Source organism: Gopherus flavomarginatus, chromosome 10, assembly GCF_025201925.1.
Source record: "Gopherus flavomarginatus isolate rGopFla2 chromosome 10, rGopFla2.mat.asm, whole genome shotgun sequence".
Classification (NCBI taxonomy): Eukaryota; Metazoa; Chordata; order Testudines; family Testudinidae; genus Gopherus; species Gopherus flavomarginatus.
In genome coordinates this window covers 49350403-49617532 of record NC_066626.1, presented here as the reverse complement: position 1 = coordinate 49617532, position 267130 = coordinate 49350403, and the positions used below count along the sequence as shown (strand labels likewise).

General features: G+C 40.7%; 1 protein-coding gene across 4 annotated transcripts; it reads right to left on the bottom strand.

Annotated features, from left to right (window-relative positions):
* Positions 1-35865: 35865 nt before the first annotated feature.
* On the bottom strand, positions 35866-234006 carry RBMS1 (RNA binding motif single stranded interacting protein 1). Of its 4 annotated transcripts, none has more exons than XM_050969310.1 (14): positions 233667-234006; positions 135741-135916; positions 101486-101544; positions 98715-98806; positions 73096-73253; positions 69060-69139; positions 54431-54546; positions 52760-52809; positions 52563-52656; positions 48878-48928; positions 42557-42667; positions 41344-41424; positions 39609-39691; positions 35866-37375 (listed from the first exon to the last, which is right to left on the bottom strand). In XM_050969310.1, the coding sequence occupies exons 1-13, from the start codon at positions 233739-233741 to the stop codon at positions 39614-39616; spliced, it is 1221 nt and encodes a 406-aa protein (XP_050825267.1). In that variant the 5' UTR covers positions 233742-234006; the 3' UTR covers positions 35866-37375; positions 39609-39613. The 4 variants fall into 4 exon arrangements, with proteins under 4 accessions (XP_050825267.1, XP_050825268.1, XP_050825270.1 ...); XM_050969311.1 differs by having other exon boundaries at positions 54440-54546; XM_050969313.1 differs by lacking the exon at positions 233667-234006 and adding an exon at positions 165874-166088.
* Between the last annotated feature and the right edge of the window lie 33124 nt (positions 234007-267130).

The following is a 267130-nucleotide window of genomic DNA, read 5'->3' as shown; positions in this document are numbered from 1 at the left end:
CCAATCAGGAAACAAGACTTTTTCAAATCTGGGAGGAGGAAAGTTTTGGGTGTAAGTTCTTTGTCTTGTGTCTGTGCCCTCTCGGCTCGGAGAGTGATTTTTCTATCTCCTGGCTTTCTAATCTTCTGTTTCCAAGTTGTAAGTAGAAGGATAGTAAGACAATAGGTTTATATTGTTTTCTTTTGTATTTACATGTGTGTAGTTGCTGGAATGTGTTAAAGTGTATTCTTTTGGAATAAGGCTGTTTATTCACTTTTTTTCCCTTTAAGCAATTGACCCTGTATATTGCCACCTTGATACAGAGACTATATAATATGTCCTTTTTCACTCTTTTTATATAAAGCTTTCTTTTTAAGACCTGTTGGAGTTTTTCTTTAGTGTGGACTCCAGGGAATTGAGTCTGCAGCTCACCAGGAAATTGGTGGGAGGAAGAAGTCAGGGGGAAAATCTCTTTGTGTTAGATTTACTAAGCCTGACTTTGCATACCCTCTGGGTGAGGGGGGGAGAGAGATTAGCTCTCTCGGTACTTGTGTTTCCAGGACTGGAAGCAGAGAATCTCTTAGGGTCGTCCAGGGAGGGGAGCCTGGGAGGAAGTAACCAGGAAACAAGGGGAGAGGGTTATTTCCCTTTGTTGTAGGACTCAAAGCATCTGAGTCTGGGGGTCCCCCAGGGAAGGTTTTGGGGAGACCACAGTGAGCTAGGCACTGTATAATTCCTAGTTGGGGCAGCTTTACAAGGTCCAAGCTGGTAACTAAGCTTGGAGGTTTTCATGCTAACACCCATATTTTGGATGCTAAGGTCCAGATCTGGGAAAAGTGTTATGACAGCCCTATTCTGTTTAAACTTCCAGAAGCTGTCAGGAACGCCTCCAGCAAGCCCTGTCCAGCCATCCTCAGCCAAGGAAGGTGCTGTGATATGGGACCTGGAGCATGGAAAGGGGGCTTCTCACTTTGCCAACCCTCTGCTATGTCAGATCTACATTTGCCATTGGATTTTCCTCTCTCTGCCTCTCCTTACGTCAGCTCTCAAGTACAAAGTGAACCAGTTAATGTATAAAGTTCAGACAATCCTACCTCTAAAAAAGGGAAAATGGATTTGCCCACCCTGTGTGATTCTTTTTTGCCACCAGTCAGTTTCTCACCATGAACAGGTAACATTTAAAGGCTCTAGTGGGAGCAATTCCTTTCACCAGTGCGCACCAAGGATTCCTCCCGAGGACTGTCGTCATTGTTCCTATTAGAACTATAAACATCTTGCTGAAGTTACATATATGGCAGGCTGATTCTTTGCTGAAATACAGCTTGAACATGGCCAGCATAGGGAGAGTCACTGCAATTGGTAACTATATTCTGGTCATGCCAAATGGCTTATCAGACCTGAGACAGTGGGTTCAAGCAACAAACAAAACACACTAGAATGATAAGGTTCCCATGTGTCATTTTGAATCTTGACTACATTGACTCCATTTACAGTAACATGTTCAAACCCTTTAGACCTGTGAAAGGATTCACTCACATCTGTTATTTTAGGGCAGAGGTCAGCAACCTTTCAGAAGTGCTGTGCCAAGTCTTCATTTATTCAGTCTCATTTAAGGTTTTGCATGCCAGAAATACAATTTAACATTTTTAGAAGGTCTCTTTGTATAAGTCTATAATATGTAACTAAACTATTGTTGTATGTAAAGTAAATAAGGTTTTTAAAATGTTTAAGAAGCTTCATTTAAAAGTAAATTAAAATGCAGAGCCCCCCAGACCAGTGGCCAGGACCCGGGCAGTGTGAGTGCCACTGAAAATCAGCTTTCGTGCTGCCTTCGGCACGTGTGCCATAGGTTGCCTACTCCTGTTTTAGGGAAAAGTCTCATACTTGGGTTTTCAAAGTTCTTCACACTAAGTGCTGCTATCTTCTGGGACTTCATTGTTCTGTGCTCGAGAAACAGCGTTCTCTCTATAGTGGGACTTTATAGTGGGAGTTTATGCACAGTGCAGGTACCACTTCACCTCTCTGCCTCTAGCAATGTTCAACCAAACTATGTGTTTAAGAACCTTACTGTAACCGCACCCTTTCCTCGGCCCCCTCTTGCTGAAGCTCTTTGCTGTCCCAATAAAGCACTACGAGCCTCTTCTTGGTGCAGCACCCGTGGCTTTTAGTCACACAAAGTTCCCACCACCAGTGATACTATTTACAGAGCTTTACAGGTCTTACTGTCTCCTCTTTTATAGATAGTCTACCTCAGCCTGGAGACCACTCTTTCTCTGGCCATTCCCCCCGTTCTCTGGCTGTCAGCCAGCCTTTATGGCCCTTCAACCTGCAGGCCCACAGGTGCAGCCAGTTCCAGAGGCCAGGCACCAGACTTCTCCCCAGCCTCAATCTATTTCCCTGATTGGGGCTGGCTGAGCAGGGGCTAATTAGGTGCTCTTGCAGCAGCACCCTGCTACACTTACATAATATTGATTCAGCTTCTTTGCTGAATATGTCTTTTCAAACTCATCCTGTAAAATCCTTGCCTCTCTATAATGGAATAAACAGAACATTCCTTCTATCATTTTTAGTGTGTGCTCCATGAGATATATGGCTCTAAAATTAAGCAAACTGTTTCTAATGTTTTGATCAGTGAATTGTATTTTACATATGTTGCCATAGCTGTTACACAATACAGTCTCATGAAAATGGTAGAAAAGGAATTAAAAGGGACACTGTCAACTTATGTTTAACCTAAAATTTAAATGTTGTAAAACAACCTTTTATAAAAGATAAGACCATTGTTGCCATAATACTTAAATTTCAGTAAAAACTGTTGTCTTTAAATACATAAACATTTCCAAGCAGTGTTTGAAACTCAAACACTGTAGCACTAAGAACCTGAAATTGAAACAGTCTATACACAAAAATGAAACTGGTTTAATTGATTTGAATTGTCCTTGTTGTGTTATACAAAGAAAATAGAGACAAAAAAATTGATTTTAAAAATTGTCCCTTTTAATAATTTAAGATGTTGTTACTAAAAAAAGTAAAGAAATGTGTTTTGTTTTTTGTAACAATTTGTAATTTTTAAGTTACCAGTGTTCCTTTTTGGTCTGAAATCGGTGAGTATTTCTTACTGCTGCTAACTGTGATAATGCAATGCGTGCTGCCATGTTGGTTATGTAGAAAATAATGTTGGACAGATATTTCTTAAATGTATGCAATTTGTTCAGAATGATTCATCGCATAACATCCATGAATATAGTTCTTTCTGTAGCTCATTGCATGTATTTGAAGTTAGAAATTATGAACAGCATTATGAAAGTATGAACAGCATTGCTTAGACACCCAGCTCATAAGGGTTCTTTCTGTTTTCTGATTAGATTACCATAACTCTTAGGAGTTTGGTTTCTATTGCAAACATACACTAAAACTGTTTTCCATGAATATTCTCTAGTACTCAGTGAACATTTTTTGGTTTTGCAGACATTCCTGGCAATCTTGTTTACTAGAGTTTTCATGAACAGTGAACAAAAAAGGGTTTTGAATGCAATCAAAGATGATCTAAAAATTCAAACTACAAGCATTCTGAAGAATTTACCCAGCTGTAATGGAAAGTCTGATTTGTTGTAATCTTGTTATATTCTGATAGGGAATACTGTAACTTTTTGTGCCTGTTACATTCACTCTGTCGCCTTTGAAAAAGTAAAGCCAGACCTTTGCCCAGGGCTGCCCAGAGGATTCAAGGGGCAAAGCAATTTCAGGGGCCCCTTCCATAAAAAAAAAGTTGCATTATAAAATACCATATTCTCATGGGGGCCTCTGTGGGGCCCAGGGCAAATTGCCCCACTTGCTCTTCCACCCCCCCCCCCCCCCCCGGGCAGCCCTGACTTTGCCTCCTCTAACAATCACCCAAAAGGCAAATAGTGCATGGAAAATAAAGTTTTAACATGCATGTGCAAATAAATGATTTATGTATGTGACATAATTCTTCAATTTACATCTGTATCATGAACATGATAATGTTTAAGGTATTGTGTTTTTTATACAGCATTGTACGCTTCTGCTTGCCCAGGGAGTGTCAGTGTCAGTGACTAAACATTAACAAATTCATGATAGAGTACCTCATTTACCTATTTTAAGATCATAATATCTAGAGACTGTGCAGTCATAAATCCATCCTCCTGCTAGGGCTGGTTTGATAACAGGATAGAGAATTTTTAAACTCATATGCTGCAGCTGTCATGGAGATAAAAGAAGATTCTCTGTACCACCCTGTCTGTGTCTCAGAAGTTCTGCCCACTGGAATTTTTTAAAATCCGGTTTCCTTTGCTTGGAAATAATTAGATTTTTTTCAGTGTGTAGAATTTCCCATCTACTTGATGACAAGTTTGATCAAATTCAGGTTGAGTGGGCTGATGTTGTGATCATGAAATATACAGTAAAAGGAGTGAGACCTTTAGGAATTCGGTAGAAAACACAGCAAAGGGCTGGAACAGGAAGAAAACTTACCTGTAGGCTCAATGCAATGGGTACTAGAGATGGCAGTCAGTAAAATGCCTGGTCAGGTTAAATCTTCTGGAGAGTTAAGTCTAGTATTCCAAGCAAACATTAATAATACTGGGGATCACAGAGAGAACTATCTTGGGAAAATCGAATGGTACTTTTCACAAGAGGAGAAGAGTTAGCCATAGTATCTTGCCTAATTCACCCTTTATTTTCATACTGTATTCTTCTTCACTTCCTGTCCTTATGCACTTTTCCTACAATATATACTGTTAAACAAATGCTATGTCCCACCCAAGAGATGGCTGCAGTTCTATGGTTGTTGAAATGACTTCTGTTTATGTATTGTGACAGACCCAGACCAGTGGGGTATAGGAGTCTGGTAGAGGGCAAATATACTGGTCACTGGATGAGTAGTTTTCTGTTCCCTGAGTGACCAGAGCAGGGGCTGCACTAGAGTAATCAGGAACCTGCTAGAACCAATTAAGGCAGACAGGCTGATTAGATCACCTGCAGCCAATCAAGGCAGGCTAATCAGGGCACCTGGGTTTAAAAAGGAGCTCACTCCAGCCAGGGATGGGAGAGCCAGAGGAGAGGAAGTGTGTGTGAGGAACTTGGAGCAAGAGGTACAAGGAGCTGAGAGTGAGAGGGTGTGCTGCTGGAGGAGTAAGGAGTACAAGCATTATCAGACACCAGGAGGAAGGTCCTGTGGTGAGGATAAAGAAGATGTTTGGAGGAGGCCATGGGGAAGTAGCCCAGGGAGTTGTAGCTGTCATGCAGCTGTTACAGGAGGCACTATAGACAGCTGCAATCCACAGGGCCCTGGGCTGGAACCTGGAGTAGAGGGCGGACCCGGATTCCCCCCAAACCTCCCAACTCCTGATCAGACACAGGAGGAGTTGATCCAGACTGTGGGGAAGATCACTGAGGTGAGCAAATCTGCCAATAAGTGCAGGACTCACCAAGGTAGAGGAGGAACTTTGTCACAGTATATTATGCATAGATTATACAAACTCATACACACTTTGTATACATGTAGCTAGTGAATAGAATCCTTTTGGATAATGGAAATATATAATGAAGAAACTAACTTTATAAGATGTGGGACAACTTTTAAAATTAAATAGTTCTTGAGTTTTATGAAGAAATATTTTTGAATGGAAGAAGAGCTATGGGAACAGCTTGACTATACTTTTGAACTTATTTGTCAAATGTCTCAACACTTCTCCTGAAGGTAGTTTAGTCTGTTACAGTTAATCATTACCTGAAACTATGTGAAAAAACTATCCAGAACCAGTAGACAGTACATTGTTGTTTTGCTAGACAGGGAAGAAATGTAGACAGTTGAGTCATAGCTATCAGTTTTTCATTACACTTAAATGTAGTCAACGACTATAGGATTTTCCAACACTATTCCCACTTTTGATATATAGTGTTACTGATCTCCTAGGATAAGCTCCTCCAAAAGAGGGCAGAAACCTACTTCTCCCATTTAACAAGGCTAATTGCTTTGTGGTGGGAAGAACAGCGAGTCCAGAGGCCATGCACAAGGGGCTTCACAATCCTCTGCTTGCTGTGGATCATGGCTCTCTAAAGAAGCATCGAGGCAGAGTTCAGGGGTGGGTCAGGGAAATGGTGGAGCTATGGAGAAGAGTTCTGCCAAGTGCACAGAATCCCTAGCTGGGAGCCCTGCTGTAGCAGCAGCCATGGACTGGTTGTGAAGATGTGCTGCATCTTGGACACAGGTGATGGGCAGGGAAAGATTCCATTCTTCGAGCCATGGGAAGCCTGTTTACTTGGGTTTTGCGCCAGTCATATGAATTTCACCTAAGGTGAGAAATCTAAAGAAACATGTTGGAAGTACCTTCTATGCACAAGCCATGCTGGAGTAAAGGTGGGTGGTAAAGAATACAGATGAGCATTTACTAATTTCCACTCTTGCAGAGTAAGTATGTAGCTCATGAGCCACAATCATGGATGTGATTTCAATTAGGGTCCTTTAAGACACAGTACCAGCAATGGAGTATGGTTGCTAGTGATCTCTTATACCAGTTAGGTATTTATCATAATTTGCTGAAATTTTTAAACTACATTTTTATTTCTTGTTTCTTAAAAATATTCAACATTTATCACTATTAAAGGATAATGTGAAAAAAGAGATATACAATTTTATAACCCTCTAGTCAAACTGCTGCAGCTTTTGAAATCCACCAAGATCTAACTTCTGTAAATGCCTGCATAAAGCAGCATTCCTAATATAATACTTGCTTTCACCAGAGTTCCCTCACCATGAGTTTGCCCGCTCTGAATAATAAAACTTATTTTCACCTGCAAGTACTGAACTGAGTTTATATCGTCACTTTCTTCCAGTTCTTTTATTCCTACTACTTTTTGTATGATTTTCAGGGGATTCTTTTTTGCTGGCTTTTCAGAAGACCCCATTTCTTTGGTTTGCTTTGTTTTTGGAATGAACTTAGTAGCCTGATTTTTGCCAGTGCTTTGAAAATGATCAGTAATGAACCTTCGGAGACTTAGCTTTTTACCTGCATTCTTCTTTCATCTATTTGTAATCTTCATGCAGATTACTCTAAGGATGCATTTTTGCTTCGTTAGTTGTTATGGTGATGTGCTTGAGGAAGATATTATAATCATTGTTTCCCAAAAGAAGCACCTGTGCTTCAGGAAGTAGGTTTCACTAGAATCAGCTCAGGCTTAGGCACAGACACAGAGTCACTAGCATTTGCTTGAGTGGCCTTCATGGCTTAAGAACTTTCTTAGTGCATTCCTGTGAGAACCCTTTATGTCTGCTCTTCTTTTGATTTTTTATTTTCCCTATTAACATTCTGCTTAACAACCCAAGCACCATCATGGGCTTGGTTCACTTCCACTTACATACTGAGGGGCAAACTGTACTTTCCTGTGCAAACAGAGGTCACTGCTTGCAAGTAGGTAATCACGCCTGAGGAGGGCAGGTGGTATTTTCACCTCCACGCTTTTGAGGGTCTCACCAGGAGAGGATAGCTTTAATCTCCACTGGGCAGCCATAGGAGCCATGTTTTCAGAAGTTGCTTGAGGACTGTAATGAATCAATGCATTTCCTGGTGCTTCAGTAGTATTTCATCTCTACTCCACACCTTTCGCCTTCTGTCCAATTCAGGTCATGGCTTTTCTTTCTGACATCCTGTCAAGGATGTCTAGCTGTGCGCTCAAGCTCAACAAAGCTTAAACAGAGTTTTTAATGCCCCCTCCATTTGTTGCTCCCCACTACCTCATTCTTGATTTCTGTGGGTGACACCACCAGCCTGCTTGTCTCTTAGTGTACTTAGTGTACCTTAACCTGAGTGTACTCACACCTCTCTTTAGGTCCCCCCATCCAGACTATGCCTAAGTCTTGTTGATTGTTTCTGCATAATGTCTCTAAGATAAAGCCTTTCCTCTACCCATCCACACTGCTAAAACTCTTATCCTGGCTGTCAGCATCTCACATCTCAGTTACTGCAACACACATGTGCCTGGCCTTGACGAATACAACATTGTCCTGCTCACATCCATTCAGAATACTGCTGCAAAGATCATTCTCCTAGCTTTTTACTCTCACCATACTTTGCTCTGTTGGCTCCCCATTCACATCAATTAAAAGCTTCACATTCAAGACATTTCATGGCCTATCCCCACCCTACCTACCATTTCTCATTCAATGTCAAGATGCTGACTTCCTCCTGTGCTTGTCCCTTAGTGCCAGCCTCCACTGCATACTGTTACCTTTTCAAACAAGCACCTTTGTGCTTTCTCCCATGCTGCCCCTCAGGCATGGGAAGAGCCCCCAGTACACATCTGCAAAGGTCTTTCTTGTTACCCGCTTTCAGATTTCTCCATAAAGCTCTGCTTTTTTGTGATGCTTTTCTGACATCACACCGTGCCCCAGCAAACACATCGGAGTTATTGCAGGAGAAATCCTGCTCAGTCCTTTGATTCATAAGAACTGCTTTAGTTGGAGCTGGAACAAACACTCAGGAAAATCCCAGCTACTGATCTGCATTTTCTTATTAGTTGTTTGTGATACTGAATTTAAGAGAAGAGTTTCAGATCCCACACAGACAGACACTGTCCAAGCCACTCCAGTGGTTTGACAGACCCTCACTTCAGTGTCATATTCTTATCTAAATGAACTTATAAAAATTAAATCTTGATAATCACAGGACATTCACCTGATCAGAGATGCCCCAATCCAGTCACTTGCATTTTTAAACAATCAATGGGCGCTTTCTTGTACCCAGAACCTTGGGGAGGAACAGTTCATCAGTTTCCTTTCATTGCAAGCTTCAGTGAGCTGATGGAGTCTGCCAGGTTGATGAGCTGCACGTAAATTGTAAAAGACACCATGAATCTGGCTGAGCATATAGAAGTGCTTCTTAGATTATCATGTTCTTTGATTTAAAATTTCAGCGTAGCTGATGAATCACTCATACTTATCACAATGTTTGTTCTAAAAGGAGCAGTCATCCGGAAATAAATGTAACATGACACAAAAAGTCTGAATAACCAATGTGAACAAATAGCAATCCTAAGCATTACTTTTGTTTATTCTAAAAAAGGGGATTAGACAAATGAATCAGTGCCCATATGAGAGAAATACAATTTTACCTGGGCTTGTATACAAAGGGTGCAGACATTAGATCATGATTTAAATTTGTAGACACATGCATTTCAATGATAAGGCCATTCTTATTTCAATCAAGGTACCATCATGGCTTTTGGGGGATGGATGATTATTTTTCTATTGGGACAAAATTTGTTTGGTACCTGAAGTTAGGCAATTATCTATTGTTAGGCACCTTAATAAAGGGCCAGGTTTTCAGACATGCTGAGCACCACATCTCCCAATCAAGTCTGTGGGACTTGCACCAGCTGAGGATGGTCTCTTAGGGACCCTATACCAGTTACGGATATCTAAAGTGCTCAACTGAATGAGACAAGAATCCTGTGGGGAAAAAAATAGTATAAGATCATGAAATTAATCCCTATGCCCAAGGAAACACAATTAAGGTTGCACAGCCAATCTTAATTCTGGCACTTTCTAACTGCTGAGTGCTTGGCTTTGCAACCATAATATTTTTAATGTAATTTATTTGTATAGAATTCCCACTCACACATGTGTATCTGTTACCTACAAGGAATATAATAATGTACCATAATAAAATAGCATCAAATATTTGTTTCACATCTGAATTTTGACACCCAATACTTCTTATAGCTCATTTCGTTTACTGGCTTTGCCCATAAAGAACCCTGAAAGATTCAAAATTTTTTAGATCTAGATTCAAATTACATCTTTCCTACCTGTGGATGTCGGGAAAAATGCACAAGCACCAGCTCCTAAACACTGGAAACTTTTCAACTGGTTTGTTAAAAGGCCAAGGTAGGGATTTAAAAGGGTGTGTCAAAAATATGCATATGACACCATAATTGAACATCATCATATTGAGTGACTGGTGGTTTGTTTCTGGGGTCTTTTTAAAGAGACATTTTAACACAGCAGCGGAGTGAAATGGAGAGTGGATTTTTAAAGTGAGAAGATATAAACATCCATTTTGGATTGGTGTGCTGTTGCGTAAAGAACAAAGATAAGGAATACAAAAGAACCTATATCCATAAGTTCATCACTCATGAGAAGGGAATCTCTCTTCACTTACAAGAAGGAAGACCAAAATAATCTGACCGTATGCATCATCTGCACAAAGAAAAATTATACCATAATTATATTTATCTGGATCATCACAACCAATTTTCTTTTGCAGAGATGTGCATATTCAGTTTAGAGAAGAGTTATTTAATTCAGAGGTGTAGTGAGCGCCCTCCGTACCCTCTGACCAGAGGGGGCCCCACAAGGAAGGGGGCCCCTACAAGTGGCAAAAAAAATGTAAGGTATAACTAGGTAAGTGACATTTATTGACGCTATTGCACAATCCATGTCGGTTTTACTGACAAAACCGTGAAGTCATTATGATACATCATAATACTATTGGCTACATCAGTTGTCCTTCGGTCAGTTTCGAATTTTAGTTGGACCCATTCAAAGAATGTGTATTTGCGTTCATAATGGCGGTCGGCAGATAAATGTTATTAATTTAGTTGTTTAGTTTTTTATCGTTTCCAACGCAGAAGCGTGCTTTGTGATGTCTAAGAGAATGTATAAGAGCGGAGCTAGTAAACGAAAGGCAGCAAAAGATGTCGAGAAGGAACTTGAGAAAATTCCAAAGTTGTCAACATATTTTGCGCTGCAATCCAACGTACAGGTACAGGCACATGAAACGGACAGTGCTAGCAGCCACGAATCGTATCCAGAAGTATCCAGAAGTGCTTCAAGTGAGGTCAAAGGTGAAGCCAGTTGTTCTACCAAACAAACTGTGACAGATATTCCAGCTGCTGCCGGGAAAGAAGTATCTGAATCTGAACCACTGACTGATGATCCAGGAGACTGGCCGTCTATAATATCGGACAGGCAAGTGTGTGACATTGTTCCACGTGGCCCACCACAGCAGAATGAAAGTTACGAATTTCCATTTAACGAAGAAAGACGGAGGTTCACAAGTACTCATTTCTATCGAACCATGGCAAATGGCGAGAAAATAAGACGTTCATGGTTAATGTACTCAGTTCAGAAAGATGCCATTTTTTGTTTTTGTTGTAAATGATTTGGCACTGGCGACATACCACTACGTCATGGAACATCTGCTTGGAAAGCACTGTCAAAAAGACTTCAGCAGCATGAAACAGGCAAAGGTCATCAAGACTATGGTGAAATGGTTTGACCTTCGGTCAGGCACAGTAAACCGTACATCTATTGACCAACTCGAATTGCAGGCTTTTCTGAAAGAAAGAGATTTCTGGAGAAATGTTGTCAAACGCATGGTTGATGTCGTTATTTTCTTGTCCGAAAGAAACTTGGCATTTCGAGGAAGTAATGAAAAGCTCGGCGATCCTTCGAATGGCAACTTTTTGGGACTGTTTGAATTGCTTGCAAAGTATGATACTGTCCTCAGTGAACTTTTACAGAGGATTAAGAAGGCAGAGACACATGTTCAGTACCTCAGTCCACAGATCCAAAACGAGCTGATTCAACTTGTTGCCAGTAACATTCAAGAGGCCAACATAGCGCAGCTTAAAAAAGCAAAATATTATTCAGTTATTTTGGACTGTACTCCCGACGTGTCACATGAAGAACAGATGTCTGTGGTGTTACGCTTTGTTGAATGCAACGGTGAAGATGGTGTCAATATTCGTGAAGCGTTTGTTGGTTTTCTTAATGTTCATGATACAACTGCCGAGGGCTTATTGGAAGCGTTTCTTGAAAAGGCAAACAACTTAGGAATAGACATTGCTGACATGAGAGGCCAAGCTTATGATAACGGCGCAAATATGAGAGGAAAGAATAAAGGAGTTCAAGCCCGCATGCTAGAAATAAATGACTGTGCCTTGTATGTACCATGTGGAGCTCACACTTGGAATCTTGTGATCTCAAACGCGGCAAAGTCATCGAAATATGCCGTTGACTTTTTCGGTCTGATTAACAGAATATACGTTATCTTTTCTTCTTCACCTTCACGTTGGGATATACTTAAAAAACATATGCCAATATCTGTTAAAGGGTTATCGGACACTCGTTGGGAGTCGAGAATTGATGCTGTGAAGCCATTGCGTTACCACCTTGAAGAATTGTGCAATGCTTTGTCATCTTTGCAAGAATATGCGCTCGAAAAGAAAGATGGCAATACAGCAACAGAAGCCGGTGTGCTTTTAGACCATGCTACTACGTGGCCTTTTGTTCAGACTGTGTACACGTGGTACGATATACTATTTCACGTCAATAAAACCAGCAAATTAATTCAGTCACCAGATGTGTCAATTGACGTACTGCAGGCAGAAGTCGGTGCTACAATGAAGGTTTTGGAAGACTATCAAAATACAGGATATAACTCTGTGGTCACAAATGCACGTGAAATAGCAGAGCATATGGGTATTGGGCAGGTGTTTCCAGAAACCAGGGTGCGACATAAGAAGAGAATGTTTGATTACGAAAGTGCTGATGATTCGTGTCATCTTTCTGCTGAAGAAAAATTCAAATTGCAGTTCTTTCTTGTTCTCACTGATCAGGCCATATCTTCTGTTTCGTCACGATTTGACCAACTCATGGAGTGGTATAAGTTGTTTGGATTTCTGTACAACGCTAACAGCCTGAAGCAGTGTCACAGAGAAAATGAACTGGAGAATCACAGCAAAAATTTTGAAAGAAAAATGGGAGACATTGATGCCAACGAACTCATAATGGAACTGAATCGTTTTATTTATGTCATCGAGAAAGAGAGAGGACTTGTCATGGCAAACAATTTTTTAACATACACATACAAGAACAGCCTTCAGGAGATATATCCGAATCTTTGCATTTGCATCAGAATTCTTCTGACCACACCAGTTACTGTCGCTGGTGCTGAAAGGAGCTTCAGCAGAATGAAACTGATCAAGAATATCCTGCGCTCAACCATGACAGATGACAGGCTTTCTGCGCTTGCAGTTATCTCAATCGAAAACAAGATTGCCAGATCTCTGGACTATGATGCATTGATTAACCAATTTGCGGAGAACAAGGCTCGAAAGAAGCGCTTTGCGTAAATACGGAATACATGTACCCTGTAGGCCTATGTATACATAATATGAACCCTGTATATTGTATAAAATAAATACCGCATTCCAGTTTCTGCATTGTAAGGGGCCCCGGACATATGTTCAGAGGGGGCCACGTTCTTTGTTGCTACGGCCCTGATTTAATTGATATGATGGCAGAAGCATTTAGGCCAATTTTTAATGTTGCCAACTATCATGATTTTTGTCCAGAGTCCTGTGGTATTTGGTATTTTTCTTAGAGCCCCAGCTGATGGAATCAAGAGATTGCATGACAATCTCAGCTTTCATTAAAAATAACAGACACTCATACCACCTCAGAATGCACAATACTTAAGCTACAGATATTTCCTCTCACAGTAGGATTAAACTTAACACCAGTTTGAGATCAGGAAGAAATTTTCCACTACCACATGTTTGCATTGCATATTTTTACCTTTCTCTGAACTGAGCAGGCATCATATGTTAGGGTCACATATGCTTGTCCCATGTGATTGGTTTTCTTGCAGTTGAGAGGACAGCATTCATGTATCTTGGCCCTTTCTGTCTTCTATTTTAATGCTAATGCTAAAAAAATAAAATTCCAAAATGACTTTTCAGTATAGAATCCTCTGAGGTCAAATAAAACTTTGTACCAAACCGAATTGCTTAGTTCACTCCCAAGGAATATCACATTGGAAAACAAAATAGGAGATTAGCTGAATTCCTGTGTAGTCAGGCCAACTGACCTCTCCACCCTCTTTCTTTTTTTAATCCTGCTGCTGATAGCTCATATCAATTGATTGGCCTCTTACAGTTGGCATGGCTACTTCCGCCTTTTCATATTCTCTGTATATATAAATATCTTCTAGCTGTGTGTTCACTTCTATGCATCCAAAGAAGTGAGCTGTAGCCCACGAAAGCTTATGCTGAAATAAATGTATTAGTCTCTAAGGTGCCACAAGTACGCCTGTTCTGTTTGTGGATACAGACTAACACAGCTGCTACTCTGAAACCTTTCTTTGAGGAGGGATCCATGAATGGTTTTCCAGGCTTCAGAAAATTAAACAAGTAAAGTACTCTGAAAGGGATCTTGGGTAAAAGGACACTTCCGGATGCTGCCTTTTCAGTAGTTTTATTTCTCATTTGGTACACCTCTACCTCAATATAACACTGTCCTCGGGAGCCAAAAAAATCTTACTGCGTTATAGGTGAAATTACATTATATCGAACTTGATTTGATCCACCTGAGCGCGCAGCCCCATCCCCCGAGCACTGCTTTACCACTTTATATCCGAATTCATGTTATATTGGGTGGTGTTATAATGGGGTAGAGATGTACTTGGCGTGATTAATGGAGCCTTCAATTGCAGTCCATGCTTAGATATCACAGTGTTGGAGTCTCATGGTTTTTCTACATAGAGCTGCAGTGCACTCTACAGGGATGAGTGCTATCTAGTGTGCATTAAAGTAGTCTGTGTGAAACCATAGGTGCTGGAACTAGGAGTGCTGCTGCACCCGCTGGCTTGAAATGGTTTCCATGATATAGAGTTTACAGTTTGGTTCAATAGCTCTCAGCACCCTCACATTACAAATTGTTCAAACACCTCTGTGTGACACGGACGGGACTATATCAAGGTGGGAACTAGGTACCTTTTAGTTTGTGCCAGCAAGATCTACACAGGGCAGACAAAGCACTCTATGGTTTAACCCCCTGTAGGGTGCACTGAGGCACTGTGTAGACAAGCCCTTAATATAAGTGATACCCTCTGAGAAGTTTGAAAACAAAATTTCTAGCCCTGCAAATTTATTCCTATTAAAATCTGCATGTTTGTCAAGCTCTTATTTCAAGCTCTGTTGGAATGTACATTTTTAGTTTGACCAATAAAGACTGAGCTATAGTTGGTAGTGACCTTGTTGATTACGTCTTGCCCATGTTCTCAGGGAACAGGCTCTTTAATTGGACATCAATAAATATTGAGCAAGTTCCAAGCTTTTAAAGCACAGAGTTTATCATGCGGGTTGCACAACTCTTCTGTATGTATTCTCAGATTACTGGTATTTGAGACAGGGTAATTCTAAACACTTTAGCTCTTTCTCTGTTTACTAGATAGAGTTTGAAACACCACCAATAAGCTATTTTGTTAACCATGATGGATAACTACAGTTGGCAAGACAGGCAATAAACCAGCATCTGCTTTTGTATTTTCTGTAAATCAGGCTGCAAATAATTAAACTTCAGATTTCTGGAATCTACCCAATTAAGGGGAAAAAAGCCTGCGGCGTTCAGAGCCCTGGAATGTTCTTTTACCATGAAGTCATAACTGATATTGCACTAGATGAAGAGTATTCTGCTCATCTCCTTATAAAGCTTTATAATTTAGACCCAGCTATTAGCAGGATTAATTAATGTCTGCTGATGGTGGTCTGGGGTCATAAAGGAATATTATTCTTCTTGAGGCATTAAACAGCTCCGTCACAGGATACAGTCCTGAAAACACCTATAGATAACTCACTCTAATGCTACTACCTTGAGTAGTTATATTAAAAATTCAATGGATTACTCATGACAGTAAAACCTAGTAATGATAGTAAACATTTGCAGACTCTATAACATTTCTATACTTCAGGCAATATTCTATAATTATTCATCCTTTTTCTCTTTGTCTATGTTTATGGGTCTGTAGACCCAATCACTGCTATAAAAGTAAAAGATTTGACATAACTACACATGAAAATTCATCCGGACAAACCAATGGTGTATAGTCTGATACTCTCCATCAGCTCTTAACACAGTCGCCTTAAAGCAGTAATGGGGAAAGCTCAAACAATTCAGGGCAGGAAACCCCCTCAAACGAAAGACAGAGCTGAAAGGGAGACACACAATAATAAGGTAGCACTGGGAGCAAGGAAACATACAGCAAAAGGAGTGAGACCTTTAGGAAGTTGGAAGAAAACACAGCAAAGGGCTGGGACAGGATGGGAACTCAGACTGGGATGTGCAGAGGTAGTTACTGGTCCGCCTTGTACAAAAATATATTGTGGTGTTTCATTGTGAAAATAGTCATCCCACAGAAACATGGTTTGACTCAATTTCTCACTCTTGGCCAGTGAGCCTGGAAGTGCTATAGAGGAACTTAGCTGAGGGGAAGGTGGGGCTTCTTATGACCCACAGCAACAACTCTGGCTGAGAACTCATATAGAGACCCTCCCAGCTACAAGAATCATAGCTGTGATGGGGGGTGGGGCGCACTTCAAGAGTGATGATGTAAATAACTATAAAAAGGAAAGTAGGGAAGTTAACAGAGAAGATAGACGTATTTCAGCACTTTGGTTACACCTGATGATTCAAGTGATCAAGTGTTAACAATGCACTGAACTCGGTGCCTTAAACTGTGAGGGTTATGGGAAAGCAAACTCACTAATCCTTTTTCGTGTGTGGTGTTTTTTCACTTCAGAAGCATATCCTTACTTGTGTTTTCAGTACTTGGTTCCAGCCTGCTTGAGATCAATTAGCATAAGGCAGTTTGGATAGTATTCAGCATGGTTTATAACTATCATCTGGCTTTAAAAAAAAAAGTAGCTATTACTAAAGGTAAGTTTCTGATAGATAAACATACTTTTGAGCCTGTGTAGTGCTGTCTTCTCTTGGAGATAAATCCTGCAATTCCTGCTCACTCTAAATTCCAGTAGACTTCAATGGGAGTTTAGCCTGAATAAAGACTGCAGGACTTGCCCTTTGTTTGAAGAGAAGATATATAGACAGAATAACAACCTAATATTTTATAAAACCTCAAGCAGAACCTGAGTGAACTGATCACACACTGAGGTAAACTGGGCTTGTATTGTGCTGCAGGCACTGGCCGTTAAAGAAAATATTTAACTCATGGCTTGCACTTGCATTATGCAGATGAAATAGGTTAGAAACAATCTTGGAAAAGCTCTTCTGCAGGTGACATGGTCTGCAGTAGTCTGCCATGAGCTTCATATCATCATTCAGGACCTTGTCAATTTCTGAGAAGGCCTGAGCTTGATAGTTGTGGCAGATGTCGTCGGCATAGATAAACTTGCAGGAAAGTGTTGCTGGCAAGTTGTTGATGTACACATTGTACAGTATTGGTGAAAGAACTGAATCTTGAAGACTGTTAATCTGACACTTCCAGGAACTGCAATGGTCGCCCATGTGTATTCTGAACTGCCTATTTTGGAGGAAGAGCTCTACTACTTCACCCAAAGTGGGGCAACTTGAGAGAGTTTACACAGAAGGCCTCTCTGCAAACCATGTCATAAGCAACAGTCCAGGAAGATGGCTTCTGTCTTTGGTTTTCAACAAAATCTATTTTCGATAAAGGTTGTCAAGGCCAAGACGTGATCCCAGGTGCTACGTTCTTTCCTGAACCCTGCCTGCTCAATCTGCAAAACATTGTCCAACTCCAGAGCAATTTGTTGGAAGATAAGGTAATAATAATTGGAGATATACCAATCTCCTAGAACTGGAAGGGACCTCGAAAGGTCATCGAGTCCAGCCCTCTGCCTTCACTAGCAGGACCAATTTTTGCCCCAGATCCCTGAGTGGCCCCCTCAAGATTAAGCACTCAGACACCTTATGACACACTAACAGCAAGCCATGTAGTGAGGATCCTTGCCCAGACTGAGCATGGCAATAATCTTTGCTTGATGCCAAGTACTTCTCATTAATGGCTCTTATATAGAAATTCGTGAGCCACTGTGTTGCCTTTGGTCCAAGGTGCTTAAGGAATTCTGGCAAGATGTTATCATACCCTGCCGCCGTACCTGGTTTGATGGAGTTAAGGGCCTTATCTAGCTCATTGACTGTAATTGACTTTGGTTGTCTCCTGCCTACATTCTAATGTTGAAGTTGACACCATTCATCATGTACTTTGTGTTTAATCATTTCTTCAGCAGAACCTTTGCTATCTGCAGTAGGTGGCTTGCAACCTCACTGGGTGATTTTGGCCTGGTGATCACTGAACAAAATCCAGCCAATAAATAAGATTCCACCACTTCTGGCTGGAATAAGTGAAGTCAAGCTTCCCCATAAATTCCTTCCACCAAGCGGTGTCCAGAGACTCATCAGATGGTCTACCGTGTCTAGGTCACCAGATAATTCAAACTTCTGGAGCAAGGCTTGGTAATCGGCACCCAACAGCCTCTTGGTATAGCTGAACCAGCTTTGTAAATGGCTCCTTGGAATCAGCGTAGGCTTCATTGACTGGGATACAGTGTGATAGAATGGTAACCACCAGAGCCGCCCAGAGAGGGAGGAAAGTGAGGCAATTTGCCCCAGGCCCCAGGTCCCGCAGGGGCCCCCATGAGACTTTTTCGGGGCCCCTGGAGCGGGGTCCTTCACTTGCTCTGGGGTGCCTGGAAAACTCTCGTGGGGCCTGGGCCCCCAGAGCTTCTTCCGCTTTGGGGCTTTGGCAGTGGGGGGTCCTTCCACTCCAAGACCTGCCACCAAAGTGCCCTGAAGACCTGCAGCGGGGGGATCTTCCGCCCTTGGACTTGCCGCTGAAGTGCCGGTTCTTCAGTAGCAATTTGGCAGTGGGAGCCCCCCCCACCGCCGAAGACCCCACGCCCCCTGAATCCTCTGGGCGGCCCTGGTAACCACACTACCAGTTCCAGGGCATCGCAGAACTTTTCCTAATCTGCCTTACGAAAATTCCACCGACACTTGATTGAACTTCAAATGGTGGGTAGCTGGAGCCCAATGTGGGCATCAGCTAATTTGTTACTAATTTAAATTAGTTAATAATCTCTCAAGTGCAACTCTCCCTGTCCTTTCCTCATTGAAGTGTTTCTAGTCAACTTCATGACCAGGTACAATAAACGTCTTTTGTTTTTTAAACAGATGATTTGATGGTAGGATGTGTATTAATGGTCCATCCTTCTAAGATGCTGAATCCACCCTGAAAAGAGCAGAACACCCTTGTGATAGGGCAGGGTCCTGCTCCTGTGTCTTTTCAAGCAACAAACCTCTCCGAGGCCTTCTCATGGTTTACTTCACAGTGTTCTCCCCACCACTTCTATAAACTCATGCAGCTCTGTATGTAAAACATCATAAAACCCTTGGCTCTCTCAGCCAATGAGGAGGGACACAGAAGATATCTTCCCTCCTGAGAGAGCTCTGGCAAGCCTGCAGATCTCTCTCTTCCCCTGAGTACTTCCTTTATGTGCCTTTTCTACCTCTTGGATAATGGGCTAATTAGCCTTTTGGGCTCTTCTCAGCCAAACCCAATCCACATATTAGGCACAGCTCTTCTTAATCAGGGCTAATTGAGAGCAACTACTTGTAGTGGCAGTGACCAGAGTGCTGCATCATTGCTGTTTCCCAGCACTCTGTCACAACCCTCAACTCCTATTAATTTCTATTGGGCCTTAACTCAGACAGTTCAGAGTTATAATAAGGTGTTGTGCTCTTAAACTTTTTGCACCTACTTTCTACTGAATCTTATAAGTGAGAAGTGCTGAACCTTTACTTGTAACTCTAATAGCGAAAACTCCCTCCTCTTTAAAGCAGCATTGAATATGTAACATCCCTCATTCACCCAGTGAAGCAAGACAGATTCAAACATTGATATGGGAGGCTGCAGTGTAGCAGGAATGGCTGGACTAAGATTAAGAAAGGAATGGACATTAAGAGTTCATGCAGTTTTTAGCTCCAGGGAGCAATTAGTGTGGGAAACAGAATCCCTAGCAGCAGCTGAAGCTGCATTTAGAAATATTTGGAAGAATACAAAGACTAATTGGGGCAGTAGACGCTGAGGACCTGATCTTATTTTCACTAGAGTTGATAGTTTTGCCACTGATTTCAGTGCAGTAGGACTGGTCCTAAAGGGCTAAGATGAAATTCTGTCCTCAGATATGTAACATAGGCATACCTCCCTCTGAAGTACATTGGAGTTTGTACTGATCTAAATACATTGTGTGGGCTCAGTACTGTAAATTAGCATTACATTTACAACAGTGAATCAAAAATCAATTTCCTTTAGAATCACAAGTTCTGCAGCCAAGTTCATTCCTGTGTAACTCCAATAAACTTGGGCCCCTCATGTCTCAGGAGTAAAGAAGTATGGAACCCTGATAGGAAAAAAGTGTTAATCAAATACAAACACATGCACTTTAGTCCATAAAGCCATTCAGTGCTTTCTCTGAGTAAAATACCAAAAATCCTGTATTCAGAACATGCAGTTAGTGGTGAAGCAAGGTGTCCGGAAAGAGACTTCACTCCCAGCTATGAGAACAGCGAAGTAAAACACAATATCTAACAAGTCACAAGGTGTTACCTAGTGTTTCTGTGCACTACCCAAGAGGACCAAATTCTGCCTTCAGTCATGACAGTACACCCCATTTGACCATAATGACCCTGCATGGGTGTGGCTGAGAGTATAATCAGCACCATATTGTGGCCCAAAAGCCTAATAGACTTGCATTTAAGAACTTCCCTAAAACCTGAGGGACGAGCTGGTGAGCAACTTCCTATAGTGCAATCCATTCCCTAAAACTAACAAAATGTAAAACCCTCAAGTAGCTACCTCGAATGTCTTCCGGAGCAAAAGCCTTGCAATATGTATTTATTCAAGATAATATGTATGGGTGTTGAAGTTAGGCCTCTCCATCTATTTTTAGGACCCTAAGTCAAACTGACCCAAGGACTTTCAGCTGCTATTAATACTTAGCTTATAGACCTTTCCATCAGTAGTTCTCAAAGTGCTTTACAAAGGTGGCTAGTATCATTATCCCCATTTCAGGTATAAGAGGGGAAATGACTTGCCCAAGTGGCCAGCTGGCTGAGCCAGGATTAGAGCCCAGCTCTCCTGAGTCCTGCTCTAGTGGTCTGTCCATTAGAACCATACTGCTGTCTGTGTATTTTTATGTCATGGGCAATTTCTGCCACACACCTAGTCTGTGGATGCAGAAAGTCTTAAACGTGGTGGAACCAATTTAATTATTATTACTTGTCTTACAGTAGTGACTCGAGTCCTCAGTCAGAATCACAGCTGAATTGTACAAACACATAATAAGACAACCCCTGCCCCAAACAACTTGTAATCAACCAGATGGCGTATGGGAGGTCAGGATTTGGGGTTCACCTCTTGCTTGTTGTTAGTGGGGCCTTCAACAATTATGTTGAGAAAGAGGGGTTTGGAGAGTGGGGATGGGCCGAAAGAATGATGGGACCATCAGCCATTGTCTCCTTCCACTGCTGAATAGGGGTAGAGTAGAGGGTTCACTGTGCTGGTGGAAATGGGGTAGTTTCATCTCTGCCCTGTGGCCTTCATGGGCCTTTCCCAATGGGATTCCTTGAGAGGGTTTACTCTTTCGGTGCGTGTGTGCAATAATGGCTATGATGCCATGAATGATTGCTAAAGACAGAACATACCAGTAAATGAGCATAGCTTTATCTTTTCTGTTGTATACTGAGTGACGTGTTCAGTCACTGTGTTAATAATTTTAATTAATAATTAAAATAATTAATAAAATTATTTTTTACATATTTTTCATTAACAGGATCATTTGATCTGGATCCGTCAAAGCAAAGCTCTTATTTTCATGATGATTAATAAGTTAACAGTTGTAGAGTACATGGAAGTACAAGGGGCGGCTCCAGACATCAACACGCCAAGCGTGTGCCTGGGGCGGCATGCCCCGGGGGGGTGCTCAGCCGGTCGCCGCGAGGGCGGCAGGCAGGTTGCCTTTGGGGGCTTGCCTGCGGAGGGTCCGCTGGTCCCGTACTTCAACAGACCTCCCTCAGGCATGCCGCTAAATCAGCAGAATGGGGGACCTCCCGCAGGTAAGCCGCAAAAGGCAGCCTGCCTGCCGTGCTTGGGTGGCAAAATACCTAGAGCCGCCCCTGATTACAAACCATGTATTGTGTGGAACTGGATTCTTGGCAGACTTCTCTGATTATTCTAATACATGTTTATAACCACATTGATATATTTTAGACCTCTTAATGCAGTAAAATGTTTGAAAATACCAAAATGTGTTTTAACCTACATTGAAGGACTAATCACCTTCACCATTTCATGTTTACTACTAAAGAAACCAAGACAGTGCTTAGGTCATAGCAACTCTTACAAAACATCTAAAACTGGTAAATGAAAAGAGTGAATATTCAGAGCCCAAAGTGAAAGGAAATGCTAGCAGATCCTTCAATTTTAACTGCACAAGCTGCTACTCAATATCAAGAGAAACTAAATGGGACATTCACTAAATATATCTACTTTTCAGTATATTTCCGAATGAAACGTCCTCTTTAGCAATCAGCATTAGTATCTCTTAAAAAACCCTGTTATATGAACTATAATAAACCAAAATGTGATTACTTTTAAATACATTTGAGTTCATCATAGCTGTGTATTTCCTCTATGCCCAGTTGCAACTTAAAACAACAAGAATATAGATTTAGAATTTGTGTAGCAAGTTTTTTAGCCATGCATTATAGTGAGATTTTTAGCCATGCACATACCACTTACCTTTCAGGGCAGGTCTTTAATTTCGGAAAGTGCTGAAAGGCATTACCGTACCCATTATCAAAAATCTTTTCTAGACATATCATTTATCTTTGTTGTGGTAATAAACAGATTCCCAGTGTTCTGGTATTAACAATCCAGAAGTAACATATTAGCTTTAATTTTCCTTCCACAAGTTAAATGATTATTTTGGGTAAAGCACATGGTTTTAGAAGACTATGAAGATACAGCCCTAGTAAAAGACAGAATGGCTGGTTGATTTATATGAAATAGCAAGTGCTTGTGTGAGAAAAGGTTAAAATTAGATTGACGAGCAAATGTGTTACCAGACTGCTGGCTGACAAATGGCAAAGCTATGCCAATGTATTACTTATACTGGAGATGTACTAAAGTAAGCAGGAGGATAAAGACTATGTGCTAGAATACATTCAAACTTAGCATAAACAAAGAATGCTGGGGTGGCCACAACAGAGGCATGCCAGGGATTTACATATTTTGTGGCAATAAAATATAGCATGGGTACAATTTAACAATTAGATATGGAGATCCAGACGCCTGTTTTGTGAACAAGTCAAGAGGGGCTGCTTTGATGGTATACAGATTCATTTACGATGATACTCCTGTTTGGATGATTATACATCCATTTTCTGATAAACTTCTTTCACTGACCACGGTGACTAAATGCCCCTACTTTCTAAGACACTCTCAGTTAGGCGAGACAATGCAAATAGGAATTAATCATATAACAAAGTCGTTCCCATCTTGATCAAGGTCTGATCTGTTCTTGGTGGTCAGTGAAGAGCAGTCTGGTCACATGGCACTGGCCCCCGTTTTTCCCCAGCTATTTCTACAGTGATACAGGTTTTAGCCAGATAACAACTATTTAGGACAAAAATTTCAGAAGTGTCCATTAATTGTACATGCCTCGTTTGAGACACCGGGGGCTTAATATTTGGAGATGCTGGGAACCGACAACTCACACTGGTGTCAACTAGAGTTGTGAGTGCTCGGCCCATCTGAAAATCAGGTCCTAGATGAGTCAAGCTGGACATCCAAATCCTGAAGCACCAAAAACTTAGTAGACACTTTAAAAAATAATGGCCATAATGACTTATCAGCTAAGTAGATAGGTAGTCTGATGTGTGTGTGATGTTTCTACAAAATGTAGATGCAATATTTAAATAGACAGAAACAAAATTATAAATGTTTCAGGCTGCTACTCCATAATCACAACCTCATCATGCTGCTATATGTGTATTTTAAATAGTAACTGTTACAAAATTTAGCTAGCTTGCAGAAGCCTTACTCATGATAAATATAATCCGTATGTCTACAATAACACTCTATGGGCTCCATACAGTATATCATTTTGTTTATCAAACAACATGGAGCATGTTCCCTTTGAAGTTAATGGGAATTCTGCCATTGACTTCAATGAGATTAGAATTTGGCCATAGCATGAACTTTACAACACTTAAGAATTGACTAAATGGGAGTTTACACAGTAGACTTCATGGACCATATCCTGCCCTCCAATGGGTCAGTTTTGTACAACTCTGCTAGTGTGGAATTGCCCTGGAAATGGCTTACCAAGTCCTAAAACCAGTTTGCCTCACTCCCTCTGAAGGACTACCCCCTGTTCATGTCATATGGCCAACACAGGGGGCATGGCCATGAGAAAGGGGTCAGCCATCTCTGTGCCCCAGCAGTTGGTTGGTGCATCAGTCTGTTGGAGCTGCTGGAAGCTGGTGGAAGTTTGAGCAATCTTCGGGCTTCTCAGACTTCTGGATGACTGGCCTAGTTCAAAGCTTAAAGTTACCTTTGTACCCACCCGCTTCTCAGCAACAGCTGTGGATCTGACCCTATTATGCTGAGCCTTTAATATGTCTGACTTATTTCTCCCTCATTACTGTGAAGTAATGGAAGAAGGAAAATAATTTAACATTCCCTTAAGGCTACAAAAATAAACTGGTGTTGAGATTCCAGTGGTTTGCCAAGATATTGCAGGTGTAAGCAGAATGTATGTGCTGCAATATCCAGGAACAATAAAAGGATGTTATTAAATATCGAGTGAAAAACATTACTTTCACCAAAACAGAAGTTTAAAATAATCAATGTGTCATTTTTACAACTGAAAATCTACCACTTTAATGAGACACTTTGAAGGGAGAGACCCTGCTTCATAAATCAGATGGCATGATTGAGATCCAATATGCTGCATAGTACAAAAAGCCTTTATCGTGCCTACCTAGGAGTCAAATTAACTGTACTACAAATATTAGAGAACATGTAGAAAGGACCACAAATAACTAGAGACTGGCTGAACAAAATATCCAGGTCTGAACTGTTCTGCTAGCCATTATCTTTGCAACAAATAGTGATGATAATAAATAAAAAATGCAGATCCTCTCCAAACATTTGGCTCTGGATTTGTACAAAGAACAAATGCTGCTGCTGTTAAATCAGCAATTGCACGTGTACTTTCTACCCACCCATGAGTAAGTCTGGCATGCAGTGAGTGCGTGCTAAACCCCAAAAGCCTGCTGGGGCCCATGAGCCAAGCATAATCTGAATAGCTCTTTTCATTGCAATAGTAAAGGAATAAGAATGAGAACGATGATGTTTTGGCTCAAAGATCAAATGGCAAAAACAGATTGTGCTTGACTGATTGAAAACTAGGCAATCAGACATTTTAACAGGTATTCTTAAACCGTAAGATTACAAAATGAGTGTTTTGAGACACTGGTAAGGTTCTTTTTTCTCTTATTGACACTCCAGACCAAGTCCTTAAGGTAACAAAGCACTAAACCAGGGGTTCTCAGACTTTTGTACTGGGGACCCCTTTCACATAGCAAGCCTCTGAGTGTGACCACCCCCCTTATACATTAAAAACACTTTTTTATATATTTAACACCATTATACATGCTGGAGGCACAGCAGGGCTTGGGGTTGAGCCTGATAGCTTGCGACCCCCCCCCCCATGTAATAACCTCATGACCCCTGAGGGATCTCAACCCCCAGTTTGAGAACCCCTGGACTAAACTGTGCAACTGCACAGGTTCTCCCCTATTGACTTCTATGAAACAGAGGAGATTGGGTCCCAAAGGGCAGATCCCGCACTCCTTAGGTAAAGAGAACCTCAATTCCATGGCAGGATCAAGCCCTACATATCTGTTTTCAGATACCAAATCCATGATTAATCACTTAACCTTGCTTTTCAATAGAGAGGTGAGGCTGCTACATTTCAGTCTTAACTTACTGTATGTGCCTGGAGGTTATTTGACATTGGGAGACTGCTGAAATCCAGTGAAGGTGGTTCCTTCTGTGGCTTGCACTACTTTCAGTGTACACTTGTCTGCACAACCCTATAACTTCAATGACACTTTATTGCTAACTAAAAAAGTTTGTGGCACCATCAGGATGAACTAAAAATACGTGAGAATCTCATTCCTTTCCTTTTTCTACACCAGACTGTTAATGTTACTGCCAACATAACTTACTAAAGCAATATCTGATTTTGTGCAGCTGGCATAGATATCAATATAACAAAAAGCAGCCCATAGTCCCGAAATTCTAACTGTGCACTGACTTATATGAATGGATTAACGTAAAATGTCCTTTGAACTAAACAGCCTGAGGTCAGGGGTGTATGCAAAATCAGAGCTTTAAATTTCCGGCTTTACAATATTTTATATTTGCTGTTCAAGAGGGGGCATACACTGATTGGCTTGCTCAAGTTGTTCTCTGTCTGTACCCTGCAATTTGAACAGGCCCAGAAGCGAGTCACTTAATTGCTTGCAAGCAAGCAAGCAAGCTTGGTAGAAATTTCCAGGATGGTTTTGGTATTCCGGGGCCAAGAATAGGACTGTGTGGGTGAAAAAAGGATGTTGGTCTTATCTTGCGCTTTCCCCATAAAAGCGACAGAGTCCTGTGGCACCCTATAGACTAACGGACTTATTGGAACATAGGCTTTTGTGGGTGATGAAGTGGGTATTCACCCACGAAAGCTTATGCTCCAATACGTCTGTTAGTCTATAAGGTGCCACAGGACTCTGTCGCTTTTTACAGCTCCAGACTAACACGGCTACCCCTCTGATATTTTCCCCCATACAGTGTATTTTACTGTTGGACATTCCACAGTGTTCACAGCCATACACAACTCTCTTCAATGTTTATGGGTTAAATTCTGAAATCTTTACACAGGTCAATTTCCATTGGTCCCATGGGGGTTTGGGCTGCATAAAGACTTCAGGATCTGAACACATAATAGCCTGTGCTGTTGCTTGTTCATTGGTTCAAACTGCCTTATCTTAATCATATGCAATATGATGAGACAAAACATTTTTCCCCATTAAGAATTTGGAGAGGAAACCAGCTCTTATTTTGATAGCCACTAGAGAATGGTTTGCAGAGAAGAGCAGTGAGAGGTGTTTGACACACAACCAGAAACCATGTAAAATTTGCCTGATTTAAATTTTCAGTACATCCTCTTCACTCCTCCTGTGTGTACTGAAACATTGAGCATTTGTATGAGCCACATGCTTGTTCCCTGACAACACAAAACATGGGGGTTTTGACTGAGCTACACCTCAAGTTTTTTGGGTACTTGAAACTATAAACTCAAAGCAAAACCAAGAGCTGCCTGTCCCCAAGAGTGAAAACCAAACAGAAGATACGCAGATCCCATGGGCTGAAATGGCTGACTTTCACAGCTCTCTCAGGGAGATGAAAGAACCGGCTAGACCCGTTGAGAGTTACATCCTTTGTGATTGTTGGGGGTCCCTTCAACTTGAGATTATGATGAGAAGCCAATGCTGCCAAATTGTCTTATGTGCCCAGAACACCCTGAAATGAGAAGCTAGTTTAGTATTTCTCCCCCTCTGCCCATCCCCACCTGTGAGCAGCTTCGCTTTTTTTTTTCTAGTTACTCTATTCAGCTTCCTCTCCCCATTCCCATGATGGGCACTCATTATGAGAAGAGCATCCAGTTGGGATGTATATAAGCTGGTTTTGTGTATTTCACTTCTCAAATCAAAATGATAAAGGTTTCTTCTCTTTTGAGACAAACTTGTTTTTCTTTGTGATGGAAAAATCATAATCTTGGGAGTGTGAAAAGTTATGTTGTGTTTTGCAGGGGCTGGATAAAGTTATTCTTTTAATGACAATCCTATAAATATATAATATCCTAGGCACATATAGACCATGGAATTCAACTACTGATTATTAATAAAATGAAGATGCCCTCTAGTGGTTAAATAAAATAAAGCCCTGCACTCTCTTCTGTTCAAGGGAATTATCCTCACCTCTCTTTTTCTTTTCTCAAAACTGCTGTGAGCAAGATTCCACACCATTCTTACACTCTCTCCCCCCGGATGTTTGGGTACAGAGGATCATTTGAAATGGTCGTGTTTAGTCCGGCAGGGCATCAAACAAGCTTAGTAAATTCACTACAGTTTCTATAGGGGCCATATCTGAACACAGTAGGGTTGGTCACATGATCACCATTTGGAATAGATGAGACTCATATAAGTTACAGTGGTGTGTTCTTTTTGTAGCCAACTGTTTTCTCAGACACGACTGGTGACTTTTTCATCTGCAAAATATTTTCAGGAAAAGGATTGCTGGAACTGTTCAAATCATTTTTGTAACTGAATGAATGATGAATTTTCACCAGCATTTCAGTACTGTGAGGTGAAGCCTCAGTGCTACATTTCTTCCAGTGAAAGGCATAGTGTAATCTCACTCTTAAATCAGAGTTGCGATCTTACCACTTCCTTTTTATAAGGTTATCCTTGGAAAAAAAGAGTAGCGCAAATGTTAGGGAGGTGCACTGTAAAAGAAAGGGGAAGCTTAAAACCACATTTTTGGACATAAGAGGCTTTAGAAACTCAGGCTGCCCAAGACTTAAAACAAAACAAAACACCACTACATGCCTTATAAGGATAGGCTCAAGGAACTCAAGGTTAAGGGGTGCCTTGATTACAGTATACAAGTACCTACATTGGGAACAAATATTTAATAACTGGCTCTTTAGTTTAGCAGAGAAAAGTGGAGCATGATCCAACGGCTGGAAGTTGAAGCAAGACTGAAAAGAAAGTGTAAAATTTTATCAGTGGAACAATTTACCAATCCCCTTGGTCTTGGATTCTCCATCACTGACAATTTTTAAATCAAGATTGTTCCCCTTCCCCCCCTCAATAGATATGCTCTAGGAGTAATTTTTAGGGGATGTTCTGTGGCCTGTGTTGTACAAGAGGTCAGATTAGATAATCACGGTGGTCCCTTCTAGTCTTGGAATCTAAGATGATTTGGTCTCACATGTGGTTCAAGATGCCATCTGGTTCTTCTCTGAAAAGTGATGATACAAGTTGCATTGTGGCACTCTACATCTGTTATACCACTCGGCTTCCATCTCATTGACAAGCTGCTTCCCACCCAGTCACATGTGAAAGCTACTCCTACTGACAGCTGGAGTCATTTTTGCATGTTAAAATATTCCATATGAGGCTGGGATGTTAAAGGGAGGTGTGGAACTCAGGCCAGCGCCCAGATGACGACAGTTGATAATCTTTTCTTTTCGTTTATACTCTTCCAGGGCAGGCTGGCTTTTCTAAGCATGTTTGAAATTAATTCACTCTGTTGTTTAAGAGACAAGTGAAATTTTGTTCTCTGAAAACGTACTCCTACACTTCCACTTGAATAATAGTCTTATTGCATTGCCATGCATGGAGTATTAATAAATACGTAGAAATCTAGATAAAATTAGCCAAGTCTATTTTTTCTACAAGCAGTTCCTAAGGAAAGCTTTAAATAACAAGGGACAAAGTCATTTGCCGCTGCTGACCCCAAATAGTTAGAATATGCAATGTGGGACAACTTGATCCACTTGCTAAATGATCCTGTTTGGGCACCCTCTATTTCTAGCTGCCTTTCTCCAAACCAGTGTTTAACTCCATTCATTTCAAACCCTTTCTAGATGTAGCTTAGGGATATATGCAACCCAAGTGTGTATCACAATTTCAATTTTAACCAGTAGATGAACAAGTTGGTCAAGTAAATCTGGCGTGATTCCCAGGAGCTCAGTAAAGTTGAGCCAGCACAAGTGCAGAGTAAATGGGAGCAAGAGTTAGTCTGTTTCAGATTCCATTTCCCCCTTGCTAACACCTGTAAAACAATGAGGCTACTTGGAATAAGGTGCCGTTCAGAGTAAGCTAGGGGATCTGAATGTGGCCCACAGTGCTTATTAGGGGTGGGCTGTAATTACGGAAGTTGTTAGGGAACAAATACATTAATTCCTTAAGTCTGTGACAGTCTCACAGAAAATTAGTTGGAGGAATGAATTGTTAATTGGCTAAAGGCAGGTTAATGAACTATAGCAGAATTCAGAATGATTTGTTAACTGTGGTTCTAATATATTAAGTAAATTAATGCTGCTGAAAGGGGCAGGATTGATTCTGTGCCTCAGTCTTGTTCTGAAAACATCACCTTCCGTCTCTTACTCCAGTCATCAATTTTTTCCGCTGAGACTGGGGGAAAAAGATCCAAATATAGTGTGATGTGATGTGGCCACTCATTTGCTAGAAAATGGACTCTTTATATAAGCCACTGCACTGCACGGCTAGCAGCTGGCAATGACTTTCAGCTATTACTGAGGCGGGTTAGATGTGAACTTGTCACCTGAAAGGTAAAGACTGCTAGTTCTACTACCCAACCCTTCAGCCACCCAAGCCCCTAAATCTTTGATATTCTGACATAGTTCATTTTCTTAACAGCTGCAAAAGAAGTTACTAGACAGAATTATTTTTGAATATTCTAGCCATATTTTGGGCAGAAGTAAATGGTCAAGTGAGAAAGCGAAGCAGCTCAGCCTTGTTTGGTGTTAATCAATGCCAGGATCCACTGGCTAGGAAACTGACGCTTTCCCACTTGAAAGGAGTATACCAGTTTTGCAAGTTCTCTTAGTGTATTTGGGAGTAATTGCATGTATGGCTTAAAGACTATCAAATAACATGCTAGCTTGTTCACATTAAGACACTGTTGGACAGCAGAGGATTGGATGTTGTACTCCAATGCACTAGAAGGCTTGCAAATAATTCCAGAGTGGCGGTCAAGAGCAGAATGGACAAGTGTAGTGAATGTATGTGGTGCATACAGCTACATACAGTGCCATTGCTTGTGGTTGGGATCCATTTTTCAGATGTTGGATATTTTTCAGTTAGCTATTGTCAAGGTTTTTGGAGGAGGCAATGTCATGGCTTTGGTTTACTAGTAAGTACAGAATTACTGCTAATGTCTTATGGTGGAGCTATCTCAGCACAAATCAACTCTCCTTTTTATGCAAGAGCTCCGAGCTGGAAGGGGAAAGGAGGCAGGATCAGGGCTAGTGTTCAGAAAAGCTGACAGAGACACCCTCCACAAGCACCACAACAAAGAGGATGCTAGAATATAGCTAGGACTGCCTCACTCCTTTGTCTCCAAGCGAGGCATCTGATTGTGAGATCCTCATCTGCAACTTGTTCGAAGGAATTTTCTGATATAGTCTGGAGCAACGGGAATGGCAGATTGTGTCTTCACCAAAGATGCTAACGTGTCCTGGCCAGTATGTTAGATATACATACATCAAACTCAGATGTATTTGGAGAGGTGGCCTACTGATTAGGTAGAAGTAGTGGACAGCGTTGGAATTGTCTCATTTATTATTTGGTTCTTGTAAAGTTAATTACACGAATAGCATTTTTATCTGAACAAGATTCAATTTATTTGTATCCACATTTGTTTGTCTTAACTTTATACAAAGTATACAAAAACACTGAAGAAATATATTAACAGTATTATTTGTTGTAAAACCCCACTTATTTCTAAATTAATATTAGCAAAATCAACAAACAAAATACCCTTCCAAAAAAACACACAGGGAGGACAAACCACATATGCATGAAAAGCACCACTTGTTTCTGTGGTTGAAGACTAAGCAGTAAATTAGCCATAAGAGACATCATACAAACACAGGAAAATTAAAAAAGGAAGAATTAACAAAACAAATCCCCTTCTCAAAGTGTAGCACGACATACTGTGGATGTCTTGCAGATGAATCACAAAGTAGTGGCCAGATCTTTTCAAAGTGATATTTAGTTTAACCATTTATTTATTCACGATTCTCATACTTACTTTTGTTTCCATGCTTTTATCAAGGAGTAAGGGTTTTTTCCTATCCCATTAGCATTTATATTTTTGGGCAAATGAGTAACTCTTGGAAACGGTGGTTAAAGCTTTCAGAAACACCTAAGTCATGTAGGAGCTCACAGAAAGCCAATAGAACTAAGAAAACTTCACTTTTCTTGAAATGACTTTTTAAAGACGTTCAGGAGCTAAGCCAACTGTAATACCAACCTGAGATCCAGATTCATTCAAGAGAAGACGTATAACCAAAATGGCTCAACTCTTGGCCAGGCCCTAATAAGTGAACTTCAGAAACCTGCTGAACATTATGCAATTCATTCTTAAGCATATTATTTGGATTGGTATTCGTTACATTGTGATACTTTGCTTTTCACATCAAATTTATAAATCTTTTTAACTCAAATGGGAAGCCCAGGTCAGAATTGAGAAAGACCTTGTCTAGCGACACTAGGCAACACAATCTAATTAGTTTTGGGAACTGGAAACAGAGCTAAATGGTCTTGGTCCAACATTCTCAGTAACAGGATTCCTTTCCTATTAATTTACCACCACGAGATATGATCAAAGTGTTATTCAGTGACCAAGTCTCTCATGTGATTATAGTTGCATAAAAATGTAGTTTTACAGAACTTTCATAACTAATACTAAATTAGCTAACAATAGAGAACATGTTTTTATTAACAGCATCTTGGCAAATAAGCTACAAACTAACAAAGCAAAATTGTGTTCAATGGTCAGTTAAGTCAGTTTTTGAACAAGGGACCTGTTACATGTTGGTGAAAGACAGACCAGTTTTGAACTACACAGAGCTCTGCTTCAGTAATTTTGCGATATATAATAATATATATAATTGTGTGATATACACTGAGTTTTAGGTGTGTATTTAAAATATATTGCATACAGAGCATGAGGAACAAGACTGGAAGAGTTGTGGGGGGCAAAGCCCCCACACACAACAGCCCAACCCTCCAGGAGCCTGAGTCCTCCCTTCCCACACCTTACTAGAGCTCCTGCCCCTCCTACCAGGTCCATCCTCCCATCTCACTCTCCTTACCTTACTCTCTCTGCTGACCAGCCCGAAGCCCTCTGGTGAGGTCTTTCCTGCTTCTCAGACCTCGAGGGTCCCCGGCACCTTTCTGCTGTAGTTTTGCTAGCCGACAGGTGAGAGCTCACTTGCTGCCATGTAACTCAATGTGGAGTGGGACCCAAGTGTCGGCCAGCTGGGCCAGGTCACAGTGTGCTCCCTCCCAGTCAGGTTTTAAGGGGTGAGGGACAATGGCCCTTTACACGCCGGAACCTTGGTAGAAGTGTGTATGGTGGTGGTGATGGACGTGGCCAAAGCAGCAGATGAATAAATATTTAAATATCCTGCAAAGTGCACGTTTCTTTTGTTAAGAAGCCTGTGTGAGGGGGTACGGTATGCTGGCCTCCCGATTACCAGTGATACAGAGATCTGTATTACTGAAGACTAGGTGATATATTGTGTGGCATATTCACCAGCCAGCCAGAAACCACTGATATTCTTTTCAAATACATTTGATTGTATAATAAAGAGCTAAGTGCATCATAGTGCTAGAAAGAAAAGCTAATAAGATGCCATATAAAATTGGTAATAAAACAGAACATTCGTATTTGAATACATGAATACTACTTATTCATTCCAATTAATTTAAGAATGATAGAAAATAGGAACATGGTCCCTCACAGATTTGTGTAAATCTTCATGCTCATTTAATTTTAGATGGGTGAATTGTTGAGCCACAGTTTAGATGAACAGCTCGACAAAGCAGTAAACACAGTACATGTTCACTTACGGGTCTCTCTAAATTTTATTATCCTTAATTAGTATGCAGTATAATCCAGTCTTTTCATTTATGCAAGAGGAATTGGTACTTACGGATGTTATTTTATTACGTACGTCTAAAAAAACAAAATCATCTCCCCCTAGAGACAAACCGGAACTCAAAGCTCCTTTGATCAGCTCCAAAAGAGAAAAATCATGTCAGCATCCTGGCTGTCACTATATCTGTATGTATGTATGTATGTATATAAAAACGATTTTTTGCTATTTTGTTATTTTCCCTTTCCTTGGAAACAGCCCTATATATATATACACACACACACACACACACACACACACACACACTCTATATATATTGAAGCAGACTCACTATGTTCTAGACATTTTTGTTACTTTCCGTCTCCTTAGAAACAGCCCTTTTATATATATAAAAAAGGGCTGTTTCTAAGGAGAAGGAAAGTAACAAAAATGTCTGGAACATAGTGAGTCTGCTTCACACCATATCTACAACATCCCAGAAACAGTGATATTTTAGATATTTGGCTATTTTATGCTTGGGTGGGGGAAACAGTTAATATTTTACAGTAAGCTATTTGGTTTAGAAGCCTTAATTCTGGGGCAGGACAACACACACACCATATGGAACAGCATCGTTTGCTACAGATAGCACAATTGGAGGGAAATCTGTTTAGAACATCAATATGTGTGTGTCCTTCTGTATATTTTCTTTTTCACCTCTCTTTCAGACTGAGGCTGAAGATGACCAATTAACATCATACAATTGCACTGAAGTGACGCTAATGCTGAGTAAAATTCACTGGGATTGTACATCCTCTGCCAATTTAATTCACAGCAGCTGGCCCTGGCAAAGCACTTTAATGCAGCAGTGTGATGCTAGTGACTGTAACGGTTAAATCCCATGTTGCTCGCAGACTTTTTAATGGCGAAAGCTAGGCCTGAATTTACCATTACGTGTGTAGGCCTGGATTGAGGCGAAGAAGGGCATAGCTCTTACATTCAAATCAGATATTTGATAAAAACTATTATAATAAATCATTTCCTGTTTTCTCTTAAAGAACAAATGACTTGTCGTTTGAGAAAGCTAAAATTCCATTTAATTAAACATTTGGGAGGGAAGGGGAGCCTCTGAGAAGCGGAATCCAAATTTGAGCGGTTCAACATGAAGAAACGCTAAAGTTTCACCATAAGCTATTTGGGGTCCATCCGTTCTTCAGATATAGTCAGAACTGAAGAGAAAGAAGACATTTTCATTTTTTCAATCTTTTTTATTCAAAAGTTTTCAAAAGAAATAAAACAGAAAAAAGCTAACAATCTAATCAAATGTACAGTTCAAAAATGTCTTTTGGCGTTTAACAACAAGTCCTAGGAAACAAAACTACAGAGTTATCTTGAACCGGACAAATAAGTTACCACTGGCAAGTTTGTGGCACTAGAAAAACAAAAATAAAAAATTAACTCTCTTGATCATATAGATATCTCTATGAAAATCTTTTTTTTTCAATCTGTACAAAAGGTCTTTCTTCATAAATTAATTTTTTTTTATAATTTAATGGCTGTCTACTATGTGATGTTTAAGTAATTGATTATTTCTTTATGTACAGAGGTTAAATTTCCCAAATCTTACCCAGACAATGAGTATGGCACTTAGTTCAGACATTTCTAGCAGCAGCTCTTCCCTCCCTCTAACACAGCTATTATATTGCAATTTTAACGAATGCAAAAAATATCAAGTAATGAGAGATCCAAGAATGGCAATATACTAGATACAGGGAAGGTGCTGCAGGAGGTCTGGACTTTTACAAAGCAGTAATATTCCAGGGAGCATAGAACCAATAATACCACAACTTTTTTTTTTTTTAAAAAGAAAAAAACAAACATCTCGTATGACTATGTAATTCACTAGAATCTACACTTCTCAGAGCAGCAATTTACTTTTGAAACTATGAAATGTCTCCGACATCTATACTCCAATACTCACACAATTTAAAAACTAAAAAATACTTGAATGAAGTAACTGCTTAACCCTAGCTCCAGAGCTAGGATGATTTGGTCTGTGGAAACAGGGAGGGCCAGCAACCTGTCCCAGTACAAAAAGAAATAAACTTTGAGGTAGATAACTGATCATATACAGCTGACCAGACAAGTACACAGTTTTGGAAGACAACTTAATTTATCATTTGATTTAAAACATATGCCATTGTAATAAAAGAGCTTAATAGCAGTGAATTATCTAATACGTAAAAATACAAATAACTGTGTATTTATTAATCAGGAATTTCATAGTTTCAAAATTGGTTTTCTTTACACTTAACACTTGTAGTGATGATGTAAAGCGTGGCACTGCTTGGATCCAAATCTTCCTTCATGCTTTTTTGTGTCCATACATCAATTAAAATTATAAAACCTAAATGCAAATGTACAAAAAAAGGCACATTCTCCTAACCGCAAACTGGTCCGGCAAAAATAAAGAGTACAGAAGACGTAATGCTGAGACAAATCAGAATTATTGGTTACTGGCTCTTTGTTCTTTGGTAAAGTTACCTTTAAAAGTGCCAAGTCTTTTTATTTTTATTTACCTACTATAGAGAGCTAGTACCCAATCAATTATGCGTCTACTTACATCTCAGCTTATGTTTGCAAACAAGTCCTTAGCTTTTGCCATTTGCTGTAATAGCAAATTTTCTGTTTGCTAGGTCTCAGCACAATCATCATTCTAAAGCACTATCATTAGTATAAAGGAAGGACAAAAACATTCTGTGATATTCCCACCCCAAACTCCCCCCTCTACCTACACTAAAACTAGAACATCAAGTTAGTTTCTGAAAAAAGGCAAAAAAAGATTTTACATTGCATCATACAGCAGAGTTCCTAAATCATTCAAACTATCAGAGGAAACTATTGGCATATGGCCTTACAAACAATTTATCCTATTAAAATTTCCCCAGTCAGAAAATGTGTTTCACACAAAACATTTTTCCCCTCTTGCATTTCACTACCTTACATATTATGTGAAAAAATCATTAAAAACACCTACTACACATTAAAAAAAGCCAAATTTTCAGCAATTTTTACTGACTACCTTTTAAAAGCCCTATGCTGCTGTTTTACAAGGCATAATAGACCAGCTCATTTGGTCAAAGCATTCTACACCATTAGTTTGGACTACTTACTGAAACAGCTACAGCATGAAAGATTTAAGGCAAATTGGAATTTATAGAAAAGGATAAGACACTTCACACTACGTTAAAAGAAAAACAGAAAGCTAAGAGAACAGACACTAACTGCAACACTGCACTGTAGCAACACTCACACACTGCAAGCACAGATCATCATTTTAGATGTTTTACTATTTTAAACGTCAGAAAACCCATTTCATACAATAAAAAAACAAAACAAAAGAAACAAAACAAAACAAAAGAAACCCAAAATACAAATTCTGCCATGCACGTGAATAAGTCTTCGTGGTCATCTGTGCATACCCAGAAATTTGAAAAAAAAATTGTGTCATAACACTTGATAAAAATTTTCTTACTAAAATAAACCTGTTCACGGGAACAGCTACTAGATGAATTTAAGGATTTTTATGCACCTTATAGAACTTATAGCAAAAATAGTTTTAGTTGATTTCATTATAAATAATGTTTTCAAGAACCTGTGCAAAACTGTCAATAATTCCTAAAGCACAATTGATCAGTAAAATCCATGATTGTTTCAGCCTTTGCACCCTTCTCCAGGCAAGATCAACACTGGTTATCTGTAACATAAGAAAGTCAGAGCTAGGGCAGAGTTACTTTTGCATTGTCTTCTATTGTAGACATCTATGCGCTAAATTGTTTCTTACCTCAGATGTAGTTTTGAGAGGACCAAGTGAGCCCATGTACATACTTGACAACTGATCAGGGAGATGCCAAGTGCCCTGGGAGTTGAGGGTGCTGAGCACCTGCCCGGATAGGTCCTTTGCCTAATTACAACCGTATCCTATAGTTTTTTCCCCCCCCTCACACACAACCTCACTGATTCCCCACTGGGAGTTCTGTTTGCTAAGAGCTTAGGGATTGTGACCCTGCACTCAAACTACTGAGTGGTTCTTTTGTTTTTTTTTTTTTTAAATGGTAACTACTGTTGGCGCATTCATGGGGAGGAACATTAATTTTGCAGATTAAGTTTAGTAATTTTAATACTCTTCTCCACCCTGCTATTCATTACTTATAGGGACTATACTGACTCATAGTGCATGTAAACACCAATAACAATGCTTCTTAAGACATTACGTTCATGCAATATTGACTTTTAAGGAGAGTGCTCAGTGTTTCCAATGGTGGCTACTATAATATGCCTCAGAGAAACTGGTAGCAGTTTTACCATCTCTTCTAGACGCCAAATGCTGTTCCTTCTGCTCTGTGAACATGCAAAGCCCCAAACGAGTGGAGATAATACTGATCTGTTGCTAGGGACAGGATATGAAGAGCAGTATTTTGCTTCCCTGTGTGTCCTGGATCACTGCTTGCCAGCAGCAGTCTCCACAGGCCCACAGAGAAGGCTTAGGACAAGACCATGTATCTGAACTATACTGACCCGCAAGCCAGATGCCCTGAATTGGGAGCATGCAGGGGCCACGGTGCAGTAACAGTCCACAGGATGTGCCTGGGTAATCGCGAAGTGTAGGATTTAGGCCCCTCAACCTCAAAAGGAAGAATGGCAATGTGCAAGGCCTGTTTACTTGGGATTCCTGTAGGGGCCAGTATTTGGCCGATGTAAAGTAACCAACACACAGACTTGTTCACTATTATATGGAATGTGGCATCAGATTAAATGTGCTCAGCTACTGAACTTGTTTATTTGACAATTATTAGACTTCTTGAGTATAGAGGAAATTCTTATCTGAATACTTGGGATGAGAGCAGTGTTACCAGTTACCACAGAACACAATTGACCTGCAAAACCAAAGGTAAGTGAGATATGTACATATCAGTGAATGTGCACTAGGAAAACAGGATTTGGTTCAGAAGAAGAGGGTCATATGTACAGAAGGTGCACAATCATAAAACTGCTGGTGCTTTCTGTGTTTCTAATAAACCTGTGTCATGAGAGCTACAGAAATGAACTTTTATGAACCTTTCGGAGCACATAAACAATACAGCAAGAGATTCACTTTTTACTGCATGAATAAAGTTCTTTCAGTGTGAAGTCTTGCAAAACTTTATAAAAATGTATGCAACGGAAGTATAGGGTTCATGATGGTTGGAGGAAAGACAAAGCAGAGAAGAACTAAACTCCAGAAGCATAGGTCTTGGAAGGATGGAATGAAGAAAATGGAATGCTAGGGAAACAGTCAATGCAAAGAACACTTTAAAGGTGGCAAGCTATAAAAAGCAGTGCTGCGTGGAAGGGGTTACAGTCCAAACAAATGAATGATTTATGAAGGAAAGCACATGGAACATTCTCTATGAAAAGGAGGAAATTAACTAACTCTGAGACAAATTTAAGCCAGGACTAACAATTTGTTGACCAGTCTTTCTCCTTCCTACAGTAGTAAGACACGGAAGGGGAGTCTTTCCAAGTGAAACTCAACAAGGATTTCCTTGAGGAGATTCCACTGTATCATCCCACTGGAGGTGGAATTGCTTCTCTGTAGGAAAGCCACTTTCAAGTTAGTGCTGGGATTTAAACTGTTCTCTGCACAAGTCCGATGACATGCATGGAAGCACTGATGTCTCAACGTGAAAAGTTAAGGTAGAATGGTATGCAATTGTGCGCCAGAGAAACTACTAATAAATTATTACAGATAATTCATTAAGAGCCTAATCTTAAAGTCTTTACTCTATTTTTTCTAATTTCATACTCTGGCAAAACTCAAATTGACCGTGGGCACTGGCCCTAAATTATTAGCAGTTTTATTTAGATTATATCACTTTTGTAAGCTACACTATATTGTACATTTAGTTTTGAATTCATGCCTTTTACAGAGTAACAGGACAAGCCCCTACCTCAGTTATTTGTTTTGCTGATACGTATATGGAGAATGGTCACTGGACGTCTCTACTGTAACCTGCTGTTGACCACTAGCTTCCTGTAAAAGAGGAAAAGGGGTTGAGACATGATACCCAGCAATACTAGCTAGTGCCTAGATTTCCCAAAATGCCTGGAGATTTTGGATGCCTCTGTATTCTGTTGTCTAACACAAGACACTTGACTGGGCCTAGCTTTCAGAAACTTAAGCATCTTCTCCATCCTTCTAAAAAAACCCAAGCCCCTCTCTAAGGTTTCTCAAGTTAGGCACCCCAAATCTGATGCATCCAACTTGGCCTTCATTTTTATTTATAATAGAAGAACTAATGAAATATAAAGTAATCAAGTACATGTTCTATTTTCTAAATTGCTATAGCAATAACTAGACAATGTGATGAGATTAACAGAATAGAACCACACAAACATATTAAAAAATGAGTGAATAAATTCTGAAGTTTTCTGTAGACCACTACAAGTCACCATCTTTGTGCTGCGAGTCAGTGTGAAGAACATAGACATCTGTATTCCCATAAATTGTGTGTGCATCTGCTTGAGTACTGTACTGTGGCTGGCTCCATGGAACACTAAGGGTTAGCTTCACTAGAGAGCTCTCAACACATATTCCAGTAACCAGGCGATGACTAATTCAACTGCTAGAGACACAAGGTGAGTGGGCTAGTATTTTTTTATTGGACCAACTTCTGTTGGTGAGAGAGACAAGTTTCCATGCTTATACAGAGCTCTTCTTTAGGACAATGAAAGCTTGTCTCTTTCACCAACATAAGTTGGTCCGATAAAAGATCTCAGATGAGATGAGATGGATGAGGTAATATCACGGTACCTACGCCGCTACAATACCACAACATAATTCAATGTCTGGTACTTAAAAGGATAGTACAGTGAATCCCCCACTGGAAGTTTGCCTCTGACACATCTGGGGAGATGTGTAAATCATACTAACAGGGTCAAGTGTCTCAGGACAAACAGACTCTGAAATGGATAAAAGATGGCCTGTAAACTTCAGGGTGTGGGCAGAGGGAGATAAAAGAAAGACAAGGGAAGGAGAAGGGGCAGGGGTGAAATCTGCCTTGCTCAGCCCCAATGCTGGGGGTTCTTGGGATAAGTGGGGCCTACGTAAACTTGCAAGGAAATGCTAAGTTTTAAGTAAGATAATACACATATAAGCTTTTTATTCCTTAACCTTTTTCCTTCCTGTGGATGAATAAATAATACTTTGATCTGACCACGTTATTCTCTGTCACTATATTTTTTCAGTGGTCACGGGTCAGAAGTCTAAGTAGGGGCCAAAATCCAGCTGGACCTGCTGAGGACATGATTGATGGACAGGAGTGGTGTAAATAGTGTGATTACACCCTGGGAGTTACAAGCCTGTAACTGGGAAAGAGTGCCCAAGGAGAGACTGAGAATGGTCAAAGGTATAGCTCCCCCTGGAACTGCAACATTCAGTCACATCTCAAAGCTGAGCAGGGCAGGGCTGGGTCGCTGCTTGGATGGAAGAACTAACTATTAGAAGTTCAGGTTGGTGCAGTACATTAGATGAAAATAATGACATGGTTGTAGCTTAATAAAACTGAATTTGTACGCAAAGATCCTGCATAATGTAATGTTTTCATCTGTATTTTTTTTTTCTGGTAAAATAATAAATATAACAATTTTGGCTATAATAGCCTGCCTCTTACAAAATTTACCAACCTCAACAGGAACAGCTGCTGTCTGAACATGTGTATACTGGGGTATGTAGGCTCCTTGCATAGCTGTTGTGGCTGGCATGTACTAAAAAGACAAAGAACACATTCAGCTAAAATAAAATCTGATACAGATCCCATAATATATTTTAAAATATACATTTGAGTGCTCTGGTAGGGAAGAGGATTCAAAGCGAGATTTATCTAAAATCAATAACCAGTGCAGAGAGGTGAGGTGTACTCCACTGAGCAGTGTTATTACACAAACTCAACTTTGGCCTTCAGAAACAAAGAGGTTAAGTATTTTCCTTAAATACTCCAGTCTGAGCCTTTTTCTTATCAGTATGTAGCCAAGGAGAAAGGATGATCTCATGGTTAAGGAACTGGCTTGTGACAGAAGAGCTGTGTCAAATTCTTGTTCTGCCATACACCGTGTGACTTTGAGCAAGGCTCTTATCTCTGTGCCTCAGTTTCAAATCTGTGAACATAGAGGATAACATTTCTCTGCTTGACAGAGGTGTTGAGGATAATTACATTTATATTTGAGAAGTGGCTAGAAAGTACACTGATGGAGGCCAGACTTTATATAAATAAAGTGTTCTATGTATTTTTTATTGATTTAGTGTATTTGTTTCCATGAGGAATGCAGCTTAAACTAGGAAGCTCATGGTGTTCCTTTAGGTAAGTGGTTCAAATTTAGCTTAAGTCAATAACGAGCAAAAGTTACCATCAGACGGGTCTCTTCTATCATCTGTATGAAATGATTTGGTATAGGTACTTCTCTATGTCAAACTACCATCTGGTATGCTAGATATAACATTGCACAGAATTGAACATTCAAATGTAAGAGGTTTTTAGCAGATAAAATGTATTCATATCAGACAAATGTACGTGAATCAAATGATTTATTTACAACACTGAATCCTGAAGAGTGAACTGCTTCAAGTTCAGTTCTAGAATTAAAACTGCTTGAACTGGGCTACTTTCATTTGCTTTTTTCCATGTATTTGGAGTGCATTTCATACTACTACACTAGCTTGTCTAGTTGCTCTTCTGCCCTAAAGAATCTGTACTGAAGTGTGGAAACAGCCATTTACATTTTAACTGAGGAGGAAAAACCCTTAGTGGGCTGGTTTTCATGTACACTACACAGATATTGTAATCAATACACAACATTTTCCCTTTGTAGATGCTGAGCTTTATATTAAATTGCCACATACTGTTCCAGTACTGCCTAATGAAAGGTGACTCATCTGTTGTGTCAGAGGGTTTATCATTGATGCAGGCTGTAGTGACATGGTGTGGTCCATGGAGGGAGTCAATACAGCACCCTACAGGAGAAAAAAAAACAAGTTTAAGAATGAGACCTTCCAGATTTTAATTACACTTCTCTTTTGGCTCAGGCATGTAAAACATGGATTTTAATTCCAACAGCATACACCAGTAGGGTTTTCCCTAACCCGCAACAATGAGTTCGGATACTAGCTGGTCTTGGAGATCCTAAGGATTTTACTCCATTTTATAGCTCATTACCCGATTTATACATGCACCAATCTGAATTTGTAAATTAATTGCTTAACTTCCAAGCAAAAGTGCAAGATTTGATGTACAATGGATAGACCTGCAAATATTTCATGTGCCACTGTCTTATAGAGAGAATATTTTCCTCAACAGCAACTAATGATGCACTTCCATAACTGCCTGTGCAAGTTTCATACCCTTGAGTTAGGCATTGTAACTTCTGCTCAGAGAAGTAACAGTTTCACTAGGGCACTAGTACCAGAGGGTTATGTTGAAAATACCATTTCTTCTGTAGAAAGTCTATCTAACATGATGGGATTAGCACATTCCTGTCAGGTCTCTCCATCTTTGTATGTACAATGGACATACTTTTTAAGCATCTGAAGTTGCCAAATATTCAGTTGCTGTACAGGTGCTCAGAAAACTCATAAGAATGCATAGCAGTTAATTTAGATGGAGGGATACAGGTGGGGTTTATTTTCATCCTAAGATGCTCCTGTAAAATTAGGATTCTAAATATATTGTGTTATATATGCAGGTGTGTGACTGAAAAGTGGTTTAGGCTGAAAACTAATAGAAATAATTATAGCACACTGAAAGTCAGTGTTTTTGAATGAATAATTTATCCCTTCTACAGCAGGTCTTATATTTTTTATAAAGTACTGAGTGTAGCTAGAAAAACAACCATGTGACCAGTGTCGATGAAATGAGTCACAGGCACAAACACTGCAAGAATTTCCTGTTCTGCAGACTGCAAGCGTCTCTGCAAAGCAAATGAATGAGAGAGAGAGAGAGCGCACAAGTTTCCACACAGGCCGAAGACCAAAACTGAGAAGTCAGGAATCTAGATCTTTCATTTCACCGAGATAATAGCTAGAAATGCATACCTGTAAATGGAATAGCCCTAATAGCATGATAACCTATTAATTTAAATTTCTCACAGCATAATTTATAGGCTTTCATCCTTGCTTATTTCAAAACTCTACATTGATAAAAGGTGTAAATAAAATCCATAAATGACAAACTTGGAAAAAATATGCATCAGTTGGGCATGCTGAAATGATGTAAGTGTTCAACACAATCTTTTTTGCTTGCACAAACAGAAAACACTTTGCCAAAAAGATTTACATTTTCCAGCCTGCATAAAGAGGTTAATTAAAGTCAAGGCAATTTCCTTCCTAGATTTGAAAATGTGCTTGTTTGTCAGCCATGGCACTGCATATATTAAAGCACAAGTCAGTGTATATAATGTCAGTACCAATAAACTCAGTCATTTTGATGTGGAACGGTACTGATGAAGGGGGAAATATGATGGGATATATATATATATATATATATATATATATATATATATAAAATACATGACTGTGTGATATAAAAATATCATAGCCATGAGCAGGGGTGACCTGCATAACTCATGAGTGGGGAAGTCATGGGCAACTAAATGAGTGTCCATAAATCTATGTATATCATACCATATATTTTGCTTCTGTAAAACAGCTGGCCTTAATTATTTTAGATCTGCTCTCGAGCATTATTAAAATTGGTTCTGCAATTTATCACATGGATATTACCATCACGTGGGCTATGTCACAAAGTGTTCAGTCTCAGCATGTACTTATCCCTTGGGAAATTGTACTAGGGATACATGTAGTTGTCCTCATCAACCTGCCTTCCTGAACACATAGACCATGTCCCTTTTCCTTCCTATCTTTCACTTTCAAAGTGACCAAAAAATGTGAGAATGACTCTACAGCCCAGTGGTTAGGGCCCTCACTTGAGGGGTTCAAGTTCTCTCATCTCATCATTTGGGAGTGGAGAGGAATTGAACCAGACTCTCCCACATCTCAGGTGAGTTTCCTAACCGCTAGGCTGAAGGTTATAAGGAAGGCCACTGCCACCTCCTCCTCCTCCTGGCTGTTTTGTATGGGGATAAACAGGCTCTGAGTAGGTCTACTGGATCAGCTCCCACAGGCAAAATAGGCAGGGACATGACTATCTCCAGCTGGACTGAAGATCATGTGGGGACTTAGGCATACAATGCATCTCGGCACATGCCTGAGGAAGCAGTGAACATGCCCAGAGACAGAAACTTAGGCACCTAAGGGAATTCTGCAGCAAATATTTAGGTGATGAATGAGCGTAGGTACCTAGTGTTCGGTGGCAGCTGAGCAGGGATTTTGTGGATTGCAGTGGTGCTTAAATACTGGATTTAGGCACTTAAGTCCCTTAGTGAACCTGGGCCACTGTTATTGAGGACCAGGCAAAGGGGAGAGCTGAGACCTGGCACAGGAAGGCTGGAGTAGTTAAAATGTGAAGTAGCAGAAGTCATGACTGAGCCCCAATTCCAACTGATCACCTCCTCCTCCCTCCTTCTTAGCCTACAGTGTCCCATGGTGGAATCACCAAAGTCCAAGAAAAAATATGGAAAGGAGAGTTACTTACCTTGTACAGAAATTGTAATTCTTTTAGATGTTTTGTCCCTACGATGCTCCCACTTCAGGATGTGTGCACAACTGTGCAGTCTTAATTGGAGATTTTGTCAGCAGTACCCATGGGTTCACACCTCCTCCTACGCAACCTTGTGCTCCAGTGCGAGGATGTATAGGTGAGAGAAGACCTGCCACTGCTCCAGTTCCTTCTGAACCCCAAAGCTCAAAAATAACTCCAGAACATAGAGAAGGAGGGCAGGTAATGCATCAGCTCTGGAAGCATGCACAAGAGCACCATGCCGGGAAAAGGCACGCATTGATGATCAAGTGGCAGCTCTGCAAATGTCTGAGACATGTCCCTTCTTCAGTAAGGCTACAGAAGTAGACTGCACTCCGGTGGAATGAGCTATCGCTCCAGGAGTGGAATGCAACCCTGAGACTTAGTAATCCTGAAGTCCATTTAGACAGTCTCTGGGTGGAGATCGGGTGCCCTTTCGTTCTTTCCGTGGAACGTAAACGTCCAGGAGAAGCCCTGAAGGGCTTAGTCCTATCAAAGTTAAAAGCAAAAGCTCTTATGTCCAGTGTACAGAGACTAGCTCCTTCTCTTGAAGGCTAAGGCTTGAGGTAAACCATCGGTAGATTAATCAGGACATTCATGTGGAACTCTGAAGATACCTTAAGTAGGAAATGGGGGTGAGGAAAATGATGTCCCTTTGTCACAATAAAACACCATGTCTGGAGGGTCAGCCATAAGGGCTCCCAGCTCTTCTACTATCCTGGCTGAGGAGATGGCTATAAGGAATGAGATCTTGAGAGATAGATGAAGGAGGTCACAGCTCCCCAGAGGTTCAAATGGGCTTTTCTTAGCATGTTAAGAACTAAACTGAGGTCCCCTGGAGGAGCTGGTTTCTTGACAGTAGGAAAAAGATTAAACAAGGCTTTTAATGAATTTTGCAGTGATTGGGTGAACAAAGACTGAAAACTCTTCAAAAGGGGTGTGGGTAGGTGGGTGTGTGTGAGAGAGAGAGAAGATTCTTCTAGCTGCCATTACAGCCTGAGTTCAGCTATAATCCTGTAGTTTTCAAATTTATCAGGTAAATTAAGAATGTTCGAAAGGCGAGACTTGAGAGGCAGTGCCAGATCAGAAAGTGTTTCTATATCTGGGTTTCCTATTACTGATTAGTGTACTGTCTGGATCTCTGGAGGGCTGTCCTGGTTTGTGTTCCAGAGAGTCATCTAATACCCATTCCTTGAAATGACTTAACAAGAGGCTGGGGTGTAGTGTAGTGTAGTGATTCACTGACAGCGGAAGGCAGAGAGATGGTTCCAGAACAGTCAAAGGAGCTCTGGGAACCATATTTACCTTGTCTATGATTGTGTGAAGAGGATAGCCACTGATTTCTCCCATTTCAGCTTATTCAGGAGATTGAAGAGTAATGGCATCAGGGATAAGCACAGAGGAATACGTTAGGCCGACAGATACTAAGAGCACCTCCCAGTGAATTGCGACAATGTCCTTCCCTTGACCAGAACCATTGGTACTCATCAGCTAGTGACAGTAGAGTGTTGTTGATGGTAAGGCAATTTTGCCCTGCAGTGAGGCCTGGAGAATGTCCAGCAAGGAATGCTGAGATTTTGCATCTCCTCTAGTGGGATTTGTAAGGTCTCTGTAGTCCTTTTCACAAGTTCCTGGAAGGCCTTGAAATTATCTGTGCCTGAGTAGGATGGGAAGCGGGGGCATAACAGTCTCCTCTGGTGAGGAGGAGGATTTGTGGGAAGCAGGTGTCTCCTCTTCTGAACCTGGCTGCTGCTCCTCTGGAGGCTCCTCCTGTGAACTAAGACCTGGTGTCAGTTGTTGCTGTTCTTGAGGAGTCCTCTTATGAGGGTACCCTGTAAAAGTGCTCACCGTAGGGGGCCCACTGTGGTGGGATGTAAAGAAAAGAGGTAGGATCCAAAGGTTGTTTCTGCCGGATGCATATGCTACTGGGACTCTCTTCCTTGGGATGCACTCCAAGGGAGAGACTTTAATGAAAAGGGTGAGAAATCTTAAACCAACAACTCAAAGTTAGATGATGTCCTGGGGGAAAGTGGTGTTTGTACAGGTTGCCAGTGAGGGACCCGTGACTGCATCAGTACTGGCTGTTAAGAATTCAGATGGAACCATCAGTTCTGGAGCTATGAATTGGTACCAGTGGAAAGTCTCTCTCAGTACCCTTCCTGTGGGTAGCCAGAGATCACATCAATGCCAGAGGTCAAGTCCCCCTGTGGATACCTGGAGATCACACAGATACCAGAGGTCAAGTTGTCATGGACGGGTAAGTAGACTCTGGAAGGTAAACTGGTGCTGGAGGGAAATCCCTGCCGGTACCTCTGAAAGGAGAGAATTCAGTTTCTTCCAGGTACTGGGAAGTTTGGATAGTGTTCCTTGGGAGGCTGCAGGCTAGGAGGTACCAGAGACAATATAAAGGAACAGTCCATGCATTCTCTACCATTAGCTGAGGAAGACAGTACCAAGGAGTCAAACACCTTGATATTTGAGGAGTCCTTATACTTCAGAGGCACTGAGTCCAGTACCATCTCTGATGCTCCTTGAAGTTGCTTGCTAGATGCTTATCAGTATTCAGCAAAGCCTTTTGAGCCAGTGCTGGGGTCTCAGTACTAGAGGGAGTAGAAGCCTCAGCAGTACCCACACTGGGATGTGAGGACTCATTAATCCCAGTTTGAAGGGGTGACTTTCCACTCCTCTTGGTTTCTTGTTCTGGAGAAAGGGGTCTCTTTCTTTTTTGGTGTTTTGGAAGAATCTGAAGGGCCTCCACGGTCTTTGCTACTGGAGCAGAAACAGTTACCAGGGAGCTCTGAGGATCTGAAGCTGATGTACAGTGGGTGGGAAACTGACTCAGACCCCACAAGTCTCAGAGAACTTTCCACAAGAGGAAGTTTTAGTTTATCCTCCCTCTGTTTATTTTTTTAGATTTTCTGAATCCAGTGCAGATCTCACACCTGGAGGGGATTTGGAGTCTCCCCAAGGCAGCAGAGGCAGCCAGAGTGCCCGTCGCTACAGGGCAAAGATATGTGGCAAGTCAGACAGGTTTGAAGCCTAGTATCTTGGCATAACCCGCTAGGAAAGTCTGCAGAAGAAAGCCAAGTTGGAATATAGACCCACACCAGGCAAAAAGGGGAAGGGGAATCCCGCAAAGCACAAACTGTACTAAACAAATGAAAAACTAAGAGAAAAAAGTTAGCAAGCTGTGCAGCTAGCTAAGTGGGCACTGCAACACTCCATCTCGAGCTGCAGGTGGCTGAGAAGGAACTGATATGGTAATGGGCCTGGTCTTCCCTATATACCATCGCACCAGATCATGAAGAATGTGTAGGATGCAGGCATGGACCCACAGGCACTGCTGGCTAAATATCCGCTCAAGAATGTACAGGTGCGTGCACATCCTGAACTGAAGCACTGGTAGGGACAATTACTTGAAGAATGGATCTATTTTCTACAGTCTGAGATCTTCAGAAAGCTGTTAAATGTTTTACATCTACACGAACACAAAAAGAATGACAGTGGGAGAAGGAAGAATAAGAACTTACAGGGTGCTGCATTATATATGGTTGAGGTTGCATCCAAGAAGGACTCTGAACCTAGAACAAAAATAAGATTTAATTTTCATATTTTTCTTGGATGCACCCATTTTAAATATCGTGATTATTTTATCAATCATAACATAAAAAGCCTTCACTTGTTCATCTGCTTACCTAACCCTGCCTCTGTCTGATGTAGACTAGGAAACACGGATTCCTATTAAAACTCCTATTTACAATCCTCAGCTCTGTTGGAAGGAGTAAAGCTACAGCCTAACGGGAAGGCAAGATATGGACATAACATATCATGTGCAACTCTCAAAGCAGTACGTTTTATTTATTTGTAGTGCAGGCCTTAGAAACTCTATGGAATACTCTGTAAAGGTCCCAGTGGAAAGAGAAGTTTGGCTTCCACTCATGTTGAAGTGTGAAATGCCATGTGTCCTTGGAAATCCCAATGGGAAAAGTAACCAGAAAGTCTCAGAAAGCACGAGATTGTTTGCTCTGAGTTTATGCTCACGTGGCATTGGAATGAAAGGACTGGCTAGTCTGATAGTAGTTTCTACTCAGTTTGCAATGGATAAAAAATACCAGTAATTCTGCTTCAACCTGTCACAGGGACAAGAATAAGGATTAGCAAAGTTGGGTTTCTCCTGATAGGCCAAAAGAGTACAGTATTCTCAAAGACCAGGAAGAGGGAGTGGGGTTCTAATAAGCACTCTCTCCTCAATGCCAAGCAGCTCTTTGATTTTCAGGGGAAGTGAGATTGACTTTGTCTGAGACTTTCTGACTTGAGGCACGATAACTTTAAAAGATTCTTATAACTACACTGATAAGCTAGTCTGCTTCTCCTAGTTGAAAGAGGCTGGTTTAAAGAACTATCTAGTACTTCTGCTTCTACAAAAGACTTCTTTGTGAGAGAAGTCAAGGCAGGCTAGAAACATGGAGCTGTCACATCTCCATCTCCTACCAAGAAAGTATGCAGAGGATGAGGAAGGTTTCCGATCTTTTCTGTGCACCTAAAATAGGTTAATTAGTGCTGCTGGAGACTTAAGGGCCACAAGGTGCCTAACTGCCTCACATGGAGTCCTGTGAGGAGCAAAGGCAGTTAGACCTTGTCGTGAATTGAGGTGACTTTCTGCAAGATCAGTATTTCCTGCCCTTCTTTTCTCAATTATTTTTTTATTGAGTCACATTGAATGACTCTCTTCCTTTCCAATCATTAAAGAGAGAAGCCTCCCTTTGCAGCTCACTTTGTAGAAGGCAGATCGAGGACCAGGGAATTCAGGAACCCAGAGTCTTTAATGCCAAAACTGTTGGTGCAATTTGACTGGTGCTTTGACTGATCTCTTCACCTGACTCATGACTTTCATCTGGGTGTATCAGAGGTGCAGAAAGAGTATGAACAAACACTAGCCAAACGTTATGAAATCTGATGTCCTTCAGTAAAACTAACTCTAAGAACAGGTTTTGCTGCACATCAAGGAAAAAGTCTCATTTTCATGATGCATTCTGGTTGTGTGAGTGATAGGATGCTGTATGTTCAGCAAGCATGGATCTGTAATTAAGATGTGACTAATACACATATTATGAAACTCTTTTGGCCAGAAAAAAAATCACTTCCTTCTACACAGAATTATTCTTTCATTTTCATTTCTAATTAAAAAGATGCAACCATTTCAGATAGTACAGTGTGAACAGTGTTTAAACTGTTCCATTCTCTAGAATCTGAGCCTTGTGCCATATGTTGAAAAACACTGCTAGTAACAGATATTTGGAAATATGCAATACCATATGCTGCAGATTTGAATGGGAAATAGCCTAGAAAGCCTACATTTTATTCACAGGTAACTTCTTAGTTTTTCCATGTCAAATTTCAGTTTTCACATGCAACAAAAGGAAAGAATCGGAGTCACTCCCTGAAGGACAGTGAGAGCCTAACAAGGATTCGCTTTGTTTTTAACAAGGAATAAAAAACTAAAATCACTGGAATTTTGCAGGGTAGGGGGGGTGGAATGGTGGAAGCTAATAATAATTCTAAAGATTTACTGACTATCAAAGCAATACCATAATGTCCTCCCCAGGATGACCAATTTTCAACAGGTAGTGGAAGCACAGATTAATAGGCCCATTCTCCTTCGCTTTCCTCACCTGGGGCTGCTGAACCATATGGAAGTTTCTACAAGGGGACAATGTAAGCCTTAAGTGTGACCAGAGGGACATGCAGCTCTTGTGCTGACTCTCTGTATGGGGTTGTATTTCACCCGTTCTGCACAAAAATGGTACAGTTTGGCCCTTAAACTCAGTTTTATGCTAGGAAATGGGAGGTAAATTGCTAAATTTAACAAAAGCAAAATCTGCAGCATTTCATACGTTAGGATTTTTTACTCCCTTGGTTTAATCTTTGATCAAATCTTTGCTTTTGGATGTCTTTCCTATATGAAGTAAATACCTACAACAATAGCTAAATTAGAGAGACATGGTGGGCGAGGTCATCTCCTTTATTGCACCAACTTCTGGTGAAAGAGAGAAGCTTTCAAGTTTACGCAAAGCTCTTCTTCAGACCTGAGGAAGTGAAGCTCTGCGTAAGCTTGAAAGCTTGTCTCTTTCACCAACAGAAGTTGGTGCAATAAAAGATAATACCTTACCTAACATGTCTCTCGAATATCCTGGGCCCAACACAGCTACAATAGCACTGCAAACAGCAATAGCTAAATGTCTCTTTAAGCTGTGGTGTGGCAATTAAGCCTTTGCCAGATGCTACTGAACTGCAGCAGTAAATCTGGACTCTCAATAAATGGAAACACAGAAGATCAGAGTGGTATTTAAAAATGAGCATTCCTGAAAGCTTTATACCATGTGATACTGCTTTGTATGCATCATTTATCAGCATATTAAATTTTTTGTAAGCTTATTATAATGGGAAGCAGAATTACTCATGCCAGTTGCCTATGTTTCAGTGCCCACTCGAGTCAAAGAACAGATTCCATTTGACTTCAGTCTGCTTTGGACTGGGCTCCGAGATTTCAAAGTGTGCACTGAGTACTCTTTGCTCTACAATCCTTATTCCACCAAAATAACTCCTGGTTTAAAAGGCCCTGTTAGGCCACAGAATGCTTTGCTCATATGTGGAAATATTTGTACTTGACCTCATGGCTGTCCATGATTTTCTCCCAGACATCTGAACTCTTCTTCAATCTTCGTCCCCTAGAGTATACTGAGTGTCTAATCTCTTCTCAGGACTCCTTACGCCTACAGGAAGCCCCAGCAGCATGGGCAAATCTTCAAGCAAAAGTCGGCCAACCAAAGCAAAGAGGGTTTAAATAATGGTATTCTCTTACAAATACACCACAGACAAAAAAAGGATTCAGCAAACTGCCACGGAGGACAATAGAGAACTATATATGAAATCTACAAGTGGTCAACAAATACCTTAGCTGTAACCACAAGCAACAGCCTTTACTTTGCAAGATTCCTTACATCTAATTACATTGCAGTGCTACATAAAATAAGAAGCACTTCAAAACAAGCACCCTGTTAGTCACTCATGTGGCATCTGTGCTAATCCTGTATGGAATTTAATAGCCATTTTAGTTTAGCATCTTTGTAGAGATCCATAAAAAAAGATGTGGCAACCAGTAAATAAGCATCAGTCCCTATAAATCAATTCTGCGACTGAGTTCTAAATACAAACCTGGTACGTAGAAACTGGAGAAGCAATATATGGCGTAATAGATGTTTGAGTGATCATCCTGTTTGTTGCAATACTGTATGGTGAAGGATAAAATCTACAAAGTACAAAAAAATAAATTAAATCCTAGCAATGTAATAACTCTATGAATCTTTCATAATGCAGAAAATTATTTTGTTTAGTGTCACCACTTGACGTACCCATTTTGTAAAGCAGCTGTAGTTGGATCGTAAGTAAGTGTCATTCCAGCCTTTAAGGAAAAACATAAAATAAATAAATATATAAAGATGGAAGAATTAACAAAATTCTATTTTGGAAATTGTTTACATAAATCCTTTTTTAAATATATTATTAGTGATATTTTATTTTCCTATGCTGAGGGAAAGGTTAACAGTGGGCGAAAGTAATTACATAGTAAAAGGAGTTACTGAACTATAATGTTGGCTCAGAATACAGAGTTTCAGTACGAAGAGACAAATGCAATATCTGAAAAACTGGGGTATGTGTGTGTTTTGCCTGTGGTGCATTAATTGTAAAAATGAACGTGGAGAACTATTCTTCAGAAGATAGATGTGAACATTTTCATAGCCTCAAATGTTTAGTCTTACTAAAGACAGTAAAAGCATATGGAAGAATTACCTTGGATATTAAAATTTAAGGAAGACTATGGTATCAGTGTGATTGGGAAAAAACAGCATGTTGCCCTGCACGTGTGTATTTCTCTCATATGTTGTAAAATAGGTACAGCACTGTATTTCAATCCTCACTGACTTACAACACTCACACGACTTAACCCATTTCAATGCTGTATGAACAAATGTTTAGCTATATATGACTGAAGTTATGTTTTTTGGCAGTTTTACACTGGATGTATATATTGGGGGTAAAATCCTGTTCCCCTGCAAACTTCAACTGAGTTCAAGAGGATCAGGATTTCATCTTTTGCATTTACATAGGGACACAGGACTGGAATGGGCCTCCTGGGTCACCTAGCTCAGTCCCCTACTATCACAGTCAACCCTGTCATATAAATCTCATTCATAAATTTATCAAACACCATCATATAACCAGTTAAGATTGTTTGCCCCCACTAGTCTGATTGGGAGGCTGTTCCAGAACTTCCCTCCTCTACGGGTTCGAAATCTTCTAATTTCCAGCCTAAAAATTATTCATGTCCAGCGTGTATCCATCTGATCTTGTGCCAACGCTATCCTCTAGCTTAAGTAGTTCTTCCCTGGTATTTATTCCCTCAACGTATTTATAGAGAGCAGTCATATCCCCTCTCAGCCTTCCCTGTATTAGGCTAAACAAGCGAAGCTCTCTTAGTCTCCTCTTGCAAGGACACATCGATTACCAGAACTGTATAAAGTATTCCAGATGAGATCTTACCAGTGCAATGGCATTAATAATTCCCAATCTTTACTGGAAATACCCTTCCTGATATATCCTAGAATTGCATTTGCTGTTTTCATGGTCACATTACACTGGTTGGTCACAGTCTTCTTGTCATGGCCAATATGTCAGGTCTTTTTCATCCCCTGTTATTTCCAAATGATGAGCCCAAAATTTATTAGAAATTCTTATTAGTCCCTAAATTAATGATCCTGTACAACTAAATTTCATCCATTTCTATTACTCTAGTCCTCAAGACCATCCAATTCCAATCCTCCTTTGCACTGATGATCAACAGGTTTTTTACAAGAAAAATAAAGATGAATTTAAATATTTTATAAAAAGTAGCAAACTGGCATGAGAGAGGTGCTGGCACACATTTAATAGGCCAAAAGCCAAGCCAAGAAGTCTATATGCTTATCATTTTTGTAAGTATTCATTATCACACACCCACACTAAAGCTTAAAGGGAGGACTTACAAGTCTCACCTCGCCTTCTCTATGCCACGCTCTCCCGTTCTGTATATATTTGTTCTGATTCTGTCTCTTTTTCTGTCCTCCATCTGCAAATTTGCACAATAAAGGTTCTGCAGGAGCTAAAGGAATAAGAAATACTTTGAATTAGGCATTTTTGTATATAATTTATTAGGCAGTCTAAATATTGTATACATTTATAAGTAAGACACATTACATTTTATTTACTTTAAAAATATTTAATGTTAAAATTACAGCATTAACACAGACCCTTGACAGAGTATCAACTAGTGGGCAGACTGAACATGAGAATACCTACTCCACAATACATTGTACGATCAATAGTTGACAATCAAGTCACATGCAACTAAAGTATACAAATCTTGAGGGATATGGGGACCAATCCATTTTCTTCTAACCATATACACCCAAAATTGTTTAAATTACTTTTCTGGTTTTATTTTGTTTAGTAGTTTAACGTGCTATAAAGGGGCAGTTGCATTGTAAACTCTAGTCAGTTTCTAAAAGCCAATAGGGTCTACATGAGCACTGTGGTGTGCAGTATGGAATTAGTTGGGGGATAGGTGCTTAACTATCTATGGAGGGTAAATCGTTAAAATGATCACATACAGAAACCATCAAATGCCTAAAGCAAACTAAATGGAAAAATAAGTAATATTTTCTCTAATCTCTTTCAGTTATACTCATCATGTATTACTTCTAACAACAGGTTAAGTGAGATATAAAATGAAAAATTTAAATTGACTTGTCCCTTTAAGATAGACATATAACGAGACGGTAACATCGGGTACGGCTATGGACTACAGTTTCTTCTTAGCTCTTCTAGTTAAATTATTATATTTAAATTTAAAATGCTGACATAGTAAGACTGTTAGCAAGACACACGACCATGATGTGTTCTACCAAGTATCCCATGTGTGTCCTATTGTTCTGTGAACTAATGAAGACTGTGGATCTAGTTCTGAGCTGTGCCTTTAAGAAGGTGCAGTCCAGGAAGACCATGGGTTGGGGCGTGGGGCTTTATATCACTTTGGGCTTCCTGCATTCTGGGTCAGGTTCCCATTGTCAGTTATAGCAGCCCTTTGACACTTCAGTAGCTTCCCACAGGTGCATACATTCTGCTCAGCTAGGCCAGAATAGCCAGAGCTCAGGTACTCTGGCACAAAATCTCTCTTTCTTAACACTGCTTCTGCCCACCATGTCATGCCACAACACTGAAGGTTTGATATGGAAGCAGTGTAGGCTGTTAATCCAATCTTATGCCACTTTGCACTGGCAGATTCCCAGCTGCTTTCCCCTTTTCACCTCTGCAGCACAGAGGGGACAGAGCCCAGAACTGAAACCTGAAATTCTTGACTATTTTCCTTTTACCCCACTCTTCGGTCAGCCTCAGAAAAAGGGATCACCTACAGCTTGATGGTGTTTTCTCTTTTCTAGTCTTTACATAGCAGACTAATCATGATCACTTCTATTTCTTATCTCAAAATGTAAGCAGCCATAAAGAGAAAATATAGGTGCAGAAGTTCGCATCTTACTCTTTCCCTATTACCCTAAATTATCACCCTTCTGAGCACATTTCACTGATGCCGTCTTTTCCCATCCCACCCCACCCACAGGGTGGAAGTATTATTGTGACTTGGCTCTTCACAAATCACTGCCAATAATTCCTACTACATGAGCTGTCTAAGCTGTTTCATGATATTCCTTTATCCTTTCTCTAACAGGTAACACCCCAGTGAGAGATCTAAAAACGTGTAGGTTTCCAAATGTGAAGTAGACATACAGGATTAGGAGACAAGAATCAAAATGGTAGCACACCTGTAACAAAATAAACAAAAGATCTTTCAATATTGATATAATTAGTGCCCACATGCTATTCGTACTGTCTAAAGGTGCTACAGCTGATTGCTTCTTTCATCTTTTGTATGACTTGTTTCTGAACCTTCGAACAGTGGGGACTGGATAACTCAGAGGATTAATAACAAGGCAAAGACTTTCACCTCTAAGCCATCAATTTAAGTCTGCCTCAGGCTGGTTGGTCAAATCATTATCTGGGGCTGGCCTATATGAAATCAATTATTGATACTATTTCTGGTTCTACTGAGAAAATACTCACATCATACCTGCATACTTCTTGGCAGTCTTTCCATGAAAGATGCATGGACTTAGAGGCAGAAACACTCTCACAGGTGGTCCCTTGTGGTCAAGGTTGAATATGAGGCATGTCAGTGAGGAAGCCTGCACTACTACTGCCTACATTGTATATATTCAGTAGACAAATATAAATATTCAGTGTCTAGGTCTAGAAATCTGGCACCTTCCATGAAAAAACACTTAAAAATAAATCTTAAGGGGAAAGTACTTAATATTGCATAGTGGTAAATTAAGATTAGGACAATTTAAGCTGACAATATGGAAAAAAAATCCTTTGAGACGTATAAGACCATAGAGTAGTCCCACAAGGGAAGTGGTGGAAGCCCTGAATGGAAAGGACAAATACTGAAAAACATACTATAGGGAGCAACGGTACACTGGCAAGGAAATGGACTCTAAAGCCAAGAGCCATTTCCATCTTTGATGTCTACTGTTGTTAGAAGGGGATTTTTTATTTCTTATCCTTGTATATTTTTTTTGGGAAAAGTATCTTATGAAGGTACTGAAGGGCATGTACTAGAAAGGCCAGATATCTATACTCCTGCTCATGTTGAATAGCATCTTACTCCACAAATTGTCCCATTGAAGTCCATAGGACTACTCTGAATCAGGCACTACTCATAGTGAGTAAAGATATTGGATTCTGGTCCTAAATATTTTTAACTCCTTGATTTCAGCATTTTGATGTATCCATTGTAATGCGTGTAAGCTTATGATTTAACACAGGGAAAAATTTATGGCACAGAAGGAGCCAGTGATCCTATATATGTCTGTTTTTTTATAGGTTACTTTACATTGTGTCTAATGATACAGGAAGGAGATGTATTTTCTAAAAATATACTGTAAATTTTGATGCGATGAAGAGAAATTGGCTTGAGTTATACAAAGGTGTTAAAAAATTCCCTCTATATACTTATAGACTCAGACTTTAGGGTCAGAAGGGACCAATATGATCATCTAGTCTGACCTCCTGCACAAGGCAGGACACAGAACCCTACCCATCCACTTCTATAACAAACCCCTAACCTATGTCCGAGTTATTGAAGTCTTCAAACTGTGGTTTGAAGACCTCAAGCTGCAGAGAATCCACCAGCAAGTGACCCATGCCCCACGCTGCAGAGGAAGGCGAAAAACCTCCAGGGCCTCTGCCAATCTGCCCCGGAGGAAAATTCCTTCCCGACCCCAAATATGGTGATCAGCTAAACCCTGAGCATGTGGGCAAGACTCACCAGCCAGCACTCAGGAAAGAATTCTCTGCAGTAACTCAGATCCCATCACAGACCACTGGGCATACTTATCTGCTGATAATCAAAGATCAATTGCCAAAATTAAGCTATCCCATCATACCATCCCTTCCATAAACTTATCAAGCTTAGTCTTAAAGCCAGATATGTCTTTTGCCCCCACTACTCCCCTTGGAAGGCTGTTCCAGAACTTCACTCCTCTAATGGTTAGAAACCTTTGTCTAATTTCAAGTCTAAACTTCCTAGTGTCCAGTTTATACCCATTTGTTCTTGTGTCTACATTGGTACTAAGCTTAAATAATTCCTCTCCCTCCCTAATATTAATCCCTCTGATATATTTATAAAGAGCAAGCATGTCCCCCCTCAGCCTTTTTTTGGCTAGGCTAAACAAGCCAAGCTCTTTGAGTCTCCTTTCATAAGGCAGGTTTTCCATTCCTCGGATCATCCTAGTAGGCCGTCTCTGAACCTGTTCCAGTTTGAATTCATCCTTCTTAAACATGGGAGACCAGAACTGCACACAGTATTCCAGGTGAGGTCTCACCAGTGCCCTATATAATGGTACTAACACCTCCTTACCTTTGGAAATACCTCACCTGAGGCATCCTAAAACTGCATTAGCTTTTTTAATGGCTGTATCACATTGGCGGCTCATAGTCATCCTGTGATCAACCAATACTCCAAGGTCCTTCTCCTCCTCTGTTGCTTCCAACTGATGCATCCCCAATCTATATCTAAAATTCTTATTATTAATCCCAAAGTGCCTGACCTTGCACTTTTCACTATTAAATTTCATCCTATTGCTATTACTCCAGTTTACAAGGTCAGTTTACTTCCAACCACATAGGTATATATTATTATGGCGTTCACAGGTAGTGAACACTTAAAGCTGCATTATTCTTTCTTTATAAACCTCTACAGTGAGATACGCAAAACTTTCACAAAGGCGTTCCTTTGGAAGTTATGTTTTCCACCTGTGTTCTTATACCAAAAGAGTGATTTACTTTGTATTGTCAAAACAAAATTTGATCAAACGTTTGAAAAAAGAAAGCACAAAACTTTCTGCGTAGCTCAGTGGAAACAGTCCCCTGGTAAATTTAAGAAGAAAAAAAGTCAAACAAACAATGTATAAATGATTGAAAAATTACTTTTATGCATTGGACTCTCAATAACCAAATACCCATGGCAAAAAAACAACAAAAACAAAAGCCCAGCAACCCACATCCACCTGCAACTTGCCTGAAGATTGTGCCCCACATTTGGACACAGACCTGGCCATGGTGATCCATGTGTTTTTGTTTTCCAGGCTTGTTTATTGCTACTCATATCCAGAAATGAAGCCATATGCCTTACAAGTTCCAACTGGTATAAAGTGCAGTCGCCCATATGGTTAACTCCACAAACTGCTGTGAGCAAACTGCACATTGCTCTGTTTTTTGCATCGACTCTCCAGTCTAATTGGACTGACACGTTCCAATTCAAGTTCTCTGTCCAGACCCCACAAGCACCACCTGTTTGAGCCTAACTATTAGCTCCCACTCTGCAACCATGACTTCCCACACCAGCTACATTCATCAGAACAATGAACCAGTCAGCCACCAGGGAGGCTCCTGAGTACAGGACACAACCTGCAGAGAATCTGATCCTACACTATGGGACTCACTCCTGAAACATGTAAGAATGACAGGCCTCGCTGCATTCAGATATTTAAAATAAAATAATAATAATAATAAAAATGAAAAAATATATAATTTCTGCAGCAGAGTTCCATCAGTAAATTCCACAAATACACAACAAATAAATTTCCACAAATACACATTTCACTTGAACGTACAGACGTATAAAAACCAACTACCTGCTAGTCAAGCTATTTTTCCATCAGGCTGGGAAGAAAGACAGACATATAGTATTTCTATTTTTCAATAGTTGGAAAGTGCTCAGGTATCTAACATGATGGGGATCATTTAATTACCTAGATAGACATGAGAGAGATTTGTTGTATAGAAACTGTCATTATATTGTTGAAAGAGAGTGGGATTTTCAAAAACACCTCAGTAGGTTAGAAACAAGTCTCATGACTTCCAACTGAATTTGTGCTCTTAAGTCACTAAGGCGCTTTTGAAAATCCCATCCTATATAATTACTGGTAGCTGTAATAAACTACTATAGTGATGTCCTTTGTGCTATTAGACTGAGGTGTTCTTCATCTGTTGCATGCACTTTTCCTCAACTAAACTGGTCGAGTGATTAGTGCTTCACAGCCAGAAGTACAAAACACCTGCACCTCCTATGGAGTCTTTTTTCATCTTACTACAAATTTCTTCTCCCCCTTCTCCCTTTAAAAGGAGAAGAATATTGTAATGTTACTCAGGCAATTCAAATGCTACGTTTCCTATAAGGATGTAAATTCTTCTGTTGCATACACAGGACATGTATGTACAATAGCAGTCTGTGTTGCTTGTTAAATGTATATCTTCATATACTCTGACCTGAACTGTTAAATATTTACAGTGGCAAAGTTACTGTTACTGTAGCACACTAAATTTTCAAATGCCTTTACTTCTGAATGCTAATTTCTCAACATTACAGTTGCATTCACTTTTGCATTTAAAATACAGAAAACTCAACAAGGTGGTTTTAAGATTCTTCTTCTTTAAACAGTTTGCTTAAATGCTGCATATTTTAGTATTTTTTCATAGCATATTGCCAAGTAACAAAGCATATGGTACCAATGAATTCTGACATTAAAACATCACTACAATGATGCAGCAAGACTATACAGCTAGATACTTTTGCCAAAAACTGGATTTAAAAAACAAACAACAAACCCTAAATCATGTCTGTCTAGTGCAGGCCCAAAATCATATCATCAGTAGCTTTACATTTTTTTTTTGAGAGAAACTGAATAGACTCCACTGTCATCAAATTAATCCTCGTTTTGTTGAATATAAAGTTCACGGGCCAAAGGTCATCTCCCTGATCCTTCTAATAGTGCCACAGTAGCACATTTTGAGTTGTCACAATTAACTTCTCTCTCTCTTCAATTACTGTTCCTTAATTAAACAGCAGGCACAAGATGAGAGAATTAAGAAAAAAATAAAACTATCCTAAATTTAACTCTAGACTTAAAACAGGTGAAATCCTGACCCCACTGACTTCAGATGGGACAAGGTTTTACACAATAACTCCAAGGCCTATAGTAACTGTGGATCTTTCAAAGGTGCTGTCCACATGTATTCCACTTCTGGTACGAAAGCGCTCCATATGCACAAGATCAGAATTTTTTTGAATAGTATTGTCCATTGGAGCTGCATCTGCATCCTGCAGCTGAGGGCACAGAGTGGGTCAGCCTCTTCCTCAGAGGCTTGGATAATCTTTGCTAGCTGCAGTAGTATGAAGGAGGTTGTCTTTGTTCATTAGTTCTGAGACCTACATTGTTTTCTCCTGGGGACTAGGATGTACACTCCCAGAGAGCACATGGTGACCCATGAGTCCTTTAATATGTCCAGGGCTCTGTTAGGAAGAAGAGATCGCAGCCTTCAAAGTATTGGTCCTTGATGGTCATTTGGACCTCCTTCAGTATTCCAGAGGATTGTCACCAGGAGGCCCGGTACATTGTGATTGCAGTCGCCATACCATGAGCTACAGGGTCCACGGCATTAATGGCCTGTAATGAGGTCCAGGCAACCAGTTACCCCTCTAACACCAGCGACTTGAGCGCCTTTCTGTGTTCCAGAAGAAGCGACAGTTGATCCCAGTTCAGGAAGGTATATTTAGCCCTGAGTGCTTGGTAATTTGATATGGGTATCTGTAAACTGGCTGGGGACTATGTCTTATGCCCAAAGAGTTCCAGCTTTTTGGGGTCCTTGTTCTGAGATATTGCCTTAGGTGGTCAATGCTGTTTAGATTTCTTTTGGAGTCAGCCACTTCTAAGGACAGGAAGAGGATGCTTTTAGAGTGTCATCATTAATGGAAATAACTACCTCGTAGAAGGGACAGGATTTGAATGCTGGAGACTTCAATGCCTTCATGTCCAGGATGGTTCAGTGCCAGGGCACCTCCCGGACTTGGAGACTTCTTTCTTTGTCAAAGAGCTTAAAGTGTGTAAATCTAATTGCACTAACTATATACTACCTAAAGAGAAAACAACTGCACAGTGTGCAGAGATGGGGGCATTAGAGTGTTCTGTCTCAAAGCCTCAGGGGTAAGAAGGAATTGAAGGGCAAATGGAGGTGCCCTGATGTTTATGCCCTTGGCTATGCGTTCCAGGGGGCATGCAAAGTGCTGGTGCAGTCCCAATGGATATAACTTAGATAATATTTTTACTTCAAGGTCCCAGAAACACAGACAAGGTTTACTACTCAAAAAGATTCCAATCCCTCATTCATGGTGCGCACACTCACTGGAAGTGGAATACACGTGGACACTCCCTAGAAAAACTATTTCACAGTCATGCAGTTCACCTCTTGCCACATAATTATGCTTCAGAATCTAAGCTTTCATTTAAAATGATAAAATGGTTGTGAAGAATCCCTTTGAAACTTAACCAACTGCAAATTGATGTTGTGGTGTCTGCCCGATAGCTCAGAGATGTTAACTGCCTATTATTCTCCATGGAGTATTAACTTTTGAAACCTAATGATGATAATTTACATTTTAGCATTTAACTATTTCAGCTTATCATTTTAGCAGGAACATCCAGGTAATGTGCACATCCATCATCAATTCCAAATTGCATTCCACACCTTCCCAGGTGCCAAACCTTATCTGTCCCCACCACTCAGCTGCCAAAATTTCCAGGCTCCCTCTGACAATTTCAGTTACGTGTTTTCTACATATTTGTTTTTAAAAATCAGTAGAACTTTGAAAACTAAAGACTATGAGTCTGTTTAAAATTAAATATTACACAGGATACTATTATATTGATTGACTGTCAGTTTCATTAAGTCAAGAAAAAAAATCCTCAATTTAAAATGTATTTGTGGCAGGCAAAGACATTTCCAGAATGCTGCACTTTTTTGTCTCGGAATTTAGATCAAGACTGTAAGAGCATGCACAGGCACTTGCCTGTATCTAACTCTCTAACAGAACCTCAAAGTTACGAACTGAACGGTCAACCATAGGACCTCACTTGGAGCCAGAAGTATGCAAGCAGGCAGCGGCAAAGACTAAAAGAAAATAAAAAGAGGGGGGGGGGCACATACAGTACAGTATTGTGTTAAACAAACTACTAAAATAGTAACGGGTAAGTTTAAAAAGAGATTTCACAAGATAAGGAAACTGTTTCTGTGCTTGTTTCATTTAAATTAAGATGGTTACAAGCAGCATTTTTCTTCTGTAAAATAAAGCTTCAAAGCTGTGTTAAATCAATTTCCAGCTGCAAAAACTTTTGAAAGAACCACCATAATGTTTTGTTCAGTTACAAATACTTCAGAGTTAAGAACAACCTCCATTCATAACTGTGAGGTTCTACTATATATTGATAGTCTATAGAGATCACTACTACAGATAGTACCAAATAACTTTATGAAAACAAATTGTTCTATAATGAACTAATAATAAAAACTAAGGGTGAGATTCTGATTCCCATACTCGCAGTGAACAGTACCTTACACCATGGATAGTCCCAATGACTTCAGTGGAACTACTCATGGAGAAAGGAGCAACTCTGTGTGAAGTATGATGAAAGCAACAGGCTTAACCTAGTGGGTACACAAGAAAATTAAAATTAATTTACAACATTAAAAACACACAGTGCTGATCTCTTCTGGCAGTTAAAAGAATTTTCCAACTCTGACTCCTAAATCTTTTGAGAAGGAGAAGACAGATAAGGACCACAACATGGATTTAGGGTCTTCTGAAAATTCTTTTCTACTTCTGTTTACCAATTTACCAAGGGCCAGATTCTTACATTGAGCAGTACCTTACTCTAAGAGTAGTCTCACTAATTTCATGAGATTACTCCTGGAGGAAGGCATTACATAGTATGAGTAAAGGTGGAAGAGTATGGCTCCAATTAGGGCAACTAAAATAGCACACACCCCCTCAGCCTTTTTTGGTTTTTTTTAGTCAGATTGACTATGATAGCAGATAGTGAAACTTGTAAAAGTCAACTGTGTGTGTTGTAGTTGTGCAAGGTACTTGCAATGCTCACTTCACTGGAGATCTGTAGTTGGTCAGTTCCATCTAAAAAATAGGTAGTACTGGTTGGCAGAAGTTGGAACACACCACAAATTATAGAAATTAATCCATGTAAACTCCCATTTTGCTAATTAATCAGAATATGAATTAAAATAGACTTCATATTTTTAAATAAAAAACTTAGGCACCCTTTTAAAAATCTTAAAAAGTTACTTTAAACTCAATGGTCCAAAATCTACCTTCAGTTCACTCATGCGACCCAATTCTTCCAGCCAGAGCATAACTATAAAACTTTAACTATAAAGGAGCTGCTCTAACTACTGACCATTATCAATATTTTGGGCCAAATTCTGTTAATTGACCACAATGGAGATACACAGGGGTCCATACCTCAATCTGCCAAAGCCCAAATATTTTAAGTGATATGAAAGAAAAATCCAAAACTGAGAAAAAAACAATACAATCATTTCTTCAGGGAAAGTTATTTCCTAAATGTAAATTCACTTCAGTGACACAATTCACTTCAGTGACATTCAGATTTCACAGCCTGAGAACCTTTAAACACTCCATTCTTCAGTAAAGACAATTACTTTTCTTAAAAAAGAAAAAAAATTAAATGCAAGTTATGTTAAGGTAATATTAAAACTAACTAATTGCACAGGTAAAGTTAAAAAGGCAGCATATGCAAAAGTTAAGGCTCTCCCAGTAAAGTTACATGAGTCATGGCATATCTCATTTTATGGCATAAAGAGAGAGAAATATTCATCTAACATAGTTAACAAAATCCCAGGAAAAGAAACAATTGTTAAAAGAAATCATACTTTAGTGTTCGGCACGTTAGAAATGCTTCAAGAGTTAGTAGGTACCACTGTGGATTTATAACATGGTTGATTAAACATTGATCTTTGCGCCTTATCTTTTTGCATGACTTAAACCCCAAACCAAAAAAACCCTTTGTAACCTTGACATAACATCAATATTGGGGTGAGGGAGGGAGTTTGCACTTAATATAGGATATAGGTATTTGGGTAAAGAACCAGCTTAATATTAATCTTGGTTAACTCTCAGGGTTGGGTAACAGTTGATTGTTTAACAGTCTGCGTAAGGAAATAGTTCTATCCTGCACCTCCCTTAGAAGTTCCACTGTCAGGATACATACTTGAGCCGCATTCATTATTTTTTGCCTTTACAGGGAACTTTGCATTAAGGTTTCCTGATCCGTCTTCTCATGCTGCCCAGGAGGTCCAGCTCCTATAACTGTGTTTAAACCCTTCTTTCATTTAAATCCAATCTTTGTTATTTTAACTAAAAGAGATGTTCTTCCTCCTACACCTATTTCATTACAATCCCCCTCTCCATCTTGGTAACGGGGTTTAAATATTCAGCTCTGTTTGCTGATTTTAGACAAGTTTTTAGTACACAGTGTTTCAGTTTAAACATGTAGTTCTACTTCTGCAGTTTCGTTTTGTATGGCTCTAAACTTACTCCGTCCTCACTCCGCCAAAGGATAATCATCTACTTTGTACAACTCTACCCTCTTACTATCCATTTAGGAGCAGACTGTGCCTGACTCAGTAGGGTGTGAGCCTTCTCCATTGTCTTTGCATGGGCTGCTAAGGGCCAGGAAGCTGCCCCATGGCCTAGTCCCATTCTGTGTCAGACTGCAGTGCAGGGTGGGGAATCAGCTGTACCTCCTGCAGGACTACAGTAACTCCTCACTTAGCGTCATCCCGAGTCGCTGATCAATTAGAGAACATGCTTGTGTAAAGTTGTGCAATGCTCCCTTATAACATTGTTTGGCAGCTGCCTGGTTTGTCCACTGATTGCAGAAAGAGCAGCCCTTTGGAGCTATCTGGTGGGGACTTAGAACCAGGGAGGACAAGCAGTCCCCCATCAGTTCTCCTAAGGCTACGTCTTCACTACCTGCCGTATTGGCAGGTAGCAATCGATTTCTCGGGGACCGATATATCGCGTCTCATCTAGACGCGATATATCGATCCCTGAACGCACTCCTACCAACTCCGGAACTCCACCAACGCCAACGGCGGTAGCAGAGTCGACAGGGGGAGCCGCGGACGTCGATCCTGTGCAGTGAGGACGGTAGGTAATTCGATCTAAGATACTTCGACTTCAGCTACGTTATTCACGTAGTTGAAGTTGGGTATCTTAGATTGATCCCCTCCCCTAGTGTAGACCAGCCCCAAGTTTCCTGTGCAGCAGCTGCCCAGCAGGCTATCAATTGCCGGGCAGTTCAGCTGTCCCTCCTCCAATTGCCATGGGCTGCTCCTGCCCTCTGCCTTGGAGCTGCTCCCAGGAGCCTCCTGTTTGCTGTGCAGGAGGAAGGGGTTGTGCGCCTCCCCCAGCTCCCGTACCTCATCTCCACAGAGTGGGGTGTGTGCGCGTGTGGAAGGAGGGACACTACAGGGCTCAAGAGGGAGGGAGCTTGCGAGCAGCAGCTGCTGTCTCAACTTGCTAATCTACTTAAAGAGACAGTGTACTGAGAGTGTGGTCAGTGTACTTAAAGGGACAACGCGTGTCCCTTTCTCTCTCTCTCTCTCTCTCTCTCACACACACACACACACAGAGTGTGTCTCTGCCTCTCCCTCTCTCACACACACACACAAATGGTGTGTGTGTGTGTCTGTCTCTCTCTGTCATGCTATCACTTCCTTCCAATCGTGCTGCCTTGTAGAGAATATGAGGCTACATTAACAACCATATGTCAACTCTTGAGAGTTCAGCCAAGTGCTAGTTCATCATTCAGCAGTAAGTCATTCCCTGGGAAATATCCTACCCTCTTGCACTCTCTGACTCCACCACCTCAGAAAGCTTCACAATCATCATTGCTGCGTACAGTATTAAATTGTTTAAAACTTATACTGTGTGTGTATACATACACACACATATACACATACATACAGTCTTTAGTCTGTCGAAAACTTTTCCCCTGGAACCTAACTCCTCATTTACATTAATTCTTACAGAGAAATTGGATTAGCTTAACGTTGTTTCACTTAAAGTAGCATTTTTCAGGAACATAACTACAATGTTAAGCGAGGAGTTACTGTATATCAAAAACTCCGCCTGTGTCAGGGAGCATCAGGAGCAATTCTACCTCCACAGAAATTCTCTCCAAAGGACAGGACAGCTTCTCACCACCCACAACTCCACGCTGTGCCTACATGGTAGCATCACTGAGCTTTTAATGATGTAGCTTCTCTCAGCGACGCCCTTCCTCACCTACTTATTTGAATAATGAGCAGTGTAATGCTAAGTATTTGTAGTATTAACAATGAGTGTATCTTACTGTCCCCAGATAGTCACATTTACACAGTGTGTTCCCCCACCCCACTTGTTATACAAATCACTCCTATAATGTAATCCTGCCCAACAACTTGCTGCTTCTACCTGGTAAAACCTGATAGCACAAGGGTGTAACTGTGGCTTCAAAAGGGCCTTTAGTAGGCAGGGTGTGATCAGTTATGGTAAGATAACAGCTGCCAATCCAGGCATGGGCAGGACACAGAGCTGCAAATGAGCAACCTAAAAACCACTAGCAGGAGTTCCCACAATTTTGCAGTTGCCAGTTTTGCACAGATTCTATACAGTCCTTTTGTTTTGGTTAGAAATACCTAAATATTGATTAGAGCTTTGTCTGCTCCTACTCATGAGACTCTTACCAGTGTCTGAACAATTTCAGTATTATAAAACAAAGCAAAATGAAAGGGGACAAGAGAACAGTTAACATTCAATGAAAATAGTACCATTATCTATTTGCTGCCTCATGGATTTTCCACCTCACAAAATAATGATCTACATGGGATATTTGCAAAGATAGTCAACAGGAAAATGGAAGTTACAGCCCCTAACCCTAATGTCCACAGTTTTCATGCAATTATTATTTCGTAGGCTATGGAACAAATCCCAGTGCAGAGAGTCTGCAAAAGGCACTCAAGTCAAAATGCCACCCTTCAATAGATCAAGCTGGGCAAGGGGAAGCAGCCTTTCCATGCCTATCAAACCACAGACTGACTCATGCAGGAGTCATCTTTCAAGGATGAGGTATGTATGTAGTTTTATTAATCAAGCTATTTTTTTTTTTTTTTTTGCTGTTTGTTGTTTTCCTTTTCCTGTGTTCTCTGTGACAAGGTCTGGGCATGAGGGACGTGTCATCAATGGGAGTAGATCATCAGTAAATGTGTTAGCAACACTGTAACTTGTAAAATCCTTTCTTGAGTGTCTCTGTAAAATAGTTACCAAACGAAACCTGGAATCTTAGCCATGTATTATTTCCTCATGTATTGTCCTGTTTTGCTTCCTAATTTACTCTGCTGCTCTGTGTTTTATAGAGTGACTTCCAATTTAATTCATGTTTTCCTGTAATTATATTTTTAATAGGCAAGATATCAGTGAAAGTGGCGTGAGCATAGTCTGATGCCACTGAGCTCCTATGTATTTTGACTCCAAATTCTTTTGCATTTTTCTAGCATTTTCTGTGGGTCTCTTTGTTCAAGAACTTGAAAATCTGTTTCAGATGCAGAGTGGAAAAATTCAATACACTTCAAAAGGATTTTCCGTAGGCAGGCCGCAAAGATGTTGCTCGTGGGATCCAGTTTGCCAGCAAGTGAATGACTTCAAACAAAAGCATGGGTAGATGGCAAAACACTAAGTTTAGGTCACTTTAAAAAAAAACAAAAAACAGCAGCTAATTGATCCACGGGCCACCAATCAACCTTTGCTCTAATGAGTATACAATTAACTTGGGCTTACACAGGATGTAAGTTAGTGCAGAATTTGGCTCAAGACATCTGAACTGCTTTTCTACTTTGTTGAGTGGAACATAACAGTACTGCTTCCCAGTGAAGCTCTATTGTGAAAATGAAAACAATCATGGTGTTATTTTCAACAAAAGTGGCATTACTGTGTTCCAGGCCAGCAAATATTCTAGCTATCCAGGGAAGCAGTGTTACATTTTAATGAATGAGAAACCAGGTATAACTATCCCCAGGATATGCTTGAACTGTAAGGACAGTCATCGATTGACATATGTTGTCAGAATAGCAATATAATCAACATACCAGAAACTCCCGGTGGTGTCTTAATGAATTTGCCATTAAAATGAGCAATCACTGCTTCACATTTTTCTGTTGATTCCATCCTATGTAAATAAAGGATAAAACAGAAATTAAACTTTTGTCCAGTTTCTGCATTTGAAAAAACAAACGGATTTACTAGGTTTTCTTGCTCTCCTTTCACTTTTGTGACTTCCTTTTGTGTGTGTGAGCAACAGGGTAAAATTATAGGTAAAATTAAAGAGAATTAACTTTTTGTGCAAAGTGATAGACTCGACACTCTGAAAATTTAATTTCTCTGTTTATTAGGTCATGCCCTACAGAGCTCAGATAATATGGGTTACACAAGTTAGGCCATGTATACTCAGTTTCCAAGGGTTGGCAATGGGACTATTACTACACGATTCTTGGTATTTAGATCCTAAACCCAATGCTTCAAGAAACCTTCCCTAATTTCTCCCTCCCACCCACCTTCTTAAAGGTAGAGGAGGCATGTAACAGGAAAACCCTCACCCCTGAATTCTCCTCAAGATGGTCTCTCTTTCACCATCTTCCAACTTTATAAAGGCCAATGCCTTATCCCAGAATTCAGTTAGGTTCTGCAGTAAGTGGAACAGGAAGCAGCTTAGCATCTCGATGATGCAGAAGGAGCAGGAACACTCACTCCCACAAAATCCTAGACAATGCAAAAACAGAGATGCCCAATAAACTTTATAATGGCAGTTAGGGAATCCACTGGCTTCCCTGGCAATGATATAACAGATGGAACAGCTCATAATTGCTAGCCAGAGTTGCCCTAGCTACAGAACTAAGCCACAAGGGGTGTGGCCATCACTTTATTTAGTACAGGAGACACAGCAGGCACGGTAGTGTTTCCCCATTCCTGCTGGGTTTTGCTTGTTTGTTTTGGGGGGGAGAGGGCACTGTAGCCCTGACCTAATTACTCCATTGCTCCTTCAGAAAATCCTACAGGAAGGGCAACTTGCACCAGGTGAAGTGGGAATAGGGTGTGCTGGGACAGCAAAAAGGTAAGGCTAACAGGAGACCTCAAGGCATCTAACAGTAGATGCTGTGGGGTGAGCTTAGAAGGCCAGAACTGCAAATTGCACTGACTGAGCTCAGGACATACTTTGTGGATCCAGGAAGACCTTCATGAGCTGAGACAGAGTTTGAACCCAGCTTGTGATTACTGGCAGATTCGGGGTTCTAGCCGAACACATCTAGTATGGCATGGGCAGTAGCAGTGCAAAGTCCATTCAATGGTACTTAACAGATGGGTTAATTCACAGTCATTCATTCATTCAAATTTCAAACCACAGCCTCTCTGAGACAGACACCAAAGGGCAGTACCACCGTTGGTAGTGGTTTTTGCAATGTTCACTAGGCAGAGAAAGAAAGCGAACTCTATTCACACAGCACATTGAACTGCCTTCAGACAGTCCTGACTTTTAGTCATTACCAACCTGGACTGAATTGGAACTGTTCACCCAGAGATGAAAAGCGAAGAGATAGCAATTCTAACAGGAGCATAAGTTTAACAGCTGTTTGTAAAATGAAGATGAGGTTATATATACAAAATCATTAATGTGATTGTTATCTGGTTATTACATTTGTGAAACTCAGATCCACAAGTTAGGCCATATGACTAAGTCACCTTCCACTCATCAGCAATCTACAGTAACTAATGAGAGGTAAATATTGATGCTTTTGGACTCCTGGAAGTCTCCCCACTCAGACCCTGGGAAATTCTTCCATAGCCAAGAACCAGGATCAACAAATGGACAGACTGAACAAAAGGGCTTGTTCACAAATGTAATCTGAGAACCAAGAGAGCTTGGAGAAGGCTCTGGATTGCTGGATCTGAGTCACTGTGTTAGTCTCAGATTCAAATCTGGACTTGACAAAATCTATTCTGAGGTTACTTTCTACTAACCTCCTAAAACATCATGGACACAAGAACTGAAAGATAACGGTACATTCATTCGTATGTCCCTTAAAAACCTTCAGTCTCAAAAAGGCATTCACCCATTAATGTTCAGACATCTAACCTGCACTACTTGAGTATATGTGGATAGATGTCAAAATATGGTCTTATAGAACTCATCTACACAGGTTTCCTCTCCTGTTACTGTAAAAGCCAGCCATATTTCTAAATGAACACATGGAGTTGTTTCAGTCTTAGCATAGTAGAGAACCCACTTAGTACAGATTTTGAAGCTAAGGTAATGCTCTTCTGGCATCTAATGCCACAAGAGTTTAGGGTAAAATCTTGCCCCAAATCCCTCTTGTTTAACAGAATGAGAAACAACTTGCAAAGAGAACCATTTCAGGGAGATCCTATCGTCTTGTTAAATTTCCCATAAGCAAACTCAGTGAAACCACTCTCTAAAATATTTCTATTTGACTGAACAAATCAATAGATTTCTGACTATGTCAGGTGGCATACAATGTTCAGATTCTTCTCTGTACAGTCCACGAGAGTGCCAACAATTTTATCTTCTCCTACTTTTTCAAATACAAAACTACCACAACATAGACAAAATATCAGAAATGTTTATCCAGTCATCTGGTCTTCGAAATCCAAGAGGACTAATTCTACCTATCATCAGTGTTTTTGTGGCACATTTATATGCTTAATCATATATCTTTTAGGATCTACTTCCTCAATTCAAGGAGTGCTGCTTATTGCAGACACTGTTAACAGAAATCTCCAATCCAGTTCTCAAATGTGGTCATTCAGCTTGCACACACAAGAGATCTTGACTGTTTTCAAGAGTGACCATGAGTTGATCCAGGCTTAATGCAGGACATAGAGACAGAGAAAATAAATGCTAAAGGGCCATACGAGAACTCTTGGCATGGAAATCTGCTATAGTCAAATAGCAAGTAACAAAAGGAAATACAGATCCCCAGGGTCAGGGTATTTGAGAGCTGAGTGGACCATGGAAATAGTGTTTGATCTTATTGACTCTAAGAGAGAACAATTCCCATCTAGATGTCAAATGATTTTGGTATAAGATTTATTATGGAGGATCAAAAATATATTTTTCTCCAAAATGGAAACAGGCTCATGAGCCAGAATATGCCAAGCACTCACAATACAGAGTGATGGGTCTCTTTCTTCAGAAAAATTGATGCAAAGAAAGGTATTTCAGTAGTGCAGGAGCCCTCCCACAACTCCTCCTCCTGGAAACCTAGCCTCAAAAACTGTATTATAGAGGCCAGGGTGGGGTTCTGCTCATACAGTACTTAACAGGGAGACAAGCATCAGAGGGTAAGCCGTGTTAGTCTGGATCTGTAAAAAGCAACAAAGAGTTCTGTGGCACCTTAAAGACTAATAGATGTATTGGAGCATAAGCTTTCGAGGGTAAATACCCACCACGTCTGACGAAGTGGGTATTCACCCACAAAAGCTTATGCTCCAATACATCTGATTGTCTTTAAGGTGCCACAGGAGACTCTGTTGCTTTTAACAGGGAGAATTTCCCTTTGTCCTTGAAGAGGCTATATTTAGCAGAAGTAGAGGTCTGATTATCAGTCTGAGGCACTGTCATAAGTTTTCCTAATGGAAGGGCTTAGGGGGATGTGGAAAGGAGGGTCTGTGATGGGAGGATTTCAGCCCAAATTCTTCCACAGATGTTGGCTATCATTAGAGGTGGTGATGAGAAGGCTCCCATACTTCCTGCCCACTTACTCAGGTGTGGGGGAGGTGGGAGCAATAGCTGTGCAAGGAGTGAAAAGTGGAGTCTTGTTCCCACTTGAACCCCTGCACTGCTGCACAGAGCAAGCCAAAATTAGTCCCAAATCTTAGTTGAGAGTCTGACATATTTGGCTAAGCAAAGCACAAATTACCAAAGTCCCGCTGCATCTCTTAATTAAAAAGGGATTCAAATTAAAAGTATGGTATTCTTTCTGTAATTACCTCTTCCTCCTCCTGTCTGGGTGAACCCTTAGTGACAATAGCTAGAAAAAGACATTTTTATGATGAACACTATTGATGGACACATGGTTTACATAGTACAGAATGAGCAAACTACAGTACCTTGCAAAGCCAACACCACGACTTGTGCCATTGGAATCACGAAGTATCCTTGTAGAGATAACTTGCCCAAATGGCTTAAGCATATTCTCAAGCTCCTGCTCGTCCATTGACAGCGGCAAATTGGAAATATATAAGTTAGTTGGATCTTGTTCTTGTTGCTGAAACAGAATTAAAAATTGACATTTATCTTTCAAAATCAAAAGTGTTGAAAGAAATCTTAAGCATAAATTATGTCTATCATTACATCTGTGTTTCTATGTTTATGATTCTCAGGGCCCATATACAAGCCTCTCTCTCCCTGCATCACCCGCTTTAAACAACTGTCTCAGTATAATTATTCAAGCAAGAAAAAACCTGCTTAAAGCATGTCTAGAGTGACTTTTATTAACTTTACCATTCAGAAAAAAAGTGGAGATTAGTATGAACAAATGACCAGTCTTAACACATATATCTCTATATATATCTATATATCATATCTTTGTTTTAAGGTTTTTGGAAAGAAGGAAAATATTAGAGAGGAGCAATTCAGGGAAAAACAGGATTGAAGCTGAGAGAAAAGGAAAATTTAGACTGAAGGAATGGCACCCTGAAAATGGAGAGGGAAAAGAGATAAGACAAATACACCTCTATCCTAATATAATGTGACCGGATATAACACGAATTTGAATATAACAAAACAGTGCTCCAGGGGATCAAAGCAAGTTCAATATAACGCAGTAAGATTTTTTGGCTCCCGAGAGCAGCGTTATGTCAGGGTAGAGGTGTAATAGGAAAGGAAAGGAAAAAAAGGGATGGAAACTAAATGATACAGTGCATTTTTTTTAAAGTATATTGGCAAAATGTTACAATAAAAATAGGCAGCTGTCCAATGCAGAGAAAGCTGGGCAGGAAATGTTTTTCCTAACCTGTGAAAATTCTCTCATTCCGCATTGGGATGAGAGACAGACACAGCAGCACGCAGTAAGATGGAGCATGAGCAGAACAGTCAATAACCCAGCTGTTAAGACATGCACCTGGGATCTAGGAGACCTGATTTACATCAGAGATTTGAACTTGGGTCTCCCACATCCCAGATGAGAACCTTGACCACCAGGCTATTAGCTGTTCTGGGCTCTCCCTCTCTCACTGGTTTTGATCAGAAATTCCATCCTGGACCTGATAAACCTTTCTGTCAAAATGAATACATTCCAGCAAAAAAAGACGGTTACTCACCTTTGTAACTGTTGTTCTTTGAGATGTGTTGCTCATATCCATTCCAGTTAGGTGTGCGTGCCCTGCGTGCACGTTCATCGGAAGATTTTTACCCTAGCAACTCCGGTGGGTCGGCAGGCCGCCCCCTGGAGTGGCGACGCTATGGCGCCTGATATATACCCCTGCCGACCTGTCCGCTCCTCAGTTCCTTCTTGCCGACTACTCCGACAGTGGGGAAGGAGGGCGGGTGTGGAATGGATATGAGCAACACATCTCGAAGAACAACAGTTACAAAGGTGAGTAACCGTCTTTTCTTCTTCGAGTGATTGTATCCATTCCAGTTAGGTGATTCCCAAGCCTTACCTGGGCGGTGGGGTCAGAGAGAGATGTCGCAGAGTGCAACACGGCGGAGCCGAAGGCTGCGTCATCCCTAGATTGCTGAAGCAGGGTGTAGTGGGAAGCGAAGGTATGGACAGAAGACCAGGTTGCTGCCCGACAGATTTCCTGAATGGGCATGCGAGCAAGAAAACCAGCTGATGAGGCTTGAGCCCTGGTGGAGTGCGCAGTCATGTGGCCCGGGGGGGCGTGCGCCAATTCATAACAGGCGCGAATGCAGGATGTTACCCATGAGGAAATCCTCTGCGAGGAGACAGGTAACCCCTTGACACGTTCCGCCACAGCAACAAAGAGTTGGGGGGTTTTGTGGAATGGCTTAGTTCTCTCTATGTAAAAGGCGAGCGCCCTATGGACGTCCAGTGAGTGTAGCTGCTGCTCTCTGCGAGTCGAATGGGGTTTGGGGAAGAAGACAGGTAGGAAGATCTCCTGGTTAACATGGAAAACCGATACCACTTTGGGGAGGAAGGCTGGCTGCGGTTTCAGCTGCACCTTGTCTCTATGGAACACGGTATACAGGGGATCTACCGTGAGGGCCCGAAGCTCCGAGACCCTTCTCGCTGATGTGATGGCCACCAGGAAAGCGGGTCTTCCATGAGAGGTATAGAAGGGAGCAAGTCACTAATGGTTCAAATGGAGGGGACATGAGCTGGGTCAGAACCAGGTTAAGGTCCCAGGTAGGGGCAGGGTGGCGAACCTGGGGGTAGAGACGCTCCAAGCCCTTAAGGAATCTAGTCACCATAGGGTGAGAGAACACCGAGCGGCCATCTCCCCGGGGTGAAAGGTGGAGATGGCTGCCAGGTGAACCCGGAGAGATGATATCGCCAGGCCCTGTTGCTTGAGAGACCAGATGTAGTCCAAGATTTGAGCAATGGAGACTTCGGTGGGAAGGAAAATCCATTCCGCACACCAGCAGGTGAAGCGCTTCCATTTGGCCGAATATGTCGCTCTAGTGGAAGGCTTCCTGCTGCCCAGGAGCACCTGCCGCACTGGGGTAGAGCAATGGAGCTCAGACCGGGTCAGCCACTCAGGAGCCACGCCGTGAGGTGGAGCGATTGAAGGTCCAGGTGATGGAGCTTGCCGTGGTTCTGAGTGATCAGGTCCACATGAAGGGGCAGCGGGACAGGGTCGGCTATGGAAAGGTCCAGCAGCATGGAGTACCAGTGCTGCCGAGGCCACGCTGGAGCTATCTTGATCAAGCGGGCCCTGTGTCTGCGCACCTTCAATAGGACCTTGTGGATGAGCGGAAACGGTGGAAAGGCATAGAGCAACTGCGTTGTCCACGGAACAAGGAAGGCGTCCGCCACTGAACCCGGTGAGAGGCCTTGGAAGGAACAGAACATCTGGCATTTCCTGTTCCCGCGAGATGCAAAGAGGTCCATTCGGGGAAAATCCCACCTCCGGAAGAGCGAAAGAGCAACGTCCGGGCGAAGGGACCATTCGTGGGACAGGAAGGACCTGCTGAGACGATCCGCCAGCGTGTTCCGGACCCCCGGGAGAAAGGACGTGATGAGGTGAATAGAATAGGCTATACAGAAGTCCCAGAGCTGTAAGGTCTCTTGACACATGGGGGAGGATCTCGTGCCGCCCTGCTTGTTTATATAATACATGGTCGTCGTGTTGTCGAACACCGAGACACAACGGCCCTGCAGATGGTGACGGAACGCCTAACAAGCAAGGCGGACCGCTCTCAACTCCCGGACGTTGATGTGGAGGGCTAGTTCGCGAGGTGACCACAGGCCTTGGGTTTGCAAGAGCCCGAGGTGAGCCCCCCAACCCAGGGAGGAGGCATCTGTTGTCAGGGACACCGAGGGTTGGGGTGGATGGAACGGGAGCCCCGCACACACCACGGAAGGGTCCAGCCACCACTGGAGGGAGTCCAAGACGCCCTGTGGAATTGTGACAATCATGTTGATTGGATCTCTGGCCGGACGGTATTGGGCGTTGAGCCAGGACTGGAGGGGTCTTAGGTGGAGCCTTGCATAGTTCGTTACGAACGTGCAGGCTGCCATGTGGCCCAGGAGGGTAAGGCAGGTGCGCATCGAGGTCAAGGGCACTGCTTGCAGTCTCCGTATGATGGCTGCCAAAGTTTGGAACCTCGAGGGAGGCAGAGAGGCTGTGGCAAGGGTGGAGTCCAGGATGGCGCCGATAAACTCTATCCTCTGTGTGGGGATCAGCATTGATTTGTCCACATTGATCAGTAGACCTAGGCTTACGAAGAGGTTCGTGACAATGCGGATGTGCCTGAGGACTTGCGCCTCGGAAGGCCCCTGGATAAGCCAGTCGTCCAGGTAGGGGAATACGTGTATACAACTGCGGCGAAGATGGGCGACGACTACAGCCATACACTTGGTGAACACTCTTGGGGCTGTAGACAGGCCGAACGGGAGGACCGCGAATTGGAAATGCTGCTGGTTGACCACAGACCGGAGGAACCTCCTGTGGGGTGGGAAGATGGCTATATGGAAGTAGGCATCTTGCACGTCGAGAGCGGCATACCAGTCTCCAGGCATGGGATGATGGTCCCCAGGGATACCATACGGAACTTCAACTTTACTAGGTATCTGTTGAGTTCCCTCAGATCGAGAATAGGTCTGAGACCTCTCTTCGCCTTGGGGATCAGAAAGTATCGGGAATAAAACCCCTTGCCCCGCTCGGACTCAGGAACCTCCTCTATGGCTCCTTTGGCGAGGAGCGCTCGCACCTCCTGTAGGAGGAGCTGCTCGCGAGAGTGGTCCCTGAAGAGGGACGAGGGAGGGGGGTGGGAGGGAGGATTTAAAGCAAATTGCAGGTGGTATCCAGATTCCACCGTGCGTAAGACCCAGCGGTCCGATGTTAGCTGGGACCATGCAGGGAGGAAAAGGGAAAGATGGTTGGAAAAAGGAGGGGATGGATCCGTCAACGAAACTGGTACAACGCCCTCGGGCGCACCTTCAAAAGGAAGGTTTTGGCCCAGAAGAAGGCTTGGAGGGGTTCTGGTTCTGGCCCCCTTGGTTGCCGGACTGTCTGCGGTGACCATTCCTGCCTCGCCGTCTAGCGAAGTCCTGCCTCTGTCGGGGTTGGGGGTAGGGCCGGCATTGCTGCTGTGGCCGGAAGGGCATGCGCTGGGTAACAGGTTTGTGCATCCTCAAGGAGCGCATAATGACCCTATTGTCTTTTAGGCTTTGTAGCCTGGGGTCAGTTTTGTCAGAGAACAGGCCTTGGCCCTCAAATGGGAGGTCTTGGATGGTATACTGGAGTTCCGGGGGAAGACCGGAGACCTGCAACCATGAGATACGGCGCATAGTAATGCCAGATGCCAGAGTACGTGCAGCTGAGTCCGTGGCATCTACGACCTTCTTGCCCTCATCAAGGATCGCGGAGAACTCCTGACGTGCGTCCTGAGGGAGCAGCTCCTTAAATTTGTCCGCTGCGGCCCAGGTGTTATAATTTTAGCGGCTAAGGAGGGCCTGCTGATTAGAGACGCGGAGCTGGAGGGCCCCCGCAGAGTGGACTTTCCGGCCGAGTAAGTCCATGCGTCTTGCCTCCTTGGACTTTGGGGCCGGGGCCTGCTGACCATGACGCTCCCTCTTGTTCACAGATTGGAGGACGAGGGAACAAGGGGAAGGATGGACATACAAGTATTCATACCCCTTTGAGGGGACCATATATTTACGTTCCACCCCTCACACAGCGGGGGGAACAGAAGCCGGAGACTGCCAGATAGTAGTGGCGTTGGCTTGGATGGTTTTAATAAACGGAAGGGCCACCCGAGTGGGGGCATCCGCTGACAATATGTCCACCACTGGATCTTGTATCTCCGAGACCTCCTCGGCCTACAGGTTCATGTTCTGTGCAACATGCCTGAGGAGGTCCTGGTGCACCCTAAGGTCAAGTGGAGGCAGGCTGGTAGATGATGTCCCAGCCACAGCCTCATCCGGAGATGATGACGAGGAGAGACCCAAGAGGAGTGGCTCTGCAGAGGGCTCTGCCTGAAGGACTGCATCCGACTCCGCAGGGGGTTCAGGGTCTTGAGGCTGGGACAACCTTTTCTCCGCAGTAGGAGGACGACGAGGACGGGAAATCGTGGCCTCAGGGACCCTGTGCTCCGAGACTTTGGAACGTGAGGGACCCGGCTGAAGGCCTTGGGCTTGATGGTACACCCAAGGTGTCCAGAACCCCCACTGCTGCGGCCCATGTTCTTGAGGCTGGGGTTCGTGGAACAACGTGGTAGGGTCATCTGCGTCCGGGGCATATAGGCTATCCGCCTGGGAGGACACAGACAGCTGGCGAGACGGCCGGGGGGGGGGGCCCGAACGAGGTTGGTACGGGCCCCTTGCCCCCGCTGGTGGAGACCTTCTCGGTGCCGGTGACCGGTACCGGGAGTCATAATGGTGCCGAGATCACGACCGAGACCTGCCACCAGCTCGGTGCCGGGAGGTCGACCGGGATCGGGAACGCCGACAGCGCGAGTGGCTGCGGGAGTCTCGGTGCTGGTAGTGATGACTAGAACCGGAACGGTGCCGAGGGTACCGGGAGGTGGATCTGCACCAGGAGTATGACCGATACCGCCGCGGTGAGCGGTGCCGGGACTGCGAGCGGCACCTCGTTCAAGATCTTCCATGGGACCTGGATCGGTGCCGGGACCTAGGTGGGGATCGGTGCCGGCCCGTCAACTCCAGGGACGGAGGTCTCATGGCTGCCGGTTTTCCTCTAGATTGAAGAACCCGCACCGGCGGTGCCGGGGGCTGAGGCAGAGCAGACTCGGTCATTGGGATCAGGTCCCTGGCCGACGAGAATGTCTCTGGCATAGTGGGGACCGTCAGCTCTACCACGTGTCTCACTGGGGAGCTCACCAAGACCAGACTTGATGGACCTCTTGGGCCCGGAGTCGACGGTATTACTGGCATCGGGGCCACGGCAGGAGTCGGTGCCGGGCGGTCCGCACGAGTCTGCTTCGCAGGAGTAGAGGCCGTTGATGTTCTTCTGTCGGGACCCGGGGCCGGGGAAGGCCGGTGCTGAGGCGTCTTCGCAGTGCCGGCGCGGTCCGGTGCCGGCACTCGGTGCCGAGGAAGGAGGGTTAAGAGCTGCCTCCATAATGAGAGTCTTCAACCGATGGTCTCTCTCCTTCTTGGTCCGCAGCTTGAAGGCCTTACAAATGCAGCACTTCTCAGATATGTGCGATTCCCCAAGGCACTTTAGGCAGGCGTCGTGGGGATCGCTCGTGGGCATCGGCTTTTTGCAGGCCGAGACGGCTTGAATCCCTGCGACCCGGGCATGAGCCTGGGCACTGGGTATGGGGAAGGGCTAGAGCCCGAACCCGCTAAATTATATACAATAACTAATTGACACTATGAACTAAATACTCTATACACTAACGATAACTATATACAACAAGTGAACAAGGAGAAGCTAGGTACGTGGAGGACAGCTATGCCGCGCTCCACAGTTCCAACAACCAACACGGCGGTAAGAAGGAACTGAGAAGCGGACGGGCCGGCAGGGGTATATATCAGGTGCCATAGCGGTGCCACTCCAGGGGGCGAGCTGCCGACCCACTGGAGTTGCTAGGGTAAAAATCTTCTGACGAACGTGCACGCACGGCGCGCACATCTAACTGGAATGGATATGAGCAATCACTCGAAGAAGAATTGTTAGTTTTTATCCAAAAATTCCTGACCAGCTCCAGATTTATTCAAACACAAATTATTTGAGTGAGCTATACAAATCTATGAATTTATTCAAATAATGTATGTCCAGTTTATATTACTTGTCATACTAAATATAGTTAATTAAATACTGTTTCCTCCTTGGATTCACCAGAACCTGGTCTGGATGAGCTTTAGGACATATTGGCAAGGTACACCTATATTCCTAGGCTTTTACAGAAGACATAGGGAGGGATGAGTGGAGTGTGATTGGTATCATGTGAGAGAGCTTGTGATGGAAGCTGCTAAAGAGGCTTTTTAATATTACATTATTATCGTTCAATACCCCAAAATGTGCTTCACAAAGAGGAGGAACAGAGTCTCTGCCCCAAAGAGCTTGAAGTCTAAATATAATATAAATGAAAGTCAGAACAAAAAACGAGTAGGGAGAAAGGGAGGACAAAGGACAGAGTGACAAGGTCACACAGTTACTCAAGTTGATTGTGCACATTCGGTAGTCTAACAGGTTTTCCCTCCATTATACTTAATTTTATACAGAATTTTAATTGTCCCATTTCTCTCTGAGAAAGGATACGAGAGAGAAAAAATATTTGCCCCACTGTCAGCCATCGCTCTAAGCTTTATTACTGAACAAAGCCTCCTCTATAAACTTGTGATTACTTTGATTTTTTTTTTCTTGAAGATAAACCCATTTAAATTCTGGGCCATGATCCCTCATAATCTAACTACAGGATAATGCCTCTGCAAAGCATGTGCTTGTCATCTCCCATCTGAAATACAGCAATGAAACATACATGAGCATGAATCTAACAACCCTTAGGGAGCTTTCGACCATAGGGTAAAGCTCATCTGTGCAGGAAACAGAACCTTCCCGGGGCTGGTCTAGGAGTCAGGAACAATTCACAAAGGAACTAAGGACCATTACAAACCTCACCATCTTCTGCTCCATGTGCAAAGCATATTTCTTTACCCTTCCTTCTCCAATATAAACTCACAGCAGTGTGTACATTTAAAAAATAAAAAACAAAAACAGAAAAGAAACCCAAAACCTTACCAAAAGAACCCCCTGCACAATACACAGCGTTCTCCCTCTGGCTACAAGGTCTGGTGTAGGTCTACACTACAGACTGGTGCCAGCAAAGCTATGTCAGTCCAGGGTGTGAAGAGGCAGCACAACTGTATAGCTTAGGGATCGCACCAGAAGTCCCTAGTGTAGACACAGCTATATTGGCAAAACTGCACTTTTACTAATATTGCTCGTTATGCTTGTGTGGGGATGGTTTTATTATACCAGTAGAAAGCACAACTTTGCCAATGTAGCTGTGTCCACACTAGGAATTCTTTGCCAGTATAGTATACCAGTATTCCTATACCAATGAACCAGTGCTAGTGTAGTGTAGAATGAATCCCATGTGACAAGCTGTTAGTTACTTCACTTAATGTACTACTGGAAGGTGCTCAGATACTACGATGATGAGGATAATGTAAGAACCTATACAGAATTACACACAACCCCTCCTCTGTGTTAAAAGAGCATTAATAAGGTCACAAAGTCAAGCACCGAAAAGTTAGGAAATGCCAGAATTAAGACTGACCGGGCAACCTTATTTCAACCTCCTTGTGCCTTTAAATTAAAATAGTCTCTCTTTATAGGAAACCGTACTATTTTCCCTGCCTCACTGAGTGAGCAGAATGGATGGTGCTCACTCAAAGAGTTATTCAATATTTTGTTTTATCCACCTTGTTCAATGTGGGGCCCTACGTCTTAGTTACTGCCCACTATTCAAACTTCACTCTGATGTTGGAATTATTAATTTCCTCATCAGTCTGTCTACAGTGCTCATCCCCTTCTTATAATTTACTCAAATATTAATGAATTTATTTTCAAAACACTCCTATGAGATGAAGAGGTATTATCCTCATTTTTCAAATAAGAAATTAAGCCACAGAGATTAAGGTCAAAATATGTGGTAATTTTGGGTTCCCAATTTGAGATTCCTAGAACCTCATTTTTCAGAGTACTTAGCATTACAGATCCACTGTAGCCTTGAACAGCTGCATGCTTAGCGTAGACTGAATCTTCGGGGAATTTAGCTACTAGAATTTAAGAACCTTTTTCTGAGCATGTGTGAACTGAACCGTGATTTTCCAATGACTTACAACTTGGCCAAATTTGTCCCCATGAATCTCTGCACAATAAATGGTACATTCTTGACAAAATGGCCGCCAAATCCCTGCTCCAAAGTATAGGGGTGCTAAAACTTTTCAAGTAAAAGGTTGACAGAATTTTTTAAATAGACAACATAACGTATTTTTTTCCTAGCGTTGTTCTCAGAAATGATAGCGTCATTTGGAAGAAATTTTCCAACCATATTCTGCCTGAGGCATATACTTGGAATTGAAAATTTCACTCCACATGGTTGAAGTTTGGCAAAGTTATAAGCAATTGAAAAAAAAAAGTCTTATTAACATTGCCCTACACTTCCATTATAATAGGGGTGCTCCCAGCTCTGCCTGTAAACAGAACTTATCTGAACCCCTGATCTTCCCTCCACACAGTACATATCAGCCATGCCCTCTACGTCTTTCTGCGCACTTTGATGTTCCCCTACACACGTATACATCCTCTCCACAGCTGCAGAATTCAGAAAAGTCACTTTTAACTTTTAAGGTCTAGGGAACATGGCTTGAGAGGGGGCTTCAAAGAAAGCCACAAATATTGGGATCATGAGCTTTGCTTTAAAGATATCTTTAAGATTAAATTGTTGTGTTATATTAAAAATTTGTGTTTACACAAAATTATGCAGCGTACAAGACAGACCCAATGAAAGTTTGCGTCAACCTACAGTACCATTTGTATACAAACCATTCTGGGAAAACAACAACTGAGACAGAATTTTATGTGCCGGATGATATTTTTTTGAGCAGGAGGCTTTCATCTTCCAGTCTAGCCCTAGGTGAAAGTTGGGTGGGGAATATTTGAGATGGAGCAGAAGAGGTTCTACCAGTCTCAGCTGAGAGTACTTGGTGTTCAGAAAAAGCTAGTAAGAATGTTTTCTTGGGGTCTCAAGCTATGTTGTGCCTCTACTGCCCTCTGATGCTACTAATGCTGGCCACATATCAAGATAATATTAATCCTTTACCTGTGAAAAGATGTACAAGGGCAGACCCTTATGTTCATGTGAAGTTCTAATTAAGTCAATGGGACTCTAAGTGGATGCAAGGGTCCATCTTAGTGAACTCCTGTGCGAGAACTATTCTATTCCCTTGTCTACATGGGTAAGTGATTTTTGGTAAGAGGGCATTTTTTGGCTTAGCTTATCTCACTGGGAAAGGAGTTTAAGCCATATGCGGGGGGACGGGACCCCAAACACTCCTACTGGAATAAGAGTGTGCAAACAAAGTACAACTATACCAGTATATCAGTGTAACTTGTAAGAACTTTTCCTGTGTAGATAAGACTGATACAAGTTCTTCCAACATCTGTATCATCGTAATATCTGAGTGCCTTCCAGGACCTCATTAACCAACCTTGTCTTCAATGACAAACATCTGTCATGCATCAAGGTCAGAGATAGCAGCTCTCAGTGGGGGTGAGGGGGAAGGAGTGGGGTTCTTCCCAGGAAAACACTTGGTCAGGATCTGTGGTGCTTCAAAAACCTCTCAAATTTGTAAAGTGTGTGCTTCTAAATATATTATACACGTGTGTGATTTTATATCATCTGTGTGTGTGTGTATTTTACATGAAGATTGAAAAATGAATATTACAAGTTATACTGTTGTTTGCCAAAGAAAACATACTATATTCAGAAACAAGGAATATTATATATACACACACACACACACGTACATACACACATATATATAAAAAAAGATCTTCGTTGTTCATTTATTCACCTTGACTCTTACTTTCCAAAAAAGTGAGTGCTTTGTTTTCAAATCTCCTCTAATGGGGTTGAATAACTCTCAAGTTCAAAGTATCCTCCAAAGAGGAATGTATTCCCATCCCAAAGACTCTTCCGTTGTCTGTTCACTCTCATCAATATGATTTTAATTCTCAATCAAATATCACCACATCACAACTGATAATTTTCTGGGTTCAAGGCAAAATTCGTTTTGTCTTAATGATGTCTCCTTCACTGCATTTCAAATGGTCAGTGAGTGACAAATATGATGGGTTTATTATTATTATTTTGTATTGAAAAAATGATTGACCTAGTATGAGGCAGGTCATATGGCAATCTGATGGCTTCAGGCACTTACTGAAAATAATACCGAATCCATACAGCATACAGTGAGGGCCTGTGGCTTCAGTTATCTTAGATCATCTCATTTCTCCTTTGCATTAGACGAGTCAGCAGAAAAAGAAGACAAGAAAATGGATCCACTGAGAGTCTACAGCTCACATTAATATTCATTACTGTGCACTGTGCAAACCACGGGGGAAAAAGCCTACATTACAATAGCAATATTTTTGACAAAGTTCAGATTTCTGCTACAAATCTGAGATGAGGATAGCTTTAATGATTTTAGAATTAGCTTGTTATTTAGATTCTATTAGACAATTATATTTTTATACATTGAGCTGGGTGAGCTGTGAGTTTTCAGTTTCTTCTTTAATGAACGCTATTAGTAAAGGATTTAATTGAAGCTTCTGCCTTGGGCAACACAACGTTTTATTCCTAGTCATATTTTAATTTTCTGAAACTCAGGCTGTTCTTTGCAAGAATACTTCATCTGCATTTTTCTCATTTTAGTACTGGATGTAAAACATGTTTGCACTCAAGTGTCCTAAAACTTATCACTTTAAAATGTATACCGTACAAGTCTGAAATTAGCTCCTTAGAGTGTTTTACTAACATTACTACTGTATAATAAACAGGCTTGCATTAAAATCTGAGACTGTCTCATCACAAAAGCTTGCCAAGATTTGGGAAGACTGAAAAATAAATATTACAAGTTATATATTTGTATGCAAAACAAAACATGCTGTATTCAGAAACACGGAATAAAGAGGGATAGTCATTTTACTCATATAAAAATCAGAATAATTAGGTTTTATGTAGGTGAATGGGAGGGTCCCCCTGTCCGGAGCTGCTACTCCAATCCAGGGGTTGGAGTTGCTGCTACTGCTCCTTCGTGCTGCATATAAGGTGCGTTAAGGCTGGTAGATCACAATCATTCTTGGCAAGCAAGGGGAAAAGCATTGGCCTGCTAAACCCAGGGTTTTGAGTTCAATCCTTGAGGGGACCATTTAGGGACTGATCCTGCTTTGAGCAGGGGGTTGGACTAGCTGATCTCCTGAGGTCCCTTCCAACTCTTATATTCTATGACTCTATGAACTAAGCCCTCTGCACATTCACTATGCCATAGCTGGCTCTCCGCACACAGCTTCAACACAGAGCCTTAACCTTTCTGCCCATCCTCTTCTCCAAAGTGAATTTCACTCTAGAAGAGCACAAGTGTTCTACAAAAGCATATCAATAGTTTGTCAGAGGAAGAGTCTAGATTATTTAGTACATTTTCAGGGTTAGCAAGAATATCACCAGCTCTACATGTAAATCCCTTTCAAGTTGGAAATGCAAAGATATTTTTAGAAACTATTCCCTCTAAAACAGGCGACATTTCTTGAAGGAAATGTAAGAGCTCCTTTGCTTTAAAAATTTCTGTACTCAAATAGCTTGTTTTGCATCCAAAAATTGGGGGTTTTAAAAATAAGCAAAATTTTCTAAAGATACCTGGGGGTGAATTATGGCCAAGTTTGTAAACCAAGCTACAAATTATCAGCATAAAATCATCTCGCTTTACAAATGAGGGGGCGTTCCATGTAAAACAAAGCAAAGTCTTTTTATTTTTAATATGTATTAGAACATTACAGCAACATGACACTTATAGCAAACAGCGTAAAGGTTTGATGCTTGATACTGAAATGCACTGGATCATCCTTATGGTCTTAAAACCTATGGGATTTAATTGAAACTTTTCTGAATCACCCTGAAGAGCAGTAGAATACACTTCCTATTAAATTCTACAGGATGGTATGAAAAACAATGAAAAGGTGATTTTCTATTTAATTATATCGGACATATCTATAAGGACTATGCACTGACCTTACCGAGTGCACTGCATCTTTAATTGTAATGGAATTGTACTCCCTTACTTCAGTGGTAAATTTAGCTCATTGGGAGGGATGTATTAAGGAAAAGGTTTGTGCTCCAAGATAAGAACCCAGATATCTATGGAAAACTCCAAATATATAACGAGTCTTTGTTTATTTTTCCTTATATTTTTTGCACATACAAACAAACGTGTACCGGTAATACTAGGTTTCTCAGCGACACTAAATTTGCTCCATCTTCTTCCTGTGTTATAACCTGTATTCCAGATGAGCACATTAGATTGGAGTTCTCTGAGGTCTGAAGGCCTAAGTGGGCAATTGGAGATGACGTCAAAAATTCTATCTTCTTGAAGCATGTGTGTGCACGCATGTGTGTGTGTGTAAAAGAGAGAGAATTACAGCCACCTGCATCACCTAGAAGGGCTTCCTTCAAAGCTCAGTTAACTCCATTCCTGATACTCCAACAGGACATCCCAACCACAGTGCCAGAGTGGATGTCACAGCGAGAAGATGGGACTCTAAGGTGCTCTCTCCTCTCCCCACAACTAAGCAAATAAAAGCATGGAAGTGGTAGCAGTGTTGCCAGCTCCACATAGCAGGAAGTCACCAGACAAGCCCTTAAAAGTTGCTAGATGTAGTTGTTTAAGCACTCAAAAGGAGTCAAAAATGTCACCAAACAAAAGTTCAACAGAGCAATAGAGAAGGATATTATACATATATACACACACACACGCGCGTGCGCACAGGTCAGTACAATCAAAAAATCATTCACAAGCAGCTCAGTGTTGATAAAATCCAAAATTCCATTCTGCTGCCCACCAGCAGCAACTCAAACAGTACACTGTCAACATCAGGAAGCACTCTCTGCTCATTGGGAAGGAAACTGCAGCCCTCTGCTCACTGGGAAGGGTGGTCTGTACATTGCAGCCCAGGTTGACTGGGGTTGGTTAATTTCAGCTGAGCCTCGCCTTCCTTGCCAGCCTGGATGTAAGCCAACAGGTTAGTGAAAGGGAGAGTCCAAAACAAGGGGGAAGAGGGCATTCGCCAGACCTGAGCGTGACGTTGCAGGGAGCTAAGAAAGTAGATTTAAAAACAAAAGTCTGCTAGCGGGACCCCTTCCTCCCGTTTCCAGGGTTTCATTTCTGAAAATAGTTGGGCAGCTAACCCCAGGCCAACCCAGGGAAAGAAGCAAAGGGGAACTGAAATCAAGCTCGCTCCACCTTTGATCCTGGAGTAAGAGTTTCATTCTGGAAGGCATGGTGCCCCCTACCCCATTGGGGCACATGGTCCTGTCTCATTCTACTCCACCTTCCATCCATGTGGCTCTCCTCGCTGGCTAACCTGCCTCCCCTGCCCAGCCCATTTCATTAGCCATCTTTCCCTGCATCACAGGCGGCCCGACCTACTATGGAGCAGTGAGAAAGAACACATTTGGGTAAATACAAGCCCTGGCTAATATGCTGCTCTCTCCAAAGTGCGCCTGGCTTTAGCAAAGTATTTAATTAGCCGCCACAAACTTCTTTTCCTCGCCTGCAGATTATAGTGATCTCAGCCCAAGAAGCCCTGGAATGTGATTCCTTTTGAGGACATGTTCAATTGAGACGTAATGACATTGACTTGGCGTACAACAGAATGTAGTACAAAGAGCATGGAAAGGATTTTATTAACATTATTGAGCTGCTTGTGAATGATTCTGTAAGTACATATTGGTGACTCCTTCTCTGAATATCTCTGTATTTGGCAGTGAAAGTCACTAGATTTGTCACTGGTCACTTTGACACTTATTTTCTTGCCAGGGAAACCAAAAAGTCACTAAATCTAGTGACAAAGTTGCTAAGTGGGAAACACGGATGGTAGGGACGGCAAAAATAAAATAAAATAAAGAGACAGTGAGAGACACAGGACAGAAAGGGAGGGCTGGGGATCTCCATGTGAAAAGCTGGGAATACTATGTACAATTTCCTGCATCTTAGACTAAAATGTTTTATGCAAAAAGCAAATAAACTAAACAAAATACAATAAAAGGAATCCTATCTGGGATTTCAGAATAACTTGACAGTGGAAAAATTATATTACAAAATGTGCACCAGAAACCCAGATGTGATCATCCAGCTTCTGTCACCATCACAAACCTAGTGAACCTTTTAAAAAAATCCATCAGGATAAGTTTTGAATGTTTATGTAAAGCAAATTATATCCTTCTCCCTAGGACACTGGATTTCCACACCCACTTCCAAACTACAACCATAACCAGGGCTCCCAATGCTTCTTTGTCCTACACAAAACAGTACCATACAAACCAGATGTTTACTTTTATGTAATATTTTGGCACCAAACTTGGTTAAACAGTTTAAAATTCAGGAAGTCAAGAGAAAAAAAAACAAACAAACTTGTTAACTTGCCCCTCTGACTCTGGCAGGCAATGGCCTGGTACATTATTAACTTCTGTAACTCCCCACCTTATGAGAACTGTCTCATTGTACTTTGTTTCACATCAAAATTACAGACCAATTTTACAAGGGCAAATTGGTTTACTTGAGTTCAGAGTTATGTTGTTTCATCACAATTGAGGTCCACCCTCACTTCCATGTCTGGCAAATCAGTAAACTGTGGCAAACACATGCAAGCAAGCACAAACCCACAGACTCTCAACTTGCCTATGTATTAGCAATGAAATTTGACTGTGAAAAATCTGAGTTTATTCAAAAGCAAATCTTACATGAACACCTGATGAACCAAGCAGGGTTTGCATACCTCTAAGGACCTGATCCAAAAGTTCACTAAAAATCAATGGAATGACTCTCACTGACTTCACTGGGCTTTGGATCAGGCACCAAGGAAATCAATCATGACAGTCACACGTGTTTCTCATCTGACAGTACACACAGCACTAAATTCTAAGCCACAGAACTATCCAGATTTCATACATTTTGATTCAGTAATTTATAGGGCTGTTGATTAATCGCAGTTAATGCATATAATTAAATTGTGATTAATTTTTTGAGTTAATCAGTTTTAATTGCACTGTTAAACAAATAGAATACCAATTGAAATTTATTAAATATTTTGGATGTTTTTCTACATTTTCATAATGTATTCTGTGTTGTAATTGAAATCAAAGTGTATATTATTTTTGTTGACAAATATTTGCATTGTAAAAATGATAAAAGAAATAGCATTTCACAGAAATACAGTAGTGCAATCTCTGTCGTGAAAGTGGAACTTTCAAACATATATATTTTTTGTTACATAACTGCACTTAAAATCAAAACAATGTAGAACTTCAGAGCCTACAAGTCCACTCAGTCCTACTTCTTGTTTTGCCAATTGCTAAAACAAACAAGTTTGTTTACATTTACAGGAGATAATGCTGCCCTCTTCTTATTTACAGTGTCACCAGAAAATGAGAACAGGCATTTGCACGGCACTCTTGTAGCCAGCACTGCAAGGTATTTACGTGCCAGATATGCTAAACATTCGTATGCCCCTTCGTGCTTTAGCCATCATTCCAGAGGACATCCTTCCATGCTGATGACACTAGTTAAAAAAATAGTGTGTTAATTAATTTTGTGACTGAACTCCTTGGGGGAGACCTGTATGTCCCCTGCTCTGGTTTACCTGCATTCTGCTATATATTTCATGTTATAGCAGTCTTGGATGGTGACCCAGCACATGTTGTTTGTTTTAAGAACACTTTCACTGCAGATTTCACAAAACGCAAAGAAGGTACCAATGTGAGATTTCTAAAGACAGCTACAGCAGTCGACCCAAGGTTTAAAAATCTGAAGTGCCTTCCAAAATCTGATTGGGATGAGGTGTGGCACATGCTTTCAGAAGTCTTAAAGGAGCAACACTCCAATGTGGAAACTACAAAACCCGAATCACCAAAAAAGAAAATCAACCTTCTGCTGGTGGCATCTGACTCAGATAATGAAAACTAACATGCGTCTGTCCGCACTAGTCTGGATTCTTTTTTAGCAGAACCTGCCGTCAGCCTGGATGCATGGCCCCTGGAGTGGTCGTTGAAGCATGAAGGGACATGTGAATCTTTAGTGCATCTGGCACGTAAATATTTTGTGACGCCAGCTACAATAGTACCATGAGAATGCCTGTTCTCAATGTAAAGTGACACTGTAAACAAGAAGTGGGGAGTATTATTGCCTGCAAATGTAAACAAACTTGTTTGTCTGAGTGACTGGCTGACCAAGAAGTAGGACTGAGCAGACTTGCGGACTCTAAATTTTACATTGTTTTATTTTTGAATGCAGTTATTTTTGTACGTAATTCTACATTTGTAAGGTCAACTTTCATGATGAAGAGAATGCACTAGAGTATGTGTATTAGGTGAATTGAAAAATACTATTTTTTTTTCTTTTTTTTTTTTACAGTACAAGTACTTGGACGTGAAGAGACAAACCTACAAAGAGTGCCCCTTTAGATTAATGCATGCCATATTCCTTAAGGCACTGAAGGGTTAAATGCCTACCTTAATAAGCTGAAAGCTAGGTTCAACGTTTGTTGTAAAAGGGACAGGAACAAACAGCCACTAATGTTAATTTAAGTAGAAAAGTGGTGATATGGGGTCCTACGTGGTATAAAATGCTCAGCCATCAGCTGAAAGAAATTAACAAGAGCCTCCCTGTGCATGTGGAACAGATCCTAAAACACAAGAAACTTGGCAAAAATGATAAGACATCTGTTTTCTCTTGCTCTGGATAGGGTCACAGCTAACAGATAGCTATTCAGAAACATGTGACTGGGCAGTGCTCGCAGCATGGAAGATCCTCTGGCTGATACAGCAGGGATTAAATGCTTGTCTGCCTTTTTTATAGAAACTCTTCAAGTTTACAACTGGCCCATATCTAATTTAAATATCAGTTGTAGCTCCAGCTTTAAGACAGTTTGTCCAAGGACTGAAAGTAAGAGACCTGAGACATTATTAGCTTAATTTTCACTTGCTATCTAGCATTACAAACAAATGGTATATTTAATTAGCTACCTAAATATCTTAATTTGTTTTCACAAAGCACAGTTAGTTATAGTATAAATGATTAGAACAAGACCAGTTTAAAAGGTAGTTTTTAGCTACAGTACAACACTGCAGTCAAGTTTGCAACCATCTATTTAATCATATGCTTCTTGTTTTTCTTGGCACTCTTGCTTTCTCCTTAAATCTACAGCAGGGGAACACGCAGCAGTTCTGTAACATGGCCCATTGTGATCCTCATCTTCAGCACAGACCTACAGCCTACCAAGAGGTCCCAGCATGGGAACAAGACGCAGCACCACAGGCTGAGATGTGTAATTTCTGTTGGCTGCAGCTCTGAATTGAAGACAAGTAATTGCTAACTGTTCGATTTTATGCAAATAAGGTTTTAGCCCTTGGGCTCCTGAAATGATGGTCATTCAGTCCTCAGGTGGAAAAAATTTGGCCCTCCTTTAATCTATTGTATAAACAATTTTAATCAACTTTCTTGTAGTATTCCCTACAAGTTCCCTGTGTTTTTTATACAGTTAGAGTTTGCTAGTGGGAAAGTTAAGGAAAACTGCTTAATTTTCTTAAACTAATCCATCATCATTCTAACATGGGTTTTTATTGTACTGTCTACAGAAATGCCTGCAAAATGGGTAGATAAAATATTTTTATGTGAAGTATTCAGTGTCCATAAATGGCTGTAAGAAAAGTTTGCTAGAACTTGCCCGTTTGCATGTAACCTGTTTCAGACATTCAGGAGTCATTATATAGCAGAGTCCACTTGCAAAATAAAACATTGTAATATTCCTCACCATATTTTTACTATCCTAACTAATCAGATTTAGTGCACTAGTTACCATGGTAACCCACAATTATTTACTTCCCTTTCTCTGCAGGAATGCAAACTGACTTAATTCTCCAGCAGGCTGACTCGGTGAAGACCAGTACAAAAACCCAGAACATTCTCAAAAGTCATATGAGTTAGCCGTTTGCCATAGCTGTTCACTCACAACCATGTTCTTTGGCAGTGACCTAAGAGGATGTCTGCCCTACAACATTAAACAGCGATAAAAAATGGTTAACCTTTAACTTCTCTTTCAGAAATGGTTACAGGTGGCACACAAGGTCTTTTTTAGATACAATCAGGGACAATGATGTGCAAGTCAGATTTTATGTAATGGTGACAAAGCATATCTCCCAAATACATTTAAAAAATAAAATGTCAACTGAAAGTGAGTTAGTGATTAAAAAATGGCTGTGTAACACTTCTGGCTGGGATGCCAGCATGTGGTGAGTGCTTCAAGGCTCTGTCTTCTTAACTGTTAGGAAAAGAATATAAAGATTACTGGCCGACGTTTGCACATAGATCATCCTGGGACGAGACAGTGGCCTAATATTAGCTCATTACATTGTAATGTGGGAGATATTTGGTCTTTTGCTTTCGAGCCAGCAGAACTTGGCAGAACAGAGAGATGATGCTCTCAAGGATAGAGGGAGAATCAGGGAATAGGTGGGGTGGAAAATGTGATTTGCATTGCTATCATAGGCATTCCTACTAGACAATCTGGGTGGGAAACAGTGTTCTATAGGGGCCCTGGTACCTGCTCATCCCTGGAGGATGTTGGGATGGCTGGAATTGTTTTAGCTGGAGATCTGATGTTATGTCCTGTAAGGCAGAGGCATTCCCCAGTTGTTATGGAGTCAGAAAGTAAGGGATGGTTTAAAAGGGAGGAAAATATGACAATATGAAACTCGAAGTCTTGGTTCCTAGGAAGGTGCTGCTATGGGGACAGTATAAAGCCAACAGCAGTTGAGTGGGATTGGGCAAATCTCTAAATGGATTAGCAGTAGCTCCTTCCTCCACAAAAATCAAATGTAAACATTAACACATGGAACACTCATCTCTGCTATTGGTTTAAGCTACATATACATTCTCAATCCATCCTGTGAAATTCTTACTGAATATATTAAAAGCTCTTTATGAGGAAGAAAATTTTCAAATATTATCTAATAAAAACTCAACATACAGAATAGTTATTAAAAATAAACCATACACCTTTCACCATATTACCCAGGAAACTTGAACCAAATAAAATATGTCATATTATTATACTAGCAACCTAGGTGAGCTCAACAAAGGAGAAACCAAAATGTCACATAAAATAAGTAGAAAATTCTGGATTAGAAAAACAGTCATCTAATTACTGACCCTGAAAAATGGAAGGTTATCTCTCTGTTCCTTAAGCGTCCCATTCTCTTATTCAACTCAACAGGAGCAGAATTGGCACTAATTGTTTACTATCCATTTCAACAAGTAGTACACAAAATACTATGCCATCACACAGTAAATTCCATTATTTATCATCTAAGAATGCCCTAACACACATTTTTGCACAGTTATATTTTATTGCAGTTAACATCATATACAGTATTACAGGATTTAAGTTAACTGGTGACTGCAGAAGCAATTCTTCAGTTATAGCCCAGTTTATGTATCTTTCAGGTTATCTATCTCAGAATTATGGAGGGCTAAATCCACTCTACTGGGATTCAATCATATGATTTCAGGGAATAAGTAGTTTAAATGCCAGTGGGAAAAGGTTTAGAGGTTTTAAGGATTAGGATTAAAGTATGATTTGTTAATTTTAAGATGGCATTTTAAACATAAACTTCTAAAAAAGCCTTTTTCAACAACATTTTAATGCTCTGAGGAGATTCTATGTATGCCAAAATCTGGCTTACTTCCGTAGATCCCTGAACATCACAGCATTCAAACAAGACAAGAGGCATGCTTAAAAGGGATCTTTATTCCTTGTCAATCCATAGTAATGGAACATTGATGAACAAGTCTTACATGCAATTCATTGTCAATTCTTGAGGATGCAAACATTCCAAAGTGCATCTCTGACAAAAGGACAATCCTTACTATGAAGATGCTGTGCAGAGCTTTCAAAGAATACAAAATAGTAGGTTCTTCACAGCTATTAAGGTCTCTTCTATTAATCTGATTTAGGGAGCCACAGCAGAGCACAATCACTAAATTTGAAATAGTAAATGAAAGATTTTAATTTTAATTTTATATGTTGAAGTGCTTGTCTAGATACTCCAAGTGCATGTACAATTAGGCAATTATCTGTGTTTCAAAAAGAATATAAAATAATTAGAAATTGGACTCTCCCTTTTGGATACTCAATTAAGTCACCAAGACTAACAACACCATCTGCAGTATTAGTATTCATGCCTGGTACACACCTTGTCTTCCTGCCTCAAGAACCTGTGATGAGATCCAGGGCTTGCATTATGCCCTGAAGGTCATCAGACTCTGGTTCTGTCAGACCTAGTGAAGAAGGTGAGAATGCCCCTAACAGAAAAACTACCCTCCAGGAGGGTGCGAGTTTGAGTGCCACAGCCGATCAATGAGGGTATCTCAGCTATTCAGGGCCAAACCATTTAGAACATTACACAAAACCAACCTCTTAGTTGCACCCAGAAACCAACTGGAGGCCACTACCTCCTAATTCACCTCACAGCTTACATAAAAACAGCCCCATATACACACTGAAAAAGTGGGGTAACATGATGGGATCCTACATGAAAGAACACTTGGGACAATTGCTCAATACCACCCTTGGGAATCTTCCAGAATAAAAAGGAATGAAGCCACTTGAATCCACAGGCAAGTCAACAAAATCTTATGGTAAATGGCATGAAAGACCTCTGACAGATTTAGAAGAATCAAGATGGACATCTGATTGCCATCACTGAGAGCCATCATCAACCAACACAACCAGACACTGCTGAAGTTGCCTCACCACAAACTTCCCAATCTGTTCCCTAAGTTTAGAAAGAGGGGTAGAATTGAAAACATCAGAAACAAGAGATAGTTTCTTGTGCAAGAGCTAACGATTGCATCTTAAACAGACATTGGCATTTCAACATCCTTAAGGAAGATAATGCCAAATATCTACAATGACCCATATCCACAGTAGTCTTCGGCAACCAGGAGGGACGCAGATGTAATTCGCAGGATGTGGTTTAAATTCTATGCCTCAGGCCCCCAAATCACCTCAGTGACCAACAACAGCTGAAACACAAGTGGAGAAGATTATGTTCCCTTGTCACCAGATCCAATTCCAAAGCACAAAGCTCAGTCAGATTCTGAATGATCTTATCCACGAGAGAGCTTGACAGCGCACCAAGTCAAATATTTAACATAATCACTGGGAATAAACAACTTGGCTTAATTATACTGTTCACAACTTGAAGCAGTTCTACCAACCGGGACTTGCAGATGCTGTAGTGGAAGCAAATGCATTTTTAATTCACATCTTGCACAGCTACAGCATGAGATTGCAAAAGCACTGCCACAGTCAGACTCAGAACAAGTCATCCATCAGCTAGATTTCTTTCCTACTGCTTTATCTGCTGAAGGCCCTCAGAATACCATACTGACTGTGAGCACGATGAGGGTGTCTAGGAGCCACATTATTGATCATTAGGCGAATACAATCTTCTATCAATGACAGGTCAAGTCAATCAGTTGATCAGTATTCCTCCCCAAGCTCACTTGAAACTGGTTGCATCAGTCTCCAAGGCAGACCACGAGCAAGTGGTTGTTATGGAAAAGGTACACCCCAACCTTTTCAAATGACAAGGATGCAAACTATACTGTGAGCAAACTGGACCGCACAATTTAACTGTAACAAAATTTAAAGCAGAAGGCAGCATGCAAAATGGGTAAAAATATACATACTATTTTATATAGTTCCCTGTATATAAAAAGACTGATTTTGCAAATCTTGGCCAAGATTATTTTAAAATGACTAGTGACTCTGAATGCCTCAATTTTTAGGTATCCAAGATGAGACATCTTAAATAGGCCTGATTTGCAGAGAGCTGATGTTCAGCACATTCTGAAAAAGCAGGCTCCCTTAAGGTATTATAGATTAGATGATCAATACTGAGGCACTCAAAATCACTGGTCACCTCTGAAAAATCTTGGGCTTGGTTCACATTTTGAAAAGAAACAAAAATTACTCTCATATCAAAAGCTGGCACATCAAGTTCCAGTCCAAAACAAACTTGTACGGATGCAGATTACTTATTTTAGGCATTCAAGTTTGAAAAATTTGGACTGTGTGTTCTTAAGTGATTCAGAAATTCAACAAAATTTTTACATATTCAAGACTCAGTTTTAACATTAGTGCTCACATAAAGCAATATTAACATATTTCATTGCTATTCAAAACCTGCTCCCGTTTGCTACCAGGTAGGGTAAACCTATTATATACATATTTCAAAATGACTGTCTCAAACTAGATGCTTGGTCTTGCTCTGAAGGCATTATTGGTCATTAAAAATTATATTATTTATACAGACAAAACATTCATCATCATTTTAACATACCCTATCTTAAAAAAATATTTAAAACATTTAATGACCACCAATGAAAACACACACATGCACACACAAAAATTTCACACCGCCCTGTATGTACGTACGTTCATGTGTGCCCGCCTGTGGTGAAATATGCATTAAGTACTAAACACATGGTTTCTATTTTGTTGACGTGGAACCTGTCCAAACACATCTCGTGTTGTTAGCTTAACTGTTCTCCTCATATGAGAAGCTGCAGAAAAGAAATCTCAACCGAAAAAAAAAAAGTCTGGACATAGAACCCCATTAATAGCTCCTAAGGCTTTCTAGGTCTGTTGTATATAGTAATATTTTTAAAGACTCAGATTATTTAATCATTTGAATATTTTGTCTAGCTAGAATTCCACCTCAGAATTATTGGTTTTAAGAACTACTAAAAACTATTTATATACACAAAATATGTACTAATATTGTCTTTATAAATTTGCATCGCTTTTTACAGCATTCTACTGGAAACGGGGCATTTAACAAAATGATTATTCATGTATTATCTCCCCAAATTTATGACTTTCTGGATTTACAAAACTCACCCTCTATTAAAAAAACAAGAGTAACTGTTAACTGCACATCTGATGCACAGGTCGGTACCATGAAAGGCAGGGAATGAGAACCAAATATTTTGAAATTCTCCAAAAAATGGAATAGATCCCTAGTCCTGAGGCAGTCTGAATGTCGTGTGGCTCTGAGACAGCACACTCTGGAAGCCTTGGGTCCCTGGCTCTCAGCTGGTGGGCTGCCCCAGGGCCACAGACCCTGGAAGTTCTGGGGTCCCTAGCCCCAGTGCATCCACTTGGTGGGATGCTCCTGAGCCACAAACCATGTAAGCCTCTGGGTTCCCAAAAAGCCCATTAGGCAAGCTATTGAAGAGCCAGGTGGTCTAGCAGGAAACCAGGCAGGCTTTGAAACCTGCCTGAGCCCCACTTCTATCACAATTTTGGTGAAACCAGTCTGTCTTCAAGGAACGTTTTGATTTTGATAAATCTGAAGAAACACTGTTCTGCTGGAATTTTTCCAATTACCTTGAGCAGACACCCTAATATAAGAATACCTTGACAAATATTTTGGGACTTTCAACTATCTATGTGCACCTAACTCCTACAGGCTTCTGAAAATCCCACATTTAAGTTTTAATTCAGTTAACAAGCCCTACAGAAACAATTCCAGTATATGCTGTTGAAAATTCACACCCACCCCTAAAATTTAGAGTGTGCTTCCCTATCATTACTGAGGCTCACCATCTGTAGATACATTAGGAACTGTCTCTACTCCTGGATTCTTTGGTAACTAGAACTGCTATTTTTCTCCTTCTGTACCAACCAGAAACTTGTAAATCTATCATGTTAGCTGTGGATTTAGCTAGTTAGGTAGAGTGGATTTCTCCAATGTGCTCTATTTGAAGATCCTCATAATGACCACTTGAAAGTTTCAGCTAGTAAAGAATACGGCAGACCGCTTACTCCGTGGTGCTCCACATACAGAGCACATAATAGCTGTGTTCTACAAACTACAGAAACTACTAATTTGTTTCCAGCTACAATTTGAGATGTTGACTTTAATCTGTGAAGTCTTATAGTGGTTATTTTAGGGCCTACTCTTTCTCCTACTGCAGTCAGTGGCAAAAATCCCATTCAGTTCAGCAAGGGAGGTGTGGGGGGTGTGTGTGAAGCCCACCTTTCTGAGGCTGAGTTCCAGCTAACTATCCCCATTTTTTAACTGAAGTATGGTGGGGATTGGAGACACTGCATTCTCAATAGGAGGCCTCAACTTTAGAATGTGCGTTGCCAATGATCTGAAAAAGCATAAATTTATTCACTTTCAGGTTACACTGCAAGAATTTGCAGAGTACTTTTAAACTTACCTTTGCCATCTGTGCTTGGACTCCACTAGCCTTCAGAGCGGAAACAGCCTTCTGAGCAGCTGCTGGGCTGTCAAAATCTACAAAACCATAGCCTGAAATTTAAAACATCTTTTACTGAGAAGCAAACAACCATTTTATAATGAAACAGTGCAAAAACTTTTTTTTTTAAATGCAAAATCTGTGCTGGGAGAAGGGGACAATTTGACAGCCTTGGAAGCTGAAGATCTTCATTTAATCACTGAACAGAACAGTAGGCAGGTAAGTTACCCAGCACGGTCCCACTAATGTACTTCAACCATGAGTTGGAGAAGCTACTTCTCGCAGTAAGAAGACACTGTCAGTTTTCATGCCCATTCACTTGTGGCTTATGTCAAAGCTTCCAACAATTATTATAATGCTCTGTGTGATCTTGTTATTAGCCTATTAGGAACTAACGAGGTCATACAGGCCACTGAATAGCAATCTCATGTTAATTTTTGGTCACTAAAATCTTTGCCCAGATTTTAACAAGCAACCTAGAAGTGAAAGCCTCTGTACCCTATTACCAATCACCAAAGCCATGGTGTGCTGATAAAATTGGTAAGCTATAGTTATTCCATGATGTGTACACAAGAGACAGCGGTTAGTTTAATTATATGATATGTGAAATCTTGGCTGCCAGTGAAATCAATGGGAGCTTTACATTGACCTTATTGGGGCCAAGATTTCACTAAGTGTTTCTAAAATGCTTTATATTGCAGCAACACACAGAGATCCTATAGACAACACCAGATTTTTTTTATTTTTAAGTACAATAAACTAAATAATAACAGTTATTTTTAATTCTAAAAATTGTCCCTGATAATTTTGGGAAGTACAAGAATTTTGTACATGCTACAAACTGGTTGTTAAGAAGGAATCTACCAATAGACTCCAGTGGGATTGGATGGCAAACAAATGCAGCCTTTTATCAGGCAATAACCTTACAGGCGAGGGTTTTCAAAGGTATCTAGGTGTTAGGAGCCATTACCTAATGAAACTAGCCACTGTCTATCTTCAGGTCCCACTGAAAATCACTAGGAGTTAGGTGACTTAATCCCCTTGGTGTTTTTCAAATCCTACTCAAAATAAACAGCCCTGTAAAAACAAGAGCAATCTTTGACCTAAGTCTACTTTGATAACAATAAATAAAATCCCATAACAGCAGAAAATGGCCCTGTGTCTGAGAAAGTGGCACTATTCGCTCTTGAGTACTGAAGCAAATCATGACGTAGGTAATTACAGCACACTGTGCTGCTGGAAATGCCACATTTTAGATGAGATGTAAAACTAATCCACTGGCTGCTTGTAATCATTAAAAATCCCACATAACTTTTGGAAAGAGTTAGGGTGTTATCAGAATGAAAAATTAGCTTCAAATACTAAACATATAAGGCTTACAAAACAATTAAATGTACCTTATGGATTCTGTATAGAGAAAACTATGTGCCAAAACATAACTTCTTGGAAGGAATATTGCCATTAAAAGGACACCCATCAGCTTTAAATCTGGTCACTTAAAAATTATTACAAGTAATTTAATGCAAAAGTCTTTGCAGAATTCGAGCCATAAACAGCACTCATCAGTTGACTTCCATAAGTCTTTTCTGGATTGGTGTGGGTGTGTGACAAACTAAGTACTGTCAAATGCATTAATAAATTGAAAGTGTAGAAAAATAGTTCTCCATTTTTTCCCCAGTTACAGTATAGCAGGTGTACATGCAAAAAGTTGGAGGTAAAAAGTTTTCAGATAAGTTCAGATTTTGAATTCAGTGTTCCTTTGATTGACTGATCCTGTGTTTAGAACCCATTCTGCACCATTGCCTCTAAGTTCCCCACAAAAAGATGGAACTCTTAATGATGAGCTTTCCTTTCCTGCCCCTGCTTGTCAGCTTTGTACTCATTCATGGGGTCAGTAGTTAACATTGCTAAGTCAGCTGACTCCATTCTTCCCTTTGCTTAGAAATTATCCTCATTATTGTCAGAAAGAATGTCTGAAACCTGGTATGTCAGTGTCTGTTGCTACACCTCCACACATCACTTGTGTTGCTGAGATATGCTCTCATAATAATTATATGAAAATTTGAAGGACAATGCACTAAATTAACATATCCAGTGTATCTGAAAGAAGTTTATTATTTTTTTCCAGCTATAATTATGTTCATGAAAACAAACCCTTTCTCTCCCACCAATATATTCAACAGGCATAGAACAAAAACACAATTAGGGTACTGGAACATGTAATTAAGTACTGCTTAAAACTATTCTGTCCTAATTAATAGAGCCAATTTACACAATGTGAAATGTTTCCAGATACTTAGTACTGTCTAATGGTCTTTTGTAAGGCAGTCTAATCTCCCCAGGCAAGGGGGTGGAGAGAGGAAGCTGTTTTCTAACTCCATTCTCCTTTTTGAAGCAGGGGCTAAATACCAGCAGTGCTGTGCCTGTTTAGTTAACTAGAGTCATCTGAAGTTTTGGCACACTGCCTGGGCACGGACTATTTGCCAGTTGTACTGGGGACAAATATACAGACATTGGGCAAGACTAAAGTTTGGTCTGGAATAAGAATGTATTTCATACATTCAGTCTCACACACACACACACACACACACACACACACACACACACACACACACACACACACACACACACACACACACACACACACACACACACACACACACACACACACTAAGAATATTTTAAAATCATTTGAAAATAAGTAGGCAAATATAATTTAAAGACAAACATACCTTTGCATTTGTTTGTCGTCTTATCCAAAATAGCCTTTGTGGAAACAATTTTCCCATATCTAAAAATTTTTTAAAAAGGAAATAAAATATTATACTTGTGACATCCTGTTACAATAGAGACCAAGATCATGTAATTTTATTATTAAATCTTCTGTTTTCTTTTAGTTTATAATGTAACAAAATAAGAATACATTGATAGAAACAGAAAAAAATCATCTAAAGAAGAAAAAAACTTCAAACTGTAACCCTTGATTTATTAGATGTATATAGTAAGGTTTCCTCTCTAAATTTCCATAACTATATAAAGATGACAAATGTACTATGTTAAAGAAGGAGCTTATTCTTACTTTTGAAAATGTTTAATTTAAATAACGCTTAGATCTTATTTTCATCAACAAGTCTGAAACCACTTTATAAAGGTGGGCATACATTATTATTCCTACGTCATCTTATGTGTAACACATACTGCTTACCCAAGCTCGGGAGAAGTATGTGTGATTTTAAACAAACAAAAACATGTGATAGCTAACATGTTAAAACCCTAGACAGGATAAGAAGTGGTTTTAACAAGTGTTAGCTGATTGAGATGAACTCCCCCAGATAATACATTGACCAGTAACAATGTGTTAAAACTAGAAGCTGCCCTGACTTCACTAGGATTCTAAAACATATTTGCTGACACTTTAAAATTAAAAATAACCACACTCTATTTTTCCTAGAACTGACAAGCCCAAAAAGAAGTGAAAGTCTCAAAGCTGCAAAATGCTGAGTAGAACTGGTCAGGAATTTTCCAGAATCAAAATTTTCCACCACAAATTTTTGATTTTCCATCAGAAAATCATTTATAGTTCCATGGCTTTTCCACTCCTTGGCAGCCAGTCTAGGCTTCCCAGGCATTTTGTTTCCACTGCAACCTGCCAGGCAGGCAAGCCAGGAATCCGAGGGCATTTATTTTGTTTCAGAAACATCAAATTGTCCCATTGTGGGGATGTTCTGCGCTTCTGAAACAAAAATACTGTGGGATTTCAATTCCATGAAGAATTTCTAGTGGTAGTGGAGGGGAGGGTGGTTTTCCCAGATTTGGGATGTAAATATTTCCCCCTCAAAATTGTCATAGTATGCAGATTTTGTTTCCCAGTTCAGCTCTAGTACTAAGTACTCAACTCCACTTTGCTGCCGGTATTCAGCACTTCACAAGCTCAGGACCAGAAGTCATCGAGAGAGTTAGTGGCAGAATTAGGAACAGAACATGTGTCTCTTGACTCCCACTAGACCACAACTTCCTCTATTTGCGTTCAAACTACATTTAATCCAAACACAAGCAGTACATCAGGAGGAGGAATATGGAACACAGCTAGTTCTTTACACACAAAAATAACATACTGTATTACTTTAATACCTAACAGGATACTGTGTTTTTAATGTACAAGAACTGAAAATGCTAACTGAAGTACGGAAGTTGGAAAATGCTAAAACTCATCACAAATATGCATAAGCCAACATATTATGGAATGCAGGAAAGAGTGCAGCATAGGCAGCTCGTCAGCTGATACATAACCACAATAAAGAGGGGGCAGCAACTTTGAGTTGCTGGGTTCTTATGGAGCTCAGTAAGCAGTCAGACACCACTAGGGATGATGATAAGGCAACACGTTAGACCACAGCAGCCACACAGTCTAAAAGTTATTTCATTTCCTGGTATAATATAGGAATGTATGCAGATCTTTGAATATTTAGCATATTATGTAAAATGTTGTGGCAATAGCAACTTGTCACAATTCAAGGCAACTACACTTGTATTCATGAAGTTTCACTGAATTGTTTCTGAAAGAGGTAGGAATGTACTTACGAGTCAAGAAGCCAGGTGATCAAAGCCCTGGGATCTAATGGAGGCCAGTGCTATTTGCATAGAGGCCCAGTACCTTCACCGAGCACTATGTGTACCCTGCCTCCTTGCATCCTAGACAGCATAGCTCCTACAAATAACCAGCTGCCCTGGAAACCCATAAAGTGGTTTCAGTAGCATGAAGCTGTACTAGTTGCTGGAGACCTTGCCACCTGTCAAGCTACAGGGCCAGAACTCTAGAGCCATCACAGTATTTCTGTGATAGTCATACAGCAGAGGTGGCACTTTCCCTTTTTAATTCCCCATCTCCAAATAGAATATGAGGTTGTAGGCTTTCCTGCACTCATGGAAACATTCTGGTCCTTTATTTAGCTGGGTATGTACATATAGTAACGTAAATCACAGGAGTTGTTTCCTAAATACACAGGTGACTGAAGGAAGCTGAGAGGTTCTGGTAGGTACACGAGAAAGGAGACACTGCCCTTCTACATCAGAGTAGCACATACAGAAACTTTTTGTCAGACTGTACATCTCACAGTTATTAGGGTTTTGTGTGTGGCACAGAGGAACTCATGAAAACTTTTATGATGCCCAAGCATGCCCGATCCTTGTTTCTCTAGGGAATTAATATTGGGGAAATCACTTGTGTTTTAAAAGAGGCACAAGGAGGAAATAATCCAGTTTAATTCTCAGATCCCAAACTTAGTTCTCATGGTTCACAGCTGGAAATCCCCTCCATCCTTTTATTTGTGAACTAAATGTGAAACTCATCAGATAGATGACAGACAGTAAACCCACTCTGCCATTTTTACAGAGTAGAACCATCTTCAGAGTAGAATCACACTTTATGAAAAACAGTGCTTTAAAAATACTGGCAATCTCAAAATACTGAATGACTGCTAAGATGATGATCATAAATTGGGGCATAATATTTTTCCCCCAGATGAATTGTTCTCCCTCCCTACCAGGACTGATCTTGTGTTATCTTCTCCTTCTAACTGATTCAGCCTCACTTGCTTAATGTTATTGAGCTTTCTTTACACAAGATCTTGTTTTAGAATATGCTTTTTTAAATAGTATAGCAAAAAAAGTACAACCACGCACTTTGTTGATTCTAGCTTAAGCTATTTCTCTTGGGAATCATTGCATCCACGCAGCTCTTCATTTTTTTTGAAATAGTCACAAAGCACTGTTGTTGCTGGTTTTTGTTTTTTTGCTCCATTGTGGGATGCCTACTGGAATCTACTGGAATTCTGGGATTTGATGTCAAATGAAACTCCCAGCATTCCCCTCCTGGCATCCTATAAATCATCTCTTTTTTGCAGGCCATGCCATTTTTGAGCTACTGACAGGTAGCATGGAGAAAACACTGCTCACTGTTAGGGTTGAGATTAATTCTGATCAGCTTATTGGCATACATGTAGGTTCTTCTATTATTTTTAATACGTTTTTTCTGCAATGCTTTTTACCTTAAGAATAAAGTAGGCTTGCATAGGAAGTGCTGTTTGGTAACTTATAGCTCTTAACAATCACTCTTATCAGTCTCTGAAGGGAAAAACAGGCAGGTATCCTTGGCAAGCTGTCTGCTGGGAAATACAAAGTGAAGGCCAGGAGCTGCGCAGCCAGGGAATACCGTGGTCAGAAGGGAGAGAGATGTGGGTCCCCATGGAGAAAGGCAATGGCTGGGGAGCTGGAAGCTGAGGGTGGGTGCTCTTGCTAAGTCACTGAGAAGTTACATACAGAGTGAGCACTTTGTAAAACGTGTTCACACACAGGTGATGTGGTGTTTTCATCTTTTATCATTTAACATTTTATTAGGAATTGGTGTATTGGGGGAATTCCAATGAAACTTCTCAGCCTAATTTTTCATAATAAAAACTTTTATTGATTCAACATAACATTGCAAACTTAAAACCAGTGGAACCATGGCAGAGCATGCATAAAGTATTGACGTGCTTCCATAGCTCGACTGATGAGCTCACATAGGTGTGTTGGCACGGAAGGAGGGCTCCAAACCGCTCTCCTTTTTCTGGGGATGGAATGGTGTGGGAAGAGATCAGATTTGGTGACTAAGAATGGGATCCCCTGTAATCTGAGGGAGGGCTGAAAGTCAGCTGCCAGTGTCCTGTGTTCCCCACATTGTGCAAGACATAGCTAAGTGTGTGGGGGGCATTGTTCACAACCAGAACCACAATATGCTCTAGAAGAGCTGCTTGCTCGTGAATCATTGCCAGCAGCCTTTCCTGCACGTCCCTTTCTGTGTCTCAGTACTCCCTTGAAAGCCTCTGGGCCCTCTGCCAAGATGCACTGACAAAGTCAGCAAACATCTCCTGCCTTGTCTTCTTTTACTTCACTTGAAAGGTTTTTCAGGTGCTCAGCAGCTAATAAGCCTCCTGTCCACAAGGGCTGGGGCACTTCAGGTGCTACAGGAACGTACAAGATGCTGTTGGCCCAATAGTGGTCTCCACACCAACAGTGATCAAATGTTATTTGACCCCCTTACATTTGGAATCCTATCGCCATCATCTCTTCCCAGGCTGGGAAGATGGTAAGTGGTTTTCCTGCCTCATTTCCCTTTTCTATAAGGCTCATCTACAATGCAGGCTTGGGTACTGGTGGTGAGCTGTTCGTGGGTGAAGAAGGGGTAGGTTAGTAACTGCATGTGCATCTCCACGGGCTGCCCTTGTGCTGGAGGATGTTTTCTTGAGGTATGTCCCCAAAAGGCAGAGAAGAGTCTTGTTCATCGAGGAAATAAGCAAACTGGGAAGATGTGCAATGCCAGTATTTGCTTCCAGTTTGTACAGAAGTGAAAGGGATACACCATCTCCCTTGGCTGCCCTGAGAAAGCTGCAAGTACCTTGCAAATCCATGTAAAAATAGAGCATCGCCTTTGCTTTAAATTCTCTTTCGTAACTCCTACATATCAGTACAAAGAGCACTACAAAATAGACTTCAGCAGTAATTGGTTTGAACCTACAGAGTTAATTCTGAGAGTCTCATTAAAAATAGTCATGAATGCTGTACAATTTCTATGCATTTTGAAATGTGTCAGTAGCCTAGTTTTAGCAGTTTACTTCATAGAATGTAAAGGCAGCTAAAAGCTGAAGGCAGTGATTAAGTTGTGAGCCCAAATACTTTTTCTATTGCTTTTTCCGTTTCTGTATTTGCAATGCTAGCATGTTTATTGTAACCGCAATATGTTTTATTTTTAACCCCTGCGGGCCATCATCTTGAGTAGGGGCATGGCAGTCAACCAGAAGGAAGGAAGAATTACATGGTGCAAGGGAGCGGCATGTTCGGCCAATGGTTTTGGGACACGATACTTCACAAAACTAAATGCTTTAGCACATAAAGTCTCTGCTAAAGATGCCACTTTGAGTAGGGCTGGGTTTTTTTTTGGGGGGGGGGAGGGTATGAGAGGGAAACAGGGGTAGCTGCGCATATGGTGAGAGGCTCTATTCAAAATGGTAGCTGCCAGCCAGTACATGAAACAAAATTGTTTAAATCCCCCTTTACTGCTGCATTGTAATTCAGCACATAATACTTACTAGTAGTCTCCCCTATGGAGTAATTTAAGGCTGACTCTCAGCCAGGGTTTTGGAGGGCATCTCTGGCACCTGAGTGTCTGGCTTGAATTTGGCATCCTGAAGAGATCTTGGCTGTTCAGGAGAGTCTCCTCCTGGTCAGTGTCTTTGAAGATTGCTTGGGTGCCTTCTGTAGCCCTCCTCACCAGATTGCACAGAAGCCTATTCCAGGGTTTGATGATGGCTTCCGTTGCCAAAATCTGAGTCGGTTCCTCACAGAACGGGCAGGTAGCTTGAGGCTTACTGGAGGTCCTGTTGCTCTCCCTTGTGTTACTGTAGCTCTGGCAGAGCCCCTTCGCTTTGTGGCAGCACTGTTCCATATCCTGGGAATACCGCTTTTCCTACATTTGCTCTGACAGACATTAGTAGATCCTGGCATTCCAGTGACAGCTGTTCAGATAGGCCTGGATATGCACCTCTGTCTAGAGGGCAAGGAAGTCCAGGATCTCCATACAGGATCACGCAGACACACAGGGCATGGCTGATATAAATGGTATGTGGCTCCACATGTGTGAACTCGCCACGAATTGGAATCGAAAAAGGGAACTCTTGGCTGACTGCTAGCATTTAATTTGGGAGATGACATGCAGTAAAAGTGACCCTGACACAGTACAGGGCACAGAAATAAAAAGACAAGCCAATCCAGGATAGAAACCATGCAGTGTGGGATAACAGTGGGAGGACCGCCAGAAGCAGAATAGTTAATCCAAAATGCTACAGCTGTTGCACACATCCACATGTACCCTATTCAAACAACAAACAAAACCCACCCTCATTCCAGTCTAGGGTAATTAATCCACTTTGGAAGTGTAATTATGCAAAATAAGATGCCAGATAATTAAAAAATAAACTTGTGCGTGGAAGCAAGACAGTTTATCTGGAAAAAAATAAGTTAGTCCTAAGAACAAAACAAAAAGGTTTGCCATGTAGACAAGGCCTTATTGTGTATCTTATGTGCTCTCTATGCAACTTACGCACATTCTGCATGTTGCTAGATCCCTTTCTGTTTAAAAAGGGAGAGGAAAGACTACATTTAAGTACCTCCCCAAGTGAACATGGATAGCACAACAGTGCATGCAATTTTTTCAGGGAGGGTGTTAGTCAGCACTTTGCAGTTTCCAGGAGACAAAACAAAACATCCTATTTCGGAGCAATGTGGTTCAAAATATTTCACACGAAATAAAGTAAGCAAGTTCTCTGTCACAAACCTTATCACATACTGAGATGAAATGCCAAACAGACCAGCTACATTCAAGTAAAACTAAGTGTGAAGCGAGAAATCTCAGAGAGATTCTCATCCCTGCTCTGCTCTCTTTGCACTGCCCAGGAGGTACAAAGAGAATGGAGACTGCCTATAAGCAGCTACTGGGGATGAGAGCAGCACAAGGGAGTTTCCAGCAAGCAGAGTGTCAGTAGAGCTAGCTCCCGCATCTCCCCTGCTCACACCCGAAGTGCAGGAAATTGCCAAGGCAGGAGCATGTTGGGAAAGGGCATGTAGGGAGTTTAGCTGAAGCGCAAGTAACTCCTGCAATCTCAGGTTGGCATATGGCCCCTGGGATGAAACACCCAGCTGGTTCAGTTTAGAGCAGGCCTTAAGCTGAGGTTGAGGAGAAAAATCAAATGGCTCCCAGACAGAGGCTCCTCTCTGTTGCTCCCTAGAGAAACTGAGCGCACACAGAAAAACTCACCCTACATTTTTGCCCCGTTCCCAAGTACACACAAGCAGAATTCTCCAATTACTGTGCTGTCTTCAGAAACCTTTTTCTTCCCTATTTTTATATATACTATATTATTATATTATATTAAATTATATTTTCCAGTCACTTATTTCTCTAGTTGTAAAACCTTTGGTTTGATTCTGGGTAGGAAGGTCAGCAAGTGGTCGTCACCAAAATGAACAGATGCCAATCTTTGTAACCTGCTCCACCCCTATTATGTAATGATGCATAAGCATCCTCTTATAAAAATTCTGATAAAGAATCATTTCCATTTGGCAAAGTAGTGGGTATGGGGACCATGACTGTAGGATACAGCCATACATTTACCATCTCTAGGTTTTTCTTCCTTCCAGCAGTCAAGTAAGGATGGGGAGGATATATCGTTGGGTACAATTTGTTATTGTATGTTGCCTCTTGTTACTGAGAGGCAAGCAATGCCCTGAAAAACAAATCTCTTTAGAATGACAAGTCAGTTGCTTCTTGGACATCATAAAACTAATAAGACTTGCTCACTAGAACGGAAAGATGATTGACCCATCCCACTTACCCGTAATCAGTATAAGAAATCTAGAAGTAATGTTCTACAGATGCATCATCGCACTGTATGAAGTGCTGGAAATGTTCATATTAAATTCTTCACTTTTCGATGACGCCACAGAGAACAAAGGAGTCCACAAGATCTTCTTTAATACTTGCTTGAGTTCCCACTTTGAGATGTGTTGTAGGTTTGGCAAGAGATGTGCTACTTCTGGGGTCACTTTCTATAAGTCTATAATATATAACTAAACTATTGTTGTATATAAAGTAAATAAGGTCTTAAAAATGTTTAAAAAGCTTCATTTAAAATTAAATTAAAATGCAGAACCCCCAGACTGGTGGCTAGGACCCGGGCAGAGTGAGTGCCACTGAAAATCAGCTCGTGTGCCGCCTTCAGCACCCATGGCACAGGTTGCCTACCCCTGTTATAGACTTATAGAAAGAGACCTTCTAAATATGTTAAAAGTGTATTACTGGCACACGAAACCTTAAATCAGAGTGAATAAATGAAGCCTCGGCACACCACTTCTGAAAGGTTGCCAGCCCCTGATGTTAGCAATTACCAATAATAATTTGGTGCAAATAGGTGAGCTGCTCTTCAGGTTCAAAACAAATAATTGGAAGGTTTGGTTGTGTATATGATACTTTAGAAACTGCTGTAGGAGGAGCAAAAAGGAATCTCAGTCAGTGGAGGTTTTTAAGAACAAGTTAGACAAATACCTGTCAAGAACGGTCTAAGTATTTCTGCCTCAGAAATGGTCTAAGCCAGTGGTCACCAACCTTTCTCGTCTGGTGGGTGCCAGACGACAAGCCACAGAGGACTGTGGTGGTGGATGAGCATCCGCCGAAATTTCAGCAGCGACGCCTCTGGATGACGCTATTTGTCAGCGGCAAGCAGTGTCATCCAGAGGCGTTGCTGCCAAAACGCTCATCCGCCAGCCAGTATGTGGGCACCGCGTTGGGGACCCCTGGTCTAAGTCCTGCCTCAGTGCAAGAAGGATGGATGACTGCCTGAGGTCCCTTCCAGCCCTACATTTCTATGCGTCTATGAAAAGCAGAAACAGCTTTTCTATTAACCCTTGCAGTTTAGTAATCTCTCTGGATTTAATCACTGAAGTTAATTTTTTGAGGTGTAATGTGTAGAAGAGCAGACATACTGCAGGATAAAATTATATAACTTATCAATAGAGAACTGGGAAACAGCGTCCAAATTTTTGGTCAATGTTGAATACAATAGATAAAAAGGTCACTGTGTACTTTAAGAACAGGTATTTTGTTATTAGTGTATAAAGAGCTAGACCACTATACAAGTTTGCCTCTAACACACAAGAGGTGTCCAAATTCTGGAAAGTCTAATAAAGAATGATAGATTTTCCCCTCCCTCCCCCAAAAGCTGTTCTATTCTGGTTTAGCAGAGGGAGACTGGAGGTGTAGGGGGAAGAAGTGCATTTAGAATCAGAAAAAGTTTGGTATCAGAGGGGTAGCCGTGTTAGTCTGGATCTGTAAAAGCAGCAAAGAATCCTGTGGCACCTTATAGACTAACAGACGTTTTGGAGCATGAGCTTTCGTGGGTGAGTACCCCCTTCGTCAGATGCATGTAGTGGAAATTTCCAGGGGCAGGTACATATATATGCAGGCAAGCTAGAGATAATGAGGTAGTTCAATCAGGGAGGATGAGGCCCTGTTCTAGCAGTTGAGGTGTGAAAACCAAGGGAGGAGAAACTGGTTCTGTAATTGGCAAGCCATTCACAGTCTTTGTTTAATCCTGAGCTGATGGTGTCAAATTTGCAGATGAACTGAAGATCAGCAGTTTCTCTTTGAAGTCTGGTCCTGAAGTTTTTTTGCTGCAGGATGGCCACTTTAAGGTCTGCTATAGTGTGGCCAGGGAGGTTGAAATGTTCTCCTACAGGTTTTTGTATATTGCCATTCCTAATATCTGATTTGTGTCCATTTATTCTTTTCCGTAGAGACTGTCCAGTTTGGCCGATGTACATAGCAGAGGGGCATTGCTGGCATACGATGGTGTATATTACATTGGTGGACGTGCAGGTGAATGAACCGGTGATGGAGTGGCTGATCTGGTTAGGTCCTGTGATGGTGTCGCTGGTGTAGATATGTGGGCAGAGTTGGCATCGAGGTTTGTTGCATGGATTGGTTCCTGAGCTAGAGAGTTACTATGGTGCAGTGTGCAGTTACTGGTGAGAATATGTTTCAGGTTGGCAGGTTGCCTGTGGGCGAGGACTGGCCTGCCACCCAAGGCCTGTGAAAGTGTGGGATCATTGTCCAGGATGGGTTGTAGATCCCTGATGATGCGTTGGAGAGGTTTTAGCTGGGGACTGTATGTGATGGCCAGTGGAGTCCTGTTGGTTTCTTTCTTGGGTTTGTCTTGCAGTAGGAGGCTTCTGGGTACATGTCTGGCTCTGTTGATCTGTTTCCTTATTTCCTCGTGCGGGTACTGTAGTTTTGAGAATGCTTGGTGGAGATTTTGTAGGTGTTGGTCTCTGTCTGAGGGGTTACAGCAGATGCGGTTGTACCTCAGGGCTTGGCTGTAGACAATGGATCGTGTGATGTGCCCGGGATGGAAGCTGGAGGCATGAAGGTAGGTATAGCGGTCGGTAGGTTTTCGGTATAGGGTGGTGGTAATGTGACCATCACTTATTTGCACTGTGGTGTCTAGGAAGTTGACCTCCCATGTAGATTGGTCCAGGCTGAGGCTGATGGTGGGGGGGAAGCTGTTGAAATCGTGATGGAATTTTTCCACAGACTCCTTCCCATGGGTCCAGATGATGAAGATGTCATCAATGTAGTGTAGGTAGAGAAGGGGCGTGAGTGGACGAGAGCTGAGGAAGCGTTGTTCCAGGTCGGCCATAAAAATATTGGCATATTGTGGGGCCATGCGGGTGCCCATAGCGGTGCCACTGATCTGGAGATATATATTGTCATCAAATTTGAAACAGTTGTGTGTGAGGATAAAAGTTTGCTTCCTTTCACGTTATGGAAAAGTGGATAATTTTTGTCCATTCCTCACAATCTATCTGGAGGAGTAGGAATCAATATATTCTGTTAGCTTCCAATAACAATTTTTGCAAGAGAGAACTGGATCTTTGAATAAGCTTTAATCAGAATTTAGTGTGCTAGTTTTTGGTAAATCAGGTGGAAATTTAGGTTAGTGCATTAGAAAAATTATTCTTGTCACATTTTAAATCAACATTTAAAATTGACTACTCTCACTACTCAGATTGTGGTTTTGTGTTCTGTTGTAACTTTAGAGACGTAGCTCCAATGTTTTACTGCAGAAATGCTTCCATTGTCAAGTTAAATAATGAAACGCAGCAACGCAAACCATGTCAAAACTTAGTTTAATATGTTAAAAATATTATCTATGGAAAAAACCCAATGATTCAATGTACTGATATTACACTACATGCATCCATGCAGTCATGAAATGATTTAGCCAATAGCTTGTCATTCCCTCACCCCAAAACAGCCATCAGAATTAGAGAGGAAACTGCCAGTATCCCTCTCTGGCAGCAGCTAAAGATGACCCTCGGGATGGAAAGAATCAACTGAAGCCATATGTGGGAGCAAAACAGCAGCAAAGGAAGGGCATGGCAGCAGGGACAGTCCTAGGGGGAGCAGGAAAAGCAGGGTTTGTATGAGGCTTTAATCTAGTAATGAAATCTACGGATTGTATTTTTTTTTTAAACAACAAAGCAAATTTTGAATGATGGATCTGTAATTCTTTCTTTGGGCTTTGGTGATTTCACACATGACTACAGCCTAGTCTTTTCAGCGATGGCATCACCAAAAACATACCATGGAATTATAGCCCCACTATTCAGTCACCTGTCGTTTAGGTGCTCAGCATAGGTCTAACTCTGCTCCCACTCCAAAAGGAGTTTTACCATGTGACCAGTTCTATTCCCATTGAAGTCAAGGTAATCACCCACTGATTTCAAAGGAGATCAGAGGTAGGTCAAAACTGAGCACTTCTGAAAATTACATCCCAAATCTAACTGTAAACAGAAAGCCATACAGCCAACATTAATGCTCAACATTAACACAGCAGTGAAATTACTAAACTTAGTTTGGTGTGCACCTATTCAAGCAGTAGTTTCCTCATAATCAAGTTACATGATGCTTGCTTGACTTGTCATACTACCAGTATGAATAGATAGAAATTAAGACCAAAGAAACTGGAAAAGTGGGGGGGGGAAAAAAACATCAACCAGCAACTCTCCCCGTTTAACTTTACCTCTCTCAAAGAGGTCATTTTATACGTATGTAACTCAGTAAACATGCAAAGATCTTTGTCATAAGAACATAAGAACACCCATACTTGGTCAGACCAAAGGTCCATCCAGCCCAGTATCCTGTCTATCGATAGTGGTCAATGCCAGGTGCCCCAGGGGGAGTGAACCTAACAGGTAATGATCAAGTGATCTCTCTCCTGCCATTCATCTCCACCCTCTGACAAACAGATGCTAGGGACACCATTCTTTAATTTCTCATAAACATGAAACTACTGACAGGGTGGTCCTGAGGTCACACATTATTTATACCAGTTCCCACTTCCTACCAAAAAAAAAATAAGTGTCCATGTGCTGAGGGAACATAAGGAGAGTTGGCGTTTAAGCAGCAAAACTGTAAACTGAGAAAAAAATAATTTTCTGTATTTTTTTTTTTAAACAGGCCCTTCCACTCCAGGAACCCAACCTATTTTCTGCCAATTTAGTAGTCTGCTTTCCTTACAGTGTATGGATTAAGAAGGATAAAACATCTAGCAGAAACACACAGTGATTTGATCTTTGACTTCAGAAGTACATATGTAGTCTAAGTAATTGTGCCATACTTAATTTTTTTCAAATACTAACGTATGTGTCAATCAAAACATTTTTATCTTAATAGAACAGAAGTAAATATGTTATAATATCAAATTCTACCTAGTCATATTTTTTATAATACAGATGTTTAAAAATAAACTTGTTTTTATTTTTACCTATTTCGATGTTCACCGTTGCAGGAAATTATGGGGTTGAGGGGTCAGACTATTTAATGACAGTAGACTTTGAGATTCAAGATGTTAAAGCTTTATAACCATGAAAACACATTATCAACATCACATGTCAAAAAATACATACACATAATAAATGTCCTAACCCTCCCCCCCAAAAGAAAAACAAAAAACACAACACTCTAGTAAGTTATCAAGCAGCATTTTTCCTACTTTGCTATAAATGTCAATCATCATCAAAGGTCAGTTTGTGTGTATAGGGTGAAATCAACATTTACAGATAAAACTCAAATCCTGCCAAACTTACATTCTACCATAAGATATTTGGTAGTAACATTTTCCTTTTTACGTTATGTGAAACTGACAGCTTAGCAGAGTTTACTAAAAAGTTCAAAGTATATTTTTGTTTATATATGATAGGAGCTTTTCTATTTATTCTATGAATCTATTAAATATTCTGAGGGCGGCATGAATATACATTTACTGGCCAATAAATAGTCTAATCACAAATGCTGGCCGATATTGAAAACTAATACTCTTGTTATTTTATTGCATGCAAGCATTATCCAAAGCTGAATAATTCAGGTCAGTAAGAACATCAAAAGCTACTTCTATTAAATATTGCAAATAAGCAATTTATGTTGATTAGGCAGCATTTTGTTCAGTTTAGGAACACTATTTTTAAAGCAGATTAAATGTGCAGTTGTATGTGGATTATTATTACACAAATCTATTTAGAAACCTACGTACTACTATTATATTTTCAGTGTGGCACAATACAGTTGGCAACTAACATAAGGTAGTTCTACAATCAAAAGATTATAAACTTCCAAAACCAAGTCACTTGGTGAGGGTCATTTCTGTTATCTTATGAAAATATGTTTACAGCTACTCAGCAGCACTTACAAATGGTCAAACTAAATCTACAAATGCTGTTTAATCAAAATATAAGAATATATATTGTTAAAACAATCACACAAAATATCATCAGTAATTATTATTAGAAAAACCAAGTTAACATCAACCAGTCCCTATTCTTTCTTCCAGACTAATCAATATCTAGTTTAACAAACTCTTTGGAAAACTCAAACAATACAGATGATATAGAAAGATGATTTTAAAAAGACTTGGAATTCTTACCTGCTTACCTTTACAAAAAAGATACAAAAATTCCTTATTTCATTATGAATAACAAAATCATAAATTAGAATCTGTATTTTGCTACAGAATATTTACAACATATGCCTGTGTCCTAACTAGTTTAAAGGCATTTCAGTAGATGGAAGAGGTTTGCTGTTTCATACAGCTATGCAGAATAAGTGTTCTAAGCACAAAATACACTTTAATGTAAAAAAATTACCTGAAAAGAATCCCAGTTTTGGGGAGAATGTGTGTGTGTGGGAGAGAGGAGTGTCAGTGCACTGTGGAAAGAAGTGTAAGAGCAAAGTGGTATTTATTTTAAAAAAAGCAAACAGTCTCACCCTGTTCTCTTACTTTAAGATTACAGAATTCACAGGAAGTATTTGTGAATTAGGACTAAAATGTTGAATAAAAGCTGCATTTCAAAACACCCCCAATCAAAAATGAAAGCCATTTATTAACAAATACAATAAACCAACTATACCATCGTTCATGTGGCTCATACCAAAAGTATAGAAAGGGAGAAAGAAAATGGAGTTCCGCATAAACTATAGAAAAACACAACTCATTTGGAGGCAAAATGAAGAAGTCCTCCTCAGGTTTAAGCAACTCAACCCTGGAGCGTTTTTACTACAGTCTGACAACTTCTTTTAGTTCTTGGTTTCCCGTCCACACGTGATCCCAAATCTACATAAGGAATGTGGAAGCTGAGAATTAAACAAGGTGGAATGCTAATATATGTTTACAGACAAGCATGATAACTATGTAGACCTACACATGTGGATTTACCAATGCACGCTGCCCTAATCTGAAGGCAAGGAAACAGTTGTATATTCAGTCATAAATTCTAGCAACAGAGTGATCTGAAAGCTAGTTGGGAAATGGAGTTAAAGGGAAATGGTCCATTTCGTAAAGCCCAGACTAAAAGCTCACCAGGAATAACTGTGAACAGACACAGAATGCAGTTAAAGAACATGCACCACTGTATGTAACCCTCTCCTTTCCCTTCATGCTCTAACCAGTCAAGATCAGCTGGAAAGCGTGACTTGACGATTCCTAGATTTGTATATCTAGAGGCCGGTTATGGTATGTTGTCAGTGGAAGGCCTCTGAAAGCATGTCACACAAGTCAAAAGAAAGACCTACTGCCGGTTTGCGTGACTAAGATGACACAAAGCAGACTTAATGGGCCTTAGATTTGGTGCAGTGGTGTTCAAACCATTTTTAGGCAAAGATACTCATCTGTTCTTAAATCAAGCTCTCATGAGGAGCTAAGTGACTTCAGCTCTGTTGGGTAGGCAGGGGGGAATCCTCACATGTTTAAATAATCTCTGATCCCTTTCAACTTTATGTGAACTGTAGTGAATAACCAGATTAATGCCATAAATCTATTAGAAAAACATGCAGAACAATATATGCTCTACTTTAAACTAGCCATAGTATGATGGTACTCAACTCCTGATTAAAGGGTGTGTGAATTAACTTCAGACTAACATTATGGGGTTTCTGTTGTATCCATCAGCACTCTGATTATTTTCTTTAATGTCTAATAACGTAATGTCAATCTTACTGAAACTGCATTAAAAGGACAAGTTATTCTAAATCACTGCTTGAACCTCCACAGGCACCATTTCTTGTCACCTTAATAAGCTGGCATGTAGATTTGATTCTGACTTGGTACTGCTTCCCTGGTCTCAAATCACAGCTGTGCTGAATAGCAAATATCTCAGTTTCAATAGGGAAAAGGTTGGCTCTCAAGTAGTTCACCCCAAAAATACTGCAGCAGGGTCAAAATACTGCAGCAGGGCATTTAAGTGCCTTTATGTTATTGAGTGGAAACATCAACTCTCATATTGTTGATCATAATTGGGTGGCTCTGTTGCGAAGATGTCTGCAGTAGTCTTAAGTGCTGAGAGACTGGGGCAGAGGAATGCGCTTTTAGAAAAAATGCGATCCATTTGCTGCCCAATTTTAGATACACAAGCAATCACTAGTTCTAACACAAAATGCAACCTTGGCTGTTGATGCATCAGGGTCATTCAGTACCACTTCCTTAGTTTTACTCTGCTGAAGAAACACAAACTTGTGAATACTGATTAAAACAAGCAGGAGGCAGAGTTTGCTTTCTACAGTTTTGCAGCAAGAAGAAATGGTAGTTACTTATCTGGAAATTTGGTTTTCTGTAACCTAGATATATACTGTTTCAGTTCAAATCACCATTATGCAGCTCTGGTCCCATTAGTCAAGTAATCTTAGCCAATCATGACTGAAGTCTTTTGGATCTACTACATTCTCAACCTAATTTTATTCTCAGATGGTAACTCCATTGCTTGTGAAAGGATCAGCAGCGTGAACCGTCCCCCTTTAGGATACTAAATGACTATCTGAAAGAAACCAAAAGCTGAACATAAGGATGAATTACAGTGTATGAATCTTTGCTACTGCAGTGGTTATCTGACAATGCCTTCTTCAAAGTCTAGCTGGAAAACTTCGAACATGCTTGAATGAAAGCTACTCAGAAGTGGGGAAACATAACGGACAACACAATTTTATTGTATTTTATGATAGATAGACAGAATCCAGAGAAACTATGTGGACATGTGAAGATGAACTAATTCTTCAATAACCCTGTAATGTCTGCATCCCGTGTCAGAAACCAACTCCTTAGGCTGTATCTAGGTCAGACTGCAGTTCTTCCTGCACACCCACAGGATCAGTACAGAGGGGAAATGCTGTGTGGGAAGGCCAGGGAATGAACCTTGCAGATCAAATGACTCAGACCACAATATCTCAAAAAGTTTAGTAGCAATTAAACATCTAACAATGAACACAGTGAAAATGAGGTAGGATCAGAAGCTAAAAGAGAGAAGTTAAAAATTACTTAGACAAGTTAGATGTTTTCAAGTCACCAGGGCCTATTCAATGCATCCTAGAATACTTAAGACACTGACTCCGGAGATAACTGAGCCATTGGCAATTATCTTTGCAAAGTCATGGAAGGCGGGTGAGATTCTAGAGGACTGAAAAAGGGCAAATATAGTGCCAATCGATAAAAAAAAGAGAAAAAGGACAACCTGGGGAATTACAAACCAGTCAGCTTAACTTCAGTAGCTGGAAAAATAATGGAGCAACTAATCAGGCAGTCAGTTTGCAAACACCTAAAAGATAATAAGGTGCTAAGTAACAGTCAGCACGGATTTGTCAAGAACAAACCATGTTTAAGCAACCTAATAATTTTCTTTGACAGGGTAACAAGCCTTGTGGATGCCGCGGTTGGAGAGGGAAAGAGACAGATGTGGTATATATTGACTTTAGTTGAGGCTTTTGATACTGGCTTGCATGACCTTTTCATAAAACAAACTAGAGAAATACAACCTAGATGGAGCTACATAGAGTGTATGCATAACTGGTTGGAAAACCATTCTCAGAAAGTAGTTATTAGTGGTTCACAGTTGAGTGGGGTCCCGCAGGGATGAGTTCTGGGTCCAGTTCTGTTCAGTATCTTCACCACTTATAAAGTTGGTGGATGATACCAAGCTGGGAGGGGTTGCGAGAGTGCTTTGGGAGATAGGATTAAATTCAAAATGACCTGGACAAACTGGAGAAATGGTCTGAAATAGGATGAAATTCAATATGGACAGATGCAATACTCCACTTAGGAAGGAACAATCAGTTGCACACATACAAAATGGGAAATGACTGTCTAGGATCAAAAGCTAAATATGAGTCAATAGTGTAAAACTGTTGCAAAAAAGCCAAACATCATTCCAGGAGTGTCGTAAGGAAGACATGAGAAGTAATTCTTCTGCTCTGCTCCATACTAATTAGGCCTCAACTGAAGTACTGTGTCTGGGCGCCACATTTCAGGCAAGATATGGATAAATTGGAGAAAGTCCAGAGAAGAGCAACAAAAATGATTAAAGGTCTAGAAAACATGACCCATGAGGGAAGATTGAAAATATTAGATTTGTTTAGTCTGGAGAAGAGAAGATTGAGGCAGGGCATCATAACAGTTTTCAAGTATATAAAAGGCTGTTACAAGAAGGAGGGTGAAAAATTGTTCTCTTTAACCTTTGAAGATAGGACAAGAAGCAATGGGCAATTTAGGTTAGACATTTGGAAAAAAACTTCCTGGCAGGGTGGTTGAGCACTGAAATAAATTGCCTGAAAAGGTTGTGGAATCTCCACCATTGGAGATTTTTAAGAGCAGGTTAGCCAAACACCTGTCAGGAATGGTCTAGATAATACTTAGTCCTGCCTTGAGAGCAGGGGACTGGTCTAGATGACCTCTCGAGGTCCCTTCTGATCCTACGATTCTATGAATTCAGTGATTTTTTTCAAAAGCTGTTCCAGGGATTAAAATAACCCATACCTTTCAAAGTACAATATGAAACGCAATTACAGTGAAAGGAAGAAATCACAAATTCACAGATTACTGGGTCAATAAGAGAGATCTGCAAGCAAATTAAAGCTTAGTGAGAAAGGATTGGGGCTGTCTTCTATACCACACTATATTGCCAGAACGTCAGAGGGTGAAGAAATTGACACTCAGCCCTCGTCCAGACTAACCCGCGGCATCGGCGGGTTAAAATCGATTGCTCGGGGATCGATATATCGCGTCTAGTCTGGACGCGGTGTATCGATCCCCGAGCGCGCTTACATCGATTCCGGAACTCCATCAATCCGAACGGAGTTCCGGAATCGACACGGAGAGCCGCGGACATCGATGCAGCGCCGTCCAGACTGGTGAGTACCTCGATTTTAGAAATTCGACTTCAGCTACGTTATTCACGTAGCTGAAGTTGCGTATCTAAAATCGATTTTAATTTCTAGTCTGGACGTGGCCTCAGTCAGATGTTCTTCTGAAACCCCTAGCTGGGATGAGCTCACCAAGGAGAATGCCAGGAAATTGCCTGCCAGAAAAATAAAGGAGAGCAGTTATTGCCAAGTTCTGACCTCTGTCACTACAGCAAAGCAACTTGAGGGAAAAATCCTGAGTATGTGTCTTCCATACTAAAGGAGATCAAACTTAGGGTTGTCAAAATGACACAAACAAGGATGAGCAGAAGAGAACTCTCTTGGATTCTGCAGAGATAGGAATCACTGACTCAAGTACCTACTATGACACTCTCAGGGTAAGCTTCTCAAGAACTATTTACAATTCTACTGACCTAAGGGTATGGCTACACTTGCACTTGAGAGTGTGGTTGCAGCGCCAGTGCTGGGAGAGAGCTCTCCCAGCGCTGCACGTACTCCACATCCTGATGGGGTTTAGCTTGCAGCGCTGGGAGCCGCGCTCCCAGTGCTGCGGCACTGTTTACACTGGCGCTTCACAGCACTGTATCTTGCAGTGCTCCGGGGGGTGTTTTTTTCACACCCCTGAGCGAGAAAGTTGCAGCACTGTAAAGCGTCAGTGTAACCAAGGCCCAAGTCTCTCGCACTGATGAAAACTGGGAACAAAGGCAAACACTGTGATGAGAGGTATTCTCCTCTGGACAACAAGCTAAAACCAGGAGTTTATTATCCCCTCCCCAAAAAGTATTTCAGTTTCTGCCTGTTACTTATGGAAAGAAGAGGGTTAGTCTAACTACCACAGAGATGAAATGGGAAAACTATATGCCCTCAAGACACTAAGATGTCTTCTACCCTAGAAGCACATTATTTCTCCATTCACAGAATCACTAATCCATAGCTTTTTGCCTTAAAACCTGGTGGGCCTCTCCTCCCTTTGCAGCAGAGATTTAAACAAGTATCTGGATTCTCTAGAGCTGCGCTGTGTAAGTGAACCAGAATGCATGCTCTGCACTAAATGACTGTACACTAATGGGCTACTTCTCCAGTCCAGTATAAATCCATAGCACACCAATATATTTCAGGGCTTTGCCTCAGGACACAATTTATTAGTTAGTAAAACTTAGGCAAAGTACCAAAATAAAGCATTTTCTTTGCCCAACATGGGCTATAATCGCCTGAGGCTTTTCCCCCCCTCGCCTCTCAGCCAGAGCCCAGACCCAGCAACTCGCATGGTAGTCTTCCTACACCCTGAAGTTCTCACTCCTCAAGCCTCCTGGGACCTATGGCTGGGTTCTTTCTCCTAATCCAGGGACTCCTGCCATTCTCCAGTTCAACTGACCTGTTCAAGCCATCACCTGACCCCTAACTCCACAGCCTCAGCTGATAAGCCACAGGTGGGGCTGGGCCCGTCTCCTCTTAAAAGGGCTAGTCACCCTGCAACAGTTACACTTTTCAAAATAATTTGACAGAGCGTTTTGTGATCCTGCACTCTTGATTGTATCATCCTATTTGTTCACATATTTGCTCATCTGCAAAATTCTGTAATGTGCAGAGGCTGCCCTGATTTTAAGGGGAATTAGTGAAGTTTGACTGCATAAGCAATTAAAGAAATTGATGGAAATAATCCTAAAATTCCCCATGGAACAAAACACACAGCTCATCTGGGAAGAAGCAGAAAATTGATCTTGAGTCTCTTTGCATCATTTTTATATTGTCATAGCACTGTATAGTCAAGTGGCATGACTTTCAACGAGTTACTCATGATTAATATCAATGTAAGAAACAACAGAATCAGGCCCAGCAGTCTGACATCAATAAACGTTTAAAATACTTTAATTCTATATGCAAGAATACAAAGGTTCATAAACCTCAGAGACACAAAACCTGCCATCTACTTTACAGGTGCAGAAGTCTATTTTGCAGCAGAACTAGCATGGTTCTACTAGGCTGGCGGGGGTGAGACATATAGGGTGGTAAGTAACTGAAATAATCACACATGGTTACACACACCCCATACACAAGCCATTGATCCATAAAGGAGCTCTGTACAGTATTATACAGAGAGATGTGATGTGGGGCAGGAGGATCAGATACTACATGGCTCTTCCCCCCCACCCCCCTGCCCAGCTATGCTGGAGGAAAAAGAATGCTTACTGTACAGGAGTGACATGCAGAAACCCTGCTATCATTCTGACCTTGAGAGGAGGACTGCTCTCTCACTTTACGTCGGACAGTTTCCAAGCACCCAGCCAAATTATTCAGGATGAATGCTATGGAGAAGCCACAAGGGGGGGCAGGGGGAGACAGTGAGCATGCAGTTCAACTGGCATTGAGCTTTTATACTGCTTAAATGCCAAGCCTTTTGCAACACAGACCCAACATTAGTTTGATAGCAAACTGGGGAGTCTTCTTGCTCCCATTACAACCAATGGGAAAGGTAGGCTCTTCCAGGTGGTGATCAGTACTTTCCAGGATTAGGCCCTTGGAATCATACTGCAAATATATAACAAGCAAAAATTAAGACTGCTGTTCTCTTGTGGGCATATTATTTTTGTACACATGCCCACCCACCCACCCCATTTGTTAACATGGAGTGAAACAAGCTAAGATGCCAGTTCAAAAGGATGGAAAAAGGGGTGCCGGGGGGGGGGAGGGGGGAGAAAGCACGCTGATATGAAATATTGTTTATATCCAAATCCTAAATAATGTCTTCTTAAAAATAAATCATTAACTACAATGTGTTTTAAAGCAGCATGTCTTTCTATACACAAGATCCAAAAAATTAACATTCTTCAGAATAAAAAGGTCACAATTTTTTGCCCAAAATATATGCCAGTGTCTTCGTAATATGAGAGGTTAAGAGGGAACTTTTGGTACCAACTTAAATTAAAAACAAGCAAAAGAACAAGATAAATATTTTGCAGAGGATCTGATCTCAGCAAATCAGTGTACTTCAAAGCTTCTTCTCTGGGAAAAATGGAGTTGGATTCTAAACTAGATGAAAGAGAGGACATGGAAACAACAGGATAAAAGTGCAGAACACACATGGCAATTTATTTTTGTTACTGAAGTCATGATCCTGCAACCCATTGCACAAGTATCCCTTACTCACGTGAGTTGCCCCACTTACTTCAGTGAAACTGTTTGTGTGAGTAAAGGTTACAAGAACAGTCTCCAAAATCAGCTGTTTCATTTTATCATCATCACAAATGATTCTTTTACATTTCCTGTACGGTAACATTTGGCATTCCAATTAATTTTTTTCTCTGTACTGTATATCTGTTTGCAAGCATTAATATTTTAAATGGCAGGGTGTTAGCTACATTCCAGAGGGGGGGTAATTCTATAGCTTTGATTTGCGCCAAGAGTTGTTTAAATTACACTAATGCAAGAGGCACTTTTTGAATGTCATTACAAGATAGAATGGTAGGGTTTGTGGGAAAGATTTCAAGCCCTGGGTTAACATTTTATACCATACTTTGAAGATAATTTACAGTTTTCTCTCCACTTCCTCAGTAACAAAGGACAGTCAGAGCTGGCAGGGCCTGAATTTGCTCGTTTATTTACATTTGCTGTTCTTTTTAAATGCAAAAAACATTGCAATGGTTTATTTTTCATTTTGCTTATGATTTGGGCACAGGGTTATTTTATCAAACCTACCGTGTGTCCTGAACATTAGCAATGCTGCATTAAAATCCCCCTAATAAAATGTTACCAATACAAATAATTGGCCTCAGAATGTGACAAGAGAAAACTGTTCACTTTTCTCCTTCACAGGGTTGGATAATTTTAACATTACATCGTTCAGACTTTAGTAGAATGAGCCTTTTACAATGTGGGTAACAAGACAACTATTGTTTCAAAGACTTAAGTGAGACTGCATTGGAGCCTAAGCTGTAATTAATTTTAAAATCTTGTTCTCATATAGGACTTCCTTTTCTTTACAGAAAACTGCCCCTATTGTCATCAAGATAGCAGTCTGAAAGTTCATGTGGGGAAAATCCAACTCAGAGTCCAAGCTGTGAAGCACTTTTGAAGAGTGTCTGTAGCTGAAAATGACTGTGTCTGAATCTTCGGGTCATGCTGGATAGCTTATGGAGAAGTGACAGTTTTTGGAATCAGCTGTCCGGAACCAGCTAAACTGATTGTTTTAATACTTCTTAACATTTATAGTAGCCAACACTGCTGCTACTTACTAAGGATCATGTTCCCATATCCCACATGAGGGCAGACCACACCCTGCCACGGAAAAACCTCCAAGAAGGGTCCCTGGGGAAAAATATACCATAAGCTGCTCCTAGCAGATTTTTCCCTGTGCTCTTCTGTAGGGGAGAAGGATTGCCCCTCCACAGAATGAAAGCCTGTGGATCCCATAGTATGTGCAGGCAACATGCTGCCGTATCAATTCTCTCCTACTTGAAATCCTCAGCTGAGTGGCTGCAGACCACTGTAGCCAGTGCTTCCTTCACCAGCAGCTGACTTTGAAACATAAAGAGTGAATTCCTCTCCCTCACCCTGCATCAGAACCCTGACCCCACAGATGACTTTCCATGGGATGCGGCCTGGGGTGGAGTGATGAGGAGGTGGTTGACTCCCACTTCTGTGAGCAAAGAACAAGCTGTGCATGATGACTCATCCACGTGTGGCTCTTGCTGAAGGGTGGGAACAACTGGACCCAGAGTTGCCAATGTGCTGTTGCCATCAAAGGAAATTCTGACTCAGGCTGTCAAAATTATTATTTGATTTATTCTTACATCTAGAAGAAATTTAATCATCACATTGAAGATGGAGTTTACAATGGTCGCTATTATTAAGTTAAGTTTTTACCTGCTTTTGCTTTAAACACAAAAGCCTCTCAGGAGGCGCACAGCACCTCCAAGGATCAGGCGTGAAATGACAACTCTCTCTTCCCTTCTTTCAAGCTCCCCCTAAAAACACACAAAGCCTTTCAATAATAATCCACTAGAAGATATGAATCTAGAACAAAAAGATCCATGCACCCATCAAGATTACTTTGAGAGTGGGCCCTTATTTGATCATGCACTATAAACATCTTTCAACTTTACTTTCTGTCCAGTTAATATGTAAACACTTAGGAGACGGGACAGCGTCTTCCTTCGTCTGTGCAATGTCAGTACAGCCACTCATTAGCACCCACACAAGAAGCTTTGTTTGTTACAGTTAAATTTGCTCAAGTGCACTAGCAAATCACCACGTCACAGAAATTACCACTTAAGACAACATTAACACCTTATGCCAAGCACAATTCCCATGATATGCCACCCAAACGCCATTATTCACAAATGTCTCTATGCTGCCTGAAAAGATAACCTGTCAGGAATAAAGGTATTTCAGTCTCCGTCTCCCATCAGTCTTGGGCCTGCTTATTAAAAATGACAACAAGGGCTCCTATAGAAATGAGGTCCCTTCTTTTTTCAACTAAACTCAGCTGAGAATCAATGGCAACCACCAACAGGCAGAAAAGGTTTTAAATTAAATACTAGTTTTAGAAAATAGACAGGTGAAGCGCCAGGCAAGTGGAGAAGGCACAACTGAGAGAGTTTTGTGTTGCAGACTCTGTGTTATATAAGGCCAACAGCAGCAGGCCTTGAAGCAGGAACACAGAGTAGCTGCTGGTACCAGACAGTATAACTGAACATCACAGTCATGTACTGTGTAGTTCTATTCCCCCCGCCCCCCAGTAAAAAGTAGAATAAAACTCTTCTGTAAACAGGATGTTACTCATTTCTTGTCCAGAGATGTTTGCAATCAACCAATCAATCAATAAAATAAATAAAAATCTCTTAAGAATGATTTAAAAACTTCTCCCTCCCACACAACATATTTCACTACTCTGTTTAATTATAATGCAAAACAAATGTAAAGTTTCACCTCAACTATGAGATACAGACACACTTAGATTCAAATATTACAAGACCAGAAGGGACCACTGTGATCATCTAGTCTGACTTCTTGTATGACACAGGCCACAGAACTTCCCCAAAATAATTCCTAAATAGTATCTTTTAGAAAAAAATACAATCTGGATTTAAAAGTTGTTAGTAATGGAGAATCCACCATAATCCTTGGTAAATTGAAGTTAAAAATGTACACCTTATTTCCAGTCTGAATTCATCAAGCTTTAACTTCCAACCACTGAATGGTGTTACAACTTTCTCGGCTAGACTGAAAATCCCTTTATTAAATATTTGTTTCCCATGTAGATACTCAGACTAATCAAGTCACTTCTTTATCTATTTAACTTAACAAAAAGACGCTTGGCTCAAGAAGCTCTGTCATTATAGTCTCTAGACCAAAAGGAAAGGAGTGAATAACTAAGTGGAGAAAAAGGAATACAGGAGAACTTACAGGACGGTAAGATACTCTGAGAAAATACTTTTGTGAATTCAGCTTTCAATTCCCCCATTTCCTTGAACTGTATAACCATTAAAAATCTGAATGAGATGTACAAGGTTCTTTAAAGATTGTGATCAGAGAGAACACCTTTCTGAATGAGTTAAAAACAAAAACAGAACTGGTAAAGCTGTTCACTATATTCCAACCACATCTATCTCCTAATGAACTTCACTGTGTAAAAAAGGGTGTCTGTGCTGATCTTAACTGACTGGAGCGGCAGCAGCTCCCTCCTACAGTAAATCTTAAAACTCTAATTCACATCCTATCAATACTGAACGTAAATGAACAGAGCAGACAAATAACAACCCAACTGGAGGTCATAATCACATAGGAGCAAAGAACAGTGAAGCACAAGCACGTCAAATGGCTGGTCACATGACAAGTTTCAGTTATAAAATTATATTAATATTCTTTTTGCACACTTTTGGGTGCTCTTGACCAAAACAAAAAAATATTAAACTAGTCAATGAAAATCTTAGATTGTGAAAACAAAGCTGTCCACCAAATCTGATTCTATCATTTCAATATGAACAGGCTTCTTCCAGGAAAACAGTTTTAGTTACCTCTCTGCCACAATGCTCAATTTTTAAAGTTGTGCAGCCACTTTTTTGCTGAAACAAATGCTTAAAATAAAAACTCTACAAGATTTATCATTTCCCATGTACATGTAAAACAAAGTCAACCATTACAAGATTGTGTTTCAATGTTCTGACCATCCTGGAACAGAACAATGGTCTGCAGTGGTAATTATATCACTAATTTTATTATCTTAAACCAGCTGCTTTCCTAGTTGTAATCCAATTAAACATCTACATAATATCCACTACAACAACAACAACAACAACAACATAAGGAGGAAGTCCCAAGTGAAGCTATCCAGAGCAAAAATGGTTTAAAAATATATTAAACTAGTTTGTGAACAGTTTGATATAAGCGATGTAGTGCTACCAACCAGGCTTGGAACTGAACATACCTAAACTGGTCTGGCCTGGTGATTTAGGCTGCACTGGAATAGAAGAAATTTAAGTTCAGCAGCAATAATTAAAAGCTCAGCCTGGCATTATGGAGCATCAATGAGGAGGAGGAAGGTCTGCTGCATTACTCTCTGTACCCCCATCCTGAATTAGTGATGTAATGCAGCGGTCCCCAGACTTTTCAGGGTCAGCCCTCCCCTGCACCCTAGCAAGTGGCTGAGGGCAGAGCTGCAGCCTGGGCCTGCCACGCCCCCTTGAACACTCCTCTGCATCCCCCAATGCACTGCAGAGGAGTGTGGCAGTTAAACTGTAGGCAAAAAGATAGAGGAGGATGAAGGGCTGATATCATAACCTAGTCCCAGATTTGGACCTTAGCGTCCAAAATATGGGTGTTAGCATACCCATAGCTTAGTTACCAGCTTGGACCTGGTAAAGCTGCCACCACCCAAAAAATTAGAGTGTTTTGGGGCACTCTGGTTCCCCCAAAAACCTTCCCTGGGGACCCCAAGACCCAAATCCCTTGAGTCTCACAACAAAGGGAAATAAACTTTTTCCCTTCCCCCCCTCCAGGTGTTCCTGGAGAGATGAACAGAAGCAAGCTCCGTGAATCTAAACAGAGGGATTCCACCCTCCCCGTTTCCAGCCTTGGAAAACAAAAGTACCGAGAGCTAATCTCTCTTCCCCCCTCACCCAGAGGGAATGCAAAGTCAGGCTAGTAAATCTAACACACACAGATTTCCCCCTGACTTCTTCCTCCCACCAATTCCCTGGTGAGCACAGACTCAATTCCCTGGAGTTCCCCACTAAAGAAAAACTCCAACAGGTCTTAAAAAGAAAGCGTTATGTAAAAAGAAAGAAAAAGTACATAAAAATGGTCTCTCTGTATTAAGGTGACAAATACAGGGTCAATTGCTTAAAAGAAATATGAATAAACAGCCTTATTCAAAAAGAATACAATTCAAAACATTTCAGCAACTATACCCATGTAAATACAAAAAAAAAACCAAACAATAACCCCTATTGTATTATGATCTCTGTACTCACAACTTGGAAACAGAAGATTAGAAAGCAGGAAATAGAAAAATCCTCCCCATAGCCGAGAGGGACAGATTCAAGACAAAGAACTCAGACACAAACTTCCCTCCACCCAGACCTGAAAAAGTCTGGTTTCCTGATTGGTCCTCTGGTCAGGTGCTTCAGGTTACTTTTTTTCAGGTGAAAGAGACATTAACCCTTAGCTATCTGTTTATGACAGCTGAGCAACCATGTGGATTGGGCATAAAGGTCACAAGTGGTAAGGCAGGGTTCACACTGAGATGCCTGAAAGCACCTAGAGTACATGTCAGAGCAAGTTACCAATTACAGGCTGAATCCTGCAAGCTCTGGCTCACATGAGTGGACCTTAATCTCATCAGTAGTCTCACTCAAGTCAGTGTGACTGCTGGTATGAGTAAGAGTTTGCAATTTCAGATCCTCATACATTAACTGTAAGTAGTGAGCTTGCATAACAGTACCCAAATAAAAGCTATAGTTAAAACAAGCCCCATATAATGTATTCTGAAGTTCAAAAAGCAGTACAGTGCACTTCCACCAGCTACTTCTGCACTGAAAGAGGGGGAGAAAAATGAGATCCAGATGGTACCACCCAGATATCCCAGAACTGTGCAGTGGAGATCCACTCCAGGGCATGAGAACCTATGTGGCACTCCCAGCCATATGGGACTGGGGAAAGAAACTGCAGGAAGGAGCCAGCCAGAAACTGAAGACAGCAGAACAGCTGCAAAAACAGTTCATGCAGGGACAGACATAGAGACTCATGATATCATCACTGCTTTCTGCAGTTTTCACTATGAGCATTCTCCCGCCTGGGCTGACTGGCTGTTTGCTCCAACTCCTTTTGTTTCCCCTCTTCCTTTGTCTTTCCACTTAACTAATATCCTCCTAACATAACATCACCCCCACCACCCTACATACTGAAAACATGACGACATTTGCCAGCCATCACACTGATCACGCTGTTTGTATGTTACATTCATTTCCTCTGCCCTCCATCTGTATTGTCTATTTAGATTGTAAACTCTTGGGGGCAGGGGCAGTCTACTGCAGATTTTCACAGGTGCCTAGCACAATGGGACCCTGTTCCCAGATGACCCCTAGGCGCTACCCTAACAAACATTTTACTTTTTCAATATTTCTGCCCCGGCAGACCACATGTTTTTGCTTTTACAGTGCAGGACTGGAATAGTAGGCTTGTGTTTAAATGGCCTATTCAGAAATGTAGGTTTTTCATTTTCAATGGAAATGTCACTAATACCATCTGAAAATATCTGCACTCCCAGGTGATCCATCTTCACAAAAAGTACAATACGCTGTTTCAATCTGGCAGGAAGAGGACAAACTGCTCCTACTGGTATATTGTTAAAAGGGCCAGAGGAAAGGAGGTAGGGAGTAGTAGATTTCTATAGTGGGAAAAATATTGGCAAAATTTTTTTTTCTATTTCTCCAGAAAAGTTCCATACTTTTCAAAAAAATCATAAAGGCATTATTTAAAGTGCTGCATAAATGAATACAATTTACGTATATACTGTAGGGCCTCACTGCAAATAGAACAAGCTCTACTGCTCTGTAGTTAGAGAAGAGCTTTCTATAGCAACTTCCCAAAAGAATGTAATCAAAATAAAAACCACCGTTCATGTTCATCACTGCCAGCTCCTCAATGCCAGAACTGAACTTACTGAATGAAGCCATGAGAAGAAAAACAAAGTCTTTGTACCACCAGAACCACATATGCAATTTTTTATAGAAGACTCTGTATAGTGACTCAAATACTCTGGTTATTTTGCTATAAAATAACCCCAACTGAATATGACTTTTCAATATTACAATATAATGTGCAAAACTGTTTTGGAAAGGGAAATAAAAATCGATATGCATGACAAGTAGCTCGTGCTCTAACTGTAGTTTATTTAGATGCTTAAAACATCTATATACAGCATAATCAATTATGTGTAACTGTTTATTTTATGGATAAAATTAACTCCTCTCTCCATGAGGCCGGAAGAAATGGGCATAGCACAAAGAATTAAGTAGGAGTTGGTGGATGGAATTCAGCTTGTAGCATCAAGGCACGCTATGAGACTACAGCTTAATCCTTCCACACCCTTGTTGTTTAGGTTTCTAGATCCTGGATCTGCCAAAGAGTGCATCTATTAGGCCACTTCCTAACCTACTCACCACACATCTATTAACAGCTGCTTATTCTGAGCCAGAGAGGAAACCACTTCTGCAACATGCAGGTATACTATGGACTCTGCACTCACACACTTTGCTCAAGATTATCCCTGGAGTTTGACAGCTCAGGGGACTTTGCATGGGCCTTCCTGTAAGAGACTGAATTCCATCCTATAAAGGGAAATTGTCCAGTTAAAATTATTACAGGTGTTTCTAATAACATCTTGAATTATAAGAACAACCAACATTTAAGGATCTAAGGTAAGATCTTGATTCCTTTAGCATCAATGGCAGCTTTGCCCCCGACTTTAATGGGTCAAGGATTTCACTTCTGGTTTATTTTGTATTTGACTCAGTCTGAACAAAGAAAACAGACAATCAGTTTCACTTTGTGGCTTTTATGTGACAGCACAATGATGTAGTGTTTTGTTGTAAACACTTCAAGGAAAGGTCCAAATACACATAAAAACCTGTTTTCAGTTAATCAAATCAAACACACTACATTTTTACTAATTTTATCTTCTATAATAAATGAATGAAAATATTGTTTTTCCTGAAAGTAGCCTGGCAATATCTGTTTAATAAAAAAAATTTAAATAAAGTGTGAGTAATTTATGTTGGAATAATATAAACTGAGTTAGACAAGACAAAAACAGAATTTCTCTTGATTTCTCATTTACCAAGTGCATGTTAAAGGTTGTTTAAGAAGTTTTTAGCAGTTATAAGATAGGTAAGTGGCAAGGAAGGCCCAGTGGAGCAGCTGGATATTGCAAAATCCAGTTTGGAAACTAAATACCATGTCTCCCAACTACTTCCTGGAAGGCTGTACAGTTTAGACAGAATTGCAGAAAGTGAGAATTTGGCATCTGGAACTTCCCATAATTCACAAAAGTGAGCCTCTAATACTAAGCCTCTCAAATCAGGAGAGTCTTGTTTCCAGATGATAGAACTGACATCAACTCCAGTTGCTAAAGGGCTATGTTGACAGAGAAGCCTATAGTTTTTAATAAAACCATGCAGATTTTTGGTCAAATGTTCCAAATCTTGGATTTTAAAATCTTCTGGAAATCTCACTTGGTTCCTCAGTAGAAATGGAGACTTGAGATAGGACATTTTCCTCTTCTAACACAGGAATCTCTGACCAGAGAAATTCCTCATAGAAACCAAACTCACAGAAGCTTCAAGCTCACATTTGTTTTGCAAACAAAAAGGCAAGAGCCAGCAGCTCACGAACTGCAGCTAGGTACAAAATAGTTATCCCAGAATAGGCTCTGTAGCGAAGACATATCCAAAGATCATTCTATAATGAACTACAGACTGAGCAAATAATTCAGAACCTTTGCCCAATTCAAGAGGCAAAGAACAAAACCAGAAAAAGATTATGTTTTTTTCCTGTGATTGCCAGAAACACACACACACACACACACAAACAAACTGGGGAAGCGCTGAGAGAGATAAGAGAAGTCTGCTCAAGGTGACAAAATGTTTAAAGTTATTGAGTGCTTCTTATACCAATCAGCTACTGAAAAGAAGCAACAACCCCTTCAATCTCAACTTGGAGGATCCTGAATGTGCTTCTGTATTGTTTTTAAAAAACAATTTAAAAAATAAAAAAAAAAAAAGGAAAAAACCTCTTCTACCATACATGTATTTAGAATGAGTTAAATCTCAGAGAAGTCATCTTCATATGCAAGGCTGTAGTATTTCATAATTTATGAATGGCTCCTTTCACAAAATTAATTATCTGCTCCATTTTTAGTAAGATTTATGAGAATCTTTTTCTGTTTGGAATATGTCCAAATGGAGCCAGTTTATTCTTTCAGGACATACACTATAATAAGTCTAATTTTTCTCCTGTTAGGTGGCCCAGCTCTTTCATTATAATCACAAGAAACAATAAGTATTATCCTGAAAGCACAAAGTTTTATTTTTGCAATAAACGTACAATTTCTCAAACCAGAAGTATGTAATTTTCTCTCAATAAAAATTTCATTTTTCTAAATTAGGTGTAATATTTTTCCTCTCTCCACAGATCCAAATCTTCATGGCTGAATATTGTAACTGTTATGGTAATGTCTTTCAAACAAACCATTCCTTAATAAAAAATTATTTTGAAAATCTAAAAAGTCTAAAGTTCTTCTGACCATATGATGTCAAGAAAGAAAGAAAGCTATTATACAGTTACTAGATATTTATATTCTTATTTTCTCCCCTTTACCCACCCACAACCCCCCATTCCTACCGCTTTTTGCGCTGGTAGCCCAGAATTTTTAATTATGCTATCTTTGCATATAATTTGATCTGAACTGGATATAAAGACTACAGGAATAATGGACACTGCCTGTTTAAGAAAATAAGAACAAAATTATGAGAAATGGGACAAAAATGCAACAACAAAACACTGCTGGAAGGAGGTAGTAATATTGTAATATAAAAACTGGTAGTAATATTTGGTAGCAGCTGGCAGGAACTATTGCTGAGCAGGTAAACAACGTTAGGAGGGCTGTGGATGTGGCAGAAAAGAAAGAGAAAGAACAGTAAGAAGAGAGGAACTGTGAGCCTGATGTTTACAGTGATGCCAAAATTTTCAAAAACAGCCATTTATTTTAGATGTTGCAATTTTTGGGTACCCAGTATCTTTGGGCCTGATTTTTTAGAAGTGTTAAGCACTTTGACAGGAGTTGAAAGTATTTAGCTGAATATACCTTCCTGTAACAGGAAGCTGATGAGCTATCTGAAGAGGGGGGAAGATCACGGAAATATACCAGCATTGTCCTCTTCCCAAATAGTTGCTGCACAAGTGGTGTCCTTGAAACAGGCATGTCATCAGGGCGGTGTGAAGAACTTCTGAGAGCGAATAGCCAGTAAGGCAGCTATGGATTGGTACAGTCTCTGGAATAACTAATTCTGGACTCATTTTCATCAGTGAAAATGACAAGAATTCTGGCATAACATATGTTGATCTAATTAGTATAAAATAAAGCTTCATCAACTGACCTGCACTACCCACACTACTGAAGGGAAAAAAAAGTAAAAAACTTCAGTAAGATTATTGACAGTTATATGAGCACCAAAACTGATCAAAGAACCCTGTTTTTATAAGAGGGAGCAAGAAGGGGGAAAACCCAGCGCTCCTTAAAGTAGAGACTCTACTTGCACATAGGAGAGCAAGAACTCTAAAAATAAAAAAAGTGAACAAATGTTGTTATGTATGTATTTAAACTGCACCTTCTGAACATAATTTGAAAATCTGGAAACTGTGAGGGTATTTAGACTTTGGAATACAGTTTAGAGAATGTGATGAAAGCTCCATCACTGGGATAATGAAATACAGAGGAGAACATTCAAAGACATAATACAGAGAAAAATCCTGCCTTGACAGACAAATTGACAAGATCAACTAATATGAGTGATTAGGCTGGAAAGATTTATTTTTATCTGCAAGTGTCAGTAAAGGTTGATTCCACCACATACGCACACAATTTTTTCACATCGATAACAACTGAAATGTATAGATAAAGTCAGAAAAATGTTGCTTGAGAACTTAGTCTGATTTAAGGATATTTACTTTGCATATTGTAACGTGATATTGACAATTTGTGTTTTAATGTTTATAAAGCTTCTACCTTTTGAATCTGAATGCCTACTGTCATTAATTATTGGCAGATATCGCTGCCCATAATTTCACAGCAACTGTGAACACTTAAAATAGAAAAAATGCTTAAAAACATAGATATTATCCATTGAAATTATAACTCAAATTCTATCAAACCTAAATATGACCCCTCCAGATTTAATGTACATGAATTTATGAAATTACAGACAGAATGGCTAAAAGGTTGTGCTAAAGTACAAATCAACAGCCCAGCATCTATTTTTCCAGAGTGTCATCTAATGGTTCAAATAAACTGGGAGCCAGGACTTGGGGTTCTTTTCCTGGCTGTGTTGCTGACTAGTGGTGTGACCAGGGACAAGTTTTTTGACATATCCTAATTTACTAATCTGTTAAATGGGGGACAAAAGCTTGTGTAATTAATAAGGTTATTTGAGGTTCAATCAGTGTTTGAGATTCTCAAAAAGATTCCTTATACAGCTAAGCTATTGAAGTGTACTCTTGCAGGAATGAAAAATTAGGGGCTTTCCTTGTTTACCAGATAGCCTGTAAATTTCAGTTTCCACTTTCCATCAGTGAATTTTACAGGTATAATATTTTGTTTCAATAATAGTCTAGCAAGTGTGTTGTGCATCTTCACATTTTTTCATTTTTTAGAAAGTCAATGTAGCAGTCAAGAATACTACGTTCCAGAGAAGAAACGTGATTTTAAAAAAAAAGTGTAAACAACATAATTACACACCCACATCATTTTCAGAAATGCTCAAAATGCATGGGTTTATACAATAACCCATTGATACAAACTCTGCTACACAGTGTTCTCTGAAAAAAGAATCTGTAGGTTATGTCTACACAGCGTTTTTTAGCTCTGATGTAGCTGCACTATAGCAAACCCCTAGTACAATCGTACAGCACTAGTGTAAATCCTAGTTTGAAATTGGTGAAAGCTGTCCCAGTGCAAGTTTACACTGGTGCAGTTTTATTACACTAGAGGTTTGTCTTGGTGCAGCTACATTTGTTGCTAACGGAAAAGATCTTAATCATATGCTTTTAAAAACAAGCTACACAATTGTTCGATAATTTTAAATTTTTTTTAATCTTTTATGATTACAGCAGATAAACAAGCAGTCAGGAGTATGGGTGTCCATGGTTTTTGAATCAGAAACCTGGGATACACATCTTTACTATATATTTAGTCTGTTCTCTGCTTCTGAAGGTGCCACACATGCTCAGCTCCTACTGACTTCAAAAGCTGACATTTTGTATCACATTGAAGAATCAAGAATATGAAACATGGGGCTAGATTTCTTCTCGCCTCGTAACATTAGCAAGCACATCACAAACGTCCTGCAAGTTTTAAAAGACCGAATTTTAAGAGTAGTACTTACGGTTGGCATAGTTTTACCAGGTCCTGGTCAGTGGTGTTTGGAGGCAGTCCTCTTATGTAAAGGTTTGTTTTACTTAATTGATCCCAACCTGAGTTGCTGCTGCTACTGCTGTTGTTATTACTGCTGATGGTGCTGGGACTAGGAGGAGCCATTGGGTGGGATGGTACAATGGACGGCTGCAAAATAAAGACAGAGCGAATTGTCAGAATGAAATACAGACTAATTGCAGAGTGAACAGAACATTTGCTAGTCTGAACATGTTAACTCTGTGCAGTTACTCGTATTCTAAATACATCCGTTTTCACCATATTTGGCATGGGATCATTAGGCGTACTCTAATACACAGAATAATAAATCTCAAACAATTTAAGTGCAAGACACTGATTCATAATACATATACCCTCTGCATGTCTTCTGGATCCCTCTTTCTGGGCTGTTCAGATCAGGACACCTCTCAGGATTAGGATGAAAATGGCCTGGGCTCCCAGAAGATGGGGGGGTGGGGGGTGGCAGCCATGATAGTGAGTCTCACGCCGGTAGACTCCATATGATCTCTTATTTTCCCCCTAATGTCTCTTTCTTTAAAGATGCCAAAAAGAGAGTGGCAAGTGAAAAAACACTTCCCCCTCATTATTTTGTCCACCAGTTAAGCCTAATATGTGATACATCAATTCCGGTCCATTAATTCCTGGTTTCACACTTTCCGTTATTCTGAAGCAAGATTTTAACATTGTGCTTGATCATATCAGTGGACCCTTTTTGTTAGGTTAATCCAGTTTTTCCTTTCTCCTTTTCATATCTTTTCCCATCAACATTTATTATAGGGTATTGTGACATCTTACAAACTGTCACACACTTATTTACAGTGAGCTCACAACTAGAGTAAATTTGTACTTCTAATGACAACAGAATTATAGAAGTAAATATTAAATTCCATAGCAAAAAATCCTTCTTTATCACTCATGTCTCTGTGTACCTTACACAGATTAATTTATCCTCATAAGTCCCCTGCATAGTAGGGAAGTATTTTTATTATGTCACTATTTTACAGACAGAGAACAAAGGTTACAGGCCAGATTTTTAAATGTATCTAAGCACCTAGGTACCAGTGGAATTTTCAGGCGTGCCTATGTGACTAATTCCTACTGATTTCAGTGTTTTTGAAATACTTCGAGAATCTCAGATAAAGAGCTCATATGAATCCAAATTATTAAAGTTTCAGTGGGAGTTAGGAACGAAGGTATGGTGAAATACCACTAGGCACCTCTCAGCATCTTTAGGCACCTAAATACTTCTTAATAATCTAGCCCTAAGTGACCTGCCTATAGTCCTACAGAAAGCAAGTGGATGAGCTGGGAACTGATTTAAGAACTCCCGAATCCTAATCCTGTGCCTAAATTGCAGCACAATATGACACAATAGAACCAGAAAGGAACTCCCTTACAAAAAAGTATGCGATATTGTAATTTAAGAACATTTTAATGCATATGCATAGACATAAGGCAGAGCTAAGGTTACATATGTAAATTCCATAAATTGCAAGGTTTACCCCCTGGTAGAGTGTGTCCACAAGGCAAAGCCCCTTTTCTGCAAAACTTCAGAGCACCACAGCTTGGGAAGGCAGCAGTAAAGAGTCACAATAGATTAGGATGGAAGAAAAGTGAACGAAAGTGAATTCTAATATAGATTTGGAGGTGGACACTTAGGACACGAGAAGAGCGAAACTATTCAGGAGTCATGGGGGGTGGGGAAAGCGAGGCACGCTGTTGTAAGCAGAGAAAAATATCAGATATAAGCACACCTTTGTAGCTAATCATAATTGTATTTCTCTCTTTTTATAAAATACCCAATTTCTTTTGAAAGATTTACATTTTGAGTTCAAGTCTTGACCCAAAGTTTTGCCCAGGCATGATTCAAAATTGGAAAGAAATTAAACCCTCCCTTTAAATTTGTAATGGAAACCCTGAGGAATTCTTAACTGTAACATCACTATATGTGCAGTTAGAGCATACTGCTTCCACTAACACAAAGCAATTTTTTTAGGGTTTTAAGCTATGCACAAAGGAATTAACTTTAGAAAATTTTCATATTGCACTAAAAGCTAGGCTTGCATAATACTATTCCCTTCCCTAAAATCGGTCTCTTTTGAAAGTTACACTAATGTGTAAGTTGACGAAAGATACAATTGTTCTGTTTAAAGTTTCATAGTCAACTGCTTTCCTCATATTACATTATACACACACAACTTCCGCTGAAATCAGTCACACTCATGCACATAAGTATGAGGCCAAAATTTGGCTCTTAGATGGCAATTATAATATGCACATATAGCAAATAGAAACTATTTTCAATGCTTTTTTGCATGTACTTTGTATATTATTTAGATCCTAAAATCTTGTTATATTATGAAGAACGTAAACACTATAACGGGGGGGGGGGCAAACTGGGCTCTTTTACAGTTAAAGTGCAGCTCGTGGAGACCCCTACATCCTCTCATCCACCCATCAGACCAAGGGTGTAGGGGGAGCTTGGGACCGCTGCCTTGCATCAGGGTGATGGAGTAGGGGCTTCTGCCCAGCAGGGAGGGAGGTCTCAGGGCTTCAGCCCTGCAGGGCATGCCTCTTGGGGCTTCAGCAGGAGTAGGGCTGAAGCTCCGAGTCCAGGCAGATACCTCCTGTGGGGCTGAAGCCTCATCAGGTGTGTCCCAGCTCTCAAAATTCAGAAGATTGTTGCATGAAGCTCAGAGGGTCAGTAAGTTTGGCCACCACTGCACTATAAACTGGTTTGTGTGGAGGAGGGGGGCGGCGGGGGGGGGGGGAACGACACCTCACTTACTAGTTTGTGGCAAGTGGAGAGAGAGTTTTTCCTCGTGAGTGCAGGGGGAAGTCCCAAGACACATATTTATGAGGAATTTATGCTTTTTCTTAAATATGAAATTGCTTCTGGTCCTAGTGGTTATATTCAAATAGGAAGTGAATGTAAGTCTATGCAATGTTGTGTTCCTAAAGCTACAGACAGCTTTCAGTGGCTGCCAGTTTCTTCCAACTTTACCCACCTCAAAATGCTTTACAATTACAGCTGTTCAAAAGAAAGAGTGACTCAGAAACACACAATCACTGGATTAAACGGCCAGTGACATCTTAAAACCATACACTGTAAGCAAATTTCTTTACCTATTTTATCAGTAACGCTGTTATACTAATGAAATAATCGAAAAAGTAAAATTCATTTGCTACTATTTACACTCTTTATTTACTTCTTATACTACTCTGAGCATGTACAATGAGAAATCAATTATGCTAGTTTCACTTTTGTTTGTTGCTAGTTTTACTTTCAAATTCTTATTGTTGCATAGCTTAGGTTTGACACACTGTTGGGAAATGTGTTTGCTTAATAGCAGATTTTATTAACATTAACTGCAAATGTTTCGATTGGTTTTAGGTTTTATAAAAGCTTATTTTACAAAACAAATTCTGCTCCAAATTAAAATGGAGTCTCTTTAAGAGCAGCAGTTGATCTAGTGATATGAACTTAAACTTCTGGCAATGTGATTTATAAACTGGAATCTACAAGGCAACACATTAATTCCTAATGTTCCTACAGGAACATTTTCCTATTGAAATGAATTACAGGATCTTAAAATTAAAGCTAAATCAGCGTAAATGATTAATAAAGCTGAAGAATAGATGGCCTCTGCTGTGTAGTAACAATATCTCTTTTCATTATAAATGTCATCCCCAGTCCACATTGGTTTACCATTTCCTTCCTACTACTCATTCCCAGAACTAATCAGCTATTAGACTTTTCCCCAGGAGTTTCCTCTATATCCCTTTCAGCACACACTGACTCACCTTCTACGTAAAATAGGTCACTCTATTGCTATACCGTGCCTCCCTGTTTCATTGGTGAGAATCTTCAAAGCCCTCAGAGCCTCACTCAGAGACCCTACTGCTAATCCTTCACAATCTCGTCCTGAGAGCAGTGATCAATGGAAAAGTTACAGGTAACGGTCACTAAGGTGAAATTTTCAAGGGCTGAGCATTCCCAGTGGAAGGCCCTCATCTGAGGAAGGCAAAGCCTTTGCTCCTCTTATGTGATTGTGAAAGGTCATTCTTTTTGACACAGGCAGTCCCTTTGTAACAGCAGAATTGCCTGTCAGCTTTTCCTCTGGATATAAAAAACAAACAACAGGAATAATCAGAGAATCTTAGAAGTGTAGGACCGTAAGGGACCTCGAGATCTTCTAGTCCAGTTCCCTGCACTCAAGACAGGACTAAATATTATCTAGACCATCTGTGATTGGTGTTTGTCTAACCTGCTCTTAAAAACCTCCAATGATGGGAGATTCCATAACCACCCTAGGTAAATGTACTGCAGTGCTTAACCACCCAAACAGTTAAGAAGTTTTTCCTAATGTCCAACCTAAACCTCCCTTGCTGCAAGTTAAGCCCATTGCTTCTTGTCCTATTCTCAGAGGTTAACAAGAAAATTTTTTCTCTCTCCTCCTTTTAAACAACCTTATAACCATATGTAATCCCGAATAAGAAAGCAGCACAAAGTGATGGGAGTGTATGGTCTTTAGGACTGAACCATTATTTCTTTAATTTCATATACTAGATACTACAGTGTTGGGTTCATTAGAAATGTATACATAAACTCATCTGTATTTGAGAACTTGGGTCACAGTCATGATCATTTCAGACAAGGAGAAGTGGACTCCTTTCACAATCAAAGGGAAAGGTTGCTGTTTGGTGCTTCAAGATACTCCTTTGACCCAGGAGTCCAGCAGACCACCCTTTAGTACTCCCAGTCTCTAACTGCCCTGGGAAATTCAAACAAGGGGACTTGAAGCTGAATATCTCGCATGCTGACACAGAATGCTACTCCTGTCCCAGCCATCTATAGCTCTCTAATTTAATTCAGACTATAAAAGCATGTTTATGGAGTTGAATATCGTGCATTTAATTATATTTTACTGTTTAATTGATATGCTCCATGTAGGGTGGAGGGGGGAGAAGATTACATGCACAAAGATGCCTTGGACTGAGGGAAAGGGAACAGGTCCTGTCCAGTGAAGTACTAAGTTATTATCTTTTACTCAAAAGCAAATCAATGAGCTAACAAGAGGAGGTTGGAAATAGGATGCATGTTCTGTGCTAAAAATAAATGGCAAAGAGAAATTAGTCTGACTGCTCTCTGATGAAGACAGTAGACTTCTCCACTTCCTTTTTATCAGTAAACACTGAACCCGGGCCATTGCATTCCAGTGTGCTCCTTATCCCAACAAACTGATGTCTGTAGTGAGGATTTCTCTGGGAGAGTCCCACAGGCTTCCCTTTAATTAAATTTCAATCTTTCAACCACCCTCTCTGATGCAGTATGACAGATTGAGCAAAGGTGGTGATTTTGAAAGTCTTTGGAGTCCAACTTCCCCTGAGGAAAAAGAATATCCAATGGATGACACAGACGGACCTGCTGTTGCAGTTTGCATCTACTGTACTCAGGCAGGCTCTCTGGCCCTCCCTGTACTTTGTCAGCTCTCCGACACAGAGTCGGAAAACTAGCTGCTTTCTAAGCACTTCCAGTACCCAACTCAATAGAGGGAGTTTTAGGGAGCTGGGTCCTCTGGACCCTCTCCAGTTGAGAAAGTCCTCAGGCTTACTTGGCCCCTTCCATACCCACAACCTATCAACCTCCTAAACTCTTGTGGGGAGTGGAAGGACCCTGCAGCGGAGGGGAGATTGGTACCTGCTCAATATGTGAGGCCTACACATCTTCCTAGGTCTCTCTGACTTACTCCATTCTCCCCTTTCACATAGGGCTATGGGCCTGACATCTGGGCGACTCACAGTGCCAAAGAGATCACTGCAAACCAGTATGTCTGGAAATCTCCATGGATATTCAAAGCCTTCTCCATTATTTCCTTTTTTCAGACCTTTCTCATCTGGCAAAGGTACTGATGCTCCAGAGGCTGGAAACAGAAACAAGTGCATTCTGAGAGCAGGCAAGTCCCTTCCATGCAGAGGACAACATCACACAAAAGCTCTGCATTATTAAATACTACTAAACTAGGTGCGGGGAGCAGCGCAAGCAGCAAGAGGCAAAGGGAGCCATTCACAGTTGGGCTGCTTTGAAAGCATCTCTAAAGTTTCAATGGAAGCAAAAGAATAAGACTTTCTTCCTTTGAGGACCTTACTCTTGGATCTGCTTGTTCTCTCCAAGCAGTGTTTCTGAAAGCTTCACTGACTGGCTCTTCCATCAGTGCCAGTGGAGGCGCACACTCCTGCCTCTTGGACCCAGGACTACCAACACTAAACCATATAAGCTATCGCTAGAAGAGAGCAGGAAGAGGAAAAAACAGCTAAGCTAATTCTCCTGCTCCTTTGCACAAGCCATCAGTGACTTCCTGCAACAACTCTCCTGCTCATGGCTGGTGACAGCCTTTTCCTCACCCATCCTTTCTTCCTCTCAGCTCTGCCTCTCAACTTTCTGGAGGAGGCTCTGAAGTTTCTGCTGTCTATATCAGAACAGCAACTTGCACAAGCCAGGCAACTAAGGCATGACAGGGCAATTTAAATCTAAAACTAAACTAAATTTACACTCAAAGTTAATTCACATTTTACTCTCTAGAGCCTCAGTGGGCTTCTTGGTGAGATCCGTGAATGCAGCATTACCACAGGTAATCTAGGGGAGTTAATCAGGAGGAAACCAGAGAAGGTTAAGAAACTCAGGTGCCTGAAGGAAGATGAGAGCTTTCTGCTGGGAACTGTGAGCTGCTGGGACAGATATCTGCATGCTTTTGTGGTCAACTCTTCATTGAGTAGGAAGATATGGAGCACTTGTTGCTAAGTTTTAGCCCAGGCAAAAAGGAATCAAGCTGTGATTACAGCAAAAAACCAACCAGAAGCTCTTTGGAACACTTTTATTTAATTAAATATTAATAAGTTTATACAGGAGCTATAAGCTAGGAGCACAATATTGAATGCAAATAATAAAGCATGAGCTTTACTTTATACAACAAGCTGGAGAATGTATTCCATTTTTTGGTGTAAATTAGAATCAGGAAATGCAATATTACAATGTTCTCCATCACTGGAAGTTTTAAAATAAAAGACTGGGTGTTTTTCTGAAAGATACGTTCTACTTCTAACGGGAACTTCAGGGAAGTCCCAATGGCCTGCAATATGCAAGAGGTCAAATTAAAATGATACAATGGTCCCTTCTGGCTTATCCTCTGAGATTGTCCTCCACAACTCCCTTGTATGTGCTTCTGATGCATCAGCCCAGAATGTAGATGACAAAAAAAATCAGTCTATATAAAATACAGTTTCAGGCATTTAATCTACCGCATGGAAAATTATCCAAAACTCCAATGCATAAAAACAACATCCAGCTAGATCAGAGCGGGCATGTTCAGAATTTTCTTATAGTTTCACTTCTCTGCAAGTCAGCAAGTATCTTATTGTTGTGAAACACCCTTTATGAAACTCATGCTCTCCTGACAGACATTAAGATATCCATTAAATACTGTTTTCAAAACTTCAGATCTCCCTAACCACACAGACACCAAAGTTATCTTAAGAAAACAGTGCAGCTCAGCTTTCATTGGGGGCATTAACTATCTCATTTGGAGGGTGCAAAAACACAGGCACCCCTGGTATTCAACTGCAAGCTTCAGTATTAGGCCTCGATGAGTTAACCTATGGTACCAGTTGAGTAGGTACAGTATGAATCCACACACTGCTCTTACCTTCTCAGGGTGCTAGGCACCATTTTGCTTTGAAGTCTGCTGTTTGCCCCAGCTACACATCTACGTATGTCTCAACAGGCCAAAAAGACCTATATTCCAGTAAACAGCGTTTAGGATTATGGGAACCTTTTTGATATAAGAGCACTGTACTGAGATTTAGACACCATAAACTCACTTAAATTTATTCAGAGACCTGCCTAATGCCTTTTTGTTTTGAATAATGGTACAGTATAAAATAGTAGACTAGTAAATTTTCCCCCAAAAAACCTATTTTTAGAAGAAAAATGGCTTTTTTGTCAAAACAAACATTTCTGCAGCAGAAGTCCTTTTAATAAACCTCTTCCTTCCCCCTTTCCCTCTTCCTTCCCCCTTTCCCTCTCCCCACCCCCCTAAAAAAAACAACAAAACCCTTTGGTTTTCAGCTGTTGAAAACCTGAAAATTTTTAAAGATGAATTCTGACAAAAAATGAAACCTTTCTCCATTTTCATCTAAAGTTTTCAAGAGATCAGAAATGCTTCCCAAATAGCTCTAGTAAATAGTCTCTCTTTCCTACCCCAACTCCACAGAGTCAGGGGTTCCATAGGGAACACTGATGAACACTAGAAATGTTGATTTCAGCTTGTTTGATACTTGCACTGAATATCACACGTAACGGGCTGTGAAATACCCTCGCATGATGCTGCTAATAAACACATTTTACCAATTAATGCTATATTTCTGTTTCAAATTCTATATCCTGTTAAAATACAAACTAAAAATATTTAAATATCAAATTATAAAAATGTTAATCATTAGATAATGCAAGATTAAGTATTTTTTCAACAACTGGGATTTTTTTTATTTAAACTAAAATGTTGTGTTCCTGTTCATTTTGCAATATCCTGCCATTCCCCTCTTCCCTTTAGACAGTAATTACAGGACACAAATGTTAAGCCATGAAAGATATCTGTCGGAAGAAGCATCTGCTTTTTTGGCAAACTCCATAGCATTGGTATCACTGGAACTGTTGCTAGATTGTTTGTCACAGTGTTAGACCACAGATGCGTTTTCTGGCTGACATGAGAGCTGGCATGTCATTTTCTATTTATTCTATATATTTTATATATATATAATTTTAAACACTGAAGAACTTGTGCACGTCTGTGTATACGGGAATCAAGTCCTATTAAAAACACATTGTACATGACTAAGTCTGCTGTGTCTGCTGCTTGTTACACTTAGCATAACTGTCTCACTGTTACTATGTGCACACACCATCCCAATCTTAAAATTAGAATGTAATCTCTTTGGGTAAGGACCAACTTTTTGTTATGTATGTGTCCTGTACTTAACACATAGCTCCCCTGCCCCTTCCTCATTCCTGAGCAAAGCCTTGAGGCACTACAAATAATTATTACATGATGGTTTAAAAGGAGGTGGCACATTGCTATGGATGTCTCACTCTACACAACTCATTTGGATACTGTCTACAAATTCAGCATTAATTCCATATGCTTTCTGTTGCTCGATCATGCAGCTTTGTATTTAAGCTTCATAAATACAATCTTACACATGGCAAGTCACAGTCGCTCTAAAATCAGTACTTACGTCATTCACTTAATTTACATTATGTGTAATTCTGGATATATTTCCCAACAGCACGTGGTTCTAGCTATTTCCAGCATTTACAAGAGCTATGTTGGCATGGCCCCTTCACATAAATGCAGTGTATACCTACTGTAGGAGCTTTTCTTATCTCTATAGGAATACCACCTCCCTAGCTACACGGACAGAAGCATTCTTCCAGCAGCTTAGCGGTGTCTACACTGGGAATTTTGTTGGCATAGCTGTGTCTGTCAGGAGTATGTTTTTTTTGTTTTTTCCTCCAGATCCTTGACCAACATAGCTAGGCCAATATAAGGTATTAGTGTAGATCAAGCCTCAGAGACTGAATAAGACCTAGAGACTAATTACTGCACAGCTGCTAACAAGCAATGTCAAATATTGGGTGACTACTATGTTTGTGAGCAGAGTATTTAAAGTTATTACCATTTGTAAGAGGCCAATGGGACACCTAATATTCCACCCTGTTCTGGTGCCAGAATCACCCCATATCAAGACTGAGTAGTCTGGTCTCAACCGCGGGGGGACATGCAGGGGAAACATTTCCTCACCCCAAGCCACTGAGTGGCAATGGAGCTGTTCTAAAGTCACTGCTGCAACCTCCGCAGATGCTACAACCTCCATCCTCAGTGTGTTCAATGGGTGCATCAACTCTCCATATATTGTATAGCAGTGGATATACCAGCCCTACTCCTGCTTTTGCCTGGCTTGCCCCTTCCCCCTGTACGGAAACACGGCGAGAGCCTATGTGCAACTGGGCTCCCAAATCTGATCTTCACCTAACAGAGCTGCACTGATTCCTCTGTGGAAGAGGAGGAGGAACCAACTGTTGGGTGTTTCAGAGGAAAGAATGAAAAACACACAAAGAACCTAGCTATGCGAGTTTGTATCACAGAGGTTGGAAGTTAGGGAGGGGATGTTCTTTTTGTCCCCATCTGAATACATATTATTTAGCACTAGGCTAGATTATACACTGAAGTACAGATCAGCTTTGTAATTTATTCTGTTTAGCATAATAGCAAATATTATTCCTTGTTGAGGCATCTAGTCTATTTTGAAATCTCAGAATCTGTCTATCCTGGGGATATTCATATCACTGTAGGCCCACTTCTCTTCTGGAGACGTGGTGCACCAACATAACACAAGGCTTGCAGCAGTATGGCTTACTCTGGTTGGTGTGGGGCCCTCTACCATAGAGCCTGAATCTCTGTTGCTCTGCACTTTATGCTGTCATTTACACCCATGCAAGGAGAGCTAACTGGGTGCACAATGCTACCAAATCAGAAAGACAGTATCCTACATGACCTTGCACTACAGTGAATGACCACACAAGGTGCGGACAATAGAGAATCATGCACTGGGTTCTCACTGTGAAGCTACACAAGTACAAATATTTCCTTGTTATATTTTTGCTGTGGCAGTAAGTTGTGCAGATGATGTTGAGCAAATGGTTCTATAATCAGTTTTGAATTGCTTGCTTTTTAATTTCAACAAGCATTCATTTGCCTCTGTATTATGCAACATGATAAAAATACAACTGCTACCATTTATTATAGGAATAAGTCACAATAGGATGTACATTATTTTATTAAGAGGCTACTGGTGCATGGCTCAAATTCATCTACCTGAGAAGTGCACCAATAGCCTACTAATGCATACCCAGGAGTGCATAATTGCTAGCAAAGTTTAGCTTGCTCATTTTTTTTTAAGAACTGTTTTGATTAATGTTTACGTATACCTACGCTTCCACCATGAAAAGTAGCTCCTCACTAAGAGAAAGTAGTAGGGAAAAGGCTACACGTGGAATTTCGCTACAGTTTTGAGTAAGCAGGTAGATAGATAGATATTAATTTTGCAAATACTCTTCTCTTTGTAAGGACCTAACTATTTATTTAGTCAGACCCTTTCTCCTAACTCCCTTTTCCCAGCTCAGCTGACCAAGCAACTGTAGTTTGTGTCCTAGGAGTAAATTCAATTCACTTTCTTTTATGAAAACTATTTTGTAACAGCAAATAGCTTCCAGCTTAGCCTTTACACTTGAAGAGGAGATAAAAGTGGATGAAAGGGCAACAAACTGCTGTTGAAATGGTAGTTTGGGCCTTCAGTAGAAAGGGATGGAACTTCAAATGTGTCACTATTTTCTCCTTCAGCCCCTTCACACTTACCACCCTTTTCCATACCATATACTCCCCCAATCAATGTTGCCCCAGTCATCCATCTCATATAATGGGTGCAGACATTTGAGAGACCAGGTCCCAGCTGTGCATCACTGGGACCAGGTGTATGCCTGATATCATCAGAAGAGACCAGCCAGCCATATTTGAAAACTATATGCTGGTACTGCATATCCCTGATCCTTCTATGTATCTCCTTTCCAAACGTTATAAGTATACAGAACGAAATGGGGCTGTTTCAAGCATGTTTTCCATAAACGATCAGTAGCTCTTTAAGGATGGATTAAAGAACTCAGATTGCTAGACTTTTCTCTAACAATTTAAAAACCAAACCACGTTTAAGGTTGTTAAGATTTAAAACAAACAAAACACAACACACCACCACTAGTGGTGTAGTTTAAATACACTTCATAGATCCGATTCTCCATTATCTTCCATCTTGTATAGTCATTTACATCCGTATAAAGTGAGCACAAAATAGGTATACAATACTGTCAAATCAGTTTTACATCTGGTTTTCACACGTGTAAATGACTACACAGGTTGACAGACAATAGAGAATAAATCCCAGGTATGGCAGTAAGAGTACAGTAAATGTACTGTCCTGGTAAATATTTTAAAATGCAAGGAAGATAAGGTATACTGCTTGCTCCCATCAAAAAAAGGGTCATTTTTGCTGTAGATCAGGCTGAACTTTAGTGATATCGAGTTTGCAGTTCTCCATGTGAAGAAGAACATAGCATCCAGGAAAGCAAATTTCCTCCACAGGAAGAGACACAAACTGAAGAGAGACAAATAGAATATAAGCCTCTGAATATTATTATAACACCATGTAACGTTTGCTGGTTTCCATTTTGGACGGGGAGGGGTGGGAAGAGAGTGAGTTAGGGATGTGGAACTGACCTCGCAGAATGCCCTGAAGCTTCCTACTTAAGGACTAGATTCTCCTTTGGTGCAAATCAGCCTAGCGCCATTTACTTCACTAGTGCTGATTTATACTAGTTGAAAACATGACCCTGGAGCTTTTCGCAAATATCAGTAATGTACAATACCTATGGTTTGGAAAAGGCTAGTTAAGCTTTAGAAGTGTATTAAAATGAATACAAATTTGCAAGACAGCAACAACATGTGAGTTAGCTTCTATACCAAAGACTGAGGAATAAGTACCGCTTTGACTTACCTACTGATTTCTCGATTTCATTGTGACTGTATGCAGTGTAAATAAGGCCATGTGTAAAATTTTCAAAAGTTCCTAAGTGCCTTAGAAACCTAAGTCCCATTTTTCAAAATTGACTCAGGCACTTGGAACCTAAGTCTTACTGCAAGACAATGGGACTTAAGAGTGTAAGCATCTAAGTTACTTTTAAAAATCAGACTTCGGTGCTCTTGAAAAAAAATGTACTCATTGTCTATAACAGTGGTGGACAACCTGCAGGCCATTTGCTTAATCTGATGGCAGGTTGAGAGATAGTTTGTTTACACTGATTGTCCGCAGGGACGGCTGTTCACAGCTTCCAGCATGTCCCTGCAGCCCACATCAATTCCCACAGCTCCTATTGGCTGGGAATGGCAAACTGCGGCCAATGGGAGCTGCAGGTGGCCATGCCTGTGGATGGTCAGTGTAAACAAATTGTCTTGCGGCCTGCCAGTGGATTACCCTGACAGGTTGCGTACTGGTCTATAGGGGGGCTTTTAGCACTGGGGTAGCTGCACCAATGCAAACCCTTGGTATAGATATATGGCATCAGAGTAAGCAATGACCTACAGCTTATGCAGATGTAAGTTGCACAGGTGCAAATCAAGCTAGCAGTCTATACAAGGAATTTGCTCTAGTGCAGACAAGGTCTTACAAAAGTGCTCTCACTGAACACAATACATTGTTCAGGATACCTCAGAAGGACAGCCAAAGTGAATTCTGTTTAAGCCTAGAGGTGTGGGAGAGAGAAGAGAACTTATCTCCGTAGTTTCAAAGGAGAGAACATGATTTAGAAGTACAATTCCCTAATGTCTAGGCTGGGAAATCTGGCTAGATAGCAATGAGGAACAGGAAAGGTGTGCTTCTCTGGGTTGCTTTCCCTTTTTAATAAGGAATATGTGCATGAGGCCAACATCTTTCCTTTTTTGAGATCTATCTATCATAGCTGCTCAATCCTCTACTGAAGTTACGGTGTTCACTTGTAAGATGTTACAATAACCCCTTCTGCATTGAAACTCCTGGATTCGGGATGGGGGAAGGGGATACTTTAGGTTACACTGAACAATAACACATTTTCCTGAAAACAGGTATTATACAAAGGGTGAAGAAAATGATAAATTAAATGGTCTTACAAAGATTTCTATGAAAGGGATAGTCAATTTAAAAAATAGGAATTAAAAATCCCACACATTTTTGTCTGAAAAGGTCTAATACCCACTGGTATTTTTAACTCCCAAGATTTCTGGAACTGAAAGAGGTTATAAGGGAACATATTCTTTTAATTTTTCCACTTTGTTTGCTTTGTGCATTTGGCAGCACTTTGTGTACCTAATCACTGAAATACTCTGTGTAGCCAGACAATTTCTCTTCGTGAGTATGACAGGGGAGAGACAAAACATTTTTAAAAACAGTAAAATGTGACTGTAAAACAAAACTGGCAGGGGGATATAGGGGCAGGTGTAATACCTGAAACTACTTTAAACACTATTAAAAAAAAAAGTGTATACCTTATGTTGAGAGTTCCCCTTTAAGTATCAGCAAGTCCTACTTTCAATAAACAGATCCCATATTTGTGGCTGGTAACACCATTTTTATGTGCAGGTCAGGTGACCAGCGTTCTTTATTTCCATATCTACATGACAGTCTTGAATTCACATCCTAATTCATGTCCTGGTAGAATGGTAACCTACCCAAACTCCTGTTAAATCCAATAGCTGTTGGATCAGAAGGTGGCTTTATTTTTATTTAATGTTAGTTAGCTCAAGGACACTGGTATATGACTGACTACCTACAGTGGCCTACCAGAGCAGTTAGGCTCCTGATATCAGCAAAAACCCTTATGGTCTGATATTCAAAGCTGCTAAGCATCTACAACTCCAAATGACTTCAACAGAATTTGTGGGTTCTCAACACTTTTGAAAAATCAAGTCATTGGTGACTACCAGCTGAAAAGCATACGGCAAAGCATAGTCAGGGGGCTTACTCTCCCTTGCACTACATCAGTAAGAATAAAATTGATGGTCAGGGTCCACAGTTTTGAAGCAGCATTTCCATTCATCAAGATAATTTACTGAAATCATTATAGAAGTGGTAAGGATACTGTGAAATGCAATCAATCTGCATGTGCACAACCTTTTAAAACCTTTTGGTAATTTTCACATCTTCAAGTCATCAGTGTACACCGCAGAACATATTAAGCACAATGACAAACTTTCTAAAGTCACCAATATAAAATGTAATATGCCAGCTTTTACTCAATGCAAAACACAGGGGGATACACTCACCTAAAATGGACATAAAAACCAACAATATTTTACAAAACAGAACCAAAACAAAAGAACATTCCCAGTCTACTTTTACACTTGTCAAGCTCTACACATAGAACAAGTTAAAAAGCACTGGTTGTCACAGTGTGGTTGTTCAGAGGACACTACTAATGCCCCAAAGATGACACCTCTCCTGTAACTTCTGGTGGGGGTTCCCCAATAGGTTTAAACTAGTGCAATAGGAATGGACTTATGTCTAGGTCCAAGGAGGTTTTGAAGAAGGAGATGGAGTTGTTGCAATGTCCTGGGCAAAGGATATTGAGAAAAAACAAAAAATCAGATCCTGATAAGGCTGTGGGATGGAAAGTGGACTTGTAGGTAAGAGGGATCAGAAAGGAGCTTTAGGCTTTGAACATCAGGAGTTAACAGTTCCTGGGTCTGGTACAAGAGCTGTTGTAATGTCAAAAACTGTTAATACAATTGGCCACATTCTGAGGTCTGGCCAAATCGTGCTTAGTGCATGCCTCAAGGTGGAAAACAAAGATGACTTTACATCACCAGTAGGCCCCTCAATTCTAGGGCCAGCAGAGATCTGATTAAGCCTCCAGTGCAATTTTCACCGTACTGTCAACGGCCATTCTAGTAGCAGAAAATCACTTGGCACTCTTTCCCCAGCTGAGCACCTTATCCCAGCAGCTTCAAAGTGGGGTGGCACAGAGCCAGCATAGGCATGCTAAGGGAACCCCAACCTGGCCTGTTAAGCCAGCTGTATGTCCCCTTTATGCAGCTAGAGTGGCACAAAGGATTCTTGGCAATCTTAGAATCAGACCCATTTTAGGGACACAACAGTGCAAAAGATTCTTAGTGACCTTAAAAATCAAGCTCATTATAGGAAACAGACTTTAAACTGACATGTATACACTAATTTAAAGGTAGCAAATACATTTGATATTCGTGTGTCCCAAACAGACCCACAGTTGAATTGTACCAAATGTTTTTCTTGTGGCTGATCATCATGAGTCGAAGGGAAAAATGCACACACGGCATGAACATATCAACATACATGAACCCATGAAAGTACCACATGTGGCAACATTGACTTGTTTGAAAAAAATAGCATAAAAATAAAGCTGCAACACAGGGAAAAGATTAAATTTGAATTTAAAAAACATTTGTTTAAAAATAATACTTGTAAATCCACATCAAAAAATGATTATATGTGGAGGTATTTTTAGCAAGAGCTTGACCCTAATCAGAATCAACTAACATCAGAATAATTTCCTTTATAAGTGACATCTTCCATTCGGAAGTTCTCCCTGTCACATTACAATTGTGTTTTACTCTACACTTCCTGTTATATTTGATATTAGAAGTTACGGCAATTATACAGTGATAGTAGAGGTGGCACATCCATTCTAAACCCCTAACGCAGTATGTTTCATCCGGTGGTACATATACTTAGAGGTCTTCCAGGGGGTACCCAATTCGTCTAGATCAGTGTTTCTCGACCCAGTTTTTGCAGCCTCAAGAGTGGTCATGGGACGGGTTTATGGGTTTTTGAAATGGGGAGCTGGCATTAGGAGGTGGTAAGCAGGGTAACTGCCCCATGTCATAGCTGAAGTGAAGTTACATGTTTCAGCCCCAGGAGGCAGAGCTCAGGCTTCAGACAAGGGTCACAAGTGCAAAATAGGCTCAGTCTCACATTGAAATGCAAGTACAATACCTATATTCCAAGGGATAGATTTCATAATTATATGCTAAAATTAGAAAGTAAGCAATTTTTCAGTAATAGTGTGTGCTGTGACACGTTTGTATTTTTATGTCTGATTCTATAAGCAGGTAGTTTTTAAGTGAGGTGAAACTGGGGGTAGTCAGCACAAGTCAGACTCCTGAAAGAGGCACAGTCGTCCAGAAAGGCTAAGAACCACTGCCTTAACTTATTCCCAACAATTTGCCTTTGGGGCTGAAACTTCATTTTTTGCCTGAGCCCAGATATATATATATTTAAAGCAGTGATGATGAAACAGACATTTTTTAGTTATCGGAGTATAAAAATGGTTTAAAGTTATTAGGAACATTGTTCAGATGTTTGGAGCTCAAAATAACAAACTGCCTTGTCTTAAAATTAAGTGTTGGCATACACTTAGTCCAGAATTATTAACTTATCCTTCACATGAACAAATCTGGATCTGAAATAAAATTACGAGCGTTCAACAAGAGCAGGACACTTCTCTTCAGTGCATGCTCAAGTCAATAAGTAGCACCCAAAATGCTGCAGGGATGGATGTGTGATAGTACAATCAATCATTTTCATAGCCATTGCTGAGCACGGTCTACGTCAAAAGTAGAAGAACAACAAAGTTAGATCTGAAAACCTTTCCAAGTATTATTTAATGTACGTAAAGCACTAGAGGGTCAAGATCCTCAGTTGGTGTAAACTGATGTAGCTCTACTTAAGTTAATGGAGCTATACTGATTTACGCTAGATGTGGGTCTGGTCCTATTAGTGCTAAATACTGATACCAGAATACAATTATTATACAGCTCCACTATAATCACAGAGTGCCACAACAGCAACCACTGTACTAACACATGTGCAGACAGTTGGCCAGGATACTATCACTATTGCTGGCATCACAGCTGGTGCACATGAGCCCAGCACCTGCCTAAAACAGTGTTCTGTTTGGGGTGGGAGTACACTTCACTCCATCTCTACTTCTCCCTCCCTGCCTTGGCACCAGCCTCCTGTCAAACACATGCAAAAAACCCAAAACTGCTCGGAGTGGCCACTGAGCCTGCCTCAGCTGTATTTTTACCTGTGGTGCTCTGTTCCTTGATACATTAGCACTGCTTAGAAATCCTGTCCCTAAACAGGGCAGGAAGTCATTGATGGGGCCCTGGATTGTAGAGGAAAATTCAAGAATGTATTTGTCAAATATAGTAAAGGGGATCTGCTTGCAGATAATCCATGATAGATGCTAAATGGCAATTATTCAGTCAGCTGTAGTCACATTATTATAGTCACTTCCAGTGTATGTAAACTCTAAACTCGGTCCTGGAATACCAGATAAGAACTGCTCAACTTCATTTTCCTATAGCAATAATCCTATCTTTTCAGTATGTCAACCTGTGTAACTGCTGAATGCTTAATGTTTATAACCAACTTTAATAATAATTTACAAGTGCATCCCAAATAAGTAAATGATTATGGAGCCACATCACCTTGAAACTGAAAGATTAGGAGATGGATCCATAAGAGGATAAACTGTGAGTTTGAGCATCTCTGATTTCACTGGTTTCATAAGCTATGTAACGTTGGGCCCATTCAGTATTTGGAAAGGCGACATCAAGGGGGAAAAGGAGTTAATGAAACATATAGGTTCGTAAGTTTTAATGCCTTTGTGATCACATAGTTAGACCTCCTGCATAATAGTAGGTGAAATCCTAGAGTCTGTAACTCCTGCATTAAGACCAACAATTTGTGACTGAATTAAGTATATTTCATACACAAAAAACTTTTGCTTACTAGACTGAAATAGGACTCCTGCTGAAAGAAACATACTTTCTCCTTTAACTAAATAAGCAAACTACAGACTTGGGTACTGGTGTCACCAGTCCAGTTTCTTACTGGAACAGATTTATTATAAACAACTATTATCCTAATTTGGGGGCAAATCCCAATTACTTTACTAACACGAGTATTCCCCTGGACGTCAATGAGACTACTCCTGTATGTACGGCAGGCAGTATTTGAACACTGAATTTAGTCACTTGGATTCTGAACTGTGCACATGAAGCTTTATGACTAATTTATTCTTGCAACAATGCACACATATATACTTATGGCTGCGATTACACTTGGACGCTGAACCAATTAATTTAAAAAACTTTCAGGGTGTGGGGAAGAGTCTTTGTAGAGCTAATAATTCCAGGTTATTCTAGATGGGAGGTGTCATCCCCTCACCCCCAAATTTTTTCGGGGGGGGGGGGAGAGAGGGGAAGGAGGAGAGAGGGCTGGGGCATAGTTGGCTGAATGGAATATCTTCAAACCATTCCTACTCATTTTACAGGCTCAAATACTCAGATAAAATGAGTGCATTTAGAAAACATATATTAGTACTGAAATACACTATATATAACATATATCTTTATAAAAGCAACAATGTTAATAAAGGGCTACATTAGAACTGAGATCACACAAGGTCAGGAACTTTGAAAGAGTGGAGTCCACAGCAAGAAGAGGTTACTCAGTTTGTGCAGTAACTGTAGTTCTTCGAGGTGTGTCCCCCTATGGGTGTGCCATCTCAGGCACACATGCAACTTGAGCCCTGTATCAGAGATTTTTCCACTAGCAGTGCCCGTTCGACCCACACATGATGTACGAGTGAACTGCTCTCAGTTCCTTCTCCAGCTAAGTGTCTCCACAGAATGCAGTCCAAAGCAGAGGGGAAGGAGAGTGGGTTGTGGAGCACCCATAGGGGGACATACCTTGAAGAACTGCAGTTACTGCACATGGTGAGTAACTCCTCTACTTCTCTGAGTAGTGTCCCTATGGGTTGTCCACTTCAGGTGATTTCTAAGCAGTTTCTCCAGAGAGAGAAGTGGTCTCTGAGAAAAGGCTACAATTGTCAAACTGGAGGTCCTCAATGGCATTCTGTACTGCTCTCAGAAACCCCAGGAGATGGAGCTATGATGCCCTGCGCATAACTACTGCCAGGGAAATGGACCTGGCGGCAGTGTCTGCAGCATCCACGGATGCCTGAAGAGCCGTCCTGGCCAATAATTAGCCCTCTGAAATGATGGACTGGAATTGCCCCCTCTGTTCCTGTGCCACATGTTCAATAAAGGCTGTCAATCTATTCTACTTTGTGAAACTGAATTTGGCCATTACCGCTTGATAATTTGCAATTGTGCACTGCAGAATTAGGTAGATGGTGAGAAGACAAGAAATCTGAGTCCTTAGGGGGAAACGTAATACTTTTTAATCTACCCCTTTGCACACTGATGGAATAGTAGCAGGTGTTTGCCACACAGTTTTACCTGGATCCAGGATTGCCTTGCTGATGGACATGCCACCCTTAAGTGTGTTGTTGACTGTAGGACAGCCAACATTTCATGTTGTGAATCCCTGACCTCTTCCAGTAGAATTTGAAGAGAGTGACAGCTATCCTCTTTATGAGGTCTTGCACTGGCTGAAAATTGTTGGCTATGGACGGTGGTGGAGGCACAACTGCTTTTTTCTGAGGCAGCTGGTTGTGAAGGAGAGGACTGAAAAACCCTAGTGTCCCTTTGAGATGGTACCAGTGGTCTGGAGAATTGCTGTTGGTAAGCAGTTAAAGGATCCCAGTTTGGCTGTGAGGGGAGGAGGGAAGAGGCATACAGGAGAGGAGGTGGCATGCAGGGTTGGTTCTACCATCCTTGATGATGGTCATTATCTTTTCTGTAACTGTCAACGAATGGGTTCCTGACAGCACATGTTGGGGAACCCTGGACTGAAATAGAAAAGACTGATTGGAAGTCCCCTTCATCATCCTCATCCAGTGAAAGAGCCCCCAGAGAAAAGGATGAAGAATCCTGCAGAACAGGGGACAGTAGCAGGCTGGAAATTGAGGTCTTGCTACCAAGAGATGCTTCATACCCATGAGGAGCAGGGATTCAGGCTCATCTGATATGGACGGGTTCCTTGTGCATCAACACTCTTACGGTACTGAGTAGGGAATTGGTACTGACACGGCAGAAGAAACGCAGTGGCTGAAGCTGATGATACCGTCAATGGCAGATGTGATGATGTAAGTCCCCACCCCACCCCCATACACACACACTGCCCCGCGATGGTGTCTGGCACCACTGCTTGCTCTGTACTGAGGGTATCAAATTGGTAGGTGCAGAGTGAGAGATTGAGCCTGCTGGTACTAGAAAGGGTCGCTTACCCTTCTTGCCCCGATAGAGGGTACTGAAGCCCTGTCAGAGCTATGTCTCTCCCTCAACCTCTGGGGCTTTCCAGCTCCATTGGTATCAGTGGAGGAGTCCTTTGACTCAATGGTACTGAGCCAAGAGGCAGAGGATGTAGATCTTGTAGGGTACCTGGGCTTTTACAAAGCAAGCTCCTTCAGATGAAACTCCATACGTCTCTTTTTCGGAGCCACTCAGAAGTCTCCAACGATCTCCCCCTTCTCAGGGGAAGCCTGCACCCAAGTAGATGGGGAGCTGAATTTGTCTGGAGACAGATGTACAAGGGCAGTCTTCTAACCTGACTCAGATACTGGTTGAGTGCGCCATCATTAACAGTCTCAGCTTAATCTCCTTGTTCTTCCTTGCCTTCAACCTGAAGGGTAGGCAGAAACTGCACTTCTGGGAGACATGGGACTCTTCCAAACAATGAACATACTTAGAGTAGCCATCATTTACTGGGATAGCCTCTTGGCACCATAGGCTGCATGTGAAGCCTGGTCAGCCAAGCATGCCCCTGCAGGAAGACAAGGCTTCCCAAAGAAAGAGAGGAGAACAAACAATCCTCTCACTGTTAACACTTATGTAATAAATATAACTACTGAGGCTGTCAAGCGATTAAAAAAATTAATTGCATGATTAATCGCACTGTTAACCAATAATAGAATAAATATTTTTTGATGTCTTCTACATTTTCAAATAGATTGATTTCAATTACAACACAGAATACAAAGTGTACAATGCTCACTTTATATTTATTTTTTATTACAAATATTTGTACTGTTAAAAACCAGAAACAGTATTTTTTAATTCGCCTAAGTACTATAGTGCAATCTCTTTATTATGAAAGTTGAACTTACAAATGTAGAACTATGTACAAAAAGACCTGCATTCAAAGATCAAACAATGTAAAGTTTTAAAGCTTCAAGTCCACTGAGTCCTATTTCTTGTTCAGCCAATCGCTCAGACAAACAAGTTTCCAGGAGATAATGCTGCCCGCTTTTTGTTTACAGTGTCACCTGAAAGTGAGAACAGGCATTGGCATGGTACTTTTGTAGCCGGCACTGCAAGTTATTTACATGCCAGACAGGCTAAACATTTGTATTCATTCTTCGGCCACCATTCCAGGGGACATACTTCAATGCTCATAATGCTCGTTAAAAAAAAGTATGTGTCAATTAAATTTGTGACTAAACTCCTTGGGGGAGAATCGTATGTCCCCATCTCTGTTTTACTTGCATTCTGCCACATATTTCATGCTATAGCAGTCTTGGATGATGACCCAGCACACACTCATTTTAAGAATCCTTTCACTGCAGATCTGAGAAAATGCAAAGAAGGTACCAATGTGAGATTTCTGAAGATAGCTACAGCACTCAACCCAAGATTTAAGAATCTGAACTGCCTTCCAAAATCTGATCAGGATGAGGTATGAAGCATGCTTTCTGAAGATAGCTACAGCACTCAACCCAAGATTTAAGAATCTGAACTGCCTTCCAAAATCTGATCAGGATGAGGTATGAAGCATGCTTTCAGAATTCTTAAAAGAGAAGTCTTAAAAGAGAAACTACAGAACCCGAACCACCAGATAATGAAAATGAACATGCGTCAGTCTGTACTAAAAACAAATGACACTAACAAAACAAACCATAAAAAGAACATGAAAGAGCGGAGGCACACTTAAGGTGGGCACGCTAGAGATTCATCTCAGACTGAGGCAGTAGAGAAGGGACTGCACGCGGTTCACCTGTGCATCCCTATACATACTCAGCATCCAGCATGAGGAGGTATAGGCAGGGCTGGCTTTAGGGCGATTCTCCCAATTCCCGGGAATTGGGCCCTGCCTAAGGGGTCCCCACACCCTCCGCCGAAGTGCCACCAGAAACAGCAGCAACCCATTGAGCTGCCACCAAATTGCTGCCGCTATCTTCGGTGGCAGCTCAATCACTGCAGCTGTCTTTGGCGGCATTTCTGCGGCAGCTCTTTCGAACTGGGCCCTGCACGTCCTAAAGTCGGCCCTGGCTATAGGCCAAAGAGGCATTGGAGATTTTTTCCACTATCAATCAAGGGCTAGAGAGATGCCTGTGCACCTGAAATGGAGAGTCCACGGACCTAACTGGAAGAAGAACTAAAAAAAATAAATAAATCTACCCTACTGCACACTTTCTATATGAATTCATAAAGAATCTGAAAGCTTCCTGCAATTGGACCAACCACCCTCAGCTCTCACTGACTGCGGCAAGAGTACCTTGCAAAATTGAGCTTTCTATCCGTTTTGTGGGCAATAAAGAGAGAGAGAGAGAGAGAGCGCGAGAGCGCGAGCTGGGGAGACCATACTTTTGGCATTTGTTCTATTAATATTTCAGACTTCGCATCGAAGTAATGTCTGACTTTATTTCCCCCTAAGCTTTTTACCTTATATCAAACATCTATAATCCCATGGTAAGTAGATCAAACTGTGGAATATTTGAGGCAGCTCCCCAGGTCACTACATAAAACAAATGAAAAAATACTGTTTTTTTTTTATTAGTGTTATACTGTATTCTCTTGTGTACTAGCACTTTTAATAAGTTCAAATCAATGAAAATATTATACAGTGAATTATGATTCTGCATTCCTTTCCATGAAAGCTTCCCAACTTTTTAACATGTTTAAAGTTTTAAATACCCAAACAAGTTAAACTGTAGTTTTGATTCCTTCTAAAGTTTTGCCTAAATTTGGAACACATTTTGAGACCAATTGACTTTATGCCAAGACTAAGGACAGGCCTATACTTTACTTAAACCAGTGCAACTCTGTGTAAAGTAGTGTTAAATCCATGGAGTTAACCAGTGAAAACTCCTCTATAGACACACAAACTGATTGAAACCCGGTTTACGTTATTTTAGCTTAAGTTAGTGGCACAAGCTAAATCAATAAACCAATTTAAAAATTGGCTTCTAAGAGCAACCACACAGGAGTTTACACTGATTTAAAGTAAAATCTACTAGAAACAATAGTGAAACGTGCAAGTTGTGTGTAGATAAGCCCTAAGATTTGAGTTTAAAACAGTGCTAGTTTAAGTTCTCTGCCTAGCTAACACGTGGCTCTCCCACCACTCTTCTCCTCTCTCTATTTGTAACTCATCCGTTCCCTTTCCTGTTGCATCAGGAAACTCTAAATACAGTGGCTTCTGCAGGGCGCTGTTATAATTACCACAGTGTACTGCAACTGTGAAACTTATGCAAAGTATGTAACTACTTCAATAAGCTAGAACAGACAGAATTTAATGTGGTTATTTTGGCTTTCTAGAAATCCTTTCTGACTAACAGTTCACCAAGAATGAAAATGATACTTTTTTGGAAAATATTTAATTTGGCATAAAATTTTTAAGACATAACATTTTCCCCTAAGCAGCTCTCATTATAAAATAAAAGCCTCTGCTTTACAGACCACTAAAAACTTTCATAAGAAGTTGAAGACAGTGAGTTCTGAAGGAATGCTAGTACAAAGTTCCTAGTCCCCATGATCTTTTATAACTTTTATTTTATCCTGTTTCTCAAAACAAATCTAGACCAATAATAGAATCTTTAGAGCTGTGAAAAATGCACTCACCAGTACAAAAGAGCTGCATTAGCAACAGCTACCATTTTCACCAACTCCCGTGAGAACACATTTTAACCACCTTCTGAGGATTTTATTTACTTTACTTTAGTTCTGTGGTGATGTATTATAAACCCTGTCAAGCCTCTGGAAAAGGTCCCCCCCACCCACTGAGTAATCCTGGTTTAAAGTTAACACATTTCAGAAAAAGTAGTAAAGTCAAGCATTCTTCAGAGTTGAAAGTTTCAAAAAAGAAATAGCAGATGTTCAAGACAAAACATACACCTCTGTCTTCTCTCATTAAGGAAATATATTTTACACACACACACACACACACACACACACACACACTATGCACACAAGCACATAATATACATATACATACACTTTAAAACAATTACGCATTCAAACAAATAGACAAAAGGATAATCCAGCAACCTGTAAGAAATCTTAAAACAGCAATTTCAAATATTTCAAAATACAGAAAACAATCACTTTTTCTAATCTATAATGTCGTATCTGACTGGTTTGGGTACTTCCTTTTATTTTCTTTCATTCAAGTTTGTACTATACCTAGAGCAACTCACTGATTGTTTATGCTTGAGAGATCAGATTTGCTCAGTGCTATACAAAAAAATAGTAAATGTGCGATTTCTCTACACTGATGTTTAATAGAAAGCTGAGAGTTTGGTTAAGTCCATGTAACGTCATTAATGTCAAACATATTTCATATGCAACTGATCAGGTCAATGCAAGGAATAAAATAATACAAGTCTTACCAATTTGAAAAAACTATTTAATCATAATACAGCAAGCTAACAGTTAGACCAAATACACTTTTAGTTTATCTTTCTCCAATCCCTCCCCCATAGATACACAGTACTGTTCTATGAATGTGCAAGAACTATTTCTGAGATTTTTCTACAGAGTTTCATGCTTTAAATTCTGATCATGCCAGTTATACTCCTTGATCCCATAAATTAATGAGGTCATTTGACATACACGTTTACAAAAAAGAAAACTGAAGCAAGAGGAGAAAAAAAAACCCATGGAGCTGTCAAATGGTATACAGGATTACAGGTATAGCATCTTGATACTTTAAACCCATCATCCTGAAAGTGAAACATTTTTTACCTGAGGCTTGGTCTACACGTGGGGGCGGGGTGGGAGGGGGAAAGAGAGAGAATCGATCTAAGATATGCAACGAGAATAGCGTAGCTGAAGTCGACGCATCTTAGATCGACTTACTTCACGTCCTTGGGGCGCAGGATCAATGACCGCTGCTCCCCCATCAACTCTGCCTCTCACCCTGGTGGAGTTCCGGAGTTGACGGGGAGTGTGTTCGGGGATTGATCTAGACGAGACATGATACGATCCCCGATAGATCGATCCTGCCGATAGCGCAGACATACCCTGAGACTAGCAATGGTTTGCTTCATTTAAACATTTTCTAAATGCCAGCTTTATCTTCAAACTCCAAGAAAACCCTGTCTATGACATAGAAATTGCTGTGAACAGAGCTACATGAAAGGATTAATCAACAGCATTGTATGTCAGTCTCTAAACAAGGCCAAACACTGAATCAGTTCGATTCCTCACGAGCAGTTACACCCAGTTAATCTGCTTGAAAGCAGCAAACTATGTAAATCTACTTATACTGATGAGATAAAACATTACACTCATCAAAATGTAACAGGAACCATTGTTACCAGGCAAAACTGTTAAAAATAAATTTAAAAAAAAATCACTGGGCTTTCTTACAGCAGCTCAGATACTGATCCAGCATCTACTGGTGAGATTCAATGGTTACTTCATCCTAAACCTAAATAGCTACTTGCTCTGGCCCCCAAAACACAGTGGAGATGAAGAAAATTGGGCTGGGCTGAACACAGAGATTTAAAATCCCAAATCAAATGTCTACAGCAGCTCTACAGATACAAAGAGCAGATGGAAGGGAGGAGGCCCAATTTTCCATCACACTGGCATTACACGGGCATAAATCTGTTTACTTCATTGTTGCTATCTTGGATTTACACAGGCATAACTGAAAGGGGCAAATTCAGGCTCCCTATATACGTAGGTTGTAATGAAGAGAGATCTAAAAGAGTTTACAGCAGAGGGTGAAGAGGTATACCATTTTTTATAGACTCTTCACAGTAAACAGAATATCCTCCTTTAAAAAGAAGAGTAAAAATATTAGACTGTATTTAGCCACTTTCACATAGCACATATGATCACAACTGTTTTGACAGAAACTACTGAAGGATAAAACCAACTGGAATAGGCAATGCATTGTCCACACTCTTCAGCCAGACTTGAACTTGCATTCTGTTTTTGTCAGGGCATTACCTGCCAAGTTACTACTCACTTCTGCAGCTTCAAACTTTGACATGAGCTCAGGAGGAGCATTTTTAATGTGCTCGTCTGTCCGCAATGCAGGCAAATCCTATTTAATACAGATGACTTCAGAGACCAGAGCTTGCCGCTCACCCTAACACTATAGAAGAGGAAAAGATTAGGCACCACCCACCTCTGTCTGACCTGAAAATGAAGTAGCTGACCGGCTCCTAGGAGCCTGAGTACACAGAGAGATAGAAACAGATAGCAAGCACAGTACTATAATCACAGATTCCTTTGTAAAATGAACATTACTTTTAGGCAACAAATAGATTATGTCAGTGAAATCCTGGCCCCACTGAAACCATTGGGATTTTTGCCATGGATTACAATGAGGCAAAATTATATTATAATTCCTTCCCACTGAAGCTGACAGCATACTTCATGCCGTTTGCTGATAGATTGCAGTCAACTTTCAGTCACAATCCAGCACCAACCAGAAATTTTGACAAAAAAAACAGATTTTATCAAAGATTCAGGATTCTATTAACATCTTACACCATTCTGTTACCACTTATAAACACATTATAATTAAAAAGCCAGCATGGGCTATCTCAGAGTATTTACTTTTCATTTTTAAAATTCTATTAATGTCTTCTCTGACTCATATACTGGATACTCTCTTTTAGCATAGAAGAAAACCAGCCTCTTCGAATAAAATACAAATACAATTTTTTTGAAAATGGATTAAATTTAATTGTGCATAAATAAATCTACTTTATATCAAATGGAGGGTTAGACTCTCATCCTGTGACACTAATTCATCCATGCAGTTGAAGTCTCAGTGAAAATGAAATCACCAAGTTACTCTTATTCCCAAAGAAGTCAATAGGAGTTTTGCACAGACTTCAATGGGAAAAGGCTCAAACCCCAGCTCCCTATGTAGGAAATGTTTGAATAGAGAATGGCTAAACACTAACAAAAGCAAGCTCTGGTACCCGGGGTCTTAGGACTACATAATACCCATGCATTCATTTCCTCATCTGCTACTGAAAAAGAAAAAAAAAAGTCTGTTTGTTTTTCTAATTCAGTCAGGCCTTTTAGCTCTTTGAATCTAAGGAGTGCACTGTGAAAAGAAGAGCATCTTATCAGCATGCTCCAGACCAGCAGGCTAACTCAGATCCTTGCACAAAACATACAACCCTTCAGTAAAAAGGCCTCACCCTTAGAGTTTTCCTCCCTATTTCCTTGCTAACACCCTGTTGCATGCTAACAAACAAATGAACACACCAGACCCTGAGGTGTCTTACTTAACTATCCTTTCAATGTAATGTAAGGAAATAGTGTCTAATACATTGGCTTCCCTTACAAAGTATGCAGACACACGATACAAGAGCTGCACTATGGTTGTATCTGAGGGATTTATTTAAAAAAAAAAAACAACCCCACCCAATAATCATATTTTATTACATATAGACACACACTTCAAATGCAAGATGCAATGATAATGACACATTGTTGGGTGTCACCTGCAGAATGTTGTTGAGAACTCATCATAAATGGTTTGTATTGTAAAGATGTTTCTTTAAAACGGAAGAAGAGAGCAGCAAATTATGAAAGCTCACTTAAACTCCAAGATAAACCTAATGTACACTATCAGAGGGGTAGCCGTGTTAGTCTAGATCTGTAAAAAGCAACAAAGAGTCCTGTGGCACCTTATAAATGAACAGATGTATTGGAGCATAAGATTTCGTGGGTGAATACCCACTTTGTCAGATGCATGCATGTACACTGTTGCACTGGTTAATTATCATAATCCTAATCATTCACATGCTTACTTATCAGAGAAACATGCATGAATTTTAATTTTAATTTTTTTAAAATTAAAATCAATAATTCCATGAAACCCTGTAGCAAAGTGACACTCCGTTATAACGTGATGTGATCTGATATTTCTATCTTTAATGCATCCCAACTTCAGACAGAATTGACAGTGCCTCCTGCACCATTATGATGATAAATTAATTTGTTTCCCTGCTAAGGGGGGGCAGACTCAAAAGGTGATTTGTGTTTCTCCCTCCCCAATCCACAAGAAAATAAATGACAGTGTGTGGTGGTAGTGAGTTGATTCTTTTTTTTTCGGTCAACCAAGCATCTTGCCACTGACTTCTAATCCATGTAACCTTTACTATACAAGCACAGGGTCCTCACTTTTTCTGACAACCCTGAAGCACATGAGTTTTGTCAGTTTGTTTGGTCAAAGTTTAATGAAAACTGGTCTGTTTTGTAATAAATACTAGTGTGACAAAGCCAATACTAAAAATCAGAAACAGGAAACAGTTTTCCAAGTCTCTCCCACCCCCACCGCAGCAGGGGATGTTGGTCTAACCATGCCAGCTGTTTTCAAAACTTAAGATGCTAAAATGTTCGTTTCAAACAGTTCCATAGATGTGAATGGTTCAAGTTTATCAAAACTATCTGTCTGCTCATAAAACGTCACAGGATTTCCCTTGTACTGCTAGGGGGACCGAGAGGGGGGTGGGGTGAGGTGAAGCTCAGCGGGGACAGCAGAGGTTTTTTTGGAGAGTATGGGGTTTTTTGTTTGTTTTGAAAGCACGTTCGTCCTTTTTGTCATTTTATCAGAAAGGAAAACAAACATTCAGCCTGAAGTTTCGATTTTCAATGCATGTTGCAACTTCACTCCTTAAATAAACCAAAACGTGTTGCAGAGCTCAGCAAAGCCAGGGCTCCCTGGGCTGTACACAACACGCCCCCCCCGCTGCTAAGGCCACCCGGCTGAAGTCGCCTGACCGACACCAGATCGCCTCTCTTTCGGGCTCTCAGCAAGGTCCCCACCACGCAGCCTCGGAGAGGGGACTCTCGCTCGGTACAAGCCAGCGGGACGGGCGCAGCTCAGCTCCAAGAGACTGGAAGTTACAGCCCCTGCCACTCACTCCCCCCCCCCCCGAGACATACCCACTCCTCCCCCTCCCGGGGAGGGGGGGAGCGCTGCTCTCTTACCTGTTTCCTATAGGGAGTCCTGCTGCCGCCCGCCGGGTTACTGCCGCTATTGGGGAAAATCATCGCCCCGCCTAAGCCCCAGCTTCCCCTCGGGATGGGCAGCAAGTTTTGTGCCAACCTGCGCGCAGGGGCGGCTGCGGTGCGGTGCGAGGTGCCTCCTCCCTCCCCGGCGGCGGCTGCCTCCGAGCCGCAGTTCCGCGCACAACGACGCCTCTCTGCCCCTTCCGCTCCGGGGAGCAGCCGCGCAGCGCCTACCGTACGAGCAGCAGCAGCCGCGACCGAAGAGAGTTCATTGATCTGGCGGCAGCAGCGGGCGCTTCCCCAGCAGCGGCAGAGCCGATCCCACCTCCCAGCGGCCTCAACCACCGCCCAGAGAGAGCAGCGCCGCAGGAGACAGCCCACAGCAAGCTCTGCGCCCGGCCCCTGCGCCCGGCCTGCCCAGCACGCCGCCGCCTCCTGCCCTGGCCGCTCCGCTCTGCGCAGGGGCGCTCGGCTGCCGCCCACTGCGCGGAACCCCGGAGGAGCAGGCGGCGGCCGCCCCTGTCCCGCCGAATGGTTGCTTCTGGCCCCCGCATACCGCACATTCCACGGTGCAGCCAGCAGCTCCCTGCGCACCAGCGGCGGCAGCACTGCGCCCCTGGGCTAGGCGCTCCGCGGCCAGGCGAGCGCACCGGGGGGGAGGGAGGGTGTCGGCTCCGCTGCACCTGGGGAAGGGCCCGTATATGGAGCCAGATGAGGGCTAGTCTAGCCCTTTAATCTGCAGGGCCAGCAGCAAAGCACCCCCCCTTTTCCCCTGGCTGGGCAGAGCTGCGCCTTCGATAAAGCTCTGCAGCCTGGCCCGGACGCACAGTTCAGTCGCACAAAGGCGGGGAGAGACAAGGCCAGAACCGGCCACCTTAAGGGTCTGCATGCTCCACCTCTAGCCCAAGGTGGAAACCAGGCGCAAATCCATGACGGATCGAAACTCGTTAAATAGCTCAGAAGGGGGCGACTTCTCACGTGGCCAGGGGTCTGAAAACTAGCACCTGGACCTGGAATGTTGCAGTGGCTCAAACCAAAACCTTGGATCCAAACACCCCCAAACTTTAGGGCTAGAAGCCACCATGCTGGAGAGCCTGTCTAAAAACTTACATGAAATCTAGTTCAAAACTTTGCAGTTTGTGTACATCTCTTCAAATATGTGATTCCCTTTCCTACCCATACACAGGCTCAGAGAGGGATTGCAAGTTTACTTTTCCCAAGGACCCCTGTTCCCTGTGTAGTCAATATGAGTATTGCCAGTGATTGATTTTGCCTGTGTGAAATCTTCTGGATTGTCCCTCATGGCTTGAAAGAACAAAAGTTATTAAGTCCAAAACCTAGCCTTATGGTCTGAGATAGCTAGCACAGTTTTAGGGAATTCATCCACCCTACCAATCCCTCCAAATAATGTTTGTTGAAGTTTGAGGGAAATCCCATTCTCCCCCCACCCCCAAAATATGGGGCCTTAGGGAGTTTTGTAGTTACTGGAAAATTAGATTCCTAGCATTTATTGAGGGAAAGGGAGGCAAATGCCTTCCGAATTTTAGATGTTACTCAGAACTCTGAACCCTTTTTGTTGTGCCCCTATCATTGGTTACCACTGGTTTCATCTATAAAATAAAATTAAACTTTGTTCAACTCTGTAGTTTCATAGAGGTGACTCTGTAAGAGGACCTTCCAATGAGGACACCTAGTTCCAAAGTTTCCTTTAGTATTTTTTATTCTCTTCAATAGTAAGCTGTCACAAACAGATAGTAGGGGTTAATACAACTGAAGTACTTTGTATCGCTTTTGCCTGTAAAGCTTAACAAAATCAGTGAGCCTGGCTGTCACCTGACCAGAGTACCAATCAGGGGGCAGGATACTTTCAAATCTTGAGGGAGGGAAGTTTTTGTGTGTGCTGTTAGTTTTTGGTTGTTGTTCACTCTGGGGACTCAGAGGGACCAGATGTGCAACCAGGTTTATCTCCAATACAGGCTCTTATAAGTTCAGAATAATAAGTACTAGATAGATAAAGCGAGTTAGGCTTATGTTTGTTTTCTTTATTTGCAAATGTGTATTTGGCTGTAAAGAGTTCAAATTTGTATTTTGCTGAAAGGCTTTTAATTTGTACTTGTATACTTATGCTGGGAGTGTATTCCCAGTGTCTATAGCTGAAAGACCCTGTAACATATTCCATCTTAAATTTACAAAGATAATTTTTACTGTTTTTTCTTTCTTTAATTAAAAGCTTTTCTTGTTTAAGAACCTGATTGTTTTTTTATTCTGGTGAGACCTCAGGGGACTGGGTCTGGATCCACCAGGGAATTGGTGGGGAGAAAGGAGAGAAGGGGGAGAGAGAGGTTATTTTCTCTCTGTGTTAGGATTACTTTCTCTCTCAGGGAGAGTCTGGGAGGGGGAGAGAGAAGGAGGGGGGGAAGGTGGATTTTCCTCTCTGTTTTAAGATTCAAGGAGTTTGAATCACAGTGATCTTCCAGGGAAACCCAGGGAGGGGAAGCCTGGGAGAGGCAACGGTGAGGGAAATGGTTTACTTTCCTTGTGTTAAGATCCAGAGGGTCTGGGTCTTGGGGGTCCCCGGGCAAGGTTTTTTGGGGCAGGGGGGGACCAGAGTGTACCAGGCACTGGAATTCCTGGTTGGTGGCAGCGCTACAAGTACTAAGCTGGTAATTGAGCTTAGAGGAATTCATGCTGGTACCCCGTCTTTTGGATGCTAAGGTTCAGAGTGGGGAATTATACCATGACATAAGCACTCACTCCAAAAATGGATTGGGAACATGGACTGCTAGGAAGAAACAGAGATTTGCCACTTGGTTCACCACAGAAATGTTGAGCTGCATACCAAAACATCTATGCCAGCTCTATAGTGTTTGGTGCTGGCAGCAACTTGGAAAATGTCCACCTCTCTCAACCTTCAGTTACTTTTTGCAATAAGCAGTCACTAAACATTTTGGGCTATAGCAGTTTGCTGCTCTAGACAAAAGCCTATTCTAGCATAGCCAACACTGAAAAAGCAGTGCCGCTTGGCAGAACGGTTTTCTGTGTAACAGTAAACACCACTAAAACACCCCCCCCACAGCACCTAAAAACTGAACTCATCCACAGTTACATTCCATGTTAAATTTGACCTTTGAATAATTGTTCAGAACTAGTCAAAAACCACTCCTGTTGTGTGCTATGTGCACATGCTATCTTACTTCCACATGCTTTGAATTAGTATTTCCAAGGGAAAAGAACTGCACAATGCTGGCAGCACAGTCTTCTAGTAGTCAACAAAAGTGAGAAAGATCTTCACGAATCTTCTACTCTTACAAAATGACTTTGGGAGTAGGAGACACCTGGAACTGATATCTTCCTCCTTCCCCCAGATGACAAAAACTTCTGAGGAACTTCAGTTTTCCCTTGTTCCCCACCCTTCCCAATACACTTAAAAATGGCAGGATGTAGACATTCCATATTCCATCACAGGTATTTTTTAAGGCACCAATCATTGTGGTACTTAGATACCATTACAGGAATTAAAAGATTTAAGAACATTTCAAAAGGGAACTCTAAAAGCAGGAACTCTGCACTTTCATCCCCAGGTTGCATTCTTTAGAGAGCATGTGGATTTCCCTCTTGTGAATTCAGCATGCGGGATGTGTTTTTTTCATGGACACTACATACATGTTTTATACCACAAACATTAGAAAAACAAAGTAACATTAAACCATTCTGTGAAAATTTGAATAGAAAACATCACCCTCAAGGGGTATTTGTTTTATTTATGATTTTGTTTAAAGGAGATTTGCAATGGCATTTTCAGAGGAGAAAGTGTATTAGCCTTGATGTCCTGGCCAAAGTAGCATTCAGCCTACCAAAAGTCTCCCTGCATATCCAAATGGATACAGTAATCTTCCTCAATTCTTGCCCTAAATTATGAAGTAGCCTTGCCTTGTGTGCTGTTAAACAATAGCTATGTTCTACCCCAGAGCTGGCAGTGGCATTTTAGTGATGTAATGGTGGGTTAAGTGATTTCTGTGTCTGAGACTGAGTGTGCATATGAGAGAGAGAGAGAGAGAGAGAGAGAGAGAAGACTAATAAGGCTCAACAGTATTTTCTGGGAGGACAGATGTTATATATGTTTAAGATTTTACTACGCGCTTTCCCCACATCTTTTCTAGGATAAAAGGATCACCACTTGTTTGCAGATAAGACCCTCAGTCTTACCCTGCTAAGAGTAAAAATATTGAAACAGGCTCTTTGAAATGTATACAGAAGTGGAAATGTAAATCACATTTGTCAAGGAAATTAATATTAATTGTGTTATAACAGATGTGAACATATGTGCTAGTAGGCAGGCACCTTCCTGGTTAAAGTTATAAATATGCAATTCAGTTTGTTCCTGAGAGGAACTGGTAAGCATGGAGGTTCTAAAGGTACCTGGATTAATATTTTTACAGTTTCTTTAACTAGCAGGAGTTGTTCAGTCAAAAAAGGCAGCGGCTTGCAGAGCAGAGTAGTTACATTTTGTAGTTAAAATCTTCATGCATTGCATGTTTATTGTTCAGAGAGAGAGTTAAAAGATGTGTATTTGTAGATAAATTAAGGCCAGATCTGAGTTGAGCATACCACCAGGGGGTATCTGAACACCTAGACAGCAACAGGAAGCCTTCAAAGGAGCTAGAGAATATCGGGAAAACTTGGAAGCTTCCAAGTAATTACCATCAATCTCAGCAAACAGCAGATTGGTGAAACTAAACTCTTATTCTGTAAACAGTTCCACATACATAAATCACAGCTTCATGATTCAAATCAAATTCATGGTTTCTTACTGCAGACAAAGCTAAATAAACTCTGTGGAAACCCTCCATCAAGGGTCATTCACCGCTGTGGTGGAACAGGTAGTGTTTCTACCTCCCTGCAGGGTTCTGTTTTAGTAGGGTAACTTTAGTTTCCACTGGGGGCTTCTAGGAACCTAGTCTGGATGTGCTGAATTCATGCATTCCGCCAGCTGCCCTGGCCATGTCCCCTTGTGAGCCAGTGCCACCTGTATGGGGGGGGGGGGCGGGAAGAGGGCTGCCTACACACACCCCTGCTGCAGGGAAGGTTATGAGCACTTACTACTCTCCCCTTCCAGTTAGGTCTTTCTACCATCATGGTCCTTTGTTACAGTATGTATCAATTTATGAAGCCCAGCCCACTGAGCAAAAGGATAAAATCTGTAATCAGTTCTGCAGTCAGTGCTGTTCCAAAGATGTTTCTCCTTTGTAATTTAATTGATTTTATTCCACATATAATGAACAGTGACATCTAAATCTAAAAGTGGGTGTGCCATACTGACACAAAGGAATGCTCAGAGTCCATTTACCGCACTGGGTAAAGATCTTCCAGTGTGTGACACAAAACAGGTCATTCAGGAGGATGCTGAGAAACAGAACAATGCATAAGAAACACTTTAAAATATGCTAGATAGGATATGAAAACAAACTGCATGTTAGGGGTGCTGAGCATTTCCTGGGGGGAAAATGCTGTCAAGGGAGCTGACAGCATCACACAAAATCAGACTTTAACTTTAGCACTAAACTGTTAAGAGATGGAGCAAGAAAAGCGTTTAAGATAATGGTCCATGGAATAAAGCAAACTAAATTACAAGGAAAGCTGCCTTAGAGACTGTTAAATAATCTCAGAATTAAATGCCTTTGTTTAAGTTTTATGTATTATAAATTAAGTGTCCGGATGACCAAAAGTAAAAAATAAATCATATTTTGCTAAATGAGAAAGTGAGGGAGAGGTCAGCAGAACATGGAAGAAATTAAAGTCATGAACATGCAAAGCGTCTTCAATTCATAAACTACAATATGACATTTTTCTTGGGAAAAGGAAGGACGTACTGAAGAAATAATGATTTCTGGAAAAAAAACGTACAAGTTACTAAGAGGCAGAAGAAAGATACACAAACAGAGAAAACTAAGAGAATGAGAAACAGTTGTTTAAGAACATATTCCTAACATTACAAAAATAGTCACAGGAATATATACAGAAGTCAAATACTCAAAAGTAAGAATGCAACCTCCTGCCTACGTTCAAGAGCAAAAAGTAAAGACAGATCAGACTCTTCAGGGAAACCATTTTCACCAGGGCTGACTCAAAACAGCTGCAGCAAGATATCCAGATTTAAGTTTTGGAATTTGTTTTTTACAAATCCTGTATCACGACTGATATCACCCCCATTCTTTGTTACCTTCACCTATCCAGAAATCCAATTCTAATCCCACCCTACCATTTCATCTCCTTTTTCAAAACAAGTTCTTCCTCTAGCGTAAATCTCTGATTCCCTCTCTCCTTTTTCCCATCTGTTCCACAGCTCTATTCTGTCTTTTCCCTGTAACTCTGTCTGAGTAAAATTCACTCTTTTATTAATGCTGCCAAATTTAGTGTATGCGAAATGCTCTGGCCACTGAGTTGGTTCTTCTTTTGAAATTTCCCCTTAAAATCTACCTTTTCATTTTAATTTATGACTGACTTCTGTGTTTTGTGAAATGTTGTATGAAGGACATATTATAAAAGCAAATCACATGATAATAGGTAATTTTTCTGATTTTCTTCATTGATTATTAGTGCAAAGAATGTGACTATAGTGAATGATACAATCTATTGTTAATACCATACTAGCACTTTGTAATATTATGGAATGTATTATTTATTTCTTGAAAGCCATGGTCAAGACATTACTTCATAGGAGCATTTCCACTGTCAAAACAAATGCCCCTTTGCTTATCATATGCTGTACATTCTGGGAAGTTTAAGTCTCACAGATATTACTGTAATGCATTATAATACAAAAAGAATCTAAGGAAGTTGCTTATATTTGACAAATTAGGTAACAACAACACAGGACAAAAACCAACCGTGGTTTGTGAAAATAACCGAAGTGACTCAAAAGAGCTGAACTCTGCCATTGGTATGATAATGATGCCAGACACTTGTTGGAACCTATAAAACAATACAGATTCTATAAACAGGTGCCAGAATTACTGTATAACAAAGTAATAAAGATGGAGTGAGAGGACAAAATATATAGGTAATATTAACCAGTAAAGCAGTGAAAACAGTGCAAGTTCATTACTTCATCAAGAATTGCATACACTTTAAGTAAGACTTAAAATATCCAGCTGCTCTGATATAATTATTTGAGTCACTATTTCGTACATTTAGGAAGGGGGGAGGAGTAGGTGGAGACAGGGAAAAGTTACCTACTACTTAACATTTTTAATGAAATGATAAATGATCTCTTGGAAATATTTGACTGTATGCATAATTATGAGTATGTTGAAACTAGGGATGATAATAAAAGAGAGAGAAAATCTGGAAATACCCAAACATACTTTGTAAAGCATCAAAATGAAGGTGTTCCATAAAGCAAAGCTTGGTTACATATGCCGATGCTCCAGCAGAGGATGGACCATGTGAACCAATATTTTTCTTCTACTACAAACTGGCAAGGTTTTATTTATTTCTTAGAAACTTCAGAAACAAGGAAGAGACAGAAAGAAATGCAGAGAAACCTACAATCCAAATGTGTTTGAAGATAAAGTAAATAGTCAGAAATACTAAAGAAAGGGAATGTTGTTTAGTGGTTAGAGTACGGAACTGAGAGTCAGTAAAACTTAAGCATTTTATTCCCTTCTGCATCACTGTTTTCATATCTGGGACTGTGGACTGACATCAGTGGGGTATTTCAGTGCTCAGAACGTCTGAAAATCCGACCCTAAATCTCTCTGTGGCTCAGTTTTCATATCTATAAAATTAGGAGAGTGCTTAACTGATTCACAGAGATATTGTGAAGATGTTTGTAAAGAACTCTGAACCCTTGAATGAAAGTTAAATACTATTAACTGAAACAAATTCTCTAATTAAACAATGAAGAAGACTGGCATAACTACATACATCCTATCATCATTGGTTGCCAAAATAGATCATTATAAAAAAAGGAAATAGAGTCAGAAAAGGAGTAACTAAAATATGGCATAGCATACAAAAGAATAGCAAGCATGTGACAAACTGGAACATGGGACGTTACTGCCATTAATGGCAACACTAGGCCACCAGCCCCAAGCTGTATGCTTGCAGAGACCTTGAAGAAAATAAAGGGCAAAAGTTTCCTCTGTAACGTCCACTCTGGATAAACTATCCCCTGTTCTGAACTTGCAAAAGGTCCACATGGCAGACTGGAGAGAAGAATTTCCCCCTCCACAGATGATAGTATTCACATTGATAGCTTAGATCAAAAGCAAAAATCAAGACTCTTTCCCAACAATGCCTTTGTCCCAACACTGACTCTTGCTAATTTTTAAAACCATGATTTCAGAAAATGTTCCCTGGAATCAAGTACTGTTGTATTTGTTTGACATGCTGATTCAGCTCTTGGCCTCTAAGCTGCCAGGAAGATATCTGTGAGTGTCTGCTGCTGTGTGAAAAGGAGGAAGGCATCAAACTCATTTCATAATCCATTGATCAACTAAAAACAAATTTTTGGCTACCACCATTCAGAGCTATCACTAGCAGTGAATTTCTTTACCATCCCCCCTATACCCATTCACTACCTTCACTCCCATGACAAGAACTAAATATCAGTCCAACCAATAGTTCCAGCATCAATTGCCACTTTCAAAGATTGCATTTTTCCACTTATTATTTGGAGGTGCATGTTGTGCAATAGACATAGGAAAACAAATTTCCATTTATGTGCAAAATTATTTACTGTGCTCCTCATTAGAGTCACCATTTCAATTCCTATCACTCTAAACTCCGAGGTGAATATTTATCTTCAATAATCATTAAATTCATCACAGATGACTAGAAGCACTTTATTTCAGGGACCAATTTAAAGGAGCCTTAGTTTTCACTAAGCTATTTACTAGCTGTTCTGTATTAAGTGTCTCAAGCTGGCAACAGTGCAAATCACTGTGGGAAAGTATTTCAGAAAAAAGTTTGGTGAAGTAATTGACTTGCATTCACAATAAAGCTTTATATTTATTTTATTAAACAGATTCTGAAAGTTCTATTGATCAATTTCCACTGAAATCACTTAATGGTCTGTGCATGAAATCCCTACTGAAGTCAGCAGAATGTTTGGTCAAAAATTTAAAGTAGAACATGGGGTGAAATCCTGGCACTGCAGCAGCCAATGGGAATCTTGCCCTTGCCTCCAGAGGAGCCAGGATTTCATACAGGGCTCTTATTTTTCATCCTAGGATATGGGAGACAGTTAAGTTTTACAAATGCACATATAACTGGGCCCCAGAAAAGTCAGGAAGTTTCTAGTTAAGGTTGCTACAATGATCTGACCTCATCCCCATTGTGAAGTTGTACTACAATAGGTTTAGGTGAACTAGTCTGGACAAAGGAAGAACAAGCCTGAACTTTTGCCCATTACCTGAACGTTCTTTGACATTCTCCACTGCTTTAGTAACTCTTCTTTATCTTAGCCAGTTACATCTCCATTCTGGGGCTCCACACTGTAAGGGGTCTCCCAATTCCAAGATCTCAAAGGGAGACTTCCATCAGAGCCAGTGACAGGATCTTCACACTGTCCCACTGCCAGCAGTCCAAGTGATTTACAGTTATTTCTGAGCATAGTGCTTACTATCAAATGGAAGTCCATAGAGTTCAATGCAAACACTGTTCAGAGTTTATGGAACTCTAGAACAGCAGTTCTCAAACTATGGATCAGGACACCAAAGTGGGTCATGACCCCATTTTAATGGGGTCACCAGATCTGGTGTTAAACTTGCTGGTGCCTGTGACTGAATGAAGGTCCAAAGCCCCAAACCCAAGTCCAAGCCCTGCCACCCGGGGTCAAAGCCTGAGCCCCACCGCCTGGGACTGAAGCCAAAGCCTGAGGCTTCACCCCTGGGTGGTGGGGTATGGGCTTTGGCTTCAGTGCTGGGTGGCGAGACTCAGGTTATAGGTCCCCTGCCCCAGGCTGAAACTCTCAGGCTTTGGCCTCCCACCTAAGATGGTGGGGCTCAGGCTTCATTCTCCCCTCCCATCCCTCCAGGATTGTGTAGTAATTTTTGTTGTCAGAAAGGGGTCGTGGTGCAATGACGTTTCAGAAACACTGCTCTAGAACACTAAGGATTTCAGCAGCTGGCAATAGGGTCACTCCAGGGTTTGTTACTGGGAAGAACTAGGGAATGGATCTGGCAGGTAGAATGGACTATTTTCTCCATGGTATTTAATTGTGCAACTACTCAGACATCTGCATTTGCACAAACTGGTTTCTATGTTTCTTTATCAAGTTCATCTCTGGTGTAACTGGACACAACTCCAATAAACCCAGTAGAGTAATACTAGGGTTAAAACTTGGTCCATTATGTTTATGAGATACCTTTTCTGGTGATGTGCCAACAAGAGGTGAAAGTCAATAAATACCACCTTCCATCCTATTAAAAGATAAAGTATTTTACCCCTCCAAATCGTAAATATAACTGAAAAGATATGGCTTGGGAGTCTGTAAAATCTGTTTACATAATCACACACTGCTTTGGACTATGTTATGTCTTTCAGGTCATTAATGTAATATAGTGTGCTACAATCTGGTCCAAAACAACATCCAATTATGTTTGGTGACGTATGCTGTGAAAAACAGGTGAGTTTTGTACACCCCCAGATAGCTTGTGTGCTGTAATACTCATATAAACTATACTATATAAACTATACTTTATAAACTATGAGAGGTTACCAACTTTGAAAAGCAAACATACCTGCTTCTTATATTTTCATTGTAATCAGCTACTTTACAGCAGGCAGTCTCATTACTATAAATTGCACTGGAGGCATTTTTGACTCACAGAGGAATTCATAAAAATCATGTCAGATCATGTCAACTACGAGGTTATATAAATCACATTTTTCTACAAAGTGAAAAATATATTTCACATCCAAGAAATTTCAGATTGGTTTATGAATAGAGCCCACTGTTTTAGAACCTTGTGATGAATCTTAGCAGGACTGTGGGCCCCAATAAACCAGACAATATGCAAAGGAAGTTAAAAACCTAAAAAAGGCTGGATCTTTGTATATTATTCCTCCTACTCACTGTACTTTCACCAAGGCTGTTATTCCATTCCATAGACAGACCAGTTCCTGAGAGGTCCTACTCCTGCAAGGCATTATGTTCACTGCATACACACAGAAAAATTAGATAAAAACCTAACTACTCTTGCTGGAAGGCTGCAAAGTAACAACTTTATTTCTTAGAAATCAAATTGCTAACACACAAGAACCATAAAACAGAGAGAGACAAAGCAAGTTGCTCCCTAAAACACCGAGACACAATTCACCCCATCTTACTATAAGCTAGCTGTTTACAGACTGACTGCTGCTCCCAGATACTTCACTACAGAGCTCTTTAGTCTGCAAGCAAGACCAGGAAAACGCCTTACCACCACCCCCCACCCTTGAAGTGATAACTTGCAATTCCAGCACAGTCCTCAATATACCACACAAAGCAATTAAGCATGCACACAATTTAAGCATATGTTCATATAAATGGTCTTCTTGAAGATAGTATAGCCTTTGTCTACACTAGGAAAAAAAGGTGAATTCTTAACTCAAGTTAGCTAAATCCAAGTGACAAATCAATTTGTAGTTTTCACATGTGATATGAGGTTCAAGGTAAACCCTAGGTTCCCCCATAGTCTAACTCAACCTGCTAGTATGTGTGAAAACTACAAACTGACTTGTGTTACCTCGTGCTAGCTAACTCCAGGTAAGAACCCACCCTTTTTCCAAGTGAAGGTGCACCCTAAGACTTCTCACGTGAGCCCAATTTCTATGTACATGGTTTTGCAGGATTTGGACAGCAGGAATAAAAAAAAGGAGGCAAAATTAATTTCTGGTGTAATTCACACTTACTGATTATCTTCAAACACATATTAGACCACAGATGAATTTGGTCAAATGCTCTTAATTCATGTAAAGAAAACAGGAAGCTTGTGAGGCTATTACCTGAAATAGGGATAACTACTTAAAATGCAAACACAGCTAGATGTCTATGGGAAAATATTTTTGAAACAAAAAAAGGTAAAGTTTTGTCTGAAAGCTAAGACCCTATCAGAAATCCCTTTGAGCACATTCACTCAAAAGAAAAAAACTCATTTTTGTAATAATTTTCAGATGAAATATTTTGACATTATACCAATGTAGCAGACAGCGAAGAGAGTATTCATCTCCCCAGAAACGATGCCTCTATTCCTCAGAATATATACATCAATAATTTAGACTACTTTTGAAGACTTTAATAAAACAAATTGCATCATTTGTCAATTTACCAAAAGGTTAATGGAAACATGTATTACTCAAACATTTCAATTTAAGACAATTATATCACCTTACTATCAATATATTGTATTCTATCTTCCACAGTACAATAATTCTGTTGGCTTAATTGAAGAAAATTAGTTAATTAATGATTTTCCATTACATCAATCTGTTAAAATTCAAGCACTGAATCAATTGCACTACAATTGGTTTGTTAAAATATAAAACTGTTAAATAATCAACAACTCGTTAACTACCAGCTACTACCTGATTCTCAGTGCTGATTACATGAAATTAGCAGCTCACGTAATGATGGGAATTATTTTATGATACATTGCTCCAGATGTTATTTTGTGGTATACTACTAAATTGTTACTTTTTAAAATTTCTTTCAAGAGTTGTGAACCATAAAATAAAAGCACCGAATAAGCAAAAAAATAATGTCTTCATGCTGAGAAACTCCAGGTTTCAAGTGAAGTGCAGGATTTAATGCTATTTACTGCACTATTAAGCTTATTTGGTAGTTGATCAAACTAATCAAAATGTAATTTGGAAGAGTTGGTAGAAACGTGGTGAATGTATACTCTCTTTTCACTGAACTCTCAGCTCTGACCACAGTGAAAATAGAAAGTAAATATCTACTTACTGTTTTAAGTACTGGAATATAAAATCTATAAATCATAGAATCACAATACTAGAAGGGATCACAGCGATCATCTAGTCTAACCCCTTGCCAAGATGCAGGATTTGTTGTGTCTAAACCATCCGAGACAGATGGCTATCCAGTGTCCTTTTGAAAATCTCAAAACTACATTAGCAAATGTCCATGCCCTTTGTCCTCAGATCTGAGACCTGGTCTACACCTAAAAATGAGATCAACCTACATCACTCAGGGCTGTGAAAAACTGTGCACCCTGCATGACTTAGTCAGGTCAACCTAACCTCCCCGCACTGTAAACACAGCTAGGGCAATGGAAGAATTCTTCCGTCAATTAACCACTGCCTCTTGGAGAGGCGGATTACCAACATCTATGGAAAAATCCCTTCCGTCAATCCGGGAAGCATCTACATTACAGCGCTACAGGGGCACAGTTTCAGCACTGCAGCTGAGCCACTGTAGCTGTCCTGTGGAAGACATACCTTCAGTGGGGATTTGAAAATGAAGCCATCTTTGTTTAAAAACAATATTGCAGTACTAAACAGAGTACCATGTACTACCATATGTTTGAAATCTGATTAATAAAGTTGTGTAACTGTTAATATAAGAGTGTAAAAATCGTGTGATTTACGAATCTGAATCTAATGTCTGAATATTAGTGTCTTATACATATAAAAGGAGTGTGTGTGTGTGTTTAGCATATGTGTATAATGAGAAAACTTAACTTCAAAATTTCACTCTATACAAATCTTCCTTAAAGGCTAAACTCATAGTTATACTTACTTCCTATTCAGTCATTTCCTTAATTAAAACCATTGAACTTTAATGTGAAATACAATCATTACAAAACCAGAAAGGAATCTGAATAGTAACAGACTTAGGCACATGGACAATATAATAATCATAAGTGATGTAAATAACAATGGCTGTTACCATCTGGTCTAATTGAATCAGAAGATAGCAAGAGTCAAAACTTATCTGCTGCATAGATAATAGCCTCTTTACAGCTCTGTGGTTGTATAGGCAAGTCACACGTGCAATATTTGTTGCACAGAAAGCCAGCATTCTCCAAGATGATTGGCTCTTCAGCATCTTTAGAGTGGGCTGGAGAGGAACTCACAATTAAATGCTCTACAGACACTAAGATGACATAGTCTATGTCTACTTAGCACTTTTGTCAGTCAAACTTTAGTCACCCCCCCCCCCCGAGCAACATACATTTTACTGACAGAAGCACCTGTGTGGACAGTGCTATGTCAGCGGAAGACACTCTCCCGCCGACATACCTACCACCTCTCGTGGAGGTGGCTTTATTATGCCAAAGGGAGAGCTCTCCCGTTGACATAGACCATCTGCACCAGATGCTACAGCAGTGCAGCTGAGCCACTGTAGTGCTTCCAGTGTAGAGTAGCCTTAAGAGATCATGACTGACAGCACAGGCCTTAGTTTAGGGAGGAATTACTATATATCATCATAAAAAAGAGTGAGGAGGCCAGTTCACAGCCTGAATAATATCAGAACTCTGGCTTCCTGCTGCCTGCAGTTCCTACAAAGGATTATCATATTTGGCCAGAAAGATGCCATTTCTCATTGGAATAATCAAAAGGCTTGAAAAATAGCCACACAAATATTACATTTGACAAGTTTAGTATAACACATATTACATTCTTCAGCACTTCAAGTGAAAGACAATTTCTCACTAAAAGGCTTACAGGGATGGTAGGTACCTAGAACTCATTAATCTAACAGATCCTAAAGTAATCGCCATGCCTACCCTGGTTTGGGTTACACTTCAACTTTAATTATTAGCTAACTATACAATACTTGATTGTTAAACTTGAAAATCTTGTTGCAAAAAACCAACCAAACAAAAAACCCACGTGATATCACAGACAAATATTCAGAGAAATGGGTGTACTATGTCTTACTGTATCAAAGGGGTAGCAATGTTAGTCTGGATCTTTAAAAAGCGACAGTCTTGTGGCACCTTTAGTCTATAAGGTGCCACAGGACTCTTTGTCGCTTTTTATGTCATACTGATTATTTTTTCAGCTACCAATATACCCTTAAGAATTTCTAAAACAAAGTGAAAACTGAGATTTTCAGATTAATATCCAGGAGGATAATGATTCATGCAAGCTCTAAGGTGAGAGATGATTTTTTTTCTTCATTTTGCCCCAAAGATAGTATTTCTTTCAATTACTTCTCCTAGCTCATTTTTTTTAACTGCATTGAATTAAAATTTTACAAAAGATAAAATGGAAAAAACCTCTCATGTTAGTTTTTAATAGGTGTGTAGTTTTATGTGTCTAATTTTGCGATTCTTTCTGCCAGTTAATGGGATTTTTTCCACTGATTTCAATGGGAGCAGTGTTAAGTCCTTGATCCTATATTCTGATATGTGCAGGCAAACTTACGTGGAGATCCGTTAAAGTCAATTGGTCTCTGCATGCTGCACAAGATTGGGTATGAAGGATAGATCCTGCAAATGGATCTATGTGTGTGCACCCCTGGTGTCGGGGGGCTCTCCCCAGGCGCCCGTGCACAAGGTCAGGCTTGTGCCCAAACAGATCAATTTGTAGGACCTAGTCCTTAGATTGTAAATTTATCAAAGAAGGGAATTAGGGACAAACTGAGGTCTCCTCTATACTTGGTGTATATCCAAAGTGATTCCTTAGTCCAAATGTTCATGGGTGTAATTGGGAGCAGAATTTGCACTTCTTTCTTCACACACAAATTTAAAGAGCCATCTATATCAATGGCATAATAATATTGTTAACTGATATTGCCATAGCAGCAGACAGAAACATAAAAAACAAACAAGAAGAGAAAATAGTGAAGTACAAAGAACTCTGCCACTGAGTGGAATGATTATGAAAAACTAGTACAAACACAACCCCAGTGATTAGTCGAGCACTTGCAGCAATCCCTAAGAATATGAATGAGCAGTTCAAGGACATTTTAGGAGTACAAGACATCACAAGTGACGTCCAGAAAACAGTGCTCTTAGGCACAGTGAAAATGTTAAGGAAAATCAAAGGAGAACAAGTGCATCTGAGTACCTAATGCAGGAATTCTGCAGAGGGTTTTAATGAAACTCCTGACTACCCAAACCTATGGTGTCGGTTTGTGGTCAGGATTGATGGTGACTCATGGGGATAAATTTTAGACAGTAGCTTTCCCCTTTTTATGCTTAAAGACCTTATCTGTTGTAAAGGCTATTTGTTTAAAAATACAAAAACAAAACAAAACATCCCCTTGATGTAATACTGAGGGATGATAATGTGGAGGACAGCATGAAATATCAGATTTGCATCTACTTTATGTAACTCATTTGTACTATGTATAAGCCCTGATCCTGCCATGTCACGTGCACTGTGACCACTGGCTTCTTTTCTGAAATTAAAGAGAAATATAAATGAAATCCAACAACATCTGGGTATTAAAAGTGTTTTCATTTGAAAAGCTCTACAAGAGTAAATTAATTCCACTTATTGTTATAAAATATTGGATAACAAGCTTGTTACACAAATGGACTAATGCAGACAGATAGTTCATTTTTTGTGCATAATTAAGATGCTTTAATAAGGGTGGGGGTAAAGTCCCTTCTTGGCTGGATCTCCAAATTGGAAAGGTTTTGAAGGTAATGGAAGTAAGCATTGTGCTAGGACTCAGGCATGATTTCTTCGTGCAGGCATGTTTTTGTCATTGTGCTGCCACCCCTCCTTGTGACTTCTAAACAACCCAGGGTCACAGTGTCCTCTCTTTAATTAGTATCTCACTGCTGGAGGGAGGGGAGCACGTCAAGGAAAAAAGAATGAGAAGACACAGTAAACAAAGGTCCTCAGGGGCAACTTAATGATTTGGACAAGCAATGGAAAAAATGCTCAGTACTTTGTTGGAGGTAAAGTTAAAAAAAATAGAAGATGGTTGGGGTTGGATATACTTTTAATATTAGCTATACCAATTTGGACAAAATAGAGGGAAGTCATGTTGAAATAGGAACACATTCTGTTCCCAGAAGGATTTATCTCCCATCAGATGAGTATATAATCTGTATTTTAAAAGAAGGCCAACTAAAATATCTGTTTTAACCATAAAGCTGTTGAAAGCTTGAGATACCCTCTGTGGGTGCTTCTTTCTTTCTTAAGTATAATTGAGTTAGGTGGGTGAAAATAATTATTTTTATTTTCATTACAACTTCTAATGCTCAATACTTTATATGGAAAAGTATTTCTGCTGCAAGGCCTAAACAATTGACATATTATGGCTGAATAATTTACATCTGCATTTTCCATATTTGCCAACACTAGACATCTATGAATAGGATATCTGAGGAGAAAATAAGGATATGACAGGATATAAAATAAGGTTATAAGAACTACACCAATTTACGCCAGCAGAGAATTTGGCCCAAAGAGGCTTTTAGAGGGACAAATCAGAAAAATGGCAAATATCACTAAAATTAGGAGCTGTCCCTATTAAATGGGATGGGGGCTGGTGTATGAGTTAAATATTTAACTGTTACAAGGCCTGTTTTACATTCTTTAAGGAAAAATGGTTCTGAATTCACAAGATGACACAAGAAAGAAATTCTGCATACATCTTGATAGCTAAATGTACCCATAAATACTCAATTATTTTCAACGGTTGGGAACGTACATTCTTCTGCTTAAAATCAATGCATTCAGAGCATTCTCTGGTGCTCTTAACAATATTTCAAATACATTCCTCTCTGTCTTTTCCTGTTTGTTTGAGTTACTAAACTTTACATGCCATATCATGCCACTGTTCTTTAAGCAGAACTCCTCATTCAAAGCAATGTAGAGTATGTGTTTAAAGTTGGCGGCATGATATGAAGCTAAGTATTCTGTTACTCCACTTAAAATTTAAATATAGTTATACCATTGGTGCCAACCCTTGTGATTTTATCATCAGTCTCATCATATATGGTATTTTTCTTCAAGCCCCAACTTCTGGAGTCAGGTGATTACATCAGAATCTCACCATTAATTTAAACAAAAACAAAACAAAAAGTTAACTTGCTATGGAAAATAGCTTAAAATCAGGAACTCTAAAGGCTCAAACACCAGAAAGCAAATAAAAAGAATCCAAAATGATGCTAATACTCTTATACTGGAGTGGAAACTAAATGTATACTCATACACCCAATTCACCCTGCAGGTCTCCTCAGTTCCTCTTTTTGTCAAATGGGGAAAATAAGGTGCCTACAGTGGTGGTTGAGTAAAGGGTATAGGCTATCTTAGCTGAGAGGTACCAAGTTCATCCTCTATGTCACCCAAATGCACCTATTTGGGCAACCCAGCCATGCAAATTAGGAACAAATCCATAATTTGGAAGAACTGGTTGAACAAGGACATTGTATGGCTTCACTTTCCCAATTTGTCTGTGATGAGGACTCTGTCACTTTTCTAATACTAAAGCAATATTATGACCTGGCACCCTCCACATAGTGGCAGCATTTACAGCTAAGATATTTGCTTACATATCAATTTTGCCCTAGAACTGCCAGACACTCCAGAACTACTGGGAACCTTAGAAATGCTTCATAAACTCCTCAGGGCCATGTCATCTAGTTATACTTTGTTAATGAAGAGGAACTCCATTAGTCCAGGGTTCTTTGTGAACATGTCACAGCCCTTAACAGAACCCCAATGGCAGAGCACATTATGTAATGTTAGAAATGCTTCTGAGGGTCTCAGACTACACTTGCTACAACAAAAGATTTTATTCAAAATGTACTGGGCGCCACAGAAGTTGCACAAGATAAAGGCCTTGTCCTTTGATGTTTGTTGGCGCTGTAACAAAGGAAAAGAAACTCTGATGCATATACTATGAGACTGTCCAACAGTCAGGCAGCTGTGGAAAGAGGTAAACATGAGTTAAAATAGTACTCGACTTCAGAAGCCAAATCTCAGTCAAAAATTATATCCCAGGTTATTTCCCTGCTAAACTGGGTTAATCTTCACTACAAAGCCTTTGGTTCTTGAGCACTTCAATGATCACCAACAGCATGATTTTACAAAAATGGAAGAGAAGGCTTATGCCCTAAACAGAGCTGTGGTATTTGGACCTGAGTTAGCAGCTAAACAAATAATAGCTTATCGCCAGAGGGAGCAATTATTATGAATTTGAAGAAACGTGGACCCTGTTTCTAGGCACAGTTGGATAAAAATGTTCAGATGGCTCAAATAATACCAGACCTCCATTCCACCTACCCAGTTCTCTTTTTCCCACCCCTCCTCTCCCTATTCATGTACGTCTTTGCTTCTCCTATTTTATTACAGTTACCTTCACCCAGGTTATCTATATAGTTTTGTACTGTCTGGTCTTGCAGCTTTAACAAGATGTAGAATTGCATAAGTGCATAATGCTATTGGAGATTCTGTGAAACATGCAGTATTTGGAAACATACACAAGTTGTAAGTCATTTACCTTTTTGTACTTTTTATTGTCTGTTCCTTTATGAATATAAAAAAAAAATCACATATACAAAAGAACCCAAAATGTTTTATTTTCAAAATGTCATTATTTTTAAGTCAATCTCGTGATTTTTAGCAGTTTGACTCATGCTTGTAGATAATATTCAGGGGGTAGATGATACTGTAATTCTTCAGTGCCTCCAGGACCCCCAAATAACTGTATCAGAAAATGTCTAATTAACTAATGAAAAATCCAGCAAACAACACTTAGCTCTGAACTGATGAGAAATAAAAAGTATATTTAAAACATATGAATGTTAGTTTCAAAAACATTGACATTGATTAAAGATTTGCATAGTGAACCACTTACAAGAAATTACCTCAGCAGGGTGCGTGTGTTCAGTTTCATAATCACAAAGCGCCCTGACTCCATGGTATTAAATTCCAAGCAAGCGTGCATATTAAGCTGAATTTAACTTTTTTCAGGAAATGACTTTACTCAAGATTGAATACAGCTGTTAGCACAGTCCACTGTTCCAAAAAATGTTTTTATGCAAACTGAAAAAAATGGTTCTAGAGGTGTTGATTCACTTTTCACTGGTCCCACAAGGATGATTCTGATCAAGTGGCAAACTTCATGGAAGCCAGGCTGTATTGTTAGAAATCGTTATTGAAAAAATATTATTTAAATATGAAAAGATTCTAACTATAAGAAAAAGTTGTCTATGCAACAGTTGTGGTTATTTAAACAACTATTCCGTTTTTAAACAACAGAATGTTAACAGTCTTGTTATTTATATTATTTTCTAGTGCAGGAAAGACTACCATGTACTACCCTTTGCTTTGTTTCAGGCACCAATATTAAAATCTCATTGGTAGCTCTTTTGTTCCACTCACTATTTCATTTTGGTTCTGATCTGGTTTAACATACACAGAAGTGCACCATGGCATATAGAGCGAGGCCTCTGCAGAGGAAATGCTGCCAGCTAAAAACACAGGATGTAATCGAGACCACAAGAGAGACATACTCAGTTATAAATGTTGAACTATGCAGGAGGTATGGGAAAGAAATGACGACTAATTTTTCACCGGCTGTTTTAATCGTTTCAGTGAAATTCTTCCACCCTCTAATACTTCCAAAGTAAGAAGCATAAAATATAAATGATTACATTTAAAGCTATATAACTTCTGTGTCTACCTTTCAAAATCAATGTAGTTATTTTTCTTTGGGATAATTTACAATTTGCTGTTTTTTTTCATATCACATATATCTCAGACAACAACAAACTACATTCTTTATGTATTATAGTCCTTAAAGGGGCACTGACAGGTCAAATTAGCCCCAAATGTAGGTTTTTAAAAAATTAAGCCTTTAAAAAAAATTAAAACAAATGGAATTTTTTTTTGTGACAAACACAAACAAATCCCCCTTCAGTGTTTGCAGTTCAAACACTGTGTTAGTACAGAGAACCAGAATGTGAAATGGACATCACTAGAAAACTGACTATAAATAAAAGTTTTAACTGATTAGCCTCTTTGCTATCACAGTCTTCTCTATAATAAACGGTCAAGAGTAAATGAGATGTCTAAAGTTCTTTCAGTGTTAATCATCTACAGTGTTTATCATAATATAGGTTAGTACATTTGTTTTGTTTTTTATTAATATATATATATATATATATATATATATATATAGGGCTATCCCATCCCCTGCAGGGATGGGGCAGAGAATGGGATCAGGGACCCAGATGCACTTTGTGGCACTGTACCAACCCAGGGGGATTTAGAGGATAAGTCAATACTGACACTGTTGACATTAACTTACCCATTTTCCTTACTGCAATGTGAAAGCATTCCTTAGGAGGGGCTGTGTTCGGGTCCGTGGCTGGTGGGAGACTCTTTAGCAGCACAATTGTGCAGACATAGGACAAAAGGAGCAGAAAAGTGCCAGGAGTCAGTGCAGGGCAGAGCATTCATGCAGATAGCCCTATGTCTTGGGGATCTGCTGTTTGGGGGGTTTCTGCAGGGAAAGGGACAAATCCAACCTTTCTCCCAGAAAAATTTATAGTAAATTCCAAAGAGTTGAAACTGACTGCATTTCCTGTTCCCTCTGCAGGAGTAGCCCTTGCAGGGTACAATGAGGATCATGATTTTTAACCTGATGCCATTTTACAATACACATTATGGAAATTTTATTTTATGAAGTTCTATTAAATTCATTCTACATCATAGCCTCTGCTTTCAGACAAGTTCAATTAGAATGAGCACATTGTACTTGCTGTATAACGTTTTTTGTTATTTTTTTTAATTGAAAACAAAGAAAATATCAGCAACAGACTTTGAACAGGATTTTTAGAATCTAGAGTCTCTTGTAGCTTATGTCAGCCATCTTATTTATCAGCTACAAAGTCTGAAGAAGGAAAAACACACACACACACACACACACTTTTCAGTTGTTCAATTAGCCACTAGAGGGAGCTCAGAAATTCTTAGGCTAGTACGAATAAAATTATACTTAACTTGACTAAGGAAATGAAATTTTTAATTGGTCAAAGCCTTTGCACATTTGTGTTTATGTGCACTACATTCCCTCTTCAACATACATGCACTAACCCCGATCCTGCAAAGACTGATGAACACGCTTAACTTTACACCTTGTGAAGACTTCAATGGGATTCTTCACAAGGCGTAATGTTAAGCACATGACTAAGCGCTTGTCCACACTTGAAATGCGACAGCAGCGCAGCTGCGCCACTATAGCACTTTAGCAAAGATGCTACCATGCTGACAAGAGAGCTTCTCCTGTCGGCATAGTTAATCCACCTCCACAAGAGGCGGTAGTTATGTCCACAGGAGAGCTTCTCAGAAATCATTCTGTGTACACTGGCGGTTAGGTCGGTAGAACTGCATCACTCAGGGGAGTGGATTTTTCAGTGTAAGCAAGTTTGAGGTATAGACCTTGCCTAAGTCTTTACAGGATGCGGGTTATATTTAGTGTTAACAACAGCGTACTAGGCATGTAACAACTTTACAGATATAATGGAAGGCAAGGTCCCTGCATCAAAGAAGTTTTTATGTATGGATGTATGGATGTATGTGTGTATATATAAACACACACAGAGACATACACTCTCTCTCTCTCACACACACACACACACATATATACGTATGTACAAATTCCCCTTCAGTGTTTGCAGTTCAAACACTGTGTTAGTATAGGAGAACCACTAGAAAATTGACTATAAACAAAAGCCTACATATTATAAACACCCAATAATTGCTTAAGTCCCACAGTGGGGCTGCATTGGGGTATGTGGATGGAATAGGGATGAAATCCTGGCCTCACTGAAGACAATAGGCATTTTGCCATTGAGTTAAATGGGATCAGGATTTGCCTCTACAAGAACAGATGGGGCCTCTCTACCAACTAAATGGATCCAGTGTCCCTAACACCTTATATATTGGGTGAAGATTGGAAGGGCCATTATTCCAGCCCATGGATTGCAGTAGCAGTCATGGATGCACACAGACCTGTGACCTGCCTGCAGGTAGCGAGAATAAATTCCAGTCCCACGTGCCAAAGCACCCACTCAGTGCCTCACACAAAGCAGGCTTTGGGTAGGAAAGGTGAATTTCGCCTTTATCAAGTGAACTAAAACCAGAATTGTCTGCTTTTCCTATTAAAAAATCCTCCTCTGGTAATATACCTGTTACTAATTATTTCCTCCATGTGAGAAGAGGGTGAGCAAGTTTGTACAAAAACTTGAGATTTGCATTTCATTCGTTAAAGAATTGCTCATAACAGAATTTGGTCCTGTTCACACAGAGCTTGACCTTGAAAGTGTTAAGCGCTCTGGCCCTGATCCTGCAAAGCACTTACGCACATGCTTACGTTTAAGCCCAGGAGAAGTCCCACTGCAGTTAATGGAACTATCCATTTGCTTAAAGCTAAGCACATGCCTAAATCTTTGCAGGACTGGGTACAGATTGTATGATAGTTATGCTTCCACCTCCCTCAACCCACATGCACAGGAATGAAACCTGAATAAATCATGAAGAATTATTTTCTCTAAAACATATTAGCCCAGTACAAATCAACTAAAATCATAGGACAACAGATCCATCATGGGAATTTATGAACACTTAAAATGTGTAAGTCATACAAATAACCAAAGTGTATTAAAACTATATTTTTGCCTACCTAAAGGTCAATCTAGTCTTTATAAACTGTATTTTATTAAAGTTTTGAATAAAGCTACAGATTTATCAGTTTGTTCATGCCACATAAGATCAAAAAATAATTATTTTGTGTCAGTTAATTCCCTGAGTTTGCATCAGTGCTTGACCTACAGAGGGCCAAATTCTGCTCTCTTGTACTGCACCTGGGTGCAAACCCACTGACCACTGTGCTACATGGAAGTGTTAATGTACTACATGACTGGCAAAACTGTATGTGATCACAAATGCTTTTAGTAAGAATGAGTGATGTATTTGGAAAATCCTTTTACCGTTTTGACCTACATTTATGAACAGATGTTTGGAGTTTGCTAGTTCTCAGTTTCTAAAGGCCTATCGCCTTTATACCAACTTTGAACTCATTTATTTCACCTAAATATTTAGGGTAAAATTCACCCATGTTCAGAGGACCAGCACAAGTGGGACTTACAAGATCCATAGCCTTGTATGGCCCTTAGCGAATTGTGCATTCAGTAGTAGGTGTGCTCTAGTGCAGAGTACTACATTGGAACATGCGAGACCAGGGTTCTAGTCTTGGCTCTGCCACTAGCCTGCTGAGTGACTGGGGCAAGTCACCTGAGTGCTCCGTGCCTCAGTTTCCCCATCTAAAATAGAGAGAAGGATGTTGACCCTTCTTTGTAAGATGCTTTGGGATCTATTAACAAAAAGCACTATATAAGAGCTACATGTTATTATGGGATGGGAAGCTATGGTTATTCTTCACAGCTTTTTTCTGTTCAAACTACATAACTCTTTTTGAACTGTTGGGAAAAGTTATCATGCATCACTCTACAGACAACTTTTAATTATATTCTATATGTTTAAACACAAAATCTACTTATCAAAGATTTGTTTTAATTTTAATACACACCAATAATAGTCCTTAAAATAAGCTGCATTGTTCTTGCACAATACAAGAGTGTGATGCATGTTACACGATGCAATGTGCAGGATATCATGTGAGTTGTTCAGACATCTTGATGTTCATTCTCAACTCCTTTTAGATAGTGCATTGTTGCACAGAATTTAAAGATGCTAATTCAGTAAAACACTTTAGTGGAACTATTCAGATGCTTTAAGTTAAGGAAGTACTTGAGTTCTGGCTGAATCAGGGCCAGACCTGGGCCACCTGACAATAAAGCAGAGATAGAGAAAGCAGTAGATGACATACGCTTTAAAATTCTCTGAATATTGGGACAGAAAATGAGAGTTACTGAAGTATTTAATTGAGGCCTATTCGACAGGTTGTTAGCACCAGGGCAAATAGGAACTGGAAAACAACTAGATGGACTGATTTTTTTAATTCTTCCATTGACCTAAGGGTCTTTACCCTTATATTTTATGCCCTTCCAGAACAGGAAAAAAAGAGGCAATATTTGGGACTAGGAACATAATATTCACTGGTCCCATCTTACTCCTACGGCATTATTGATTATTAATATAATGGTAATGCCAAAAGGCCTTACTCTAGGGGGAGTGGCCTCATTGTGCTTGGAGTGGTGCATATACAGATCAAGAGACAGTCCCTGACCCAGAAACCTTACAGTCTAAAAGACAAGAGTAGATAAATGGCTGGGGTTATTTTTTTTTATTCTTATAATTTTTTTTATAATAAAAAAATCCCAGCCATTCATCTGTTGATGATAGTACATACAAGTAATTGAACATAGTGATGACTCACACAGTTTTGTGTTACTGATGTTTTTAACTTGGAGTAAAGGTAGGTTATGGGGCAGTGACAGGAATAAGGGACTTAGTATAAATGAGGAAAGGAAGGGGAAGATTGAAATCATCCCTTGCCACTGCCTAGCCACGATGATCTAGCAGGGTTTTGTATGCACCAGATCACCTTTAGTTAAAGGCTTTGTATATACTGGAAATTAGTCCTGATTTCAGCAACTGGTGGTCAGCAAAGCTGCACCAGTGCAAATCCCTACTATAGTCAATGACAGCCACAACTTGCACTGAGAGCTTAACCCTGTTTGAACGCAGGATTTGCTCCACCAATACAAATTCCAACTTTATCTACACTAGATGTCTGCACTGGAGCAACTACATCAGTTTCTAATCAGCAACTGCAGATATCAGGGCTAATCCCTATTATAGAGAAGGCTTTTCAAAGCTTAAAAATGCAGTTTCCTAGTCTGGTGACTAATTCCATCAGTTCTGATTTGATGCCTACAAAACCCTGCCAGAACATCATGGTACCCTCTTGGCATTGATATAAATGACTGCACAAGGTGCAGGGTAATGCAGGATCAGGGTCCTCAGTTGAAGAAGGGCACATTCCCACTTGAAATCTAGAGGGGGAGAATTTTTGTTTTACAAAAAGACTTTAGATAAACCCTGTGGAGGGAAGGGCATTTCATTTGGACTATGATTCAATGGACTAGTGCATTATTTGTTTGTTGGACTCTTGGTTGGACCCCATACAAGTGCAGACTTTGGCTTTGCTCTTCATTTTCTTTGGGGTTAGGCTGCTCCTTCCTCTGGAGAGAGAGAGCCTGCCCTGTGACAAGGAGATCTTCTACACAGTAAATATTTCAGTTACAAAATATTTTCAAAGGGGGGCTGCATATGAACATTACTCAGTTCTCTATATTGAGGAATAGTTTTAAGCAGGTTGTTAGTAACTGATATATTTCGAATGAACAAAGGAGAACTATCTGCTTTATTTCTGGGTCACATAGCTAGTGGCCATACAGTTTTTATTAAAACATACTGACAAAGGGCAGAAGATTTACAAAAACAAAGCCTCTGATAAAGATACATAAGTGCATGTGCCAATTTTGGATCCTGCAGAAAGAGGAAAACTGTTATTGACTAATATAAACTTAGTGTCCTCATTTAATTAAAAATAAGAGGAAGGGAGTAAATGATAATTGCAGCTCTTACAAAGCATTTAAATGCAAGTGAACAGAATCAGGCATAGGTCAGATATGCTCTCATATCGACAACAATGCACTTAATAAGAATTATTATTACTACTAGTGAGGGTTTAAAAATCATTCACACAATTCCTGTGTAAAAAAGCATTTTTGCTGTTGTACATATGGTTCTCTCTATTACTAGTGTTGAGAGTTGCCTATCGTATTTCAGACTTGCTTTTCTCCTTCCAATGGCAGTTAAAATGAACCAGTACTTTGTTCAAACAAAGCAGCAGTACTCCTCCCCTCTTTCTCCCACCCATACTGCATGAAACCCTTCTGCATGATCTTCAGGAATTTGGTTTCTGTTGTGTGAAAATATACGGCCAAGTTTGGAGGTAGAGAGAATCACTGAGCATCACCGTTCCCTTCCAAGCTCAGGGGAATTTCCCAGAGTAAGATAACACTGACTCTTACTACATTACACATTCTCAGACTCCCTTGGGGGTCATGGAGAGCAGAGTTTGGCCCTACGTGGGAAGGGAATTCATGGGGGCAATTATGTACGGAGGTTCAAAGGTGCTGCACAAACATCACATAAGGACTTGGTTTAAATGCTGATAGCCCACAATCTGTGAGATTTGCCCCATATAATAAAACTTTCACAGGTCTGGAAGGCTCTCTCTCTTTGGGAAGCAAACAATGCCTCACTAGGATGACTTGCAGGAAAGTCCATGACTTTCAACTTAGATTCCTTGCATCCCCATTAGCTTTTCTGCATGGAGGGTAGGATTTGGTCCAATGTAACTAAGAAGTGTATTGTGTGTCAATGAGGGGAAAGTAGCATCCTCAGCAGATCCAGGATTCCCCTTTTTTAATCCTCATAAAGGCCTGATCACATTGATCTTATGCTAGCAAAGGAGGGCTGGTTAGGGCTCACTCTTGGGAGGACAGAGATTGTCACTAGAGCCGAATAGGTGGTGTTTCCTAAATGTGTTCTTATTTTCAAGTGCCACATTCTAAAGCCATGTTGGCTGTCTAGAAAAGCAGACATTTGTTTGCAGTCCCATATAGTACTTTAGCACTTTCAGAGTTATTTGTGTTGATGAACATTATATTCTACACATAAAATAACATACTTTTAAAAAAAAATTAACAAAAATAGACCAAAATAGGGAATGATCATATTGGCTAACAACTTTCCAATCCACGCCCACACACACACTTAAGATTTATACAACACTTTCCACTTTTGAAGCATTGCACAAATAATGAATTCCCCCAACACTCATGTTGTTAGGTATAATTGCCTCCATTTCATAGATGGTGAAGTACCCAAAGAAATGTCTTTAGCTGACTACTCAAGAATAAACTGCAGGGGGTAAATCTAAGTTTCCCTCTCCCACTTGCTAATTGCTTATTAAAATTGTTCAATAACGGAGCACAAAATTGTTCAGTTGCAATACTAAGTATGAAAAGCTTTGAGAATTTTTAAATTCCCAGAATGAATTTTTTTCCCTGACCTACACAGTACATACATTGATTATGGCTAGCAATAACTACTATCCCAATTTTAACCACCCCAACTAAAACAGATAGACATTAACAACTGCCAATGTTATCTAAAACTGTTTATTTCCATACCAGCTGCATAGAACAATATGCTGTTCTTTCTCCACCTCACTGATGCCCTCTCATCTTAAAATCTAACTGATGACCCATCTGTTCTAGACTAACCTACAAGGTGTTCCTGTTGACCATCCTCCCTTGAATTCAAGAGTAGAGGAGGCGGGCCATTCTCAGTAAAAGGGTTTTCTAGCTGTGGAACTCATGCCCTCTGACACTACAGGAGCTAGAGTTTGCTAGCTTTCATAAGGTTCATCTTCTCAGTCAACCATTTGCTTGAGCTTTGGACTAAGATCTTGAGTTTTAACTTTGAAATCCTTTTTCCCTCTCTATATTTTTAAAGTAAATTTAGGGCTAATCTGACAGTTGTGGAGAGAACAGTACTCTTATTTAGCCACAAAGGAGGTCCAGTATGGCCATTCCCCATACAGCCCTGCCAATGTGCCTCAAACTTGTCCCAGGAGGACTGCCTTTAGAGCTAAATGAGTGATTCATTAAACCTTTAACCTTTCTGCTGAGACTACCACAAAGAGTGATGAGTGGCCTTCCTAACATGAACTACTGCAAAATGAGACCAGCATCTCTTGTCACAGACACCAATAAACCTCCACTTAGCTCCCATGTCTCTGCTACTTCTCATAGCTATGCCACGCAGTTCACATTGAAATTAACAAGACCCATTCAGAGCCTTATAGAAATCATGCTGTTTCTGCTGCGTGCTGGAATTGCTGTGTGCTGTTGCTGCGTGCTGGAGTAGTTCACTCTGGAGGAGCAGGAGTAGATTAGCAGTGATTTCTCTTCCATCATTATGCTCAGCCCCACCCTTTGCATCAGCCAGGTAGAGGAAACAGAAAGCTCCTCTGCCTTCTAGCGTGGAAGGAGGAGTGGAGTGGAGCTTCACATTTAAAGGACACCCCCTAGCTAGACACAAGATAAGAAAGATGGAGCCCTGAAACAGGGACACCATGTTGATAGAAAATTCAGGAAATTCCCTCTTCCTAGACACTGCTTTGATCCTCATTGGTAGTTCCCACCCCTCCCATCCTAGCACCATCTTCTTCATATGTAGGTCAGGGGCAGAAGCGTTAGTTTTCTGTCTAGTAAGTGTCAAGTAAATCTTTGAAGCCATTACAAATCCACTGAGCTATCGAGTTCCTTTGTGCTATTTATGAATCATTAAAACACACAGGTTAAAATACTGACTATGTTTTAAACTGCGTAATCACACTCCAAACTAATAAATAGTTTCCCATCTTACTATTTCTTAAAACTATTTTTAAAATGCTCTCCTTTATAAGCAGAACATTCTACTCTAGGGCACTATGATGTTATGAGAGGTTGGCAAACAGTTCCTTGGGTGTGGGAGGAACTCTGCCTTTGGCATGGTGCCTCACTATGTACCCAAAGTGTGCCAACATCTCAACATCCGCACACCCTGTCACGTATCTTTTTTAACTAACTAAAGAAATGAAACATAGTATGCCATGCCTTATTTATATTAACCAAGATTGCTATTTACAAATACTTCAGCTGTGGTATATCAGCCTTTATAGATATGATTATTTTTTTCCAGCTATAGAAGACTACTTTCATTCATTTTCACTTGATAAGTTTGTTTCATGTCCAGTGGTGACAAAACAATTTAAATCAATGAGAGTAGAATGGTTGGTCCTTTTTACAAAAACAAAAACACCTATGGTATTATATTTGTTAATCTTTACTGAAGATAAGTCGCATCCCATTTCCATTGCAATGGATACTAACTAAGCTATTCATTTCTCAATGCTGAGTTCTTGGTTCATTTGTAATCAGGAAAATACAGAGCTACTCATTCGTATATTTTAATTCATCTTTTATCAAGACTGTGCACTGCTGCTTAGGGAATATTACACAAAGTTTTTGAGAAGCAATCCAATCTAATGCTTAGAGCACAAGCCTGGGAGCCAGGAACTCCCAGATTCTAATCCTGGCTTCACCACTACCCACTGTAAAATGGAGTAATTTGTACTACTTATTATTTGTAATACATTAATGCCTACAGGCCCCAGTTCAAGAGAGGGGCCCCTCTACAGGTATACTACTCACAAAAGTATTGTGAGGATTAGTTATAGTTCATGTTTGTACAATCTTTTTTAAAAAATAAAAGTTCTAGATAAGTGATAATCATGATTGTTCTTATTAGTTTATCAGTGCATAGATCTGAGATTTTGTTGTATGAATCACCTGATATTTTTAATGTTAGGTTACAATGCATCTTCCACGCTACACGATGCTAAAATGCAATTAAAATTCACACCATTAAATTAAATACACCAATTTTCTAACTGTTGGGTTTGGTGGGGGGTTTGGGTTTTTTTTGTTTGATTTGTTTTTGGAAGCATTTGGTCCTAGACAGCAGAGCACAAATGCTTATCCATCACAGAATGCCACTTATGTTCATCTTCTCCTTCAAATCATCCATTTCCACTAACGGTTTGATATCATAACCTGTTACAGAAAGCTAAAAGAGAGAGGAAATGATTCCCCAGCCATTGGCTTTTAGTAGTTACAAGACACAGTGGACTCAAGTGCATCTTTACTTTGCTGTTGTACTTCCAATTTTTACCAACCAATAGATTTATAATCCTGAGGTCACTCCTGAAATTGGGACTCCTCTTTAGCTGTTGTATCAAGACTAAGTCTAACTTTAAGGAAGCATCTACATAAGAAAGATACACCAGTTTAAGATGTTATTTTTAACCAATATAATTAAACTGGTGCAAACGGCTGGACGCTCTTAAGGCAGGTCTACACTGGCAAAGTTACAGCGCTGCCAGTTACAGTGCTGCACAGAGAGTGCTGGGAAACTGCTGTTGTGTGTTCTCACTGTCAGCTGCTTGTACAATAGCATGTTCACACTTGTGGAACTTGCAGCAGTACTCAGAGCGGTGCACTCTGGGCAGCTAACCCATAGAGCACCTCTTTCTCTTCTGCCGCTAAGTCTTGTGGGAAGGTGGAGGGGGTTGTTGGCATCTTGGGTCCTGTCCCAATGACCCATGATGCATTGCTTCGCATCCCAGAAATCCCTGTGCTTCCATCCGCATTTGGCACCATCTTTCAATGATTTGTGTACTGTGCGCTCTGTCTCTTCGGGCTGTAGGAATGGATCCCGAACTGTTGACCAGTATGCTGCTTACTCTGACTAACACGTCATGAGTGGCAGTGGAGTTATTCCTTAAAAAAACAAAGGCAAGAGGAGTGTGACATTGATCTCGCCACGCGTAGTAGCTATGACACAAGATTGCTTTTGGCATTCACGCAGGTGCTGACCACAGTGGAACACCACTTCTCGGCTCTGGAGACAAGTACTGAGTGGTGGGATCACATTGTCATACACATTGGGGATGATAACCAGTAGCTGCAGAACTTTTGGATGAGGAAAGCCACATTCATGGGACTGTGTGATGAGCTCACCCCAGGCCTGCGACGCAAGGACATGAGAATGAGAGCTGACCTGTCGCTGGAGAAGCATGTGGTGATGCACTGTGGAAGCTGGCTACTAATTGGTCACTAACCAGTTCGGAGTGGGAAAGTCAATCGTTGGACTTGTGTTGATGCAGGGCCATTACTTGCATCCTGCTCCGAAAGACCGTGACTCTGGGCTACGTGCATGATATTGTGGATGGGCTTTGCACAAATGGGCTTCCCTAACTGCGGAGGGGTGACAGATGGCACATATATTCCAATTCTGGTACTAGACCACCTACCCACCAAGTACATTAATCACAAGGGGTTTTTCTCAGTGGTTCTCCAGGCACTTGGGGATCACTGTGGGCATTTCACATACATTTAAGCAGGCTGGTCTGGAAAGGTGCATGACACATGCATCTTTCAGAACACTGAACTGTTCAGGAAGCTGCAAGCAGGGACTTTCTTCCCAGACCAGAAGATCACCGTAGGGGAAGTCAAAATGCGCACTGTGATCCTGGAAGACCCCGCCTATTCCTTAATGCCATGGCTTATGAAGCCATACACGGGGCAACTTGACAGCAGCAAGGAGCGGTTCAACAACAGGCTGAGCAAGCCTCTATAGGAAGCTGGACATGGCTGATGACAATATTCCTATACTTATAGCTGCATGCTGTATGCTCCATAATATTTGTGAAGGGAAGGGTGAAAGCTTCACTCAAGGCTGAACTGCAGAGGCTTAGCGCCTGGAGGCTGAGTGTGAACAGCCAGAGACCAGGGCTATTAGAGGGGCACAGTAGGGGGCCATAAGGATCAGGGATGCCTTGAGGCAGCAATTTGAAGCTGAAAGTCACTAATATTTGTTGCTATGCTCGGGATTTTAGTGCTTATAATGCTGGGAGGTGACTGGTATACATGATGCAACATAATTGTATGTTGCTTTGCGGTGCTCTTTTTGCTTTCAATTAATAGAATAAAGATTGCTTTCAAGCCAACATAAATTCTTTTATTAAAAGACAACAACTGAAGGAGTCAACCAAAAAAAAATCAGCAGGGAGGGGCATGAGGGAAGGGAAGATCCCAGGAGGTGAAGAAGTCCCGGGATGGCTAAAGATTGTGTATGTCCAGGGATCATATCCAACCTTCTCCTTCGGAGTACAATGCAGCGGGTACTGTATTTCAGCAGTGCCAAACTGCAGAGGGATGGGTGTTAGTGCAGTGGTGTCATGAACAGTTAAGAGTTAATGTCTCTTTTAGCTGTAAAGGGTTAACAAACAGGAACCTGAAACACCTGACCAGAGGACCAATCAGGAAACAAGATACTTTCAAATCTCGGTGGAGGGAAGCCTTTGTGTTTTTTGGGTTTTGCTTTGTTCTCTCTGGGTCCTGAAAGGGACTAGACGTGCAACCAGGTTTCTTGCCAATCTCCCTGCTACAGTCTCTTATATATTCAGAATAGTAAGTAGAAAAGGCGGTTATAGTCTTTTGATTGTTTTCTGTATTTGCAAATGTGTATTTTGCTGGACGGATTTTGATTGGTATTTGTGCTGGGGGGAGACTTCTTTCTAATGTTTATAAGCTGAAAGACCCTATAATATTCCATCTTGATTTTACAGAGATTTCTTACTTTTTTCTTTCTTTTATTAAAAGCTTTTCTTTTGAAAAGACCTGTTTAATTTTTTTCCCTTGTTAAGGCTCAAAGGAACTGAGTCTGTACTCACCAGGGAATTGGTGGGAGAAGGGGAGGAGGAGTTGGGGAGGAAAGGTAAATTTCCTCTGTGTTTTAGATTCATGGAGCTTGAATCTGTCTCTCTCTCCAGGATAGCCCAGGGAGGGAAAGCCTGGGATGGGGAGAGAAGAGGGAGAAAAAACCTGATTTCTCTGTGTTGTGATTCAAGGAGTTTGAATCATGGTGATCTCCTAGTGTACTCAGCGCGAGAAAGATCTGGGAGGAAGAAGGGAGGGGGAGGGGAAATGGTTTATTTCCCTTTGTTGTGAGACTCAAGGAATTTGGGTCTTGGGGTCCCCAGGGAAGGTTTTTGGGGGGACCAGAGTGCCCCCAAACTCTATATTTTGGGTGGTAGCAGCCTATCAGATCTAAGCTGGTAATTAAGCTTAGAGGAATTCATGCTGGTACCCCATCTTTTGGACTCTAAGGTTCAGATTGGGGAATTATATCATGACAAGTGGGTACTGGGTGTCCACAGGGCTGGACTGTGAGGGAGGAGGACCAGAGCCAGGAGGTTGCTAAGAGTGTGTTGGCGGTGTCTAGGGGGAGCATGGGAAAGAGTTTTATGACAGTGGCTGCAGCAGAGGGCGGACGCGGAGCTGCTCGGTTTGAAGAGTTAGTATCACCTGGAGCATGTCTATGTGGCACTCCATAACCTTTAAGAGCCGCTCCGTGGCTTCATTCTGGCATGTCGCATTCTCCTTTCGGTCCTTCTCGCTATCTTGCCACTCCTTCATTTCCTGTTTCTCGGCTGCAGAGTGCATTATAACATCACATAGAAAGTCCTCCTTCGTTCTTCTTGGCCACTTTCTAATTCTGCGCAGCCATTCAGCTGCCAATCACAAAGAGAGAGGCTGACTCCCAAGGTCATATCTGTGAAGTTTAAACACAACTGTATTTAACACAGCAGTACTGTTTGCAACACAAACACTGATTCAGTGCTTTAAAACACAGCCAGTGCTCACACACCTGTCACTAACTGGCTGACACCAGGCAAGCACACATGAGCCACATGACCCCAAAATGGTGAGTGGCCGCAGGGGCAGGGTAAATCACTTCCTGGACTCTGCTGTACACTGGGCATTTGGCTCTTGAGGAGAGCCAGCACTGGAGGGGGGACCTGATAATCATTCCTGTCCCCACACTTTTCACAGGATGTGATCATTATAGAAGATATTTTGCTGCTGAGGGTGAGCAGGGAATTAAGGGAGGGTCTTTTCTAAGCCTGCGGCTTCTGCCTTGGCCCCTGTGCGGCCACCTGTGTGCAGCCATGGTGTCCACCCCCACCCCCATGATGACACAGTGGTACAGGAAATTACCGTTAATTGGACAAGAAACAAAGCAGCTCTGCCAAAGAACCTGCGGCAGCGGATTGCCCAGTATCTCCTTGGGAGTTTCCTGGAGATCTCTGAGGGAGATTCCTGTGAAGTGATGGAGTCAATCAACAGCCTGTTCTGCCACTCAGACTAGGCATGCGGTGGGAGACAAGCCTGCTTTTTGCAACCCTTCTGCCCTCAACAACTAGCTTCAGCGATTCCCAAAATCAGATCCACTTACCAGAGGCCTCCTCTCCTGTTTGCGCTTTGCCAACAGCTACCCCTCCAGGGTAGAAAAGAGCTCCTGGCTGCATGCATCTCTGGCCTCCAAGTCATCCTCTGCCTCTGGGTCCACCTCCACATCCTCATCCAAGATTTCCTCCTCATGGCTCAGTCCACTCTCGACTGGCATGTGAGCCACTGAAGTATCCACAGTGGTCTTCACAGTGGCATTGGGATCGCCACCGAGTATTGTGTCCAGCTCTTTGTAGAACCAGCAGCTCGAGGGCGTAGCACCGGAGTGGCGGTTTGCCTCCTGTGCCTTGTGGTAAGCGTTCCGCAGGTCCTTCACTCTGACGTTGCACTGCAGTGTGTCCTAGTCATGGCCTCTTTCTGTCATGCATCGTGAAATCTATCCGTAGGTATCATAATTCCTATGGCTAGAGCACAGATAGGACTGCACAGCCTCCTCTCCCCAAATGCTGATGAGGTCCAGCAGCTCAGCATTGCCCCAAGAAGAGGAGCAAGCATGGCCACCTGGAAGGATGCGCTGAGACCACTGCAGGCATCACCAAGCGAACAGGAAGGGGACTTTCAAATTTCCAAAGGAATGTACAGGGTGAGGATGACAGTTGAGGGCAGGGCAGTAGAGTTCAAACCGATGACCAGAGAGGTGAGAACAGGCATTGTGGGACACCTCCCAGAGGCCAATCGTAGCGCTGTAATCGCCATGGTGTCTACACTGGCACCGCAGCGCTGTAGCCCCGGCACAGAAAGCTCTATGCCTCTCGTCGGGGTGGGTTTTTTACAGCACTGCAACTGCACAGTTTCTGCGCACTAAGTGGCTTGGCAGTGTGCACACCTCAGGAGTTACAGCACAGAAACCCACTTTACTGTGCAGAAACTGCCCAGTGTAGACAGAACCTTACTTTAGTTTAGCTTGAGTCAATTAGGACTCAATTTAAGGTAAACCCAAACAAGCCATTCTTCTACCGAAATAAGACTGTTCACACAGCCTTATGTACCAGTTGAACTAAATTGGTTTAAAATCACACTTTAAGTTAAAACAGTAGAATTTTCTCATGTAGACGAAGTCTTAAAAACTTGTCTTCTTTTCACTTCTCCACTCCCCATCCTAAAAGTTTAGCTCTTACATGTGGTTGGGATTAGAAAGCAGGAGTGAGAGTCCATTGCCATTTCTGTGCTATTGGCATTTTTAAAACAATATGAATTATGATTCAAACAACAGAATAGTTTATGACCAAGCTAAATAAAAACTACAAACCAGTTGATCAACACTGTCACTCGATAAATCGAAGTTTTAGTCCTATTGTCAATAGCTCTCATTAGGGTGTTTCCAGTTAAAGGTTGTTGCAGAAAGTGCTCTGTAGCTTGATAGCCACATGAGACCATTTAATAATAAATTTATTGGTGTTCATCACATCATATTTACCGTACGCTTCTATGTAATTCAGTTTTGTTTTGTTTACAAGTCTCTTTATAGCTTATGAAAATATCACCAAAACAACAACAAAAAAATCTTTAACCAAAGGATATTTCTGTCGATATTAATCTCAAACTGTGTTTCTGCCACAGGTTTTAAAATAAACTCATCTGAAAATCATCCAATATGAGAAATCGTAAAACAATGAGAAAAAAAAGTTAAATACATTATTCTTTCTTTAGAGCTACAGTATTCCAAAGAAGACACAGAGTAGGTAGCAAACATGCTAATCATTCTATCAGAGCCACTATAGTGGAATTGCCACCACAAAGTCCAATTTTCAGGTTTTATTGACTAAAATATAACATGTAATTTGTCTCCCCAATGGCAAAGTTTACAGTTAACACTTTAGTCGCTATCATCATAATTAATTGCATTAACTCAGCAAACATTCAAATCCTTCCATCCAGGTGTTCCCAATCTAAACTGTGTGCTGGGTATCTCCAAGAGAAGGCTGGAAAGAAAACAAAAATCAGTATGTGGGCTCTATATAAGCACATAAAAAGCTGTACAGAATCAGGCCCCTAGTGTTTAGTGTAGCTCACTGCCACCTGGAGACACATTCAACATTCCCCGCATGACTACAGTAATTCAACCACTTTCCTGCATTCCACAGCTGGCCTCCCACCACCATTCAGCTAGCAGCACAGAACACAGAAGGTCATATTTTTTTCATCAATTTTTATGCAGAACATGCCACTGAAAACAGTGGGGAGTTTTGCTTAAAAACTGATGGCTCAGAGTTCTTGGTGCCTCCAGGTAGGTATTCACTGCAAAATAAAGAAGTGTGCTGTTAGCTTGAGTTAGCTAACTCCAGTTAAAATAACAATGAAGACACAGCAACTCAGCTTTTAATTTAGGTTAACAGATTGAGTTAAAAGCCTATTTACTATTTTAACCCAAGTTAGCTAACCCAGGCTAGCTAACCTGAGTTAAGAATACACTTTTCACTGGAGAAAAAACAAAAAAAAGACTCTCAGTAGCGTGACTGTGTATAAGAAAAGTTATATTTGTTCTTCATTTTCTGTATGTTAAAACTACTAACTTTCTAGAAGATATGCGTACCCTTGGAGCCGTAAAATGGTTGTTTGGAAACCCTGCAACAATCCTAGCCTAGGGCAAATGCTTACTACTAAACACAGTGCTTCAGTTGTGAATAATCCTATTGCCTTCAGCAGAATGGCATGCTTGGCAGTAAGTGTTTTAGGATCACATCCTTAGAGGTTTTATTGAAAACTAAAGCTCTCTTTTTTCTAACCGCAAATTCATGTAGTGTCACATGGACTCTGTGTCAATTTTTGTCTAATTTCTGCACAAATGAAAGGAAAACGAGCACCTAAAGATGCTTTATTTTAATACCACAATTGGTTTAATAAGTTATGGGGTTTTATATTTTTCTAGTTCTAGAAGTTGGCCTGGTTCTTGCTGCTTTTTTATCTCCTAAACTTATTTATTTATTTATTAAATCTATCAAATCTCAAAGGGAGTTAGTATTTAAGGCAAACTAAGCCTTTATTTCTTTGAATCAGTAAAAATATTTAAATTTGAGAAATACTTAATGAGGCTATGGGATAGCAACTTTCTGGGAACTCATAGCATTTGCTTGCATGGAATTTAGCATAATTTTAATTATTTTAAGACTATATCAATGAAACTTTATGGAGACAATGTTATAATCTCAAGGGAACTTCATTTTATGATCCATGTCTACAACCCTTACTCATCTGAGCAACTTCACTGATGTTGATGGGACCACTCTGCACGACAAACTACTGGGTCCAAAGTCCTCCAGACAAAACAAAGAACCAAACCCTGCTCACATGGTATTTTCCCCATGAAGTGAATGGGAGAAGTGAATGAAGTCCGTACCATGACTTCTTTCCGAGCAATGCTGGACTCTTAGTTCCACTGAGATCATGAGACTATTCATGGGACTGAGGCAAGCAGGATTTGACTCAGTATGGGAGCAGTTCAGATCATCTTCCTAAACAATATCAGTGAAATTAATGTATGGATCTGCAAGTAGGGTCAAATTCACCTCTGGTGTAGAGGACCAGAGCAATGTTTGTGCACCACTTAAGCCCTATTTTGAGGGCATAATAGCATTCAAGTGGTACATATGTTTTGTGTTAACCCTCTGTACAGGAATCAATCAGATCCACAAAGAGAAAGTCTACATTAAGATGTAGGTTATGTTATTTGTGGTTTATTCTGCATGTGCATGTCATTTTTACTAATGATTTGCGTTAATGTGAATTTTTGACTTTTAATTTTATTATTGTCTAAAGGCACAACCCCAAAATTCTGGAGTAGCACATCACTCCATTTTCATTTATTTAAAAACTGTTTTTATATTACTGATGTGATAGTAAAGCATGAAAAAATAAAAAGTCTCTTTTGTCCTCCTGCAATTAAAAAGATCACAAAACATTGTTTCCAGTTTTTAAAAAGTATTATTGGAGTGGAGTCTCTGTTTGTTTGCGGTTTTTTTCAGTTTTAACCCAGAAAGAAACTTTGCAGTCTAGCTCTAATCCTTGCTAATAGGGATTTATTATAGAAACACTGATGGCCCGTTATCTAAAGTAGAATGAATGGCACCAGTACAAAGAGAAGATAGCGTATAACTACCACTGAATACCATCAAGTATTTTTAAAGAAAAATGTGCTGGCAATGAGCAGAAAGTAAAAATACATACCTGGTCAAGAAAACTCAAAACAGAGTTAAGTTTGCAAGCAATTATATGCTAATTTAATACGTCATTTTCAGACTATTAAAGTTATCAAAACCAATGTTTCAATGTGAGGAATTTCACACATAAGTCAAAATTCTGTTAAAATCAGTGGTGTTACTTTGGATTTATATTAGTGCAAAAGAGCAGAATGTAGACCAAGACTCCTATACCAACCTAATTCTGAGGCCAGTACCAGAAAATACAGATATTCTTCTTCCCAGTGCTGAGTGCTTTCTTCATTTAAGAGAAAGGAAGTTCTGAATGTTTAAGATCTGAGATGCTGTGATATCTCTCCTTTCCCAGGACACTGGGAAGAGAAGGGGCTCTGGGGTAAATTAAATCAGTTTTTAATCCAATTTACTTAAATTGGCTCAAAGCCCTGTGTGGACACTTAATTCAGTTCACGAGTGGCTTATTTCAGTTTAGCTTAAACATGTCCTAAATTACTTAAAACTACATCTTTATAAGTCATATTTATATTGATTTAAGAGTGGCCACACAGCTTGTTGCACCAGTTTAACTAAGTCAATTTAAAATCACACTTTTAATCACACAACTACAACTCTGCATGTAGACAAGCCCTCAGGTTTGCTAAGGCTTTTAAAATGCACTAATCTGAACCAAGACAAGACAATAGAAACAGGGACTCTTTGCAGTGGTGAAGTTGATGGGTACTGGCTGCTGTTTGGTAGTTTATAAGGTCCCAATTCAGGCTTGAGTTGCTGCTTCAGTTCCTCCTTAGCCAGTGGGGCAAGAATCTCCATTGAGGGAGCTTACATGACAGGCCAAATCCTCACACCAATGCCCAGCCTAAGCATTCGGCATTGGGGAGATGTGCACAGAGGTGGAGATAGAAATCCTACTTGCCCAGAGGCTGCAAGAGTGGCTGCAGTAAGCTTCCACCCCTCATACAGCTATCCATGTGGCTCCATTCCTCCCCACTCTTAGCTGTGTATGGAGTAACCATGGAATTGCCAAGGGAAATCATTGGTGCAGCTGCCAGGGGGCCCTCTATGGCCCTGGAGGAAGAAACAGGATTTACCCAGGATGCACAGTTTTATAATTTTGTAGAACACTGGCCTCCTAGCAGCCATTACTCTTACACAATATAGAATAAAAAAAGAATTCTCTAAATGAGCTAGCAAAGCTTGATGATCCACAGTGGACACAGCTATTCTACTCCATCATGGTGCCAGCCCTCCACTGTAATGACCAGCAGCATATCATAGCCTAGCCTTTAACTTTATACATTGTTTTTTGACCTCCTCATCAGCCCAGTAGGTGACTAGTTTTGTACAGCTGAATAACAATCCCTGCCTCAAACCATGGATGGACTCAGCTATGTAGGCATATTATGCAAAGCAGTCCCCACCCACCCAGTATGAACTTAGCTTATTTTACACTCATAACACATATGAATCCCACTCAAATTTTACACTGTTACTGGTGCTTAATTTACACAGTTAGTGTATGAATGCACGTCAGTCTTACTTTAACTGCTAGCTCTATTGGAACCTCCCACTCTGTAGAAAGACCTACTTGTTTTAGAAAGGAAGAATTTGTTAGTTATTGAATGAGCATTCTCTTATTAAAAAAGACTATGCGGGATACAACATGGCAGCAGTTAGTGCACAATGATGATACCTTGCTCTCCATCCAGGGAAAAAAGAAGCAAGTCAAAGAACAGCAAATACAGGTTGAGAAAATACATTTTTAACAGCCTTAAAGTAATTGTGTATGCATATAATAAAGATCACCTGATGGTTCTGTTTGGAAGAGCTCCATTTAACATCGTTAGCAAATATGCTGCAAGACTGCAAATGAATTTCTGTTTACTTTCCTATTTTCAGAAAAGCACCTCCACCAACTGCACTATAGCTCAGTTCTCTGTGTTAAGCAACAATCCTGTCAAGCCTGTGCTCTCCATATGAATAGTGTTTTATTTTTGAATTACAAGATGGCACTCTCTCAAAACTAGGAAGAAAGAACAAACGAACCTTCGAAGAACACTTTACTCAACTCTGCATCCTTATTATCCTAAACTGGATTATTATTCCCTTTACTGCCATCTCCACTACAGCGTAGAGAATATTCTACAGATATTATGACATAACTATATTGATTTGCATTTACAATTTAATCATTCTACTTATACCGCTCTCTGAACCTAAAGAGAAAAGGTAGTTCAAACATGTCAATTTCAATTGATATTTTACTTCTACAGTAATTAATTCTAACATAGCTGAATGATTATCTGAAATTACCTTTTCTACTCCTAGAAAATACCACAGGCCAAATGGTTATTCTGCTCAGTTAAGGACAGAATTTGACCCCAAACTGTATGTAGGAGTATTTTGGGCATATGGATTCCTTCTGTTACTCACATGCTTTCAACTATGCTCCATCAGTTGTAGATACTAATGAAAACTTGGAGCAGAATGCTTTGAAGGATAGTACGATTGGTGTTAATCTTTTTACAGTCCACCATAAATGTCATCCAATCTAACTAATTTCCCGAGATTTCGATAGTTCAAATATTGTAAATTTAAACCCATATACTGCCATAACTCCATGCATGAACTTTCACTAATATCAACAGGAATTTTTCATTAAAAAGTAGCAGAATATGGCCCTTCTATTTCTTAAAAGACACTTAGTTTTTAAAAAAATTAGATTAGTTTAGAATTAGAAACACATTTAGAACTTTATTGATTCATAGATTTATAAACGTATTCTCCTTCACAAAGTATTAAGAAATACTTAATAGAAAAAACAGAATTACCTATGTCACTATATTTCTGTTGTTATTATGAACTGCTCTGAAACATTTATTGTATTATTGGCATACCAAATTGAAATTTTAGTTCAATTTAATCCAATTTTAAAAAACACTGATCTGCCCGTCACTTTAAAAATACCTTTAGTTTTTTTCATCTATAGTCTACATCTCTGGGTAACTGTACAACGGAGGGACCAATGTGTTGATCTTAATTTATTGCAGATGTGAAGGTGCACGATAAGAATCAAAATTAACTTTGCAATAAACGGATTAACTGAATACTGAGCCATGGTTGCACAACAAATGCAAATACCCACAAGTCAGAAGAAAGTTTGTGGTTTTCTATGCCCTTATTATTATATATCTCTAGTTTCCAAAGGTTCAAAATGTGAAATTATGTTCCCCGTGCACTCAGATAGCATGGGATAAAATTACAAATTAATGTGTTCTGTTCTTGTTTATGTTAAAAGTTCCAAGAATGACAATCACATGAGTACAATGAAGGTCTTTTAGCTGTATGCAGACATGAAAGCTCAGTTCAACCACTGTTTAATTGTGTACACTCCAGCGCTAGGCAACACTCCAATACTTATTGTAAAGATTGTATAAGGTTTGTCAGGAAAAGCACAATAATGAGGCTTGTGCTTTTTACACTTAACTTTAAGTGACAGGTATCAGAGAGGTAGCCATGTTAGTCTGGATCTGTAAAAAGCGACAAAGAATCCTGTGGCACCTTATAGACTAACAGATGTATTGGAGCATAAGCTTTCATGGGTGAATACCCACTTCGTCAGATGCATGTCTGACGAAGCGGGTATTCACCCACAAAAGCTCATGCTCCAATACATCTGTTAGTCTATAAGGTGCCACAGGACTCTCTGTTGCTTTTTAAGTGACAGTTACCTTTTCCTTAGGATTTTATGTTTATCTTGTGCTAGATCACAGCTAGGGAGGTCATAATGGGTTGGGTGCTTCCTTGTTCAGCATGACAAGCTGCCCTTTATAGCCGTAGCCTAATTCTGTTCATGTGGTGCCATTTTTCTGAACAGAGACACGCTCTGTTGTCTTTGGCTTGCTTGTCTCTTTTGCATTGGAGAAGATATTAATTACAAGCTAAAAAATTATGGCTTCAATAAATGAAAAATGAATGCACATATTCTGCAAATGCAGCATGTACATTCTGAGTGCAATCAGAAATACTTCACTGCTTTCACAATTTATAGTTAGTCTGAAAATCTCTCTCCAAAGTTTTAACAGGTATTCTCCCACATAAGCCACATGAAATTGGCATCATTAATCATAATCTATAATCACTATAGACATTATTTTTCTCAATGTAAAGGAATCTTCTGACTACAAAAATATACATCTGTAGCAAGAAATAGAAGAATATGTGCAGTCCCTGAGTGGTGAGTTATTAGAAACTGCAGATTGGGTGTGTAGACAGAGAATCGTAGGACAAAGAACAATACATTCCTGAACTTTAATTCTATATAAGAAGAAAGTTCACTTATTGTCCAAAGGACCTCACTTACACATTCCAAGTTTCCATTATATAATTGCTTCTGTATTTAGTGCATAAAGGAAAGAAAATCCCAGCAGGACAGTGAAATGTCTCCAAAGAAATAACTGTTTAGAACTGGTATAAAATGCCAGTCTACTGAGCTGCAAAAGCCCTTTTCTGTGCTAAATAACTGCAAGATGCGCTCTTCATAACTAGCTGTCTTACTGTGTTACAAAAAAATAAAATAATGAATTTCTTCATTTCTCCAGCTTGCCCTCAACCTCCTACATGTATATCTAACAACCAACACAATGTTCAGTCTCACATAACAGATGCAAACTTTCCTGGCATAGTCTGCCACCGTAGAGTTACAGGTAAAACAGAGGTTGCACTTAGGGTCTAAGCCTGCAAAACTTTAATCACATAAGTAGTTTTTACTCATAGAAATAGTTCCAAGAACTGTTCACATGATTAGGTGTTTGGGGGATCATGCACAGAAGAGCTGAATATTGTGAAAATGTATATAAGAGCCAAGCTAATCACTTAGGCCCCAGCCCTGCAAGCTATTCCACAAAGGTGCATCCCTCAATAGAATCCCCCTGATTTTAGCAGCGCTCAGCATGAACAACCCTTATACCTTCAATGACCCAATGAAGCCCAGGAGGTTCTGCATGGTCACAGGGGGTCTGTTCACACTGCACAGATGACAGGACAGGGACTTTACTTTAAGCTGTGGTAAATTGACAAGTTATGTATTTAGATACCAAAGAAATTACAGAAAAATAACTTTATTTTAGTTTGGAGTTTACTTTGCAGAAAAAGTTCTTCACATGCTTAGTCTTTGACAGTTACAAAATTACTAATCTGAAATATATGGAGGAGGAGATATAGGAATAACAACAGTATTTTCCTTGCTGTTGATTCCAGTTCCAAATATACGCTTTACCATTTGAGAAAAAAATTCCAAAACATTTTGTCTCTCTTCAAATAAAGTTACTGGGCCAGATCCTCAGCAATTCTTTGTGCTGATCCAGTGGCAGCAGCTGAGAATTCCCCTTCTGCCTCCCCTCATGGAATAGGAAGAGTTCTGGAATAGGCTGAGGTTGGAAGGAGTCAAGGCAAGAGAAAGAGGGGCTGGTGAACAACGTGTTCTTGCAATCCAGAGCTCCAGTTTATACTAGGACTTTATTCAGTAGCAGCCTGCATGATCTGAAGGCAAGCAAAGGAGGCCCAGACACACCTATGGCTCCACTTTCCCCATGTGCACCAACTGCTGCTCTGATACACTCCCTAACCCATTGAGAAAATGAATTCATACAATTCTTGTTGATCTTAGTGGCACTGAACGTGGATAACCAAGTTCAATAACGCCATACTTTCTACTGTTGTAAATTATTTTTATATGAAAATTTCACTTGATAAGTCTGCAGATGCTTCTGTGCAGATGCAGATGGAACAGTTATCTCTATGTTTGGAAAAGTGTTACTTAACATCACAAATTTAGACCTTCCCTGATCAACAGCAAAATAAAAGATTGCATGCTCAGGAGAGTCCAACTAAAAAACAAAAAAGGCTAAACCAGCTATGTGAAAAAAACTTTCTAATTTCTCATCAAACGAATTAATTAGAAGTAGAATAAGCAGGAAATGAATACTTAGACATTTAAAAACCACAAATACATATACCCTTCCCTGCTGCTAACCTGTGTTTACAGTTAACTGATTTAAACTTTTGGCTCGTCTTGAAAGAACATAAAAACATTAATTAGTTACATAATGATCTGTTTCTTTGCAAAAGAATTATCTGTTTCAACTATTTCTAATGCATAATTTGATTATGAATTCTTAGCTACATATCAGTCATGGGATACATTCCATCCTTATGAAGTAGTAATTGGAAAGAACTTATGCTTCCAAACAGAAGGCCAAATTCTGCCTTTGGATGCAAAACAATTCCATTTGAAGTCAATGGGAGTTGCATTTGTATATCTGAAACAGAATTTGACACATAGCAAAATGCAGTCCTTTCTTCATATTGGGGTCAAACTCTACTCTCTGGAACTCTCATGCATCCTCATTATACTCTGTGGGTTTGCATGGATGTAACAGCAGAATGTGTCTCCCGCTCCAATAACTACTTTAATTACAGCTCATAAAAGATCATTGTGTATGTGGTATATTATATATTTAACAACTTTAAATTTGTACTTGTATGTAACATGAAGGAATCTATTCCTGGTTTGCTCTCTCATTATAAGGCCTGAGTTTCTTATGATAAAACTATAACTTTTAAAATTGAAATTACAAATAAAAGTAGTTCTATAGCTTTTGAATACAACTTACGAAAAAAAGCACAATACAAGGGCACGAAGAATCTCATTTGTATTCCCAAAAAAATCTGGGGGCCAATGATGTGTTCCTTACTCAGGCAAAGTTCCCAGTGACTTGAGTGAATGAGTATTTCCAGATTGTATAGTTATTTATTTACCTTTCCATTGTATTAGCAGATTTAGAAACACAACAAAAAACAAATTGAAAAAAAATATTATTAACTACCCAATAATGTAGTCAATGGAGGTTACAGGAAGGATGAATTTGGCCCATTCTATCTGATTAACTAAAGGGCTTGTCTATTCTTGGGAATTTACCAAAACAGTATTCCAGAATTATTCCAGAATAGCTATTTCAGTAAATTTCCAAGAGTAGACAAGCCCTAAGTGTTATTAGCAGCAATATACTGTACCTTGCGGTCTTTAGTTACTCTACAGTGCTGTGACTTAGTTTGCTTCAATGTCAATAATTCATTTTAGGGCCCAATGCTGCTCCCATTGAAATGAATGAGAAAAGTAGCAGGCACAAAGTTCCTATCTCTGGCCTTTCACCAATGCTTTCTGCTACTGAAGTAGGGCATCAAAACGCCAGTAGTATGGCTATCACCTAAGGGTGGTGATGTCAAAGTAAAGGAACTAGATACCAAATTCTAACCGCAAAGGATTATTGCTATTGAGGACGGAGGAAGGGAGGGCTGCCTGTCACGATTTTTTTTTAATTCATTGTCATATTTTCAATCAGTAGCATCAACCGTACTGTGGGAGATTTAAAAACAAAACAGAAAATAAAAACTATCAGAACTCTGCAATCTGTACTAGAAATAGATACTAGACCTGGGGGAAATTAGCAGAACAGGTGATGTTATCATCAACACTTACCCCCTCAGGGTTTTTTGACAAGTAAGAGGGAAGGATACTTTACGTTATGTGCCAGGATTCATAAGACACTTGCTGTCAGAGGCTACTGAAGAGATGCACTGAATCACTGCATCTCACATCTACCCTCTTTCCCAAACAGCAGCATCCACTTTTTGGATCATGATGGTCCCCTGTGGCAGACCACCACCAGAAAAAGGTGATTTGTGTGTGACCTCTTGGTGACAGCCTCCCCCACGATGGTCTACAATGGGAGCTGAGAGCACTCAACAATTCAAAAAAAATCAGGCATTAAAATAATAAAATAGCATTCCTTTATATCCAGTATTTGCCATGAGATGCTAAGATGCTATCCTGTAGTGCACTCAGCAGTCCAAATCTTCAGCTGGACCTGCTATTCACTACATGGGAGGGATAACTGAGCCTTTAAGCCAGTGGTCCCCAACCTTTTTGTGGCCAGTAGAACATTCATGTTTTCAGAAAAGCGTGGCGGGCGCCAACAATTACTCACATACAGGGCCGGTTCCAGGCACCAATGGAGCAAGCACGTGCCTGGGGCAGCACACGCTACGGGGCGGCATTCCGTCCATTCTGTAGAGTTGGAGCGTTTTTTTGTGTGTTTTGTTTTGTTTTGGGGTTTTTTTGACGCCAGTTCTGAGCAGTGCAGAGAGAAGCTGGGAGGACAGAGAACTCTGGCGCCCGCAGCCTGCATCCCCAGAGTACTTTGTCCTCAGCAGCCACGGGGCCCCAGCTTCTTACCCTTGCTGGGCACTAGGCGGGCCCTGCACCTGCCGGGGACAGAGAACACCGGCACTCGCAGCCTGCAGCCCCGAAGTTCTCTATCCCCAGCAGGTGCGGGGCCACGGCTTCTCTCCGGCTTAAGCCGCGGCCCCACACCTGCCAGGGACCGAGAACACCGGCGCCCATGGTCTGCAGCCCCGGAGAAACCGGAGAGAAGCCACAGTCCTGCGCCTGCCAGGAACCGAGAACACCGGCGCCCATGGTCTGCAGCCCCGGAGAAGCCAGAGAGAAGCCACAGTCCTGCGCCTGCCAGGGACCGAGAACACCGGTGCCCACAGCCTGAGCCCCAGAGCTCTCTGTCCCTGGCAGGTGTAGGGCCGAGGCTTCTCTTCCCTGCTGGGCACTAGACGGGCGCACATAAATGCCCCGGCGGGCGCCATGGCACCCGCAGGCACCACGTTGGGGACCACTGCTTTAAGCTAAACATTTAGCTCTTCTATCCACTCACTGGAGGAAGCTGGGATGTTGCTTCTATTCCAAGTAACAGATCCACCCATCCAATTGATGGCTTTTTTTCCCTTCAAGCAAATTTCTTGTGAATTTCCTTGGCTATCGACACATAACCAGCATAACATGCTCTGGTTGCTGAATTCACATTGATGTAAGAAAGATAGGTAAGTAAGTATTTTGGCATGGTACAAATAGGAGAGGTGTGTAACTATAAATAATATAAACTTTGATGTAAGAAAGCACATCTATGTGCACACAATCTGAGGACATGAAAATATAAAGCTTAGGTCACTGATATTTTGGCTGATGTGCTGCACATTTTGAATTGCAATACAACATTTATTATATTGTTCTAGAAATATACGTGCTGTGATAGATGCTTGTTTCACTGCTCACCTGTCTACTCATTTGTGCCTGAGGAGGTATGTTAACAGTCTGACTGGTAGGTGGGTGTGTATTGCGTTTAGTTTTTGCTATATTATTTTTTTCTTTTATTTACATTTGTATATATGCCCAGGGACATTGTGATGGGTGAATTTTTGAAAATCGAAAACTAAATGTGTATTTAAAAGGGAGGAAGGGGGTGACTAAGAGTTTTTAGAAGCTTCATTTGTTCAGAATCTTTTTTTATAGCCTCTCCTCTTCCTTCCGTCAGGAAATCCCTGACATTCACCCGATTCTCAGGCACTAGACATAAATGGAAAAATTCTGGTAATAAACTACAGGAAATGAATAGAAATAGTAACCTTCAATTCCAAGCAAGGAATTACCCAAGTCACAGAACTCCATGGCATGGATAATTTCTCACAGCATGGCTGGAGCAGCTCAGGACTGAAGAAACTGCCAATATAAACTCCCACATCCTCCCTCCAAAGCACCTTATCCACTCTGACAATCCTATCAGAACAACTCACACAACAGCAGTCCTGCCCACCAGCTAAACAGCCAAGGCAAAACTCAGCTCTTTTGGAAAAATCACGCCTTTCACTCTGACTGAACTTTATTAGAGAAAAGAACATAAGCTCCTAGAGAACACTGCTTCCAACCTCTCTGTATTGAAACACGAACTCACCTTAGCTAGCTGGATCTCCAGACAGATGCCATACTCTCCTTTATTCTGTACATTTTCTCTCTCCTTCCCTTTCCTGCCCTATTCTTCTTATCCCTTGTCTTTTTTTCCCCTAGCAATTTTCCTCTTTTATATTTATTTTCTTTTTATTCATTTCCTTTCTCCCGCTTTGTGCTCTCTCCCTTTCTCCCCTCACTTCTTTCCCATCTCAAAAAGCAACATAAGACCGAGGACTGGTCCACTCTTAGCTTTATGGGCCACTTAATGCACCTCCCCTGATGAACTGAATACCAAGGGAGCAGAGAAACGTGAGATAGCAGGCTGATCCCTGAGCCTCCAGCCCTGTAAATGCAAGCTACTTCTGTGGCTAGATGCAAGAAGCCACTGCCAGACCAACAAAGGATGGAATGTGGCTTTCAAGAAGCTGCCTATGGTTTTACCTGCCACCAAAGGAGAACACATGTAATGGAGTGCTAATCCTGTCATGCACCTTTTTGGAGCCTTCCCCCATTCCTTTCCTCTTCTTTCTTGCCCATGCTACTCTTATAAATACTGATCACAAGCCTCACATTAAAACCACAAGAGTTGACAACACCATCATGTGCAGCTTCTCACTCCCAGACACCCTCCAGCACGGTTTTGCACAGCTTCACGTCCTACCTCTGCCATGTCACAAGAAATGTTACATATGGAGCTGCACAGACACTGGCAGCTACGTGCACATGACAGAAATAATCAGGACAAGAGGCACTATTTAGCACCCTTGATATCAGCAAGGCCCCATGTGCTCCACACCAAGTTGAATCTAAATTCTGATTTAAAATCCCTGGATTGGCATAAACAGTAATCTGGTGCAGCCTGGAAATTCTGCAACAACCTCATGTAAATTAAAAATGGAAGTTTTAATAAAACGCATCTGAAATTTATTTTGATACTAAATTCAATTTATTTTGAAAAACTGAAAGCTTAGATTCTGGCACAGTATTCTACAGCAGGGGGTGGATTCTGTGGCTAAGGAATTACAAAATAAATGGGATACTGGATACCAGTCTCAGCAGAAAGCCCAAGATTTGAATGAAACTGGAAAATGATCTATTTTTTCAATCCAAGAGGTATTCCCTCTAGATCAAAGATCGAACACATGGGTGAGGCAGAGTAGAAAAAGTTACCATGTGTCTGTCCGTGTTACCCACAAAGGACTTCACAGATAACAATCCAGCATCTTTTATAAATAATAATTTCACAAGCATATCTTATCAGATCATTCATTTAAATGAGCTGGCCATAATTCAGGGTTATAGCACACAAAGAACTCACACTGCGGTCATTAGTTCTTTTGAGCAAACACAGTATTGTGCATAAAAATTATGTAAATGTAACATTATCACTGATTATTTAAAGTCAAAATTAGGAAATCCAAAAGTATGGCTCTAGCCTCCATCAGCTGTCTTGCTTTTGTATGTATAGAATTTTGCACAATTTTACCAAACTTTCCTAACAAATTCACCTTTGGTGCAAGAACAAGAATGGGAAATTTCTGCCTAAAGGGGTGGTTTTTCTAGTTTATAAGTGCCTGAAAACAAACTCATAATGAAATTGCTGTCTCAAACATAATTTATTTACTGTAACACAATAGTGTTGTGCCAGCAGAAGAAACTCACATTTTAAACAGTTTACCCCAGATCAGAGGTCGGCAACCTTTCCGAAGTGGTGTGCCGAGTCTTCATTTATTCACTCTAATTTAAGGTTTCGCATGCCGGTAATACATTTTAACATTTTTAGAAGGTCTCTCTCTATAAGTCTATAATATATAACTAAACTATTGTTGTATGTAAGGTAAATAAGGTTTTTAAAATGTTTAAGAAGCTTCATTTAAAATTAAATTAAAATGCAGAGCCCCTTGAACTGGTGGCCAGCACCTAGGTAGTGTGAGTGCCGCTGAAAATCAGCTCGCGTGCTGCCTTCAGCACATGTGCCATAGATTGCCTACCCCTGCCCCAGATATTGGCCCAAAGAGGATGAGGAATGGAGTCTGAAACCATTAGCAAAATGCTATCTGCATATTTGTAGACTGTATACACTAGAAAAGGGAATCCCTTTTATGTCTTTATTCTGCACATGCCATGCCAAGAGTTCGCAGTGATGAAACACAAAAGGAGGAAAGGCAACAAACCTTCAGATCCTCTGTTTTTAAAACAATGATACTGATATTAGACCCACCTTGTATGAGACACATTAGAGTCTCTGATCCTGTTAACAGAGATGTCCCTCAACAAATGCTCCCATGCAATCAATTTTTTTTCTCTAATCTTCTGCATTTATCAAAAGCCTTTTTGTCATTAATCAGTATTGCTACCAAGTGGAAACCAGAAGGTCACAGACATTATTCATGAAATTCAAAGTTTATGTCATATGCCCCCTCTTAAATGCTTTTTCTTAGAGACAGAATGTTTTAGCCACTGCTTTTCCAAATGAGCCACTAATACCCTTGTTTTAATTCTGCAGCTGATGATAATTTGAAGTACTAACCTCCTCCACCACCACCCTGATTGAAATAAAATATCAATATTACAGTACGCTGAAAATGGAAAATTAGATGTGACATTTTGCTGCAAGACCTCCAAAACTCACATTCTCATTCATTTGATTTATTTCTTTGTAGGTCATTTCTGATGGCTTTAGAGCTGAAATATTGTTATCTATTTCTTAAAATCTCACAGCATGTATTAAGACAGCTTGTTTCATTTCCCTCAACACCCTTCAGTCACAAATATTGAAACAATAACTCTACTGTGGCTGGAATAGTTTATACCATTTGATGGTCAGATAACTAAACAAAGAACTTAAAATGTTTAATAGCATGCAGTGGGCTAAATACTGCTCTCAGTTACATACACACAACTTCACTCAATAGATGCTAGCAACTTAAGAGCTATATTCTGCCCTCTTTCAGGGTCAGCTTATGCCTCCTCACTCAACTGGATGTGGGAAGACATAAACCCAGCCAAGTAAACCCCATGGTTCTGTGAGACAGGAGACTCTCACCAGAGAGGCAGCAGTGTGGAACAGGCCAGGGGTACAGAGGGAAAGTGGCCAGTGGGGCCATAACTGTGAGAATCCAAAACACCTCACATGCAACTCAACAAAACATCTTACACTGAAGGAAAGAAGGAGCTAAGGATGCTATTACAGCCCATGGGTTGTTATAGAGATTGTACTGGTGCTGCACAGCCTGAGGTACAGGAAAATTCTGTTCTCAACCGCCATGGAAATTCCAACAGCAAAGGCCATTTACTCTGGCTTGGCACAAATTCCATATCATTGTGATCATCTAGTCTGACCTGCCTTATAACACAGGCCATAGAGCTCTCCCAAAATAATTCCTAGAGCATAGCTTTTAGAAAAACATCCAATCTCGACTTAAAAATTGAAAGTGATGGAGATTCCACCACGACACTGGGTAAATTGTTTTAATGGTTAATTATGCTCACTTTTTAAAATATATACTTTATTTCCAGTCCAAATATGTCTAGCTTAAATTTCCAGTCATTGGATCATGTTATACCTTTGTTTGATGGATTGAAGAGTCCATTATCAAATATTTGTTCCCCATGTAGGTACTTACAGACTGTAATCACCACCCCTGCCTCTTTGTTGAGCTACACAAATTGAGCTCATTAAATCTATCACTTTAAGACATCTTTTTTGATATTTTAATCATTCTTGTCTTGGCTCTTCTCTGAACCCTCTCCAATTTATCAATATCCTTCTGGAACTGTGGACACACAATATTCTAGCAGCGGTCACACCAGAGCCAAATACAGAAATAAAATAACCACTTTACTCCTACTCAAGATTTCCCTGTTTAGGCATCCAAGATTCGCATTAGCCCTTTTAGCCACAGGCCTGGTCTACACTACGCAGTTAAACCGATTTTAACAGCGTTAAATCAATTTAAAGCTGTACCCGTCCACACTACAATGCACTTTATATCGATTTAAAGGGCTCTTTAAATCGATTTCTGTACTCCTCCCCAATGAGAGGAGTAACGCTAAAATCGATATTAACATATCGGTTTAGGGTTAGTGTGGCCGCAAATCGACGTTATTGGCCTCCACAGTGCACCACTATCCCACAGTGCACCACTGAGACCGCTCTGGACAGCAATCTGAACTCAGAGGCACTGGCCAGGTATACAGGAAAAGCCCCACGAACTTTTGAATTTCATTTCCTGTTTGGCCAACGTGGAGCTCTCATCAGCACAGGTGACCATGCAGAGCTCATCAGCACAGGTAACAATGTAGTCTCCCGAGAATAGAAAAAGAGCACCCGCATGGACCACACGAGAGGTACTGGATCTTATCGCTATATGGGGAGTGGATTCAGTGCTAACAGAACTCCGTTCCAAAAGACGAAATCAAAAAATATTTGAAAAAATTTCCAAGGCTCTGATGGGAAAAGGCCACACCAGGGACTCAGTGCAGTGCAGAGTGAAAGTTAAGGAGCTCAGACAAGCCTACCAGAAAACCAAAGCAGCAAACGGAAGATCCGGGTCAGGGCTGAAAACATGCCACTTCTACGCTGAGCTGCATGCAATTTTAGGGGGCTGCACCATCACTACCCCCCCCTTGTCCATGGATTCCGAGGTGGGGGTTATAATCTCAACCATGGCTGAGGATTCAGTGGAGGGGGAAGATGAGGAGGAGGATGAGGAAGAGGAGGACAACCTTGCAGCGAGCACACAGCACTCCGTTAGCCCCAACAGCCAGGAGCTTTTTGTGACCCAGACGGAATTACCCTCCCAGCCCTCCCAAGCCACTAGTCCAGACAGTGAAGCCATGGAAGCGACCTCTGGTGAGTGTACCTTTGTAAATATAAAACGTGGTTTAAAAGCAAGCGTTTTTTAATGATTGATTTGCCATGAGGGCTTGGGATGCATTCGCAGCCAGTAAAGTTACTGGAAAAGTTTGTTAATATGTCTGGGCATGGAGTGGAAAACCTCCAGGGACATCTCCATGAAGCACTCCTGGAGGTACTCCAAAAGCCTTTGCAGAAGGTTTCTGGGCAAGGCAGCCTTGTTCTGTCCACCATGGTAGGACACTTTACCACACCATGCATGTAGCAAGTAATCGGGTATCATTGCATGACAAAGCATAGCTGCATATGGTCCCGGTGATTGCTGGCATTCAAGAAACATCCGTTCTTTATCTCGCTCTGTTATCCTCAGCAGAGTGATATCGTTCATGGTAACCTGGTTGAAATTAAGGAATTTAATTAAGGGGACAGAGATGGCCATTCTCCTATTGGGCTGTTGCTTAAAAGAAATCCTTCCTTGCAGGTAGCCAAGCGGAGGGAGGGGAGGGAGGTTAATGGTGCTGAGCTTTTTAGCGTTTGGCCAGCAGGAATCTTCCCAGCTAGCAGCCACGCGGTGGCGGGGGGGGGGAAGTGGGGTGATTAGCAGTGATCTTCCATTATACCAGCCATGTGGTGGGGGGAGGGGTAAAGTAATCCTAGAGAATTGGATTGAGGAGGGGAGGGGTTGGCGTCTGTTGCTGCTTGTTAACAGGAAAGAAGCATCAGAGGGCAGTGTGTATATGAAGGCTGGAGAAGCTGAAAGACAGTGGCTTACCATGGACGCATGCAAGCTGAATTGTGATGCCTGGACCTGTGTCTGTGAGATCTGTAACACCAGAGCCGCAGGCACTCAATATTAAAAGATGCAAAATGCGACCTTGTAGTGAAATCAACTGTGCTATGTAAGGTGAATAGTGTTGTTCACTGTGAAAGAGTACAATCATTGTTCTGTAAAATGCATCTTTTTAAATACTTCTCTCCCTTTTTTCCCTCCCTCATGCAGCTGCACATTTTTCAAGCCTCCCTACTCCATCCCGAAGGCTAGCTCAGATAAGGCGGAGGAAGAAGAGGACGCAAGATGAAATGTTCTCTGAAATCATGGAAGTAACCCGCAATGAAAGAGCTCATCTGAAGGAGTGGAAGGACGTGGTAGCAAAGTACAGGAAAGATGCCAGTGAACGTGAGGATAGGAGAGACGCTCGAGATGAGAGGTGTAGGCAGGAAGATCAGCGGTGGCGGGATGCAACGCTGGAGCTGCTGTGTGATCAAACTGATAGCCTCCGATGTCTGGTGGATCTTCAGGAAGAGCAGCGGGGTCACAGAGTGCCGCTGCAGCCCCTGTGTAACCACTCTCACCACTCACCATGTTCCATATCTTCCTCACCCAGACGTGTAAGAACACGTGGGGGAAGGCTTTGTGCACCCGCCCACTCCACCCCCGTGGACAGTCCAATCAAAAGGCTGTCATTACATTGAAATGTGCTTAATGGCCTTTTTCTTCTCTCCTATCCTCCTTCCAAACCACACCCGGGATACCTTGTTAATTCTCTGCCTCTTTTTATAATTACTTTTTAATAAAGAATACATGCTTTTTAAACGATAGTGACTTTATTTCCTTAAGCAAGCTGTAATCGAAGGGGGAGGGTGGGTTGTTTACAGGGAAGGAGTCAATAAAGGGGGGGGTTCATGAAAGGTAAACAAACACAGCAGTCACACCGTTCCCTGGCCCGTGATGAAACTCGTTTTCAAGGCTTCTCTGATGCGCACCGCTTCCTGGTGAGCTCCTCTAATCGCCCTAGTATCTGGCTGCGCATAATCAGTGGCCAGGTGATTTGCCTCAGCCTCCCACCCTGCCATAAAGGTCTCCCCCTTACTCTCACAGAGATTGTGGAGCACACAGCAAGCAGCAATAACAAAGGGGACATCGGTTTGGCTGAGGTCTGAGCGAGTCAGTAATGTGCATCAGTGAGCCTTTAAACGGCCAAATGCACATTCTACCACCATCCTGCACTTGCTCAGCCTGTAGCTGAACAGCTCCTGACTACTGTCCAGGCTGCCTGTGTGTGGCTTCATGAGCCATGGCATCAAGGGGTAGGCTGGGTCACCCAGGATAACGACAGGCATTTCAACATCCCCAACTGTTATTTTCTGGTCTGGGAAGTAAGTCCCTTGCTGCAGCCGTTTAAACAGAGTAGTGCTTCTGAAGATGCGAGCATCATGAACCCTTCCTGGCCATCCCATGTGGATGTTGGTGAAATGTCCCTTGGGATCCACCAGTGCTTGCAGCACCATTGAAAAGTACCCCTTGCGGTTTATGTACCGGGTGCCCTGGTGCTCCGGTGCCAAGATAGGAATATGGGTTCCATCTATCGCCCCCCCCCCCACAGTTAGGGAATCCCATTGCAGCAAAGCCATCCACTATGACCTGCACATTTCCCAGAGTCACAACTTTCGTAGCAGCAGCTTTATGATTGCTTTGGCTACTTGCATCACAGCAGCCCCCACAGTAGATTTTCCCACTCCAAATTGATTCCCGACTGACCAGTAGCTGTCTGGTGTTGCAAGCTTCCAGAGGGCTATTGCCACTCGCTTCTCCACTGTGAGGGCTGCTCTCATCTTGGTATTATGGCATTTCAGGGCAGGGGAAATCAAGTTACAAAGTTCAAAGAAAGTGCTCTTACGCATGCGAAAGTTTCGCAGCCACTGCGAATCGTCCCACACCTGCAAAACTATGCGGTCCCACCAGTCTGTGCTTGTTTCCCGGGCCCAAAATTGGCGTTCAATGGGTAGAACCTCCCCCATTACCAGCAGGATCTCCAAAGCGCTGGGGCCCGTGGTTTGAGAGAATTCTGTGTCCATGTCCTCATCACTCTCGTCGCCGCGCTGCCGTAGCTGCCTCCTCCTCGTCTGCCTTTGCAGTTCATGCTTCACCATAGACAGCACAAGAATGCACAAGGTGTTTACAACATCCACGACTGCGCTATTGATCTGAGCAGGGTCCATGCTTGCTGTGCTATGGCATTTGCTCAGTTCACCCAGGAAAAAAGGTGCAAAATGGTTGTCTGCTGCTTTCACGAAGGGAGGGGTGAGGCTGTACCCAGAACCACCTGCGACAATGATTTTTGCCCCATCAGGCACTGGGATCTCAACCCAGAATTCCAAGGGGCAGGGGAGACTGCAGGAACTATGGGATAGCTACGGAATAGCTACCCACAGTGCAACGCTCTGGAAATCGATGCTAGCCTCGGACCATGGACGCACACCGCCGAATTAATGTTCCTAGTGTGGCCACGTGCAATCGACTTTATAATATCTGTTTTATAAAACCGGTTTATGTTAATTCAGAATTATCCCATAGTGTAAACATAGCCACAGTGTCACACCGGGAACTCGTATTCAGTTGATTATACACCACAACCTCCAAATCTTTTTCAGAGGATAAGGATTTTGCCTTCAGTTCACTCAAGTCCCATTAACATCAATAGGGTTTGATGAAAAAGGGCAAAAATATGGCTGTAAGTTCCTACCTTAGGTATAACGCTTTTGATATGTTTGTAACTGAGTCTGTATTTCTCCCTTTCTTTCTGTTATAGGCCTTGAAGTTGCACTGATTTAACTTAAACCAATTTTTAAACCAAATTTCTTTATACCAATGCAAAATCCTGTATGGACACACTTATTTCACTTTAAGAGCGGCTTATTTCAATTTAGCTTAAACCTGTTCCTAATCAGCATAAAGTTATATTAGCCAAGTTTATATCAGTTTAAGAGTGTCCACATAGCTTGTTGCACCACTTTAATTAATTTCATTATAAATCAACCACACTTTTAGTTAAACTGCCACAACTTTGCATGTAGACAAACATGTAGCCTTTTGCATGTAGTCTAATATACAGACTATGCTGTAGCAGAATGTAGGGTGGTGGATGAATTTGAATAGATTTTTATTTTTGTCATATGCTCAGGCCTGGCCAAAAATTATTTTCAAAAGACTACTATGCATGCAATATAACATAATAATGTCACTAAAAATAGATTAAAGGGCCCTGTTAAAACTGAACAGTAACCTTTGGTAACTAATCATGTCACCATTAATACGGGTAACATGGCCAGACAAGTCCATAGGAAGAAATATAGAAGAGAGTATTTCACCAGTTTATATCCAACTAACCCAAAATTATATTTCTGTCTGTTACCTGCTTGTGACTTTGTTTAGCCTCTATTAAAACAGAAGCCACAGTGTTCTCGATGCCATATTGATTTCAATCTTCTCTGAAAACAGGCCTGTCACTGCATCTCAGTCAGGCAGATTTCTGTTGTATCGAAACTTAATTGAGCTGGGATTGTCTACCACAAAGCTTCTCAGATCAGGGGGCACCTCCAACTGATGATTATTCCTATCCTGGCCCTAACCCCACTTCCTAAAGCAACCCCTAACCCCACTTCCCCATCAGAGAAAACAGGACTTAAAGTTGGTGTCATTTTCACAATCTTGGAAAAAGTACAAAGGCCTCGATATTGATTTTCTCCAGGGAATCCATGTTACCTCAGCCCATTCCTGTGCTGCTCACCAGGTTTCCTAGCCCTCTAACAGTTGTTTATAATGATTTTCGTCTTCAGAATTAAGAATGCCATCTTACTTCATGGTTGTGTCTGTTCTCCATGTTCAGGAAACATGCTTCTGTACAGTCTATTTGACCTTATAGATAATTAATTTTCTCTATTCGTATTTCAAACCTCCTGTAGAGAAAAGGGTACCATGAAACCTAACTAGACTGGCACATTCATTTCATATATTTCTCATATGGAAGCATCCTTCACTGAATAGGGAGAAAGAGGCTGGCTCCAACTCCTCAATAACCAGGGAAATAGAGGCCAACCCCTTAAACAAAGGGTCATGTTTGGTCTTTCATTTTTTTCCACATACAGGGCACTTTATTTATACTCAATAAATTCATCATCAAAAGATGTTTGCGAGATTATTCTGAAAACACTGAATTGGGGGGACACATCTTTCAGTAGAAAACGGTACTGTACAGACATCAATCTTAAACCATAGCCTATTGAACCATGGAGCTCATTCTCTCATGTTCCCATGACTGGACTGATAAGAATACCGTGTCTTACACTGACAGTGCCTTACCAGGTATAAAATCCTCTATCCCCCAATGACTTTCAGAGAATAATTCCTTCTACTTCAATTCCAGGTAGAATGCACCCTAATATTGTAAAGTTAGATTGTGTAGCCATGGATTGTATAACAGGATTCAATATAATTCCACAGTACTTATCTGACTAAAATAATACATGATAGCATGCAACACACAGGGCCAAATTGTGCAGTCTCTGCTTACGCACACAGCCACACTGAAGTCAAAAGGTAAGTGCCTAACAGTGTGAATAAGGATTCTACAGTCAGGCGCTGTATATAAATATTGCTTCAAAAAAATAACATGTTTTTTTCCCCCAATTCTTGTGCTTTAAAACATTTTCAAAGCAATTTTAGCAGAGGGGGTAATGCTCCTCTTACTGAACTTAGTGATGTGTACTGTAGTTACTATCATGTCAGACTTATGAAAGAATAAAAACCCACTGGCCCAGGAAAAGGAGTTTTTAACTGAAGAAGAGGGGCAGCAAAGATAGTGGTCTCCTACCATAAGCAAAGTCAGTGGCTTCACCACAGAATCTGGATTTGTGGATATCTAAAAGACCAGACACTATTCACAAATGACGGGGTAATTTAAAAGAATCAATGGAACTGTCAAGATTACAGCTGAGAGATTTTCTCAACGTTTTCCTGGAATGGAGCAGAGAACTACCATTCTAAAATCTATAGCTTCACTCCACACATTATAGGTCTAATAAGAGATTGCTTCTTATACACTGGTGAAATGAAACAGAAATCCTAGATTAGGTTTTAAAAAATTACCAGTGTTCCAAGGGAAATTTATTCTCTAATCTTCCTATTTTGGGGGGGGAAAATGGTTAATTCTGTTGTTACAACTGCCTGAATTGGAGACCTCTGCTCCACTGATTTCACCCAGGAGACTCTCAAAGTTAGGTAGAGGCAGACAGAGCCCTAAATTATAACCATACCATATGTTGTGCTGACAGAATGAGGATTCCTATTGATCATATGTTATTCTGTAATATGATTTGCAAACCTGCTACAACAATTGGTATATTATTCTAAAATTCTTCCATACATATATATCCTGGTTATTAAAAGGAAAGACACACTTTGTTTCTACTAAGAAGGTATTTGGGAAAATGTGCATCAAATCATAGCTTTCTATCCCATTCACATTTGTGGAGGTAGACAATCTTATATCTTCATGACTGTGAAAGCAGAAAAGAATGTTGTTTCAGCTAAAAACCAGAAGAGAGAGGAGCAGATATGGATTTGACACTATTTGATTAGTTATATATGGAGTCTAAGACTGCCACTAATCCATTTTTTACAGTTCTTATGGAAAAATGATTTAATATAATACTATTATAAAGTCAAGTCAATATCATAGTAATTTTTATGCTCTCTGCCATGGCAAGCTTGAAAGCTATGAAAAACCTGTTTATTATGGCAATATGAACCCTTCAAAAATGTATTTCCTTTTCTCTCTTTATTTAAGTATGCTTAAGTTCCCAGTAGTTTTGAGAAACAATTTAAGGGCCTGATCCTGAGATGTGCTGACCACCTGCTGGACCAGCACCAAAAATATAAATATAAATTACATTTGAAAGGTTGTTATTGACCTCTCCTATTGGAGAAGGCAAAGAGCAAGGCATGAAATTCCACTCTGGGTAAGTAGGGATCTTTCCTGAGTGAGAGCCATCAACTTCTGCTGAATTTAAGCTTTCATTAATAATAATAATAATAATATTTTTAAAAAAGAGCTTCTAGGCCTTGTGCATGTTATGATAACCAATGCAGTGCTGTCTTCCTGAATCTGCAGAGACAGGTCTGGCTGCCGTCACTGCTACAGAAGTTAGGATGTCTCAGCTCCTGCTGCAGTTACTGACAGGGTCACCCACCATTGTCATTAGGAGTAGGATATCCTGGGTGAGCTGCCACACTCATATTCAGAGGTGGCACCATCTGAGACAGGAGAACCAGCAGGGACCCAACCACCATGCAAGTATTGTGCAGCAGGAGAGATTTAGGTTAGACATTAGGAAAAACTTCCTAAGTGTGAGGGTAGTTAAGCAGTGGAACAAATTACCTAGGCAGGTTGTAGAATCTCCATCATTGGAGGTTTTTAAGAACAAGTTAGACAAACACCCGTCAGGGATGGTCTAGATCAGCTTGCCCACCACCGCTTCACACAGCTCCCATTGTCTGGGAACAGCAAACTGCAGCCACTGGGAGCTGTGCACTGCCGTGCCTGAGGAGGGTCAATGTAAACAAACTGTATCACGGCCTGCCAGAAGATTACCCTTACGGGCCGCAGATTGCCCATCACTGGTCTAGATAATACTTAGTCCTTCCTCAATGCAGAGGACTGGACTAGATGACCTATTGCAGTCCATCCCAATCCTACATTTCTATGATTCTGTGGTGATGAGCCCCATTCACCCTACCAGCAGGCTCTGTACGTGTGGGGCTCCTACAACCTCAGCAAAGGAATCTGCAGACTTGTGTGGAGAGAGAGGTCACAAATTGATTTATTATGTAAAATGGGCTGCTACGAATTAATTTATTTTGTGGAAGATTGGTGGTAGAGAGCAGCTAAGGATTAAATTATTTAGTTGGAGGAGGTAGGCTAGCTGTCTACATCAAGTACATTTAATTGATGTACTTGATGTAGATGTGGTGGGGCTAGCATTAATTCGTGGCACAGAATTCAGCCAGCAGGAGATGAAGGTCTTTGGAACCAACCAGCAGCGACTACACAACCACTGTGAGATGGGGCAGAAGGGGCATGACTGGAGACAGAAGCCTGGCCCAGGAGGGGTTGCGATTAGCAGCAGAAGTGTCTTAGAGCTTGGTGAATAGGCTGAGTCTTGGGGAGCAGGCACTGGGTAAATTTTTCAAAGCTTTGCAAAAGAGTATCTCTCTTCTCATTGCTGCTTAATGGTGCATCCTTCCCATAAGACTGGTAGCACCAAATTGTGGTCCCATTTAAGTATATTGCAAAGCTGATTCACAGAGAAGGACCAGGGTTTGGTCTGTAGTTGTTAAATTAGTCCTATCACAGTGCCAAATTCATCTTATGCCTGAGATGACTCAGGCCTTCATTTTCATACATATTGGAAAGAAGTCGCTCACTTTATTGTTACGCTTCTGCACTAGCCTCACAGCTTTATTCCAACTTCTTGTTAATAGTCAGCTACCAAAACAAGCCATAAAGCTAAAAGGAGATTTAACTGGGACAAGAGTAGAGGTTGTCCTCTCTAAATGTTTTGGTTTGAAAAACCAAATACAAATATATCCTTACACTCTCTTTAACAAACTGATATACTGGGGGGGGGGGGCGGGGAGTGAGGGGGAAAAGAGAGGGGCGGGTTGTGTGTGTGTGCAATAACTGGGTCATTTTTCGAGTGGAGGGAAGCCTGAACCTGCAGACATAGGCCTGGGAAGTCAGGAAAAAGAGAGTGCCACCTCTGCAGAATGTTTCTTCTGCCCCCTGCATAAGTCTTTGTGAGGACTCCACAGAGTTGGAGGAGGTAGGCTAGCTGTCATGGCTCTGCTGGATTCTTCCTCCTCCAAACACAGATGGAGTCTGTAGTAACTTAGACTTCTTCTCTTCCATAATTTGGAACCTCCTTGAAGGGATTCTTTGGGTAGCTACATTTGTGGGCGATGACAAAAGCACAGCCCTTGCCAGAGCATGCTGTCCAAAAGCCAATGCAGCCAACAGGACCAGGCAGAGTGCAGAAGCAATGTGCCTGCCTGAGATGCCACTGGCTACCAGTGGATTCTGAGTTTAAGAGAAATCCAGAGGTTAAAGAAAGGAACATCCATGCTTCTCCCATTGAGAAATGGTGGGAGGAAGTTTTATCTTCTGTGGAAGAATGGCATGAAATTTCACAAATTAAAACTCATGGTATTTCTACTCCTCTGTGTTGATTATTCCTGTGTAGAGTATTAAAAATGAAAATAAGTTTTAAAATGCTGATACACACAGTGTGATAGAGGACTATTAAATCTTACAAACTATTCTGGCTACAGACAGTTCTATATATATTATTGCAACATTTAACTTGCCAGAACATATTTAGTATGTAGAGATACTACACAAAATCATAATACATGTAGAATGTCTGACTAATTACTTAGAATTAGGAATAATTTATTGTAGTGAAATGTGGTGAATACATTAATGGGCACAAAACAAAAGTTAAACTTATCAGAACTTAAACTTTTTAGAGAATAATGGGATTCAGTTTTGATTAAAAACCTGACTATGGTCACATATCATCACAATTGTGAAAAACTTCTTAATTTATCTTTAAATGTCTTCATTGCATAGCTCAGGAATAAGATCACAAGCCATTACAAACTTTTTAGCAGTTCTTATGGTAGAGCTGAAAGTGGGCCAGTACGGCATACTGGTAAGAAGTGGCCACCAACCGGGGGCAGAGGGAGAGGAAAAAAGGGGCAGCTGCCCCAGAGCCCAGGTAGTGTGGAAGGGCTCTGGGGCTCCCAGACACTGCTGGAGCCTCAGGCTCTTTAAATCGCTGGTAGTGTGGAAGGGCTGGCTGGGGGAAGCTGACCCCCAACCCTGCCAGGCCACCATACTGGTAAGTCTTTTATCTTACTTTCACCCATGTCGTATGGCACATTTAAAAGGATGACAGATTTATGTGGAGTATAGAGCTCTCTGAATAAAGTAGCAAAGATGTTTGTACTAGCAAGATACCATACTGCATTAGACACTTCTACAGCAATATGTTGCTTAGTTTGACACACAAAGTGAGGACTATCCTTTGTCACTTCATAAGGCAATTTCATATCTGTTTTAACAGCGATGTAAACATTCATTTCAATAAATTCTCTGTTCTCTCTTTCATCACCATTGAGGCTTGTGTAAAATTTAAATTTCCCCTTTTAAGTTTGGCTATCAGCCTGTAAAATAAATTATTTTACCTAATGAACTGTATCTGCTTTCTGCATCAATTTACAATCTTTGCTACTACCTCTACAGTTAGAGTAATACTTCATAGGGATAAAACCTGCACCACCAAGTTCTATATATATTAGTTCCTTTCATAGTTGCTACAACGTTAATTTTGCTGATATTAAATCACCCAGCTGAAGCATGCTACAAAATATTACAACAAAACTTAATTCTGAGATACAACCTTTCAAAAATGAAAGCTTGTATCTTATTACTGTACCGTTTAGGAAATATGATTCTATCATATAAATAGTATTTTTTACTGTAAAGTGTTTGGCAACTAAACAGACTACCACAAAATCATTGTCTAAATTAAAAATAAAGATTTTATTAATCTTTACAGAAATATTGTCAAACAGCACAAAGAAATGAATATCTTCATGCACAGACAATAAATTTTGTATAATCAAATCATGACTATAAAATGGAAGCCAGTCAATAGAATTAGAATGTAATATGGCAAAGCGTAAGGAAAGCTGTCTATCTGCTTATGACATTTAGTTGATAGACCATCCTTTGAGATTTTCCTGAATCCTACTTCATATTCAACAAAGGGAAAACAAAGTATGAACATATTTTTTAAAACTATGTGCTGTATATATATTTATTGTAAAACCAGTATTCATGAAAATTCTCACTTGAGTAAGGTAAGCAGGATTTGGGCCATTGCTGTGATATCAACTGACATAATAAAATGGATTGTCTCTATACAGCACCTATCACAATAGTGCTTTGATCCTGACTGAAGACTCTGGGCACTACCACAATACAGACACTCGCTGAATTTTTTTTATTTGAAAGTTCAGAATCTCTCTCTTAGAAACCTAAGAGTTAAATAAAAAAGTGTATTAAAAAATTAACTGAAATGTGAAAAACAAATTGTCTCATTTATCGCAACACATGCGGGGATATATAGAAACTTCAAAGAGTTGATACTCTCTACAATGATGCTTCAAAAATTGCATGTCTGAGGTACCACATATACTGTGACACAGGAATTGCCAAAATAAACACACATTTATTACACAGTACAAAAGACTAAGTAGACATGTCAAATCATATAACTCATAGGATTGTACGTATACTGCTGCTCCTCAGAGGACGCCGAATGTTCAATTTCTATTTTCAACAATTTCAAATTTTTAATAGCCACAAATATTTATTTTACATGGTGTCAAGTATCAGAGGGGTAGCCATGTTAGTCTGGATCTGTAAAAGCAGCAAAGAATCCTGTGGCACCTTATAGACTAACAGACGTTTTGGAGCTAGCATATATATACTGCCCCTGGAAATTTCCACCACATGCATCTGAAGAAGTGGGTATTCACCCACGAAAGCTCATGCTCCAAAACGTCTGTTAGTCTATAAGGTGCCACAGGATTCTTTGCTGCTTTTATTTTACATGGTAAAGGTAGGACTCTCTCTTTCATTGTTTATTCTATGCATTTTTTTGAGTCCATGGGCTCAATAATCTATTTTACTGTGTTCAGCCTCTGGATCTGGAGGGGTCATTGAATCACAGCAAACTATTTCCCTTCTCCCTATTTCAGCAGTATATTCTGCTGAAATAATTTGAATATTTCATTAATAGGGGCATGGAGATGTTAATAAAAATATAAAGACAATCATTTTAATTGAATAATGTATTTTTGAAGCAAAGTCCTTTACAATATGAAAATTTGACCTTATAGGTCCACTAAAAATGTTTGCAATTTCTAATTAATACTTCTGTGGAAAGATTCATCTTCAAAACAGTCCCAGCCATCTCCTACTATAAATTTGCAGCTCATCTGTTAACCAGTGTCTATTCCATTATTATTCAGAACTGGACAAAATGTGAAGCAAAAAAAACTCTGGTTTAGGAGAGTATATTCCTTTAACCAGAGTAGTATCTCACCCTCATGCTACATCTTTAGCAAATGCTGTTCAGCACAGTTGCAATTGTTGTTTAATGAAGACCACAGACATTTTACTTAAATTACTAGAAAATGTAAACATATTAGGTGACAGTCTATTTCTGATCTAAACAATAGTGCAATTGAATTTTGTGACAAAGTAATTTTTCTACACTTTCAGACCAGATTTATGAAGAGAAACTGGCTTACATCAGCTGAATTATGCATACTTTTATGCATGCTGAGGCATATAGTTATCCATCTTTTTATTTATTGTAAGGAACTATAATTTTCTTTTTTTTTTTTTAACCCAGGACATCTCAAACACAGGATATGTGGATTTAATCACCAAATCTGTGATGTTGTGTATGTAGGTCAAATGGATGTGGGTTCCAATCAGCTGAAAAAAAGATGACGAGTAATGTGATTTCAGCCTGAGTAATTTTATAGCAAAGACTGCAATATATGTTTTGAAGATGTCATTGACTGCAACACAAATCAATATTAAAAACTTTATGCAGGAAGCACGCTTTTAGAAGATGGTCCTTAAAGCTATTTCATAGGCTCACAGATTTCTAGAATCATAAACGACAATAACTGGTACTTGTAATTAGGATATCTTCTTCAGTTTCCCTCCTCAATTATTTACAGGCCAAAAACAAAAAAAACACAAACAAAGTGGCATTGCGTTATCTATATTAAATGTTATGTACTTTGTTTCTAAATTACTAATGCCACAGAAAAATCACTAAGGTGAATGTTCAAGTATAAAAGTGTTTTTTTCACCTGAGTGTATTTATTTATTATTCATCCAGCTCAGTGTTGAATGATACAGCAGGCTGCTCTTTAGGCACACTATGCTGCATTATTTTACATTTAGGAGTAATTCAATATAATTTAAACGTCTTTCACCATAATATTCCTATCAGTTTTGGTCTACAATTAAATGCATTTCAATGCCTTATCATTGTTGACTTTTAAACTCTCTCATGATCGTCAAACTTTATTTTTCAGCCAAATACTCTAATTCATATTTTACTTTAAAACAGGAGGTATAACAAACAAGACATTTCATCTAGTTCGCAGTTTAAGAGGAGATTGTTCTTCAAGGGCCACAAAGTCAGATATATTTTCATAAGCAAGCAAAGCCTGATTATAACCCGCACAAGAAAGTTCACACACTGTACCCACACATGACCTGTTGTGATTTGTGAGGAGTGACATTGGTGGTTGAAGAGGCTTATGCTAAATGTTTCAGACAGCTGATGCAACCACCTCTGCATTTGCCAATTTGCAGCATGATGCTTCTAGAGCAGTGGGACTGTCGACCCTTACAGGCTCCAAAAAAGGGCCGCGAGAGACTTCAAAACCACCCAAATTAACAAAAACCAACTAAACAACCGTTTATCTGCAATCGGCAGCTAACTGGACACAACATTAAAGGCAGAAGTTTGATGTAGACGCTTTCTTTAAATTCAGGAGTTCAGCAGTTGTGAAAAAAATTTTTTTGAAGGTGTAACCAACAGACAACGAGAACCAATGTGTGGGTGAAACTAGCCTAGCGAGTATTTTACATTTAAACACACTTTTTTAACAAATGGAAATAAGCATCTCCAGCTGAGATCCAGCAGCTGAGCTGAAAGCACCCTTCCTCCCTCCCTCCCAGTTGAAAGTTACAAAGCAGCTACAATGGAGAGCAGCAAGCTGGGCGCTTGGCGTTAAACTTCGGCTCAGCTTTTTGTTTAAAATGAAGGTGTAACAGCGGACGGAGGCGACACTAAATCCTAGGAGCGGCCGAATAAAGCCCCACAAGGGCACAGAAATGCCCTTCGCAGCCCTGATCTCTATTTAACCGGGGGGAAGGAGGGGTACTGAGGACACGGCTCAGAAGGAGGAGACACGCCACTGCTCCCTGGCAGGAGGATGGGGCGGGGGAAACACCAGGAGAGGGAGGGATGGACGAGCCGGGAAGGGAGCGGCGGAGAGGGACAGCACAGTGTGGGTGAGGAGAGGAGGGAACGGCAGCTGTGCAGCCTGCAGCGAGCCCAGCCCCCGCGCCGCACCGCTCCGCTCCGCTCCCCCTCACCCCGGCTGGAGGGACAGGAGCAGCGGCGGCAGAGGCAGGAAGAGGCTGCCGGCTCTTTCCTGTCTGAGTCTGCGTGTGTAACCCGATCTCGTCCCCCGCCGCAGCCCCCTGCCGGCCCCGGGCTAGAGTTAGCCCCATTCAGCCAGTCCCCGCCCGGCCCGGCCCGGCCGCCCCGCGGTACCGTACCTTCGCCTGCAGATACTGGGGGTAGTAGTAGGTGGTGTACTGGGGGTACATCTGCTGTTTCCACACTTTGCCCATGAAGCTGGAAATGTCGCCTGCAGTGCAGGGGCGGGGGGCACTTTAGGGGGCTCCAAATGCCTCTCTCCTGCCTCTTCTTTTCTGGCTGCAGCTGCTGCTTGTCCTCAGCGGAGCCCGAGCCTTCCTCCTCCCCCCCCCTCCTCCCAGCAGCAGCAGGGAAGACCGCAGCGCGCCCCCAGCACAGGCTCGCTCGCTCTCTCCTCCCCCACCACAAGTTTCCTCAAGTCCCTGGCCAGCCACAGCCCGGTTCCGCCGGCCCCGCGCACTGGAAGCGATCTATCCAAGTGTGAACTGCAGCCGCGGCAGCGCTCGGTGCCAGGCAGCTGGGGGAGGGAAAGGGGGCAATGGGCGGTGCTTAGGCCCAGCTGGGCTCGAGGTGTGGGCTGGAGTTTAACCGCTCAGGACTTATTGGCATTAGGGAGCCGCAGGAGCTGGGCAAGGATGCTCGCTGCCAGGCGCAGGCTGCAGCATCGTTGCAGCCGACGCGACAAGTGATCTAGGATCAGGGCAAGAGCGGTTCTAACCCTGGAAAACTCATTCGGCGTTAACGCTCCCGGGTAGGAAGGACTCCATATTCCTACTCTGCCGAAGGGAGACTGCAACACACACACTGGGCATGACCTTGCTGGCTGGATTCTGCTTTATCATTTCCTTTGAGCCTTGTGATAGCTGGTACGAATGCAGTAATGCAGGGCACAAGCCTCACTGCAGAAGTGGATCTAGTTCAGAAAAAAAAAAAAACTAGCAGAGCTTTAACATTTACCTGCAGGGGGGACATGTTGCCGGCGCGAAATTTCTCAGGACCCTAGTATATCACTTACCAGATTTGCCTGAAGTGTAGATTAACTGGTGTGACTCATCCTCAAGTGTAATCAAATTGTGGGGGGGGGGGGGAGAATGACATCCAGCCTAACAAATGGTGTCTACAGTTCTGTATATTTTCCTTTGGAATATAAGCATGGTTGTTTGTTTGTTTGTTTTCTTTAAAAAGAATTTCACAAGTTTAGTTTGGAGAAAGAAAGGAAAGGAAAACAGATTACAATGTAATACAAAACATTTTCTTCAGATTGTTTTTGCCCTGATCAGCATATATCCTCCTCCTACCCAATGCTGCATTTTTCAACATGCACTTAATGAATTTTCAGAGAGTCTAAACAGATGTCACTTCTTGTCAGGCTGTGAAAATTATAGTTTGTGTCCCAGGAGCACTGGTTTATTAATTAAATATATATATGCAAGCTCCATGAAAGCTGCTGTGCTTATTAGGGTTAACCTAGCTAAAAATGTGGAGGAAAGGGAAAGATGTGGTATAAAAGCTTAGTAGTATTGACAAGTATCCCTGCATAAAGTGTAAAGGCAGCTTTTGAGCAGTCCTGCATACTGCAACCATCAAATCTTGTTACTAGCCCAGATAGAATCTGGACTGTGCAGTGGATAGGTGACTGCAGATATTCACCAAATCCTAGAGAAGAGATTTAGGTTTCTGCTCTGAGGTTTGCAGCATAATAATGCTGCAAATTAGCTGATCTGTCACTAAAAGACAGGTCTATTTTCAAGTTTGGTTGTGGGAGGAAATTCTTACTATACTTTATGGACCACACTGATTCAAAGACTAGTAGAGTCTATAGTAAGGAGGTTCTGCATCCAGGGAGATGGAACAGGAGTGCCTTGGTTTTTAGGCTAGCACATGACTGGAACCTCAAAGGGAATGGGGCTGAACTCAGGAAGGGTAACTAATATTAAGTTTGTACCTGAACTGGTGACGTTCCTGGTGGGAGAAACAAAGGTCATGGACAGAGAGAAGTCTGGCAAAAGGGAACTATCAGGTGGCTGAGAAGGGCCAAGGCCATAATAATTCCATGCTCTAGGATTGCACAAGTAGTAGGACAGACAGTTGAAAAAGCCAAGTCAGCACAGGACAGAAGCAGCTGCCCTCTGGAAAAGATGCAGTTCAAGGACTCTGAGTTTATGCTGTGGAATCTGGACTGTGCAGTGGATGAGGTAAGGAGGCTGTAATGAATAAGGGTCACATAAGAATGTGTGGTCACCTGTTGGTTCAGGTAGGGTTTCAGAAACTGATGACAAGTGTGTGGCCATGGCCAAACTACTTGATGCTACTCACCAACTTGGCAATTATACATCAGAGTCTTCCAAACTGTAGTTCAAGGATCTCTGGTAGTCAGCAGAGAGAGCTCAAAGATCACAGAGTGTTGATTTTCCTGGTTTCCTATTGAGAGAGAAGCAGATTAGGATGGGGGGAAGAGAGGGAAAAGAAAGGCAACAGCAGACTGTGTGAATAACATTTTTTTTTATGGAAGGGATAACACTCTTACTGCACGAAAGACAATTAGAAATACCAGGGAAACAGTCGTGTATTCCTTTCTACCTAAGCAACTGTTGTAGTTGCCACAAGAATGTTAGCGGTCTATCATGTGGAGGCTCATGAATGGGAAGTATCCAGAAGACAAAATCTCTTAACTGTGATCCACACAATTAAAAAGTTTGAGAACTTCTGGTCTATGCAGTTCCAGCAGTTATGACTGCAGCAATCTCCAACTTAGTTGTGTCAAGTTACTGGGAATACATGATAGCTGCCAATGAGATGAGTAGTAAGTAATGCACACTGTTACTATGACTGCTGAAAGAACAAATCTGGCTAAGAGTATTTTATTACTGTGATCATTAATATCAACTTCTATAACTAAAGATGGGCTCCTAATTCATAGACTATCAGGGTTGGAAGGGACCTCAGGAGGTCATGTAGTCTAACCCCCTGCTCAAAGCAGGACCAAACCCCAGACAGATCTTCATCCCAGTTCCCTAAATGGCCTTCTCAACGATTGAGCTCACAACCCTGGGTTTAGGAGACCAATGCTCAAACCACTGAGCTATCCCTCCCCCCTAAATCCATTCTAATCCCCCTTTTCAGTTGCTTATAACACCCATCCCTCAAGTTTTTCTAATCTGAAATGTTCCCTGCTTGGTTTCTGCCCAAAAGGTGATTTATTTTATTTAAAGTTGAGCAAAATTGGGTCTAACTTTTTTGAGTTATAGGAGCTAGATCTTCTACCAACCCTGCTCCCCACACACATGCACTTACTTCCAATTGGAATATTTGCTTTTATTTATTTTTAAAGTAACTTTGAAATTTGTAATATCTGCTATCAGGTACTGGAATAATCACTGAGAATTTAAAAATTAAGGAAAGGACCTGATGGTGCAAAATTCCACTCTTCTAAGCAGTCCTTCAGTCCTGTAGAAGACAAGTGAGGATTTGCAGATCATGCCCCAATTTGAGTAACATGAGTTCAAATGACAACTTCTTCTTGGCTTGGTCCCAACTATACAAAGTCAGCTCTTCCAGTCATTCTTCTCCATTCCAGTCTTGAAGCAGTTCATCAGAAACTCAATAGCTAATCAAAAATCCTTTAGTACAATATCCATGCAACTAATTTTGGGTTTTCCAGCCCTTCTCTTACCCTCCACTTCTAACTTTAACATCTTGTTTCTGGTGTATTCTTTCCATTTCTTTTTACTCACCAAAAAAATCTCAACATGGAATCCCTCAGCTTTTTTGTAATTGGTACCCCCTTCACACTTCCGCTAATTTGTTCATTCCAAATATGTAATTCCAAGCATCCATCTTAATAATTTCATTTCCAGTGTTTTGAAGATCTGCTCCTCTCTCTTCCACAGATTCAGAGCTAGAATTCAGAATGAGTTGAGAAGATTTAAAGAAATTAAATTTTAAAATCAGCATAAATTACATGCATGCCCATTAGAATTTATCTGTTTGGTCTCAAAGATGCATTTTAAGGCAGACTGCTCCAAAATACATATTTGTTAAGCATGGATCAGTGGAGGAAGCCGCAGGTAAGACATCTTTACCTTAGGGTGACTCAGTGGTGTCCCTTTAATATAGAATGAGTTAATTACTGATATTCTGTGATTAAATGGAGAAGAAACTCGTTTTGCTTTAATGCAAAGTTAAGTCAGAGGAATCCAGTATTCAGAAGTCAGGAATTTCCCCAGAGTTAAGGTTCTAACACATAGCTCCTCCATAGTGCACATAAAGATATATTTCCTATACCTATTTTCCTTGCTAAATGCAAACATAGTTTACACAAGATGTAAACTTTCAAAAATGACCCCAATTTTTGAGTGTCCAACCTAACACACATTATCACAGAATCATAGAATATCAGGGTTGGAAGGGACCTCAGGAGGTCATCTAGTCCAACCCCCTGCTCAAAGCAGGACCAGTCCCCAACTAAATCATCCCAGCCAGGGCTTTGTCAAGCCTGACCTTAAAAACCTCCAAGGAAGGAGATTCCACCACCTCCCTAAGTAACCCATTCAAGTGCTTCACTACCCTCCAAGGGAAAAAGTTTTTCCTAATATCCAACCTAAACCTCCCCCAGAGGGGGGTGGATTTCCAGAGGGTGGGCGCTCAGCACTTCCTGAAAATTTTTATATGTCTAAAGTCAGGCACCTGAAAACTGAGGTACCCCAAAACATTTATACATTTTCAAAGTGACTAATGTCTGTTGTTATTTTATAGAAAAGCAGAAAATGAAATGCAAATGACAGAGTTTTCAACTTTGACATTGTATTGATGCTTTTCGATTTAATAGCCTATCATGTGTCCATAATTATGGGGCTTGAGTACATCACACTAAAACATAAACGTTACAGGTTGCACAATGTAGCTCAGATAATATTGAGTAATAATGACTGAATTGTCAAATTTAATGTTGCCCTGATGGTAACGTTTGCATTTAATAGCTTATACTGTGCCCATAACCATGGCATTTGGGTGCATCAAACAAAACAATCAAATTAAGACTGCTTACCATGTACTAACCACTCACTAGAGAAAAAAAAACATAAAAATTAAAGAAAATGCTTCCTTTCCCTAGTTTAGGCCTTATCAGGTGATGGACTGGCTAAAAAGAAAACCCTGCTCTGATGGCTAACAGGTTTGGGCTCTGCAGGCCTCCAGAGATTGAATAAATTCTATAGCTGGAAACCTTCCTGTAAGAATTCCCTGCCTCCAGAGCTCGTGAGTGTAAATCACAAGTGCCTGTGCACCAATGTTAACCATGTTAGGGAGTGCAGCTATGATTGTGTCCTATATATGTTATAATGTGGCTTGGTTGTGCCTATCCAGACCAGATCAAATTGTGTTATTATCATGTTGAGGGAATAATGCTAAACTCTGTTGTTTTAACATTGTTCCCTCGACATGATAACAATGTGACTTGGTCTGGTCTGGACAGAAGAGACTAAACTGTGCTAAAATATGATTACGAGAGAGCAATATTTTAATTGTGTGGCCAAATGGCGAACTCTGGAAACCTGGCCTCGGTTGTCAGCACTGCTGTTGCCCTACTGAGTGATGTGAGGCAAGTCACTTCATTCCTCTATGCCTCTAAAATGGGAATGCTGAGTCCCTTGGTAAAGATCTACTAATAAAAAGCTACATAAGATCTAGGTGTTGCTAGTATTATTATTATTATTATTATTAACACAGTAATTGTAGTATAAACAAGGCCTGTGAGTAAAAGCACATCACATGCTCCCATCAATAGCAATGATGTTTAGGGAGAAGCATTTTATCTTATCAAGGTCCAAAAATCACATAGGGCTTTATCGATTAAATCCAATACCTTGAAATTTACCAAGAAGTAGATGGGAATCAAATGCAATGCAAAGTGTGCAGTTGAAATATATTCAGCCGAAATCTTTCCATTAATTGTGTGCATGACACTGTTCATCAGCTGACTGTACTGACCTGAAAATGACCAAAGTGTCGATACCAAAATTGTGGTATGACAATTAGCAGCTGAATGGTCAGGATGAAGTGAACAAGAATGGACTTGTGGTTAAGATCTCAGCCTAAAAGTTAAATGAGTTGGGTTCAGTTCCCAGCTCTGTCCCAGACTTTGTATGATCTTTTGCAAGTCACTCCATCTCTCTGTGCTTGTTCCCCCATATGTAAAATGAGGATAATAGTCCTTTTCTCCCACTCCTTGTCTGTCTTGTATATTTAGCTTGTAGGCTCTTCAGGGCATGGACTGTATCTTGCTATGTGTTTATACAGTGCATAGCATAATGTGGTCTCTAGGTGTGACCATAATATACACCAGGGGTAGGCAACGTGCCAAAGTCAGCACACGAGCTGTTTTTCAGTGTCATTCACACTACCCGGATCCTGGCCACCGGTCCGGGGGGTCTCTGCATTTTAATTTAATTTTAAATGAAGCTTCTTAAACATTTTAAAAACCTTATTTATTTTACATACAATAATAGTTCAGTTATATATTATAGACTTATAGAAAGAGACCGTCTAAAAACGTTAAAATGTATTACCGGCACGCAAAACCTTAAATTAGAGTGAATAAATGAAGACTCGGCACACCACTTCTGAAAGGTTGTGGACCCCTGATATACATAGTAACAGCAGCAGTAGCAGGGTATTGTTTTTACTGGGAGAGTGCTGAGGTGATAGAGGATACTCACTGTGTCCTAATCTTCTCACAAGTGGGATAACAAAAAAAATCAAACTGCAGTTTATAACTCACAGGACTAGTATACTGCAGTTTCAAGTCCTCAGCCAGTCTGTTTTTTGCTCTGCTTTCACACACTGTTCCAATTACTCTCTAGTTGCAAAACCTTCCAGTTGTAATGCCACCCTTAGCCCTAGCCTATGACCTTTACTGCATTGCAATGCAGATGAAAGACCCTTCAGTTTACGTGGCAATTGGCAACCCTCTTAAGCACAAAGGCTAAATAAATGGTCCTATTAATGGGCCACCAAGATGAAAAGCATTTAATTGTCTTTGTCATTTAAATCAGCACAGTAGCTGCTGCAGCAGCTATTAACCTCTTCAGCAGGTTCCAGACTATATATTTATTTCAACTAAGTGAAGAGATGAAACTATCTTTACCTTAATGCTGACCAGGGTTTAACAACACTTAGCTGACACCCACCTGAATATGGTTTGTTCTTGTCTACACTTACCACTTAATCACCTTCTCCACTGGTTCAGCTGCACCTGCTACTGACAGCTGTGTTCGGTAACAATTCAGTTTTGGAAGGTACACAAGGTCATACAGTCCACCAAGCTTAACCATACCAACGTATTCCACTGGTGTATCTACACAATGCTTCTGCAATGGGTCTCTCCGTCTCCTAAAATTCATCTACACTACGCAAGATATCCATCATTGACAATGGGTATCAGCAAGGGATGCAGTTGGACTGGTGCTGAAACAAATTTGGTTCCATCTATAATTGCAATTAAACTGTTTTCAGCACCAGTGCAGCTGCACTAGTGGCCAGTAACAGCAATATTTCTAGGGTAATACAAGCCTGAGGAATAAAATCCTTTTTTGCCGCATAACCATGATATTCTGGTCTATCTTGCCCTAAGGTATCCAGAGATTCTAAGGTGATGTCATGATCTTAATACCTCTTTTTTTCAAATATTTCTCATATAACCAGTTGACACTTGCACCCATCACTGGTTGGTTTCTCTCCACTTATCCATTTGATATACTTTATTTTGTCTTTACATTATATACTCCCCTTGCTGACAGCACAAACTAGTGCTATTCTAAGGGAATATGGCCATAGATGGGAATTTAGTTTCTAGATACATTATTTATTAGGCTCTTCCATCTGTGCAGTTCCTAACTGCTCTGGAGTCACTAGCAATATTGGCTCTATTGTTCCAGCAAAGAAACAAGGAACAGAATACTTGCACTTATGCAAGTGTTGGGCACCTGTGTGGGTGCGAGTTCTTCATGGGCACATAACCTGACAATTCTGTGACCTGTTTGGGACAATACTTGCAATTCTTTCCCATCCCCCTACCACTCAACAGGGACTAGTGAAGAAAACATTAGGTTTTTGTTGCCTGCCCAGGTCTGTGTGTGACTGGAAATCACATTCTTGTTTTCATAGCCATCTGACCAACTATCCTTTGATATTCTTGAATCCAAGGAGTCATTTAAAAGATGGACTATTTTGTGCACAAATTTTCTCCCATATAAATAAAGCTGCAAATGACTAAATATATTTAACTTATTTCTGCAGAATTTAGAGCCATATTGTATCAGTGATTTTAAGCAGATTTCAAGACAAATTGTGATTAAATTTGATGCCACATGTGTCTCTAACACTTCTGCTATAAAATGTCACAATTTTTTCCTTTTCTTCTTATTGCTGGGCCAGAACTATTCCCAATATATAGGTACTTCCAGGTGTGTTTGGCATGGGAGGCATGTTAAAAAGAGACAAAGAGTCCTGTGGCACCTTATAGACTAACAGACGTATTGGAGCATAAGCTTTCATGGGTGAATACATGTGTCTGACGAAGTGGGTATTCACCCACGAAAGCTTATGCTCCAATACGTCTGTTAGTCTATAAGGTGCCACAGGACTCTTTGTCGCTTTTACAGATCCAGACTAACACGGCTACCCCTCTGATGTTAAAAAGACTAAGCCAACAGTGGAGCAATCACAAGATCCTCTTTTAACCCAGTAATCCACCTTTGATGACCTCTTAAAGGTCAAATTACAATTTAATTCATTCCGTAATTTTACAATTTTAACAAACTGAAAAAAAAACACCACCTTCTACAATAAGAACAATGGGTATGTGTAGTGACTCAATTTTAGTTTCGTCAGTGGAAATTGCTTTCTTACTGATCAAAACACTGGGGGTTCCTTTCTAATTTGCCAATCTCTAGCTATCACAAACTATTTGCAAATGCACATTGCAATGATTTAGAATGTACTAGGATATCATCAAGGTACATGCAAATAAAAGAGAGGCTTGCCACACAAAACTTCTCCAAAACTGAGAAACTGAGGTTGCAGGACCACTGAGTAATTCAAAAGGCATTCCTTTAAATTGCTATACTCCTGGATCTGCTGTAGAAGGGGAGGCTTCCCCCTCTCCTCTGAATCCAGTTCACTTGGGTGGCGCATGAGCCACCCCTTCAGGGAGGTAGGCCCAAACCCTTCTGCCCAAGACCTCATCTCTTCCCCCTCCAGAGCCCCCCACCACAGCCACCGGCTCCTCACCCACCTGAGCATACTCAGCTCCAGAGTGCCAGGCGGTGCAGCCCCAGTGCCTCTAGCCCTGGAGCACTGGACAGTCTGAGCACTGGCCCCAGCCACCCTGAGTCCTGGGCCACAAGCCAGCCACCCTAGCCCCAGCCTGGGCCACAGGGGAAGACCGGGAAGCAGGAGAGGGCCTTGGATGGAGCATGAGGTGGGCCACGCCTGGCTGTTTGGGAAGGCTCAGCCTCCCCTGGCCTGTGATACCCATCGCCCATGCTTCCAAATAGCCCCTTTTTGAGATCAAGGGCCAGGTCCTCATCAATGAGTTACACTGATTTACACCAGCTGAGACTCCTAGGGTGGAAAACCAAATTCTTCCAGCTGTAATATCCCATGAATGATCTATTGTGGCAAAAGAAGAGTACAGTAACCTGTAGAGTGACTTTGTTTAGTTTTCTATAATCAGCACAGCATGTGTTGTTAAGCAGCTATCTTGTAGAACTAAGGGTGAGGCCCAGGCAATTAGATGATGGCTCAGTTATCTCTTCCTGATGCATTTCACTGATGGCCTGAAAAGCTCTTTTTCCTTTCTTTGAAATTGGTAACCAGTGAAATACCAGTTTAATAAAATGGCATCCTCCAGCGTCAGGTTTTGTTGATACAACACCGCACTATCTCAACCTGCATCTTGGCTGGTTTGGGAGAACAAAACCTGACTTCTGGTTTTTAACCTAAACATTTTCTAGGAGCTGTTTGTGGTACTATTGGCCCATCCTCTGCACCCCTTACGGAAGTATCTGAGTGCCTCACAATATTTTGTTGTGCTTATCCTTACAGAATCCCTGTGAGTAAGGGAAATATCTCTCATTTACAGATGGGGAACTGAGGCACAAAGAGACGAAGTGACTTGCCCAAGGTCACACAGGGAATCTTTGGCAGAGGAGGGAATTGAACCTGGGTGTCCTGACCCCAAGACTCCTAATGTTGAACCAACCTAATGTTAGCAAAAAGGTTTTAATCCCGATATAAACATGTGGCTCTGTGACAGAATAAATCCAATAAAAGCTTTGGGATTGCACCTTCACTCTTTCCTGTGCTTGTCAGAAACATTGAGAAACCTAGCTGGAATACTTTGCTGCTTCAGATCCAAAGTGGAAAGATTTTTAGCACTTAAAATTCCTTGCAAATCTTGTATTGCACAACAAATCTCCACTAATTTCCATTTTATTTAATTTTTTTTGCTGAAAAGTTACTCAGATACAAGATTGCGATTGCAATTACAATTTTGATTCCTGGGGACACAATTGTCTTAAGTCCTGATTCAGCAAGACGCTTAAAAAAATATACCTAGCTTTTAGCATGTCCCATTGGTCCACTCCAGTTAGCTGCCCACACTTCCAATCTCTATTTACCTTCCTAGCCAGATAAATTGAGGGATTATAGATTGTGAGAAGAACATAGGATGTTTGGTTCTCTCAGTTGCAGTGGGATGTTACTCCAAAGAGACTACATGCTGGCAGGATCTGTGGTATCGTTTTTATCCATTTTGTATAATTTGGTGTTTATTTAAATAAACATGGGTCTTTATACTTTCAAAATGGATGTGACAGATTCAGTTTTCACTACGGATGGCACAAAGGCAAAACACTAAGAGTTTTTTCTCAAGGGACTTACTAAAATGTTAATCTAATCAACTAAAATCTGAGCTATAAGCAACAGCTTTCTAGCAAAAAATTAAAACATCTGCAGGATGACAAGGAGAATGCTAATAATCTTTTCCTAGGAAACACAAGGCACAGCAAACATGTTATAACATTTTCAAATGTTAATATAGAAATAATTTTGAATTTTATAGTTCTGGATGGTTGCATGTATATACCAGTGCATTTAAAACTCTGGGATGAGTGCTAAGAATGTACAAGATACTTAAACTGTTCAAGGTTCACTCATATTGCAAGACAAATCTATGTTCCATGAAGGATGTGAGGTCAAAACACCTTATAGTGTCTTAAAAATGACCTCAACTGCATGTTAGAAGTTGTGTGTGTGTTGATCAATACACATACTGGTCAATATTGGAAATACATGTGGAAAGTTGCTGTCTTGGGGCTTGACCCACCATCTGCTGAACTCAGTGAAATAACTTCCATTTTCTACAATAGATGCTGGAGTGGGACCTCTGTGACTGATTGGTTCAGGTGAGGCCTGTGCCCAAAGGTTTGTTAATTTCATGGAGTTCTTTAAAAATGCTTTACCTTTAAAAACTCCAAAAGTTGAATTTAGAGATTATAAAAAGTATGTGCGACTTATATTTGATGCATGAAATGATTATTTCATGTGACTATAAAAGAGACTAGTGTATTGGCCGTGAAAACATTAGAGGTGTGGTGAGGGGGTTTGTTCATTTGGTGTTTTTATTTTTAATAATAATATCCATCCCATATTACATATAGTTTATTCCCTCCTCTAGTTCCACTGGGGGTATGTTGTTTTTGTTCCCAAAATATTAAACATCCCATGAGACAATATGCAAGAGACTATTCTGTAGATAGCTAAAGTAAAATATTGTATTTCTGATCATTATGGTTGCTATTCTGGCTCTACTGCATTAATGGTCATCTATTACCAATATGCTTGCTTTTAGATTAAAAATGACCAACCTAGAAGCATTGAGGAACCAGTAAAAAGAAGGGTCTGGGCTAAGCATGAAATGCTAATTGTTAATTCTGATGTCTTTTTAAACAACCTACATACCTTCAACCCCATTATATCATTTGCCCATACTGCAGGGCACAGTTAACCCAGGCTTTTATCTGGTTTTAGCCTTAATTCCTGCCTCCTACTAGACACACCGAAAAACCACTGGCCCAGGTTTGGAGGTGCTCCAGAAACTCACCCCTTGTGTTTACATCTGTGGAAAGTGCTACCATTCTGATTTGGAGTAGACTACACACATACAAGGCAGTGGAAAATTAGGTGCTTCTGGCAGTCTGTAGGGCTGTCAAAGCCAGCTAATCAGATCTGCAGGGCACTTAAGAGATGACTGTTAGCGTGACAGGAGCCCTGTGGCAAAAGCCACAGAGGTGCAGAAACTTAAGCATAGGATAGAGAAACCCTTCCAAGGACTGAAAGAAGCCTAGAGTAGCAGCTCAGATCGGACAGTTTTGTTTTTATTATGTTGCTGTTCCAATCTCCCAAGTTCTGACACCAGTGTCACACTTCTGAAGAGAGGTAGTACATGTCCTAGGCCTAATGGGTAAGCTTCTCAGTGCAGGAGAAATCTGGTGATGTCTGAATATACTTGTTTTATTTATACACATACCAGGCTAAGTCTTGGAGCAGAGGTGGTCAAACACCGTGCAGGCACCCTCTTTCTTTAGGACTCTCAACCCAACACCACTGCTTGGTACCCAGGGGCAACTCGGCTTCAAGAAACAACTCTAATCAGAGACCCAGTCAGAGAGTGAACTCTGACGTGCTTACAGTTCCCTCTCTCCCAAAGCTGCCGCTACACAGAACCATGCACAGCCCAAAACTAACACCACCGCGTGTCTTCCCAAGACTGAATATTTCCTCATATGCAAAGAAAAAATCTTGGGCAACCATGTCTAACAGTGCAATCTGGTGCTGCTTGTATATTTTTTATTTTGTCTGCAACAATTAACCACTATAGTTTGAAAAATGTGCATCTGATTATCCGTGGACACATGCACCCATTTCAGCAAGCATATAATTTTGTTTTAAGAAATGAAATAAAGATACCTCTCCCCCAGATGAAGTCATTGTTATTATACTAGGAAAACGTGCTAGTATGTAAGTGTTCTTGACCCAAGAGTTTACAGTTTAAAGGGGTTGATCCTATGAAATGCTGAATGCCTCGAGTTCTCACTTTGAAGATATTTATCTCTCACTGTGGGCACTTGCCTCCTCCAAGGAGGTGCTCATCAATCTGCCTAGACCACAGGCAGACAAAGGAGTGTCAAGGGATGCAAAACAATATTTGGTTTTCAGAATTTTTTATATTTTATCCAATCCCCTTTCCCATTCTGACCCAACACAAGAGTGGCATCGTAGCCATACTCTTTGACCCTTCTCGTCATCTCATCTTTCCCCTCATATTTCAAAGGTCCTGTTCCCCAATACAGGGCCAGCTTCCCTCCTCATTCTCCCCTCCTTCTGCATTTCCAATCTTTTCTTTTCAATTCTTCCTTTTGTAATTTTTTTATTCATATTCTTTTGTATGCTTCAGTTTTACTAATTATTATACTTTTTTGAGATCATTTTACTGTTTATTATGTATTTGCTGACCTGCTGTGAACATTTTCTCTCTTAAAAATCGGTATAGAGTCATAAGCCATCCAGAATATTGCAAAGGAAAGTTAAATTAAGCTGAGACAACCGGAAGAGTGAAGAAATATTAAACAAATTTAAGTGCATCAGCCTCTATATTTTCTTCCCATGTTTTTCACAATATATTTATATGAGAATTTGAAAGAGAGACATAAGTCTCCGACACCATTCACATATTGCTGTTGTCAGTCAAGTTTTCTGCAAAAAAGGCAGAGTAAGTTTAAAGCTAAATCTCTTGTAAAAAAAAATCAGCAGATAAGCTGCAAGGGTCTTTAGTTTTTTTCTACTTTGATTCCCAAGTGCCTTGTATGATTTCCCTTCACATACAGTACATCATCATCAGAGTATAAGGAGATAAAGATTGAAAGAGGTACCTGGACAGGCTACTAAAAGAGAAAGATGATGAAATTACCTTGAGTCATACTAGGAGTATATACACAATGCAACAGTTCTATTGGAAGCATATATAAACATACACAGAACTTTGCTCCAAAGCTAGCATGTGATCCAAATCCAGATTTAAACACCCCCAAATTTTGGAAGGAGAGTGCAGTTAAAATCTAAATCTTGATCCAGATCCCAATTTAACAAATATTCCCTACCACAATGGGCCAAATCAAAACCCCAGTATGAACATCACCAGTGTTTGGTGTGCTTCAGATCTAAGTCTGGATCAAAATATTGTAGCTCAAGCCTATTTTGCACATTCAGTAAGGTGGGTGAATTACTTTGTAAAGAACATATCTCCTCATGATAAATGCTTATTTCACCATCAGCAACTACTTTAAGAAACTGTCTCTGATATCAGTAGAGGATTTTGGCTTAGCTTTTAATGGCTATGATTCATTTATTTTAAATAGTCATGTTCAGAGGCCAGGCTAGTGTTAGGGTTCCCCTGGGGCCTCTTCCATAGCTCGTTGCTGAGTTACTTTTCTCTCACAAGTGATTAGTTAGGTCAGCCTTACAAATTTCTGTATTTTGCAGTTTTCCCCTTAGCTCCCAGATGGACATAAGATAATTTCATTTTCTTCTTCTTTTGGTAACCTCTTTAGGTACATGTTTAAGTCCTTAAGCTATTAGAGATCCATGGTCTCTTGTACGTAGGATATAAAAATCTATTAACCACACACACGAGTGATCAATTTATTTTTCATAAGATATCTCATTTTATGGCTTGTTTTTCATTGATTCCAAGGACCATTGTCATAAAAACCACCAAAAAACAAACACACATCCAAACCCACTGTAGGGACACCTTCCCTGTCAAATATCCATAAAGTGTAAGAGTTCCAAATCTATCAGATCTATCCAGGGGCTGGGGTTGCTGGCGCTGTAGATGGGAATGGCATTCCAACAAACCTGGCATAGATCAGAGATATGTGGGTTGTTCTGCCCCCAGCCCTCTACATCCCCAAACACAATGGGAAAAAAAGATCCCTCTTCTCCATGGCAGCTTCCATGTTGTTTTGTCATTGGCTTCCCTACTGCGACTGCACATTGCTACCTCCTCCATGGGGAATCAATGCTGTGGTTGGGGAGTTAATGCTGATTAAAGCATCATTAAATTACTTTTTTTTGTTTTGCTCTGAAGGTTTGTTCTTTATGCATAGGGGATCCTCCTGTTGTTTAACCTCTCCTCACCCCAACAGGCCCCATGGTTGTGGAGTGACTTACTTAAGACGGGGAAGATTATGATGAAACTACTGCTTTCCCTTTATGACCCCAATCCAGTTTCTGCCAGCTACTCTAATATACATGGAGGGGAATACCTAATCCAAGATCAATATCATATACATGGAGATCTCCCCTACACCACTGCAGGATCTTGCAGAAATATAGGGCCTTTACAATGATTGTAATAAACTGTGTCATCCCTAATATATGTGGTTTATAATATGAAGCTGTAATGCCTGCCTTAAGATGGGACTGAAATGTGTTCAACCAAGTAAAAGGCCTCCATAAAATTAATAATAATAATAGCAGCAACATAACATCTGTTGAATAGCTTTGAGCTGAGAATCTTGTGAAGTTCTAGTGAAGTGACATGTTTAGTATTTCCTGCTTTTGGCAAGGCCAGAAATGTTGCATAAACAACCCTTGTCATGGTATTTTGGGGCTTCCCACTCCAGTGCAGGCAGAAATCAGGAAATCACATAGAGTCACATTTAGAAATGAATACAGAAAAGAAAAAGTTTAAGTCTTTGGACCTCTAAAAACCTTTAGGTTCATGCTGGTTTTTGTTTTTTCCAAACAAGGATCCAAAAACCCATCCTTGTTTAGCAGCATAACAGTCTCTCTCACTGATTTCCATAGTGATGCATACTAGGCAGGAAGCCAGCAGAGAAATACTTACCAGCAAATATTCTGGAACCAGCAGAGAACACTGAACACATTTCTGACCTTAGTGCACAAATAAAATGACACACATTATAATGTACACATTAAGCAGGGAATGATATGAGTGAGATGCTAATTGATCTCTGAGCTAAGCCATTATTATTGTTACATGCTGACAATGTTTTGTGCTGTACAAGACACATACAACTTACATTCCCTCCCCCAAATAGCTGACTATCTAAACAAGACAGACACAAAATAGACAGGATACACTGGGAAGCCCAGAGGAAGGAACGAGAAAGAAAACAAAGCTAAATACACTTTATTTCACATCCTCTTCCTACAATAAATGGAAAATATTTCCTTCTGCTATTGTGAGCAGAGAGGAGCAGACAGCAGCAGATCCAGGTGAGGAAAGCATGTGGGATAGGGAAAGTGCTGGCTCTGCAGTGTGCTCTCATTGATCCTAGGAAATCCCCTCCTGGGTACGCCAGGGGATCAGGCTGGGTGTGTAAAGAAAGGATGGAATGAGGGAACAGCATTCTCATAACCATCATCCCAGGATACATCACTGCTGATCTGATTAATTTTATTCCTCCCAGTGCCCCACAACAGGAACCTTTCTGAGCAGGGCAGTACCAGCCAAAGAAACCACGTGAACATGGCTCCTAAAGCTGCTGTATTGCTTTAGAGAGTAGGGGTGGGATGAGGCTGGGAAGCAGTGCAGAGGTCATAGGGCCTCTGGCAAACCTTGGAAGATCTTCATGCATGAATTTCTTCTGCCATTTCTACAAGATAAAAACCCCATCTTCCTAGGGAGTGATCAGGGTGGAAATTATAAGTTCTAGCTTGTGGAGTTCCTGACCCCTACACAGTATATTCAATAGGTCAGTTGGGCCATAGTCAATTGGGCCATAGTCCATCTGGTTCTGTACTCAAAGAAATTTCTTTGATTCCTCTGGCATTTGAAATAATTTAAACAAAACCAAACCACAAACCTATCATTGTTAGTTGCTCTGCAGAGAGGCACAGGAGGACATGCTAGAATGGGGTAGTCAATAGGTAGACTGTAGGCCAAATCCGGACCACCAGATGCTTTTAAAGGGACCCTGACATATTTTTATTTGCTTATTATCAATTTTTATATTATTTTCTGTGAAGTCTGGACCTTGACCAAGAAATTTGGACCTTGACAAAAAAATATTTGATTACCCCTGTTGTAGTTTAATAGTTGGAGTTGCCTTAGTTGTTGATTAGTTTGGATGCTGCATTGAAATAATCTGTTGGGTCTTGGTTGCTGGTTTCTCTGGATAGTGTAATTATTAAATAATTGGTGTGGTCTTCATTGTTAGCATCCCTGGAAACTGTGATAAAGTATCTGATGGGCCAGATATTTAGTTGGCATGAAAGTGTGGTTCCACTGACTTCAGTGAAGCTACATTGATTGCTAACAGTTGGATAAATTGTGGCCTGGTGTCTTTTGTTTTGTCCCCGCAAAATTATTTCTAACAGTTAGTTGATGAAAGACAGAAAACTCTGTCTCACAAGGATTTGCAATAATTTTCCCCATGGACCATCAGTCGGAGTTAGCGCCAAAACTATCCTAGAGAAAATAACTGCCTGCTTGTCCGGAACAGTTCAAACATTCATCTCAGAATTTTACAATATTTTGAATAAAACTTTTCAGATTTTCTTCTTCTCTCCCCTCTACAAAGTTTCCTGTAGGGACCAAATCCTGGCTATTTTTCTATAATGCCTTTAGAGCTCACTTTAAGTACGGGAATATTTTATCTAGCTACACCTCAGCCCTCGCCATAAACAAATTGCTTACTATCTTCTTTTTTGACAAATTGACACCCTCCAGGCAATTCTTGCATGTCCTCAGAAAAGCTGTAATACTTGCTCTGCTCCATGTATCATGCTGACAAAATATGTAGACTAGTATTTTATGCATTATCTCAAAAGGCTTCTTAAGAACCTGCTTAATTATAGTAATCTTTATCTACTATGTCAGCTTTTTAATTGGGTCAAAAATCTACTGTGTAAGTTACACATGCTCTCTCTTATGAATCTATGCTAGGGATTCTTAATCATAATTTTCTAGGTGCCTCCTTATCCTTCCTGATTATTGTTCCGTCTATGCACCCAAAATCCATTTTGTTGGTGATTTCAGTCCAGTTTCTAGAAGACAGTAGTCCATATCGCATAATCTTCCATCCCAATGTCACCAAGGCTGGGAGTCTCAACAAAAAGGCTGAGGACTAGAATGGACGTGGAGACAGAACTACTACTCACTTCCACAGAGAGTCTCTCCTGTTCAGGGCTGATCAAGCTGGTGGTCAAAGTGAGCAAATTCAGACTGATCTACAGTAGTAAGTGAATGTTTTCCAGGAGGCCACAACACGTGGAGAACCCCCAACAATCGTGCAAGCAATAGCAGATTAAGAACAGATCCATTAATCTGTGGACCCAAGACCTAGCTGTCAGGGACCCAGAGCTCAACAAAATGTACAGTTTCACTAATGGAGAAGCCCAGGACCAGGATGCTCAGCATGTACAGATTTCACTGGGGGCAGGGACTGGTCTTGGCTTCCCTATGGTGTCTCTTATGCCTCAGTTTAGTATGCTACTGTGTTATGCTTTATGAGATATGATCTGAACTATCCCACTGCTCTGTATTTGTGTGCATGTAGTGAATAGACGGAGCACAATCTACTGGCACATAAGAATTTGTATTATCTATATATTAGCAGGTTAAATAAAGTACATTTAAATAAATAAATGTACAGCAAATAGCTTCCAATGTGCTGCTCTTAATATGCATCTCCTAACATGGGACATACTAATCAATGGGCCACATTAGCCCAGCACAGATTCACAACATGAAGGAGGAGCGTCAGCACTTGCAACTCCCATTCTTAATGGTACCAGTGGTGGTGGATAGATGAAGCATGGTCCTCTTCTCTCCTATCTCCGTACAGTATCCAGAGAAGCTAGGCAAAAACAAGATGGATACAAACCTAAACCTTGAAATAGTGATCAGCAAAATCAATCAAATCAAGCCATCAAAATTCTGGGAAAGCATAAAAAGATTCATGGAATACCAGTCTGAAGGAACTATTGTAACACTGCATAAGGGTTCAGTGAAGCCATAATATTGAGACCAGTTCTTGTTACCTTATATTACAGAAACAAACAAGATGCAACAGAAAGCAATCAGTGATACAGAGATCCCCAAAATCTTTTCTTAGAACCAGATTGTCATCCATTTCTACCCAGAGCTCTCCAATGCCTCATTTGGGAGCTCTAGTCAGAAATTATTGGCACAGTAGGACCTCTAATTGTTCACAGAGGGTATGGCTACACGCCAATGTAAGCCCAGGGTTAGTGGAACTCAAGTCAGCTGACCCATGTTAGGGAACCTAGGACTTGAAAATTTACGTTGTATTTTAACCCAAGGTTAAGAATTTTCTGTTCTGTGCTCAAATCTAGGACTCTCGTGTCCATTCTGCAGTGCATAGACCCAAGTCAAACTGACCATATCCCAGAGTCCCTAGTGCCCCTCCCCACAAAATGTAGCCACTGCCACCCTAGGAACTGTGCTGCACTGTGAGAGAACTTTACTGCCCATCCTGCACATTATCAGGAAGTACCTCACTTTGCAAAAGACTTAATCAGTTCACTCAACATTACAAAGCCAAGATGCTGTCTGTTGGAGTGCTTGCAGATCAGTGATCAGAAAAAAATGCTTAATGCTGACCTGAGCTGCTCTCCTTTACCAAGGTGACAGGCTTCCATTTTCAAAAGAGTAGATTGTAGATTGTTGAGATAGAGAGGACAAAGGAAATTGTCCTATAGAATTGTTGGGTACTTCCAGGTTACTTCTGGGACCTGAGCAAGCAGGGCTGTGGCTACACTACATATCAATAGGGCTGGGACCCTGGGTCCCAGCTTGACTTGTGCTCAGAGTCTCCAGCTCGGCAGGGTTGTGGGACCCTTGGTCCAAGCCCTGGGTTGCACAATTTCAGTGTAGGGGATTTGCCTTGAGCCCGGCGCAAGCATGGGCTTAAACTGCAGTGCAGACATACCCAGAGTGTTAGAGAAATCAGTAGTCTGATGTTCACAGGCATTAAGCAACCCAGCTCCCAGTGAAGTCATGTGAAATAGTTAATATGGAAAAATCACTAAGTGTAGAATAGGAGCGGCTCTTACAAATAGTTTTACAAAAAAAAAAAAAGAGTTAGATAAGAATTTGTAGGAAAAAAATATAGAAACAAAACTGAACAACAGTGGAAGATCTTGCTGGACTCCTGTGCAAAAATGTCTGATTAAGCATTCAGAATATGATCAATGAATTTAACATCAATGGTAAAATCTGATTACTACTGAACATCATTAAGCACTTGCTAATGTAACACTTCAGAGATGGCACAAAGGAAAAAAAAAGATGTTTGAAACATCATCTGCTTTGCATCATCAGTGTTGAATCACTGAAGCTAGAAAAGAAAAAGGCCTATTCCATCATCTAGCCCTCTTTCTGCGAATATGGGATTATTTCTTTAATGACTATCTTGAACTAAAGCCCTGGCTCTGAACCCTACAATACTGATTGGAATTTGGATCAGAATTTTCCATATATCCCCTATGTTTATAATACCAAAATCCCAGATCTGAATACTCCCTACTCTGACATGTTCAAAATGGTCAATTTGAGCCTACTTATAATATTTGCTTGGAATTTATTTATCTAAAATTATGAAAGCAATGGAGACTCCACCTTGGAAAGCTATTAACGAGTCTTACCATTAGGACGTTCCTGACGTTCAACATTTCCTCAATAGTTATACCAATCAATAGCAAACAATGGCATAACCATTGCATGAGTGACATGAAATAAATGCCAACTGAGTTGCACTAGCTAATATTTCTGTACCATGCTAGGACATGTCTATTAGTATGGGAGAATTGTTTCTCCTCACCTCATGTCACTTTAATCAGTTTCCTGGTGGACTGCACACATTTCTGCAAGGTTCTGCCCACACAGATTCTGCATGACAATGTGTGTCTTTAAACACAAAACAAGGTATGTTTTCCCTTTACCTATTATGCTTTTCACAGAAAAAGTCTCTAGCCTGAAATAAACACAAATGAAGCTGTCTGGGCAGTGTATGCACCCAAGCACACAGCCTCATCTGTGGATCTGCAGCAATTAATTATAGTTATGCTGAAATATCTGCAGAGCATTTGTATGTATAAATTATGTATCAGGTGAGGAACAGCACACCACAGGATATACATTGCTGTTCTCACGAGGCAATCCCATTCTTCAACTAATATATATGTTACCAAGTGAAACTGATTTTATAATTGGTGCCTAGCATCTTAATAGCAATAAATACAGTAATAATAAAAACCAAACTTGGAGCATCTTTTCAGAGATATTGTTTAGCCAAAGGTTCAGGCAGAAATTTATCCCCTTTCTACCCTTACTTAAATTTTATTTTGAATAAAAAACCCCTCAAGTTTTATCGTGTCTTTTAATATGTTATTCAAGCTCCATAATAGCACAGATACAAGCATAAAACAAGGCTATCAATGACTAGAGTTTAAAGCCAGTGAAGTATGCGTAAAATATAAGCATATGATTATCCCTCTTATTATGATTATTACAAAGCATAATGGGCAGTGTCAGTTCGTTATCTTATCATTGTAATATTTTGTGGATTCGCCTGAGAGTAAAATGTAAATGCAATTTTACTGAGCACAAATGAGTCAATGGGCTGGGACGCATGATAAAAGAGTAATAAGGTGATATGGTTTAAGAGATTATTCTTAGTTATACTAATTGTATGCCTTGAAATTAATAGTCTGCTACAAACATGACAGGTGTTTGAAGTTAGTTGTGAAAGAAAGAGCAGCAGAATCTCCAGAAGACAATGTAGTTTCTTGCTAAGCAGAAGAATTTATTTGCTGACACCCAACACTTAATTTATTAAAACCAGTCTGCTTTGTGACCTCTATTCAGGGCACATGTTTAACTTTAAGCATGGTGATTAAGTCCCACTTGGTGTCCTGAATAAGAGATGGACTTAAGCACATGCTTACATGCTTTCTTGAAGTGCGGCCTGAATATGGAAAAGTTGGCCTTCAGCTGTGATTTTCACCTACATTCTTAACTTTATTTCCCCCCCCCCCCCCAACAACTGTGATAAAGAGTGTTAAAATGGGTAACAGGGAACTAGAAGATTTGTTTTAAAAAAAAAACCAAAAACACAACACAAAAAAACCACACACACAAAACATTATATTTTTTTTCAACACACCTGCATGAAATGAATTTGTAATTAAAATGAAACATTTTAATGATGTGCAAGTAGAATTTATTGCAGCTTCATCTCATACAGCTTAACTTCTGCACATTCCCTGTCTTTTGCTCTGCTTGCACAGAAATAGTGCAGCCCGTGGGGATATTCTAAAGGCGTAAATTAATCTTGTGTGAATAACACAGGCAAAACATCCTGGTTGTTAACAGTGATGACAGAATTCTGACAGGTTTGTTTTAATACTTAAATTAATAATTATTACAATCAAGGAGAAATCTAGGGTGGGGTTGGGCATTACAAAAACATGGTCAGTATAAACTACACACTCTAGTATTTCTTAATTTATTTTTCTGTAGGGATAGTACTTAGCCTGAAATTATTTTAGGAGGAGAGGGGCTATATTATTTCCTTAAGGTTCTGTTTCAGGAAACATTAACATTCATTGACCTTGCAGTGGTAATTTGTACTGATGAGTGGCACTATATGAATAGTGTATTAAAGAAGCTTATTAGAGATAGGACGCATCCTATGCTATTCAGGGATTCTATTACCATTTGAGATGTGCCTGTTAGGAGTGTTCACATATAAGGGACATTTGGTACAGTGGAAAAATACCAGAATAGCCTGGCTAAGCCATTCTGGTTTATTGTAGTTTATTGCTCAGTTTTAATCTGAAAATTGTTGTTAAAAATTAACAGCAGCATCTTATTAATAAATATGTATTTGACTTTTCCTTTTTTAACTACATCACTTTATTGTACTCTTGTTTTTATCAAGCAGCTAAATGTTATGGGAAATATGCATTTACTTTTGTGATTACAGAGCCACTATCAGTTCTTACTGTGGAGATCTGGGCCAAAAATAGACATGCAAAGTGCAGCAATCTAAATAGAGAGTCACCCTGCAAGTTCTTCCTAGGAGGTGTAACACATCTCATTACCACATTTTGGAAGAAATATGCTGTTAACAGAGTATTTTCTTCTTGTTTTGAGGGCATGAATATAATTATCACTTGATAATTTATAGGGTGCCAACTGTTTTACTGCATCTAGTAAGCAATAAAGAGCTATAGGGAACATGAAGTTTGTGGCACCTGCAGCTCATTAAAAAGAGCACTATCAAAAAATGAAATGTTTAGGCATCCTGTAATGTTTGCATGTGTCACATACAGAGGACTCATATTTAGGCTCAATCTAGTAATGCTCACTTATAGGGCCAATGGAGATAAGATATATTATAGAGGGAAATATATGGTCAGATCATTGGATAGGGGAAGGAGTATCTCATGGTACTCAATTCACAAACGGATTGATATCCTTAGAAGGGGCCACAAATCTTTCCTTAGTAGTCATAGAAAACTTTTCCTAGTAACTGCATTTTCTTCTTTGTCTTCCTTGTCCTATGAAGACCTCAGCTGGTAAAAATTACTAAATTAAAATATAAATATAATATAATACACCTCTACCCTGATATAAAGTGACCCGATGTAACACAAATTTGGATATATAACGCAGTAAAGCAGTGCTCCAGGGGGGCGGAGGCGGGGCTGCGCAGTCCAGTGGATCAAAGCAAGTTTGATATAACGCAGTTTCACCTATAACGCGGTAAGATTTTTTGGCTCCCAAGGGCACTGTTATATCGAGGTAGAGGTGTATAATCAAAAGGGAGATGTATGAGGGGATTTAAAAATCAGATTTGATCAGATGGACCAGAGAGAGTGATAGTATGTAAAAGGACCTCAGGATTTGTACTTAAAATGAAAACAAAAATGTGAATACATTTTTTGTTGTTGTAAAAAGAAAAATGTCTGGTTAGAAGAATATTTCAGGATCATTGCCAAAGGCAATACATACATAAATTACAGGTGGGGCTAGGAGCTCTGCCTATTATTAAGGTTGCCCAACACTTCCTATTATATGTCTCTATTTTCAGTTGTTTATAACTTTGTGAAACTTAAACCATTTGGGTTGAAGTTTTCCATGTTAAGTATCTGCCCCAGTCTGATATTTAAGAAGAAGCTACCAAAACAGTTCAGCTGCTACTGAGAACAAGACTAGGGAGAAAATATATTGTTTTGCCCATGTTAAAAAAAATTTGAGATTTTTTTTCTTTGAAGTGTTCTAGAGTTGGAGCAGGGACTTGAAATTTGGCTACGAGGTGGCCTTTGTGTCAGGGAGGTGCCTTTTGCAATCCCCATAAAAGTCTGCTCATACTTGGCCAAGCCTTTGCAGGATAGGGTGGGGAAAATCACAGTTCAGCCATACTCAGTAGTCTTCTTTGATTTGAACAGGCAGAATCTCCAAAGTTTCCATCCTCACTGAGCATGCTTAAGCCTTTCAGCTCCTATGCGTCACCACACTGGTCATGGGCCAGTCCCACAGAGCAACTGAGCATGCTCTAACTCATGACAATAGAGGCTAAGAAGGACTTTCCTTGTAACTGGTCCTTCCAGCTGCTCCAGTCTGGGTACAGAGCAGGGAGCATGTTTCTCCAGTGCTTTCAATGACACAGTTGCTGGTGCCCAGGCAGTGTGAAGGAGGAGGCTTTTGAATACAGAAGGGACAAAAGCTGGTCTAGGGAGAGGGAAAGGTGTAGATAAGGACGAAGTCTGATGAGGTTGGAACTGGAGGCGACAGCAGGGATTCTGACTAGAAATTAGAAGGGGAGAGACTGGGATTGGTTTGGCAAGAAGACTGGAAATTAGGGGTAGGGCAGGCTGGAAATAGTTGGACAAGGAGAACAGGACTGAGAGCCATGGTGGAAAGAAACTGCAACTAGGAGCCTTAGCTGGGTGGGAGTAACACTGAGATTGGCTGAGGTCCTGGGATGAGAGTGATGATTGGGACAGGCTGGACAAGGAGACAGGGTGTAGGAACCAGTGGGGGTAGGGAACAGGGTAATGGATGAAGAAGAGGAACAGATCTAACAAACTGCCAGGATGTAGCAAGGACTGGGACTGGCTGGGCAAAAAGATTTGTCTAGCGAGCCAGGGAAGGTATGGTGGGAGAAAGAGATGGAGATTGGACGAGAGGTCTTATCAGGCTAGGAGCCTAGCTGCAGGGACAGGAAGAGACAGATTGGATGAAGAGCTGACTAAGAAGACTGGGACTCCAGCAGCAAGCTCTCAGGGGGAAGACCAAAGCTGTCTAGGCAAGGAGACTGGAACTGGGACAAGAAACCTGAGGAATGGGAGCTGGGACTTGGTAGGCAAGGATAAGGAGCCTGTGACGGTGGAAGAGACAGGACTGGGAGAGGTTGGAGGGGCAGGGCAGAGAGGATCAAGTTTGTGGGAAACAGACAGAAGAGTCTGTGCTAACTCCCCTCCAGAGCCTGGAATGGAACTCAAGATCCAGGGGTTCTAGAGATTTCCTCAGCCATCAGCACTTATTTATGAAACCCACTGGCAAAGTGTCTTACTCCTCTCTAGTGCTGGTCCATACAGATAATGACAACCTACCACTGCTATCAGGGCCGGCTTTAGGAAGTGCGGGGACCAATTTGAATAGTTTTGGTGGGGCCCCGGCAGGGATGACTCACCTGGCAGCACTCCGGGACTTCTGCGGCACTGAAGGACCTGCTGCCAAAGTGCCGCCGAAGACCCGGAGCGAGTGAAGGACCTGCCGCTGAAGTGCCGCCGAAGACCCGGAGTGCCACAGGGTGAGTAAAAATTAAAAAGGCGCTTTTCTTTAGGGTGCAGGACCGTCTTAGGCACAGGGCCCAATTTGGGGGAATCGGCCTAAAGCTGGCCCTGACTGCTATCAGTTATTCCATTAGCCCAAGTGGTAAGGGTTGTGTGGTCGATCTACAGATTCCAACCCTGCTGATGAATGATGTGAGCTTCAATGTGATGCCACATGATGGAATTTCTGTTTTTTCAGTTTGATTTATTAAAAGCCCAAGAACTTGTATATGAATATTATGAATATACAATATAAAAAACTAATATAAAAACTATGTTAAGAGAACATTAAGATTGCTGAGTCAAGCCCTCAAAAGTCAGAATTTCTAGAATAAAGTTTACCTCTAGAATCTTAAGTTGCTTCCCCTTGTGCATATGTATTATGATTCAGTCTTGAATTACATGATCATATTCTATATTTCTTTGTTTATTCCTAAAAGCTCATCATCTGGAGTTTATGTCATTATGTGGAAATGTCAGCTTTAATTTAATATATATAAAAAAAAGTTTTCTCCACAACCGTGAGGGTTGGAAAGCTTAAAAATGTCAACCCTACTGGCTCAGAAACCAGAATGTGATTAAAAAAATCTGAGTCATGATTTTTGAATGCCTTGAGTTGGCAGTACTGCATAACATACCTGCTAGAGTTAAACATTAGATGGAGATGGTGATAAAGCTGATGAGGAATATGAAAGGGTGAGGGGAAAAAAAAAAAGGCTCTTAGTAACTTAATGTTACAGCTGTAGGTGTCCCAAAATGTTTTTCTGCATATTCATGGAAGAAGCATACAATTCATTTCCTAGCAACTCTCCAGGCATGTTGCTCTACAGGAGTACAGGAGACAGTGGTGAACTTCCATGTCTGCAAAAATCTGACTCCTAGCACAACTTTTTGTAAAAAAGTCAGCAAGCCTACCATAATTACTCATAAATACAGTAAGTCTTAATTAAGTTTGAATGAATGTCAAGAGTTCCCTGCAGAACGAAACTTGTCCCGATGTCTCACTAAGGGCCAGGAGGGAAGGACAAATGCTTTTTTAATTAGAGTACTGGAGTGCACAGCTGTGTGAGAGGAGGTCCAGCTCTACACATGCTGATTACTAAGAATAGGAGGGAGTCTTGTTATTGTTTTCCACCTGATGTGTCTCCCCATCTTTGCAGATGTAAAGTCCTAGCCTGAGTCTTCGTAGATTCTTTGGATGGGAAAATTGTTTGAAATACAATGAGAGCAGCCCAGAACCTCCACCCAAAGCACAAACTGAATCTGCATCAAATCCTTTTGTTTGTCATACATTTTTTTTAAACCATATTATTTTTTCCATGACCATCTGCATTTCCATGTTTAGCCTGGGACCTGATGTGCAAGTGATGAAATGCTATTCAGTTCATTTTTGCAGACCCAAAAGCATGTGAACTATAAACTCTGACCCTCTGAGACCCTGGCAATTTGCAAACTACTGTGCATATCCTCATTCACCCTGCTTTTATATTTGCATGGCATTCTGCCCATGGTTGATGAAAATCTGGATGCAACATGCTCAGAATCTGCACACACACACACAAATACATGGCAATTTCATATTGTTATAGGGATCCCTTTGTAAAGAGCAAAAAACAATACAAACCAAAATGTTTTGCATGTAGAGAAATGCCAAGTAAGAAATAGAACAACTGACTTATGCAACAGTAACTCCTATTGAAATTTGCCTCTGTTTAAGCCAGCACTGAGTTGGGCCCATAATATCTATATAACAACCAATTTAGAAATGTTTTTAATCCACACAGGCAGGGCCAATGCAACCCATTAGGCGACCTAGGCGGTTGCCTAGGGCACCAGCATTTAAGGAGCAGCATTTTGGGTCCTTCGGCGGCGACTGTGGCGGCTGGATCTTCAGCCACCCGTCACCGTTGGCATTTAGGTGGAGGTACCTGGGGCAGTGGCGTGCGGGGAGGGCCGCCTGCAGCAAGTAAGTGGGGGGCTCGCCACGCAGGAGAACTGCTCCCCACCCCAGCTCACCTCTGCTCCGCCTCCTCCCCTGAGTATGCCACCCTGCTCTGCCTTCTCTCTCTCCCAGGCTTGTGGCGCCAAACAGCTAATTGGATGCTCTGCTGAAGAGAGATGGCCATATGTTGCTCATCTGGGGCCTAAAAGGTCAAATTATACATCGGGTTTATAAACTCACATGTTATACTGGAGCTTAATCGAATGGAAAGGTGTCTGAAGGTATCTAATTATGAATCATGCAGTGAGGTTAGTAAAGAGCTAGTGCCCAAGCATTATTTTAGAAAGGTAATTCTATGACACCTTATCACAAGTTTTTCCCCTCTCTCCTCTCTCTGGATGCAGACAGCATGAGAGCTGCAAAAAGGAAGTCTCTAGCAACATGGAAGACATTAAATATCCTAATCATACTGCCTGATGATAGTTTGTTTTCACAGATCTTGATTGCTCATGTTGAATGAGTTATCTTAACTCAGTAATCCAACTATCCTCCAGTTATAGGCCCATAATTTTTTCAGGAATCTTGTAGTTTTGAATGATCAAGAAGGTAAAGCAACTGAGAAATAGAGGAGGAGACTTGCCTGTGAAAAGAATAGCTGTAACTAGTTTATCGCTTGGGTAACAGTGACCCACTATGAAATGCTCTCTTATATGTTTGCTTCAGAGATGGCGATGTAGGCACCCAGATCTTTACTTGGGTAAATGGACACAGGCACCTACTATACAATATGTAGTGATGTAAGGGAAAACACCAAATAAGGATCTCTAAATGACCTGTCCAGGTTTGAAAATTGATCTGAATGAAGTCTGTTAGATTAACTCATTGTACACTATACTAACCTTGGGAATGTGCCACCGAATACACACTTTCACATGGCAAGGGGCATAAACGTCTGAATGGGGCTGGAAGGGGCTGTGCCTAATATTTCAGTCCATAGACTGTAGCTTTGCTCCCTGCCTGTAAATTGGTTGGAGGATGGAGTCTCTTCCCCCATTGGAAGTTGGAGTTCCCTACACAAAGCCCAATCACTCTTTGTGCAGGGGCATGTGAATTTCACCCAGAGATTATTTTCTACCAATAATTATTCTAGTTATGCCCTATTCCACACTTTGGCTTCTTTGCCCTTATTATGCAGAAATTGTAAGAAAAAATTAAAAAGCAAGAGAGTTGATTTTGCTGTTAATTATAAGGCTCTGATTTCTATATAAATGTCTCAACCTCAATGCAAATCTGATCAGTATCAGAGAATCATTTTTATGGTTACTTTATGTAGCCTTAAAATGAACTACAGAATCAAAATAATAAAAGCATATTTTATTCTTTTAGAAATTACCCTCAGTATGCAGGATGAAGAACGGACACCTCTGGCCCAATATTTTGCAGTTCCTCTCTCAGAACAAACAAATCTCTTGGTATGATTCTCAGTGGTTCTGTGTAAGCTGGGGGGTGGTGGGTGGGAAGAGATCCTATATCCCTGGAAATAAGTTTTCTTCCTCCTATCTGCATCCATGACTCAATCCATTTCAACATTTGAAAGAAAATATTACTGTACAGCCATGAGTTCTGTGAGTCCTTGAAGTTGTTAACTGGTACAATATCATAGACTCAGACTCATAGACTCTAGGACTGGAAGGGACCTCGAGAGGTCATCGAGTCCAGTCCCCTGCCCTCATGGCAGGACCAAATACTGTCTAGACCATCCCTAATAGACATTTATCTAACCTACTCTTAAATATCTCCAGAGATGGAGATTCCACAACTTCCCTAGGCAATCTATTCCAGTGTTTAACTACCCTGACAGTTAGGAACTTTTTCCTAATGTCCAACCTAAATCTCCCTTGCTGCAGTTTAAGCCCATTGCTTCTTGTTCTATCATTGGAGGCTAAGGTGAACAAGTTTTCTCCCTCCTCCTGATGACACCCTTTTAGATACCTGAAAACTGCTATCATGTCCCCTCTCAGTCTTCTCTTTTCCAAACTAAACAAACCTAATTCCTTCAGCCTTCCTTCATAGGTCATGTTCTCAAGACCTTTAATCATTCTTGTTGCTCTTCTCTGGACCCTCTCCAATTTCTCCACATCTTTCTTGAAATGCGGTGCCCAGAACTGGACACAATACTCCAGTTGAGGCCTAACCAGCGCAGAGTAAAGCGGAAGAATGACTTCTCGTGTCTTGTTTACAACATACCTGTTAATGCATCCCAGAATCACATTTGCTTTTTTTGCAACAGTATCACACTGTTGACTCATATTTAGCTTGTGGTCTACTATGACCCCTAGATCTCTTTCTGCCATACTCCTTCCTAGACAGTCTTTTCCCATTCTGTATATGTGAAACTGATTGTTCCTTCCTAAGTGGAGCACTTTGCATTTATCTTTATTGAACTTCATCCTGTTTACCTCAGACCATTTCTCCAATTTGTCCAGATCATTTTGAATTTTGACCCTGTCCTCCAAAGCAGTTGCAATCCCTCCCAGTTTGGTATCGTCTGCAAACTTAATAAGCGTACTTTCTATGCCAACATCTAAGTCGTTGATGAAGATATTGAACAGAGCCGGTCCCAAAACAGACCCCTGCGGAACCCCACTTGTTATACCTTTCCAGCAGGATTGGGAGCCATTAATAACTACTCCCTGAGTACGGTTATCCAGCCAGTTATGCACCCACCTTATAGTAGCTCCATCTAAATTGTACTTTCCTAGTTTATCTATAAGAATATCATGCGAGACCGTATCAAATGCCTTACTAAAGTCTAGGTATATCACATCCACCGTTTCTCCCTTATCCACAAGGCTCGTTATCCTATCAAAGAATGCTATCAGATTAGTTTGACACGATTTGTTCTTTACAAATCCATGCTGGCTATTCCCTATCACCTTACCACCTTCCAAGTATTTGCAGATGATTTCTTTAATTACCTGCTCCATTATCTTCCCTGGCACAGAAGTTAAACTAACTGGTCTGTAGTTTCCTGGGTTGTTTTTATTTCCCTTTTTATAGATGGGCACTATATTTGCCCCCTCCCAGTCTTCTGGAATCTCCCCCCGTCTCCCATGATTTCCCAAAGATAATAGATAGAGGCTCAGATACCTCCTTTATTAACTCCTTGAGTATTCTAGGAGGCATTTCATCAGGCCCTGGTGACTTGCAGGCATCTAACTTTTCTAAGTGATTTTTTACTTGCTCTTTTTTTATTTTATCTTCTAAACCTACCCTCTTCCCGTAAGCATTCACTATATTAGACATTCCTTCAGACTTCTCAGTGAAGACCAAAACAAAGAAGTCATTAAGCATCTCTGCCATTTCCAAGTCTCTTGTTACTGTTTCCCCCTCCGCATCTTCTAATTCATCAGTGAATTCAGAGAGCCAAATTTATCACTGGTATGTCTCCACTGCCTTCAACTGAGTTACAACAGGGATGCATTTGTTCCAGTGTAAGTGACTATTTAATAGGAATGCCATATACTTTTATCATTTTACATAATATTCCAAATATAGACGCAGACTCTTAAGCCTTAGGTAATATTTAAGCTTCCCATTTACGTCTCTTACAATAGCCCGTTTGATACTGCCTAGCACTCACTGTTATTTTTAAGCAAAGTTCTCTATATTTTCCAGTTTCCTATTAAATATTTTCTTATTAAATATTTTTAATGTAAAGTTTGAGAGAGAATGAGTATCTGCTGTTTTCCTTTTTTTGTTAGCACTGTAGTACAAGCATTTTTCCTCTCCTTGTCATATAATCAGTTTAAGTTCCTCTTCACAGTAGAGCTGAAGAACTCGGATAGCTATATCTTATTTGAGAGCAAGAGCTTTTCCATTGTCTCACAAGGAGTGCCTGCAGGACTTTGATTTGTTGTGGAGGGCCCTTGGGTTGGATTAGATCAGTGATTCTCAACCTATTTTCCATTGTGGGCCGCATATGCATCTCAATGTGTTATGTGGGCTGCAACCACACAATATATATGCTATCTGTATGGCCCCAAGAATGTCACATGGGCCGCAACTGTGTGCTGATTGGGCTTGAGAACCACTGGATTAGATCCACACCCCATTTAGTCTTAATCCATCCCTAGAGAAAGCAAACCAGTAAAAGGACTTTTCTGTGACAGACTCAGTTTCAAAGATGGAGAGACCTGGTTAGAGCAGCAGCAGCAGATCATTTTAACAGTAGGATCTGGATAAAATATTTTCTAACCTTTCTATTTAATTCTCTAGCCTTTGCAACGGGGGGAGAGTGGGGGAGTCAATTTTCACCTCCAAAGAGGAAATGTGAATCACAGAGATGATAAAATCATCATATTCTAAAAGAGGAAGCCTGGCCTTTTGAGATCACGTAGGACTAGGTTAAGGCATTGGAAGACCTTTTGAGATGTATATGGATTTCCATTTCAAGTCCCAAGTCTGTTTCAGCTGATTTTTAGGCACAGAGGCACCGGCCAACGTTCAGGGGTCAAAACAAGTCCACCAGTCCAAAAAAAAAAGTGTCTATAGGGGGCCATATAAGCACCTGTATAACTGCATTCCAGCTCCTCCCAGTTATTTTCAACAACTTGTCTCTCTTCTTTCCTTCATAGCCTGTAGGTGAAATAGTCCGACAGGGTTTTCCTTTGTATGCTTGCTTATGTTTGTGTGAATGAGCGATTGTATGTGTTTAGAGATTCAGGTTAGCTAAAATCCTTTTTCCAAAGAACGCTAACCCAGAAGAATAGTTAGAAGGTAACTTCATGAGCTGTGTGAAACCCTGTTATGGGCTGAGTTAAAGCCTCATTGAGACTGTGTGTGAGTTCATCCTTCTATTACTGCAATTGTCAGGATAAATTAATCACAAGCCCCCCACCTAAGACAAGAGTTTGTGAACCCACTCAAGCATTTTAGACTGAGTGGGCAGAGGAGTTTTGTTGAGTATTATTTGGGGGAGGCGGGCAAAGGGAGAACACACAGAAACAGAGATCCAGGAATAGTGCAAGAAAGCCACGCAAAGTCTGAAAAAGCAGCTGAAAGCACAAGGTGTGACCCTGGAAGAAACCTGAGGAGAAATTTTGGATCAGGGTGCTGGCGGAAAAGAAGCGTGTGCCCATGAGCAAAATAAACTGTTTCCTGCTATTTGATTTCTTCTATATATTCTTTGTAAGTAAACAAACCTACATCAAAGCAATACCTGACTATCACCAGCTTCTCCATCCAGCTGGAACCACCTACTAGACTCTGCATTTTTGGCTAGAAATCAGGTTTAAAGGGGTAATAGTACTAAAAGAAGTGAGCGCTCCCATTCTCCAGTCAGAAACATCCAATCAGAGAGCCCAGAGAACCAATCACAAACTAAGAGAAAGCAGCAGTTTATCCTCCCCAGCCCAAGCAACACAGCCCAGTTCCAGTTGCCTGCGTACCATATGCCAAGTACACTCTGGATTAACTTCCACTCACTTGTAGGAGCACAGGTTGTTGAGTAGTGCAAAGGCCCTTCTAACTTGCTGTTATCGTTTTAGACACAAATTCAAACATATTCAAAACAATGCATCTGAGCTACGTGTGCAAAATATGCAGTTGCACATGCAAAAACTTGGAATTATTTTCAGTTGCACAAGACATTTCAATTATACATCTGAAAATAATGCTACTTTT

What these genes read in the sequence shown, in the direction of transcription:
- RBMS1 (XM_050969310.1), bottom strand. Translation starts at nt 233,741, where the DNA reads ATGGGCAAAGTGTGGAAACAGCAGATGTACCCCCAGTACACCACCTAC. An exon ending in CATTAGGCAGTACTGGAACA is followed by an intron (nt 41,425 to 42,556) that starts GTATGTGGCAAT and finishes TTGTCTTTTTAG; the next exon opens with TACATGCCAGCCACAACAGC. An exon ending in CAGCAGCTGTTCCTGTTGAG is followed by an intron (nt 39,692 to 41,343) that starts GTTGGTAAATTT and finishes CCTCTTTTACAG; the next exon opens with GAAGCTAGTGGTCAACAGCA.